The following is a 279,240-nucleotide window of genomic DNA, read 5'->3' on the forward strand; positions in this document are numbered from 1 at the left end:
ATTTCTGTCTAAAGGGGTAAATTTCATGACACTATATAGATATTTTTAGATAAAAACACTTGTTTTATAAACACTATATAGATATTTTTTTTGTCTAAAGGGGTCTATTGATAATTCTTTCTGTTAACTTGGAGAAACTTTGATACGAGTTCTAGATATAGTTTAAAGTTGGCACTTGGAGATCAAAGGGAAGATTTTTGATTTCCTTTAAGGCCGATTTATGTTGGACAATGTTTTGGAAATTCTATTGGAGCGGTTGCACTTTCTCTTCTTCTCCCATCCTTTAATTTCCGTTTGCATTCATTTACTTAATGGAGCAAATTGAAGGAGAAATCAAATATACCATAGGTTTCGGGTTTGGACATGGAGGGTTTGTGGAGACTTTATTAGGGGCAGTGACCACTGTAGAATTGGATGGAACTAATTATTTTGCGTGGTCTTCGTCAATAAAAATACTTGTATGTAGTAGAGGGAAATTGGGTTACATCACCAGGAGCAAGAAGTAACCTGTAGTGGATGATACTACCTATGAGAGGTATGTTAGATAGTGTAAGCCCTTAGCTCCAATCAGATTGATGTATATATCCATCTATTGAAAATGAGTAAAAGTACATGATTGTTTCATATTATAAGTGATGTGTTTCTGTGCAATTACCCTTAAACTGAACAGTTATGAGACTCGTGTTAGTTTAGAATGTTCTCAGCCGTTGAAAAGACTTTGGGAAGTTTATCCTGCCAAGCCTAACACTGATGTGCTGCCAAGAAGGTTGGGGCAGCCTGTCTGAACTGCTAGGGTTGGACCCGAAGCACATGTGGTGTGTGTTTGTTTGAAACACTAAACCCGGACCAATTTCCGGTCATGCCCTGGACACTTGTGGGAAAAAATGGAAAGTTACACATAATCCCTAGACTCGATTATGGTACTGCACTGGGTGTCAGAATGGGGTGTCTTTGATATGCCAAGTAGTGAGATCCTTTGGGGGTCAAAACCTGGGTATGTTGGAGCTGTTTGAGAATTCACTCAAGTGGATGATCATAGTGATAGGATCAACCCCTTTGTCGGACAAAGTGAATGATCAAGACTGCACTCTTTTTGATGGAAATCAAATCTGCCGGTAGTTGATTTCAACCGTGTTTGAGATTTGTTTTGCAAAATATATTTATATGATAATATATATTATGTTTTAAGAAAAAATGTTTGCAAAAGGTTTTAATTCCCAAGACCCATTCAAACAGAGAGTGCAACCCTGCACCTTGTAGCTTGGGGTGAGATCCTTCCCTGTCGGGTAGTGTTAAGTGTAAGAGACCATTAAGGGTTGTATACCTGATGGGCTATATCTTACTTAAGTCTATTACCCTTGGGCCTTCATAGGATGGTTGGACTCAAGGATCATTTAATGTAAATTTTGAGCCCATTAAGAGCCCATAGTGATGGACTCAGGGGTTCATTGTATTTGACAATGAATTCGGCCAGGCCTTTTCACAAAGGCTGGGACAAACCCATTTGGGCTTAACTAAGGTCATTGTTGGGGTCCCACGCCATACAAAGTGAACCTAAATGTGTCAACAACTACCTAGGGATGTAAGCCACTTGCTTAATGGGCCTAAAGCCCATGATTAATTGGATTAATCAAATGGTCACATGACAACTTAATCAGTCATGACTTGGGCGAATATGGGTTTGGATAAGGGTATGAAGCACCCATTAGGATAAGAGGATAAGTCTTATCCACTTAGAAAGTCCAAATCCAAATAAAGATTTGGATTAGTAACCTCCTAATTCAACTAGGAGTGGTGCTACTTAAGGCTTATAAAAGGAGAGATCGAACTGTTTCAGTGAAACACTCTACTATCAGCTCTTTCTCTCTGCTCTTTCCGCCCTAGAAACCCTATTTTGTTCTCCATCTTTGTGACTGATCTTGACCAATTTCAACTTCTGATTTTTGCAAGAAAATATCATAATTATTTCGTGCTCACCTCCCTTGTACGATCCAATCTGTTGGATTACAGTTTTGCTGAAAATTGCGTTGTTGAACCGGCTTCATCTCAAGCTGCGCCATCTTCAGTGGAGGCTGGTTTTGGGATTCAGTTTGGGCGTGAAATACCACTTTGGGAGCTACATTTGTGGAATCCATATCATGTATACTTCTCCCTTCCTTTTGGTTTCAGAATTGGTCCGATTTCGGTGCAAGAACGATGCTTGAAAAATGCAGTTTTTCTAAAACTGGGAATACGATTCCCGGAAGGTTGCAAGAAAATTTTTGAAATTTCGCTAAAGCCATCTACCATGGTTTGGCCATCCATATGATGGATCTAACCTTCCTTCAAGGTAGATGTAGGAGAATTACACAGTAGTAGGCTGGTTCGTAAATTCCATGCAACTACATATTAGTCAGCACTACCTGTGGATGGATACTACAAATATTGTTATACCCATTCTAATTGGAGTGGAAAATGTAATCAAAAAGAAAATGAGAGATTTCTTAAAGGGAATTTGGAAGGGTGAGAAGAAATACAATTTGGTTAATTGGAAAAAGGTATGCAAAAACCTAAAGTTCAAGGCGGATCGGGTGTACGGAGAGTGAAGGATATTAACACAACTTTGCTGGGAAAGTGGTTTTGGAGGTTTGGTGAGAGCTAAGGAGGCCTGTGGAGAAGGGTGGTAATTGCTAAGTATGGACAGAGTCACACGGGATGGGAGTTAGGGGTGCCTACTTAACCTTATGGGTGATCTGTTTGGAGGGGCATAAGGAAAGATTTTGACCCTTTCTTAAAGGGAATATGTTTTAAGATTGGTGATGACCATCGAGTAAAATTCTGGAGAGACTATTTGTCCGAAGGCAAACCTCTGAAAGAGTCTTTCCCTACCCTGTATGAGTTGGCAATACACAAAGAAGCTTGGGTGGTAGACCACTTATAGGTGCAGAATGGGAATGTAGTCTAGACTCCTCAATTCAGAAGAAACCTAAATGACCGGGAAGTGGAGGCAATGGTGGAAATGCTTCATAAATTTTGTAGCACTTAGGTGGAGATAAGGAGCAGTGATAGAAGTGAAATGGGAGAAATTTGGAACTTTTACAGTCAAATCATTCTATAATTACATTTCCAGATCAGAGGAGTAGACTATTTCACCAAACATCATTTAGTGTAAAAATGTTTCTTCAAAGGTAGCCTTCTTTGTGTGGACCACTTACCGTAACAGAATTCTAACTAGGGATAACTTGATTAGGAGGGACATGCCTCTAGAGTCCAATAATTGTGTGTTATGTGACAAGCATGTCAAATTAGTTAATCACTTGATGTTACACAATCATTTTGCCCATGAGATATGGTCAAGGTGAAGGGAAGGAGAGATCCATCCTATGGACGCCCAAAGATTGCGGAATAAGGGGCGAATTTCAAAAATTTTTCTCTCCCTTCAACTGGGAATCGTATTCCCTATTTAGAAAATCGTATTTTCAAGGATCAATCTTGAACCATAAACTGAACCAGATCTGAACCAAAAATAATGGGAGAGGATAATACCTGATACGGAGAAATACTATCTCCCAATGGAGGTGTTCACGCCCAAGGAATGATCCAAAATCTGCTCCCACTGAAGATGGCGCAGTGCAGGGTGGAGCAGAATCAGCAACGTTCTTCAAAAGAACTTGATCCTTCGTAAGGATCAACTGGACGACTTGAGTACAACTCCAACCAATCTTTTCACAAAAGATTGAAATCAAGATCCAATCTTGATTGCTCCCAAGAACTGGAGATCGAACTGAAGGAATGGCAATGGCAGGAAGGTGGCGGCAGGAGAGAATTCGCAGTATGCAGGAAATCTCTCAATCTCTCTTTCTTTAAGAGAAGAATGCTTTTGATGATGTAAAAGGCTGCCGCCCCCTTCCCCTTTTATAATCTCAAAGGGATCAGCTCCTAATCAGATTAGGAGTTGCTAATCCAAATCATATTTGGGTTAGAAGTCCCTTAGTGATAAGGGATAATCCTTATCTCATCTGCAGATCAGATCAGCTATCTCGTAATATAATTAGGAGGTTTCCAGATCTAAATCTCATTTAGATCTTGGACTCTCTGAGTGGATAGGGTCTAAGCCCAATCCTTTTTGCTGACCCACTTCAGAATTCGCCCCCTTTAAATGGCTGATCAAATCAGCCCAGTTCGAAATGGGCTTAAGGCCCATTTGAGGTTATGTACTCAAAAAGCCTTCCAAACTGCTGCCCAGTTGGGCTTCCTTGTATGGCATGGGACCCAAGCATTGATCTACACATCAGCCACATGGGTTCAGCCCAGCCTTTGTTACAAGGCCTGGCCGAATGCACTGCTGAAGACAGTGTACCCCCTGAAACCCATCAAATGGGCACTATGGGCCCAACACTTACACTAAGTGGTCCCTGGGCCAAGCCACCTTGTAACACCCAGGGACTGTGGGCAGATGCAAGATTAGCCCATCAGGTGTTATCCTCAATGGTCTTACACTTAACCTCTCAGCCCATAATGATCATACACTGCCCGACAAGAGAGGACCTCTCCCTCGGCTGCAAGGAACAGTGTTGCACTCTCCACTTATATGGATCCCGGGAATTAAAACCTTCTTGCAAACAATTTAGAAACCATACATATATACTTTTATATCTTATATAAAATATATTTTGCAAAACAAATCTCAACGGTTGAAATCGGTTGCCGGCAGTCTTGGTTTCCATCAGTGAGAGTGCATCCCCGATCATTACCTTTGTCCGACAAAGGGGCTGATCCTGTCACTATGATCACCCACTCAGATGAATTCTCGGACTGTCCCAACATACCCAGGTTTTGACCCCCGCTAAGGATCTCACTGATTGGTACATCAAAGACAGCCCAATCCGACACCTAGTGTAGTATCATAATCGAGTCTAGGGGTCGGGTGTAACTTTCCAGTTTTGCCCATCAATCTCCAAGGTCCAGGGCAATACTGGAAATCTGGTCCAGTTCAAAGATTCAATTAATCCTACACTGTATGTGCCTAGGGTCTCACCCTGGCAGCTGAGACAGGCCACCCCAACCGACTTGGTGGCACCACAGTGTCAGCCTTGTCAGGATAGGTCTCCCCAGACCGACCCACTGGCTGTGAACATTCTAAACTAACACAAGTCTCATTAAGTGTCCAGTTTAAGGGTATTACACAGAAACATACCAAGGGAACATGAATCAAATATGTATCTTTATTCATTTTCAATAAACTCATAAAGTACATCATTCTGATTGAAGCTAAGGGCATACAAAACTGTCTAACAGCTCCCACTTGCACTTAGGTCCAATCAGGTACTAGCCGGAGTCCCATGCTTTTCACGTGTTTCTCAAACACTTTCTGTGATAGTGGCTTTGTCAATGGGTCTGCTACATTTTCCGCTGACGCTACCTTCTGAATCAGGACGTCCCCTCTACCAACAATCTCCCGCAGTACATGGTACTTCCTCTCGATGGGCTTCGACTTCGAGTGGGCTCGTGGCTCCTTAGCCTGAGCAATGGCTCCATTGTTGTCACACAACAATGGGATGGGTGATGTGCTGGACGGAACAACTCCCAACTCGTGAACGAACTTCTTCATCCACATAGCTTCTTTGGCAGCCTCACTTGCGGCAATGTATTCGGCCTCGGTCGTGGAGTCTGCAGTGGACCCCTGTTTGCTGCTTTTCCAGCAAATAGCACACGATCCTATCGTGAAAACATATCCAGATGTAGACTTTCTATCATCTGGGTCTGACTGGAAATCGGCATCTGTATACCCTTGGATCTGTAGTGAGCTACCATCGAACACCTGACAAAACTCTTTTGTCCTTCGAAGGTACTTAAGTATGTTTTTCACAGCAGTCCAATGCTCCTGCCCTAGGTTGGCCTGAAATCTGCTTACTACACTCACTGCCTGAGCAATGTCAGGATGAGTGCACAACATCGCATACATGATGCTCCCTACGGCTGAGGCATAAGGAACGTCTTTCATGCCATCAATCTCCTCAGAAGTCTTGGGAGACATCTTCTTGCAGAGAGTGACTCCGTGCCTGAAAGGAACAGTTCCTTTCTTGGAGTTTTCCATGCTGTATCTTTTGACTATTTTGTCAATGTAAGCAGATTGGGATAATCCTATTATCCGCTTCGATCTATCTCTATAGAGTCGAAGACCCAGTATATAGGAGGCTTCTCCAAGATCTTTCATGGAGAATTGCTGCGAAAGCCATACTTTCACCGTAGTTAACATTCCCACATCATTCCCAATGAGTAGAATGTCATCTACATACAGAACCAAGAAGGTAACCTTATCCCCACTGAACTTCCTGTAGACACAGGGTTCATCCAGATTCTGCTCGAAGTCAAACGATTTGACAGCAGAGTTAAAACGGATGTTCCAACTTCTAGAAGCTTGCTTAAGCCCATAAATGGATCTGTTAAGTTTACATACCATGTTTTCCTGACCTGCAGCAATGAAGCCTTGCGGCTGCTGCATATAGATATCTTCAGTAAGATCTCCATTCAGGAATGCAGTTTCGACATCCATCTGCCAAATCTCATAATCATGGTATGCTGCTACAGCTAGCATGATCCTAATGGATTTAAGCATGGCCACAGGCGAAAAGGTTTCCTCATAATCGATGCCCTCTTTCTGAGTGTACCCTTTCGCCACTAGACGAGCCTTGAAGGTCTCAACTTTACCATCGGGGCCCTTCTTCCTCTTGTAAATCCATTTGCAACCGATTGCCTTTACCCCGGAGGGCGGATCTACTAGAGTCCAGACTCCATTGGTCTCCATTGAGTCCATCTCTGCCCTCATGGCCTCCACCCACTTCTGGGAATCTATGTCCAACATAGCTTCCGCGTAAGTCACGGGATCCTCCTCACTAGTCAAGGCTTCCACCAGGTAACTATCCTGGTCATAACCATAACGGACTGGTGGCCTGGATGCCCGAGTGGATCTTCTAAGTTGGTCACTACCTAGAACTTGTGGGACATCTCCCCCTGCTCCTGAGCTCTCCTCATCAAGAACAACTTCCTGACAATGGGTGTCCAGGATATAGTCGGTTTCCAAGAATTGCGCATTTCGACTACAGAACACTTTCTGCTTACTTGGGTCATAGAAAATGTAACCTACAGAGCCTTTTGGGTAGCCTACAAATAGGCAACGGCTGGTCTTAGATTCCAACTTGTCTGCACTGGTTCTTTTAACGTGTGCTGGACAACCCCAAATCTTCAAGTGTCTGACACTTGGTTTCTTTCCGGTCCAAAGTTCATATGGAGTATTCGGAACCGATTTGGTTGGAACCCGATTCAGCACGTAAATCGCAGTCTCTAATGCGTAACCCCAAAAGGATGTGGTTAACTCTGAGTGTATGAGAAGCGACCGGACCATATCTAATAAGGTCCTATTCCTCCTCTCTGAAACACCATTAAGTTGTGGTGTAGCAGGAGGAGCTAATTGTGATACTATCCCATTGTCCTTTAAGTAGTCCCTGAATTCATCAGAGAGATATTCGCCACCTCGATCGGATCGAAGGGCTTTAATTTCTCTCCCTAACTGTTTCTCGACCTCTTGTCTAAACTCTTTGAACTTTTCAAAGGATTCAGACTTGTGTCTCATTAGGTACACGTAACCATATCGTGAAAAATCATCTGTGAAGGTGATTAAATACACGTGTTGATTTCGTGTCCTAACACTCAGGGGACCACATACATCAGTATGTATTAGGTCAAGTGTGCCTGTACATCTTTCAGGCTTACCGTCAAGTTGCCGTTTCGTCATCTTGCCTTGTAGGCAAGGCTCACAGGTGGGAAGATCTTCTACAGCTAGAAAATCCAAAGGACCATCCTTTACCAACCTTGTGATTCGGTCAACACCGATGTGGCCAAGTCGGTAATGCCACAGACACGTGGGATTAACTTTATCACGGGCTCTCTTCTTGGGGTTTTCAACCGACGTAGTTTCGGTTATGTTAGTTTCTAGAGAAGGATGTAGAACATAGAGACCGTTCTCCAGTTCCTCGTATGCGATGGATCTGTTGTTTCTTTTAATAGTAATCGTATTACTAAAGAAGACAAAATAACCATCTGCACACAGTTTTGAGACAGAAATCAAATTTCTTCTTAAATTTTGTACGTAAAGACAATCTTTCAGTACAATTATTCATTCTCTAAAAAATAGTTCCACGGTTCCTATGGCCGCGGCTGCAACAGTTGCAGTAGTCCCCAAGTAGAGTGTGACTTCTCCTTCACTCAGCCTTCTGCTTACCTTAAACCCCTGCAGTGAGTTACATGCATGAGTTGAAGCCCCGGAGTCAATACACCAGGACGCAGAAGCTACCAATAAATTGGTTTCTATAACACAAGTTTCGAAGTTACCTTTCTTGGATTCCAGGTAGGCAGGACAATTCCTTTTCCAGTGGCCGGTCTTCTTGCAGAAGTGACAGGCATCCGATGCTTTGTCTTTCTTCTGCTTCTTGCTTTTAGTGGCTTTCTTCTGAGGCTTCTTTGCCTTCCTCTTTCTCTTGCCTGTCTTGCCAGCTTCAACAAGCATGGCTACAGGCTCATCCTTTTTAATCAGTTCTTCAGCTCTTTGCAACATATTGCTGAGCTCTTGTAAGCTGACATTCAGCTTGTTCATGTTATAGTTCATGATGAACGGATTAAAGGAAGGAGGCAAAGAGTTAAGGATAGCATCTATCTGGGTTGCAAGGTCCAGCCCGGATCCAAGAGCCTCCAGTTCATTGATGTATCCCATCATCCGAAGACAATGGTCGTGAACTTGTTGGCCCTTGGACATTTGTGTGGTCATGAACTGTTTCAAGACCTTTTGTCGAGTAGAACGATTCTGCTCTTCATACATCGTCCTGAGACTGTCCAATATGTCCTTGGCAAGTTCGATCTGATCGAACTGCCTCTGTATCGGATTGTCCAGCGAGGCAATGATGTAACACCGGGCAAGGGAGTTTTTCTCCTCCCATTCTTGATAGTCTCTCCTTCGGGCCTCAGAAGCCCTATCTCCCGGATGCTCCGGGGCAGGATTCTTTGCCACTTTATCAAGTTTTTCAGAAGCAAGGACCAGCATAAGGTTTCTATACCAGTCAGCATAGTTTGAGCCTTTCAACTTGTTGTCATCAAGTAGCTTTGCAAATGATCCGTTTGCCATTTTCTGATAAAAGAGCAAACATCAGTCCACGACCAAATTTGATTCATGTTCATTTCATAGATATGGATTTTAATCTACGATCCATTTCCATTTATTCGTCTCTGAGATTTCCCTCCTTTCTCAGTGACGGAGACTACGGGTTGTCTCTGGAAATGTGGGAAATCACATAGGGTGCATGAAGCCAACTGTTTCAGCTGCATAACCCCACCACCTTTCTGTGAAAGATCATATCCACTCATCATATGAGTTTTCCCTTTGGCCTCTGTCAGACAAGGTTCAGAGCCATTTTCAGGTAAACATTTCTGTCCAGTGAGTGCTTACCCATCATATTCGTGAACGCCAAGGTACCGTGAGGGAGTTCCCATTTTCTGGTGAAGCCCCTCCCACATCGGTCTATGACGCCCCTATCATCTTATGAAACACTTAGACAAGCCCAACAGCAAATGGATAGCCCATTTTCTGGTGCGTTTCCTCATTACTGAAGGACCCATCCTTGTGCTAATGATGGAAGGCCGTTAGAGAGTTCATCATATGAATCTCCCTATCACGTGCACTCATATTATCTGGAGGGAACAGATAATTACGCCCTAGTTCCATCTTTAGGTCAAACCAAAGTGGCTCCCACTGACTTTCATAAAGCCAGATTTTGGTGGGCCTAAATCGGCTAGGGTTCCGCACGAGACCTCATGATGAGGTGTGGGGCCCACCACTGAGGAAGGTCATCCAATGACCAAAAGGGACACCATGGCAATGATGTGCATTCAGCCATGGTGTGCGGAAGAGCCACTGTCGATTGAGCATGGGCCAAGTACTTATGGCCCATGTACGTAGCACATCACACATCTATACATCACATGCAGGGATAAATTGATCCAATCAATTAATTATCTGTAAAGCCCATTTGAAGCCCATTTTAAATCCATAATATTAACCATTAACATTATCTAGGTATATGGGCCGAACGGTTCAACCCATATAGCTTTAAGGGTTAAGTGGGCTTTTAGCAATTTTAACTATTTAAAACTAGGCCTTTACAGGTTGGGCCGAATTAACCATTTAATTAAACATCAATCCTCAGGCCCATTAGTGGGAAAATTAGGGCTGACTTTCAGCCTTGATTAAACCCTAGATTTGGTCCAAACAGTTTGAACCAATCTTGGTTCGAATGGGTCTAGGGTTTGATTTCTAATTAAATCTTTAATTCAAGAAAATAATCTAAAATTAATTACTGATAAAAGAAAAACAACAATCAGTCAAACAGGGCTGTTCGTACAATCCATCCTGCAAAACAGAGGTTAGATCACAGAATGCAGTTTCATAAACTGCAAAATCGCAGATAGCGATTCTCCCATCTGCGAAATCTTCTTCTCTACGATTTCTCCCTTTCTGCACCGCCATCTTCGATCCAAAATAAAATAAAATAGAAATCCTATTTCTATTAATTATTACATCAGATCGAATGCCTATACATTGAGTCTAAAAATAAAAAAAAGTATTTACAGACCAAATGTAATAAATAAATCAAGAAACTGCAAATCTTGCAGGTTCCCTGCGCAAACCAAGATTTCGATCTCCTCTTGTACGAACAGCCCATAAATCAAGAAAATCATAAAGAACTATTCTAAATAATAATCAGATTTATAAAATTAATTTCAGATTATTCGCCCATTAATTTTGGGAACAAAATTTCCCAAAACCCATATCTGCGCAAATCGGGTAGAACACCTTTTGCCCATTTGCGCAGGTTCAGATCTGAAACAAACTGGTTCAAGATTTAAACCATGGCTCTGATACCACTGAAGGGAAGGAGAGATCCATCCTATGGACGCCCAAAGATTGCGGAATAAGGGGCGAATTTCAAAAATTTTTCTCTCCCTTCAACTGGGAATCGTATTCCCTATTTAGAAAATCGTATTTTCAAGGATCAATCTTGAACCATAAACTGAACCAGATCTGAACCAAAAATAATGGGAGAGGATAATACCTGATACGGAGAAATACTATCTCCCAATGGAGGTGTTCACGCCCAAGGAAGGATCCAAAATCTGCTCCCACTGAAGATGGCGCAGTGCAGGGTGGAGCAGAATCAGCAATGTTCTTCAAAAGAACTTGATCCTTCGTAAGGATCAACTGGACGACTTGAGTACAGCTCCAACCAATCTTTTCACAAAAGATTGAAATCAAGATCCAATCTTGATTGCTCCCAAGAACTGGAGATCGAACTGAAGGAATGGCAATGGCAGGAAGGTGGCGGCAGGAGAGAATTCGCAGTATGCAGGAAATCTCTCAATCTCTCTTTCTTTAAGAGAAGAATGCTTTTGATGATGTAAAAGGTTGCCGCCCCCTTCCCCTTTTATAATCTCAAAGGGATCAGCTCCTAATCAGATTAGGAGTTGCTAATCCAAATCATATTTGGGTTAGAAGTCCCTTAGTGATAAGGGATAATCCTTATCTTATCTGCAAATCATATCAGCTGTCTCCTAATCTAATTAGGAGGTTTCCAGATCTAAATCTTATTTAGATCTTGGACTCTCTGAGTGGATAGGGTCTAAGCCCAATCCTTTTAGCTGACCCACTTCAAAATTCGCCCCCTTTAAATGACTGATCAAATCAGTCCAGTTCGAAATGGGCTTAAGGCCCATTATGGTTATGTACTCAAAAACCTTCCAAATTGCTGCCCAGTTGGGCTTCCTTGTATGGCGTGGGACCCAAGCATTGATCTACACATCAGCCACATGGGTTCAGCCCAGCCTTTGTTACAAGGCCTGGCCGAATGCACTGCTGAAGACAGTGTGCCCCCTAAAACCCATCAAATGAGCTCTATGGGCCCAACACTTACACTAAGTGGTCCCTGGGCCAAGCCACCTTGTAACACCCAGGGACTGTGGGCAGATGCAAGATTAGCCCATCAGGCATTATCCTCAATGATCTTACACTTAACCTCTCAGCCCATAATGATCATACACTGCCCGACAAGAGAGGACCTCTCCCTCGGCTGTAAGGAACAGTGTTGCACTCTCCACTTATATGGATCCCGGGAATTAAAACCTTCTTGCAAATAATTTAGAAACCATACATATATACTTTTATATCTTATATAAAATATATTTTGCAAAACAAATCTCAACGGTTGAAATCGGCTGCCGGCAGTCTTGGTTTCCATCAGTGAGAGTGCATCCCCGATCATTACCTTTGTCCGACAAAGGGGCTGATCCTGTCACTATGATCACCCACTCAGATGAATTCTCGGACTGTCCCAACATACCCAGGTTTTGACCCCCCCTAAGGATCTCACTGATTGGTACATCAAAGACAACACAATCCGACACCTAGTGTAGTATCATAATCGAGTCTAGGGGTCGGGTGTAACTTTCCAGTTTTGCCCATCAATCTCCAATGTCCAGGGCAATACTGGAAATCTGGTCCAATTCAAAGATTCAATTAATCCTACACTGTATGTGCCTAGGGTCTCACCCTGGCAGCTGAGACAGGCCACCCCAACCGACTTGGTGGCACCACAGTGTCAGCCTTGTCAGGATAGGTCTCCCCAGACCGACCCACTGGCTGTGAACATTCTAAACTAACACGAGTCTCATTAAGTGTCCAGTTTAAGGGTATTACACAGAAACATACCAAGGGAACATGAATCAAATATGTATCTTTATTCATTTACAATAAACTCATAAAGTACATCATTCTGATTGAAGCTATGGGCATACAAAACTGTCTAACACAAGGATTAGGAAATTTTTCATGGTGCAAACCTATAACACAAAATCAATGGTGGACTTCATACAAAACTGGAAAGATGGATGGTCAAACCAAGAGGGGGAAGGTAGCATAGAACATTATTCTTGCAATAGTTTTTTGGTGTGTATGGCAGGAGATAAACTCAAGGATTTAAAAACATTAGCAGCTTGGTAGACTCGGTTTTTCAAAAATTCTTGGGGAAATTGTTTTCCTAGATGGCTATGAACAAAAATTTGTAGGGAAAGAAATTTCAATTCCATTTTCATATTTGATAATCTTTTTGTAAAGCAGGTTGTGGGGGTGTAGGAATGTGTGGGCATCGACTGTCTATTCCCCTTTGAACAACAGCTTGTCATTCTTGTTTTGGTTTTATCAATGAAATTATAACTTACTTTCTCTCAAAAATAAAGGAAGTGTGGGATAGTATCACGAAGACCTATTCCCAAAAGCTAAATGTTTCCCATGTTTAGAGTCTCAATGATGTATCAAACTCTGTAGTCCCTGTTGTATTGTATTTTACTTCTTGTTTATTTCCGGCAAGGGATTTTATGTAAATATTTATTTTCAAATATCTAATATTTCATATATATAATTGTTGGCTCTTAGGGTGGAGTTGATGGGTTCAATTTTATACCCCAGAACTATGTTCTCTTCTCGTGTACGAACTGGTTGTATGACATGGTATCAAAGCAAGGTTTCATTCTTGGTTGTCAAGACTATTATTTGAGTGTTCAAATCGGCCTATTGGAGTTGTTAAAGGCTTCTCTTTGGGACTGTTTCGATCAATACAAGGTGAACAATGTTTTTTGGGAAGAATGCCATTCAAGTCATATCATAAGAAGCCTTGAATTCTCACACTTCATCATGCATCATTTAAACCATAAAACACCAGGGCAAGAGACTGAATTATAAACTCTTTTAAACTAACCGTAAGACTGACTAGGCTTATAAGAAAGCCCTTTTTCTTCATTATTATTATTTTTTTAAGCTATGTCTGGGAGTATCTTAATAACTCCCAGTCCAGCAAACTTTAAGGACTTAACAACTGCAGCTGGAACAAGGTCCAACACTGTTAATTGATGGTCTGCTAAGCTCCACATTTCAGGAATTAAAAAAAAAAGATCATCTACATTTTCTAGAATCAACCAATCATCTATTTCAGAACTGTCATGTTTCTATAAGCATCATCATCATCTAAGCCTCCCAACTATATGACAATTAAATCATTTCTGGTCCCAACCATTTATTCTTATTTTATTTTTAACAAATAAATAAGACAATTAAATCCAAAGCAAAAGTAAACCAGATTTTACTTTTGTAGCAGCCATGACCGGTCCTTGGTTCTAAGGGGAATGTTTTGGCACATCCTATTTTTTATGAAAGGGGTGCACTATCACGAGGCGAATGTATGTTTGAAAAAGACAAATGTAGAAGTCCAATCCATTCTAATTTTCACTGTTTGATTTATTGAATAACATGCATGTTTACTTGTTTGATTGTTGTTGGACCATTTAGGGGGAAAAACAGCTTCGACCGTTTGGGAGTTCATTGCATGATACATTATTGAGACTGACCTATTAAACCATTGTAAATATCATTTGTATCTGCACATCTAACCATAAGAGTGGGACTTATAAACTAGAGATCTTCCAAGAATTTGAGATCATACATGATGCGATAAGGAAATAGGGCAACCAGAGTTTATCAGCTGTATCAAGAGTACTTTAACCTGCAATAGGGCAATCAGAGTCTTGAGGAGTATTATGCCAACATGAGAAACATACATAATGAGTTGAATGTCTATCATCCTCTCACTTCTGATGTCAAGATTCAACAACAACAGAGAGAACAACTTGATGTGACTAGATTTTTGGTGGGACTAAAGTCTGAATATGAACCAGTACGGGCTCAAATATTAGGAGGATCAGCTCTTCCCTCCTTAGAAGAGGTATTTGCTCGACTCCGGAGGATTTCTATCGGATCTACTGAGAACTCTAATATCTCAAATAGATCTGCCTTTGCTGTATCGAGAGGCCGTGGTGTTAGAGGTGGAGCTAGGGGAGCTCAGTCTGGCCGTGGTGGTAGTGGTTCTGCGTATGGCCGAAGTGGCAATGGTGGGCCTACTCATAATCGTGGTGGTGGTCGTACTGGGGGCAAAGATTCAGGGGGAGCCCATGGTAGAGGACGTGGCTCAGGCCCGAGGAAGTGCACTCATTGTGGTATGGATGGACATACCATCAACTATTGTTATGATCTACATGGTCCTCCCTCAACCTGGGCCAATCATTCCGCGACCGGTGACTCAAGTTCCAGCTTTAGACAGGAGAATCATTCATCTGATCAGATGCCTCCAACATCCACAGATGGTCCCGTGAAGGAGATGGTGAGTGTTCCCCGTGATGAATATGAGAGGTTTATCCAATCACAGCAGAACACGATGACTTTCGCTCACTCAGGTATGGCTTGTCTGGCATCCACACCCAATCCCTGGATCATTGACTTTGGAGCCTCCGATCACATGACTGGAACTCCAGGTGTGTTTTCCTCCTTATCTCATTGCTCAACATCACAATCTGTCACCCTTGCTAATGGTTCCACATCCTCAATTTGTGGTGTTGGTAATGTTAACCTAGATCCTGTATCCCTCTCCTCAGTTCTGTATGTTCCTAAATTGCCTTTTAATCTTATGGCTGTTAGTAAGCTGACCAAATCACTTAACTGCTCCATTACCTTTTATCCTTCTATGTGTGTTTTTCAGGATCTCAAGACGGGGATGAAGATTGGTGGAGGGCATGAAGCAGGTGGACTATATTATCTTGACGGTGGTGGCGGTAGAACTTCAACAACTCTCCAGTCATCCCTTTCTCCTCTCCAATGGCACTGCCCATTTGGTCATCCGTCGCTAAAAGTCTTGAAGTCCTTGGTTTCGTCCTTGAGTCAGCTTTCTGTTTTGGATTGTGAGTCGTGTCAGTTTGGGAAACACCATCGTGTTCCCTTTAGTTCTAGGGTTGATAACCATGTGTCAAGCCCTTTTTCTTTAGTTTATTCAGATGTTTGGGGTCCCTATAAAGTGATGTCATATAATGGATACAGATATTTTATCATTTTTGTGGATAATTTTTCAAGGATGACGTGGCTCTATTTAATGAAAGAAAGAAGTGAATTGTTTACCATTTTTCAGAAATTTTATGCTGAGATTCGTAACCAATTTGGTACCCACATCAAAGTTTTCCGTTCTGATAATGGTCGCGAATATTTATCTTCATCATTTCAGGAATACCTGGACCAACACGGCATTATACATCAGACCTCGTGTAACTACACCCCACAACAAAACGAGGTGGCTGAGAGAAAAAATCACCATCTCCTTGAAACAGCAAGATCCCTCATGCATCACATGCATGTTCCCAAACCTTTTTGGAGTGATGCAGTGCTTAGCTCTTGCTTTCTGATTAATCGGATGCCCACGTTCATCCTTGATGGTCATTATCCGTTTCAGGTCTTGTTTCCCACTTTGTCTCTGTTTCCTCTTACGCCGAGAGTTTTTGGGTGTGTTTGCTTCGTCCATAATCTAGGTCCCGGGAATGACAAGTTCAATGCCTGTTCTCTCAAGTGCATCTTCCTTGGCTACTCTCGGACCCAGAAAGGGTATAGGTGTTACCATCCTGGTTCTCGACGGTCCTTTGTGTGTGTTGATGTCACCTTCTTTGAGTCTACCCTGTTCTTTTTGGGGTCCGGTGATTCTCCTTCCTCCTCATCACCTCCTCCTCTTCCACTTCCCGTTGTTGACCCTCCTTCCTTTGTTCCAGTCGTGACCAAACCCTTGCCTCCGGTGCAACCACCTGTTGAACGCCCACCTATCCATCATGTATACACATTGCCCACGCGCACCAGCTACTACTCCTCCGGCTACATCTCCATCGACGGATCCGGTACCAAAACCGCACTTAGCATCTGAGCTTGATCTACCCATTGCTTTGCGGAAAGGTAAACGTACTTGCACCCTTCATCCCCATTTCTAATTATGTTTCTCTTACTCACCTTTCTGCTTCCCATCGCCTGTTTGTCACCCTGTTATCATCAGTTGTCCCTAAAGATGTCTAGGAAGCTCTTGCCTCTCCAGGGTGGTGCCGAGCCATGGAAGAAGAACTCTCAGCCCTTCATCATAATCATACTTGGGACCTGCCTGATGGTAGTGTTGAACGCCTGAAAGCGCAGTTGGTTGCTAAAGGGTACTCCCAAACCTATGGTATTGACTACGTAGAGACCTTCTCACCCGTTGCTAAGATAGGGTCAGTTCGTGGCAGCCATGTATGAGTGGCCACTATATCAGCTTGATATCAAGAATGCTTTTCTACATGGTGACTTACACGAGGAGGTCTACATGGAGCAACCTCCAGGATTTGTTGCTCAGGGGGAGGATGGTAAGGTGTGCAGACTAAGGCTATATATGGGCTTAAACAGTCTCCTCGAGCGTGGCTTGGTAGGTTTAGTGAGGTGGTAAAGAAGTTTGGTATGAAACAGTGCAAAGTTGACCATTCAGTATTTAGTCATGACTCTCCGTGAGGAAAAATACTGTTGGTGGTGTATGTAGATGATATTGTTATTACTGAAAATGATAACATGGGTATTGACAGGCTGAAGACTTATCTGTAGGATCACTTTCAGACAAAGGATCTGGGTAAACTGAAATACTTCTTGGGGATAGAAGTAGCAAGATCCAAGTATGGTATTAACCTGTGCTAGAGAAAATATGTGCTTGATTTGATGGAAGAAACAGGCTTGTTGGGTGCCAAACCAGCTGAAACACCCATGGACACAAATACCAAGCTAAACAGTGATATGGGTGAAGTGTTTGAAGACCCTGGCAGATACCGACGACTTGTGGGCAAACTAAACTACCTAACCATTACTAGACCAGACATCTCATTTGCAGTTAGTGTGGTAAGCTAGTTCATGCAAAAACCTCTGATTCTTCATTGGAATGCAGTTCTGAGAATTGTGAAATATCTAAAAGGGGCTCTGAGTCGCGGTCTGATATACAAGAGTGGCAGAAAACTTGAAATAGAAGGGTATTCTAATGCTGACTGGGCCGGTTCTATGTCTGAGAGGCGGTCTAGTACAGGCTATTGCACGTTTCTGGGAGGTAACCTGGTGACATGGAAAAGTAAGAAGCAGACGGTTGTGGCAAGAAGCAGTGCAGAAGCAGAATATAGGGCTATGGCACACACCGCTTGTGAATTAGTGTGGCTAAGGAACCTTCTACAGGAAGTAAGGTACAACATTAACACTCCAATGAAGCTCTATTGTGATAATCAGGTTGCAATTCATATCTCCTCTAATCCAGTGTTTCATGAAAGAACCAAGCACATTGAGGTTGACTGTCACTTTGTGAGGGAGAAGGTGCTGAATGGAGAGCTAGACACTACACATGTTAATACAGGAAATCAGTGGGCTGACTTATTTACAAAAGGCTTGAGTCGGGGAAGAGTGGACTACATATGTACAACTTGAGGGGGAGTGTTAGCATGGGGGTATTTCTGTCTTTATACCTAGATTAATGTTGCTAATCTGTAATGTTGTGTTGGAACCAGTGCTCCTAACTTAAGTAAGGGCACATATGTCTTTTCAATTAATTTTAATAATATAAATAATGCCTGGCTGACTGGGAGATGTTATATTGAGTCTTCCAGTTCGAACCAGAATTTCTCCCTTCTCTCTTTCTCTCTTTCTTCCACCTTTCTCCTTCTACATAACTGATCTCAGACAGACAGAACTCTAAGGCAGAACCGAATTATAACAATTTATTTCAGTTTTATTGTGTTCTATTTGTTATGTAAATACTAAGGGCAGATTTGTCCTTTCCATGTAATTAGCATAACCTATAAATACTAAATAGAAGTGGTGGCGGCAGAACATTAAGATTCTGTCCCTCATTTCAACCCTTGTGTTCTACTGCTCTCTCTTCTCTTTCTCCTCTCTTCTCTATACTTTTTCTTCTATTTTCGAACCTGAAATCTATTAGGGTTCAAGGCTGATAGCAGTCTTGAACATCTACTTGGTATCAGAGCTAGGGTTTCTCATGCGAGTCTAGTCCAGCCGACCACATGAGAACCATCTAGGGCTGGAAGCTGATAAAGTAGAGTTCGTTGACTAATTCTTGGAGGTCGCCAGAGGGTTTAGCAGCTGTTGAAGACTTGCCACGGTTGCAGAGTGTTGGTGATCAGGAAGAATCAGAGAAGGCTAGGATTCGGGTAACCTTGGAAGGCAGCGAACAACATTCTCTTGTAAGTTATTTTATTTTCTAAGAGAAGTACTATCAAAGAAGATAGGTTGGACCTATCTAGAAAGGGCGGCCGAACCACTCTAGGGTTTTCTTCTTTCTATTCTCTAGGGTTTTGTCTTAACCCTGCGACAAACCCTAATGCTGGGCTGAGCCTTGTGATCTCCCTGTGAAGCTCTTCTTAAGTTTTCTCCTCAGCATTGATCAGTTTTAGGGTTTCATATTAACCCTACTACAATCTTATCTGTACGGTACTGTCTGGAATGTGCGACTGAGAATTTTTTTTTAAGGACTGATTAAAAACCTAACTTTGCTTCAGCGTATCAGATTATTCTCCAAGGTGTTTTCAGTTTTTTTGGGGGTTTCGAACTCTTTTAAGGGGTGAAAACTATACGGACTGTTGCTTTTGTGTTTGCTAATTGGTTTCATATCAAACTTATACCTATTTCATGCACATATACCGTGAATACAGATTGGTTCTATACTGATTTTTTATTGGGATTGATAGTCCAAGTGTTGTTCTTTGACTGTAGTAACCATATTTTTTTAGACTAATGGTTCTTGACCGAAATGGAGTTTAAAAATCAGGCAGAAAGGCAGTTTTGGGAGCAGCAGTTATAGTGGTGTTTCTGAGACAAGTTTTCAGATTACAATCGTAAGATTTGATGGATCAAACTATTTGGGATGGGCCCAATCAGCCATGATGGCTATTGGGGGAAGGGGTAAATTAGGGTATCTCTTGGGAGATGTGAAAGAACCCTCCAAGGGAGACCCCATGTATACCAAGTGGGTCCAAGAAAACTACTTGGTTATGACATGGCTGTGTAATTCTATGCAGCCTCATATCAGCCGAAATTACTTGTGGGCAAATACAGCCAAGGAGATATGGGATGTTATGAAAGAAACTTATTCCCAACCCCTTAATGTTGCTAGAGCATATGAATTGAAATGTGAAGTGAATACTCTTAAACAATGAGAGAAACCAGTTTCGATCTACTTTTCTACCTTGAAATCCCTGTGGCATGAGATTGATCACTTAGAGACTCTTGAGTGGGAGAGTCCCAAAGATGCACAGACCCATAGAAAGCAAGTCGAGACAAACAAGGTGTTTGAATTTCTGGTTGTTATGTAAATACTAAGGGCAGATCTGTCATTTCCATGTAATTAGCATAACCTATAAATACTAAATAGAAGTGGCAGTGGCAGAACATTAAGATTCTGTCCCTCCTTTCAACCCTTGTGTTCTACTACTCTCTCTTCTCCTTCTCATCTCTTCTCTATACTTTTTCTTCTATTTTCGAACCTGAAATCTATTAGGGTTCAAGGCTGATAGAAGTCTTGAACGTCTACTGTAGTAAAGATGAGGAAATACACCTTTCAACAAGGACTCCCCAAACTAGAGATTTTCCATGAATCTGACCTTGTTTCCATACGAGAGACCATACATGATGCGATAAGGAAACAGGGGTAGAGTACTATGAATAGCCCTCCAAAGAGAAGTTAATGTATCTATGCACATAACTCCAACATCCCAACCATTCTCTGAGAGCCCATGAGTGCTCACCACAAATTTATGCCTATGATTTTCGAAATCCCACAAAGCCGCCAAAACATTATGCCACCGTGTTGTGGTAAGTATGCATGAACTAACAAATACAAGTTGGAATAATGGATTATGACATAGAACTACTCTTGACTTTACTCTGACAGACATGCAGTGTATCATCCCACTATTCCTCAATCACAACAAGTTGGACCTTGCCTTTAGTAATAAAATCAAATCATGGGAAGGCCCTTGGTTGAGGACTCTCCATTTAAAGATCACTTCCACCCTATCTTCATCGGTTCTTCTCTTAAAAATAAAACTACTTCTGAGCTTTTTATCCCCTAGTCTCCTTTGGCATTAAATGGAACTTTGGGCTAGTGAATAAAACCAAAATTACTCTTGTATCTAGCATTTTGCATGTGTTAAATGGCGTTACTCTAGATCCTCTTAAATGGGAACAAATTCAAACCTTCTCGGATTTCTTCTAAAATCCAACTTCCAATCAAATCCAAAGGATGAAGAGTTAGAACAAATTTAGAGATTGTTTTCTAATTAAGATTCAATATGGAGTAAAGACGAGGAAATACACCATTCGACAAGGATTCCCCAAAATAGAGATTTTCCAAGAATTTGACCTTGTTTCCATATGAGAGACCATACATGATGCGATAAGGAAATAGGGGAAGAGTACTATGAATAGCCCTCCAAGGAGAAGTTAATGTATCTATGAACATAACACCAGTATCCCAACCATTCTCCAGGAGCCCATGAATGCTCACAACAAATTTATGCCAACGATTTTCGATATCCCACAAAACCGCCAAAACATTATGCCACCGAGTTGTGGTAAGTATGCACGAGCTAACAAATAAAGGTTGGAATGATGGGCTACGACACAGAACAACTCTTGACTTTCCTCCGATAGACATCCAGTGTATCCTCCCAATATTCCTCAAACATTACAAGTTTGACCTTGTCTTTGGTAATAAAATCAAATCATGGGAAGGCCCTTGGTTGAGCACTCTCCATTGAAAGATCACTTCCACACTATCTTTATCGTTTCTTCTCTTAAACATAAAACTATTTCAGAGCATTTTATCACCTTGTCTCCTTGTATTTGTTAGTTGTTACTGATCAAAAGAGAAAAAAATAATAATATTTTTTTAATTTTAAGCAACAAAGGAAGATTAGAACTGTAAAAGTATTGAGCAGATATCATCTACGTTACATACATCCCTACAGAGCTACTTATGCAATGCCAGGAATTCACAAAATTCGTACTAATATGGTACTACTGATAACAATTTACGTAAACAGGTGTATTTAAAAAGCATAACATTATTTTAGGGTAGAAACATTGTCGAATGTACTCTACAGCCATGCACCCAAAGGTTGGGCCCAAGCAAGTAGATCACAGAATCCATCTTGCAAAACAGATGTTAGATCACAGAATGCAGTTTCACAAACTGCAAATCGCAGATAGCGATTCTCCCATCTACGAAATCTCCTTCTCTGCGCCGCCATCCTCGATCCAAAAATAAATTAAATAGAAATCCTATTTCTATTAATTATTACATCAGATCGAATACCTATACATTGAGTCTAGAAAAAAAATAAAAAAAATTATTTACAGACCAAATGTAATAAATAAATCAAGAAACTACAAAAAAAAACGCAAGTTCCCTGCACAAATCAAGATTTCGATCTCCCTTTGTACGAACAACCCATAAATCAAGAAAATCATAAAGAACAATTCTAAATAATAATCAGATTTATATAAAATTAATTTCAGATTATTCGCCCATTAATTCTGGGAACAAATTTCCCAAAACCCATATCTGCGCAAATTGGGTAGAACACCTTCTGCCCATTTGCGCAGGTTCAGATCTGAAACAAATTGGTTCAAGATTTGAACCATGGCTCTGATACCACTAAAGGGATGAGAGATCCATCCTATGGACGCCCAAAGATTGCGGAATAAGGGGCGAATTTCAAAAAAATAATTATCTCTCCCTTCAATTGGGAATCGTATTCCCTATTTAGAAAATCATATTTTCAATGATCAATCTTGAACCATAAACTGAACCAGATCTGAACCAAAAGGAGTGGGAGAGGATTATACCTGATACGGAGAAATACTATCTCCCAATGGAGGTGTTCACACCCAAGGAAGGATCCAAAATCTGCTCCCACTAAAGATGGCGCAGTGAAGGATGGAGCAGAATCAACAACGTTCTTCAAAAGAACTTGACCCTTCGCAAGAATCAACTGGACGGCTTGTGAGTACAGCTCCAACCAATCTTTTCCCAAAAGATTGAGATCAAGATCAAATCTTGATTGCTCCCAAGAACTGGAGATCGAACTGAAGGAATGGCAATGGCAGGAAGGTGGCGGCAGGAGAGAATTCGCAGTATGCAGGAAATCTCTCAATCTCTCTTTCTTTAAGAGAAGAATGCTGTTGATTATATAAAAGGCTGCCGCCCCCTTCCCATTTTATAATTTCAAAGGGATCAGCTCCTAATCACATTAGGAGTTGCTAATCCAAATCATATTTGGGTTAGAAGTCCCTTAGTGATAAGGGATAATCCTTATCTCATCTGCAGATCAGATCAGCTATCTCCTAATATAATTAGGAGGTTTCCAGATCTAAATCTCATTTAGATCTTGGACTCTCTGAGTGGATAGGGTCTAAGCCCAATCCTTTTAGCTGACCCACTTCAGAATTCGCCCCCTTTAAATGGCTGATCAAATCAGCCCAGTTCGAAATGGGCTTAAGGCCCATTTGAGGTTATGTACTCAAAAAGCCTTCCAAACTGCTGCCCAGTTGGGCTTCCTTGTATGGCATGGGACCCAAGCATTGATCTACACATCAGCCACATGGGTTCAGCCCAGCCTTTGTTACAAGGCCTGGCCGAATGCACTGCTGAAGACAGTGTACCCCCTGAAACCCATCAAATGGGCACTATGGGCCCAACACTTACACTAAGTGGTCCCTGGGCCAAGCCACCTTGTAACACCCAGGGACTGTGGGCAAATGCAAGATTAGCCCATCAGGTGTTATCCTCAATGGTCTTACACTTGACCTCTCAGCCCATAATGATCATACACTGCCCGACAAGAGAGGACCTCTCCCTCGGCTGTAAGGAACAGTGTTGCACTCTCCACTTATATGGATCCCGGGAATTAAAACCTTTTGCAAACCTTTTAGAAACCACAACATATATACTTTTATATCTCATATAAAATATACTTTGCAAAAAACAAATCTCAACGATTGAAATCGGCTACCGGCAGTCTTGGCTTCCATCAGTGAGAGTGCATCCCTGATCATTACCTTTGTCCGACAAAGGGGCTGATCCTGTCACTATGATCACCCACTCAGATGAATTCTCGGACTGTCCCAACATACCCAGGTTTTGACCCCCGCTAAGGATCTCACTGATTGGTACATCAAAGATAGCCCAATCCGACACATAGTGCAGTATCATAATCGAGTCTAGGGGTCGGGTGTAACTTTCCAGTTTTGCCCATCAATTTCCAAGGTCCAGGGCAATACTGGAAATCTGGTCCAGTTCAAAGATTCAATTAATCCTACATTGTATGTGCCTAGGGTCTCACCCTGGCAGCTGAGACAGGCCACCCCAACCGACTTGGTGGCACCACAGCGTCAGCCTTGTCAGGATAGGTCTCCCCAGACCGACCCACTGGCTGTGAACATTCTAAACTAACACGAGTCTCATTAAGTGTCCAGTTTAAGGGTATTACATAGAAACATACCAAGGGAACATGAATCAAATATGTATCTTTATTCATTTACAATAAACTCATAAAGTACATCATTCTGATTGAAGCTAAGGGCATACAAAACTGTCTAACAGCTCCCACTTGCACTTAGGTCCAATCAGGTATTAGCCGGAGTCCCATGCTTTCCACATGTTTCTCAAACACTTTCTGTGATAGTGGCTTTGTCAATGGGTCTGCTACATTTTCCGCTGACGCTACCTTTTGAATCAGGACGTCCCCTCTACCAACAATCTCCCGCAGTACGTGGTACTTCCACTCGATGTGCTTCGACTTCGAGTGGGCTCGTGGCTCCTTAGCCTGAGCAATGGCTCCATTGTTGTCACACAACAATGGGATGGGTGATGTGCTGGACGGAACAACTCCCAACTCATGAACGAACTTCTTCATCCACACAACTTCTTTGGCAGCCTCACTTGCGGCAATGTACTTGGCCTCCATCGTGGAGTCTGCAGTGGACCCCTGTTTGCTGCTTTTCCAACAAACTACACACGATCCTATCGTGAAAACATATCCAGATGTAGACTTTCTATCATCTGGGTCTGACTGGAAATCGGCATCTGTGAACCCCTGGATCTGTAGTGAGCTACCGTCGAACACCAGACAAAACTCTTTTGTCCTTCGAAGGTACTTAAGTATGTTTTTCACAGCAGTCCAATGCTCCTGCCCTGGGTTGGCCTGAAATCTGCTTACTACACTTACTGCCTGAGCAATGTCAGGACAAGTGCACAGCATGGCATACATGATGCTCCCTACGGTAGAGGCATAGGGAACGTCTTTCATGCCATCAATCTCCTCAGAAGTCTTGGGAGACATCTTTTTGGAGAGAGTGACTCCGTGCCTGAAAGGAACATTTCCTTTCTTGGAGTTTTCCATGCTGTATCTTTTGACTATTTTGTCAATATAAGCAGATTGGGATAATCCAATTATCCGCTTCGATCTATCTCTATAGAGTCGAAGACCCAGTATATAGGAGGCTTCTCCAAGATCTTTCATGGAGAATTGCTGCGAAAGCCACACTTTCACCATAGTTAACATTCCTACATCATTCCCAATGAGTAGAATGTCATCTACATATAGAACCAAGAAGGTAACCTTATCTCCACTGAACTTCCTGTAGACACAGGGTTCATCCGGATTCTGCTCGAAGTCAAACGATTTGACAACAGAGTCAAAACGGGTGTTCCAACTTATAGAAGCTTGCTTAAGTCCATAAATGGATCTATTAAGTTTACATACCATGTTTTCCTGACCTGCAGCAATGAAACATTGCAGCTGCTGCATATAGATATCTTCAGTAAGATCTCCATTCAGGAATGCAGTTTTGACATCCATCTGCCAAATCTCATAATCATGGTATGCTGCTATAGCTAGCAGGGTCCTAATGGTTTTAAGCATGGCCACAGGCGAAAAGGTTTCCTCATAATCGATGCCTTCTTTCTGAGTGTACCCTTTCGCCACTAGACGAGCCTTGAAGGTCTCAATCCTGCCATCGGGGCCCTTCTTCCTCTTGTAAATCCATCTGCAACCGATTGCTTTTACCCCGGAGGGTGGATCTACTAGAGTCCAGACTCCGTTGGCCTCCATTGAGTCCATCTCTGCTCTCATGGCCTCCACCCACTTCTGGGAATCTATGTCCAACATAGCTTCCGCGTAAGTCACGGGATCCTCCTCACTAGTCAAGGTTTCCACCAGGTAACTATCCTGATCATAACCATAACGGACTGGTGGCCTGGATGCCCGAGTGGATCTTCTAAGTTGGTCACTACCTGGAACTTGTGGGACATCTCCAACTGCTCCTGAGTTGTCCTCATCAAGAACAACTTCCTAACGATGGGTGTCCAGGATATAGTCGGTTTCCAAGAATTGCGCATTTCGATTGCAGAACACTTTCTGCTCACTTGGGTCATGGAAAAGGTAACCTACAGAGCCTTTTGGGTAGCCTACAAATAGGCAACGGCTGGTCTTAGATTCCAACTTGTCTACACTCGTTCTTTTAACGTGTGCAGGACAACCCCAAATCTTCAAGTGTCTGACACTTGGTTTCTTTCCGGTCCAAAGTTCATATGGAGTATTCGGAACCGATTTGGTTGGAACCCGATTCAACACGTAAATCGCAGTCTCTAATGCGTAACCCCAAAAGGATGCGGGTAACTCTGAGTGTATGAGAAGCGACCGGACCATATCTAATAAGGTCCTATTCCTCCTCTTTGAAGCACCGTTAAGTTGTGGTGTAGCAAGAGGAGCTAATTGTGATACTATCCCATTTTGCCTTAAGTAGTCCCTGAATTCGTCTGAGAGATACTCGCCACCTCGATCTGATCGATGGGCTTTAATTTCTCTCCCTAACTGTTTCTCGACCTCTTGTCTAAACTCTTTGAACTTTTCAAAGGATTCAGACTTGTGTCTCATTAGGTACACGTAACCATATCGTGAAAAATCATCTGTGAAGGTGATGAAATACACGTGTTGATTTCGTGTCCTAACACTCAGGGGACCACATACATCAGTATGTATTAGGTCATGTGTGCCTGTACATCTTTTAGGCTTACCGTTAAATGGCCGTTTCGTCATCTTGCCTTGTAGGCAAGGCTCACAGGTGGGAAGATCTTCTACAGCTAGAAAATCCAAAGGACCATCCTTTACCAACCTTGTGATTCGGTCAACACTGATGTGGCCAAGTCGGTAATGCCACAAACACGTGGGATTAACTGTATCATGGGCTCTCTTCTTGGGGATTTCAGCCGACGTAGTTTCGGTTATGTTAGTTTCTAGAGAAGGATGTAGAACATAGAGACCGTTCTCCAGTTCCCCGTATGCGATGAATCTGTTATTTCTTTTAATAGTAATCGTATTACTAAAGAAGACAGAATAACCATCTGCATACAGTTTTGAGATAGAAATCAAATTTCTTCTTAAATTTTGTACGTAAAGACAATCTTTCAGTACAATTATTCCTTCTCTAAAAAATAATTCCACGGTTCCTATGGCTGCGGCTGCAACAATTGCAGTAGTCCCCAAGTAGAGTGTGACTTCTCCTTCACTCAGACTTCTGCTTACCTTGAACCCCTGCAGTGAGTTACACGCATGAGTTGAAGCCCTGGAGTTACACTCAGCCTTCTTTCATCTTTGTAAATAATAATTTTTTAGTCTTTAACTTGTACCTAAAAATTAATTAATGGCCTTTATTTGCCAAGCCTCTACATGCTTAAATTATGAGAATTCATACCATATAAATGAAGCCTAACCTCCTAAGAAAATAGTTTTCTTATGAAAAAGGTTCTTCCTTGCTTTTTAGTACTTTCTTTGCATTAGGTTATCCTTGGTTTTAATAGAAAATAATAATAGAAACAGAGTAATATAACCACATGTTGCAATTAAAAAAATAGATAGGAATATATTGGTATATTAGTTGATTTGTGTTTTTTTTTTCTAGAAAATGGAACAATTTCCAAGTGGATAAATAATGAAGAGTGTAATGAGAAGAACACTCAACTTTATGATGGTATAAAGAATCAATGTTTTCAAAACCGAATTGGAGCATACAGTCGGACGGAAAAAACTGGGAACCAGTCTTCTAACCGGTTCTGTTTATCCTAAAACCGCTATTTGGCCAAAAACTATTGATTTAGTCAGCGAACCGTTGACCCAGGCGGTTGAACCGTCGAGCCATTAGACACGAGAATTGTTTTGGCCATTTTTTTGGTTTTATATGTTTTGTCAAAGCGAGCCGTCCGTTCAGACCAAATGGTCAAACCATTTGACTTGTGAGCCGGACCCTAGAACGGTTCCCTGTCTAGTCTGATTTTATAAACATTGTAGAGAATAATCAACTTGTTGAGGGTTTGGAAGTTGTATGTAGTGCTGCACGTAGGCTTGATTTTGATATGAAAGGAATCTATACTAGCCCGTCAAATGCAAATTTCTCACAACCAAGCAATGAGACAAATGTAGACAAAAAATTTATGGTCCCAAATGTTGGCAAGATATTTGAAAATTTGGAAGATGTTTACCATTTTAATAATGGGTTTGCTAGAAATGAAGGTATTAGTGTGCGGATATCACAAGGCTACTAGCTAAAATCTAGTATTTGGAAGAATAAAACATTTTGTTGTTACCATGAAGGCTTCCGTAGTAATGATAACGGGTGAATTGATAGAAAATTTCACCATGACATAACAAGAATAGGTTATTAAGCAATGTTTAATCTTGTGATGCAAGAAAACGGAAAATATTATTTAATTGAATTTGAAGGAGGTCATAATCATCAACTTGTTACTCCAAAAAAATCATACGTGCTCAGGTCACAAAGGAAAATAACAGTAGTTCAAGTTGCTCAAGTCAATCTTGCTAGTGGTTTTGGTATGTGTCCAAAGGCAGCATTAGAAGGTAAACAAGCTAGTGGAATTTAAAATCTTGGTTTCACTAATGTTGATTATAACAACTATTTCCATAACCATTATCTAATATATAATTTTCTTTCATCTTTGTAAATAATTATTTTTTAGTCTTTAATTTGTACCTAAAAATTAATTAATGGCCTTTATTTGCCGAGCCTCCACATGCTTAAATTATGAGAATTCATACCATATAAATGAAGCCTAACCTCCTAAGAAAATATTTTTCTTATGAAAAAGGTTCTTCCTTGCTTTTTAGTACTTTCTTTGCATTAGGTTATGCTTGGTTTTAATAGAAAATAATAATAGAAACGGAGTAATATAACCACATGTTACAATTAAAAAAAAGGATTGAAATATATTGGTATATTAGTTGATTTGTGTTTTTTTTTTCTAGAAAATGGAACAATTTCCTAGTGGATAAATAATGAAGAGTGTAATGAGAAGAACACTCAACTTTATGAAGGTATGAAGAATCAATGTTTTCAGAACCGAATTGGAGCATACAGTCGGACTGAAAAAACTGGGAACCGGTCGCCTGACCGGTTCTATATTGATGGGGTATTTAAAACCATCTCTTAATTTAGCTGAATTTTTTTAAACATTTCGAGAGAGCTGTATCAGATCACCATTGAAAAGAAATGGAAATTGAGGTAAAGATGAACCAAAGTACACCCAATGTGTCTATTCCAATAAAGATATTGAAGTGAACTTCATGTATATACACTCCCACAATATTTAAGGAATTTGAAAAGGAATATTCAATGGCCCTTGATTGTGATATTGTAAATAAAGTCGATGTTGGAACGACTTTTCTACACAAAGTGAAATATTCCAATAGACCTCGTGAACATAATGTTACATCCAACCCATCAAACATAGTGGTTGTATGCAGTTGCAAGAAGTTTGAGTTTGTGTGATTTTTGTGTTTGTATGCACTTCGTGTTTTATAAAAAGATTATTAAAACATGTTCGATTATAGTATATTTTAAAATAATGGACAATGGATGCGAATGATGGAACTACTTTTGATTGTCGTGTTTTAGAAAAGTACTTTTATGAAAGCACTTTTATGAAAGCACTTTTACAAAAGCACTTTTATGAAAGCACTTTTACGAAAGCACTTTTACAAAAGTATTTTTATAAAATCACTTTTATAAAAGTACTTCTACGAAAGTACTTTTATGAAAGCACTTTTATAAAAGCACTTTCATGAAAGTACTTTTGTAAAAGCATTTTTACGAAAGTACTTATATAAAAACACTATTACAAAACATCTATGCCAATTGGTAAACATTGATGAGCAACAACTACTGCATAATCCATCCATGTAGTCATCTTTACAAAGATATAGATATTAAAGATATTCAACTTCAGTTGTTGTATTCTAAAGAGTATTGCATTTGTGTTGTATGTCCTCTCTTTACTTATCTATACCCATATGTCCTTATTGTTTCACCATAGGTGTGTTTTATACCACTTAGTTGTATGATCCATATTTTACTCTTGATATATTTGAGATATGAATAGTTTCTTAAAAGAATAATCTTTTAGCAATTAATTCACACATCCAAGCTAATGGATTTCTAGTTGGTATGTGTACTTTGACAAATAAACTTTAGGGGGGTCGTAGAAGGAATAAGATGAATTAGGGGGTTATATGTGAAAAGAAAACGGAGGAAGTAGATCTCTCTCTGATCATTTTACACCACTCCAAATACAGAGACTTTGGATCCAAACCATGGAACTGCAACCTATTTGTGGTGTGGCCAGGCAGACCACATGTTAACCCCTGATTCCCCGTTCATGTGTACAATCTATATATATAAATTGGTCCTGCCATGTCAAGAGCCCTCTCATTGCTTCAAACCCCCCTTTCTAGTTTTATGTTTTTTTTTGAATTTTTTATTTTTTTAGTTCCACATAATTATACATTAAACCAATAAGGAAATCACATATGCTTAACTATTTCTAATAACCATAAAGAAAGAGGGATTTGTTTTTCTAATGTTTAGCTAAGTGGCACCACTTCCCCCTAAATTGTCTCTAATTCCTATTTATCTCATAAATTATCTCTAACTCCTATTTATCTCATAAATTATCTCTAATTTAGTAGAGAGGTTCTCTCCTAAACTATCTCTAATTCCGATTTATCCCCTCCCCCACTGTTTATCTATATCTATCTAAAGAAAGTTTCAATTAAAAAAATTCAGAACTATTTAAATAATATTCATATTATTGATAATTCTATATTTTTACAAAATTCATCATGAAATTATGTAGTAACAATATAAATTATAATTTTATGAACTATTCAATTTAAATATTATTCAAATAATAACAATTTAACATTAAAAATAAAACATTATTTAAATATTTCAATACCTAAAAATCTCAAATAAAAAATATTAAAAATAGCTAAATAATATAACAAAATATTTAATGTTACATAATAACATTAAAATAAATAAAATTCAAATAACAAATTTTTTTAAATTTTTTAAATATTATTTAATTATTTAAATAACAAAATATGTAACATGACAAAATTAACTAATTTAGATATTTAACATGACAAAATTTTAGTTATTGTTATTATTATAATTAATAACCAAATACAAATGGGGGAACAAAATATTATAATGTTAGAAAATGAAATTATTCATTAATTTATATTGAAAAATAAAAGATAAATTAGTGTATTTTTGTTAGTAAACTGCCAAATAAAATATATATTTAATAAAAATTTATAAAATTCGATAAATCCCAATAGTTACACAAATGTAATAAATATTTCAAAAATTTTCATAAAACTACATTTTCGTAAACTAACAGATTTGAAATTAAAAGATATAAAGTATTTGAAAGTTTAATTAAAATGCATTAAATAATTATTGAAATTTATTAGTGTAATTTGGAAATTTTAGGAAAATTTATTACATATGACAGATTTTGGAAAACCATTCAAAAATTATATAATTTTCATTACAAATTATTGAAAATTATTAAAGATAAATGACTATGTGACGTGGAAAACAATAATTTGAACAAATAATTACACAAATTATTATGATAAATTAGTATAATATTGGAAAAAGGAAATTATTGGTTAGTTTATAATAGAAATTATAAGATAAATTAGTATAATTCTATAGGTAAACCATATAAAAAGTAAATACATTATTTAATAAATTTCAAAATTACACAAGTACAATAAATTTTCCAAAATTTTCTTAAAGTTAGATTTTTTAATATTAAAGACAATTTAGTGTAGATTTAGAAATTTACCATGTGGTTAATACTCAATTATCCTTTTGATCATTTTTATCATCAAATTGAATATTGGGTTGACGGGGACAATGTTTTCAAAACTGGATCAAACTAGATGGTTAGACTTGAAAAATTGGGATATGGACACCGTTTCACCTCAAAACCGCTTTTTCTTCAAAAATCGTTTATTTGTTTAGCGAACCGCTAACCTGGACGGTCGAACCGTCAACCCGAGCAACAATTTTTAGCATTTTTTTTGTTTTTCTAATTTTTTATTTTTTTGTCAAAGTGGGTCATCCATTTAAACTGAACAGATAGACCGTTCGACCCTAGAACGGTTCCCTATCTGGTCCAATTTTAAAAACCTTGGATAGGGAGTGGGTGCCTTTCCTTAAGCTTGGCTTGGTGTGTGGCATGGCCTGGTCCAAGGTCTGATCCATGGAGTAGCCCGACCCTTGGCACGGCATGGCCCATGCTGGCTTGAGTCATGGGTCATGCCGAACTGACCCCCCAAATTATCCTAGAGAAGTGAGGCATGGCCCAGGACGCCTCGTGGGTCAGCACAGTATGACTTGCACTTTGTGCAAGCCACATACGGGTCGTGTTGTGCCGAACCAGCATGACCCAATTTACACCTCTACTTGAACCTGCCCAATACTAGGAAGGAAGCCGGGAAGTTCAAGGATTCTCCATCCTTGATGAGGAGTGGGGTGCATTGCCCTTGAACTCGCCCGACATTGAAGAGTGGTTACCTGGGGATGGGGTGGGGATGGGGTAGAATGTCTTGACTATGGGGCAGGGAAAGGGATGGAGTGCCCTACCTTGAACCCACCCCGTTGTCATTCCTATATAATTGTTAATTATTAGTAGAATTAATAAAAATGTTAGTTTTTGTAATTATTTTTATTTATTTAAAAATAATAAAAAAGAATAAAAATTATTATAATTACTATAAATTATTAATAAAACTAAATTTATTAAAAAAATATTCATTTTCAATTAACAATAATTATTTTTTATAAATCAACATTAAATGAAAAATAAAATTATTAAATATTTTAGATTTTCCCATACATCACACGGGTCCCTGCTAGTATAATAGTAAAAAGGAAGAACGATAGCAAGTTTACTGGCCCGAAGAAAACATTGTCAGATTTGATATAAAAAGAGTTTTGATAAATAACATCTTATTTGTTAGTGATTTGAGTTTATTTGTGAGTTGATTTTTCGATATTATGTATTTTCTATATCATAGTGGAAACATGGTACTCAGACGTCATGACTGATGTACATGAATTCTCATTAATTGCCTCTTATACACGTAGCCATTTTGATATTCAATGGCTCCCATCCTTTTCCTTTTCCTTTGCCTTGACCTCCTCAACTTCACTCACAAGTTTCATGTCGATGAAAGAATAAAGACAAGGTTTGCTAGCTGTTTGATAATTGTCTTCCTGTTTTCTCTTGACTAGAGGCATATAGTAGCTACCGAAGCTTCCGTTACGTCTATGTCGGGTCAAGGTAAACCCGAACTACATAATCCAATTTTAAAGCATCATAAGTCAAAAGTAATTCAGACCCTAAGAACCATAAGAATGGGTGATACAATTGCTTCATTTCAATGGGGAATGGGTGATACAATTGCTTCATTTCAATGGGGAATGGGTGATACAGCCACTTAGAACTTGGAAGATATCTTTTATATATACATGGAATACTCCTGCGAGTAGATTTCCACGTGAGACCCTCCATAAGGACCTGTTGTTGCTTTGCTTTTAGAGCGTCATCATAATGGTTTGACTTTCAACAAAGAGACCCACCACAGCAATGTCAAGGCCAACGGTGATGGTCAACAAGTTAAAGTGGGCAGCACTTGAGTCCGGCTTCTATCTGGGCAAGAGTTCATGCACGCACCATTCTACTTCCCGCTCCTCTCTCTCATCACATGCCCACACTGACCCAAAACTTTTTCACTCTCTCTTCCTCTCCGACCAGCGGAAACCAACAGTCATCACCGACCACTGGTTGGCCTTACAAATGCAATTTGTATCATAAGGTTACCAACCACTGGTTGGTAAGGTCTAGTTGTTTGCATAGGAGATTTGGGATCAAATTTTTTCTCCGTTGTGGGGTTATGGGTTACTGTGTAGCCCTATGGAGCCAAATTCACTTTTTACTTGGGGTTAAATCCAGGGTTAAGGAGTGAAATTGCTATGCAATCATACACCCAGGCAAGGTTAATTGTTGAATGAAGACACTTAGTGTTGATATCATCACTAGTAGTTTGACCAAAAACAAGCAACTCGGGACAGTAGAGCTCCCGAAGCGAGCACCGAAAGCAAGTCCAAGCTCACTACTGAGCCCGAACTCCACTAGACCGCTCTAAAAGGAGCCCGAGCTCCCTACCAAGAGTCCGAGCTCCCTACGGGGAGTCCAAGCTCCCTATTAAGAACCCGAGCTCCCTACTGAGAACCCGAGCTCCCTGCAAGGAGCACGAACTATATTGGGCCCCAAGCCTCACAAAGCTGTGACCCGAGCTGGCCAATGGCAGCTCGGAACACTCCCCAAACCGAACTCAAGACATCTCGCTCGCCACTCCAACACTTCGCTTCCGAAACACCAGGCTGACCAAACGTACCTGACACCAAGGACGTCCGTATCCAAGGGCGACGCACCTGACTGATTTGGGATCTGACGCCTGACAGCCGCACTTCAAACGGCCTCCTGCTACCGCCACTTGCCACCGTCATTACTAGCCGCAGAGACGGCTCCGACAAAAGGAGCAGTGGCGGTTCTATCCGGCCAGAGGAAATGACATCCGAACTGGCAGGAGTTCAGAAGTAATCATGCCCGATCTGACGGAAGCCTGGAAGTGAGTGCGCGAGGTGGTTATAAAAGGCTCCTACCCCCCAGGAACGAGGTATGCTAACTTTTGCGCTATCTGGTCTATCTTGCCTTTGAAAGACTCTAACTTGAGCTTCGGAGCCCTTAACGCCGGGTTCTCCCCGGAGCTTCTCTTCTCCCTCCGTTTCAGGTCCCTGCCACCCAGTTCAGAGGCAAGATCATTGAGCTCAGTTGGTAGAGCGCCGCTCTTGCAATTGGGTCATTGCGATTACGGGATGGATGTCTAATTGTCCAGCTAAGATCGGCCGGATTGTGCATCATCAATTGGCGCCGTCTGTGGGAAAGCTTCAAAAGGCCTCCCTCCAAAACTTTCATACCCCTATCTTCTTCTTTGAAAAACTCAACACTCATGGCCTCTTCCAGCAACGCCGGACGCGGCATAGAGACAAACACCACCGGGGAACAGCCTCAAGTTCCCGTGGTGTGTGTGGGGCAGTTCACCATCCCCCTCTCGGTGGACGGAATTCCCAATCTGAATACGCCACAAGCAGTGGCGCCTGCAAACCTTCCTACTGCAAACATCCCCTTTCCTCTCCCCATCGAGACTACCTTCGCTGAACCAACCGCCGTCCCCCTGGCAGCTAGCCAAAATCGGTTGGACGACCTGATGCAGTGCATGCGGGCAATGCAAGCCCAGATGCAACAATTCCAGCAACACCAACTTCACCAGCACCAAGTGTTGCACAACCTCTCCCAGTATCACTATCAATAGCAGTTCCCCCAACTGCCACTGAACCAACCACTACTTCCACCTTGCCACCCTGCTCCGAAGCCGGTCAAGGCCTCTCCGCAGGATGGGCGCCCCCACCAAGGAAAGGCCTCCAGGCCCCAGAACCCCCCAAACAGCCAGGCCTCGTCCCCAGGCCGGAGAGAGAGAAAAGTCATCCCTGCCTCGCAGCTCGCAGGCGGGTCGGGTACCTCGCCCGCAAGATCGGCACCTCGAGGCTCCAAACCAGAGTTCCCACTTGTGGAAAACCGATTCGGCGCACTGGCAGCAGCAGACTACCAGCACTTCGGGCCCATCGAGCTCGGCAACACAGAGGCTAGCAGCGCCAGTACAAGGCCCACTCAACAGCGAAGGCACCATCGAGGTCGACGAACCGCCACCCACGTCCTGTCAGAGCTCAGAGGCAAAGGCGAGACGAGCTCGGACGAGGTAGGAGTTGCCCTGATTCTCTCAGTTCCTTCCCCCCTCGCGTCAGAACTCCTGGCAGTCCCCTTGCCCAGAGATTTCAAGCTCCCACCTCTAGACAAGTATGACGGGTCCTTCGACCCCAACGACAACGTTGACGCTTTCCAGTCCCAAATGCACATTGCCAGAGCCAGCGAATCATGCATGTGCGTGGCTTTCACCACCACCCTCAGGGGGGTAGCCCGCACTTGGTACAGGAACCTAGCCCCCGGGTCGATAAAGTGTTGGGCTCAGTTCGTGCAGGTCTTCACTGCACACTTTGTCACCAGCAAACGGTGCCCCAGAGCAGAGGAAAGCATCTTCGGGGTAGTCCAAAGGGAAGGGGAACCCATATGGGGCTACATCAAACGATTCAATGAAGCATGCTTACAGATACCGCGGTTAGACCCCGCAGTGCAGCTCGCGGCAGCAAAAAGAGGGGTGATGCACAAAGAGTTCAAATGGCACATGGTAGCTAACCAGCCCGCGACCGTGGCCGAATTTCTTAAGCTCACGGACAAGTTCATGAGGACGGAGGAGGAAATCAACCAACGAACCGAGAGCGGAAACGAGAAAAGAAAGAGGGATGGCGAGCCCTCTAACTCAGCCGACCGAAAAAACCCGGCCCGGGACCCAAAACCGAACCAGTCGTTCCGAGCTCACCAACCAGTTCGGATGGATTACACGCCACTGAACACAAGGCGGACCGAGATCTTAATGACGATCAAGGACGCCCCGTACGTGAAATGGCCACCTCGCCTAAAGGGAAATCCGAACGAAAGTAACAAGAATTTGTATTGTAGTTTCCATAGGGACCATGGTCACAGTACCGAGCAGTGCAATAACCTCCGAGACGAAATAGAGGGGCTCATCCGTCGCGGATACTTAAGAAACTTTGTACAGCACAACAATAATAGCAATAAAGTAGATCGGCTAGGCGAGCACGAAAAGGACGCCCCCGAATCCAGCAGCAGGCCTGCCGAACCGTTGCAGCGACAGCCCCCGGTAGAGAGGCCAATTCGGGGAACCATCCATGTAATTGTGGGAGGTTCGGTGGTAGCGGGGTGTACATCGGCGGCAGCCCGGACTTCAGTTCGCGAAGCGGTCCTCAAGGAGCAGAACCCTCCAAAAAGGCCAAAGACTGAAGAGCCAATCCTCTTCACGGAAGACGACGCGCGAGGAGTTCGCTACCCCCACGATGATGCACTTGTCATTAAACTAAGGATCAGCGACTTCGAGGTTAGACACGTACTCGCAGATTCGGGCAGCTCGGCGGACATCCTCTTCAAATCAGCGTTTGATCGGCTACAGCTGCCGAGGAGCGAACTAAAGCCCGCAAACATTCCCCTGGTGGGCTTCAGCGGAGAGGAAGTCAGGCCCCTTGGAAAAATAACGGTGCCTGTGAAAGTCGGCACGTGGCCTTGTGCGGTCAGACTCAACCACAACTTCCTGGTGGTCACGACCCCCTCCCCATACAATGCCATAATAGGGCGACCAATCACGCATATCCTGCGGGCGGTGGTCTCCACCTACTATTTGGCCATGAAGTTCCCTACGGACTTCGGTGTGGGGGTAGCGCGGGGCGACCAGCTCGAGTCCCGCAAGTGCTACATTGCCGCCCTAAAGGGAAAGACCAAGGCGGCCGGCGACCTCGATCTGGAGCGGCTCGTGGAACAAGGCGAAGAACGAGCCTCGCCCACAGAAGAAACAATCGCGATCCCAACCTCGCCTACGGACCCAGCTCGCACACTCCAGATTGGTGCTTCCGTCAAAGAACCCCTACGGACCGTACTGGTAAGTTTTTTACTCCAAAATTTAGATATTTTTGCATGGTTCACGGCCGATATGCCCGGTATTGATCCTGGTCTTATAACTCACAAACTTAACACTGACCCTTTAGTCAGACCCGTTAGACAGAAGAAACGGAACTTAGCCCCAGAGCGCTGGAAGGCGGTCGACGAGGAAGTCGAGAAGCTCCTCGCGGCAGACTTCATAAGGGAAGTCCATTACCCGAGCTGGGTGGCCAACCCTGTGCTGGTGAAAAAGGCGAACGGCAAGTGGCGCATGTGCGTCGACTACACCGACCTGAACCGAGCTTGCCCGAAAGACTGCTTCCCCCTTCCTAGGATCGACCGCCTAGTGGACGCGACCTCGGGACATGAATTGCTAAGCTTCCTGGATGCCTACTCAGGCTACATCCAAATCCGGATGGACCAGTCCGACGAGGAAAAAACCAGCTTCATAACCGAGTTCGGTCTATACTGTTACAAGGTCATGCCCTTCGGGTTAAAAAATGCCGGGGCGACCTTCCAAAGACTTGTAAATAGGCTGTTTCGGCCCCTGATTGGCACAAAGATAGAGTGTTATGTAGACGACATGGTCGTCAAGACACGGTTTTCACAAGAACTAATAAAAGACTTGGACTCTGTCTTCCAAATCCTGCGTCAGTTTAGCATGAAATTGAACCCCAACAAATGTGTCTTTGGCGTCACCTCGGGCAAATTCCTAGGCTACGTTGTCAATCGACGCGGTATCGAGGCCAACCCGGACAAGATAAAAGCCATCCTAGATATGAGACCACCTCGGAAAATAAAAGAAGTTCAGAGGCTAAACGGCCGCATAACCGCTCTAAGCCGCTTCATGTCCAAGTCGGCAAATCGCTGCCTACCCTTCTTCAAAGCAATCAAAGGCAAAGGGTTTGAGTGGACCCAAGACTGTCAGCTCGCATTTGACGAGCTAAAAGGTTACCTCGCCAGTGTGCCAACCTTAGCTTGACCCGAGGAAGGCGAAGTCTTAGAACTGTACCTCTCGGCTAGCGATGAGGTGGTCAGTTCGGTACTAGTAAAGGAAGCAGACCGGGTCCAACGACCCATATATTATGTTAGTAAAATCTTGCAGGGAGCAGAGACAAGGTACCCGCAGATAGAAAAGCTAGCGTATGCACTGGTGATAGCAGCACAGAAACTCTGCCCGTACTTCCAGGCTCACACCGTTATCATCCTGACCGACAAACCTCTGAGACAAGTTTTACTCAAACCCGAGGTTTCCGGCCGACTGACGAAGTGGGCCATCGAACTCAGCGAGTACGATCTCCAGTACAAGCCAAGAACTGCCATTAAGGCCCAAGCCTTGGCAGATTTTATCGCAGAATGCACGTTTAACCTCGAAGCCCCTGAGCCGGTCGAGCCCGAGATCCCCAGTTCGGGCAAACTCAGAGCTCCCAAGCCAAACGAGTCCGAACCCTGTGAAGTAGCAGCCAGTGTGGCATCCCTCCTGGTTAGACCAAGCGCAAACTGGGATGAGGAGCCCTGGATTCTTCACGTAGATGGCTCCTCGAACCAACAAGGCAGCGGGGCTGGAATAGTGCTACGCGGCCCGAGTGGAACAAAGCTGGAATACGCACTACGCTTTGAGTTCGCGGCATCCAACAACGAGGCGGAGTACGAGGCACTGATAGCCGGGCTAAACCTAGCGCACAAGGTTGGAGCAAAGCACATGGTTATCTACAGTGATTCCCAGCTCGAGGTCAACCAAGTTACAGGCGAATACGAAGCGCGCGAGCTCACAATGATTGCATATTTGGCAAAAGTAAAGGAGGCTCTGCTCAGCTTCCAGTCACACTTCATCAAGCAAATCCCGAGGTCAGAGAACGCTAAGGCCGATGCTCTGTCCCGACTAGCTAGCACGAGCCACAACGCCAGGAGAACCATGTACGTAAAGGACTTACCTCGGCCCAGCATTCTTGGTGGGGCAGAAGAGGTCGCTCCCGTCACTGAAGCAGAGCCGAGCTGGATCGACCCACTCGCGAGCTTCCTGCTAGACGGAACCCTCCCTGCGGACCGCAACGCATCCAAGAGGGTGCAGCGCCAGGCAGCCAAATACGTCATGATAGACGAACGGTTGTACCGACGATCCTACACGCTCCCCTACCTGCGATGCTTGCGCCCAGCCGAAGCCGAATTGGTACTCCGCGACACCCATGAAGGCTTGTGCGGCGGACACCTGGGGGGCAGAGCCCTCGCCCAAAAAGCACTTCGACAAGGATACTACTGGCCAATGATGAAGACAGAGGCAATCGAGCTCGTCAGAAAATGCGACAAGTGTCAGAAGCATGCCAACATCCACCATCAGCCCGCTGCCGACCTCAAATACCTCACCAGCCCATGGCCCTTCGCCCAATGGGGCATCGACCTCCTGGGGCCATTCCCACCAGCGACAGGCGGGAGAAAATACATAGTGGTGGCAGTAGATTACTTCACAAAGTGGATAGAAGCTGAACCCCTGGCAATAGTTACAGCCCGAAACATACAGAACTTCTTTTGGAAGAACATTGTATGTCGCTTCGGGCTACCTCGGGTACTGATCTCCGACAATGGCAAACAGTTCGAAGATGTCAAGTTCCAAGAATGGTGCCAAAGTATGGGAATTAGTCAGAACTTCACGTCGGTCGCACACCCGCAGACAAATGGCCAAACAGAAGTAATGAACAGAGCCATCCTCCATGGACTGAAAGCACGATTAGACCGAGCCAAAGGTTTGTGGGCAGACGAACTACCAAGTGTTCTATGGGCTCACCGAACCACGGAAAAAACCGCCACAGGAGAGACCCCCTTTAAACTCACCTACGGCACAGAGGCGGTGATCCCGGCGGAAATCGAAGTGCCTACGTTGCGACTAGAAGCGTACGACGAACAGACAAACGAGGGTGAGTTACGCACCAACCTCAACCTACTGGACGAAGTGAGAGACCTTGCGCACATCCGAACTGCGGCCTACCAACAAAAGGTAGCTCGGTATTATAACACGCGAGTAAAGAAGAGGAACTTCCGCGTCGGCGACCTGGTTCTCCGTAAGGTCCTGGTGCCCGAACCCGGCGTAGGGAAACTTGGACCAAACTGGGAAGGACCCTACAGAGTAAAGAAAGCACTCGGTGGGGGAGCATACGAGCTCGGAACCCTAGAAGGAAAACAAGTACCCCGAGCATGGAACGTCGTCAACTTAAGAAGATACTACCTATAAACCACCAAGGCAAGTACCCCGAAGCCTAGGTAGAAAATGAACTGAAGGACCGAAATGGTCAGTTCAGCAAAAAACGCAGCTCGAAGACAAGACAACCAGCACTTAAACAAAAAGCCATTTCATTTCAGATAAAGGTGCTAGAAAACGAACTGAAGGACCGAAATGGTCAGTTCGGAAAAAAATGCAGCTCGAAGACAGGACAACCAGCACTTAAACAAAAAGCCATTTCATTTCAGATAAAGGTGTACATTCAAAAAAAAAAAAGCCATTTTACAAGCCAGGGGCTACTTCATCATTATTAGAAGCCACTTCGACAACACTCGAAGGACCTGCCTCCCCCTCGGAGTCTGGTTCGACATCCGCAGCATTAGCCATCTCTTGAGTAATGCGCGAAGTGGATATGGCGCTGGTATCGAGCTTGGGGTACGTATTCCGGATCATCCACCGACTTAGCTTGAAACCCCTCCTGTAGGAGTCCACCATCAGATCATCGAAATCCGACGAAGCAATATAATCACTGACAGCTTTCTTCTTCGCGTCTTCGATGCCTTGAGAGAAGATCTGAGTCCTCTCCCTGATATCCTCCTAAAGATACTCGACTTGGTGCTGCAGGTCCAGCTTCAATTCCGCATATGCTTCACCACCACTCCCATGGCCTCGGCATCTCTCTGAGACCTCGCCTGCCTAGACCGCGCGAGGCGAGTAGCAGCCTCAGCAGCACGAGCAGCCTCCTCGGCAGCTCGCGCCTGCCTCGAGCATCTCTCCACCTGGTTCGCTAAGGCGTGAATAGAAGAGTTCACTTATCAAAGGGAAACGGGATCAAAGGAACGAATAGAAGAATAAAGGCCGAAGAACTCTAAAGAAGGGAGCACTTACCACCATAGCATGAGTAACGGCACGGCAGGCCACTTGGTGCAGAGGGAGCTCGGTCCACGCCACAACTTCCTCAGGAAACATCACCTCCTTACTCCGTTGAAGAGCATGAACAGGCGACAGCACACTCCTGAAGTCCCCCGGGGCCTCCGAGCCCGACGGCCCAGCTCGCGTATGGGCAGACTCGGAGTAAGCGGGAGCCCCTGTGTGTGTGGTTTCGGCATAAGGAGCCCCCGCCGGCTCCTGCATAGGAACCTCAGGCTCCATAAGCTGATCCTCCGCCGGATAGTCCGGCACCTCGGGCTCCGCACCCTGGGGTGGTTCGGTGCGAGCTCGCTTAGCCACCCGTTTTCTCCTCTTCATGCCCTGGAACAAGTGCCCACCTCGGGTCCCTCGAGAGTCCATCGTTCATGCGAAAAGGAGTTCGGCATCAGTAAGACACGTAAAAGAAGAGCAAGACAGGATCGCTAGGGAAAGAACCTACCCGAACTCAGGCCCGCAGCAATAAGCTTGGCCTCCATCAGATACCATTGACACTCCAGCCCAAGCCGCGCCCATTGCTGGAGGCCCTTCGCCGTCTCCTTATCGAGTGTGATGCCGGAGTCGGGAGCGGCCATCCCCCAGCCGGTCTAAAACGGCCACCCCAGTGCACTTCGCACCCCGAAATAGTCCCGCTTCCACGCCGGGACCTTATTAGGGAGTCCATGTAAGAGCTTGAAGCCTGGGCGAGGAGACAGGTAGTATGCCCGCCTATGCCCAGGAAGGGGACCCGCTTGCTTTTTTAGCATTAAAATAGAGGAGAAAATCTCCAGATCCAAAGGAAAGTTCTCGTCACAAAATAAGGAGATCGTCCCCACTAAATTCCTAATGGAGTTCGGGTGAAGCTGGCCGACCGTCACACCGAAGTGGTTTAGAACCTCGACGAGAAGAGGATGAAAAGGCAGTCACAGCCCCACAGCAAGCTGTTCCCGGAAAATCACGATCTCATCAAGACCGTGTTCCCAAGGGAAGCTACCCGTAGGGATGAAGTAGGCATGCTCCCCGGGCAAGTCGTAGTTGTCTATGAGGGATTGAAGTCCCTTAGGCGTCATAGTCGAAGGGCCGAACTGATCTAAAACCCGGCCGCGACGGGAGGCGGACGCCAACCTACCCGAAGCACCTCGGCCTGTAGGTTCAACCCCTTCCTCAGGACCTACATCGGGCTCACTTGAACTACCGGGGGACGCAAATTGGTTTGTAGAACCTACATCAGACCCGCTTGGACAGTCTGAACCCTCCGAACTAGACATCAGAGAATGGAACGGGATTCTAAATGCACTCACCCGGGAAGAAGACTGAAGTAGACCACGAAAGCTCGAACAAGCAAGGAACCTGGGACACGAGCTGAAGAGCCTGGACGCGAACTGAAACTTAGGCGCGAGCTCAAGAGGTACAACAGTAGCAAGGATGCCCCCCCCCTCACGCGCTATTTATATCCATAGTGGCCGGAAAGCGATGGCCCAGATCGAAGCCAATCCAACGGCCCACAGCTGCGCTAAACCGCACGTCTTCCGAAGCCAATCAGCGCATGTCTTTCCGAAACTGACGAGGCGTCGCGCACGTCCTGTCAGAGGACGGGTGTCAGCACGCACCTTCACGAAACTGACGGGGTGTCGGTGCATGTCTCCTCGCAATAAAAGCGTCTGCAGCACAACTCTCGAACGACTGTTGTCACGTCTCCCAAACGCGTGCCCTTTTTTGAAAATCAAATTAAAGCGAGCGCCCTCAGCACGGACCAAAACCCTCCTGCTACCTTACGAACTCCCCGCGCCAAGACAGGACCCTTGTCGTAGGGAGTGGGGGGCAATTGATGAAGGGGAATTTGGCCCGACCTCGCAATCACCCGACACGTGGCAAAAACAAGCAACTCGGGACAGTAGAGCGCCTGAAGCGAGCACCGAAAGCAAGTCCAAGCTCACTACTGAGCCCGAACTCCACCAGACCGCTCTAAAAGGAGCCCGAGCTCCCTACCAAGAGTCCGAGCTCCCTACGGGGAGTCCGAGCTCCCTATTAAGAACCCGAGCTCCCTACTGAGAACCCGAGCTCCCTACAAGGAGCACGAACTATATTGGGCCCCAAGCCTCACAAAGCTGTGACCCGAGCTGGCCCATGGCAGCTCGGAACACTCCCCAAACCGAACTCAAGACATCTCTCGCCACTCCAACACTTCACTTCCGAAACACCAGGCTGACCAAACGTACCTGACACCAAGGACGTCCGTATCCAAGGGCGACGCACCTAATTGATTTGGGATCTGACACCTGACAGCCGCACTTCAAACGGCCTCCTGCTACCGCCACTTGCCACCGTCGTTACTAGCTGCAGAGACGGCTCTGACAAAAGGAGCAGTGGCGGTTCTGTCCGGCTAGAGGAAATGACATCCGAACTGGCAGGAGATCAGATGTAATCATGCCCGATCTGACGGAAGCCTGGAAGTGAGTGCACGAGGTGGTTATAAAAGGCTCTTACCCCGCAGGAACGAGGTATGCTAACTTTTGCGCTATCTGGTCTATCTTGCCTTTGAAAGACTCTAACTTGAGCTTCGGAGCCCTTACGCCGGGTTCTCCCTGGAGCTTCTCTTCTCCCTCCGTTTCAGGTCCCTACCACCCAGTTCAGAGGCAAGATCGTTGATAGCTAAGATCGGCCGGATTGTGCATCATCAGCTTTTATTTTCCGAGCCTCCACATGCTTAAATTATGAGAATTCATACCATATAAATGAAGCCAAACCTCCTAAGAAAATCTTTTTCTTATGAAAAAGGTTCTTCCTTGCTTTCTAGTACTTTCTTTGCATTAGGTTATGCTTGGTTTTCATAGAAAATAATAATAGAAACAGAGTAATATAACCACATGTTACAATTAAAAAAAAAAGGATTGGAATATATTGGTATACGAGTTGATTTGTGTTTTTTTTTTCTAGAAAATGGAACAATTTCCTAGTGGATAAATAATGAAGAGTGTAATGAGAAGAACACTCAACTTTATGAAGGTATAAAGAATCAATGTTTTCAAAACTGAATTGGAGCATACAGTCGGACTGAAAAAACAAGGAACCGGTCGCCTGGCCGGTTCTGTTTACCCTAAAATCGCTATTTGGCCAAAAACTGTTGATTTAGTCAGCGAACCATTGACCCAGGCAGACGAACCGTCAAGCCATTTGACCCGAGAATTGTTTTTGCCATTTTTTTTGGTTTTATATGTTTTGTCAAAGCGGGCCATCCATTCAGACCAAATGGTCAAACCATTTGACTTGAGAACTGGACCCTAGAACAGTTCCCTGTCTTGTCTGATTTTAAAAACATTATAGAGAATTATCAACTTGATGAGGGTTTGGAAGTTGTATGTAGTGCTGCACGTAGGCTTGATTTTGATATGAAAGGAATCTGTACTAGCCCCTCAAATGCAAATTTCTCACAACCAAGCAATGAGACAAATGTAGACAAAAAATTTATGGTCCCAAATGTTGGCATGATATTTTAAAATTTGGAAGATGTTTACCATTTTAATAATGGGTTTGTTAGAAATGAAGGTTTTAGTGTGCGTATATCACAAGGCTACAAGCTAAAATCTAGTATTTGGAAGACTAAAACATTTTGTTGTTCCCATGAAGGCTTTTGTAGTAATGATAACAGGTGAATTGATAGAAAATTTCACCATGACATAACAAGAACAGGTTATAAAGCAATGTTTAATCTTGTGATGCAAGAAAATGGAAAATATTATTTGATTGAATTTGAAGGAGGTTATAATCATCAACTTGTTACTCCAAAAAAATCATACATGCTCAGGTCACAAAGGAAAATAACAGTAGTTCAAGTTGCTCACGCCAATCTTGCTAGTGGTTTTGATATGTGTCCAAAGGCAACATTAGAAGGTAAACAAGCTAGTGGAATTTAAAATCTTGGTTTCACTAATGTTGATTATAACAAATATTTGTATGCTAAAACGAAGGACATGGAAAATGGGGGTGCATGAGCTATACTAAGGTATTTCGATTCGATACATTGCATGAAGAGAATATATCATCCTTTTAACTCTATGCAGCTTGATGAAGATTATCAAATTACAAATATCTTTTGGGTTCATGCAAAGATGTTGGTTGATTATGGTTGTTTTGGAGATGTCGTTTGTTTTGATACCACTTTTCGAACAAATGAAGATAAACAACCATCTGCTCCTTTTGTTGGAATTAACCATCATAAGAAAACCATGTTTTTTGGAGCCGCATTGATGTATGATCATAGTAAATATTTTAAGTGGGTGTTCCAATCTTTTCTAAGGGCAATGTCTGGAAAACAACTGAAAACAATTTTTACAGACCAAGATCCAGCAATGGCAAATGCAATAAAGCATGTCTTTCTAAAAACATGTCATTGTTTATGTATATGTCACATATATCAAAATGTAGCCACACATTTGAGTAATATATTTGTTGCTTCTCCATCATTTGATAGAGATTTCAGTAGTTGCATATATGACCGTGAAGATGAAGATGAGTTTCTTATCTTAGTGCATGGCATGAGATGAGCTTCAAGGGTTATTTCAAGTAAAGGAGAAATGGGCTTTAGTATGTGGGCAAAATGAATTTTGTGCAGATATGAAAAGCCCACAAAAGAATGAAAGCATGAGTAGTATATTGATTGGGTATTTAAAACCATATCTTAATTTAGCTGAATTTTTTTAAACATTTCGAGAGAGCTGTAGCAGTTCGCCGTTGAAAAGAAATGGAAATTAAGGTAAAGATGAACCAAAGTACACCCAATGTGTCGATTCCAATAAAGATATTGAAGTGAACTTCATGTATATACACTCCCACAATATTGAAGGAATTTGAAAAGGAATATTCATTGGCCCTTGATTGTGATATTGTAAATAAAGTCGATGTTGGAACAACTTTTCTACACAAAGTGAAATATTCCAATAGACCTCGTGAACATAATGTTACATCCAACCCATCAAACATAGTGGTTGTATGCAGTTGCAAGAAGTTTGAGTTTGTGTGATTTTTGTGTTTTTATGCACTTCGTGTTTTATAAAAAGATTATTAAAACAGGTTCCATTACAGTATATTTTAAAACAATGGACAAGGTATGCGAAGGATGGAACTACTTTTGATTGTTGTGTAAAGTTGATCCTAATGCTGAATTTTCTATAATGGTTACAAACCTAATGAGACTATTAGTATCTAGAGAAATATCAACATGTGCTACAGAAGATAAAAGGGCATTCTCATAATTATTAGATGCATTTAATAATGCACGTGTAGGAGTAGAAGATATATTGAAGAGTAGGGTCTTGGATTTTGAATCTTCTAGTGTAAATGTTGTTTGGAAAAACGAAAGAAAAAAAAGGACAATCTCATCAACATGACGTTGTATGATATTTTTTATATATATTATTATTGGAATTTTATGCTAATTCATATTATTTACTTGGTTTGTTTTATTCCTTGTTAGGAATCACATCAAAGTGCTAAGGAAAAAGAGGTTAACGGAAAAGAGAAGAGAAACATGAGAAACATTAAACATGATGTAGTGTGATACTTCTTTTATTATTTATATACTTTTAATTGAATTTTCATCTCATTCATATTATTTACTTGGTTTATTGTATTGCCTGTGAGGAATCACATGAAGGTACCAAGGAAAAAGAGGTTGTTAGAAAAGATAAAAGAATAAAAAACATCTTTAAGGATAATTTTTCTTTATTTTAAATAATTTGATAGTAAATTTTTTGTATTTTTGTGATGTTATAAATATGGTTCATATGATGTTACTACTAGAGTGGCTTTTAATCCTAATGTATCACACATGCTCAATCTGAATCACTTGGCTTTATATGTACCAAATAAAATTATTAAATGCCAATTTTCATCAAATGAGCCTGCATACAAGTTGGTTACAAGTAATTAATTAATTATTTTTTCCTGTATTTTAATACTTATTTAATATTTAAATTGATTAAATAATAAATTTCTAACATCACTTACATTCTTTTAGGCTTCATTAGCTCCAGGGGATTTACATAAAAAGTTTGTAAGTGCAAATGCACAATTGGGTCAGGTTAATATTTTAAAATTCATAGTAAATGTGCACTTCAAAATGGAACTAACAAATACATTTTAAATTTATTGATTGTACAGGAATCATTAAATGCTAACATCTACACAAAGAATTTAATTACAACTAACGTTGACCAACATGAGAAACCACTTTCCCCGCAAAATTCATGAAACATGTTAATAAGTTTACTATTTTTATGTGAATGTCAATTACTAATAAATGTGCTACCCAAACCTTGCTGCTTTTTTGAAATAGATTTAGAAAGAATTTGTCAAGACCATTGAAGAAACATCAAATTTTTAAAATCTAGGCCTCAATAGATTATTAATATATTTATTATTATGCTTTCTAGGACCTTGCCACTACAAGAGCAACCATGGGGTCTATATGTTATGTTTTTGGTTAGCCAAGCCTAAAAGGGAGAATCATGCCAAGAAAAACAAGATAAATTGAAAACATATGAGCAAGTTGTAGGAGATGTGTATGAACTTCAATCACAAACTCCATGATTCAATTGTGTATTTGGAGTTTCTTTGAATTATTATTTTGTCTATCTTAACATCCATCTCTCTATCTCTCTCTTATTAATTTTTTTTGGAGGGGAGGGGGTAATGGATTATTTTAGAACCTTTGGAATTAGAAAAATTTACATCATATATTTAACTTTACAATTATTATGTAAATTAATGATGCTAAGATACCAAAGTTAGTTGGGAGTTTGTTCATTTTAATTTCCAAAAATTGAACTTTCTACGAAATTACATCATAAATTGATTTACATAGTTATCTATGGCTTCATATGAAGCTAAATATTCCATTTCACCTATGCAAACATCAATAGATACAAATAAGTATTTGTAGATGAGTATTCCTTCTCATCAATGCTTAATTATGATACAAATAAGTCTAAGGGATCATTAGAATTGACTTAGGAACTGAGATGAGTCTAATTGGGCTAAGGTGGCCATTGATAACACTTTTCAGACGTCTAATGTCTAAAGAACTTGCTTTTCAGACATCGGACATGTTTGGGTTGTGTTTGAAATAATGATCTGAAATGGTTTTTTAGATATGAAATATTAAGATCGCAGCCCGAGACTTAATGCACTTATACAAAGATAAAAATACCCATAAATACTTTTTAAAAGACACAATATACCCCTCTTTTAAATCCACTCTATTGATAATTCTTTCTGTTAACTTGGAGAAACTTTGATAAGGGTTCTAGATATAGTTTAAAGTTGGCACTTGGAGATCAAAGGGAAGCTTTTTGATTTCCTTTAAGGCCGATTTATGTTGGACAGAGTTTTGGAAACTCTACTGGAGCGGTTGCACTTTCTCTTCTTCTCCCATCCTATTAGGTCTTGTGAAACCCTAGTTTTTTTTTTTTTTTGGGGGGGGGTGAAGAGTTGTTTTTCGCTTGGGTTAGAAATTCTAGCTTAGTAAAACCCTAATTTAATTTTCGTTTGCATTCATTTACTTAAGGGAGCAAATTGATGGAGAAATCAAATATACCTTAGATTTCGGGTTTGGACATGGAGGGTTTGTGGAGACTTTATTAGGGGCAGTGACCACTGTAGAATTGGATGGAACTAATTATTTTGCGTGGTCTTCGTCTATAAAAATACTTGTATGTAGTAGAGGGAAATTGGGTTACATCACCAGGAGCAAGAAGTAACCTGTAGTGGATGATACTACCTATGAGAGGTATGTTAGATAGTGTATGCCCTTAGCTCCAATCAGATTGATGTATATATCCATCTATTGTAAATGAGTAAAAGTACATAATTGTTTCACGTTATAATTTATGTGTTTCTATGCAATTACCCTTAAACTGGACACTTATCAGACTCGTGTTAGTTTAGAATGTTCTCAGCCGTTGAAAAGACTTTGGGAAATTTATCCTGCCAAGCCTAACACTGATGTGCTGCCAAGAAGGTTGGGGCAGCCTGTCTCAGCTGCTAGGGTTGGACCCGAAGCACATGTGGTGTGTGTTTGTTTGAAACACTGAACCCGGACCAATTTCCGGTCATGCCCGGGGCACTTGTGGGAAAAATTGGAAAGTTACACATAATCCCTAGACTCGATTATGGTACTGCACTGGGTGTCGGAATGGGGTGTCTTTGATATGCCAAGTAGTGAGATCCTTTGGGGGTCAAAACCAGGGTATGTTGGAGCTGTTTGAGAATTCACTCAAGTGGATGATCATAGTGACAGGATCAACCCCTTTGTCGGACAAAGTGAATGATCGAGACTGCACTCTTTTTTATGGAAATCAAATTTGCCGGCAGTCGATTTCAATCGTGTTTGAAATTTGTTTTGCAAAATATATTTATATGATAATATATATTATGTTTTAAGAAAAAATGTTTGCAAAAGGTTTTAATTCCCGAGACCCATTCAAACAGAGAGTGCAACACTGCACCTTGCAGCCTGGGGTGAGATCCTTCCCTATCGGGTAGTGTTAAGTGTAAGAGACCATTAAGGGCGGTATACCTGATGGGCTATATCTTACTTAAGTCCATTACCCTTGGGCCTTCATAGGATGGCTGGACTCAAGGATCATTTAATGTAAATTTTGAGCCCATTTAGAGCCCATAGTGATGGACTCAGGGGTTCACTATACTTGACAGTGAATTCGGCCAGGCCTTTTCACAAAGGCTGGGCCAAACCCATTTGGGCTTATCTAAGGTCATTGTTGGGGTCCCACGCCATACAAAGTGAACCTAAATGGGCCAACAACTACCTAGGGATGTAAGCCACTTGCTTAATAGGCCTAAAGCCCATGATTAATTGGATTAATCAAGTGGTCACATGACAACTTAATCAGTCATATGACTTGGGCGAATATGGGTTTGGATAAGGGTATGAAGCACCCATTAGGATAAGAGGATAAGTCTTATCCACTTAGAGAGTCCAAATCCAAATAAAGATTTGGATTAGGAACCTCCTAATTCAATTAGGAGTGGTGCTACTTAAGGCTTATAAAAGGAGAGATCGAACTGCTTCAGTGAAACACTCTACTATCAACTCTTTCTGCCTTAGAAACCCTATTTCGTTCTCCATCTTTGTGACTGATTTTGATCAATTTCAACTTCTGATTTTTGCAAGAAAATATCATAATTATTTCGTGCTCACCTCCCTTGTATGATCCAATCTGTTGAATTGCAGTTTTGCTGAAAACTGCGTTGCTGAACCGGCTTCATCTCAAGCAACGCCATCTTCAGTGGAGGCTGGTTTGGGATTCAGTTTGGGCGTGAAATACCACTTTGGGAGCTACATTTGTGGAATCCATATCAGGTATACTTCTCCCTTCCTTTTGGTTTCAGAATTGGTCCGATTTCGGTGCAAGAACGATGCTTGAAAAATGCAGTTTTTTTCTAAAACTAGGAATACGATTCCCGAAAGGTTGCAAGAAAATTTTTGAAATTTTGCCAAAACCATCTACCATGGTTTGGCCATCCATATGATGGATCTAACCTTCCTTCAAGGTCGATGTAGGAGAATTACACAATAGTAGGCTGGTTGGTAAATTCCATGCAACTACATATTAGTCAGCACTACCTGTGGATGGATACTACAAATATTGTTATACCCATTCTAATTGGAGTGGAAAATGTAATCAAAAAGAAAATGAGAGATTTCTTAAAGGGAATTTGGAAGGGTGAGAAGAAATATAATTTGGTTAATTGGAAAAAGGTATGCCAAAACCTAAAGTTCAAGGCAGATCGGGTGTACGGAGAGTGAAGGATATTAACACAACTTTGCTGGGAAAGTGGTTTTAGAGGTTTGGTGAGAGCCAAGGAGGTCTGTGGAGAAGGGTGGTAATTGCTTAGTATGGACAGAGTCACACGGGATGGGAGTCAGGGGTGCCTACTCAGCCTTATGGGTGATCTGTTTGGAGGGGCATAAGGAAAGATTTTGACCCTTTCTTAAAGGGAATATGTTTTAAGATTGGTGATGACCATCGAGTAAAATTATGGAGAGACTATTTGTCCGAAGGCAGACCTCTGAAAGAGTCTTTCCCTACCCTGTATGAGTTGGCAATAGACAAAGAAGCTTAGACAAAGAAGCTTGGGTGGTAGACCACTTATAGGTGCAGAATGGGAATGTAGTCTAGACTCCTCAATTCAGAAGAAACCTAAATGACCGGGAAGTGGAGGCAATGGTGGAAATGCTTCATAAATTTTGTAGCACTTAGGTGGAGATAAGGAGCAGTGATAGAAGTGAAATGGAAGAAATTTGGAACTTTTACAGTCAAATCTTTCTATAATTACATTTCCAGATCAGAGGAGTAGACTATTCCACCAAACATCATTTAGTGTAAAAATGTTCCTTCAAAGGTAGCCTTCTTTGTGTGGACCACTTACTGTAACAGAATTCTAAGTAGGGATAACTTGACCAGGAGGGACATGCCTCTAGAGTTCAATAATTGTGTGTTATGTGACAAGCATGTCAAATTAGTTAACCACTTGATGTTACACAATCATTTTGCCCATGAGATATGGTCAAGGATTTGGAAATTTTTCATGGTGCAAACCTATAACACAAAATCAATGGTGGACTTCATACAAAGCTGGAAAAATGATGGTCAAACCAAGAGGGGGAAGGTAGCATAGAACATTATTCTTGCAATAGTTTTTTGGTGTGTATGGCAAGAGATAAACTCAAGAATTTAAAAACAATAGCAGCTTGGTAGACTCGGTTTTTCAAAAAATATTGGGTAAATTGTTTTCCTAGATGGCTATGAACAAAATTTGTAGGGAAAAAAATTTCAATTCCATTTTCATATTTGATAATCTTTTTGTAAAGCAGGTTGCGGGGGTGTAGGAATGTATGGGCATCGACTGTGTATTCCCCTTTGTACAACAGCTTGTCATTCTTGTTTTAATTTTATCAATGAAATTATAACTTACTTTCTCTAAAAAAAAAAAAGGAAGTGTGGGATAGTATCACGAAGACCTATTCCCAAAAGCAGAATGTTTCCCATGTTAAGAGTCTCAATGATGTATCATACTCTGTACTCCCTGTTGTATTGTATTTTCCTTCTTGTTTATTTCTTGCAAGGGATTTTATGTAAATATTTATTTTCAAATATCTAATATTTCATATATATAATTGTTGTCTCTTAGGGTGGAGTTGATGGGTTCAATTTTATACCCCTAAACTATGTTCTCTTCTCGTGTACGAACTGGTTGTATGACATGGTATCAAAGCAAAGTTTCATTCTTGGTTGTCAAGACTATTATTTGAGTGTTCAAATCGGCCTATTGGAGTTGTTAAAGGCTTCTCTTTGGGACTGTTTCGATCAATACAAGGTGAACAACGTTTTTTGGGAAGAATGCCATTCAAGTCATATCATAAGAAGCCTTGAATTCTCACACTTCATCATGCATCATTTAAACCATAAAACACCAGGGCAAGAGACTGAATTATAAACTCTTTTAAACTAACCATTGCTATGTACTTAGTGGAATTCCACCGCTCTTTGGAACAGCCTGCTTTTTCTTTCAGTCCAGATAGTGCTACTCACTGCAGCCATTACAAAGACCCAAACACTGCTTTTAGTGGAAATTTTTTTAGTATAATTTCTCACATAACATAATTCACCCAATTAGACTAATAACTGAGTTTTTTTTTTTTTTTGTTATTTGGGTAAACCCATTCAAGATATCACATAGATATTCCCTTAATTACGTCTCTACTAGGGGCAGAGAAAACCTTTTGATTCTGATTCAGAAATACGAATGAATAGACTAAACTAAGTATCATTTCTTTATAGAATTTTCCTTTGAAAAATCTAGTATATATTCCCTCTTTGTTTGAGAAAAACACCAGCAAATAAATAAACAAACTTTTATATATAACAAGTAAATAGGTATCATAAATAATCGTATTTCATTAATAAGGCTGCAAATGGCCTTTAAATTGAGATTATGTGCATTTATCATGGTGTGAGAAACCATAATCAACCAAGTTTCATGAACAAGGTTGTAGATGTTTTTCCCCCTTACACACAGGTTAATAACTTGTGACAAATCATAACTAGCCAAGTTTCATGAACAAGGCTGTAGATGGTTGCCTCCCTCACATATGATTGTAATGAGACAAGAACAAAAAAAAGAAATAATAACAACAAAGAAGGAAAGTGTGTGAAAGGAGTATAAGGAAAGACATAAGTATAATAGAGGAAGTTGTAGGAGTATCATAATGAAGAGGTGGAGGAGGAATACTGCAATCCCTACCTTCTTCTTTCTCCTATTCTCCCTTTTTCTTCCACACCACAATCTTCTCTTCTTTCTCCTTTGGTTTGTCTCTTGTTGTTGTAAATTCTATCAACTAAATAGAATTAACCAACAAAAATGCATTAGCCCCTTCCCCTTGTAGGAGAGGGGTTTATATAGATCATTCTTCCTTGTAGAAAATAAATCCTTCTTCCTAGGGTGACATGTGTCCCCCTCCACTTAAAGTGGTTGGAGGAGGGAAAGTAACTCTCTCCCCTAGAGTGACATGTGTCCCCCCACTTAAAGTGGTTAAAGGAGGGAAAATAAATCGTTCTTTCTAGGGTGACATGTGTCCCCCCCCCCTAAAAGTTGTTAGAGGAGGGAAAGTAACTCTCTCCCCTACGGTGACATGTGTCCCCCCACTTCAAGTTGTTAAAGGAGGGAAAATAGCCCTCTTGTTAGAATAAGACAAGTGGCATCCCCTTATAAATAATTGAGACACGTCACAAAAAAATTAGTTAATACAGATTTATTCTTTTAGGGCCTGGTGTTCCCTTAAATGAGTTATATTACAAGCCCATTAAATGCTTATTGCATTACAAACAAGACTAATTAACTTGGGGCCTGTTGCTCACCAAACTAGACTGCATGCCCCTTTCTTTACTAAAATGTTTCAGCCCATCAATAAGATTAACTAGGCTTATAAGAAAGCCCTTTTTCTTCTTTATTATTATTATTATTATTATTATTATTATTATTGTTATTGTTATTTTAAGATATGTTTGGGAGTATCTTAATAACCTACTCCTAATCTAGCAAACTTAAGGACTTAACAATGCCCCCTTGAGCACTGTGAGCTCAAAATAATAGCTTGAGGTTGTAGTGCTCAAGCCATTTTTAATTGATCGGGCTAGATTTTTGTGAATTAGACTTAATTAGGACTTAAAGTGAAAAATAAAATCCCCTTCAATGGGCTGGAAATTGTAAAAGAAAAAGGGTCTACACGTATATTGTTAAGCTTTCTTTTATTATTATTGGCCCATATGACTTAAGTGTGGTCCATTATTTAATAGGCCCAAGAATCTTTTACATAAGGCTTAAAGAGTATAATTAAATGGGCTTAAGAAAATTATGAATGTGGCCCCATACATAAAGTGTAGTCCCTTGTTTTAAATTGAAGTTGGGTAAACAAAAGTCCTACTATGATTAGGACTTCTGTTTAGATAAATATAGAAGCTAAAGAGACCTAGCACGTTTCTAACTTCTCTAGCTCATTACTCTAGCCAAAAGAGAAAAAAAAAGAGATTCAGCCTTATTGAGTCAATCCCATTCACGTATAGGCTCCAAAAAGAAAGGCTGAATATGATTCTGCCTCTTTTCTTTTTGTTTTTTTTAACTGTTGTCAACAACAAAGAGAGAGAGCAAAAAAGGCTGAATATGATTCGGCCCTTCCTTTTTTTTACTACTATCAACAACAAGAGGCTGAATGTGATTCTGCCTCTTTTTTTTTTTTTTTTTAACTGCTGTCAACAACAAAATTGTGATTTTTATCACTGATGAAAGAGACTTAATTTATTTATCTAATGTTTAGACTTAATTTATTCAGTTCCTATATTCCCCTAATCCTGGAGTTGTATTTATTTATCTAATGTTTAGAATTATGATTTTTTATCACTGATGAAAGAGACTTAATTTGATCTTTAACATTGTGCTTTGGGGTTGTTTTACAAACATTCCCATTCTCCCTAAGAATGTTAAGGGTCGCCCTAAAATATTAGGGTAAAACTATTTTAGCTCAAGACATTTAGTGATCTCTAGGTCTAGATCACAAATAAAAGCGAAAATCATATTAGAAATTCTTTAAGACCAAAAAGACTTTATTGGTTTTGATGATCTCATTGAGAATTAAAAACCCACATAATTATCATGGTATAGATGATTAGGTTAGTGGTTATGATGGTCTCCAGGTGTAGATCATCATGTAGAACCAGCAACGGTTAGCATCAAAGATTAATAAAAAATATCAAGTGAATGATTCTCAAAGATTAATTAAAATTCAGGTTCTAATGATCTCTAAGTGCATATCATCATATAGAACCTATCAAGATTTAAAGCATTATTGTAACAAATGATAAAAATCACTTATAGGTTCTGATGATCTCTAATTGTAGATCATTATATAGAACTGGTAAAGATCAAAATCAATCAAAGTTTGAAAGTATTAATAATATTGACATAGAACCTATCAAGGATTAAATTAATCTCAAAGATTTAAAACATTTCTAAAACAAATGATCAAAACCAAGTATAGGTTCTGATGATCTCCAAGTGTAGATCATCACATAGAACCAATGAAGATTAGCATCAAAGCTAAAAGTTATCAAGATGAATGAATTTCAAAGATTAATTGAGGTTCAAGTTTTGATGATCTCTAAGTGCAGATCATCATATAGAACCTATCAAGACTTCAAGAATTATTGTAACAAATGATTAAAATCACTTAAAGGTTCCGATTATCACTAATTGTAGATCATTATATAGAACCGGTAAAGATAAAAATCAATCAAAGATTGAATGTTTTGATAATATAGACAAAACCTATCAAGGGTTAAAAAGATTTAAAACATTTTTGAAACAAATGATTAAAATCAAGTACAAGTTTCAATGATCTCCAAGTGTAGATTATCACATAGAACCCATCAAGAATCAAATTGTGATTAACAAAGATTTGAAAATGATCAAAATTAAAGGTTTTGATGATCTCCAAGTGAAGATCATCATTAAGACTCACAAAACCAAGGATTTTTATTTTCTTTAATTAAGAAAAAAAATCTATTGAAATAAAGGTTAAAGATTAATAATATGGATGATTAAATGCATAGATCATTATATAGAACTGATCAAAGGTTCTAGTAATCTCAAAGTGTAGATCATCATATAGAACCTGTAACAAATTAAAGAGAAAAAAGTATGTTTAATGAGGATGTGGCTGGACCTAAAGATTAGGCTGCCTATGTACCCATTTGGGATCAAGCCAATGTAGTTCGTGTGCCGATCCAACAGTTTAACCAAGTGAGAGTGATTAGGGGGGCATTTTAGCAATTTTACCATGTATTGATACCATTGGTGGTTTGTCCAAGCAGTTTAGCCACATGCGAACATGGTGGTTTGTCCAAGCAATTTAAGCACATGCAAACATGGTGATTCATCCAAGCAGTTTTGCCACGTGTAGACATGGTGGTTTGTCCAATCTGTTTAGCAATGTACAAACATGGTGGTTTGTCCAGGCAGTTTAGCCATGCACAGACATGGTGGTAGAAAATTAAGCATAAAGACGCTTAAGGAATTTTCCATTCACACAAGGATATCTAATTTGGCCTTCAGAGTTGGATAACCCATATGCCCCTTGTAGGTGGGGTAAAGGCAAGGTTGGGGAAGCGGTCTCTTTGAAAGACAAAGAAAGACCGTGGGTCTAGGGGATCGGTTCTTAAGCTAGGGTGTCTCGTCGAGATGATAGAGCTTGGGAATCAATGATAAGGGTGCTTGATCACTGAATGAGTTTCATTATGAGGAGGATCTCTATTTATGGGGAAGATCCCGAGAACCTAAAAGGAAGGAGCTAAAGGTGCTCATTTCCTATTAGGAAAGGGAATATTGGATTTGCTATTAATCATTAAGGGCACTACTAGGGTTTCACCACATGTCCCTATGGAAATCTTTCCGATGATCAACTTTCCTTTCACTCGGAGATCCTCATAACTCACATGTGTTACTACCTCTTGTTTGCCTTACCCAATTGACATGGCACTAATGACATCATCGTCTGGTGGATGACGCCTTATTAGACTTACGTGGTGCCTTGCCATGTTTGTCCCCTCGATCTTACGTGCGTAGGTGGTATATGGACGCGGTTCTTAGTGGACTATAGTGCTGCAGTGATTGAGGGTATATCACAAGGTCGAGTGCGTATGAACCTCATCGTAGGTTCAACCTAAGTTTGCTTTGGCTCGAGCTAAGGATGGGCTCATTACGAGCGTGTCATGAATCATGGGTTTATCGCGGTCCAGCAATGCGCTCTGCTGGTTCATCACGGAGCGAAGGCTGGCTGTAGGCTGATCACAAGCATCTGTATGGTATTGATGTGGTGTTTACTGTGCTTTGAGGGACTGAGTGAGCACTATATACCGACATTAGCCCCCCTGCTTATCAATAAGTGGGAGCTTATCGATAAGCACTTTGCTTTCACACTTGTTTTTAGGTCTTTCGGTGGATTCGTTTGCGTGCGTTGGGTTTGGGGATTTACCCTATTTTGTGATTTTGTGTGGGTGGTATAAACTTAATTGTGTGCTTTGTCAGCCCTCCCTACTTATTAACGAGTTGGGAGTTAGTTACTTGGATGGTCGTGCATTTTGTGCGTTTGTGATCTTAGATGGGGTTTCCTGCATTCCATGGTTTATCCCCCTTGTCTTTTGGTGATTTCCTTTCTGTCAATGGGCAATGCTATGCTTCGTTTGTGCGTTTCAGCCCCCTATCCATTGGCAGGAAGGGAATTAGCAAAAGACACTAACTTATCATTTACCTGTGTGGGCAATGGGCCCCCCCTTTTATGTGCTAGGTGGTCCTTTATGTGGGTTTGTGATATTGAATAGAAATTGTATTGTAGGTGATCCCCTTTCTGCAAATGGGCGAGCGTATGTTGAGTTTGTGAACTTCAGCCCTCTGGTTGTTGGCGAAAAGGGATTGCTCAAAGGTACTTGTGCATTTTGTTCTAGCCTAGGTGACAAGCCCCCTGCTTGTTAGGCGGTCCTTTAAGTGTGGTGACAATACTGTTCCCAATAGCATGTTGTGTTCAATGACCGTTGGGAGTCGAGGGGGAGGGTGTTGGATGATGTGGCTGTTATCATTGGGGTTGTTTTAGCCGTCATTTGTAATAAATATGATGGTTTATGCAAGAGGTGTGGCCCTGGTGTCCTATTTTTAGAGTGTCAGCTAATGACGTGGTGGGTTGTTCAAATTAATGTGTCGTTCCATCCTGCCTATTGGAGGGGTATATTGGTAATTTTTCTCAGGTTGCTTTTTCATTAAGCATTATTTGGGATCACGTATTGGCGTCTGTTCATCTTCTCCAATGTCATTTGGTATTCTGGATGCATGCAACTCCTTATAAAGCTGCACGGGAGGCAACGCATCGACTCCCTACTTTGATTTCTCTTGCATTTGTTCCTGTGTTGCTCTAGGTGTGTTTTCAAATGCATTTCAGTGCTCTTTCTTGTTCCTTTTCTGTTTTCCATCTTGTTCACTATTCCTTTAACATGGCTCCTCAATAGAAGAAATTGGAGTGCCCCTTTTTGGACTTCGTTTTGGAAGTCGATAAGCAGAGTTGCTGTTGGAGAGGGAGGCAGCCATAGTGGCTGATGGGGGTAAGGGTTTTTGGCCCCCATTGCCAGTGTCTAGGGGAAAAGGTGGTCTATTCGGTGTCATCGGTGGCACTGAATTTATGCGTCTTTGTGGCCAGCTGGATCGGTCGGTATCCTATAAGTGTTAAGAGCCCAGGACTAACAACTCGAAGTCTTTGACTAGCTATACTGCTTGGACCAAGTTCGTGCTTGAGAACCCTATTTACTATCGGATGTTGCAAGACTCGGGCCTTCTATGCTTTGTGGATTGCTACACCGATTTGAAAGGGTCTCGAGCTGCGGATAAGTTTTTAGTGTCAAAGTTAGTGTCGAAGTTTGCTACGGTTGTGATTTGGGGTGAATGGCTACCCTCTACAGAGCTCCCCCCTATGGTCGTAGGGCCAACGCTGAATACTGTTGTGACAATAATGTTTGATATTATGAATCGGCCCTACGATTAGCTTTCATGGCTTGACTTTGCTCAATGGCTGAAGACTTGTGAATGTTTTTTAGCTATTGATTTCTACATGGGGCAAGTTGAGGAACGTGTTGTCGCATTGGCCCATATATTTTGGAAGGTTGTGGCCTTAGGGGATCAGAGTTGGTTTTTGGTTGGTCGTTGAAGGACATTTGCTTCCGTCTTAAGGTGGCCGAAACTAATCTTGCAAAAGTTATTGAGAGGTTAGAAGCCCTCACGGAAGAATGCAGTTGCCAGCGAAAAGTAGTGGCTGAATGTGAAGTTGAGGTAAAGGAGTTGAAGAGTTTTGAAGCTCGGAGACCGGCGTTAGAGAGTATAATGTCAGTGAGGAAAGAATGAGCTACCCTATAATCAATAATTTTTGTAAACGTGTTTATAATGAATAGATATGATTGTTTTGTATTTACATTTTCTTTGTATTAGAATGGAACCCGTAGTTATTCGTATGGGAGAAATGTTTGAGACATGTTGTTGCCCCCAAATTTTATTGGTGTCTTTATCGCATTGTTAGTAAGTTACTGACCTTACCGAATGGCGTCCAGTGGATGTGAAACATAGAGGGGAGTTCTTTCGTTGAGTTATGAATTACAGGGTTTCCGCCATAACTTCCGAAAATCCTTGTTGGACTGGAAAAGAGGTGCTTGGTTTTGTAACAAAATCCATCACATCTTATTCAGTCAAAATTATGTATGGAATCACGTGGAAAGCACGAGGTAGGTCTATGAATTATTGTCCATATTGAAGTGTTTTGCGCACATATTCAAGGCAGGTGTTATTGCGAGTAAGTGTTTTCGGGTTATTATAAAAAAATGTGTGCCTTCTTAGGTTGGAGGCTCATCGCAATTGCTATATGATATCAAGGAGTGAAATTGTGTCTGTTTGTTGGCGATAAAAGACACTTCTTGTCTATGCAATCATACACCCAGGCAAGGTTAATTGTTGAATGAAGACACTTAGTGTTGATATCATCGCTAGTAGTTCGACTAGTATGATTGATGAATGAAAGTTGGGGTTCTATCGTGACCGTGTCAGTTAATGTGTTTGATCATCGTGTAAGTGAAGTAGTAGTGCGATTTTATCGTATATAGAATGTCAGCCATTGGGTATTTCAAGTATTTATGTTGGGCACCTATTGGGATTTATCACGATCTAGCATTAGCACAAGCATAGTAAACTTTATTGTAGATTGTTTTAGAAAAGAGAAAAAAGCTAACAATGTTATTCCAATATCTGAGAGACTAGCAGGTATGAAAGAGTTATCCCGAATAACGTTATGTAGATAGCGTATTTGTAGAAAGGAATTGTCTCGATGGCTAAAAATTATCAAGTGCGAAAAAAATGACAGAGCATGAATGAGCTGTGAGGTGAGTATTAGGGTCCATATTTGTAGAAAATGGAAGTTGAGCTAGTTTTTGTAGGGAGATGTAGTTTTGCTACCTATACAAGGATCGGGGGTTGTCATGCCTTACAAAGGCGAGGCCCTTCATGGGCGATGTAGTAAGGGTTCAGTTATAGTATAACTAAATAATTGGCATAAGTTAGAGTTTATCTCAACCATGTTTGGCAAGGCAACTAGCCCGAAAGGGTTAATTATGAGTTCCAGACCTTTGTGGAAGATTTTGGTCAGCGCATAAGAGGGCTATCTGAGCCTTCCTATGGGAATGAGATATCAATGGTCAAGATTAGTGTCATTTTTTAGAAAAATGTAATTGTTAGTGTACGGGATGGGTGGAGTTTGTCCCCCCCCCTAGACTACTGCATTTGTGAGTTGGACAAGGTAACGTTTATGAATTAGATAGGAATCATACTTGATATTGACAAAGCCCCCAAGGATTGCCTGGGGGTGTGAATGCGCTTAGTTTTGTTGTGGAATTTCGATGTAAGCCTAGAGCTGCAAGGTAATGTGAGCGTGCCTGGGGTTGCCGGGGGATCTGAGTGTGCTTGGGGTTGCTAAGGAATATGAGCACGCCTAGGGTTGCCATGACCTTCTCGGGGAATTTGAGTGTGCCTGGGGTTGCCAAGGCCTTCTCGGGGTTGTCGGGGAATCTGAGTGCGCTTGGGGTTGGTAGGGAATATGAGTGCGCCTAGGGTTGGTAGGGAATATTAGTGCGCCTGGGGTTGCTAGGGAATATGAGTGCACCAGGGGTTACCAGGGCCTTCCCAGGGTTGCTAGGGAATCAGAGTGCGCTTGGGGTTGCCAGGGCCTTCCTAGGGTTGTCAGGGGATATGAGCGTGCTTGGGGTTGCTAGGGCCTTCCTGGGGTTGCCGAGGAATCTGAGTGCACCTGGGGTTTCCAAGGAATTTGAGTGCACCTAGGGTTGCCAGGGCCTTCCTGGGGTTATCGAGGAATTTGAGTGCTATCCTAGGGTTGCTAGGAGATAAGAGCGCACCTGGGGTTGCCAGGGCCTTCCCGGGGTTATCGAGGAATTTGAGTGCTATCCTGGGGTTGCCAAGAGATAAGAGCGCACCTGGGGTTGCCAGGGCCCTCCTGGGGTTGCTGGGGAATTTGAGTGCAATCTTGGGATTTCCAGGAGATAAGAGCACACCTGGGGTTGCCAGAGCCTTCCCAGGGTTGCCGGGGAATTTCAGCATGCCTGGGGTTGCCAAGGAATATGAGCACGCTTGGGGTTGCCAGGGAATATGAGTGCGCTTGGGGTTGCCAAGGCCTTCCCGGGGTTACTGGGGAATTTGAGTGCAATCCTGGGGTTGCCAGGAGATAAGAGCGCACTTAGGGTTGCCAGGGCCTTCCTGGGGTTGCCGGGGAATTTGAGTGCAATCCTAGAGTTGCCAGGAGATAAGAGTGCACCTAGGGTTACCGGGGAATTTGAGTGCAATTCCCTGGCACAAGAATTGCACTCACTAAATGCTTATAAATAATTGGGACACGTCACAAGAAATTAGTTAATACAAATTTATTCTTTTAGGGCCTGTTGTTCCATTAAATAGGCTCTACTGCAAACCCATTAAATGCTTATTGCATTACAAACAATACCAATTAACTTGGGGCCTGTTGCTCACTAAATTAGACTGTAGGCCCCTTTCTTTACTAAAATGTTTCAGCCCATCAATAAGACTGACTAGGCTTATAAGAAAGCCCTTTTTCTTCCTTATTATTATTATTTTTTTAAGCTATGTCTGGGAGTATCTTAATAACTCCCAGTCCAGCAAACTTTAAGGACTTAACAACTGCAGCTGGAGCAAGGTCCAACACTGTTAATTGATGGTCTACTAAGCTCTACATTTCAGGAATTAAAAAAAAAGATAATCTATATTTTCTAGAATCAACCAATCATCTATTTCAGAATTGTCATGTTTCTATAAGCATCATCATCATCTAAGCCTCCCAACTATATGACAATTAAATCATTTCTGGTCCCAACCATTTATTCTTATTTTATTTTTAACACATAAATAAGACAATTAAATCCAAAGCAAAAGTAAACCAGATTTTACACTTGGACTAATTATGCTCCGTTGCATCTATACCATACTGCAAACAAACTAAGCCTTACTTCTGAAGTTTTGTATGCAGCTCTACATATTTCATTCCTCTTTATTTTAATATCTGATTTGATTTATGAGTATTTTTCTTTTGCAAGGAGCAATGTGATATTTGTATAGAAAGCTTTAATCTGTGAAGGAAATGGCAGCTGGCTTGATGGTAAAGCTTCATGCTTGCTGGGTTTCAGTTACAGTTCAGAACCAGAACTGTGATTGGGGAAACACAAAGAATTGTTCTTTTTACTTTTTTAATCCCTTCCTTTTTCTAGGAACAAGTTAAAGGTTCTGAACATGGCCTCTCCATCCAATTGTTTCTTCCTTGCCACCAGCACTTTCTCTGGAGCGGACTTGATTATAAATTACAATTGAGTTGGTTTGGTTCAGTTCTACCGGGTTTATCCGATCCATTGATAGCAGCACCAGCACTTTTCTTTCATTGGTGGTTGTGCACTAGCAGTGGTCTATCATCCTTTAAAAGAAATAGAAAACAAAAACTTTTTGAATACTGAGACCCTAGTTATTGTGGATATGAATTTAGATAGGGTATTTCCACTTTAAGAAGCAACAAGAATACAAATGATCTTTGATCCTTAACACTTAAATGGAATAAATTGTGACCCTAGTTACAAAACCAACCCCCCTATGTATACAGGCTAAAAGTTCAAGTTTGGGATGCTTAGGCCCCAACATCCTAAGGAATGCATGCAGGAAGTCTAACATCACACCAGCTATTTAAAGCAATGCAACTAGAAGATGGTCAAATGTTTTCCTTTTTTGCATAAATAGCCATGAGAGTTTCATTGAACAGTCTCCATAGTTACTACTCAAAAAGTGTAGCAGGCCAATGAAGTACAAGCCCATTTGGCTCGGAACTGTAACACTTTGATTACAAAATAAATCCTGGCCTGGGTTCACCTCATTCCATCCTTTTCCTAACAGCACCTAGTTTTTCTGAATGCAGCTGCAACCTAGGACCCATTCAGCACCAACCTTCCTTTATGAGATTATAGTTTGACAATCACTCTGAACTCTATTCTCAGATCATCCTTTTGTAGCAGCCATGATCGGTCCTTTGTTCTAAGGGGAATGTTTTGGCACATCCTATTTTTTATGAAAGGGGTGCACTATCACGAGGCAAATGTATGTTTGAAAAAGACAAATGTAGAAGTCCAATCCATTCTAATTTTCACTGTTTGATTTATTGAATAACATGCATGTTTACTTGTTTGATTGTTGTTGGACCATTTAGGGGGAAAAACAGCTTCGACTGTTTGGGAGTTCATCTGCATGATACATTATTGAGACTGACCTGTTAAACCATTGTAAATATCATCTGTATCTGCACATCTAACCATAAGAGTGGGACTTATAAATCTGAGATGTGTGGACACAGATCATGCTGGAAACACATTGGAATGTTTTTTTGTTGGGATCGCATTTGTTAATTAAAAAAAAAAGGAACAAACCATTTATGTTCACACTGATATCAGGTTTTATTGGTTTGAGAGGAAGATCTGTATCATGCTCATGGGCTATTCAGCATATATTGAAGGACATCTTACATATGGCTGCTGAGTTTCATTCGATTTCTTTTTAATATGTTCATCAGTCCCCATTTCCCACCAGATGTATTTCTTCATCTTTTCAATGCATAACTGGCTCTGTAAATCTGGCATTTCCAAACATCCCAGTAAAATTAGTAGAATATTCCCGATTTTTTTTTATTTTTGTATATTAAAATTGCAAACAATGATGACAAGAGAAATTAAGAGGGTGAGTGGGTTGGGGAAGAGAAACAGGAAAGAATTAGGATAAAGGATGGGAGTCAACAAAAGGTTTAAAAAGATTACAAGAACAGGAAAGAGCTGGTGTTAGGAATCATTAAGAACGATGGTTTGCTAAGCTCTACATTTTTGGAATTAAAAAAAAATATCTAGGTTTTCTGGAATCAACCAATCATCTATTTCAAAACTGTCATGTTTCTATAAGCAATTAAGCATCACCATCATCATCCAAGCCTCCCAATCATCTCTTTCCTTGGGAAGGGAGAAGAAAGTAGAACGAAAAGGACTACCAACATCCTGTTGTGGGCTCATGGCATGTACCTAAAATCTAGGTTGACCCAGCAACCTACTTGACCCAATCATGTTCTAGTTCAGGTCCTAGGAGTCTCTAGGTCTGGTCCAGCTTCTAATAATATTGATTTTTTAAGGAAACATTGCTTGGTATTTTAATTATAATTCATGTAACTACATTTTATATTTGTATACTAAACAATCCTTCTTCTTTTGGTGGGTAAGCTGTGATTAAACCCCAAAAATTTCAATTAAAACTACAGCAATGACATGTTAGAACTCCTATATCAAGAAACCTTTACTTTTCATTAAAGAGCTTATAATAATTTTATATAGTTCTATTAGTAGATCCTAATTTTCAATAATGTGAAAAAAAGGAAAAAAAAGGTAGAGAGCAGAGACTGGAACATGTGAAAATCCTTAAAATATATCAATGTATGAAGCATGGCGGCAGCTATCTGAGATTTTTTTTGATAAATGAATGAAGTTTATTAATAAGCAGAGGAGAAGAGTACAATGTCCCAAGGAGAGGCACGAGATGCAACCTCTCCAGGTTAGTTAAGTACAGCTTCCAAAATATTATAACAACTTACAAAGTAGCACAAAAAAGGATCTCCCTGGATACCCCCTATTTAGCCAGAGAATCAGCCACAGTATTAGCTGACCTACTTACCCATTTTACCTCAAATCTCATATTCCTAGTTAACCACTTTACTTTTTTGATGAGGTCTTTGTAGCCCCAAATGGTAGCATCCGGGTTTAGAAGCCACCTTGTTACTACCTAAGAGTCCCCTTCAACTAGGAGATGCTCCGCCCCAAGCTGGTTAGCAATCTGAATTCCTTGTACTGCAGTTAGTATTTCTGCCCTCGTAGAATCCCCCACTCCCACCGGTCCTGAGAATAAGGAGATGATGTTGCTGTTTTTGTTCCTCAAGACACCCCCTATACCTGACGGCCCAGGGTTACCTTGGCTACTTCCATCAAAATTTAACTTGATGACACCTTCTGACGGCGGATCCCATTCTGATAAGCGTTTATTCTTCTTTGTAGAAGTATTAGCTATTACTAACCAATTCCTTTTTTTTCTTTTGATCAATAACAATTTCATTAATTCACCAAAGAGGTTACATCAGGAAGACAAACACACTTATCTTCTAAATACAATCAAGAAAACAAAAGAATAGGTAGAGACAAAAAATTACAACTTCGCCCAAAACATTACTAACCAATTCCTCCACAAGTCATCAAAAGAAAAATCATCAAATATCTCCACGGTTTTCAGCCAATGTATTGCTCTTCTTAGGATGCAGTCCTTCACTTCATCTAATCTTCTTTCCTTCTCTAAGAAAACTCTTGCATTCCTTTCCTCCCATAGGGTCCATAAGGTTGCTGCCCTGATGCATTTCCACATGAACTTGCCTCTTCTAGTGTGCCAAACAAAAAAAGATGGGTTAAATAACATACTCAAATCAGTTGGTGGAGACCACCTACCTCCAAATAAACTAACTCCAACTCCATAAGTTTGTAGCAAAAGAGCAGGAAATCAGCAAATGGAAACAGTCCTCATTCTGGGCCTTGCACAAGAAACACCAATTCGGGGAGAAACAAAGAGAGGGTCTCTTTTTCTGCAAGTTTTCCAAGGTATTGATTTTCCCATAGTAGACTTTCCAACAGAATACAACAATTTTTGGAGGGATAGGTCAGGCCCAAACTTCTTTGAAAGGGAACCCTTGGGAATTGGGGTTGGAACTAAGGGATTTTTGAAAGAAGAGCAAGTGAAAGTACCTTTAGGAAGAGGAGTCCAAACTCTTTGATTAGACAAAGTGGGGTCCAAACAAACAGACTCTAGTAAATGAAGAAGCTCAGTGATACAAATCGACTCACCATCCCTAATCCCCTACAAAAACCGAAATCCCAGTTTAAAGACGAGGGACTTAACGGGTTCGGAAGAAAATTTGCAATCAGCTCATTTTTGTGAAGGGATAGGGTAAAGTGAGGGGAATCGATCTTTGAAGGGTTGAGTACCCACCCAAACATCCTCCCAGAACCTGATAACATCACCGGAACAGGCATCATACCTGATAAAACTGAGGAAGCGAGGGAGAATACCATGTATAGCTTTCCAAGGTGTTGTAAGGGTAGCTCGACGAGATATCCCACCATCACAACCATTTCCTGAGCAGCCATGAATGCTAAACACCACCTCATGCCATACTCTCTCTCTCTCTCTCTCTCTCTCTCTCTCTCTCGGGGCCATCTCCATAACCACTTTCCAAGGAGGGCTACATTCTTCAGCACTATATTCCCTATCCCTAGACCCCCTTCTTCCTTAGGTTTATTAACTATCTCCCATCTAACCAGATGATTCTTTTTCATCTCCCTTGGTTCCCACAGAAAGTCCCTTATTACCTTCTCCAGATTCTTAGCCTCCCTTGGGGGACTCCTGAACACTGATAGGTAGTATAGGTTGGAAGGTTGGCAAATGTAGCCCTAATCAAGGTCACCCTACCCCCTATCTGAGATTATAATAAGGATTAGTTAATTCTAAGTCAAATCAATTCTTTAATCTCTGTTATTTGCTAAGAGATTCTCAACAGTCATCTTGTGCTAAAAATGCAAGGAACTTGCTTGGTATATGACTGTAATGGTCTTAGCAAACCTCATCTAATAATTTAAGTATCTTTTGGAAAGAAAACAGGAAATCTGGGTATGGGACCTGATAGTCCAACAACAATCTATAGATGGTATAAAGTATAAATATATATAGGAATAAGCTAGAAGCTCAATAACTTAAAAGGAAAAAATTGTTTTTCCTCCTATTTTATATGTAAAGAACCAGAAATATATAAAACCTTCGGTGAATCACCGTAACTTCATTTTTTTCCCTTAAAAATACATTTTTAGAAAGCATCCAATGCATCACATGAGTCACCGCTAGTACATAAGAATGAAATAAAAGAACATGGATATCAGCATGGCACAAATACATTATTATCACAACACTTATTTAATGAGTTTTTATTTGCTAAAAAAACACATAATAGCATATAAACACATATAATAATGTAAGCAAAAGCAAGTGTAACTTAACCTTTTCAAATATAGAAGCATATTTTTCATTTTCACAGATGGGCTTGGAAATGTTTCGGAGAAGCTCCAAAGCAGTCTTAAGAAGGATAATGCTTGATATCAGCACCTGTCTCCTTCTAACATTATCAACACCATAGGCCACATTGAAAATTTTGTTAGCCTTGAAACAGTAGTCACAGAAGACCCTATCTTGAATGGCATCATGGACCAGTTCATCACCTCTATAAATATTAGAAGTATGCAGCTTCCAGAATACAGCCACTTAAAAACTTCTTTCTCTATAACACTATCTATGCACTATTTTCAAGAAATTCTGCTTACCAGTTTCTTTAGTGTAAGCAACTTAAATATTATTATAGCAGAGTTCTATTTGTGGAGTCATGTTGTTTCATGTTATATCTTCAGAAAACATTTGATGAAAACAAATATACATGTATTTTATGAGAAAATGTGAAGGAATTTGCACAGAAAACCATTCTATCTTGCACCTAGTCATCTGTTACGAAAATTCTATCTTGTGAAGGAATTTGTACATGTATTTAATAAATTTTAACAATAATTCTATCTTGCACCTAGTCATCTGTTACGAAAACCATTTGCTCATCACCTTTGACATATTGAGCATTCTTGGTCTTCCGATAATTAAAATTATAATTTTCCAAGTTTGAATCTTATACAGTTTGGCTTTAAATTGAAAACGCAGAGAGTAGTTTTACTGAACAAGAATCCAATTGACATAAACAATAATACAACCATAGTACAAGAAAATGAAGTTAACCTACTGATAGAAAAAGTAGTTAACCTAAAAACTCTTGTTCCTCCTATGGATAGGAAGAGGATTGGGCAGAAGAGGATTGATAGTCTTGATGTCTTTTAAAGGATGAAGAGGGTTGGGCTTGGAGTAGTCTAGTCCTGGAAAGGAAATTCCTTGTAACAGCCACATTATATGGGTCTTATGCAGATATTCTTGTAGTTCAAGCATCATTACAAATTTTTTCTTATTATTGGTATTGTTAAAACAAATGTTCCATGTCATAAAAGAATGAATGATAAACCACTCTAAAATGCAGGCACATACATGTGTGCTTGCTGACAGTGCTACAAGAGAAAGACATGGCCTTCAGAAGATAGCTCAAGCGTCACAACCAATGATTTCACATGCTAGGCCATGCACCCACATTATCTATAAAATGTTAACTTATATAAATATAACTTAAATGATTTGATAAAATTTTTATAGGTCGACAACTAGAGTTACATGAAAGATATCTTCGACTCTATGTATTGGGAAGACCTTTGGGTTGAGAAGTCTTCTTTGAAAGATATCTTCCAATCTATCTTCATCGTTTCCTCTCTTAAAGGCAAAACTATTTCTAAGCCTGCTATCCCCTTGTCTCCTTCGGGCATTGGCGGAAGCTTTGGGCTAAAAAGAAAAACCTTAGGAACACTGAAATTCCTCTTGTTTCTTGCCTTTTGCATTTGTTGGATGGGGTTTCTCTAGATCCCATTAGATTGGACAGTTGTTTGTGGGCCACTAGTCCTACGGGTGGTTTTTTTTTTTTTTTTTGTGCCTCCTTTAAAATCATTAATTTCCTCTAGTCCCTCCCCGATGTCCAATCTTGTAAAGGAAGTTTGATGTGTTCCCATCCCTTCGAAAATTAGTGTCTTCTCTTCTGCTAGAAGGCTTCCATGGGGGTATTAACACTTGAGATTCAATACAAAGGAAGAGTCAATCCAAAATAAATTGTTCCATATTCTTATTGGTTTGAATTGGACCAAAACCAAATTTCCAATAATCTGATCATGATGCCAAACATTTGCCCAATTTGAAATCAGTCAAAACTGAAGCTAGCATAAAATCACTTCTATGAAAGTACTTTTACAAAAGCACTTTTACGAAAACAATTTTATAAAAGTATTTTTACGAAAGTATTTTTACGAAAGTATTTTTATAAAAATACTTTTACAAAAGTACTTTTATAAAAGCATTTTTATACAAGTAGTTTTATAAAAGCACTTTTGTAAAAGTACTTTTACACGAAAGCACTTTTACGAAATCACTTTTACAAAAAAAAAAAAAAAACTTTTACGGAAGTACTTTTAGAAAAGTACTTTTACAGAAAAGTACTTTTGCGGAAGAATTTTTTATAGAAATACTTTTATAAAAGCACTTTTATGAAAGCACTTTTATAGAAGCACTTTTATGGAAGAACTTTTACGAAAGCACTTTTGCAAAAGTACTTTTCTGAAAGCACTTTTATAAAAACATTTCTATGAAAGCACTTTTACAAAAGCACTTTTATGGAAGTACTTATATAAAAGCACTTTTACAAAAGTACTTTTACAAACGCACTTCTACAAAAGTCTATGGAAGTACTTTTCTAAAAGTGCTTTTTTTACGAAGTACTTCAAGAAAGTGCTTTTGTACAGCACTTTTATGAAAATACTTTTACCAAAGTACTTTTACAAAAGTGATTTTATATAATTTATTATATTTCATTATGTTTGGATTGGATCCAATCCAATCCATTTACATTTTAATTGATTGGATTGGATTTGGTTTGTATTGGATTTGGACTAGATTGGGTCAAGTCCATTTGTAAGTGGACTCACATTGGACTGGATTGGGTTGACCAAATCAGTCCAATTGACACCTCTAGCAATGTGAGATCATGTCAGTAGAGGGTTGGAACGTGTTGTTGGCAAGTGATCCGGACTCCTAATTTGTTGCCTTTATTGTTGATTGTGGATCACTTGCCAACAAAACACGTTCCAACCCCCTACCAACATTACCTCATATCGCACATCTCATACATGGCGAGTCCCACTTTTTTGGTGGGTCATAATCTCATAGTGAGATGTGCGGTGTTCCATCAAGTTGGTAGAGTGTTGGGACATGTTTTGTTGGTAGAAGATCTCAACTCTTTATTATTAGGGTTAAATTCTTAAACTACCCTTACACTTAGTTTGGAAGGAGTACAAATACAAATACAAATACGTAGAGTGCAAAACCTTATATTTTGTATTATTTTGAATGTATTTACATTGTACATATTTGTATTTGTAATTCTTCCAAACTGAGCCTTATGGTTTAACAAATGGACACAAATAAGGGTGTCAATGGACCGGTTTTGGATTGGGCCTCTTCTCGTCCAAAATCAATTTGGACAGATTGGATGGGCCTACAAGACATATTGGATTGGACCAAATGCAATTCAATTACTAGAAAAAGGCAAAAGGACTTTATTGCCCTTTCATTAAGTGAATATGTGAAACCGCTATGAGGGAAAAATGTCTTATCTTGACTTTTATGTTTAGGCAAAAAGATACAAGCACATTTCACCCTCTTTAGTTATTACCTTTCACCGTTGAAGAGTAAAAGACATGGGATAAAGGGGATTGTCCGGTAACGGCTTCAAGTTCTGGAGAGAAAGAGAGAGAGAGAGAGAACTTGGATCTACAAATCTACTTTCTCTATCTCTTTCATTCACTATACAAAACCCTCTCTCATTGTCATTCCTTTTCTTTTTTTTTTTAATAGAAACCTAGAGGAGCTACATGAGACAAGGGGTAGCACGTCCCCACAAAATCAGACTTACAAATACTAGCTAAATTCCATGGAAGATCACTAAGATTGAGACTTACTATACCCTGTTGGGTAGAAAAGGCTTGATTGGCGAGCCAGTCTGCCGCTTGATTAGCTTCCTGATACACGTGATTGTAGACCAAATCTTCATTTGCTCAATTCTTCAAATCTAAACACTCTTCAATGATGTTCCGAAGATTCCAGGGGGTCAATGAGCCACTTCAGACAAGAAATCACCATTAAAGAGTCACTTTCAATGATGATGGAATGGTTTGGGAAATTCACTGCCAAGTTGTGGGCCTCCCATGTGGCCCAAGCTTCCACCATGTTGATAGTCGAAGAACCTACGTAATAAGCCTTGTAATCTACCACCTCACCCAAAAAATTCCTAGCTATGGCTGCAACTGAGCACATCCCATTGTTTAGTCGGGATGCATCAAAATTTGTTTTGATAGTACCAATTTTTTGAGTTTGCCACATAACATACTTGCACAACTTATGGGCATCAGCTCCATTCAGCTTCATATTGGTTTCATAATATTCCGTAAAGGACGATAAAGCTCTTTCAATCACCACTTGAATAAGGGTTGACACATTATTAAAAGATTTTTTATTTATATTCTTCCAGATATACCATAATAAGAATGCACACTTTTTTCTTCCATTATTTCCTCCATTTGAACTTTTTTTACCAATTTTTAGCCACCATTCCTCTAAGGAAAAGTTAGAGCATGTAGGACCCTCCAAAATGAGATTTATTGCATCCCATGTTTGATTAGCAACTATACAATTCTTAAAAATATGATCACGTTATCTGCACAAAAATTACATTTTTCATCAATACTTAAACCTCGATTTTGCAGGAGCATTTTTGTTGAGAATCTTTTATTAAAAAGTAGATAGAGAAAAGTTTTCAATTTTGGGGAACAATTTACCTTCCAAACAGTTGAGTTCCACTTTGAGTTCAAATTTTCATGAAGAGACAAGCTACATTTTAATTTATATGTAAACTTAATTGATAATTTCCCATTACAACTAAGTTGTCAAACTAATTTATCTTCTTTTTGATTTTAGGGGATAAAGATTGATTTTGTTTTCCCCTAAATATTCAAAGGAACAAAGCTACAAATTCTATTTTCTATTTTCTATCCACACACCCTTTTTTCTGATAAATAACCCCACTAAGAAGGAGATTCTCATTTTCAATCTTATCAGGTGGAATAATTTGGTCCAATGAGGCATTGCCTACCCATATATCTTTCCAAAATATGATAGATTTGCCATTGTTTATTTCCCAACATAACCCATTTTTAAGGAGATCTCTTCCCTTTATGATACCTTTCTAAGCCCATGATATACCTTTATTTTCCTTAGCATTCCAAAAATCCTCTTTCTGAAGATAATTTGCTTTAATAATTTTAACCCAAAGGTTATTAATGTTTAATAATATTTTCCAACCCAACTTTGCTAAGTTAACTTCATTAACCCATTGAAGGTTTTTTAGACCCAAACCACCCTAACATTTTGAGGTACACACCTTGTTCCAACCAATCAAATGAATCGGGTTTTTTTCACTAGAATTTGTCCATAAGAAGTTCCTTTGGCTTTTATCAATTTTCATCTATGATATTTTGGGGAAGCTTGAAATAACTCATGAGGAATTGCGGCATTGTATTCGTTGTAGCAATCAGAAAGGTCATTCTACCTGCCAAGGATAAAGTGTTATTTTTTTCCAACTTGCCAGTTTGTTATTTACCCTTTCCTTGAGATTCAAGAATGTGTCCTTTGAAACTCTACTATTTTCTATGGGGGCTCCCAAATAAATATCAGACTTTGCTTGGATTTGGATCCTCAAAATTTTTACTAAGATTTTTTGGAATCTAATTGGTGTATTTTTCGAAAATTGGAGTGTAGATTTTGAAAAGTTTGGACACTAGCTAGAAGCCGCAACAAATTTAGTGAGAATGTCTTTTATTTTCAAACATATTGTAATTGAGGTCTCAATGAATATCAAGCAGCAATCATCTGCAAACTATAAAATTGGTATTTTTGGACTTCCTTTGGCAACCTTACAACCAATTGAAATTTTCTTACCTAGAGAATTTTTTTCAAGCTTCTTTGCTAACGCTTCAGTGCAAAGAACAAAAATATAGGGAGAAAGAGGATCTCCCCGTCTGATCCCTCTAGAAGGGGCAAATTTCTTTGAGGGGGTTCCATTTATTAAAATTTGATATGATACACCTTCTTTATACATTCCATAACCCAGCTAATCCATTTCTCATGAAATCCAAAATTTCTCAAGACTTTCTCAATGAATTCCCATTCTAGTCTATCATATGCTTTTTCTATGTCAATTTTGCATGCAAGCATACAAGTTTTCCTTTTCTTCTTTTTCATTATATGCAACATTTCTTGAGCGATAAGAATGTTGTCATTAATCTTCCTATTTGGCACAAAGTGACTTTAATAGGGAGATATAATATTATCCAAAAAAGGCATAATTCTATTAATAAGGATTTTTTAAATAATTTCATAGATGACATTGCATAAACTTATGGGCCTATAATTATTTACATTTTATGGGATGAGGGTTATAAATGTTTTGTTCAATATTAGACACAATTTCATTGTTATTCATTTTCTCCTTTCTTTTGTGGTTTTTAAAAACGTTCCTTCTATCCTTATCAAATGAAAACCCTCCAACCCAATTGTCTAGGAGGAATATAGGACATTAAAGATAAGGAAAACAAGGCTAATCGGGTAATTCTAGACAATTTCGGTGCCACATGGTAAGTTGGGAATAACTCTCTCATCCGGACTCCGATTGAGATGATTCAGGATGCGTTGGAAAGATAAGGAAAAGTATATAACTTTCATGTTTTGAGTTGTAATAGATACGGACTGAATCGAGATCAAAATCGGGACCTAATTATCTGCAACCGGACTGCTGACGTGCTGGAGCAATTCCTTAGCCTGCAAGTTTTCATCCGGGAATTCACCACTCTCCCACTTACACGAGAACAGAGTTTTATCTTAAGAGAAGGATATAAAAAGAGGAGAAAAAGAGGAGATAAGGGTTCAAACCCCTAAAAGAAAATTGAAGAAGAAGGCTGCTAGGGAGAGGAGGAGGCTGTTGAATGCGGACTGTAGGAGAATCACAACAAGGAGATCGAAGACTGACGCAAAGATCTTAAGTGTATTCCTCTTTGGTTCTGCAGTTTGGTAACCTATATTCAATTAGGGTTTTGAGGTTTGTCTATTGAATCTTTTTCTTTCTTCCTTTTTATGCGAACCATGATGAGCTTTAATCCTGATTTGTAATTAAACTTAGGCAGATCCGATTGAGTATGTTTTGTTCTTGGGATTCTTGATTAGGGTTTCGATTTATAGAACAATTTTGGCCAAATTGTTCTTGCATTTGTGATTACTTGAACTGTTTGAGAAAGAATTAGGTAATTAGATCATCTAATCAAGAAATGGACTGAATGCACCATAGAGATAAGTTGCAAGGTTCGGTTGGGAATCATTCATACCTGAATTGATGACCTGCGAATTCTTGTTCTTAATGCATCTTTGGTGAGTAAAATTCTGATAGAAATATTGGATTTGTCATTCAGGGATAGGGTGGGCTGCGCTCGAGAGAGGTTGCTCATAAATTAGGGTTTCGCCATTCCAAGACTGACTTCACCTCAGTCGGATAGCTTAAATATTTGATTGCTGAATCGGTTATGTCAATTCTTGTATGCAGTGACTCTTCTTATCATCAAGAGTGGTTTGATCCGAAAGTAATTAGGGTATTTTGCTTGTTCTTAATTAAATCATGAGGGGCTAGGTTTTTATTGTTAGGGATTAATACTTGATCATGCATTGATTTTCAGTCCTTAGTAAAACCAATGAGGTTTTGCTATATTGTGTTATTTGTGCTGATTACTTATCATTGATTGATCACCAATGATTCGTTCTTTAATCAAGATTATGCATCGAGAGATGATAATTGAGGTGGAACTAATAACACTTGTTCGGCCAATAATTAGGTAGAGATATCATTTGTTGGTATGATTTCCTTATAGGTGTATTAACAACTTATGTTTATGCAAAGAGGATTTCAATTGAGAGAATGAGAATTCCTTGATTGTAATTCCATTTAATTAAACATAGGTTTAGCTAATTGACTCTTGAGAAAGATTGACTAGTGCTTTTAAGAAACACCTTGGAATATAACAGCTCTCGTGAGATTTTATTAGTATTGAATTTTGATGATCGTGATAGGATTAATCCCTAGCAACTTTGTTATTGATTTCGTTCAAGTTCTTGTTTTTGTCATTTAATTTCCTTAATCAGTAGTGCTAGTCTAAATTCCATAATTCGCAACCCAATTGATTATTGCTTTAAACAAGTTGAGAAGAAATTAATAGGTGGCTAAATAATTCATTCCTCGTGGGAACGATTATGTACTCCTTACTATATTACTTGCACAACTCCGTACTCTTGCGGACAGCGGTCAGCACGCGCGCACGCCACTAGTCCTCTTTTTCTCTCTCTTGTCTCTTTCACAGTTCTCATTCTCACTTGCACTATCACACATTCTCAGGAATCGACGAACTCAGGCACCGACGCCAGCCACGCTACTAATGAACTCAATTGTCCCTCTCTTCGGCGGTGAGTCTTGCACTTCTCAACTTTGTACAAGTCATGCATTTCAGCCTCTGTTACTCTGTAGTTTGTACAAGTTGTTAGGTCGGGCTTTGGGCTTTTTATGAGGGTTGGGTTCGGGCCCATGTTATAGGCCCGTTGGCCAGGCCGGGCTCGGGCTCGGGCCTGAAAAAATTCTGTTGATGAAGAGCAAAAGCTCAGCCTGGCCCATGAACAGGTCTAGTAGTGACAGGGCATCTTATATGTTTTATTTTAACGCAATATATATATTGTTTTGGATAGTTTTTAATCTTGAAAGACTCTTCCCACTAACAAACTCTTCCCACTAACAAATATATTGTTTTGGAGAGTGTTTTTAACTGAGTAAATTGTTCAATGTTGTGGAATGCCAATAGTAAGCTTTTTTTTCCAGGAAATAAGGCCCATTTGCGCTTTAATTCTCCCATTTTTCATTATTAGAATTCATCTTGAAAAGAATGAATTCTAAGAATTTTCCAGATTCTAAAAAAGAGTAAAGCATTTAGAATTACCTATTTCTTCTTTTTGTTTTTTCTTTCTCAGAGTTGTTTTGTTTCTTCTTTTGTTAGAGTTGTTTTCTCCAACAATAACAACTAGAGTGGTTTTCTCCAGCATAGTTGTCAATATTTTCTAAATACCACCAGCCACTAGCAATAGTTGTTAGAGTTTCACAAGCAATAATCATTAGTGAGAAGAACAAAGGAAACACGAGATCACGTCGGAGTAACAACTTCCTACATCGGAAATACGACAATCTACACTTGTTCAAAGCGAATGCTTTGAACTGTATTGATGCTGTAAGAAGAAAAGAAGAAGAGAGAGAGGGGGTTACCGACTTTTCACCGAAGGAGGTTATGATAAATAGTCAGTTACAGTTTTACCCCTATTTTCACATGTGACTGAGTCACACATGTTCAAAATTTTAAAGTTACGTAGCAAGAAACATAAGCATGGCCTGGCCATGGGCATGGGCTTTCAAACTAGGCCCAGGGTGCGGGCCGGGTTGGGCCAAGGCCAAGGTTAAGGCACTTATCATTAGCGCGAAGCCCGGGCTCGTTCCATGATCACCCCTATTGAAACTCTTGCAGGATAGACTAAGACTCGATACACCTATTGATGATCTCTCAATACATTTGATGTTTTTAATTTGAGTTTTGTAAGATTCTAGAAAAACCTGATACCAATTTCACTTTAGGCAAGGCCATAGCACTACTTAAACATTTTGCTATCTACTTTTACTTAAGATGTACTATGTGCAGGAAATTTAAATATTTGAATGTAGTGATAAGTCCATGGTATTGTTTTAATAGACAAACCAATAATATCCATTAAAATGTATTATGTGCAGAAAATTGAAAATTTTAATTGAATTATACCATCCATGGTACTATTCTAATAGATTGACCAATAATATCCATCACCATTTTGATAATTTGCTACACAACTCTCTACAACTTTGTTTGAAGGAAATTCTAAAAGTGAAGATAACTTCTTTTAAGTTTATTTAGTCTATTTAGTTTTACCGTATGTTTTATTGGAAATAAGGAAGCTGATTTACTATAAAATAAAAGGCTCATATTTTGCCCCACCATTTCATAATTCGCCATTTTAAATCGGAGGTCCAATTTATTATCAACCACTACCATGAAGCTAAAGGATTATGTAGAATTGCTTCACTTATTTCCATAACCGTTCTCTAATATATAATTTTCTTTCATCTTTGTTTTTTAGTCTTTAACTTGTACCTAAAAATTAATTAATGGCCTTTATTTGCCGAGCCTCCACATGCTTAAATTATGAGAATTCATACCATATAAATGAAGCCTAACCTCCTAAGAAAATATTTTTCTTATGAAAAAGGTTCCTCCTTGCTTTTTAGTACTTTCTTTGCATTAGGTTATGCTTGGTTTTAATAGAAAATAATAATAGAAGCAATGTAATATAACCACATGTTGCAATTAAAAAAAAAGATTGGAAATCTGGTTCGGTTTTGCCCATTGAGTCTAGGGGTCAGGTGTAACTTTCCAGTTTTGCCCATTAATCTTCAAGGTCTAGGGCAATACTGGAAATCTGGTTCGGTTCAAAGATTCAATTAATCCTACAATGCATGTGCCTAGGGTCTCACCCTGGCGGCTGAGACAAGCCACCCCAACCAACTTGGTGGCACATCAGTGTCAGCCTTATCAGGATAGGTCTCCCCAGACTGACCCACTGGCTGTGAACATTCTAAACTAACATGAGTCTCATTATGTGTTCAGTTTAAGAGGATAACACAGAAACACACCAAAGGAACATGAATCAAATATGTACTTTTTTCATTTACAAAAAACTCATAATGTACATCAAACTGATTGAAGCTAAGGGCATACAAAAACTGTCTAACAATATTGATTTTTAGACTGCACTCTACCTCAGAAATCTGATTTGAACTGCAGACCTACCTACAACAATTCAAAATTATAAACAACTCCACCAATTACACTCAGACCAGTCCGTGAATTGGCATCAATTCCAACCTGACACCTACCTCCAACTGTACGGTGGAGCTAGGATTTATGAGGTGGAGTGCAGTCTAAAAACCCCAATATTTTTTTTTGCAACAAAAATGCAAATCAATTAAAATAAAAAGCAGGATATGTTGTAAAAGTCTTGACAAAGCACAAAAGCATAGCACATTTAGCATTCCCTTAAACCGGATGCACCAATAACCGATCAAACCAGATGAAACTAAAAAACCAATCTTTCACTGAGTAAAATAAAGTAAAACTTATTGAAAAGAAAAACATAATTCTAATGTTAATTCAAGTCTTCTTTTTTTTTGAGTCAAGTTGAAGTTTGAGTACTCCTAAAGATCTCTCATTCCTTATAAAATGGGCCATTACTCAATTTTGGTACTAATAGTCCACGGTTAGCACATTCTAAGATTCAAACCTACATTTGGCATTTTTTTCCACAAAGTGACCATTCTAAGATTCAAAATCACATCTCACACTAATCAGCCTGAGATTTTAACATTACACTTGAGTAGTCCAGAGTTCTACATATGAAGTTTGAGTAGTAGTCCTGAAGACCTTTTTCTTTTCTTATAGAAAGGGCCATTACTCAATGTTGGTACTAACAATCCACGGTTAGCACATTCTAAGATTCAAACCTACCTTTGGCATTTTCTCCACAAAGTGACCATTCTAAGATTCAAAATCACATCACACTAATCAGCCTGAGATTTTAACATTACACCAGGCAATGTGACAATTCTACTACCTAGAGACTGACAATTGCCCCCCAAGCCATTAGTTCCTTTCTACTTATATTTATCTTCATTACTATAAGTGGGAAAGGCATGCTTATTGCACATGGTATTCATATCAGATAGAAAAAGAAGAAACCCACTTTATGCATTTCTTTTCTTTTTCGTATGTATCGAAGCCTCTCATGAAAGTGGGCATCTGTTTTCTTTTATATAGTAATAGATTACAAAATTAAATGGCTGAACCAGATGCAATAGTTAGAAGGATGAATCTGCTCTTACAAATTACAATATCCCATACATAAAGCATGATTGTTATGATGTTTTCCATAAATTCCTTGGAATGCAAGCATTAAATAAATATATGTGGTATAAATGGAATATCCATAGCACTTCTTAAACATTTTGCTATCTACTTTTACTTAAGAAGTACTATGTGCAGGAAATTTAAATATTTGAATGTAGTGATAAGTCCATGGTATTGTTTTAATAGACAAACCAATAATATCCATTAAAATGTATTTTGTGCAGAAACTTGAAAATCTTAATGCAATTATACCATCCGTGGTACTATTATAATAGACTGACCGATAATATCCATCTCCATTTTGATAATTTGCTACACAACTCTCTACAACGCTGTTTGAAGGAAATTCTAAAAGTGAAGATAACTTCTTTTAAATTTTTTTAGTCTATTTAGTTTTACCGTATGTGTTATTGGAAATAAGGAAGCTGATTTACTGTAAAATAAAAGGCTCATATTTTGCCCCACCATTTCATAATTCGCTGTTTTAAATCGGAGGTCCAATTTATTATCAACCACTACCATGAAGCTAAAGGATTATGTAGAATTGCGTCATTCATTTCCATAACCATTCTCTAGTATATAATTTTCTTTTGTCTTTGTAAATAATTATTTTTTAGTCTTTAACTTGTACCTAAAAATTAATTAATGGCCTTTATTTGCCGAACCTCCACATGTTTAAATTATGAGAATTCATACCATATAAATGAAGCCTAACCTCCTAAGAAAATATTTTTCTTATGAAAAAGGTTCTTCCTTGCTTTTTAGTACTTTCTTTGCATTAGGTTATGCTTGGTTTTAATAGAAAATAAAAACAGAAACGGAGTAATATAACCACATGTTTCAATTAAAAAAAAGGATTGGAATATATTGGTATATTAGTTGATTTGTGTTTTTTTTTCTAGAAAATGGAACAATTTCCTAGTGGATAAATAACGAAGAGTGTAATGAGAGGCACACAACTTTATGAAGGTATAAAGAATCAATGTTTTCAAAACCAAATTGGAGCATACAGTCGGACTGAAAAAACTGGGAACCAGTCGCCTGACCGGTTCTGTTTACCCTAAAACCGCTATTCGGCCAAAAATTGTTGATTTAGTCAGCAAACCGTTGACCTAGGCGGTCGAACCGTCGAGCCATTTGACCCGAGAATTGTGTTGGCCATTTTTTTTGGTTTTATATGTTTTGTCAAAGCAGGCCATCCGTTCAGACCAAATGGTCAAACCATTTGACTTGAGAACCGGACCCTTGAACGGTTTCCTGTCTATTATGATTTTAAAAACATTGTAGAGAATTATCAACTTGATGAGGGTTTGGAAGCTGTATGTAGTGCTGCACGTAGGCTTGATTTTGATATGAAAGGAATCTGTACTAGCCCATTAAATGAAAATTTCTCACAACCAAGCAATGAGACAAATGTAGACAAAAAAATTATGGTCCCAAATGTTGGCATGATATTTGAAAATTTGGAAGATGTTTACCATTTTAATAATGGGTTTGCTAGAAATGAAGGTTTTAGTGTGCGGATATCACAAGGCTACAAGCTAAAATCTAGTATTTGGAAGACTAAAACATTTTGTTGTTCCCATGAAGGCTTTGGTAGTAATGATAACGGGTGAATCGATAGAAAATTTCACCCTGACATAACAAGAACAGGTTATTGCACTATGAAGAGCTCGTTGTGGTTCATCAAGAACTTGTCCATTATTGTAACAAGTATGGTGTAGCCCCTTTGGGGTATGAAGTTGTAGATCCCACTCACATCCAGGGGTCTCGAGCTGCGGATAAGATTTTGTGTCAAAGTTTGTGACGAAGTTTGTTGCGGTTGTGATTCGGGGTGAATAACTACCCTCTACAGAGCTCCCCCCTATGGGCGTAGGGCCAACGCTGAATACTGTTGTGACAATAATGTTTGATATTATGAATCGGCCCTACGATCAGCTTTCATGGCTTGACTTTGCTCAATGGATGAAGACTTGTGAATGTTTTTTAGCTATTGGTTTCTACATGGGGCAAGTTGAGGAACGCGTTGTTGCGTTGACCCATATATTTTGGAAGGCTGCGGCCTTGGGGGATCAGAGCTGGTTTTTGGTCGGTCATTGAAGGACGTTTGCTTCCATCTTAAGGTGGCTGAAACTAATCTTGCAAAAGCTATTGAGAGGTTAGAAGCCCTCACGGAAGAATGCAGTCGCCAGCGAAAAGTAGTGGCTAAATGTGAAGTTGAGGTAAAGGAGTTGAAGAATTTTGAAGCTCGAAGACCAATGTTAGAGAGTATAATGTCAGTGAGGAAAGAATGGGCTACCCTATAATCAATAGTTTTTATGAACGTGTTTATAATGAATAGATATGATTGTTTTGTATTTACATTTTCTTTGTATTAGATTGGAACCCGTAGTTATTCGTATGGGAGAAATGTTTGAGACATGTTGTTGCCCCCAAATTTTACTGGTGTCTTTATCGCATTGTTAGTAAGTTACTGACCTTACCGCATGACATCCAGTGGATGTGAAACATAGAGGGGAGTTCTTTCATTGAGTTATGAATTACGGGGTTTCCGCCATAACTTCCGAAAATCCTTGTTGGACTGGAAAAGAGGTGCTTGGTTTTGTAACAAAATCCATCGCATCTTATTCAGTCAAAATTATGTATGGAATCACGTGGAAAGCATGAGGTAGGTCTATGAATTATTGTCCATATTGAAGTGTTTTGCGCACATATTCCAGGCAGGTGTTATTGTGAGTAAGTGTTTTCGGGTTATTATAAAAAAATGTGTGCCTTCTTAGGTTGGAGGCTCATCGCAATTGCTAAATGATGTCAAGGAGTGAAATTGTGTTTGTTTGTTGGCGATAAAAGACACTTATCGTCTATGCAATCATACACCCAGGCAAGGTTAATTGTTGAATGAAGACACTTAGTGTTGATATCATCGCTAGTAGTTTGACCAATATGATTGATGAATGAAAGTTGGGGTTCTATGGTGACCGTGTCAGTTAATGTGTTTGATCATCGTGTAAGTGAGTATTAGGGTACATATTTGTAGAAAATGGAAGTTGAGCTATTTTTTGTAGGGAGATGTAGTTTTTCTGCCCATACAAGGATCGGGGGTTGCTTCTGCTGGGTTCTCTACCAATAACATTCTTTCCAAGCATAAGGAGAAAGCTCCAAATGTTGTTTATAAAAGAATGCTTGAGAATGACTAGGAATGGCAATGGGATGGATTCGGGGCGGGGATCATATTTCTCGTCTTCGATCCCGATTATGAAATTAATCCCCATTCCCGTCCTTGATCCCCGTTGGGGATAAAATTTGTCCTCCATCCTCCATCCCTGACGGGGATGGGTTCCCCGTAGGGATCGAATCCCCGAAATTTTGTTAGATAATAGTACTTATTTGAAAAATAAATTTACTTAAAATTAATCAAAATTTTAAACTATAAATACTTTTTTAAATATGTTTTGATATATATATATATAATATATAATATAATATACTTAATATATAATATAAATAATATATATATACATAATCAGGGGCGGGCAGGGCAGAGATCTCAATCCCCATCCCCGACCCCGACCCCAACCCCATCGGGTTGGGGAGTCGGGTCCCCGTCGAGGATGGCGAAAACTGCCATCCCTAAGAATGATTGCTTAATCACCGCCAAGCATTTCAACAAATAGAATGATTGGGAATAACATATTTATTGTTTACAAAAATGAAAATATTATTTAACAAACTTTTGAGAATTAATTTTTTAGTTGATTTTTAATGTTAAAACTTAAAAATAGAAATAGAAAAAATGATATAATAATTCTAATGTAACAGTTGCATATCTTTTGTGTCTTGGACTATAATAGAAAATAAAATAATAATGGCTTTGTACATGTATTAATTTGTAAAAATCCATATAATTTGTGTCTTGGATTCTTGATTGATGCATTGTCAATAAAATTGTGTAATATTTATATATCCCGTTATATTAATTGTAATATATTTTTCCATATATACCCTTGAAATATACAATTCCTATGTATTTATATATTATTCATAGTTATTTTGACATTAACCTTATTACTAATAATATATTTATGAAATTTGTATACAAGTATTTCCATATTTTTCATATGTGTTGAGTGATGACACTTGAATCTTAATTTGACAATATACTACAATGACTTTCTATAAGAATGCTAGACTAATTAGAGGTAGATCATTACTACTATTGAGTGATGAAACTTTGGATGAAGCAAAAACTAAGAAAAATGAGGTGAGCAAATGCCGTGGCCAGGGATTAAATGCGGGTTGCCCACACGACAGGCATGAATACTTACCACTATACTACAAGGACATTATTATACTTACTTCATGATTATTTCAAAAAAAAATCGAGTGACCAATTTCTTTTCATACAAAGAATCAATCCTTTGGATTCACGATAAACGTCCATAAAACAAATAAAAAGTTAGAAAGTGCCCCATACGCCTTCGTTCAACATCACATGTTTTTTAGTAATCAACACCAAGTTGGCAGAGCCATTGCCAAAGTCTTGGGGTGCAAGTTGGGTCGGGGTTGCCTGATTTAATTATTTCAACTATTATGGTTTATGGCCCAAGTAAAAATATGAAACTGGAAAATCTTTGATAAATCAAAAACTCTTTTTAATTTTTATGAATACCATCTAATTCCTTACCAGTTTTATGATACCGGTTGATTGGTTATGAATTTTTTCAATATTATATTTTTCGGTGTTATAGTCGAATTAGTTTTATGATACCAGTTGATTGGATATGAGTTTTTGAAATTTTCGGTGTTATAGTCGAATTCCATCGAATATATTTGAAATATGATAAATTCTCTACCAAACCCAATCAAAATTACATCCCTAGTTGCACTATAACCAGTACGGTTGTTTTTGAAGTTCCATTTTTTTTTTTTTTTTGGGGGGGGGGGGTAGGTGTTGTCATTGAGACTGCGTTTGGATTCAGTGTAAAACATCATCAGTGTAAAAATACATTGACACTGAACTAGAAAGTGACTGTTGTTTTTTTGAAAATAGTGATGGGTGGAACAATGTAAAGTTTTACATCGATAAAATTGATGTAGTTTTTACATTGATTATCGATGTAAAACTCTAGAGCTGAAGAGGTTTTACATATATTATCGACGTAAAACTGCACTCCATCCAAACACATACAAAACTGAACCAGAGTTAGTTTTACGTCGATAATAATTACACCCTCTTTCCAAATACATACAAAACCAAACCGATGTAAAATTTACATCTGTTCTTGATTTACATCACATCCAAATGCAGCCTGAAGTTCAAATACTCATCCCGTGGGCCAGCATAGCTCAACATGATATGGGCCATGCTAGGCCTGGGACGTTACTGTAGCAATAGGGCAATTCTTATTAATTTTTATTTTCAACTTTATTAAACTATTTAATTCCAATTGTATTGTATTCTTCTAATTTAATTTTATTATTTCATATATAAATAATTGTATACATCAAAATTCATATAGAATAAAATTAATTCTTTTTTTTTTTCAATTTTTGTCAATTTTGTTGATTTATTTTAAAATTTTCATCATTTTTTTAAATGTCTCTCACAGCCTAACCCATAATAGGACCCGACCTATCATGGGCCTGACCTATGAAGGGTTTCAAGTTAGGCAAGCACGGCCCACCCAAGCCCACATGTCGGCACAACACAACCCGCTATAGCATGGGTAGCTTGCAAAATCATGTTGTGCTAGCACAACACAACCTACTTTAAATGCCCCACCCAAACCTCTATTTGAATAAAAATAGGTGAAAGACAAAAAAAAATCTGAAATGGTAAAAAGGCAGGGTCGGGTTTTGCCTACCCCATTCCCAACCCTAAACATAAATGCCCTGCCCCAAACCCCAATAGGGCTAGATGTCCTAATCCCATCCCTGACCCCTTGAGGAATGGGGATCCCAACAGTCCTCCTAAACATGGCTTTAGCTTACAACATTTGCCTACAGAAGATCCTAGCAATCCTCTATGCTGTTGGAGAATGCTCTCCACATGACACGTAAGCCCACATTTCTAATAGACTAACGGGGTTAGTAGTGACTAGACCTGTTCATGGGCTAGGTAGCCCAACCGGCCAGCTTGACCCCCCGGATGGGCTTGCACATGGATTTTAGCCTACGGGCTTGACCTCGGGCCTAAAAGCCCGGCCCAACTTGACATTTTGTAATTTCTTCTAAACCCTAAATTCCTAGATGACTAAACTTTTACCATTCTCTTTTTTCATCTTCTATCTTCTCTCCTCACTCTCACTCTCAAGAGCCGGCACAAACGCAGGCAGGCAGCCATCGTTCTTAGTCTCAGAGGCGAGCTTAGGCACCGGTCGTCTCTCTCTCTTCGGCAGTGAGTCCTCTCTCTCTCTCTCTCCTTCTCTCTCGCACGCGCGCACGCCACCAATCCTCTTTCTCTCTCTCTTGTCTCTTTCACAGTTCTCATTCTCACTTGCACTATTGCACATTCTCAAGAACCGGCGAACTTAGTCACCGGCGCCAGCCATGCCACTAGTGAACTCAATTGTCCCTCTCTTCGGCGATGAGTCTTGCACTTCTCAACTTTGTACAAGTCATGCATTTCAGCCTCTGTTACTCTGTAGTTTGTACAAGCTGTTAGGTTGGGCTTCGGGCTTTTTATGAGGGCTGGGCCCGGGCCCATGTTATAGGCCCGTTGGTCGGGCTGGGCTCGGGCTCGGGCCTGAAAAAATTATGTTGATGAAGAGCAAAAGCCCGGCCCAGCCCATAACAGGTCAAGTAGTGACGGGGGGTCATTATATGTTTTATTTTAACGCAATATATATATTGTTTTGGATAGTGTTTAATCTTGAAAGACTCTTCCCACTAACAAATATATTGTTTTGGAGAGTGTTTTTAACTAAGTAAATTGTTCAATGTTGTGGAATGTCAATAGTAAGCTTTTTATTTTAGCAAATAAGGCTCGTTTGTGCTTCAATTCTCCCATTTTTCATTATTAGAATTCATCCTGAAAAGAATGAATTCTAAGAATTTTCCAGATTCTAAAAATGAGTAAAGCATTTGGAATTACCTATTTCTTCTTTTTGTTTTTTCTTTCTCAGAGTTGTTTTGTTTCTTCCTTTCTTAGAGTTGTTTTCTCCGACAATGATAACTAGAGTGGTTTTCTCCAGCACAGTTGTCAATATTTTCTAAATACCACCAGCCACTAGCAATAGTCATTAGAGCTTCACAAGCAATAATCCTCAGTGATTTTCTCTCAGTTCTCATTCTCAGAGTTGTTTTCTCCAGCAATAATCGTCAAAGTGGTTTTCTCTTGATGATGGGGAGAAGACCATGTGCAATTGTCACACCGGCAAGAAGCTTTCCCAGTTCTTCATTGTTCCTCACCGCCAGAAGAACATGCCTTGGGATGATCGTTTTTCCTGTTGTCTCGTTCCGTGTTGCCGGATTGAGAACAACGGCTACATGGAGAAAAACTCCTCCATGTGCAATTTTGTTTTTCTTGTTGTCTCGTTCTGCATTGCCGGATCATCCTCACTGCCAGAAGCTTTCCCATTTCTCTTCTCATTCTGTTTTCTTCTTGTCCCCAAGGAAGGAAGAAAAAATGCATGATATTCATGACAACGTCCAAATGGAATCAAAAGTTGAAATTTTGGCAAGGAAATAGCAGTGACAAAAGAAAGCAAAATGGAATAAAAAAGAATAAGACACAGATATAGAGAGTAGATATGTTCATGGACAACGGCCAAATAAACAAGGGCACTAGTTCCAACACGCTGTGAATATCAACCCTTTTTCAAGTACCTATCAATCCTTCCAACAAGGAAGTGTAGGCCAGCCTTCACAGATCGAGAGTGTAGAGACTGGCTTGTTATTTGGCCTACCTCCTTCCGTCCTCCAACACCTTTCTTCACATTTCCGGTAGACTCCATCTCTCGACCTTCTCAACAGAAGAACAAAAGAAACATGAGATCACGTCGGAGTAACAACTTCCTCCCATCGGATATACGACAATCTACACTTGTTCAAAGCGAATGCTTTGAACTATATTGATGCTATAAGAAGAAAAGAAGAAGAGAGAGAGGGGGTTACCGACTTTTCACCGAAGGAGGTTATGATAAATAGTCAATTACGCTTTTACCCCTTTTTTCACATGTGACCGAGTCACACATGTTCAAAATTTTAAAGTTACGTAGCAAGAAACATAAGCACGGCCTGGCCATGGGCATGGGCTTTCAAACTAGGCCCAGGGAGCGGGCCAGGTTGGGCCAAGGCCTAGGTTAGGGCACTTATCATTAGAGCAAAGCCCGGGCTCGGCCCATGATCACCCCTATTGAAACTCTTGCAGGATAGACTAAGACTCGATACACCTATTGATGATTTCTCAATACATTTGATGTTTTTAATTTGAGTTTTGTAAGATTCTGGAAAAACCTGATACCAATTTCACTTTAGGCAAGGCCATAGCACTACTTAAACATTTTGCTATCTACTTTTACTTAAGATGTACTATGTGCAGGAGATTTAAATATTTGAATGTAGTGATAAGTCCATGGTATTGTTTTAATAGACAAACCAATAATATCCATTAAAATGTATTATGTGCAAAAACTTGAAAATTTTAATTGAATTATACCATCCGTGGTACTATTCTAATAGACTGACCGATAATATCCATCTCCATTTTGATAATTTGCTACACAACTCTCTACAACTCTGTTTGAAGGAAATTCTAAAAGTGAAGATAACTTCTTTTAAGTTTTTTTAGTCTATTTAGTTTTACCATATGTTTTATTGGAAATAAGGAAGTTGATTTTCTGTAAAATAAAAGGCTCATATTTTGCCCCACCATTTCATAATTCGCTGTTTTAAATCGGAGGTCCAATTTATTATCAACCACTACCATGAAGCTAAAGGATTATGTAGAATTCTTTCATCTTTGTTTTTTAGTCTTTAACTTGTACCTAAAAATTAATTAATGGCCTTTATTTGCCGAGCCTCCACATGCTAAAATTACCAGACTTCATACCATATAAATGAAGCCTAACCTCCTAAGAAAATCTTTTTCTTATGAAAAAGGTTCTTCCTTGCTTTTTAGTACTTTCTTTGCATTAGGTTATGCTTGGTTTTAATAGAAAATAATAATAGAAACAGAGTAATATAACCACATGTTGCAATTAAAAAAAAAGATTGGAATATATTGGTATATTAGTTGATTTGTGTTTTTTTTTTCTAGAAAATGGAACAATTTCCTAGTGGATAAATAATGAAGAGTGTAATGAGAAGAACACTCAACTTTATGAAGGTATAAAGAATCAATGTTTTCAAAATTGAATTGGAGCATACAGTCGGACTGAAAAAACTAGGAACCGGTTGCCTGGCCGGTTCTATTTACCCTAGAACCGCTATTTGGCCAAAAACTGTTGATTTAGTCAGCGAACCATTGACCCAGGCAGACGAACCGTCGAGCCATTTGACCCGAGATTTGTTTTTGCCATTTTTTTTGGTTTTATATGTTTTGTCAAAGTGGGCTGTCCATTCAGACCAAGTGGTCAAACCATTTGACTTGAGAACCGGACCCTTGAACTGTTCCCTGTCTAGTCTTATTTTAAAAACATTATAGAGAATAATCAACTTGATGAGTGTTTGGAAGCTGTATGTAGTGCTGCACGTAGGCTTGATTTTGATATGAAAGGAATCTGTACTAGCCCCTCAAATGCAAATTTCTCACAACCAAGCAATGAGACAAATGTAGACAAAAAATTTATGGTTCCAAATGTTGGCATGATATTTGAAAATTTGGAAGATGTTTACCATTTTAATAATGGGTTTGTTAGAAATGAAGGTTTTAGTGTGCGTATATCACAAGGCTACAAGCTAAAATCTAGTATTTGGAAGACTAAAACATTTTGTTGTTCCCATGAAGGCTTTTGTAGTAATGATAACGGGTGAATTGATAGGAAATTTCACCATGACATAACAAGAACAGGTTATAAAGCAATGTTTAATCTTGTGATGCAAGAAAACGGAAAATATTATTTGATTGAATTTGAAGGTCATAATCATCAACTTGTTTCTCCAAAAAAATCATACATGCTCAGGCCAATCTTGCTAGTGGTTTTGGTATGTGTCCAAAGGCATTGGTTTCACTAAAGTTGATTATAACAACTATTTGTATGCTAAAACGAAGGACATGGAAAATGGGGGTGCATGAGCTATACTAAGGTATTTCGATTCGATACATTGCATGAAGAGAATATATCATCCTTTTAACTCTATGCAGCTTGATGAAGATTACCAAATTACAAATATCTTTTGGGTTGAAGCAAAGATGTTGGTTGATTATGGTTGTTTTGGAGATGTCGTTTGTTTTGATACCACTTTTTGAACAAATGAAGATAAACAACCATCTGCTCCTTTTGTGAGAATTAACCATCATAAGAAAACCATGTTTTTTGGAGCCGCATTGATGTACGATCATAGTAAATATTTTAAGTAGGTGTTCCAATCTTTTCTAAGGGCAATGTCTGGAAAACAACTGAAAACAATTCTTACAGACCAAGATCCAGCAATGGCAAATGCAATAAAGCAAGTCTTTCTAAAAACATGTCAATGTTTATGTATATGTCACATATATCAAAATGTAGCCACACATTTGAGTAATATACTTGTTGCTTCTCCATCATTTGATAGAGATTTCAGTAGTTGCATATATGACCGTGAAGATGAAGATGAGTTTCTTATCTTACTGTATGGCATGAGATGAGCTTCAAGGGTTATTTCAAGTAAAGGAGAAAAGCACACAAAGGAATGAAAGCATGAGTAGTTTGTTGATTGGGTATTTAAAACCATCTCTTAATTTAGCTGAATTTTTTTAAATATTTTGAGAGAGCTGTAGCAGTTCGCCATTGAAAAGAAATGGAAATTGAAGTAAAGATGAACGAAAGTACACCCAATGTGTCTATTCCAATAAAGATATTGAAGTGAACTTCATGTATATACACTCCCACAATATTTAAGGAATTTGAAAAGGAATATTCAATGGCCCTTGATTGTGATATTGTAAATAAAGTCGATGTTGGAACAACTTTTCTACACAAAGTGAAATATTCCAATAGACCTCGTGAACATAATGTTACATCCAACCCATCAAACATAGTGGTTGTATGCAGTTGCAAGAAGTTTGAGTTTGTGTGATTTTTGTGTTTGTATGCACTTCGTGTTTTATAAAAAGATTATTAAAACAGGTTCCATTATAGTATATTTTAAAACAATGGACAAGGGATGCGAAGGATGGAACTACTTTTGGTTGTCGCGTAAAGTTGATCCTAATGCTGAATTTTCTATAATGCTTACAAACCTAATGAGACTATTAGTATCTAGAGAAATATCAACATGTGCTGCAGAAGATAAAAAGGCATTCTCATAATTATTAGATGCATTTAATAATGCACGTGTGAGAGTGGAAGATATATTGAAGAGTAGGGTCTTGGATTTTGAATCTTCTAGTGTAAATGAAATGGAAATAGATAAGAAAAAAAAATTGTTTGGAAAAACGAAAGAAAAAAAAGGACAATCTCATCAACATGACGTTGTATGATATTTTTTATATATATTATTATTGGAATTTTTTGCTAATTCATATTATTTACTTGGTTTGTTTTATTCCTTGTTAGGAATCACATCAAAGTGCTAAGGAAAAAGAGGTTAACGGAAAAGAGAAGAGAAACATGAGAAACATTAAACATGATGTAGTGTGATACTTCTTTTATTATTTATATACTTTTTAATTGAATTTTAATCTCATTCATATTATTTATTTGGTTTATTGTATTGCCTGTGAGGAATCACATGAAGGTGCCAAGGAAAAAGACGTTGTTAGAAAAGATAAAAGAATAAAAAAACATCTTTAAGGATAATTTTTCTTTATTTTAAATAATTTGATAGTAACTTTTTTGTATTTTTGTGATGTTATAAATATGGTTCATATGATGTTACTACTAGAGTGGCTTTTAATCCTAATGCATCACACATGCTCAATCTGAATCACTTGGCTTTATATGTACCAAATAAAATTATTAAATGCCAATTTTCATCAAATGAGCCTGCATACAAGTTGGTTACAAGTAATTAATTAATTATTTTTTCTTGTATTTTAATACTTATTTAATATTTAAATTGATTAAATAATAAATTTCTGACATCACTTACATTCTTTTAGGCTTCATAGTAAATGTGCACTTCAAAATGGAACTAACAAATACATTTTAAATTTATTGATTGTACAGAAATCGTTAAATGCTAACATCTACACAAAGAATTTAATTACAACTATCGTTGACCAACATGAGAAACCACTTTCCCTGCAAAATTCATGAAAATGTTAATAAGTTTACTATTTTTATGTGAATGCCAATTACTAATAAATGTGCTACCCAAACCTTGCTGCTTTTTTGAAATAGATTTAGAAAGAATTTGTCAAGACCATTGAAGAAACATCAAATTTTTAAAATCTAGGCCAAAATAGATTATTAATATATTTATTATTATGCTTTTTAGGACCTTGCCACTACAAGAGCAACCATAGGGTCTATATGTTATGTTTTGGTGATAGCCAAGCCTAAAAGGGAGAATCATGCCAAGAAAAACAAGAAAATTTGAAAACATATGAGCAAGTTGTAGGAGATGTGTATGAACTTCCATCACAAACTCCATGATTCAATTATGTATTTGGAGTTTCATTGAATTATTATTTTGTCTATCTTAACATCTTTCTCTCTATCTCTCTCTTATTAATTTTTTTTGGAGGGGAGGGGGTAATGGATTATTTTAGAACCTTTGGAATTAGAAAAATTTACATCATATATTTAACTTTGCAATTATTATGTTAATTAATGATGCTAAGATACCAAAGCTAGTTGGGAGTTTGTTCCTTTTAATTTCCAAAAATTGAACTTTCTACGAAATTACATCATAAATTGATTTACATAGTTATCTATGGCTTCATATGAAGCTAAATATTCCATTTCACCAATGCAAACATCAATAGATACAAATAAGTATTTGTAGATGAGTATTCCTTCTCATCAATGCTTAATTATGATACAAATAAGTCTAAGGGATCATTAGATTTGACTTAGGAACTTAGATGAGTCTTATTGGGCTAAGGTGGCGATTGATAACACTTTTCAGACGTCTAATGTCTAAAGAACTTGCTTTTCAGACATCGGACGCGTTTGGATTGTGTTTGAAATAATGATCTGAAATGGTTTTTTAGATATGAAATATTAAGATCGCAGCCCAACACTTAATGCACTTATACAAAGATAAAAATACCCCTACATGCTTTTTTAAAGACATAATATACCCCTCTTTTAAATCCACTCATTCATCTTCTTTCTCTCGAACGAGGAAGAACAATCGCCGAACTACCGAATCCGAGCATTCATGTTTTTTATCTCGAACCAGGTATATTTAACGTCTCAAATCCAACTTTTGCTTTTTGTTTTTCTTCTTCGTTGTAGTAAATCTGAGCATTCACTTTCCTTATCATTTTCTGCATTTTTTAGGGTTTCAAATAGCATTCCGACGTTAGTGTTCAGTGGTGCACAGTGTAGACAACTTTGATGCTCATGGCCTTTAATCCTTTCCTCTCCCATCGAATCTCGATCTCTTTTTCCTCATTATGCAAAACTCTCTCTCTTCTCATTCTATCCAGTATCTCATTTCTGATATGTTCGTTCCAATTCAATCCGATAAGGTTTCATTCGCATTCTATGATAGCAAATAGATCCAGCTGGGATGACGTTTTCTAAATTTCGCAAGCCAACATTGACTTGGTTGATTTCTCAAACCTTCAAGGATCTTTGAAAGGATCAAAACTTGTAATCAAGGAAATTTTCATTTTCAGTCAAGTTTAACAAATCAATTCCTTTTGTCTCATCAATCTAAACATTATGTTAACTAAAAGTTTTTGCCATTTTGGATGTTGTATTTCTATTTTGTATTCACAAAATTTTCCCCTTTGTTTTTTCATAGTTTTTTGTTTTTTTTAGTTGGAAAACAACTTTTGTTAAGTTTCTAGCATTTAAGGGAAGATTTGAGAGAGCAATTGGGGTCTTTCATTGACCATGACATGATGCTCTATTGTGGATCACAATCGGGTCAAGAAGATGAAAAATTCCGGGTTGGGTATTCAAGTGTCCCTTAATGAATGGCTGATTTGGGTAAAATAAAACCCTTATTGACCTTCTTATTCGCCCATCTATTACAAAACTCACATCTTTCTCATCTAAAATCTGAATTCTTAAATTTGAATTTCAAACTAAGCGTCTCTTTTACCATCAATACTCTACCCATTTGTAGTAGTATATATTATAAAAATGACTAACCATGACTTCAATGGGAACTCAGGCATTGATCTGATGTTGATAATAAGATTGATATTGTGGGCCTGAAGGAGTTGTAAGCATGGGAGGTGTCAACCAAGGCCATGTTTGGTTCACTGCTCTTGGCCTCATTCTCTTAATTCTTACTCATTCTAGGCAAGAATGATTAACATTAGAGTGTTTGGTTACAGAATTCTAGAAACTGATTAATATGGGATTTATTGATAATTAATTAATTGATAAATTATTTATGAACAATAATTGTGGGTTTGATCAATTTAGTTACAATTTAATGATAAATTTAATTGTTCTTATTTAATATGAATATCAGAAATTAACATTAATTATACTAATTTGTGCATTTATTGTTATTTATGCATTTACTGATAAACAATGTGTTTTAGAAACCAACCAAAGGCTGAACCATTTTTGCCCTGGGTTGATGGCCAATAGTTAAATAGTCCGGGTCAAACGGGTTACACCATGACACATCAGAAATGTATATAATTATTATGAGGTTCATTTTCCCTCAATTTCCCTTAAAAAATGGCGACTAATTTAGAATTTACAAACTTTTTCTTTTTATTCGTATTGTTGGAACAAATGTTCCCTGTCATAACAGAGTGAATGGCAAACTACTCTAAATGCGGGTACATACTTGTGTGCTAACAACGCTACAAGAAAGAGGCAAGGCCTTCAAAAGATAGCTCAAGCGTCTCAACCAGTATAATGGAAAACTAGAAGACTAAAAACAAGAAGGATGCGACTATGGTGATGAAGGGAGGCAAGGAGGATATTCAAAAGAAAGCACCACTTCTGGATATGACTCTCAACATCATGGGAGTGGTAAAATATTGATTTTTAGACTGCACTCTACCTCAGAAATCTGATTTGAACTGCAGGCCTACCTACAACAATTCAAAATTATAAACAACTCCACCTATAACACTCATACCAGTCTGTGAATTGGCATTAATTCCGACCTGACACCTACCTCCAACTGTATGGTGGAGCTAGGATTTCTGAGGTGGAGTGCAGTCTAAAAACCTCAATATTTTTTTTTGTAACAAAAATGCAAATCAATTAAAATAAAAAGCAGGATATGTTGTAAGAGTGCTGACAAAGCACAAAAGCATAGCACATTCAGCATTCCCTTAAACCGGATGCACCAATAACCGATCAAACCAAATGAAACTAAAAAACCAATCTTTCACCGAGTAAAATAAAGTAAAACTTATTAAAAAGAAAAACATAATTCTAATGCTAATTCAAGTATTTTTTTTTGAGTCAAGTTGAAGTTTGAGTAATCCAGAAGATCTCTCATTCCTTATAAAAAGGGCCATTACTCAATGTTGGTACTAACAGTCCACGGCTAGCACAATCTAAGATTCAAACCTACCTTTGGCATTTTTTCCACAAAGTGACCATTCTAAGATTCAAAATCACATCTCACACTAATCAGCCTGAGATTTTACCGTTACACTTGAGTAGTCCAGAATTCTACTTATGAAGTTTGAGTAGTAGTCCTGAAGACCTTTTTCTTTTTTTTTAGAAAGCGCCATTACTCAATGTTGGTACTAACAATCCACGGTTAGCACATTCTAAGATTCAAACCTACCTTTGGCATTTTCTCCACAAAGTGACCATTCTAAGATTCAAAATCACATCACACTAATCAGCCTGATATTTTAACATTACACCAGGCAATGTGACAATTCTACTACCTAGAGACTGACAATTGCCCCCCAAGCCATTACTTCATTTCTACTTATGTTTATCTTCATTACTACAAGTGGGAAAGGCATGCTTATTGCACATGGTATTCATATCAGATAGAAAAAGAAGAAACCCACTTTATGCATTTCTTTTCTTTTTCGTATGTATCGAAGCCTCTCATGAAAGTGGTCATCTGTTTTCTTTTATATAGTAATAGATTACAAAATTAAATGGCTGAACCAGATGCAATAGTTAGAAGGATGAATCTGCTCTTACAAATTACAATATCCCATACATAAAGCATGATTATTCTGATGTTTTCCATAAATTCCTTGGAATGCAAGCATTAAATAAATATATGTGGTATAAATGGAATATCCATAATTTACCCTCTCAAACGAATTCTTCCTCTTGATTTGCAAAGGAAAGTTACTGTATTGCCTTGCATGGTGAACCAATCCTTTAAATATGTACCAACAGATACAATCCTCATTTCACAAGAACAATATTCTCTTCCAGGCCTTTCAAATAATCAATATAACCTACAATTGCAGCTTTTTCAAAACTCAAGTAGGTTCTTCAAAACCATTAGAGCTATCAACTGGTCGGGTATAGCTAAGTATCCAACAGAACTAAACCAACCAAACTAGTTATGCCAGTTCTCATTCTGTGGCTTGGGTCCCGATTAATAATTAGCTCAGGAACGCTTCTTTCTGTCCTGAACTGATTATATATAGTTAATAATATATGTCTAATGGGGTAAATTTATGTCCAAATGAGTAAATTCTTTTTGTTAATTTCTGTCTAAAGGGGTAAATTTCATAGACACTATATAGATATTTTTAGTTAAAAACACTTGTTTTATGAACACTATATAGATATTTTTTTTGTCTAAAGGGGTCTATTGATAATTCTTTCTGTTAACTTGGAGAAACTTTGATACGGGTTCTAGATATAGTTTAAAGTTGGCACTTGGAGATCAAAGGGAAGCTTTTTGATTTCCTTTAAGGCCGATTTATGTTGGACAGTGTTTTGGAAACTCTACTGGAGCGGTTGCACTTTCTCTTCTTCTCCCATCCTATTGGGTCTTGTGAAACCCTAGTTTTTTTTTTTTTTTGGGGGGGGGGGTGAAGAGTTGTTTTTTGCTTGGGTTAGAAATTCTAGTTTAGTAAAACCCTAATTTAATTTCCGTTTGCATTTGTTTACTTAATGGAGCAAATTGATGGAGAAATCAAATATACCATAGATTTCGGGTTTGGACATGGAGGGTTTGTGGAGACTTTATTAGGGGCAGTGACCACTGTAGAATTGGATGGAACTAATTATTTTGTGTGGTCTTCGTTTATAAAAATACTTGTATACCTGTGGATGGATACTACCTGTGGATGGATACTACAAATATTGTTATACCCATTCTAATTGGAGTGAAAAATGTAATCAAAAAGAAAATGAGAGATTTCTTAAAGGGAATTTGGAAGGGTGAGAAGAAATATAATTTGGTTAATTGGAAAAAGGTATGCAAAAACCTAAAGTTCAAGGCGGATCGGGTGTATGGAGACTCAGCCTTATTGAGTCAATCCCTTTCACGTATAGGCTCCAAAAAGAAAGGCTGAATATGATTCTGCCACTTTTCTTTTTTTTTTTTTTTAAACTATTGTCAACAACAAAGAGAGAGCAAAAAAGGCTGAATATGATTCGGCCCTCCCTTTTTTTTACTGCTATCAACAACAAGAGGCTGAATGTGATTCTGCCTCTTTTTTTTTTATTTTTTTTAACTGCTGTCAACAACAAAATTGTGATTTTTATCACTGATGAAAGAGACTTAATTTATTTATCTAATGTTTAGACTTAATTTATTCAGTTCTTATATTCCCCTAATCCTGGAGTTGTATTTATTTATCTAATGTTTAGAATTGTGATTTTTTATCACTGATGAAAGAGACTTAATTTGATCTTTAACATTGTGCTTTGGGGTTGTTTTATAAACATTCCCATTCTCCCTAAGAATGTTCAGGGTCACCCTAAAATATTAGGGTAAAACTATTTTAGCTCAAGACATTTAGTGATCTCTAGGTCTAGATCACAAATAAAAGCGAAAATCATATTAGAAATTCTTTAAGACCAAAAAGACTTTATTGGTTTTGATGATCTCATTGAGAATTAAAAACCCACATAATTATCATGGTATAGATGATTAGGTTAGTGGTTATGATGGTCTCCAGGTGTAGATCATCATGTAGAACCAACGACGGTTAGCATCAAAGATTAATAAAAAATATCAAGGTGAATGATTCTCAAAGATTAATAAAAATTCAGGTTCTAATGATCTCTAAGTGCATATCATCATATAGAACCTATCAAGATTTAAAGCATTATTTTAACAAATGATAAAAATCACTTATAGGTTCTGATGATCTCTAATTGTAGATCATTATATAGAACTGGTAAAGATCAAAATCAATCAAAGTTTGATAGTATTGATAATATTGACATAGAACCTATCAAGGATTAAATTAATCTCAAAGATTTAAAACATTTCGAAAACAAATGATCAAAACCAAGTACAGGTTCTGATGATCTCCAAGTGTAGATCATCACATAGAACCAATGACGATTAGCATCAAAGCTAAAAGTTATCAAGATGAATGAATTTCAAAGATTAATTGAGGTTCAAGTTTTGATGATCTCTAAGTGCAAATCATCATATAGAACCTATCAAGACTTTAAGAATTATTGTAACAAATGATTAAAATCACTTAAAGGTTCCGATTATCTCTAATTGTAGATCATTATATAGAACCGGTAAAAATCAAAATCAATCAAAGATTGAAAGTTTTGATAATATAGACAGAACCTATCAAGGGTTAAAAAGATTTGAAACATATTTGAAACAAATGATTAAAATCAAGTACAAGTTTCGATGATCTCCAAGTGTAGATTATCACATAGAACCCATCAAGAATCAAATTGTGATTAACAAAGATTTGAAGATGATCAAAATTAAAGGTTTTGATGATCTCCAAGTGAAGATCATCATTAAGACTCACAAAAGCAAGGATTTTTATTTTCTTTAATAAAGAAAAAATCCATTGAAATAAAGGTTAAAGATTAATAATATGGATGATTAAATGCGTAGATCATTATATAGAACTAATCAAAGGTTCTAGTAATCTCAAAGTGTAGATCATCATATAGAACCTGTAACGAATTAAAGAGAAAAAAGTATGTTTAATGAGGATGTGGCTGGACCTAAATATTAGGCTGCCTATGTACCCATTTGGGATTAAGCCAATGTAGTTCGTGTGCCGATCCAACAGTTTAACCACATGAGAGTGATTAGGGGGGCATTTTAGCAATTTTACCACGTATTGATACCATTGGTGGTTTGTCCAAGCAGTTTAGCCACATGCGAACTTGGTGGTTTGTCCAAGCAGTTTAACCACATGTCCCTATGGGAATCTTTCCGATTATCGACTTTCCTTTCACTCGGAGATCCTCATAACTCACATGTGTTACTACCTCTTGTTTGCCTTACCCAATTGACGTGGCGCTAATGACATCATCATTTTGCGGATGACACCTTATTAGACTTACGTGGTGCCTTGCCATGTTTGTCCCCTCGACCTTACGCGCGTAGGTGGTATATGGACGCAGTTCTTAGCGGACTATAGTGCCGCAGCGATTGGGGGTATATCGCAAGGTCGAGTGCGTCTGAACCTCATCGTAGGTTCAACCTAAGTTTGCTTTGGCTCCAGCTAAGGATGGGCTCATTACGAGCATGTGATGAATCGTGGGTTTATCGCGGTCCAGCAATGCGCGCTATAGGTTCATCACAGAGAGAAGGCTGGCTGTAGGCTGATCGCAAGTGTCCGTATGGTATCGATGTGGTGTTTACTGTGTTCTGAGGGACTAAGTGAGCACTATATACCTACATTAGCCCCCCTGCTTATCAATAAGTGGGAGCTTATTGATAAGCACTTTGCTTTCACACTTGTTTTTAGGTCTTGCGGTGGATTCGTTTGCGTGCATTGGGTTTGGGGATTTACCCTATTTTGTGATTTTGTGTGGGTGGTATAAACTTAATTTCATGCTTTGTCAGCCCTCCCTACTTATTAACGAGTTGGGAGTTAGTTACTTGGATGGTCGTGCATTTTGTGCGTTTGTGATCTTAGACATACATTGGGTATCTGATCTTCGATGGGGTTTCCTGCATTCCATGGTTTATCCCCCTTGTCTTTTGGTGATTTCCTTTCTGTCAATGGGCAATACTATGCTTCGTTTGTGCGTTTCAGCCCCCTTATCCATTGGCAGGAAGGGAATTAGCAAAAGACACTAACTTATCATTTACCTCTGTGGCCAACGGGCCCCCCCCTTTTATGTGCTAGGTGGTCCTTTATGTGGGTTTGTGATATTGAATAGAAATTGTACTATAGGTGATCTCCTTTCTGCCAATGGGCGAGCATATGTTGAGTTTGTGAACTTCAGCCCCCTGGTTGTTGGCAAAAAGGGATTGCTCAAAGGTACTTGTGCATTTTGTTCTAGCCTAGGTGACAAGCCCCCCTGCTTGTTAGGCGGTCCTTTAAGTGTGGTGACAGTACCGTTCCCGATAGCGTGTTGTGTTCAGTGACCGTTGGGAGTCGAGGGGGAGGGTGTTGGATGATGTGTTTGTCATCATTGGGGTTGTTTTAGCCGTCATTTGTAATAAATATGCTGGTTTATGCAGGAGGTGTGGCCCTGATGTCCCGTTTTTAGAGTGGCGGCTAATGACGTGGTGGGTTGTTCAAATTAATGTGTCGTTCCATCCTGCCTATTGGAGGGGTATATCGGTAATTTTATCAGGTTGCTTTTTCATTAAGCATTATTTGGGGTCACGTATTTGGTATTCTAGATGCATGCAACTCCTTATAAAACTGCACGAGAGGCAACGAGTCGGCTCCCTACTTTGATTTCTCTTGCATTTGTTCCTGTGTTGCTCTGGGTGTGTTTTTAGATGTATTTCAGTGCTCTTTCTTGTTCCTTTTCTGTTTTCTATCTTGTTCGCTATTCCTTTCACATGGCTCCTCAATAGAAGAAATTGGAGTGCCCCTTTTTGGACTTTGTTTTGGAAGTCAATAAGCAGAGTTGCTGTTGGAGCAGGAGGGAGCCATAGTGGCTGATGGGGGTAAGGGTTTTTGGCCCCCATTGCCAATGTCTAGGGGCAAAGGTGGTCTATTTGGTGTCATCGGTGGCACTAAATTTATGCGTCTTTGTGGCCGGATGGATCGGTCAGTATCCTACGATCAGCTTTCATGGTTTGACTTTGCTCAATAACTGAAGACTTGTGAATGTTTTTTAGCTATTGATTTCTACATGGGGCAAGTTGAGGAACGCGTTGTCGCGTTGGCCCATATATTTTGGAAGGTTGTGGCCTTAGGGGATCAGAGCTGGCTTTTGGTCGGTCGTTGAAGGACGTTTGCTTCCGTCTTAAGGTGGCTGAAACTAATCTTGCAAAAGCTATTGAGAGGTTAGAAGCCCTCACGAAAGAATGCAGTCGCCAGCGAAAAGTAGTGGCTGAATGTGAAGTTGAGGTAAAGGAGTTGAAGAATTTTGAAGCTCGGAGACCGGCGTTAGAGAGTATAATGTCAGTGAGGAAAGAATGGGCTACCCTATAATCAATAATTTTTGTAAACGTGTTTATAATGAATAAATATGATTGTTTTGTATTTACATTTTCTTTGTATTAGAATGGAACCCGTAGTTATTCGTATGGGAGAAATGTTTGAGACATGTTGCCCCCAAATTTTATTGGTGTCTTTATCGCATTGTTAGTAAGTTATTGACCTTACCGCATGGCATCCAGTGGATGTGAAACATAGAGGGGAGTTCTTTCGTTGAGTTATGAATTACAGGGTTTCCGCCATAACTTCCAAAAATCCTTGTTGGACTGGAAAAGAGGTGCTTGGTTTTGTAACAAAATCCATCGCATCTTATTCAGTCAAAATTATGTATGGAATCACGTGGAAAGCATGAGGTAGGTCTTTGAATTATTGTCCATATTGAAGTGTTTTGCGCACATATTCCAGGCAGGTGTTATTGCGAGTAAGTGTTTCGGGTTATTATAAAAAAATGTGTGCCTTCTTAGGTTGGAGGCTCATCGCAATTGCTAAATGATGTCAAGGAGTGAAATTGTGTCTGTTTGTTGGTGATAAAAGACACTTCTTGTCTATGCAATCATACACCCAGGCAAGGTTAATTGTTGAATGAAGACACTTAATGTTGATATCATCGCTAGTAATTCAACCAATATGATTGATGAATGAAAGTTGGGGTTCTATCGTGACTGTGTCAGTTAATGTGTTTGATCATCGTGTAAGTGAACTAGTAGTGCGATTTTATCACAGATAGAATGTCAGCCATTGGGTATTTCAAGTATTTATGTTGGGCACCTATTGGGATTTATCACGATCTAGCATTAGCACAAGCATAGTAAACTTTATTGCAGATTGTTTTAGAAAAGAGAAAAAAGCTAACAATGTTATTCCAATATCTGAGAGACTAGCAGGTATGAAAGAGTTATCCTGAATAATGTTATGTAGATAGCGTATTTGTAGAAAGGAATTGTCTCGATAGCTAAACATTATCATGTGCGAAAAAATTGACATAGAGCATGAATGAGCTGTGAGGTGAGTATTAGGATCCATATTTGTAGAAAATGGAAGTTGAGCTATTTTTTGTAGGGAGATGCAGTTTTGCTACCTATACAAGGATCAGGGGTTGTTGTGCCTTACGAAGGCGAGGCCCTTCATGGGCGATGTAGTAAGGGTTCAGTCATAGTATAACTAAATAATTGGCATAAGTTAGAGTTTATCTCAACCATGTTTGGCCAGGCAACTAGCCCGAAGGGTTAATTATGAGTTCTAGACCTTTGTGAAAGATTTTGGTCAGCGCATAAGAGGGCTATCTGAGCCTTCCTATGGGAATGAGATATCAATGGTCGAGATTAGTGTCATTTTTTAGTAAAATGTTATTGTTAGTGTACGGGATAGGTGGAGTTTGTCCCCCCCCCCCTAGACTACTGCATTTGTGAGTTGGACAAGGTATCGTTTATGAATTAGATAGGAATCATACTTGATATTGACAAAGCCCCCAAGGGTTGCCTGGGGGTGTGAATGCGCTTAGTTTTGCTGGGGAATTTGGATGTAGCCTGGAGTTGCTAGGTGATGTGAGCGTGCCTGGGGTTGCCGGGGGATCTGAATGTGCTTGGGGTTGTTAGGGAATATGAGCACGCCTAGGGTTGCCATGACCTTCTCGGGGAATCTGAGTGTGCTTGGGTTGCCAAGGCCTTCTCGGGTTATCGGGGAATTTGAGTGCGCCTGGGGTTGCTAGGGAATGTGAGTGCGTCTGGGGTTGCTAGGGAATATGAGTGCGCCTGGGGTTGCCAGGGAATATGAGTGCGTCTAGGGTTACCAAGGCCTTCCCAGGGTTGCTAGGGAATCAGAGTGCGCTTGGGGTTGCCAGGGCCTTCCTAGGGTTGTCAGGGGATATGAGCATGCTTGCAGGGCCTTCCTGGGGTTGCCGAGGAATCTGAGTGCACCTGGGGTTTCCAAGGAATTTGAGCGCACCTAGGGTTGCCAGGGCCTTCTCGGGGTTATCGAGGAATTTGAGTGCTATCCTGGGGTTGCCAGGAGATAAGAGCGCACCTGGGGTTGCCAGGGCCCTCCCGAGGTTGCCGAGGATTTTGAGTGCAATCCTGGGATTTCCAGGAGATAAGAGCACACCTGGGGTTGCCAGGGCCTTCCTAGGGTTGCTGGGGAATTTGAGCATGCCTGGGGTTGCCTGGGAATATGAGCGCGCTTGGGGTTGCCAGGGCCTCCCCGGGGTTACTGGGGAATTTGAGTGCAATCTTGGGGTTTCCAGGAGATAAGAGCGCACTTGGGGTTGCCAGGGCCTTCCTGGGGTTGCCGGGGAATTTGAGTGCAATCCTGGGGTTGCCAGGAGATAAGAGCGCACATAGGGTTACCGGGGAATTTGAGTGCAATTCCTCGACACAAGAATTGCACTCATTAATCTGAGACAGGTTTTCAGATTACAACCGTAAGATTTGATGGATCAAATTATTTGGAATGGGCCCAATCAGCCATGATGGCTATTGGGGGAAGGGGTAAATTAGGGTATCTCTTGGGAGATGTGAAAGAACCCTCCAAGGGAGACCCCATGTATACCAAGTGGGTCCAAGAAATCTACTTGGTTATGACATGGCTGTGTAATTCTATGCAGCCTCATATCAGCCGAAATTACTTGTGGGCAAAGACAGCCAATGAGATATGGGATGTTATGAAAGAAACTTATTCCCAACCCCTTAATGTTGCTAGAGCATATGAATTGAAATGTGAAGTGAATACTCTTAAACAAGGAGAGAAACCGGTTTTGATCTACTTCTCTACCTTGAAGTCCCTGTGGCATGAGATTGATCACTTAGAGACTCTTGAGTGGGAGAGTCCCAAAGATGCACAAACCCATAGAAAGCAAGTCGAGACAAATAGGGTGTTTGAGTTTCTGGCAGGCCTGATTTCAGAGTATGATATTGTGCGGCAACAGATTTTGACCAGAGATAGTGTGACCCTCTCCCAGGCATACTCCTTAGTGCATAGTGAAGAGACCAAGAGGAAAGAAATGATGCACACTCAGCCTCTTACACCGGCCCTTGTAGCTGTTAAACCCAAACCAGGGGGTAATTCAGAAAGGGACAGGAAGAAGGAAGATAAAAGGGATGTGGTATGTGAGCATTGTAAGAAACTCAAACACACAAAAGAAACATGTTGGAAGCTGCATCCTCATTTGGTCCTGGCAAAGTTGAGAAGCAAGAAGGGTAATGCTCATGTGGCCGTGAATACTGATTCATCATCCTCGTCTGGCACAAGAGGCACCCCCTTAGAGACCTTAGCTGTAGTTCGGGCTGCTCTAATACAGTGGAAAAGGAAGTTGGGAACTCAGCTCAGCCACCGCAGTCACTATCAACCCCTGCCACATCTGCTTTCACACATTCAGGTACTCGAGCCTCAGCCTACCATGCCTCTGCTCCAGGTACTACTGAACCCTGTTGGGGGCCATATCATTGAGTAATAAAAGGAGTAATAGTTCTTTTGATATTGTGCATACTGATGTTTGGGGGCCATATCACATCCCTTCTATGGGTGGGTACAGATATTTTTTGATGACCATACCCGGTTTTCTTAGGTTTATCTTATGCGTTCACGAGATGAGGTTCCCGCCCTAACCCAAAACTTTCACCAAATGGTCCTAACCCAGTTTGATGCCAAGATCAAAGTTCTTAGATCTAATAATGCAAAGGAATACTTTGCTAAGCCATTGGCATCTTACCTTCTTAATCATGGGGTTATCCACCAGAGCACTTGCCCTCATACACCTCAGCAGAATGGAGTTGCAGAAAGGAAGAATAGGCACATCTTGGAGGTGGCTAGAAGTACTATGTTTACCTCCAATGTCCCTATTCGCTTCTGGAGTGATGCTATCCTCACGGCGGTATATCTTATAAATCGGGTTCCTTCCCGGGTTCTTGATATGAAATCTCCTTTTTCCCTTCTATATCAAAATGAGGAGTTGTTTACTGTTCCCCCTAAAACATTTGGTTGTACCTATTTTGTTCAGCTTCTCGGACCCCATCACTCCAAGTTCGAACCAAAGGCCTCCAAATGCATTTTTCTTGGTTATGCACAAACTCAAAAGGGTTATTGCTGCTGTGATCCTGTCTCAGGGACGAGATTTGTCTCCATGGATGTCACTTTCTTTGAGGAGACACCCTATTATTCTCGGGTTTCTCCTCAGGGGGAGAGCAGTGTGAGTGGGGATTTGGGTCCTTTTCTTCAGGGGGAGCGCAGTGAGGGTAGGGTTAATACTTTTGGGGCTGTTCCCTTACCTATTCCATTGGGTGATGAGGGCTACAATAGTGAGGGTGGTCAGAGGGATCAGGAGTTGAGGGTCTATCACAGGCGATGCAGGCAGGTTGATCCCGGTCATCAGTAGTCCAGGCCAGCTCCAATCTCTTCTGCGGCTCCAAGTTTAGGTATTACAGTCCCAGGGCCCACAGAGACTTCTTCCACTATTGCCACTTCACCTCCTGCAGATGACCTTGACCTTCCCATTGCCATCTGTAAGGGGAAACGGCATTGTACCACATCTACAGCCCACTGTATTTCCCAGTTTTTATCCTATGATCGCCTATCTCCCACCTACCGGTCCTATCTTACTTCCGTTGCCAATGTCCCTATTCCAAGAACAGTGCAAGAAGCCCTATCCGTCCCGGAGTGGAAAGATGCAATGCAAGATGAAATGGATGCCCTGTTGAAAAATAACACCTAGGAGCTAGTTGATCTGCCCAAAGGAAAGAAACCAGTTGGATGCAGATGGGTATTTACTATGAAGCACAATGCAGATGGCTCCAATGAGAGGTATAAAGCTTGGCTAGTTGCAAAAGGGTTCACCCAGACTTATGGTATAGATTACTTGGAGACCTTTGCCCCGGTAGCCAAGATGACCACCATTCGAGTTCTATTATATCTTGCAGCAAGCCACACTTGGCCTTTGTACCAAATGGACGTTAAAAATGCTTTTCTAAATGGAGACCTACAGGAAGAGGTTTACATGTGGTTGCCTCCTGGATTCTATGATACAGAGACAGGTAAGAAGGTCTGTCGGCTCAATAAGGCATTGTTTGGTTTGAAGCCGTCACCTAGAGCTTGGTTCGATAGATTCAGACTAGCCCTTGGGAAGTTCGGTTATGTACAGGCCCAGTTAGATCATACCCTATTCATCAAGAGGGTGGAGTCCTCTCTGACACTACTTGCAGTATATGTTGATGATATTGTGGTGACAGAAAATGATAGCCATGAGATTGAGTCCCTCAAACAACTCCCTCATCAAGAGCTTGAGGTGAAAAATCTTGGTGCACTTCGGTATTTTTTGGGTATTGAGGTTGCTAGATCTACACAGGGGATCTTTGTCTCTTAGAGGAAATATGTTCTAGATCTGTTGGCAGAAACTAGGTATTGAATTGGACCAAAACCAAATTTCCAATAATCTGATCATGATGGCAAACATTTGTCCAATTTGAAATAAGTCAAAACTGAAGCTAGCGTAAAATCACTTCTATGAAAGTACTTTTACAAAAGCACTTTTACGAAAACACTTTTATAAAAGTAATTTTATGAAAAGTATTTTTACGAAAGTATTTTTATAAAAATACATTTACAAAAGTACTTTTATAAAAGCATTTTTATACAAGTAGTTTTATAAAAGCACTTTTGTAAAAGTACTTTTACACTAAATCACTTTTACAAAAAAAAAAACTTTTACGGAAGTACTTTTACAGAAGCATTTTTTATAGAAATACTTTTATAAAAGCACTTTTACGAAAGCACTTTTATAGAACCACTTTTTTGGAAGAACTTTTGCGAAAGCACTTTTGCAAAAGTACTTTTCTGAAAGCACTTTCATAAAAACATTTCTACGAAAGCACTTTTACAAAAGCACTTTTATGGAAGTACATATATAAAAGCACTTTTACAAAAGTACTTTTACAAACGCACTTCAACAAAAGTACTTTTACACAACTCTATGGAAGTACTTTTCTAAAAGTGTTTTTTTTACGAAGTACTTCAAGAAAGTGCTTTTGTAAAGCACTTTTATGAAAATACTTTTACCAAAGTACTTTTACAAAAGTGCTTTTATATAATTTATTATATTTCATTATGTTTGGATTGGATCCAATCCAATCCATTTACATTTTAATTGATTGGATTGGATTTGGTTTGTATTGGATTTGGACTAGATTGGGTCAAGTCCATTTGTAAGTGGACTCACATTGGACTAGATTGGGTTGACCAAATCTGCCCAATTGACACCTCTAGCAATGTGAGATCATGTCGGTAGAGGGTTGGAACGTGTTGTTGGCAAGTGATCTGGACTCCTAATTTGTTGCCTTTATTGTTGATTGTGGATCACTTGCCAACAAAACACGTTCCAACCCCCTACCAACATTACCTCATATCGCACATCTCATACGTGGCGAGTCCCACTTTTATGGTGGGTCATAATCTCATAGTGAGATGTGCGGTGTTCCATCAAGTTGGTAGAGTGTTGGGACATGTTTTGTTGGTAGAAGATCTCAACTCTTTATTATTAGGGTTAAATTCTTAAACTACCCTTACACTTAGTTTGGAAGGAGTACAAATACAAATACAAATACGTAGAGTGCAAAACCTTATATTTTGTATTATTTTGAATGTATTTACATTGTACATATTTGTATTTGTAATTCTTCCAAACTGAGCCTTATGGTTTAACAAATGGACACAAATAAGGGTGTCAATGGACCGGTTTTGGATTGGGCCTCTTCTCATCCAAAATCAATTCGGACAAATTGGATGGACCTACAAGACATATTGGATTGGACCAATCCGATCCAAAATATTTATTAGATTGGATTGGACTTTGCCCTTCCATAATAAATTTATATTGGATTGGATTGGATTAAGCCAATATCTACACCATTGAAATAAGATAAGTATATGGACCAATGATTGATCACCAATGATTCATTCTTTAATCAAGATTATGCATCGAGAGATGATAATCGAGGTGGAACTAATAATACTTGTTCGGCCAATAATTAGGTAGAGATATCATTTGTTGGTATGATTTCCTTATAGGTGTATTAACAACTTATGTTTATGCAAAGAGGATTTCAATTGAGAGAATGAGAATTCCTTGATTGTAATTCCATTTAATTAAACATAGGTTTAGCTAATCGACTCTTGAGAAAGATCGACTAGTGCTTTTAGGAAACACCTTGGAATATAACAGCTCTCGTGAGATTTTATTAGTCTTGAATCTTGATGATCGTGATAAGATTAATCCCTAGCAACTTTGTTATTGATTTCGTTCAAGTTCTTGTTTTTGTCATTTATTTTCCTTAATCAGTAGTGCTAGTCTAAATTCCTTAATTCGCAACCCAATAGATTATTGCTATAAACAAGTTGAGAAGAAATTAATAGGTGGCTAAATAATTCATTCCTCGTGGGAACGATTATGTACTCCTTACTATATTACTTGCACAACTCCGTACTCTTGCGGACAGCGGTCAGCACGTGTGCACGCCACCAGTCCTCTTTTTCTCTCTCTTGTCTCTTTCACAGTTCTCATTCTCACTTGCACCAGTCATTATATGTTTTATTTTAACGCAATATATATTGTTTTGAATTGTTTTTAATCTTGAAAGACTCTTCCCACTAACAAATATATTGTTTTGGAGAGTGTTTTTAACTGAGTAAATTGTTCAATGTTGTGGAATGTCAATAGTAAGCTTTTTTTTTTCTTTTTCAGGAAATAATGCCCGTTTGTGCTTCAATACTCCCATTTTTCATTATTAGAATTCATCTTGAAAAGAATGAATTCTAAGAATTTTCCAGATTCTAAAAAAGAGTAAAGCATTTTGAATTACCTATTTCTTCTTTTTGTTTTTTCTTTCTCAGAGTTGTTTTGTTTCTTCTTTTCTTAGAGTTGTTTTCTCCAACAATGATAACTAGAGTTATTTTCTCTAGCATAGTTGTCAATATTTTCTAAATACCACCAGCCACTAGCAATAGTCGTTAGAGTTTCACAAGCAAAAATCATTAGTGAGAAGAACAAAGGAAACACAAGATCACATCGGAGTAACAACTTCCTAACATTGGAAATACAACAATCTACACTTGTTCAAAGCGAATGCTTTGAACTGTATTGATGCTGTAAGAAGAAAAGAAGAAGAGAGAGAGGGGGTTACCGACTTTTCACCGAAGGAGGTTATGATAAATAGTCAGTTATAGTTTTACCCCTATTTTCATGTGTGACCGAGTCACACATGTTCAAAATTTTAAAGTTACGTAGTAAGAAACATAAGCACGGCCTGGCCATGGGCATGGGCTTTCAAACTAGGCCCAGGGTGCGGGCTTGGTTGGGCCAAGGCCTAGGTTAAGGCACTTATCATTAGCACGAAGCCTGGGCTCGTTCCATGATCACCCCTATTGAAACTCTTGCAGGATAGACTAAGACTCGATACACCTATTGATGATCTCTCAATACATTTGATGTTTTTATTTTGAGTTTTGTAAGATTCTGGAAAAACCTAATACCAATTTCACTTTAGGCAAGGCCATAGCACTACTTGAACATTTTGCTATCTACTTTTACTTAAGATGTACTATGTGCAGGAAATTTAAATATTTGAATGTAGTGATAAGTCCATGGTATTGTTTTAATAGACAAACCAATAATATCCATTAAAATGTATTATGCGCAAAAACTTGAAAATTTTGATTGAATTATACCATCCATGGTACTATTCTAATAGACTGACCGATAATACCCATCTCCATTTTGATAATTTGCTACACAACTCTCTACAACTCTGTTTGAAGGAAATTCTAAAAGTGAAGATAACTTCTTTTAAGTTCTTTTAGTCTATTTAGTTTTACCGTATGTTTTATTGGAAATAAGGAAGCTGATTTACTGTAAAATAAAAGGCTCATATTTTGCCCCACCATTTCATAATTCGCCGTTTTAAATCGGAGGTCCAATTTATTATCAACCACTACCATGAAGCTAAAGGATTATGTAGAATTGCTTCACTCATTCCCATAACCATTCTCTAATATATAATTTTCTTTCATCTTTGTAAATAATAATTTTTTAGTCTTTAACTTGTACCAAAAAATTAATTAATGGCCTTTATTTGCCGAGCCACCACATGCTTAAATTATGAGAATTCATACCATTAAATGAAGCCTAGCCTCCTAAGAAAATATTTTTCTTATAAAAAAGGTTCTTCCTTGCTTTTTAGTACTTTCTTTGCCTTAGGTTATGCTTGGTTTTAATAGAAAATAATAATAGAAACAGAGTAATATAACCTCATGTTGCAATTAAAAAAAAAAGATTGGAATATATTGGTATATTAGTTGATTTGTGTTTTTTTTTTCTAGAAAATGGGACAATTTTGAAGGGATGAGAGATCCATCCTATGGACGCCCAAAGATTACGGAATAAGGGGCGAATTTCAAAAATTTTTCTCTCCCTTCAACTGGGAATCGTATTCCCTATTTAGAAAATCATATTTTCAATGATCAATCTTGAACCATAAACTGAACCAGATCTGAACCAAAAGGAGTGGGAGAGGATTATACCTGATACGGAGAAATACTTTCTCCCAATGGAGGTGTTCACGCCCAAGGAAGGATCCAAAATCTGCTCCCACTGAAGATGGCGCAGTGAAGGATGGAGCAGAATCAGCAATGTTCTTCAAAAGAACTTGACCCTTCACAAGAATCAACTGGACGACTTGAGTACAGCTCCAACCAATCTTTTCCCTAAAAGATTGAAATCAAGATCCAATCTTGCTTGCTCCCAAGAACTGGAGATCGAACTGAAGGAATGGCAAAAGCAGGAAGGTGGCGGCAGGAGAGAATTCGCAGTATGCAGGAAATCTCTCAATCTCTCTTTCTTCAAAGAGAAGAATGCTATGGATGTTGTTGTGTAGTAGGCTGCCGCCCCCTTCCCCTTTTATAATCTCAAAAGGGATCAGCTCCTAATCAGATTAGGAGCTGCTAATCCAAATCATATTTGGGTTAGAAGTCCGTTAGTGATAAGGGATAACCCTTATCTTATCTGCAGATAAGATCAGTTGTCTCCTAATCTAATTAGGAGGTTTCCAGATCTAAATCCCATTTAGATCTTGGACTCTCTGAGTGGATAGGGTCTAAGCCTAATCCTTTCAGCTGACCCTCTTTAGAATTCGCCCCCTTTAAATGACTGATCAAATCTGCCCAGTTCGAAATGGGCTTAAGGCCCATTTAAGGTTATGTACTCAAAAGGCTTCCAAATTGCTGCCCAGTTGGGCTTCCTTGTATGGCGTGGGACCCAAGCATTGATCTACACATCAGCCACATGGGTTCGGCCCAGCCTTTGTTACAAGGCCTGGCCGAATACACTGTTAATGACAGTGCACCCCCTGAAACCCATCAAATGGGCTCTATGGGCCCAACACATACACTAAGTGGTCCCTGGGCCAAGCCACCTTGTAACACCCAGGGACTGTGGGCAGATGCAAGATTAGCCCATCAGGTATTATCCTCAATGGTCTTACACTTAACCTCTCAGCCCATAATGATCATACACTGCCCGACAAGAGAGGACCTCTTCCTCGGCTGCAAGGAACAGTGTTGCACTCTCCACTTATATGGATCCCGGGAATTAAAACCTTTTGCAAACATTTTAGAAACCATAATATATATATTTTTATATCTTATATAAAATATATTTTGCAAAACAAATCTCAACGGTTGAAATCGGCTGCTGGCAGTCTTGGTTTCCATCAGTGAGAGTGCATCCCCGATCATTACCTTTGTCCGACAAAGGGGCTGATCCTGTCACTATGATCACCCACTCAGATGAATTCTCGGACTGTCCCAACATACCCAGGTTTTGACCCCCGCTAAGGATCTCACTGATTGGTACATCAAAGACAGCCCAATCCGATACCTAGTGTAGTATCATAATCGAGTTTAGGGGTCGGGTGTAACTTTCCAGTTTTGCCCATCAATCTCCAAGGTCCAGGGCAATACTGGAGATCTGGTCCAGTTCAAAGATTCAATTAATCCTACACTGTATGTGCCTAGGGTCTCACCCTGGCAGCTGAGACAGGCCACCCCAACCGGCTTGGTGGCACCACAGTGTCAGCCTTGTCAGGATAGGTCTCCCCAGACCGACCCACTAGCTGTGAACATTCTAAACTAACACGAGTCTCATTAAGTGTCCAGTTTAAAGGTATTACACAGAAACATACCAAGGGAACATGAATCAAATATGTATCTTTATTCATTTACAATAAACTCATAAAGTACATCATTCTGATTGAAGCTAAGGGCATACAAAACTGTCTAACAGCTCCCACTTGCACTTAGGTCCAATCAGGTACTAGCCGGAGTCCCATGCTTTCCACGTGTTTCTCAAACACTTTCTGTGATAGTGGCATTGTCAATGGGTCTGCTACATTTTCCGCTAACGCTACCTTCTGAATCAGGACGTCCCCTCTACCAACAATCTCCCGCAGTACGTGGTACTTCCTCTCGATGTGCTTCAACTTCGAGTGGGCTCGTGGCTCCTTAGCCTGAGCAATGGCTCCATTGTTGTCACACAACAATGGGATGGGTGATGTGCTGGACGGAACTACTCCCAACTCGTAAACGAACTTCTTCATCCACACGGCTTCTTTGGCAGCCTCACTTGCGGCAATGTACTCGGCCTCGGTCGTGGAGTCTGCAGTGGACCCCTGTTTGCTGCTTTTCCAGCAAACAGCACACGATCCTATCGTGAAAACATATCCAGATGTAGACTTTCTATCATCTGGGTCTGACTGGAAATCGGCATCTGTAAACCCTTGGATCTGTAGTGAGCTACCGTCGAATACTAGACAAAACTCTTTTGTCCTTCGAAGGTACTTAAGTATGTTTTTCACAGTAGTCCAATGCTCCTGCCCTGGGTTGGCCTGAAATCTGCTTACTACACTCACTGCCTGAGCTATGTCAGGACGAGTGCACAGCATGGCATACATGATGCTCCCCACGGCTGAGGCATAAGGAACGTCTTTCATGCCATCAATCTCCTCAGACGTCTTGGGAGACATCTTCTTGGAGAGAGTGACTCCGTGCCTGAAAGGAACATTTCCTTTCTTGGAGTTTTCCATGCTGTATCTTTTGACTATTTTGTCAATGTAAGCAGATTGGGATAATCCTATTATCCGCTTCGATCTATCTCTATAGAGTCGAAGACCCAGTATATAGGAGGCTTCTCCAAGGTCTTTCATGGAGAATTGCTGCGAAAGCCATACTTTCACCGTAGTTAACATTCCCACATCATTCCCAATGAGTAGAATGTCATCTACATACAGAACCAAGAAGGTAACCTTATCCCCACTGTACTTCCTGTAGACACAGGGTTCATCCGGATTCTGCTCGAAGTCAAATGATTTGACAGCAGAGTTAAAACGGATGTTCCAACTTCTAGAAGCTTGCTTAAGCCCATAAATGGATCTGTTAAGTTTACATACCATGGTTTCCTGACCTGCAGCAACGAAGCCTTGCGGCTGCTGCATATAGATATCTTCAGCAAGATCTCCATTCAGGAATGCAGTTTTGACATCCATCTACCAAATCTCATAATCATGGTATGCTGCTACAGCTAGCAGGATCCTAATGGATTTAAGCATGGCCACAGGCGAAAAGGTTTCCTCATAATCGATGCCCTCTTTCTGAGTGTACCCTTTCGCCACCAGACGAGCCTTGAAGGTCTCAACTTTACCATCGGGGCCCTTCTTCCTCTTGTAAATCCATTTGCAACCGATTGCCTTTACCCCGGAGGGCGGATCTACTAGAGTCCAGACTCCATTGGTCTCCATTGAGTCCATCTCTGCCCTCATGGCCTCCACCCACTTCTGGGAATCTATATCCAACATAGCTTCCGCGTAAGTTACGGGATCCTCCTCACTAGTCAAGGTTTCCACCAGGTAACTATCCTGGTCATAACCATAACGGACTGGTGGCCTGGATGCCCGAGTGGATCTTCTAAGTTGGTCACTACCTGGAACTTGTGGGACATCTCCCACTGCTCCTGAGCTCTCCTCATCAAGAACAACTTCCTGACGATGGGTGTCCAGGATATAGTCGGTTTCCAAGAATTGCGCATTTCGACTGCAGAACACTTTCTGCTCACTTGGGTCATAGAAAAGGTAACCTACAGAACCTTTTGGGTAGCCAACAAATAGGCAACGGCTGGTCTTAGATTCCAACTTGTCTGCACTCGTTCTTTTAACGTGTGCTGGACAACCCCAAATCTTCAAGTGTCTGACACTTGGTTTCTTTCCGGTCTAAAGTTCATATGGAGTATTCGGAACCGATTTGGTTGGAACCAGATTCAGCACGTAAATCGTAGTCTCTAATGCGTAACCCCAAAAGGATGTGGGTAACTCTGAGTGTATGAGAAGCGACCGGACCATATCTAATAAGGTCCTATTCCTCCTCTCTGAAACACCGTTAAGTTGTGGTGTAGCAGGAGGAGCTAATTGTGATACTATCCCATTGTCCTTTAAGTAGTCCCTGAATTCGTCAAAGAGCTATTCGCCGCCTCGATCGGATCGAAGGGCTTTAATTTCTCTCCCTAACTGTTTCTCGACCTCTTGTCTAAACTCTTTGAACTTTTCAAAGGATTCAGACTTGTGTCTCATTAGGTACACGTAACCATATCGTGAAAAATCATCTGTGAAGGTGATGAAATACACGTGTTGATTTCGTGTCCTAACACTCAGGGGACCACATACATCAGTATGTATTAGGTCAAGTGTGCCTGTACATCTTTCAGGCTTACCGTCAAATGGCCATTTCGTCATCTTGCCTTGTAGGCAAGGCTCACAGGTGGGAAGATCTTCTACAGCTAGAAAATCCAAAGGACCATCCTTTACCAACCTTGTGATTCGGTCAACACCGATGTGGCCAAGTCGGTAATGCCACAGACACGTGGGATTAACTGTATCACGGGCTCTCTTCTTGGGGTTTTCAACCGACGTAGTTTCGGTTATGTTAGTTTCTAGAGAAGGATGTAGAACATAGAGACCGTTCTCCAATTCCCCGTATGCGATGAATCTGTTATTCCTTTTAATAGTAATCGTATTACTAAAGAAGACAGAATAACCATCTGCACACAGTTTTGAGACAGAAATCAAATTTCTTCTTAAATTTTGTACGTAAAGACAATCTTTCAGTACAATTATTCATTCTCTAAAAAATAGTTCCACGGTTCCTATGGCCGCGGCTGCAACAGTTGCAGTAGTCCCCAAGTAAAGTGTGACTTCTCCTTCACTCAGCCTTCTGCTTACCTTGAACCCCTGCAGTGAGTTACATGCATGAGTTGAAGCCCCGGAGTCAATACACCAGGACGCAGAAGCTACCAACAAATTGGTTTCTATAACACAAGTTTCGAAATTACCTTTCTTGGATTCCAGGTAGGCAGGACAATTCCTTTTCCAGTGGCCGGTCTTCTTGCAAAAATGACAGGCATCTGATGCCTTGTCCTTCCTCTGTTTCTTGGGTTTGGCAGCCTTTTTCTGGGGCTTTCTCTTCCCCTTCCTTTTCTTGCCCGATTTGCCAGTTTCAACAAGCATGGCAATGGGCTCATCCTTTTTAATCAATTCTTTGGCCCTCTGCAACATATTGCTGAGTTCCTGCAAGCTGACGTTCAGCTTGTTCATGTTATAATTCATGATTAATGGATTAAAGGATGGAGGCAGAGAGTTGAGAATAGCATCGATCTGAGTTACCAGATCCAGCCCGGATCCAAGAGCCTCCAGTTCGTTGATATAGCCCATCATCCGGAGACAATGGTCGTGAACTTGTTGGCCCTTGGTCATCTGCGCGGTCATGAACTGTTTCAAGACCTTCTGCCGAGTAGAACGATTCTGCTCTTCGTACATTGTCCTAAGACTGTCCAATACGTCCTTAGCAAGTTCGATCTGATCGAGCTGCCTCTGAATTGGATTGTCTAAGGAGGCAATGATATAGCAGCGGGCAAGGGAGTTTTTCTCCTCCCATTCTTGGTATTCTCTTCTTCGGGCCTCAGAAGCCCTATCCCCCGGACGATCCGGGGCAGGATTCTTGGCTACCTTGTCCAATTTCTCAGAGGTTAAGACCAACATAAGGTTCCTGTACCAGTCAGCATAGTTTGGGCCTTTCAACTTGTTGTCATCAAGTAGCTTTGCAAATGATCCGTTTGCCATTTTCTGATAAAAGAGCAAACATCAGTCCATGACCTAATTTGATTCATGTTCATTTCATAGATATGGATTTTAATCTACGATCCATTTCCATTTATTCATCTCTGAGATTTCCCTCCTTTCTCAGTGACGGAGACTACGGGTTGTCTCTGGAAATATGGGAAATCACATAGGGTGCATGAAGCCAATTGTTTCAGCTGCATAACCCCACCACCTTTCTGTGAAGGATCATATCCACTCATCATATGAGTTTTCCCTTTGGCCTCTGTCAGACAAGGTTCAGAGCCGTTTTCAGGTAAACCTTTCTGTCCAGTGAGTGCTTACCCATCATATTCGTGAACGCCAAGGTACCGTGAGAGAGTTCCCATTTTCTGGTGAAGCCCCTCCCACATCGGTCTATGACGCCCCTATCATCTTATGAAACACTTAGACAAGCCCAACAGCAAATGGATAGCCCATTTTTTGGTGCGTTTCCTCATTACTGAAGGACCCATCTTCGTGCTAATGATGGAAGGCCTTTAGAGAGTTCATCATATGAATCTCCCTATCACATGCACTCATATTATCTGGAGGGAACAGATAATTACGCCCTAGTTTTATCTTTAGGTCAAACCAAAGTGGCTCCCACTGACTTTCATAAAGCCAGATTTTGGTGGGCCAAAATCGGCTAGGGTTCCGCACGAGACCTCATGATGAGGTGTGGGGCCCACCACGGAGGGAGGTCATCCAATGACCAAAAGGGACACCATGGCAATGATGTGCATTCAGCCATGGTGTGCGAAAGAGCCACTGTCGATTGAGCATGGGCCAAGTACTTATGGCCCATGTACGTAGCACATCACACATCCATACATCACATGCAGGGATAAATTGATCCAATCAATTAATTATCTGTAAAGCCCATTTGAAGCCCATTTTAAATCCATAATATTAACCATTAACATTATCTAGGTATATGGGCCGAACGGTTCAACCCATATAGCTTTAAGGGTTAAGTGGGCTTTTAGCAATTTTAACTGTTTAAAACTGGGCCTTTACAGGTTGGGCCGAATTAACCATTCAATTAAATATCAATCCTTAGGCCCATTAGTGGGAAAATTAGGGCTGACTTTCAGCCTTGATTAAACCCTAGATTTGGTCCAAACAGTTTGAACCAATCTTGGTCCGAATGGGTCTAGGGTTTGATTTTTAATTAAATCTTTAATTCAAGAAAATAATCTGAAATTAATTACTGATAAAAGAAAAACAACAATCAGTAAATCAGGGCTGTTCGCACAATCCATCCTGCAAAACAGAGGTTAGATCACAGAATGCAGTTTCATAAACTGCAAATCGCAGATAGCGATTCTCCCATCTACGAAATCTTCTTCTCTGCGATTTCTCCCTTTCTGCGCCGCCATCTTCGATCCAAAATAAAATAAAATAGAAATCCTATTTCTATTAATTATTACATCAGATCGAATGCCTATACATTGAGTCTAAAAATAAAAAAAAATTATTTACAGACCAAATGTAATAAATAAATCAGGAAACTGCAAATCTTGCAGGTTCCCTGCGCAAACCAAGATTTCGATCTCCTCTTGTACGAACAGCCCATAAATCAAGAAAATCATAAAGAACAATTCAAAATAATAATCAGATTTATATAAAATTAATTTCAGATTATTCGCCCATTAATTTTGGGAACAAAATTTCCCAAAACCCATATCTGCGCAAATCGGGTAGAACACCTTCTGCCTAATTGCGCAGGTTCAGATCTGAAACAAACTGGTTCAAGATTTGAACCATGGCTCTGATACCACTGAAGGGATGAGAGATCCATCCTATGGACGCCCAAAGATTGCGGAATAAGGGGCGAATTTCAAAAATTTTTCTCTCCCTTCAACTGGGAATCGTATTCCCTATTTAGAAAATCATATTTTCAAGGATCAATCTTGAACCATAAACTGAACCAGATCTGAACCAAAAGGAGTGGGAGAGGATTATACCTGATATGGAGAAATACTTTCTCCCAATGGAGGTGTTCACGCCCAAGGAAGGATCCAAAATCTACTCCCACTGAAGATGGCGCAGTGAAGGATGGAGCAGAATCAACAATGTTCTTCAAAAGAACTTGACCCTTCACAAGAATCAACTGGACGACTTGAGTACAGCTCCAACCAATCTTTTCCCTAAAAGATTGAAATCAAGATCCAATCTTGATTGCTCCCAAGAACTGGAGATCGAACTGAAGGAATGGCAAACGCAGGAAGGTGGCGGCAGGAGAGAATTCGCAGTATGTAGGAAATCTCTCAATCTCTCTTTCTTCAAAGAGAAGAATGCTATGGATGTTGTTGTGTAGTAGGCTGCCGCCCCCTTCCCCTTTTATAATCTCAAAAGGGATCAGCTCCTAATCAGATTAGGAGCTGCTAATCCAAATCATATTTGGGTTAGAAGTCCCTTAGTGATAAGGGATAACCCTTATCTTATCTGCAGATAAGATCAGCTGTCTCCTAATCTAATTAGGAGGTTTCCAGATCTAAATCCCATTTAGATCTTGGACTCTCTGAGTGGATAGGGTCTAAGCCCAATCCTTTCAGCTGACCCTCTTTAGAATTCGCCCCCTTTAAATGACTGATCAAATCAGCCCAGTTCGATATGGGCTTAAGGCCCATTTAAGGTTATGTACTCAAAAGGCTTCCAAATTGCTGCCCAGTTGGGCTTCCTTGTATGGCGTGGGACCCAAGCATTGATCTACACATCAGCCACATGGGTTCGGCCCAGCCTTTGTTACAAGGCCTGGCCGAATACACTGTTAATGACAGTGCACCCCCTGAAACCCATCAAATGGGCTCTATGGGCCCAACACTTACACTAAGTGGTCCCTGGGCCAAGCCACCTTGTAACACCCAGGGACTGTGGGCAGATGCAAGATTAGCCCATCAGGTATTATCCTCAATGGTCTTACACTTAACCTCTCAGCCCATAATGATCATACACTGCCCGACAAGAGAGGACCTCTCCCTTGGCTGCAAGGAACAGTGTTGCACTCTCCACTTATATGGATCCCGGGAATTAAAACCTTTTGCAAACATTTTAGAAACCATAATATATATATTTTTATATCTTATATAAAATATATTTTGCAAAACAAATCTCAACGGTTGAAATCGGCTGCCGGCAGTCTTGGTTTCCATCAGTGAGAGTGCATCCTCGATCATTACCTTTGTCCGACAAAGGGGCTGATCCTGTCACTATGATCACCCACTCAGATGAATTCTTGGATTGTCCCAACATACCCAGGTTTTGACCCCTGCTAAGGATCTCACTGATTGGTACATCAAAGACAGCCCAATCCGACACCTAGTGTAGTATCATAATCGAGTTTAGGGGTCGGGTGTAACTTTCCAGTTTTGCCCATAAATCTCCAAGATCCAGGGCAATACTGGAAATCTGGTCCAGTTCAAAGATTCAATTAATCCTACACTGTATGTGCCTAGGGTCTCCTCCTGGCAGCTGAGACAGGCCACCCCAACCGACTTGGTGGCACCACAGTGTCAGCCTTATCAGGATAGGTCTCCCCCGACCGACCCACTAGCTGTGAACATTCTAAACTCACACGAGTCTCATTAAGTGTCCAGTTTAAGGGTATTACACAGAAACATACCAAGGGAACATGAATCAAATATGTATCTTTATTCATTTACAATAAACTCATAAAGTACATCATTCTGATTGAAGCTAAGGGCATACAAAACTGTCTAACAAATTTCCTAGTGGATAAATAATGAAGAGTGTAATGAGAAGAACACTCAACTTTATGAAGGTATAAAGAATCAATGTTTTCAAAACCGAATTGGAGCATACAGTTGGACTGAAAAAACTGGGAACCAGTCGCCTAATCGGTTTTGTTTACCCTAAAACCGCTATTTGGCCAAAAACTGTTGATTTAGTCAGTGAACCGTTGACCCAGGCAGTCGAACCGTCGAGCCATTAGACCCGAGAATTGTTTTGGCCATTTTTTTGGTTTTATATGTTTTGTCAAAGCGGGCCGTCCGTTCAGACCAAATGGTCAAACCATTTGACTTGAGAACCGGACCCTAGAACGGTTCCTTGTCTAGTCTGATTTTAAAAACATTGTACAGAATAATCAACTTGTTGAGGGTTTGGAAGTTGTATGTAGTGCTGCACGTAGGCTTGATTTTGATATGAAAGGAATCTATACTAGCCCGTCAAATGCAAATTTCTCACAACCAAGCAATGAGACAAATGTAGACAAAAAATTTATGGTCCCAAATGTTGGCATGATATTTGAAAATTTGGAAGATGTTTACCATTTTAATAATGGGTTTGCTAGAAATGAAGGTATTAGTGTGCGGATATCACAAGGCTACTAGCTAAAATCGAGTATTTGGAAGACTAAAACATTTTGTTGTTCCCATGAAGGCTTTCATAGTAATGATAACAGGTGAATTGATAGAAAATTTCACCATGACATAACAAGAATAGGTTATAAATCAATGTTTAATCTTGTGATGCAAGAAAACAGAAAAATATTATTTGATTGAATTTGAAGGAGGTCATAATCATCAACTTGTTACTCCAAAAAAATCATACATGCTCTGGTCACAAAGGAAAATAACAGTAGTTCAAGTTGCTCAAGTCAATCTTGCTAGTGGTTTTGGTATGTGTCCAAAGGCAGCATTAGAAGGTAAACAAGCTAGTGGAATTTAAAATCTTGGTTTCACTAATGTTGATTATAACAACTATTTCCATAACCATTATCTAATATATAATTTTCTTTCATCTTTGTAAATAATTATTTTTTAGTCTTTAACTTGTACCTAAAAATTAATTAATGGCATTTATTTGCCGAGCCTCCACATGCTTAAATTATGAGAATTCATACCATATAAATGAAGCCTAACCTCCTAAGAAAATCTTTTTCTTATGAAAAAGGTTCTTCCTTGCTTTTTAGTACTTTCTTTGCATTCGGTTATGCTTGGTTTTAATAGAAAATAATAATAGAAACGGAGTAATATAACCACATGTTACAATTAAAAAAAAGGATTGAAATATATTGATATATTAGTTGATTTGTGTTTTTTTTTTCTAGAAAATGGAACAATTTCCTAGTGGATAAATAATGAAGAGTGTAATGAGAAGAACACTCAACTTTATGAAGGTATGAAGAATCAATGTTTTCAAAACCGAATTGGAGCATACAGTCGAACTGAAAAAACTGGGAACCGGTCGCCTGACCGGTTCTGTATTGATAGGGTATTTAAAACCATCTCTTAATTTTGCTGAATTTTTTTAAACATTTCGAGAGAACTGTAGCATATCATCATTGAAAAGAAATGTAAATTGAGGTAAAGATGAACCAAAGTACACCCAATGTGTCTATTCCAATAAAGATATTGAAGTGAACTTCATGTATATACACTCCCACAATATTTAAGGAATTTGAAAAGGAATATTCAATGGCCCTTGATTGTGATATTGTAAATAAAGTCGATGTTGGAACAACTTTTCTACACAAAGTGAAATATTCCAATAGACCTCGTGAACATAATGTTACATCCAACCCATCAAACATAGTGGTTGTATGCAGTTGCAAGAAGTTTGAGTTTGTGTGATTTTTGTGTTTGTATGCACTTCGTGATTTACAAAAGTACTTTTATGAAAGCACTTTTACGAAAGCACTTTTACAAAAGTATTTTTATAAAAGCACTTTTATAAAAGCACTTTCATGAAAGTACTTTTGTTAAAACATTTTTACGAAAGTACTTATATAAAAACACTTTTACAAAACATCTATGCCAATTGGTATACATTGTGAGCAACCACTACTGCATAATCCGTCCCTGTAGTCAACTTTACAAAGATATAGATATTAAAGATATTCAACTCCAGTTGTTGTATTCTAAAGAGTATTGCATTTGTGTTGTATGTCCTCTCTCTACTTATCTATACCCATATGTCCTTATTGTTTCACCATAGGTGTGTTTTATACCACTTAGTTGTATGATCCATATTTTATTCTTGATATATTTGAGATATGAATAGTTTCTTAAAAGAATAATCTTTTAGCAATTAATTCACACATCCAAGCTAATGGATTTCTAGTTGGTATGTGTAATTTGACAAATAAACTTTAGGGGGGTCATAGAAGGAATAAGATGAATTAGGGGGTTATATGTGAAAAGAAAATGGAGGAAGTAGATCTCTCTCTGATCATTTTACACCACTCCAAATACAGAGACTTTGGATCCAAACCATGGAACTGCAACCTATTTGTGGTATGCCAGGCAGACCACATATAAACCCCTGATTCCCCATTCATGTGTACAATCTATATATATAAATTGGTCCTGCCATGTCAAGAGCCCTCTCATTGCTTCAAACCCCCCTTTCTCGTTTTATGTTTTTTTTTGAATTTTTTATTTTTTTAGTTCCACATAATTATACATTAAATTAATAAGGAAATCACATATGCTTAACTATTTCTAATAACCATAAAGAAAGAGGGATTTGTTTTTCTAATGTTTAGCTAAGTGGCACCACTTCCCCCTAAATTGTCTCTAATTCCTATTTATCTCCTAAATTATCTCTAATTCCTATTTATCTGATAAATTATCTCTAATTTAGTAGAGAGGTTCTCTCCTAAACTATCTCTAATTCCGATTTATCCCCTCCCCCACTGTTTATCTATATCTATCTAAAGAAAGTTTCAATTAAAAAAATTTAGAACTATTTAAATAATATTCATATTATTGATAATTCTATATTTTTACAAAATTCATCATGAAATTATGTAGTAACAATATAAATTATAATTTTATGAACTATTCAATTTAAATATTATTCAAATAATAACAATTTAACATTAAAAATAAAACATTACTTAAATATTTCAATACCTAAAAATCTCAAATAAAAAATATTAAAAATAGCTAAATAATATAACAAAATATTTAATATTACATAATAACATTAAAATAAATAAAATTCAAATAACAAAATTTTTTAAATATTTTAAATATTATTTAATTATTTAAATAACAAAATATTTAACATGACAAAATTAACTAATTTAGATATTTAACATGACAAAATTTTAGTTATTGTTATTATTATAATTAATAACCAAATACAAATGGGGGAACAAAATATTATAATGTTAGAAAATGAAATTATTCATTAATTTATATTGAAAAATAAAAGATAAATTAGTGTATTTTTGTTAGTAAATTGCCAAATAAAAAATATATTTAATAAAAATTTATAAAATTCGATAAATCCCAATAGTTACACAAATGTAATAAATTTTTCAAAAATTTTCATAAAACTACATTTTCGTAAACTAACATATTTGAAATTAAAAGATATAAAGTATTTGAAAGTTTAATTAAAATGCATTAAATAATTATTGAAATTTATTAGTGTATTTTGGAAATTTTAGGAAAATTTATTACATATGGCAGATTTTGGAAAACCATTAAACAATTATGTAATTTTCATTACAAATTATTGAAAATTATTAAAGATAAATGACTATGTGGCGTGGAAAACTATAATATGAACAAATAATTACACAAATTATTATGATAAATTAGTATAATATTGGAAAAAGGAAATTATTGGTTAGTATATATTAGAAATTATAAAATAAATTAGTATAATTCTATAAGTAAACCATATAAAAAGAAAATACATCATTTAATAAATTTCAAAATTACACAAGTACAATAAATTTTCCAAAATTTTCATAAAGTTAGATTTTTTAATATTAAAGACAATTTAGTGTAGATTTAGAAATTTACCATGTGGTTAATACTCAATATATCCTTTTGATCATTTCTATCATCAAATTGAATATTGGGTTGACAGGGACAATGTTTTCAAAACTGGATCAAACCAGATGGTTAGACTTGAAGAATTGGGATATGGACACCGTTTCACCTCAAAAATGCTTTTTCTTCAAAAACCGTTTATTTGTTTAGCGAACCGCTAACCTAGGCGGTCGAACCATCAAATCGGGCAACAATTTTTAGCCTTTTTTTGTTTTTCTAATTTTTTATTTTTTTGTCAAAGCGGGTCATCCATTTAAACTGAATAGATAGACCGTTCGACCCTAAAACGGTTCCCTATCCAGTCCAATTTTAAAAACCTTAGATAGGGAGTGGGTGCCTTTCCTTAAGCTTGGCTTGGTGTGTGGCATGGCCTGGTCCAAGGTCCAACCCATGGAGTAGCCCGACCCTTGGCACGACATGGCCCATGCTGGCTTGAGTCATGGGTCGTGCCGAGCTGACCCCCCAAATTATCCTAGAGGAGTGAGGCATGGCCCAGGACGCCTCGTGGGTCAGCACAGTATGACTTGCACTTTGTGCAAGCCACATACGGGTCGTGTTGTGCCGAACCAGCATGACCCAATTTACACCTCTACTTGAACCTGCCCAATACTAGGAACGAGGCCGGGAAGTTCAAGGATTCTCCATCCTTGATGAGGAGTGGGGTGCATTGCCCTTGAACTCGCCCGACATTGAAGAGTGGTTACCTGGGGATGGGGTGGGGATGGGGTAGAATGTCTTGACTATGGGGCAGGGAAAGGGATGGAGTGCCCTGCCTTTAACCCACCCCGTTGTCATTCCTATATAATTGTTAATTATTAGTGGAATTAATAAAAATGTTAGCTTTTGTAATTATTTTTATTTATTTAAAAATAATAAAAAGAATAAAAATTATTATAATTACTACAAATTATTAATAAAACTAAATTTATTAAAAAAAATTATTCATTTTCAATTAACAATAATTATTTTTTATAAATCAATATTAAATGAAAAATAAAATTATTAAATCTTTTAGATTTTTCCATACATCACACGGGTCCCTACTAGTATAATAGTAAAAAGGAAGAAGGATAGCAAGTTTACTGGCCCTAAAGAAAACATTGTCAGATTTGATATAAAAAGAGTTTTGATAAATAACATCTTATTTGCTAGTGATTTGAGTTTATTTGTCAGTTGATTTTTCGATATTATGTATTTTCTATATCATAGTGGAAACATGGTACTCAGACGTCATGACTGATGTACATGAATTCTCATTAATTGCCTCTTATACACGTAGCCATTTTGATATTCAATGGCTCCCATCCTTTTCCTTTGCCTTGACCTCCTCAACTTCACTCACAAGGTTTGCTAGCTGTTTGATAATTGTCTTCCTGTTTTCTCTTGACTAGAGGCATATAGTAGCTACCGAAGCTTCCGTTATGTCTATGTCGGGTCAAGGTAAACCCGAACTACATAATCCAATTTTAAAGCATCATAAGTCAAAAGTAATTCAGACCCTAAGCACCATAAGAATGGGTGATACAATTGCTTCATTTCAATGGGGAATGGGTGATACAGCCACTTAGAACTTGGAAGATATCTTTTATATATACATGGAATACTCCTGCGGGTAGATTTCCACGTGAGACCCTCCACAAGGACCTGTTGTTGCTTTGTTTTAGAGCCTCATCATAATGGTTTGACTTTCAACAAAGAGACCCACCACAGCACTGTCAAGGCCAACGGTGATGGTCAACAAGTTAAAGTGGGCAGCACTTGAGTCCGGACTTCTATCTGGGCAAGAGTTCTTGCACGCACCATTCTACTTCCCGCTCCTCTCTCTCATCACATGCCCACACTGACCCAAACCTTTTTCACTCTCTCTTCCTCTCCGACTGGCGGAAACCAACAGTCATCACCGACCACTGGTTGGCCTTACAAATGCAATTTGTATCATAAGGTTACCAACCACTGGTTGGTAAGGTCTAGTTGTTTGCATAAGAGATTTGTGGGGTTATGGGTTACTGTGTATCCCTACGGAGCCAAATTCACTTTTTACTTGGGGTTAAATCCAGGGTTAAGGAGTGAAATTGCTATGCAATTATACACCCAGGCAAGGTTAATTGCTGAATGAAGACACTTAGTGTTGATATCATCACTAGTAGTTTGACCAATATGATTGATGAATGAAAGTTGGGGTTCTATCGTGGCCGTGTCAGTTAATGTGTTTGATCATCGTGTAAGTGAACTAGTAGTGCGATTTTATCGCAGATAGAATGTCAGCCATTGGGTATTTCAAGTATTTATGTTGGGTACCTATTGGGATTTATCATGATCTAGCATTAGCACAAGCATAGTAAACTTTATTGCAGATTGTCTCGACAGCTAAACATTATCAAGTGCGAAAAAAATGACATAGAGCATGAATGAGCTGTGAGGTGAGTATTAGGGTACATATTTGTAGAAAATGGAAGTTGAGCTATTTTTTGTAGGGAGATGCAGTTTTGCTACCCATACAAGGATCGGGGGTTGCTACTGCTGGGTTCTCTACCAATAACATTCTTTCCAAGCATAAGGAGAAAGCTCCAAATGTTGTTTATAAAAGAATGCTTGAGAATGACTAGGAATGACAATGGGACGGATTCGGGGCGGGGATTATATTCCTCGTCTTCGATCCCGATTATGAAATTAATCCCCGTTCTCATCCTTGATCCCCGTTGGGGATAAAATTTGTCCTCCATCCTCCATCCCTGATGGGGATGGGTTCCCTATAGGGATCGAATCCCCGAAATTTTGTTAGATAATAGTATTTATTTGAAAAATAAATTTATTTAAAATAAATCAAAATTTTAAACTATAAATACTTTTTTAAATATGTTTTGATATATATATATATATAATATAATAATATACTTAATATATAATATAAATAATATATATACATAATCGGGGGCGGGCAGGGCAGAGACCTCAATCCCCATCCCCGACCCCGACCCCAACCCCATCGGGTTGGGGAGTCGGGTCCCTGTCGGGGATGGGGAAAATTGCCATCCCTAAGAATGATTGCTTAATCGCCGCCAAGCATTTCAACAAATAGAATGCTTGGGAATAACATATTTATTGTTTACAAAAGTGAAAATATTATTTAACAAACTTTTGAGAATTAAATTTTTAGTTGATTTTTAATGTTAAAAATTAGAAATAGAAATAGAAAAAATGATATAATAATTCTAATGTAACAGTTGCATATGTTTTGTGTCTTGGACTATAATAGAAAATAAAATAATAATGGCTTTGTACATGTATTAATTTGTAAAAATCCATATAATTTGTGTAATATTTATATATCCCGTTATATTAATTGTAATATATTTTTCCATATATACCATTAAAATATACAATTCCAATGTGTTTATATATTATTTATAGTTATTTTGACATTAACCTTATTACTAATAACATATTTATGAAATTTGTGTACAAGTATTTCCATATTTTTCATATGTGTTGAGTGATGACACTTGAATCTTAATTTGACAATATACTACAATGACTTTCTATAAGGATGCTAGACTAATTAGAGGTAGATTATTACTACTATTGAGTGATGACACTTTGGATGAAGCAAAAACTAAGAAAAATGAGGTGATGAAATGCCGTGGCCAGGGATTAAACACGGGTTGCCCACACGACAGGCATGAATACTTACCACTATACTACAAGGACGTTATTATACATACTTCATGATTATTTCAAAAAAAAATCAAGTGACCAATTTCTTTTCATACAAAGAATCAATCCTTTGGATTCACGATAAACGTCCATAAAACAAATAAAAAGTTAGAAAGTGCCCCATACACCTTCGAACATCACATGTTTTCTAGTAATCAACACCAAGTTGGCAGAGCCATTGCCAAAGTCTAGGGGTGCAAGTTGGGTCGGGGTTTCCTGATTTAATTATTTCAACTATTATGGTTTATGGCCCGGGTAAAAATATGATGATGGAAAAGATGAAACTGGAAAAGCTTTGATAAATCAAAAACTCTTTTTAATATTTATGAATACCATCTAATTCCTTACCAGTTTTATGATACCGGTTGATTGGTTAAGAATTTTTTCAATATTATATTTTTCAGTGTTATAGTCGAATTCTATCGAATATATTTGAAATATGATAAATTCTCTACCAAACCCAATCAAAATTACATCCCTAGTTGCACTATAACCAGTACGGTTTTCTTTAAAGTTCCATTTTTTTTTTTTTTTTTTGGGGGGGGGGGGGGGTAGGTGTTGTCATTGAGACTGCGTTTGGATTCAGTGTAAAACATCATCAGTGTAAAAATACATTGATGACGTTTTACACTGAACCAGAAAGTGATCGTTGTTTTTTTGAAAATAGTGATGGGTGGAACAATGTAAAGTTTTACATCGATAAAATTGATATAGTTTTTACATTGATTATCGATGTAAAACTCTAGAGCTGATGAGGTTTTACATATATTATCGACGTAAAACTACACTCCATCCAAATGCATACAAAACTGAACCAGAGTGTAGTTTTACGTCGATAATAATTACACCCTCTTTCCAAATACATACAAAACCAAACCGATGTAAAATTTACATATGTTCTTGATTTACATCACATCCAAATGCAGCCTGAAGTTCAAATACTCATCCCGTGGGCCAGCATAGCTCAACATGATATGGGCCATGCTAGGCCTGGGACGTTACTGTAGCAACAGGGCAATTCTTATTAATTTTTATTTTCAACTTTATTAAACTATTTAATTCCAATTGCATTGTATTCTTCTAATTTAATTTTATTATTTCATATATAAATAATTGTATACATCAAAATTCATATAGAATAAAATTAATTTTTTTTTTCAATTTTTGTCAATTTTGTTGATTTATTTTAAAATTTTCATCTTTTTTTAAATGTGTCTCTCACAGCCTAACCCACAACAGGACCCGACCTAGCATGGGCCTGACCTATGAAGGGTTTCAAGTTAGGCAAGCACGGCCCACCCAAGCCCACATGTCGGCACAACACAACCCGCTATAGCATGGGTAGCTTGCAAAATCATGTTGTGCTAGCACAACACAACCTACTTTAAATGCCCTGCCCAAACCCCTATTTGAATAAAAATAGGTGAAAGACAAACAAATCTGAAATGGTAAAAAGGCAGGGTCGGGTTTTGCCTACCCCATTCCCAACCCTAAACTTAAATGCCCTGCCACAAACCCCAGTAGGGCTAGAAGTCCTAATCCCATCCCTGACCCCTTGAGGAATGGGGATCCCAACAGTCCTCCTAAACATGGCTTTAGCTTACAACATTTGCCTACAGAAGATCCTAGCAGTCCTCTATGCTGTTGGAGAATGCTCTCCACATGACACGTAAGCCCACATTTCTAATAGACTAACGGGGTTAGTAGCGACTAGACCTGTTCATGGGCCAGGTAGCCCGACCGGCCAGCTTGACCCCTCGGACGGGCTTGCACATGGATTTTAGCCTATGGGCTTGACCTCGGGCCTAAAAGTGAGGCCCAACTTGACATTTTGTAATTTCTTCTAAACCCTAAATTCCTAGACGACTAACCTTTTACCATTCTCTCTTTTCATATTCTATCTTCTCTCCTCATTCTCACTCTCAAGAGCCAGCACAAACCCAGGCAGGCAGCCACCGTTCTTAGTCTCAGAGGCGAGCGTAGGCACCGGTCGTCTCTCTCTCTTCGGCGGTGAGTCCTTCTCTCTCTCTCCTTCTCTCTCGCACGCGCGCACACCACCTGTCCTCTTTCTCTCTCTCTCATCTCTTTCATAGTTCTTGTTCTCACTTGCACTGTCGCACATTCTCAGGAACCAGCAAACTCAGGCACTGGCGCCAACCACGCCACTAGTGAACTCCTTTGTCCCTCTCTCCGGTGGTGAGTCTTGCACTTCTCAACTTTGTACAAGTCATGCATTTCAGCCTCTGTTACTCTGTAGTTTGTACAAGTTGTTAGGTTGAGCTTCGGGCTTTTTAAGAGGGCTGGGCTCGGGCCCAAGTTATAGGCCCGTTGGTCGGACCGGGCTCGGGGTTGGGCCTAAAAAAATTCTGTTGATGAAGAGCAAAAGCCCGGCCCGGCCGATGAACAGGTCTAGTAGTGACGGGGTGTCATTATATGTTTTATTTTAATGCAATATATATATTGTTTTGGATAGTGTTTAATCTTGAAAGACTCTTCCCACTAACAAACTCTTCCCACTAACAAATATATTGTTTAGGAGAGTGTTTTTAACTAAGTAAATTGTTCAATGTTGTGGAATGTCAATAGTAAGCTTGTTTTTTTTAGTAAATAAGGCCCATTTGCGCTTCAATTCTCCCATTTTTCATTATTAGAATTCATCCTGAAAAGAATGAATTCTATGAATTTTCCAGATTCTAAAAAAGAGTAAAGCGTTTGGAATTACCTATTTCTTCTTTTTGTTTTTTCTTTCTCAGAGTTGTTTTGTTTCTTCTTTTCTTAGAGTTGTTTTCTCTGACAATGATAACTAGAGTGGTTTTCTCCAGCACAGTTGTCAATATTTTCTAAATACCACCAGCCACTAGCAATAGTCGTTAGAGCTTCACAAGCAATAATCCTCAGTGATTTTCTCTCAGTTCTTATTCTCAGAGTTGTTTTCTCCGGCAGTAATCGTCAATGTGGTTTTCTCTTGATGATGGAGAGAAGACCATGTGCAATTGTCACACCGGCAAGAAGCTTTCCCAGTTCTTCATTGTTCCTCACCGCCAGAAGAACATGCCTGGGGATGATCATTTTTCCTGTTGTCTCGTTCTGCGTTGTCTCGTTCTAAAAGTGAAGATAACTTCTTTTAAGTTTTTTTAGTCTATTTAGTTTTACCGTATGTTTTATTGGAAATAAGGAAGCTGATTTACTGTAAAATAAAAGGCTCATATTTTGCCCCACCATTTCATAATTCGTTGTTTTAAATCGGAGGTCCAATTTATTATCAACCACTACCATGAAGCTAAAGGATTATGTAGAATTGCTTCACTCATTTACATAACCATTATCTAATATATAATTTTCTTTCATCTTTGTAAATAATTATTTTTTAGTCTTTAACTTGTACCTAAAAATTAATTAATGGGTTTTATTTGCCGAGCCTCCACATGCTTAAATTATGAGAATTCATACCATATAAATGAATTCTGTAACTTCATTTTTTTCCTCCTATTTTATATGTAAAGAACCAGAAATATATAAAACCTTCGGTGAATCACCGTAACTTCATTTTTTTCCCTTAAAAATACATTTTTAGAAAGCATCCAATGCATCACATGAGTCACCGCTAGTAAATAAGAATGAAATAAAAGAACATGGATATCAGCATGGCACAAATACATTATTATCACAACACTTATTTAATGAGTTTTTATTTGCTAAAAAAACACATAATAGCATATATAACACATATAATAATGTAAGCAAAAGCAAGTGTAACTTAACCTTTTCAAATATAGAAGCATATTTTTCATTTTCACAGATGGGCTTGGAAATGTTTCGGAGAAGCTCCAAAGCAGTCTTAAGAAGGATAATGCTTGATATCAACACCTGTCTCCTTCTAACATTATCAACACCATAGGCCACATTGAAAATTTTGTTAGCTTTGAAACAGTAGTCACAGAAGACCCTATCTTGAATGGCATCATGGACCAGTTCATCACCTCTATAAATATTAGAAGTATGCAGCTTCCAGAATACAGCCACTTAAAAACTTCTTTCTCTATAACACTATCTATGCACTATTTTCAAGAAATTCTGCTTACCAGTTTCTTTAGTGTAAGCAACTTAAATATTATTATAGCAGAGTTCTATTTGTGGAGTCATGTTGTTTCATGTTATATCTTCAGAAAACATTTGATGAAAACAAATATACATGTATTTTATGAGAAAATGTGAAAGATCACTTCCAAACTACAAGTACGACCTTGTCTTTGGTAATAAAATCAAATCATGGGAAGGCCCTTGGTTGAGGACTCTTCTTTGAAAGATCACTTCCAAACTATATTCATCGTTCCTTCTCTTAAAAATAAAACTATTTCTGTGCTTTTTATCCCCTAATCTCCTATGGCTTTAAATGGAACTTTGGCCTTGTGAAGAAAACCTTTACAACTCAGAGATTCCTCTTGTTTCTAGCCTTTTGCATGTGTTAAATGGCGTTACTCTAGATCCCCTTGAACGGGAACAAACTCAAACGCTCTCGGATTAGATCTAAATTCCAACTTCAAATCAAATCCAAAGGATGGAGAGTTAGAACAATGTTAAAGATTGTTTTCTAGTTAAGATTCGATATGGAGAAAAGACGAGGAAATACACTTTTCAACAAGGATTCCAGCTTCACAACCACTCTCTAAAAGCCCATGAGTGCTCACCACAAATTTATGCCTATGATTTTTGAAATCCCACAAAGCCACCAAAACATTATGCCACCGCATTGTGGTAAGTATGCATGAGCTAACAAATAAGCTTGGAACGATGGATTATGACTTTGAACTACTGTTAACATTCCTTAGATAGACATGCATTGTATCATCCCACTATTCCTCAATCACTACAAGTTTGACCTTGTCTTAGGTAATAAAATCAAATCAAGGGAAGGCCCTTGGTTGATGACTCTCCATTGAAAGATCATTTCCACCCCATCTTCATCGTTCCTTCTCTTAAAAATAAAACTACTTTTGAGCTTTTTAACCCCTAGTCTCCTTTGGTCCTAGATGGAATTTTGGTCTAGTGAAGAAAACCTTTTCAACTCTGAAATTGCTCTTGTTTCTAACATTTTGCATGTGTTAAATGGTGTTACTCTAGATCCTCCAAAATGGGAAAAAATTCAAACGCTCTAGGATTACCTCTAAAATCCAACTTCCATTCAAATCCAAGGGACGAAGAGTTAGAACAAACTCAGAGATTGTTTTCTAATTATGATTCGATATGTAGTAAGGATGAGGAAATACACCTTTCAATAAGGATTCCCCAAACTAGAGATTTCCAAGATTTTGACCAAGTTTCCTTAAGAGAGACCATACATGATGCGATAAGGAAATAGGGATAGAGCACTATGAATAGCCCTCCAAGGAGAAGTTAATGTATCTACGCACATAACTCCAGCATCCCAACCATTCTCTGAGAGCCCATGAGTGCTCACCACAAATTTATGCTTATGATTTTCGAAATCCAACAAAGCCACCAAAACATTATATCACCGCGTTGTGGTAAGTATGCATGGGCTAACAAATACAGGTTGGAATGATGGATTATGACATAGAACTACTCTTGACTTTCCTCCGATAGACAACCAGTGTATCCTCCCACTATTCCTCAATCACTTCAAGTTTGACCTTGTCATTGGTAATAAAATCAAATCATGGGAAGGCCCTTGGTTGAGGACTCTCCATTGAAAGATAACTACCACCCGATCTTCATCGTTCCTTCTCTTAAAAATAAAACTACTTTTGAGCTTGTTAACCCCTAGTCTCCTTTGGCATTAGATTGAACATTGGGCTAGTGAAGAAAACCTTTTCATCTCTGAAATTGCCCTTGCATCTAGCCTTTTAGATGTGTTAGATGGCGTTACTCAACATCCTCTTAAATGGGAACAAATTTAAACGCTCTGGTCCATACATGATGCGATAAGGAAATAGGGGAAAAGTACTATGAATAGCCCTCCAAGGAGAAGTTAATGTATCTATGCACATAACTCCAGTATCCAAACCATTCTCTGGGAGCCCATTAGTGTTCACCACAAATTTAGGCCTACGAATTTCGATATCCCAAAAAGCCGCCAAAACATTATGCCACCGGTTTGTGGTAAGTATACATGAGCTAACAAAAAACGGTTGGAATGATGGACTACAACACATAACAACTCTTGACTTTCCTCCGATAGACATCCAGTGTATCCTCCCAATATTCCTCAATCATTACACAAGTTTTACCTTGTCTTTGGTAATAAAATTGAATCATGGGAAGGCCATTGGTTGAGGACTGTCCATTGAAAGATAACTTCCACCCTATCATCATCGTTACTTCTCTTGAATATAAAATTATTTCTGAAGATTTTATCACCAGGTCTCCTTTGACTTCAGATGGAACTTTGGGCTAGTGAAGAAAAACTTTTCAACTCTGAAATTACTCTTGTTTCTAGCCATTTGCATGTGTTAGAGGTCATTATTCTAGATCCTATTAAAAGGGAACAAATTCAAACGCTCTTTGATTTCTTTTAAGATCCAAATTTCAATCAAATCCAAGTGATGAAGAGTTAGAAGAAACTTAGAGATTGTTTCTAACTAAGATTCGATACGGTGTAAGGACGAGGAAATACACCGTTCAACAAGGATTCCCCAAACTACAGATCTTCAAAGAATTAGACCTTCTTTCCATACGAGGGACCATACATGTTGCGTTAAGGAAATAGGGGAGGAGTACTATGAATTACCCTCAAGGAAAAGTAAATGTATCCATGCACATAACTCCAGCATCCCAACCATTCTCAGACAGCACACGAGTGCTCACCACAAATTTATGCCTATGATTTTCGATATCCCACAAATCCGCCGAAACATTATGCCTCCGGGTTATGGAAAGTACACATGAGCTAACAATTTGAGGTTGGAATAATGGACTACGACACATAACAACTCTTGACTTTCCTCCGGTAGGCATCTAGTGTATCCTCCCAAAATTCCTCAACCATTACAAGTTTGACCTTGTCTTTGGTAATAAAATCAAATCATGGGAAGGACCTTGGTTGAGGACTCTCCATTGAAAGATCACTTCCACCCTATCTTCATCGTTTCTTCTATTAAATATAAAACTATTTCTGAACATTTTATCACCTTGTCTCCTTTGACTTTAGAGGGAAATTTGGGCCAGTGAAAAAAAAAACTTTTCAACTCTGAAATTACTCTTGTTTCCAGCCATTTGCATGTGTTAGATGGCGTTATTCTAGATCCTGTTAAATGGGAACAAATTCAAACGCTCTTGGATTTCTTTTAAAGATTGTTTTCTAACTAAGATTCGATATGGAGTAAAAACAAGGAAATACATCATTCAACAAGGATTCCCCAAACTAGAGATCTTCCAAGAATTTGACCTTATTTCCATACGAGGGACCATATATGCGTTGAGGAAATAGGGTAAGAGTACTATGAATTGCCCTCCAAGTAAATGTATCTATGCACATAACTCCAACCATTCTCTGGGAGCCCATGAGTGCTCACCACAAATTTATGCCTACGATTTTCGATATCCCACAAAGCCGCCAAACCATTATGCCATCGGGTTGTGGTAAGTATGCATGAGCTAACAAATAAAGGTTGGAATGATGGACTACGACACAGAACAACTCGACTTTCCTCCGATAGACATCCAGTGTATCCTCCCAATGTTCCTCAATCCTTACAAGTTTGACCTTGTCTTTGGTAATAAAATCAAATCATGGGAAGGCCCTTGGTTGAGCACTCTCCATTGAAAGATCACTTCCACCCTATCTTCATCATTTCTTCTCTTAAATATAAAACTATTTCTGAGCATTTTATCACCTTGTCTCCTTTGGCTTTAGATGGAACTTTGGGCTAGTGAAGAAAAACTTTTCAACTCTGAAATTACTCTTGTTTCTAGACATTAGCATGAGTTAGATGGCGTTATTCTAGATCCTCTTAAATGGGAACAAATTCAAACGCTCTTGGATTTCTTTTAAAATCCAACTTTCAATCAAATACACCGTTCTTGTTTTCTAACTATGATTTGATATGGAGTAAGAAAGAGGAAATACACCGTTCAACAATGATTCCCCAAACTAGAGATCTTCCAAGAATTTGACCTTGTTTCCATATGAGGGACCATATATATTGCGTTAAGGAAATAGGGGAAGAGTACTATGAATTGCCCTCCATGTAAATGTATCTATGCACATAACTCCAGCATCCCGACCATTCTCTGGGAGCCCAGGAGTGCTCACCACAAATTTATGCCTATGATTTTCGATATCCCACAAAACCGCCAAAACATTATGCCACCGGGTTGTGGTAAGTATGCATGAGCTAACAAATAAAGGTTGGAATGATGTACTATGTCACAAAACTACTCTTGACTTTCCTTCGATAGACATCCATTGTATCCTCCCACTATTCCTCAATCACTACAAGTATGACCTTGTCTTTGGTAATAAAATCAAATCATGGGAAGGCCCTTGGTTGAGGACTCTCCATTGAAAGATCACTTCCAACCTATCTTCATCGTTCCTTCTCTTAAAAAAAATAACTATTTCTGAGCTTTTTATCCCCTAGTCTCCTTTGGCTTTATATGGAACTTTGGGCTAGTGAAGAAAACCTTTACAACTCTGAAATTGCTCTTGTTTCTAGCCTTTTGCATGTGTTAGATGGCGTTACTCTAGATCCTCTTGAATGGGAACAAATTCAAATGCTCTCGTATTTGTTCTAAATTCCCACTTCCAATCAAATCCAAAGGATGAAGAGTTAGGACAATATTTTTTTTTTTTTGATAATTGAAATGATTTTATAAAACCGAAATAGACAATAGTACAAAGTCCTCAAGGAAAGGTACGAGTTGCAACCTCTCTGGGCTAGTTAAGTACAGATTTCCAAATTAATGACAACTTACATAGAAGCACAAAAAAGATCTTCCCTAGAAACCCCCCTTTTGCCTTAAGCATCAGCCAAAGAATTAGCAGACCTACTAACCCATTTTACCTCAACTCTCATATTACTGGTTAACCACTTTACTTTTTTTATGAGATCTTTGTAGCCCCAAATGGTGGTATCCAAGTTTAGGAGCCACCTGGTTACCACCTGAGAGTACCCTTCAACTAGGAGATGCTCCACCCCAAGCTGGTTGGCGATCTGAATTCTTTGTATTACAGCAAGGATTTCTGCCCTTGTGGAATCCCCCACTCCCACCGGTCCTGAGAATAGGGAAATTATGTTGCTGTCCTTATTTCTCAGGATACCCCCTATACCTGAAGACCCGGGGTTGCCTTGGCTACTTCCATCAAAATTCAACTTGATGACACCTTCCAAAGGTGGAATCCATTCTGACAGAATTCTATCATTCTTTGTTGAAGTGTTAGCTATTACTAGCCAATTTCTCCACAAATAAAAGTCATCAAAGAGATCCACAATTTTCAGCCAATGGATTGCTCTTGTTAGGATACAATCCTTTTTTTCATTTAACCCTCTTTCCTTCTCTATGAAAATTCTTGCATTCCTTTCCTCCCAAATAGTCCACAGAGTGGCTGCCCTGACACATTTCCACATGACCTTACCTCTTCTTCTGTGCCAAACAAAGACAGATGGGTTGAATAACAAGCTTAAATCAGAAGGCAAAGACCACCTACATCCAAATAAACAAAGGCTCCACCTCCATATAGCTGTAGCAAAGGAACAGGAGATCAGCAAATGGACACAGTCCTCATTCTCGGCCTTACACAAGGAACACCAATTTGGGGAAAGACAAAGCGAGGGTCTCTTTTTCTGTAAGTTTTCCAAAGTATTGATCTTCCCATAGAAGACTTCCCAGCAGAATACATCAATTTTTGGGGGAATAGGTCGCGCCCGGAATTCTTTGACAGGGATTCCTTGGGAAAAGGGGTTAGAACTGAGGGATTTTAGAAAAGAAGAGCAAGTAAAAGTACCTTTTGGAGGAGTCCAAACCCTTTGACTAAAAGAAATGGGGGCCAAGCAAACGGATTCTAGTATATGAATTAGCCCAATAACACAGTTTGATTCACCATCCCTTAACCCTCTACGAAATCCAAAGTCCCAGTTTAAAGATAAGGGGTTTAACGGGCTCGGGAGAAAAGTTGCAATTGGCTCATATTTGTGAAGGGAAATGGAATAGAGCGAGGGGAAAACAATCTTTGAGGGGTTGAGTACCCACCCAAATATCCTCGCAAAACAGAATAGCATTACCAGAACAAGCATCATACCTGATGAATTTGAGGAAGTGAGGGAGAATACCATGTATAGCCTTCCAAGGTGTAGTAAGGGTAGCTCGGCGAGATATCCCGGAATCCCAACCATTTCCTGCACAACCATGAATGTTTGCCACCACCTCATGCCATAATCTCTCTCTCTCTCTCGGGGCCATCTCCATAGCCACTTCCCAAAAGGGTTACATTCTTCAGCACTATGTTCCCTATCCCTAAACCCCCTTCTACCTTTGGTTTGTTAACTATCTCCCATCTGATCAAGTGATCATTTTTCACCTCTCCTAGTTCCCATAGAGTTAGGACAATATTAGAGATTGTTTTCTAGTTAAGATTCAATATGGAGAAAAGACGAGGAAATACACCTTTCAACAAGGATTCCCCAAACTAGAGATCTTCCAAGAATTTGACCTTGTTTCCTTACGAGAGACCATACATGATGCGATAAGGAAATAGGGGAAGAGTACTATGAATAGCCCTCCAAGGAGAAGTTAATGTAACTATGCACATAACTCCAGCATCCCAACCATTCTCTGAAAGCCCAAGAGTGCTCGCCACAAATTTAAGCCTATGATTTTCGATATCCCACAAAACTGCCAAAACATTATGCCACCGCATTGTGGAAAGTATGCATGAGCTAACAAATAATGGTTGGAATGATGGATAATGACACATAACTACTCTTGACTTTCCTTCGATAGCCATCCAGTGTATCCTCCCACTATTCCTCAATCACTACAAGTTTGACCTTGTCTTAGGTAATAAAATCAAATCATGGGAAGGCCCTTAGTTGAGGACTCTCCATTGAAAGATCACTTCCACCCCATCTTCATCGTTCCTTCTCTTAAAAATAAAACTATTTCTGTGCTTTTTATCCCCTAGTCTCCTTTGCCCTTAAATGGAACATTGGACGAGTGAAGAAAACCCTTTCAACTCTGAAATTGCTCTTGTTTCTAGGCTTTTGCATGTGTTAGATGGCGTTACTCTAGATCCTCTTAAATGGGAAGAAATTCAAACGCTGTCGAATTTCTTCTAAAATCCAACTTCCAATCAAATCCAAGGGATGAAGAGTTAGAACAAGCTTAGAGATTGTTTTCTAATTATGATTCGATATGGAGAAAAGACGAGGAAATACACCTTTCAACAAGGATTCCCCAAACTAGAGATCTTCCAAGAATTTGACCTTGTTTCCATATGAGAGACCATACATGATGCAATAAGGAAATAGGGGTAGAGTATTATGAATAGCCCTCCAAGGAGAAGTTAATTTATCTATGCACATAACTCCAGCATCCCAACCATTCTCTGAGAGACCATGAGTGCTCACCACAAATTTATGCCTATGATTTTCGAAATCCCACAAAGTCGTCAAAACATTATGCCACTGTATTGTGGTAAGTATGCATGAGCTAACAAATACAGGATGGAATGATGGATTATGACATAGAACTACTCTTGACTTTCCTATGATAGACATCTAGTGTATCCTCCCACTATTCCTCAATCACTACAAGTTTGACCTTGTCTTTGGTAATAAAATCAAATCATGGGAAGGCCCTTGGTTGAGGACTCTCCATTGAAAGATCACTTCCACCCTATCTTAATCGTTCCTTCTCTTAAAAATAAAATTATTTCTGAACTTTTTATCCCCTCGTCTCCCTTGGCTTTAGATTGAACTTTGGACTAGTGAAGAAAACATTTTCAACTCTAAAATTGCTCTTGTTTCTTGCCTTTTGCATCTGTTAGATGGCGTTACTCTAGATCCTCTTAGATTTGATGGTCATTTGTGAGACACCAGTCCTATTTGAGGAGATAAAGGGGCACTAGGTCTCTTTTGTTTTTTTTTTTTTTTTTTTTTTTGCAAAACATCACGAGGGTTGATACTTCCATTTAAAACTACCCAACAAAAGCCACTACATTTGTGGGATAGGTGCAGGCTAGAACTCTCAACATGTCACAAGAATGGACCTGGGGAGGGGAATGACCCTAACAAACATTTTAAAATAGAAACCACCAGAAAACCTACTTGAGGAGTTAGGAACCCAAATTTGTTTATCCCCAACAAATCTATCAATGACTACAAGTATGACCTTGTCTTTGGTAATAAAATCAAATCTTGGGAAGCCCTAGGTTGAGGAGTCCCCATTGAAAGATCACTTCCACTCCATCTTCGTTGTTTCTTCTCTTATATGCAAACCTATTTCTGAGCTTGTTATCCCCTTGTCTCCTTTGGGTTTAGCTGAAACATTGGGCTAAAGAAGAAAACCTTATGAACTATGAAATTGCTCTTGTTTCTAGCCATTTGCATGTGTTAGATGGGGTTACTCTTGTTCCTCTTTGATTGGATGGTCTTTTGTGGGACACCAGTCCTACAGAGTGGTATAAGGGCCAGCTAGGTCTTTTGTTTGTTGCAAAATGTCATGGGTGTTGATACTTCCATTGAAAACATCCCAACAAAAAGTACTAACTTTTGGGGGAATAGGTGGACACCAAAACTCTCAATATGTCGCAACTCACAAGGATAGACTCAGTGTGGGGAGTGACCCTAACCAACATATTAAAAGAGGAACTACAAGAAAACATATCTTAATAGTTAGGAACCCATATTCGTTTATCCCCAACTGAGCTATCAAGAACCACCCCATCCAACAAATTCAAAAACCTAGAAGTGTGAATAAATTCAAGCTTTCTCGCATTTCTCCTAAAATCCAACTTTCAACCCAAAGTTGATCTCTTTTTAAGATTAGTGATGGCATAGAGAAAAGGAAACACACATTTCAACAAGGATTCTCCAAGCTAGCGATCTTCCAAGAATTTAACCTTGTTGCCAAGCAAGATATCATTGATGATGCGATTAAGAAATGGGGAAAGAGTGCTATGAATTGCCTTCGACGAAGAAGTAAGGGTAGCTCTACACAAAATTAGAGCATCCCAACCACTCTGAAAGCTCATGAATACTCACAACTTTATGTTAAAGATTTTCGCTATCCCACAAATCTGCCCATTCTCTATGCCATCGGGTTGTGGTAAGTATGCATAGGCTCACAAATAAAAGTTGGGACAATGGTCTATCACATAGAACTACTGTTGACTCTACTTTGAGACAATCATGGTATCCTCCCATTCTTCCTTAATTACAACAAGTATGGCCTTGTCTTTGGTAAAACAATCGAATTTTGGGAAGACCATAGGGTTGAGGAGTCTCCATTGAAAGGTAGTTTCCACTCTATGTTCATCGTTCCTCTCTTAAAGTGAAAACTATTTTTGAGCTTGCAATCCCCTTGTCTCCTCCTTCGGGTTTTAGTTGAACCTTTGGCCAAAGAAGAATGTAGAGTTTGTTGATAGACTATTAGTGTGTCTGAGGTCCCAGCCCCAAACTATATTTTACGGTTTATTTCTTTATGTTACAGTTATGGTAGTCGGGCCGATTTGGCCTTTTTTATTTTCTTTTGTTTTAAATAGGGGTATTAGAGTAACTCTACTTCTTTAAAGTCACAGATAAAAATAAGATTTAGTTGGGCGGCCAGAACAATCCAACCGCACCCTTTCTCTTCTTTCTTCTCTTCTCTCTTCTCTTCGAACCTAGGTTGACTTCTTTTCTTCTTCTCTCTAAATTACATCAGAAAACACATTCTTTTTCTGATTTTTTTATTCAAGTAAGAAAATCATAGGAACTTTGAAATTTCTCTTGTTTCTATCATTTTGCATGTGTTGGATGGGATTTCTCCTGATCCAAGATTGGAAGGTTGCTTTTCTACTAGTCCCTCCCAGATGTCCTTTGTTGTAAAGGAAGTTTGATGTGTTCGCATCCCCCTGAAAATTAGTGTCTTCTGCTGGGAAGTCTTCCGTCAGAGCATTAATACTAGTGATTTAATACAAAAGAAGAGACCCAACTGGTATTAATCTCTTGATTCATGTCTAATGTGCAAAAAAAAAAGAATGGGGAGACGGCTTACCACTTCCTAATCTCCTATCCATTTGTCTATTGTATTTCGGAATATTTCCTTGCTCTATTTAGATGCAAGTGGTCTCTCCCTACTAGTTTGGACAATTTGTTTGATGGTCCATGATCAAGTTGTCAAAGAAGGAGGAAGATTAACATGGACAATTGCACTGGTTACTATGATTTGGACTATATGGGAAGAAAGGAGTGCATGATTGTTTAAGGAAACAGAAAGAAATGAAGAGGATTTAATGGTAAACATTATAGTGAGGGAGGCACATTGATTGAAAACAATATATTTGTTCTTGGATTTCATAATGAATGATATTCTTAGAAATTAGGCAGCAATTGCAGCCTCATCAACAAAAAAAAGCAAAATGCAAGGAGGGAGTGGAAATCACTGGCAAAGGGATGGATGGATGGAACTAGATTTTTACGGTAGGGGGAGTGGTAAGATATGAGAATGGACTCATTCGTGGAATGTTTTCAGGTCCAATCGGTGGAGTTCAAGTAGTTACCGGAGTATGAAACATAAAGGAGATGGGAGTTGAATAATTGGTTATTAAAGGGGCACCCATGTTGCAATCAGATGGTTAACAAAAAGAAGTAAAGCAGCTTTGTTGAGTTATAGAAATGATATCAAACACTTTAAGCCTTTAAATGGTTTTCAAAGGACATGTAGTTCAATGGGTACAAGGGTTTGATAAAAGTTTGGCCTTAGGCCAAATGCAATTTGCATAGGGGACAGAAACCAGTGTCATACTTTCATTTTCTTTTAAGCTGTAATGACAACCTCTTCTCATGTTTCAGTAGTTCACTAATAAATTATGTTTATTTATCGAAAAAAAAAAGTTTGTATTTGTTAGTTGTTACTGATCAAAAGAGAAAAAAATAATAATATTTTTTTTTTAATTTTAAGCAACAAAGGAAGATTAGAACTGTAAAAGCATTGAGAAGATATCATCTACGTTACATACATCCCTACAGAGCTACTTATGCAATGCCAGGAATTCACAAAATTCGTACTAATATGGTACTACTGATAACAATTTATGTAAACAGGTGTATTTAAAAAGCATAACATTATTTTAATATTCAAAATGAACAAAACATAGCCCAATTCTTTTTAGGGTAGAAACATTGTCGAATGTACTCTACAGCCATGCACCCAAAGGTTGGGCCCAAGCAAGTAGGACATTTGAATTAATACCTAATGCTGATACATACCTGGGCAATTATGATCACAATAGCAGTCATTCAAACATCTACTAATCAAGAAAAATGCCATGCATCGAAAATATGGTCATATCCATAGTGAGTGGTTTGCAACCATGAGACATTACAACCTGCAAAGTTGAAAACAGAACATGTAATTTAACTGGAATGCATAATTATCAAAAAAAATCACTGCAATTCATGCATTATGCACACACAAAGATTTGCATAATCCAAAATAATAGATTACCACCTTCTTGACTGATGTATAAAGCCTATCCACCAGCTCTGGAACTCCAACCATGCCATCCAGAGGTGGCTTGTTTGGAGAGGGGGGCAATAATCACCTTAGGATCATAAAAATGCAGCAAGGTCTTTGTGTTCTGATATGTACTGCTAGTTTCAATGAATTGAAAAAGATGTAATGAAGCTGACCTCAAGTGAAAAGCAGCCAATCCAACCTGTAATGAAGTTGGTGTTGTAACAACCATATAATCATTGAAAAACACAAAAGTGATGTCTGTGCGACAATGCTTTCTTTTCTTAAAAGAAAAATTATTAAAGAAAAAAGATTACAGAAGGTGATAAGACATCACCTATTGCAAGAAGCAAATTCCTCACTGCCCCAAAAAAATAAACCCAAGCTTTTCCCAACTGTGACCTCCCTTATCAACTAATTCTTTGATAACCATCTTATCTGTAGCTTTATCAGCACTTTCATTATCCTGTAACAGCTGCATTGCACCAGGTTCTGAATCGGCATCAGAAACCTTATTGACATGTTGTTCCTTCAACAAAAGGGGGGACAGTGATTGATCTTGCACTATGCCCCCCTATTATCAGTACCAGATATCCCATTAACCTTCACACTTTTCCTTCTGTCACATGGACTATATTGTGAGTTCTCAAATTACGCGATTTCTTGTTAATTCTCCCACCATTGTGATCTTCCTTCTCTTTCATTCTGCTCCTTTGACCCAAATTTACACCTAGCCTTCCAATCTCAACTTCCTGATAAAATAAGCCATCTTTGTCCTGATTTTCAGCCTGTCCACCGAAAGAATCTTCAACGGCTAAATCTTCCTTTCCTCCAACCTTACCTCCATCATTGCCCTCAGCATCTGACTCAGCATCTATATTAGTAATCTCTTTCCTAGTTATTGCCTGCCCTCTTTACTAGTTCTCCAATTCAACGGGAGGTGTCTCTTCCACACATGAAGAAACTAGACATTCCAAGTCATACCTATCCTCTGGAGACTTCAAACTCAAGATCTCAAGCTCATAGGGAACATGATTCTCATCGGAGCCCCTCCTAACCTCAGAATAGCATCTAGCATTACCAGACGTTGACAAGAGAGAACAGTCGATGAGAATCTCTCCGGGACCACAGACAAAACTTTTCTTACCGCATTTGTCAAACCTGGCAATCACACAAACCCACCTCTCCTTTCTTTTTCTAATCCCAGACGAGCTAATTCTTCTCATCCTTCTCTTTCGTTTCAGATTATATTTTTTGGGCCTTAGATGTTTCCTCCTGTTTTCTTTTCTGTTTCTGGACTGAACTTCCTCCCTACAAATTTGCAAATCATTCTTCGCTTCCTTAACACCAGTTGAACATTCCAGGCCAGTTTTCTTAATTGAAATACTCAAAGACTGATTTACCTCACCAAACTTGTCGTCACGACACTTCTCCAACCTCCGTCTCTGAATCACCTGGGACCTTGCCCTGAGGTGAAAAGGGGGAGTTAAATCCCCTCTGCCATTGTGATCCAATCGAAGACCATTCTTTTCGAGAGAAGTGCATATAATCTTGTCCACAAGGCAGCTCTGGTTCACCCTCAAAGGAAGGACCTGGTTCGAATCCACTCTGGTTTTAAAATACCTTGTGGAGCCAGAGGGTTAGCTGGCATGGCTCTGCCCTTAATGATCTCCACATAAGACTTTTTGCCTACACTTTGGTCTCCACTTTCCAAAAAAATTGGGCTACCATCATTCTTATCCAGATACTTACTGACTGACCCGGGTGGTGTCTCTTCATCTTCGTTCGTCATCTATACATTATTCAAGACCTTCTGGCTCGAACTCTTTTTTCCACGTGTAACCCAACCTTCAAGGATGTCGACATCTTCTTCCTTAGAACCTTTCATCCAAGGAGTTGTTTCACCTTCCAGCAGAACCCAAACCTTAAGCCAGCAACCATTAATGAGCATCTCTACGCATCTAGGAACTTCTTCGAGCTTCAGACCATCGACCCTAACCACCTAGGACTTGAATCAATTTTACCAGAGTTTCCTCATTCCAGTAATTGAAGGGAAAAGCCCTACCAGCTGGAGCTTGAGAGGACTTTCTGAGATGGTATTATGGTTACAAGACGGAAACCAGTTCTCTATCCTTACTCTTCTGCCTGGAGTTTCCACCGACTCAGCATCTGGGATCACTACTTCTTCACCAGCTCCATAATACACAGCCTTTGAGTCATCAAAAGGTCTAGCTATAGCAGTACCACTTAAATTAAATCTCTTCGCAAATGCCCCTGCAACATTCTCCTAATCTTGGACTCTCTTGTCTACAGTCAAAATCAAGTTCTTCTCCCACTCTCCATCCGCTACTTCTAAGAGCAGTCCTCAGCTCCTAGAGTCACTGCAATCTATGGCTTGAGGTCCTTTGATACTTTGTCCTTCATCCTTCGAATTATCTTTCAAGTTATCTCTGTAACTCTGCTTGTCACTGATTTCTGAACCACCACTTAGATTTGAACTTTGTTTTCTATCTACACTTAGTAGATACTCCTGCAGAGCCTCTGAGAATCCAAAGAAACTAGTATGCAGGGAGTTCCACAACAGGTTATCAGTATAACATGGAGTTCAAACTTGATAAAAATTATGGGTGGCAGTACTATATTCACCATGTACACTCTTAGAATAAACAATAGATAATGTCAAATTCTAGTTTACCAATAAATGCAACCTGTCATGGTAAAGCTAGTTCTCACAATATTATAACGTAATAAATCAATATGCTTCATCATCTTATAAACTAAATGACAGCGCATACTAAGTGGAAAATAGTAGTTTTAATAAGTACTCCCACACACCAATTGTTCTTTTGTATCAATCCTAGAAAAGAGAAATCTAGGAAATCACAGTGAAGTTCACCAACTTTTAAAGCATTTGATTTCAGAAGATATATTGCAAATAAGTTATAATGAAAAAGGAACTTACAGTAATTTTAAAATTAAAAAAAAAAATCTTAGCATATCATGAAAACAATAGTCACATTTATCTTTTTAATTTTCTGGGTGGGCAAGCAGATTAGGGGTTAGTAGGTCAGTAGATAAAAGCAAATATCAAACCCAGTTTTGGGATATTAAGAATGAAATTTTTTACCAGACAAGCCAGATAACATGTAACCTTGAAAATAAAAAATAAAATAAAAAATAAAAATCCCACCATAAGACAAATTGCAGTGTAAAATTTAAAAACTCGGTAATGTTTTATACATCTTAAACTTTTACTTGTGGGTAAGGTGGATTGGGCAGTGGACCCCACTGCCTACCGATTGAAAGAAATTTTCCTTGAAACTTCTTGCGAATAAATTATTTGATACGGATGCAGTTGACATCAAATGTGAGATAGCGCACCCTACCTCGTATGAATTGAGAAAAGAATGTAGCAAGCCATTTCATGGGGACTAGATCCCAAGAAGTTTCAGCTTGATTTGGCAAAGATCTGTTTTATTTCACTAAATAATTATTATTAGCACAGGTTCAAAACAAGCTTGACCACTACATTTTTAATTATTCAACATTTGTTTAACATCAGAAATTCAAAGATTACATAAGACTCATGTTTAAAGCATTTGAATAGGCTACTTCTCGTTTTCTATACAGGTTCAGCCTTCTGGCTTCTACTGCTAAGAAATATAACAGATGCCTTTAGATTCAAGATTTTGCTCTTAAATGCATAAACACTTTCTAGTTTCATTTCCACAAGAGAACTATAGCAAATTCGTTGTCTCAATTTAAATTAGAGGTAAATTCTCTTAGTTCAAATATATCTGGATCATTACTTTAATCTTCTCAATCAAATCTGGAACCGTTAATCTCAGTCCTCTTAAGTCTGAGATGAGCTAGTAGCACTAAGAGCGAGAATAAAGCAAATAAGGATTTTCATTTCCAAATTCCAAATTAAGTTACCTTTCAGCCAATGCTTGTGGATAGGATCATAGGTTGATACTCGAGAAGCTGCAGATGATCTGAATACCGAACAACGTTAAGGAGGAAAAGAAGAAAATACTTGTAGTTTCAAAAATCTTCGACCCCGATAAGATCGCAATAGAATATTTGAGTGAGAAAGAGAGAGACAACATCTTGGATCAAATACGATACCTCCACTGTTCTCGATCAGACCGATCACAATGCTCGACTTCTCTCCACCTTTGTCTTCCATTCTCCTTTTCTAGCCGATTATAACGGTGACTTCTACCACTGCAGAAAGGATATACATGTCTTGTTAGTCGTTGCATCGGGTATTTATCGTGGGATGTAGGAACTTGATCTAATAGGACGAATATCCACGGCCATGATATAGGATACATGACCATTACATCGGAATCTACGTTCTTGCCTATATGTACAGATCTAAAACCTTTTGTGTATACCGACCATGGCGGGAAACGGAAAAAGATACTCTTTTTCCGAAGAGTATCTTTCTATGAAATTTGAAATCCACAAAATTTTAACCGAAGAGAATGCTTGCAGGCTTGCAGCTTACGATATATACCGATGATGGCGGAGAACGGAAAAAGAGACTCCTCAAGTCATCGTTCAGACTTTCTCCGAAATCCGAAATCCACAAAACCCTAATCTTTGAAAGCCTGCATGCATCTGCAATATCGTAACCTGCTTCCTCCTCTCATCTCCTTCTCTCGCTTGTATTTCCACAAGGCGCGCGTTACCCGTCTCCACGATGACGGACGCTGATATCTATCGAATTCCGCGATGACAGACGAGCCGCATGGAGAGATGCAGAAAAGATTGGAAGTTGGGAGAGACGAGGAACATACGAAGAAGAAACGGTGGAAGGCGTCAATAATTTTTGTAAAGTGCAATGCTTTTTATGCTTTTCTTTTTCTTTCAGTTTCTAAAATCTAATTTCTTGATATCTTCCTTCCTGCTGTTAACGGTAATATGATCATGTAACTGACCGGCGTATCTTCGCAAGTTCCACTTTCCCAACTGTCGCACTTCCATTTGTGTGGGAATAATATCTTTCTATTTTTCTTTCTGTTGAAATCGGATCTTCTTTTGATATTATTAACGAGTTTTTTTTTTTCTTTCTTTTTCTCCGAGATTTTGGGTCGGGCAGGGCTTTCACCTGGTATAAACATAAAATATTAGGCACGGACAGTAACTTGGCCGGGGCCTACATTTTAAGCCTAAGCCGGCCCTCATAAAAGCCTGAAGCCTGAGGCCCGAGCCCGAGCTAATGCCTAAACTAAAATGATTTCAGAAGGGTCGGCGAACTGGAGGAGTGGAGGAGATAGAGAGAGAGAGACCTGATAGGGTTTTCTGTCACCGGTTGTCGCTTGTCCGACTTCCGTTGTAGATGCCACCGGCCGTTGTTAGGGAATGGGGACACCGACTCTCATCTGAGATCTGCTAATGTATATTTAAAAATTAGAGAATGAGAAATTCGGCACCGCCTTGCGAGAGATGATATCGCCTGTTGCTTCACCGTTTGTGGAAGGAGATGAAAGATGATACCGCTCAGGTGCACACTGCTGCTAGTGCCGGCTGTGATTTGGAAGGTTTGAAGGGTATTGAATGAAATGGCCTGAGTCGGGCCAAGATGCATAGTCCATGAACAGATTTATTTTTAACCCTCTACCAAATTGATTTAACACCACACATCTCACCATGAGACTGGGACCTGCCATGTATGAGATGTGCGATGTGTAGGGGTGTCAATTGTGGTTTTGATTTGGATCCAATCTAATCCAAACCTTATCAAATTGGATTTGGGCGGTCCATTATAATTATCGGATTGAGTCAATCCAAAATAAATTGGTCCATATTCTTATTGGTTTGAATTGGACAAAAACCAAATTTCCAATAATCTGATCATGATGCCAAACATTTGTCCAATTTGAAATCAGTCAAAACTGAAACTAGCATAAAATCACTTATATGAAAGTACTTTTACAAAAGCACTTTTACGAAAACACTTTTATAAAAGTAATTTTATGAAAAGTATTTTTACGAAAGTATTTTTATAAAAATACTTTTACAAAAGTACTTTTATAAAAGCATTTTTATACAAGTAGTTTTATAAAAGCACTTTTGTAAAAGTACTTTTACACGAAAGCACTTTTACGAAATCACTTTTACAAAAAAAAAAAAAACTTTTACGGAAGTACTTTTAGAAAAGTACTTTTACGGAAGCATTTTTTATAGAAATACTTTTATAAAAGAACTTTTACGAAAGCACTTTTATAGAAGCACTTTTATGGAAGAACTTTTGCGAAAGCACTTTTGCAAAAGTACTTTTCTGAAAGCACTTTTATAAAAACATTTCTACGAAAGCACTTTTACAAAAGTACTTTTACAAACGCACTTCTACAAATGTACTATTACACAAGTCTATGGAAGTACTTTTCTAAAAGTGCTTTTTTTACGAAGTACTTCAAGAAAGTGCTTTTGTAAAGCACTTTTATGAAAATACTTTTACCAAACTACTTTTACAAAAGTGCTTTTATATAATTTATTATATTTCATTATGTTTGGATTGGATCCAATCCAATCCATTTACATTTTAATTGATTGGATTGGATTTGGTTTGTATTGAATTTGGACTAGATTGGGTCAAGTCCATTTGTAAGTGGACTCACATTGGACTAGATTGGGTTGACCAAATCTGTCCAATTGACACCTCTAGCAATGTGAGATCATGTCGGTAGAGGGTTGGAACATGTTGTTGGCAAGTGATCCGGACTCCTAATTTGTTGCCTTTATTGTTGATTGTGGATCACTTGCCAACAAAACACGTTCCAACCCCCTACCAACATTACCTCATATCGCACATCTCATACGTGGCGAGTCACACTTTTATGGTGGGTCATAATCTCATAGTGAGATGTGCGGTGTTCCATCAAGTTGGTAGAGTGTTGGGACATGTTTTGTTGGTAGAAGATCTCAACTCTTTATTATTAGGGTTAAATTCTTAAACTACCCTTACACTTAGTTTGGAAGGAGTACAAATACAAATACAAATACGTAGAGTGCAAAACCTTATATTTTGTATTATTTTGAATGTATTTACATTGTACATATTTGTATTTGTAATTCTTCCAAACTGAGCCTTATGGTTTAACAAATGGACACAAATAAGGGTGTCAATGGACCGGTTTTGGATTGGGCCTCTTCTCGTCCAAAATCAATTTGGACAGATTGGATGGACCTACAAGACATATTGGATTGGACCAATCCGGTCCAAAATATTTATTAGATTGGATTGGACTTTGCCCTTCCATAATAAATTTATATTGGATTGGATTGGATTAAGCCAATATCTACACCATTGAAATAAGATAAGTATATGGACCAATTTTGGGATGAAACCAATCTAAATCAAAACGAATTTGAACAGATTGGACAGTCCAAACATTGATTTGGGCCGGACCAAAATGGTAAAAAATATTCATGCAATTGGATTGGACCTGGTCCATTTACCATGGACCTACATTGGACTGGATCGGATTGGACAAAATGCAATTCAATTAATAGGAAAAGGCAAAAGGACTTTATTGCCCTTTCATTAAGTGAATATGTGAAACCGCTATGAGGGAAAAATGTCTTTTCTTGACTTGTATGTTTAGGCAAAAAGATACAAGCACATTTCACCATCTTTAGTTATTACCTTTCACCGTTGAAGAGTAAAAGACATGGGATAAAGGGGATTGTCCGGTAACTGCTTCAAGTTCTGGAGAGAAAGAGAGAGAGAGAGAGAGAGAGAACTTGGATCTACAAATCTACTTTCTCTATCTCTTTCATTCACTATACAAAACCCTCTCTCATTGTCATTCCTTTTCTTTTTTTTTTTTTTAATAGAAACCTAGAGGAGCTACATGAGACAAGGGGTAGCACGTCCCCACAAAATCAGACTTACAAATACTAGCTAAATTCCATGGAAGATCACTAAGACTGAGACTTACTATACCTTGTTGGGTAGAAAAGGCTTGATTGGCGAGCTAGTCTGCCACTTGATTAGCTTCCTGATACACGTGATTGTAGACGAAATCTTCATTTGCTCAATTCTTCAAATCTAAACACTCTTCAATGATGTTCCGTAGATTCCAGGGGGGTCAATGAGCCACTTCAGACAAGAAATCACCATTAAAGAGTCACTTTCAATGATGATGGAATGGTTTGGGAAATTCACTGCCAAGTTGTGGGCCTCCCACGCGGCCCAAGCTTCCGCCATGTTGATAGTCGAAGAACCTAAGTAATAAGCCTTGTAATCTACCACCTCACCCAAAAAATTCCTAGCTATGGCTGCAACTGAGCACATCCCATTGTTTAGTCGGGATGCATCAAAATTTGTTTTGATAGTACCAATTTTTGGAGTTTGCCACATAACATACTTGCACAACTTATGGGCATCAGCTCCATTCGGCTTCATGTTGGTTTCATAATATTCCGTAAAGGACGATAAAGCTCTTTCAATCACCACTTGAATAAGGGTTGACACATTATTAAAAGACTTTTTATTTATATTCTTCCAGATATACCATAATAAGAATGGACACTTTTTTCTTCCATTATTTCCTCCATTTGAACTTTTCTTACCAATTTTTAGCCACCATTCCTCTAAGGAAAAGTTAGAGCATGTAGGACCCACCAAAATGGGATTTATTGCATCCCATGTTTGATTAGCAACTATACAATTCTTAAAAATATGATCACGTTATCTGCACAAAAATTACATTTTTCATCAATACTTAAACCTCTATTTTGCTGGAGCATTTTTGTTGAGAATCTTTTATTAAAAAGTAGATAGAGAAAAGTTTTCAATTTTGGGGAACAATTTACCTTCCAAATAGTTGAGTTCAAATTTTCATGAAGAGGCAAGCTACATTTTAATTTATATGTAAACTTACTTGAGAATTTCCCATTACAACTAAGCTGTCAAACTACTTTATCTTCTTTTGGATTTTAGGGGATAAAGATTGATTTTATTTTCCCCTAAATATTCAAAGGAACCAAGCTACAAATTCTATTTTCTATTTTCTATCCACACACCCTTTTTTCTGATAAATAACTTCACTAAGAAGGAGATTATCATTTTCAATCTTATCGGGTGGAATAATTTGGTCCAATGAGGCATCACCTACCCATATATCTTTCCAAAATTCGATAGATTTGCCATTGTTTATTTCCCAACATAACCCATTTTTAAGGAGATCTCTCCCCTTTATGATACCTTTCCAAGCCCATGATATACCTTTATTTTCCTTAGCAATTCAAAAATCCTCTTTTTGAAGATAATTTGCTTTAATAATTTTAACCCAAAGGTTATCAATGTTTAATAATATTTTCCAACCCAACTTTGCTAAGTTAGCTTCATTAGCCCATTGAAGGTTTTTTAGACCCAAACCACCCTAACAAGGTACACACCTTGTTCCAACCAATCAAATGAATCGGTTTTTTTCACTAGAATTTGTCCATAAGAAGTTCCTTTGGCTTTTATCAATTTTCATCTATGATATTTTGGGGAAGCTTGAAAGAACTCATGAGGAATTGTGGCATCGTATTCGTTGTAGCATTCAGAAGGGTCATTCTACCTGCCAAGGATAAAGTGTTTTTTTTTTGCAACTTGCCAGTTTGTTATTTACCATTTCCTTGAGATTCAAGAATGTGTTCTTTGAAACTCTACTATTTTTTATGGGGGCTCCCAAATAAATATCAGACTTTGCTTGGATTTGAATCCTCAAAATTTTTACTAAGATTTTTTGGAATCTAATTGGTGTATTTTTCGAAAATTGGAGTGTAGATTTTGAAAAGTTTGGGCACTAGCTAGAAGCCGCAACAAATTTAGTGAGAATGTCTTTTATTTTCAAACATCTTGTAATTGAGGTCTCAATGAATATCAAGCAGCAATCATCTGCAAACTATAAAATTGATATTTTTGGACTTCCTTTGGCAACCTTACAACCAATTGAAATTTTCTTACCTAAAGAATTTTTTTCAAACTTCTTTGCTAACGCTTCAGTGCAAAGAACAAAAATATAGGGAGAAAGAGGATCTCCCTGTCTGATCCCTCTAGAAGGGGCAAATTCCTTCAAGGGGGTTCCATTTATTAAAATTTGATATGATACACCTTCTTTATACATTCCATAAAGCTAATCCATTTCTCATGAAATCCAAAATTTGTCAAGACTTTTCTCAATGAATTCCCATTCTAGTCTATCATGTGCTTTTTCCATGTCAATTTTGCATGCAAGCATACCAGTTTTCCTTTTCTTCTTTTTCATTGTATGCAACATTTCATGAGCGATAAGAATGTTGTCATTAATCTTCCTATTTGGCACAAAGGCACTTTAATAGGGAGATATAATATTATCCAAAAAAGGCTTAATTCTGTTAATAAGGATTTTTGAAATAACTTCATAGATGACATTGCATAAACTTATGGGCCTATAATTATTTACATTTTTTGGGATGAGGGTTATAAATGTTTTGTTCAATATTAGACACAATTTCATTGTCATTCCTTTTCTCCTTTATTTTGTGGTTTCTAAAAACATTCCTTCTATCCTTATCAAATGAAAACCCTCCAACCCAGTTGTCTAGGAGGAATATAGGACATTAAAGATAAGGAAAACAAGGCTAATCGGGTAATTCTAGACAGTTTCGACGCCGCATGGTAATTTGGGAATAACTCTCTCATCCGAATTCCGATTGAGATGATTCAAGATGCGTTGGAAAGATAAGAAAAAGTTATACAACTTTCATGTTTTGATTTTTGATAGATACGGACTGAATTGAGGTCAAAATTGGGACTGAATTATCTATAACCGGACTACTGATGTGCTAGAGCAATTCCTTAGCCTGCAAGTTTTCATCCGAGAATTCACCACTCTCCCATTTACATGAGAACAGGGTTTTATCTTAAGAGAAGGATATAAAAAGAGGAGAAAAAGAGGAGATAAGGGTTCAAACCTCTAAAAGAAAATTGAAGAAGAAGGCTGCTAGGGAGAGGAGGAGGCTGCTGAATGCGGACTGTAGGAGAATCACAACAAGGAGATCGAAGACTGACACAAAGATCTTAAGTGTCTTCCTCTTTGGTTCTACAGTTTGGTAACCTATATTCAATTAGGGTTTTGAGGTTTCTCTGTTGAATCTTTTTCTTTCTTCCTTTTTATGCGAACCATGATTAGCTTTAATCCTGATTTGTAATTAAACTTAGGCAGATCCGATTGAGTATGTTTTGTTCTTGGGATTCTTGATTAGGGTTTCGATTTATAGAACAATCATGGCCAAATTGTTCTTGCATCTGTGATTATTTGAATTGCTTGAGAAGGAATTAGGTAATTAGATCATCTAATCAAGAAATGGACTGAATGCACCTTAGAGATAAGTTGCATGGTTCGGTTGGCAATCATTCATACCTGAATTGATGACCTGCGAATTCTTGTTCTTAATACATCTTTAGTGAGTAAATTCTGATAGAAATATAGAATTTGTCATTCAGAGATAGAGTGGGCTGCGCTTGAGAGAGGTTGCTCATAAATTAGGGTTTTGCCAACCCAAGACTGACTTCACCTTAGTCGGATAGCTTAAAGATTTGATTGCTGAATTGGTTATGTCAATTCTTGTATGCAGTGACTCTTCTTATCATCAAGAGTGGTTTGATCCGAAAGTAATTAGGGTATTTTGCTTGTTCTTAATTAAATCATGAGGGGCTAAGTTTTTATTATTAGGGATTAATACTTGATCATGCATTGATTTTCAGTCATTAGTAAAATCGATGAGGTTTTGCTATATTGTGTTATTTGTGTTGATTACTTATCATTGATTGATCACCAATGATTCGTTCTTTAATCAAGATTATGCATCGAGAGATGATAATCGAGGTGGAACTAATAACACTTGTTCGGCCAATAATTAGGTAGAGATATCATTTGTTGGTATGATTTCCTTATAGGTGTATTAACAACTTATGTTTATGCAAAGAGGATTTCAATTGAGAGAATGAGAATTCCTTGATTGTAATTCCATTTAATTAAACATAGGTTTAGCTAATCGACTCTTGAGAAAGATCGACTAGTGCTTTTAGGAAACACCTTGGAATATAACAGCTCTTGCGGACAGCGGTCAGCACGCACGCAGGCCACCAGTCCTCTTTTTCTCTCTCTTGTCTCTTTCACAGTTCTCATTCTCACTTGCACCAGTCATTATATGTTTTATTTTAACGCAATATATATTGTTTTGGATAGTTTTTAATCCTGAAAGACTCTTCCCACTAACAAACTCTTCCCACTAACAAATATATTGTTTTGGAGAGTGTTTTTAACTGAGTAAATTGTTCAATGTTGTGGAATGTCAATAGTAAGCTTTTTTTTTCTTTTTCAGGAAATAAGGCCCGTTTGTGCTTCAATTCTCCCATTTTTCATTATTAGAATTCATCTTGAAAAGAATGAATTCTAAGAATTTTCCAGATTCTAAAAAAGAGTAAAGCATTTTGAATTACCTATTTCTTCTTTTTGTTTTTTTTTCTCAGAGTTTTTTTGTTTCTTCTTTCCTTAGAGTTGTTTTCAAAACCGAATTGGAGCATACAGTCGAACTGAAAAAACCGGGAACCGGTCGCTTGACCGGTTCTGTATTGATAGGGAATTTAAAACCATCTCTTAATTTAGCTGAATTTTTTTAAACATTTCGAGAGAGCTGTAGCAGATCATCATTGAAAAGAAATGGAAATTGAGGTAAAGATGAACCAAAGTACACCCAATGTGTCTATTCCAATAAAGATATTGAAGTGAACTTCATGTATATACACTCCCACAATATTTAAGGAATTTGAAAAGGAATATTCAATGGCCCTTGATTGTGATATTGTAAATAAAGTCGATGTTGGAACAACTTTTCTACACAAAGTGAAATATTCCAATAGACCTCGTGAACATAATGTTACATCCAACCCATCAAACATAGTGGTTGTATGCAGTTGCAAGAAGTTTGAGTTTGTGTGATTTTTGTGTTTGTATGCACTTCGTGTTTTATAAAAAGATTATTAAAACAGGTTCGATTATAGTATATTTTAAAACAATGGACAAGGGATGCGAAAAATGGAACTACTTTTGATTGTCGTGTTTTACAAAAGTACTTTTATGAAAGCACTTTTACGAAAGCACTTTTACGAAAGCACTTTTACAAAAGTATTTTTATAAAAGCACTTTTATAAAAGTACTTTTACGAAAGCACTTTTATGAAAGCACTTTTATAAAAGCACTTTCATGAAAGTACTTTTGTAAAAACATTTTTACGAAAGTACTTATATAAAAACACTTTTACAAAACATCTATGCCAATTGGTATACATTGATGAGCAACCACTACTGCATAATCCATCCTTGTAGTCATCTTTACAAAGATATAGATATTAAAGATATTCAACTTCAGTTGTTGTATTTTAAAGAGTACTGCATTTGTGTTGTATGTCCTCTCTCTACTTATCTATACCCATATGTCCTTATTGTTTCACCATAGGTGTGTTTTATACCACTTAGTAGTATGATCCATATTTTACTCTTGATATATTTGAGATATGAATAGTTTCTTAAAAGAATAATCTTTTAGCAATTAATTCACACATCCAAGCTAATGGATTTCTAGTTGGTATGTGTAATTTGACAAATAAACTTTAGGGGGGTCATAGAAGGAATAAGATGAATTAGGTGGTTATATGTGAAAAGAAAACGGAGGAAGTAGATCTCTCTCTGATCATTTTACACCACTCCAAATACAGAGACTTTGAATCCAAACCATGGAACTGCAGACCACATGTAAACCCCTGATTCCCCATTCATGTGTACAATCTATATATATAAATTGGTCCTGCCATGTCAAGAGCCCTCTCATTGCTTCAAACCCCCCTTTCTAGTTTTATGTTTTTTTTGAATTTTTTTATTTTTTTAGTTCCACATAATTATACATTAAATCAATAAGGAAATCACATATGCTTAACTATTTCTAATAACCATAAAGAAAGAGGGATTTGTTTTTCTAATGTTTAGCTAAGTGGCACCACTTCCCCCTAAATTGTCACTAATTCCTATTTATCCCCTAAATTATCTCTAACTCCTATTTATCTCATAAATTATCTCTAATTTAGTAGAGAGGTTCTCTCCTAAACTATCTCTAATTCTGATTTATCCCCTCCCCCACTGTTTATCTATATCTATCTAAAGAAAGTTTCAATTAAAAAAATTCAGAACTATTTAAATAATATTCATATTATTGATAATTCTATATTTTTACAAAATTCATCATGAAATTATGTAGTAACAATATAAATTATAATTTTATGAACTATTCAATTTAAATATTATTCAAATAATAATTTAACATTAAAAATAAAACATTATTTAAAGATTTCAATACCTAAAAATCTCAAATAAAAAATATTAACAATAGCTAAATAATATAACAAAATATTTAATATTACATAATAACATTAAAATAAATAAAATTCAAATAACAAAATTTTTAAAATTTTTGAAATATTATTTAATTATTTAAATAAAAAAATATTTAACATGACAAAATTAACTAATTTAGATATTTAACATGACAAAATTTTAGTTATTGTTATTATTATAATTAATAACCAAATACAAATGGGGGAACAAAATATTATAATGTTAGAAAATGAAATTATTCATTAATTTATATGGAAAAGTAAAAGATAAATTAGTGTATTTTTGTTAGTAAACTGCCAAATAAAAATATATTTAATAAAAATTTATAAAATTCGATAAATCCCAATAGTTACACAAATGTAATAAATTTTTCAAAAATTTTCATAAAACTATATTTTCGTAAACTAACATATTTGAAATTAAAAGATATAAAGTATTTGAAAGTTTAATTAAAATGCATTAAATAATTATTGAAATTTATTAGTGTATTTTGGAAATTTTAGGAAACTTTATTACATATGACAGATTTTGGAAAACCTTTCAAAAATTATGTAATTTTCATTACAAATTATTGAAAATTATTAAAGATAAATGACTATGTGACGTGGAAAACTATAATATGAACAAATAATTACACAAATTATTATGATAAATTAGTATAATATTGGAAAAAGGAAATTAATGGTTAGTATATATTAGAAATTATAAGATAAATTAGTATAATTCTATAAGTAAACCATATAAAAAGAAAATACATTATTTAATAAATTTCAAAATTACACAAGTACAATAAATTTCCAAAATTTTCATAAAGTTAGATTTTTTAATATAAAAGACAATTTAGTGTAGATTTAGAAATTTACCATGTGGTTAATACTCAATATATCCTTTTGATCATTTCTATCATCAAATTGAATATTGGGTTGACGGGGACAATGTTTTCAAAACTGGATCAAACCAGATGGTTAGACTTGAAAATTTGGGATATGGACACCGTTTCACCTCAAAACTGCTTTTTCTTCAAAAACCGTTTATTTGTTAAGCGAACCGCTAACCTGGGCGGTCGAACCGTCAACTCGGGCAACAATTTTTAGCCTTTTTTTTGTTTTTCTAATTTTTTATTTTTTTGTCAAAGCGGGTCATCCATTTAAACTGAACAGATAGACCGTTCGACCCTAGAATGGTTCCCTATCTGGTCCAATTTTAAAAACCTTGGATAGGGAGTGGGTGTCTTTCCTTAAGCTTGGCTTGGTGTGTGGCATGGCCTGGTCCAAGGTCCGACCCATGGAGTAGCCCGACCCTTGGCACGGCATGGCCCATGCTGGCTTGAGTCATGGGTCGTGCCGAACTGACCCCCCAAATTATCCAAGAGGAGTGAGGCATGGCCCAGGACGCCTCGTGGGTCAGCACAATATGACTTGCACTTTGTGCAAGCCACATACGGGTCGTGTTGTGCCGAACCAGCATGACCCAATTTACACCTCTACTTGAACCTGCCCAATACTAGGAACGAGGCTAGAAAGTTCAAGGATTCTCCATCCTTGATGAGGAGTGGGGTGCATTGCCCTTGAACTCGCCCGACATTGAAGAGTGGTTACCTGGGGATGGGGTGGGGATGGGGTAGAATGTCTTGACTATGGGGCAGGGAAAGGGATGGAGTGCCCTGCCTTGAACCCACCCCGTTGTCATTCCTATATAATTGTTAATTATTAGTGGACTTAATAAAAATGTTAGTTTTTGTAATTATTTTTATTTATTTAAAAATAATAAAAAGAATAAAAATTATTATAATTACTACAAATTATTAATAAAACTAAATTTATTAAAAAAATTATTCATTTTCAATTAACAATAATTATTTTTTATAAATCAACATTAAATGAAAAATAAAATTATTAAATCTTTTAGATTTTCCCATACATCACACGGGTCCCTACTAGTATAATAGTAAAAAGGAAGAAGGATAGCAAGTTTACTGGCCCCAAAGAAAACATTGTCAGATTTGATATAAAAAGAGTTTTGATAAATAACATCTTATTCGCTAGTGATTTGAGTTTATTTGTGAGTTGATTTTTCGATATTATGTATTTTCTATATCATAGTGGAAACATGGTACTCAGACGTCATGACTGATGTCCATGAATTCTCATTAATTGCCTCTTATACACGTAGCCATTTTGATATTCAATGGCTCCCATCCTTTTCCTTTGCCTTGACCTCCTCAACTTCACTCACAAGTTTCATGTCGATGAAAGAATAAAGACAAGGTTTGCTAGCTGTTTGATAATTGTCTTCCTGTTTTCTCTTGACTAGAGGCATATAGTAGCTACCAAAGCTTCCGTTACGTCTATGTCGGGTCAAGGTAGACCCGAACTACATAATCCAATTTTAAAGCATCATAAGTCAAAAGTAATTCAGACCCTAAGAACCATAAGAATGGGTGATACAATTGCTTCATTTCAATGGGGAATGGGTGATACAATTGCTTCATTTCAATGGGGAATGGGTGATACAGCCACTTAGAACTTGGAAGATATCTTTTATATATACATGGAATACTCCTGCGAGTAGATTTCCACGTGAGACCCTCCACAAGGACCTGTTGTTGCTTTGCTTTTAGAGCGTCATCATAATGGTTTGACTTTCAACAAAGAGACCCACCACAGCACTGTCAAGGCCAACGGTGATGGTCAACAAGTTAAAGTGGGCAGCACTTGAGTCCGGACTTCTATCTGGGCAAGAGTTCTTGCACGCACCATTCTACTTCCCGCTCCTCTCTCTCATCACATGCCCACACTGACCCAAACCTTTTTCACTCTCTCTTCCTCTCCGACCGGCGGAAACCAACAGTCATCACCGACCACTGGTTGGCCTTACAAATGCAATTTGTATCATAAGGTTACCAACCACTGGTTGGTAAGGTCTAGTTGTTTGCATAGGAGATTTGGGATCAAATTTTTTGTCCGTTGTGGGGTTATGGGTTACTGTGTAGCCCTACGGAGCCAAATTCACTTTTTACTTGGGGTTAAATCCAGGGTTAAGGAGTGAAATTGCTATGCAATCATACACCTAGGCAAGGTTAATTGTTGAATGAAGACACTTAGTGTTGATATCATCACTAGTAGTTTGACCAATATGATTGATGAATGAAAGTTGGGGTTCTATCGTGACCGTGTCAGTTAATGTGTTTGATCATCGTGTAAGTGAACTAGTAGTGCGATTTTATCGTAGATAAAATGTCAGCCATTGGGTATTTCAAGTATTTATGTTGGGTACCTATTGGGATTTATCACGATCTAGCATTAGCACAAGCATAGTAAACTTTATTGCAGATTGTCTCGACAGCTAAACATTATCAAGTGCGAAAAAAATGACATAGAGCATGAATGAGCTGTGAGGTGAGTATTAGGGTACATATTTGTAGAAAATGGAAGTTGAGCTATTTTTTGTAGGGAGATGCAGTTTTGCTACCCATACAAGGATCGGGGGTTGCTATTGCTGGGTTCTCTACCAATAACATTCTTTCCAAGCATAAGGAGAAAGCTCCAAATGTTGTTTATAAAAGAATGCTTGAGAATGACTAGGAATGGCAATGGGACGGATTCGGGGCGGGGATCATATTCCTCGTCTTCGATCCCGATTATGAAATTAATCCCCGTTCCCGTCCTTGATCCCCGTTGGGGATAAAATTTGTCCTCCATCCTCCATCCCTGACGGGGATGGGTTCCCTATAGGGATCGAATCCTCGAAATTTTGTTAGATAATAGTATTTATTTGAAAAATAAATTTACTTAAAATAAATCAAAATTTTAAACTATAAATACTTTTTTAAATATGTTTTGATATATATATATATATATAATATAATAATATACTTAATATATAATATAAATAATATATATACATAATCGGGGGCGGGCAGGGCAGAGACCTCAATCCCCATCCCCGACCCTGACCCCAACCCCATCGGGTTGGGGAGTCGGGTCCCCGTCGGGGATGGGGAAAATTGCCATCCCTAAGAATGATTGCTTAATCGCCGCCAAGCATTTAAACAAATAGAATGCTTGGGGATAACATATTTATTGTTTACAAAAGTGAAATTATTATTTAACAAACTTTTGAGAATTAAATTTTTAGTTGATTTTTAATGTTAAAAATTAGAAATAGAAATAGAAAAAATGATATAATAATTCAAATGTAACAGTTGCATATGTTTTGTGTCTTGGACTATAATAGAAAATAAAATAATAATGGCTTTGTACATGTATTAATTTGTAAAAATCCATATAATTTGTGTCTTGGATTCTTGATTGATGCATTGTCAATAAAATTGTGTAATATTTATATATCCCATTATATTAATTGTAATATATTTTTTCATATATACCATTAAAAAATACAATTCCTATGTATTTATATATTATTTATAGTTATTTTGACATTAACCTTATTACTAATAATATATTTATGAAATTTGTGTACAAGTATTTTCATATTTTTCATATGTGTTGAGTGATGACACTTGAATCTTAATTTGACAATATATTACAATGACTTTCTATAAAGATGCTAGACTAATTAGAGGTAGATCATTACTACTATTGAGTGATGACACTTTGGATGAAGCAAAAACTAAGAAAAATGAGGTGATGAAATGCCGTGGCCAGGGATTAAACGCGGGTTGCCCACACGACAGGCATGAATACTTACCACTATACTACAAGGACGTTATTATACTTACTTCATGATTATTTCAAAAAAAAAAATCAAGTGACCAATTTCTTTTCATACAAAGAATCAATCCTTTGCATTCACGATAAACGTCCATAAAACAAATAAAAAGTTAGAAAGTGCCCCATACGCCTTGGTTCAACATCACATGTTTTCTAGTAATCAACACCAAGTTGGCAGAGCCATTGCCAAAGTCTAGGGGTGCAAGTTGGGTCGGGGTTGCCTGATTTAATTATTTCAACTATTATGGTTTATGGCCCGGGTAAAAATATGATGATGGAAAAGATGAAACTGGAAAATCTTTGATAAATCAAAAACTCTTTTTAATATTTATGAATACCATCTAATTCCTTACCAGTTTTATGATACCGGTTGATTGGTTAAGAATTTTTTCAATATTATATTTTTTAGTGTTATAGTCGAATTCTATCGAATATATTTGAAATATGATAAATTCTCTACCAAACCCGATCAAAATTACATCCCTAGTTGCACTATAACTAGTACGGTTTTCTTTGAAGTTCCATTTTTTTTGGGGGGGGGGGGGGTAGGTGTTGCCATTGAGACTGCGTTTGGATTCAGTGTAAAACATCATCAGTGTAAAAATACATTGATGACGTTTTACACTGAACCAGAAAGTGATCGTTGTTTTTTTGAAAATAATGATGGGTGGAACAATGTAAAGTTTTACATCGATAAAATTGATATAGTTTTTACATTGATTATCGATGTAAAACTCTAGAGCTGATGAGGTTTTACATATATTATCGACGTAAAACTACACTCCATCCAAACGCATACAAAACTGAACCAGAGTGTAGTTTTACGTCGATAATAATTACACCCTCTTTCCAAATACATACAAAACCAAACCGATGTAAAATTTACATATGTTCTTGATTTACATCACATCCAAATGCAGCCTGAAGTTCAAATACTCATCCCGTGGGCCAGCATAGCTCGACATGATATGGGCCATGCTAGGCCTGGGACGTTACTGTAGCAACAGGGCAATTCTTATTAATTTTTATTTTCAACTTTATTAAACTATTTAATTCCAATTGTATTGTATTCTTCTAATTTAATTTTATTATTTCATATATAAATAATTGTATACATCAAAATTCATATAGAATAAAATTAATTCTTTTTTTTTCAATTTTTGTCAATTTTGTTGATTTATTTTAAAATTTTCATCATTTTTTTAAATGTGTCTCTCATAGCCTAACCCACAACAGGACCCGACCTAGCATGGGCCTGACCTATGAAGGGTTTCAAGTTAGGCAAGCACGGCCGACCCAAGCCCACATGTCGGCACAACACAACCCGCTATAGCATGGGTAGCTTGCAAAATCATGTTGTGCTAGCACAACACAACCTACTTTAAATGCCCCGCCCAAACCCCTATTTGAATAAAAATAGATGAAAGACAAAAAAAAATCGGAAATGGTAAAAAGGCAGGGTCAGGTTTTGCCTACCCCATTCCCAACCCTAAACTTAAATGCCCTGCCCCAAACCCCAATAGGGCTCGAAGTCCTAATCCCATCCTTGACCCCTTGAGGAATGGGGATCCCAACAGTCCTCCTAAACATGTCTTTAGCTTACAACATTTGCCTACAGAAGATCCTAGCAGTCCTCTATGCTGTTGGAGAATGCTCTCCACATGACACGTAAGCCCACATTTCTAATAGACTAACGGGGTTAGTAGTGACTAGACCTGTTCATGGGCCAGGTAGCCCGACCGGCCAGCTTGACCCCCCGGACGGGCTTGCACATGGATTTTAGCCTATGGGCTTGACCTCGGGCCTAAAAGCGGGGCCCAACTTGACATTTTGTAATTTCTTCTAAACCCTAAATTCCTAGACGACTAACCTTTTACCATTCTCTCTTTTCATCTTCTATCTTCTCTCCTCACTCTCACTCTCAAGAGACGGCACAAACCCAGGCAGGCAGCCACCGTTCTTAGTCTCAGAGGCGAGCTTAGGCACTAGTCGTCTCTCTCTCTTCGGCGGTGAGTCCTCTCTCTCTCTCTCCTTCTCTCTCGCACGCGCACACGCCACCAGTCCTCTTTCTCTCTCTCTTGTCTCTTTCACAGTTCTCATTCTAACTTGCACTGTCGCACATTCTCAGGAACCGGCAAACTCAGGCACCGGCGCCAGCCATGCCACTAGTGAACTCAATTGTCCCTCTCTCCGGCGGTGAGTCTTGCACTTTTCAACTTTGTACAAGTCATGCATTTCAGCCTCTGTTACTCTGTAGTTTGTACAAGTTGTTAGGTTGGGCTTCGGGCTTTTTAAGAGGGCTGGGCTCGGGCGCAAGTTATAGGCCTGTTGATCAGGCCGGGCTCGGGCTCGGACCTGAAAAATTTCTGTTGATGAAGAGCAAAAGCCCGGCTCGGCCCATGAACAAGCCTAGTAGTGACGGGGGGTCATTATATGTTTTATTTTAATGCAATATATATATTGTTTTGGATAGTGTTTAATCTTGAAAGACTCTTCCCACTAACAAATATATTGTTTAGGAGAGTGATTTTAACTAAGTAAATTGTTCAATGTTGTGGAATGTCAATAGTAAGCTTGTTTTTTTTAGTAAATAAGGCCCATTTGCGCTTCAATTCTCCCATTTTCATTGTTAGAATTCATCCTGAAAAGAATGAATTCTAAGAACTTTCCAGATTCTAAAAAAGAGTAAAGCGTTTGGAATTACCTATTTCTTCTTTTTGTTTTTTCTTTCTCAGAGTTGTTTTGTTTCTTCTTTTCTTAGAGTTGTTTTCTCCGACAATGATAACTAGAGTGGTTTTCTCCAGCACAATTGTCAATATTTTCTAAATACCACAAGCCATTAGCAATAGTCGTTAGAGCTTCACAAGCAATAATCCTCAGTGATTTTCTCTCAGTTCTTATTCTCAGAGTTGTTTTCTCCAGCAGTAACCGTCAAAGTGGTTTTGTCTTGATGATGGGGAGAAGACCATGTGCAATTGTCACACCGACAAGAAGCTTTCCCAGTTCTTCATTGTTCCTCACCGCCAGAAGAACATGCCTGGGGATGATCATTTTTCCTATTGTCTCGTTCTGCGTTGTCACATTCTAAAAGTGAAGATAACTTCTTTTAAGTTTTTTTAATCTATTTGGTTTTACCGTATGTTTTATTGGAAATAAGGAAGCTGATTTACTGTAAAATAAAAGGCTCATATTTTGCCTCACCATTTCATAATTCGCTGTTTTAAATCGGAGGTCCAATTTATTATCAACCACTACCATGAAGCTAAAGGATTATGTAGAATTGCTTCACTCATTTCCATAACCATTATCTAATATATAATTTTCTTTCGTCTTTGTAAATAATTATTTTTTAGTCTTTAACTTGTACCTAAAAATTAATTAATGGCTTTTATTTGCCGAGCCTCCACATGCTTAAATTATGAGAATTCATACCATATAAATGAAGCCTAACCTCCTAAGAAAATCTTTTTCTTATGAAAAAGGTTCTTCCTTGCTTTTTAGTACTTTCTTTGCATTAGGTTATGCTTGGTTTTCATAGAAAATAACAATAGAAACGGAGTAATATAACCACATGTTACAATTAAAAAAAAAGGATTGGAATATATTGGTATACTAGTTGATTTGTGTTTTTTTTTTTCTAGAATATGGAACAATTTCCTAGTGGATAAATAATGAAGAGTGTAATGAGAAGAACACTCAACTTTATGAAGGTATAAAGAATCAATGTTTTCAAAACTGAATTGGAGCATACAATCGGACTGAAAAAACTAGGAACCAGTGGCCTGGCCGGTTCTGTTTACCCTAAAACCGCTATTTGGCCAAAAACTATTGATTTAGTCAGCGAACCATTGACCCAGGCAGACGAACCGTCGAGCCATTTGACCCGAGAATTGTTTTTGCCATTTTTTTTGGTTTTATATGTTTTGTCAAAGCGGGCCATCCATTCAGACCAAATGGTCAAACCATTTGACTTGAGAACCGGACCCTAGAACGGTTCCCTATCTAGTCTGATTTTAAAAACATTATAGAGAATAATCAACTTGATGAGGGTTTGGAAGTTGTATGTAGTGCTGCACGTAGGCTTGATTTTCATATGAAAGGAATCTGTACTAGCCCCTCAAATGCAAATTTCTCACAACCAAGCAATGAGACAAATGTAGACAAAAAATTTATGGTCCCAAATGTTGGCATGATATTTGAAAATTTGGAAGATGTTTACCATTTTAATAATGGGTTTATTAGAAATGAAGATTTTAGTGTGCGTATATCAGAAGGCTACAAGCTAAAATCTAGTATTTGGAAGACTAAAACATTTTGTTGTTCCCATGAAGGCTTTCGTAGTAATGATAACAGGTGAATTGATAGAAAATTTCACCATGACATAACAAGAACAGGTTATAAAGCAATGTTTAATCTTGTGATGCAAGAAAGCGGAAAATATTATTTGATTGAATTTGAAGGAGGTCATAATCATCAACTTGTTATTCCAAAAAAATCATACATGCTCAGGTCACAAAGGAAAATAACAGTAGTTCAAGTTGCTCATGCCAATCTTGCTAGTGGTTTTGGTATGTGTCCAAAGGCAACATTAGAAGGTAAACAAGCTAGTGGAATTTAAAATCTTGGTTTCACTAATGTTGATTATAACAACTATTTGTATGCTAAAACGAAGGACATGGAAAATGGGGGTGCATGAGCTATACTAAGGTATTTCGATTTGATACATTGCATGAAGAGAATATATCATCCTTTTAACTCTATGCAGCTTGATGAAGATTACCAAATTAATATCTTTTGGGTTGATGCAAAGATGTTGGTTGATTATTGTTGTTTTGGAGAGGTTGTTTGTTTTGATACCACTTTTCGAACAAATGAAGATAAACAACCATCTGCTCCTTTTGTGGGAACTAACCATCATAAGAAAAACATGTTTTTTGGAGCCGCATTGATGTATGGTCATAGTAAATATTTTAAGTGGGTGTTCCAATCTTTTCTAAGGGCAATGTCTGGAAAACAACTGAAAACAATTTTTACAGACCAAGATCCAGCAATGCAAATGCAAGCATCATAAATTTGTTCATTTTAATTTCCAAAAATTGAACTTTCTAGGAAATTACATCATAAATTGATTTACATAGTTATCTATGGCTTCATATGAATCTAAATATTCCATTTCACCTATGCAAGCATCAATAGATACAAATAAGTATTTGTAGATGAGTATTCCTTCTCATCAATGCTTAATTATGATACAAATAAGTCTAAGGGATCATTAGAATTGACTTAGGAACTGAGATGAGTCTAATTGTGCTAAGGTGGCCATTGATAACACTTTTCAGACGTCTAATGTCTAAAGAACTTGCTTTTCAGACATCGGACGTGTTTGGATTGAGTTTGAAATAATGATCTGAAATGGTTTTTTAGATATGAAATATTAAGATCATAGCCCAACACTTAATGCACTTATACAAAGATAAAAATACCCCTAAATACTTTTTAAAAGACACAATATACCCCTCTTTTAAATCCACTCATTCATCTTCTTTCTCTCGAACGACGAAGAACAATCGCCGAACTACTGAATCCGAGCATTCGTGTTCTTTATCTCGAACCAGGTATATTCAACGTCTCAAATCCAACTTTTGCTTTTTGTTTTGCTTCTTCATTGTAGTAAATCTGAGCATTCACTTTCCTTATCGTTTTCTGCATTTTTTAGGGTTTCAAATAGCATTCCGATGTTAGTGTTCAGTGGTGCACAGTGGAGACAACTTTGATGCTCATGGCCTTTAATCCTTTCCTCTCCCATCGAATCTCGATTTCTTTTTCCTCATTATGCAAAACTCTCTCTCTTCTCATTCTATCCAGTATCTCATTTCTAATATATTCGTTCCAATTCAATCCGATAAGGTTTCATTCCCATTCTATGATAGCGAATAGATCCAGCTGGGACGACGTTTTCTAAATTTCGCAAACCAACATTGACTTGGTTGATATCTCAAACCTTCAAGGATCTTCAAAATGATCAAAATTTGTAATCAAGGAAGTTTTCATTTTTAGTGAAGTTTAACAAATCAATTCCTTTTGTCTCATCAATCTAAACATTATGTTAACTAAAAGTTTTTGCCATTTTGGAAGTTGTATTTCTATTTTGTATTCACAAAATTTTTCCCTTTGTTTTTTCATAGTTTTTTGGTTTTTTTAGTTGGAAAACAACTTTTGTTAAGTTTCTAGCATTTAAGGGAAGATTTAAGACAGCAACAGGGGTCTTTCATTGACCATGACATGATGCTCTATTGTGGATCACAATCGGGTCAAGAAGATGAAAAATTCCGGGTTGGGTATTCAAGTGACCCTTAATGCATGGCTTATTTGGGTAAAATAAAACCCGTATTGACCTTCTTATTTGGCCATCTATTACAAAACTCACATCTTTCTCATCTAAAATCTGAATTCTTAAATTTGAATTTCAAACTAAGCGTCTCTTTTACCATCAAAACTCTACCCATTTGTAGTAGTATATATTATAAAAATGACTAACCCTGACTTCAATGGGAACTCAGGCAATGATCTGATGTTGATAATAAAGATTGATATTGTGGGCCTGAAGGAGTCGTAAGCATGGGAGGTGTCAACCAAGGCCATGTTTGGTTCACTGCTCTTGGCCTCATTCTCTTAATTCTTACTCATTCTAGGCAAGAATGATTAACATTAGAGTGTTTGGTTAGAGAATTCTAGAAACTGATTAATATGGAATTTATTGATAATTAATTAATTGATAAATTATTTATGAACAATAATTGTGGGTTTGATCAATTTAGTTACCTTTAAATTTAATGATAAATTTAATAGTTCTTATTTAATATGAATATCAGAAATTAACATTAATTATACTAATTTGTGCATTTATTGTTATTTATGCATTTACTGATAAATAATGTGTTTTAGAAACCAACCTAAGGCTGAACCATTTTTGCCCTGGGTTGATGGCCAATAGTTAAATAGTCCGGGTAAAACGGGTTACACCATGACACATCAAAAATGTATATAATTATTATGAGGTTCATTTTCCCTCAATTTCCCTTAAAAAATGGCGACCAATTTAGAATTTACAAACTTTTTCTTTTTATTCGTATTGTTGGAACAAATGTGAAGGGATGAGAGATCCATCCTATGGACGCCCAAAGATTGCGGAATAAGGGGCGAATTTCAAAAATTTATCACTCTCTTCAATTGGGAATCGTATTCCTTATTTAGAAAATCATATTTTCAATGATCAATCTTGAACCATAAACTGAACCGGATCTGAACCAAAAGGAGTGGAAGAGGATTATACCTGATACGGAGAAATACTATCTCCCAATGGAGGTGTTCACGCCCAAGGAAGGATCCAAAATCTGCTCCCACTGAAAATGGCGCAGTGAAGGATGGAGCAGAATCAACAATGTTCTTCAAAAGAACTTGACCCTTCGCAAGAATCAACTGGACTGTTTGTGAGTACAGCTCCAACCAATCTTTTCCCAAAAGATTGAGATCAAGATCAAATCTTGATTGCTCCCAAGAACTGGAGATCGAACTGAAGGAATGGCAATGACAGGAAGGTGGCGGCAGGAGAGAATTCGCAGTATGCAGGAAATCTCTCAATCTCTCTTTCTTTAAGAGAAAAATGCTGTTGATCATGTTAAAAGGCTGCCGCCCCCTTCCCCTTTTATAATCTCAAAGGGATCAGCTCCTAATCAGATTAGGAGTTGCTAATCCAAATCATATTTGGGTTAGAAGTCCCTTAGTGATAAGGGATAATCCTTATCTTATCTGCAGATCAGATCAGCTATCTCCTAATATAATTAGGAGGTTTCCAGATCTAAATCTCATTTAGATCTTGGACTCTCTGAGTGGATAGGGTCTAAGCCCAATCCTTTTAGCTGACCCACTTCAGAATTCGTCCCCTTTAAATGACTGATCAAATCAGCCCAGTTCGAAATGGGCTTAAGGCCCATCTAAGGTTATGTACTCAAAAAGCCTTCCAAATTGCTGCCCAGTTGGGCTTCCTTGTATGGCGTGGGACCCAAGCATTGATCTACACATCAGCCACATAGGTTCAGCCCAGCCTTTGTTACAAGGCCTGGCCGAATGCACTGCTGAAGACGGTGTACCCCCTGAAACCCATCAGATGGGCTCTATGGGCCCAACACTTACACTAAGTGGTCCCTGGGCCAAGCCACCTTGTAACACGTAGGGACTGTGGGCAGATGCAAGATTAGCCCATCAAGTGTTATCCTCAATGGTCTTACACTTAACCTCTCAGCCCATAATGATCATACACTACCCGACAAGAGATGACCTCTCCCTCGGCTGCAAGGAACAGTGTTGCACTCTCCAATCATATGGATCCCGGGAATTAAAACCTTCTTGCAAACATTTTAGAAACCATAATATATATACTTTTATATCTTATATAAAATATATTTTGCAAAACAAATCTCAACTGTTGAAATCGGCTGCCGGCAGTCTTGGTTTCTATCAGTAAGAGTGCATCCCCGATCATTACCTTTGTCCGACAAAGGGGCTGATCCTGTCACTATGATCACCCACTCAGATGAATTCTCGGACTGTCCCAATATACCTAGGTTTTGACCCCCGCTAAGGATCTCACTGATTGGTACATCAAAGATAGCCTAATCCGACACCTAGTGCAGTATCATAATCGAGTCTTGGGGTCGGGTGTAACTTTCCAGTTTTGCCCATCAATCTCCAAGGTCCAGGGCAATACTGGAAATCTGGTCCAGTTCAAAGATTCAATTAATCCTACACAGTGTATGCCTAGGGTCTCACCCTGGCAGCTGAGACAGGCCACCCCAACCGACTTGGTGGCACCACAGTGTCAGCCTTGTCAGGATAGGTCTCCCCAAACCGACCCACTGGCTGTGAACATTCTAAACTAACACGAGTCTCATTAAGTGTCCAGTTTAAGGGTATTACACAGAAACATACCAAGGGAACATGAATCAAATATGTATCTTTATTCATTTACAATAAACTCATAAAGTACATCATTCTGATTGAAGCTAAGGGCATACAAAACTGTCTAACAGCTCCCACTTGCACTTAGGTCCAATCAGGTACTAGCCGGAGTCCCATGCTTTCCACGTGTTTCTCAAACACTTTTTGTGACAGTGGCTTAGTCAATGGGTCTACCACATTCTCCGCTGATGCTACCTCTTTACACTATCCTCCCGTAGGTCCAGCGTTGTCATACAACAGTGGAATGGGTGATGTGCTGAATTCCAAATTCAGGAATGAACACTTTCATTCATAAGGCAGCCTCACTTACGGCAATGCTTTCATCTTGGGTTGTGGACTATTAATTTAGGACCCCTGTTTGCAGACATTCAGGAAACAACACACGATCCTATCGTGAAACCATATCCAGATGTAGACTTTCTATCATCTAGGTCTGACTGGAAATCGGCATCTGTATACCCTTGGATCTGTAGTGAAATACCGTCGAATACTAGACAAAACTCTTTTGTCCTTCAAAGGTACTAAAGTATATTTTTCACAGCAGTCCAATGCTCCTACCCTGGGTTGGCCTGAAATCTGCTTACTACACTCACTGCCTGAGCAATGTCAGGACGAGTGCATAGCATGGCATACATGATGCTCCCTATGGCAGAGGCATAGGGAACGTCTTTCATGCCATTAATTTCCTCAGAAGTCTTGGGAGACATCTTCTTGGAGAGAGTGACTCCATGCCTGAAAGGAACATTTCCTTTCTTGGAGTTTTCCATGCTGTATCTTTTGACTATTTTGTCAATATAAGCAGATTGGGATAATCCAATTATCCGCTTCGATCTATCTCTATAGAGTCGAAGACCCAGTATATAGGAGGCTTCTCCAAGATCTTTCATGGAGAATTGCTGTGAAAGCCATACTTTCACCGTAGTTATCATTCATTCCCAATGAGTAGAATGTCATCTACATATAGAACCAAGAAGGTAACCTTATCTCCACTGAACTTCCTGTAGACACAGGGTTCATCCGGATTCTGCTCGAAGTCAAATGATTTGACAGCAGAGTCAAAACGGATGTTCCAACTTCTAGAAGCTTGCTTAAGTCCATAAATGGATCTATTAAGTTTACATACCATGTTTTCCTGACCTGCAGCAATGAAGCCTTGCGGCTGCTGCATATAGATATCTTCAGTAAGATCTCCATTCAGGAATGCAGTTTTGACATCCATCTGCCAAATCTCATAATCATGGTATGCTGCTACAGCTAGCAGGATCCTAATGGATTTAAGCATGGCCACAGGCGAAAAGGTTTCCTCATAATCGATGCCTTCTTTCTGAGTGTACCCTTTCGCCACTAGACGAGCCTTGAAGGTCTCAATCCTGCCATCGGGGCCCTTCTTCCTCTTGTAAATCCATTTGCAACCGATTGCTTTTACCCCGGAGGGTGGATCTACTAGAGTCCAGACTCTATTGGCCTCCATTGAGTCCATCTCAGATCTCATGGCCTCCACCCACTTCTGGGAATCTTTGTCCAACATAGCTTCCACGTAAGTCACGGGATCCTCCTCACTAGTCAAGGTTTCCACCAGGTAACTATCCTGATCATAACCATAACGGACTGGTGGCCTGGATGCCCGAGTGGATCTTCTAAGTTGGTCACTACCTGGAACTTGTGGGACATCTCCCACTGCTCCTGAGTTCTCCTCATCAAGAACAACTTCCTGACGATGGGTGTCCAGGATATAGTCGATTTCCAAGAATTGCGTATTTCGACTACAGAACACTTTCTGCTCACTTGGGTCATAGAAAAGGTAACCTACAGAGAGCCTTTTGGGTAGCCTACAAATAGGTAACGGCTGGTCTTAGATTCCAACTTGTCTGCACTCGTTCTTTTAATGTGTGCTGGACAACCCCAAATCTTCAAGTGTCTGACACTTGGTTTCTTTCTGGTCCAAAGTTCATATGGAGTATTCAGAACCGATTTGGTTGGAACCCGATTCAGCATGTAAATCGCAGTCTCTAATGTGTAACCCCAAAAGGATGTGGGTAACTCTGAGTGTATGAGAAGCGACCGGACCATATCTAATAAGGTCCTATTCCTCCTCTTTGAAACACCATTAAGTTGTGGTGTAGCAGGAGGAGCTAATTGTGATACTATCCCATTTTGCCTTAAGTAGTCCCTGAATTCGTCAGAGAGATACTCGCCACCTCGATCTGATCGAAGGGTTTTAATTTCTCTCCCTAACTGTTTCTCGACCTCTTGTCTACACTCTTTGAAGTTTTCAAAGGATTCAGACTTGTGTCTCCTTAGGTACACGTAACCATATCATGAAAAATCATCTGTGAAGGTGATGAAATACACGTGTTGATTTCGTGTCCTAACACTCAGGGGACCACATACATCAGTATGTATTAGGTCAAGTGTGCTTGTACATCTTTCAGGCTTACCGTTAAATGGCCATTTCGTCATCTTGCCTTGTAGGCAAGGCTCACAGGTGGGAAGATCTTCTACAGCTATAAAATCCAAAGGACCATCCTTTACCAACCTTGTGATTCGGTCAACACCGATGTGGCCAAGTCGGTAATGCCACAGATACGTGGGATTAACTGTATCACGGGCTCTCTTCTTGGGGATTTCAGCCGACGTAGTTTCGGTTATGTTAGTTTCTAGAGAAGGATGTAGAACATAGAGACCGTATGCGATGAATCTGTTATTTCTTTTAATAGTAATTGTATTACTAAAGAAGACAGAATAACCATCTACACACAGTTTTGAGACAGAAATCAAATTTCTTCTTAAATTTTGTACATAAAGACAATCTTTCAGTACAATTATTCATTCTCTAAAAAATAATTCCACGGTTCCTATGGCCGCGGCTGCAACAGTTGCAGTAGTCCCCAAGTAGAGTGTGACTTCTCCTTCACTCAGCCTTCTGCTTACCTTGAATCCCTGCAGTGAGTTACACGCATGAGTTGAAGCCTCGGAGTCAATACACCAGGACGCAGAAGCTACCAACAAATTGGTTTCTATAACACAAGTTTCGAAGTTACCTTTCTTGGATTCCAGGTAGGCAGGACAATTCCTTTTCCAGTGGCCGGTCTTCTTGCAAAAATGACAGGCATTTGATGCCTTGTCTTTCCTCTGTTTCTTGGGTTTGGCAGCCTTTTTCTGGGGCTTTCTTTTTGCCTTCCTTTTCTTGCTCGATTTCCCAGATTCAACAAGCATGGCAATGGGCTCATCCTTTTTAATCAATTCTTCGACCCTCTGCAACATATTGCTAAGTTCCTGCAAGCTGACGTTCAGCTTGTTCATGTTGTAGTTCATGATGAATGGATTAATGGATGGAGGCAGAGAGTTGAGAATAGCATCGATATGAGTTACTAGATCCAGCCCGGATCCAAGAGCCTCTAGTTCGTTAATATAGCCCATCATCTGGAGACAATGGTCGTGAACTTGTTGGCCCTTGGACATCTGCGCAGTCATAAACTGTTTCAAGACCTTCTGCTGAGTAGAACGATTCTGCTCTTCGTACATTGTCCTAAGACTGTCCAATACATCCTTAGAAGCCCTATCTCCCATTCTTGGTATTCTCTTCTTCGGGCCTCAGAAGCCCTATCTCCCGGATGATCCGGGGCAGGATTCTTGGCTACCTTGTCCAATTTCTCAGAGGTTAAGACCAACATAAGGTTCCTGTACCAGTCAGCATAGTTTGGGCCTTTCAACTTGTTGTCATCAAGTAGCTTTGCAAATGATCCGTTGGCCATCTTCTGATAAAAGAGCAAACATCAGTCCACGACCTAATTTGATTCATGTTCATTTCATAGATATGGATTTTAATCTATGATCCATTTCCATTTATTCATCTTTGAGATTTCCCTCATTTCTCAGTGACGGAGACTACGGGTTGTCTCTGGAAATGTGGGAAATCACATAGGGTGCATGAGGCCAACTGTTTCAACTGCATAACCCCACCACCTTTCTGTGAAGGATCATATCCACTCATCATATGAGTTTTCCCTTTGGCCTCTGTTAGATATGGTTCAAAGCCGTTTTCAGGTAAACCTTTCTGTCCAGTGAGTGCTTACCCATCATATTCGTGAACGCCAAGGTACCGTGAGAGAGTTCCCATTTTCTGGTGAAGCCCCTCCCACATCGGTCTATGACGCCCCTATCATCTTATGAAACACTTAGACAAGCCCAACAGTAAATGGATAGCCCATTTTCTGGTGTGTTTCCTCATTACTGAAGGACCCATCCTCGTGCTAATGATGGAAGGCCTTTAGAGAGTTCATCATAAGAATCTCCCTATCACATGCACTCATATTATCTGGAGGGAACAGATAATTACGCCCTAGTTCTATCTTTAGGTCAAACCAAAGTGACTCCCACTGACTTTTATAAAGCCAGATTTTGGTAGGCCTAAATCGGCTAGGGTTCCGCATGAGACCTCATGATGAGGTGTGGGGCCCACCACTGAGGGAGGTCATCCAATGACCAAAAGGGACACCATGGCAATGATGTGCATTCAGCCATGGTGTGCGAAAGAGCCACTGTCGATTGAGCATGGGCCAAGTACTTATGGCCCATGTACGTAGCACATCACACATCCATACATCACATGAAGGGATAAATTGATCCAATCAATTAATTATCTGTAAAGCCCATTTGAAGCCCATTTTAAATCCATAATATTAACCATTAATATTATCTAGGTATATGGGCCGAATGGTTCAACCCATATAGCTTTAAGGGTTAAGTGGGCTTTTAGCAGTTTTAACTATTTAAAACTGGGCCTTTACAGGTTGGGCCGAATTAACCATTTAATTAAATATCAATCCTTAGGCCCATTAGTGGGAAAATTAGGCCTAACTTTCAGCCTTGATTAAACCCTAGATTCGGTCCAAACAGTTTGAACCAATCTTGGTTCGAATGGGTCTAATAATACAACCATAGTACAAGAAAATGTAGTTAACCTACTGATAGAAAAAGTAGTTAACCTAAAAACTCTTGTTCCTCCTATGGATAGGAAGAGGATTGGGCAGAAGAGGATTGATAGTCTTGATGTCTTTTAAAGGATGAAGAGGGTTGGGCTTGGAGTAGTCTAGTCCTGGATAGGAAATTCCTTGTAACAGCCACATTATATGGGTCTTATGCAGATATTCTGGTAGTTCAAGCATCATTACAAAATTTTTCTTATTATTGGTATTGTTAAAACAAATGTTCCATGTCATAAAAGAATGAATGATAAACCACTCTAAAATGCAGGCACATACATGTGTGCATGCTGACAGTGCTACAAGAGAAAGACATGGCCTTCAGAAGATAGCTCAAGCGTCACAACCAATGATTTCACATGCTAGGCCATGCGCCCACATTATCTATAAAATGTTAACTTATATAAATATAACTTAAATGATTTGATAAAATTTTTATAGGTCGACAACTAGAGTTACATGAAAGATATCTTCCACTCTATGTATTGGGAAGACCTTTGGGTTGAGAAGTCTTCTTTGAAAGATATCTTCCAATCTATCTTCATCGTTTCCTCTCTTAAAGGCAAAACTATTTCTAAGCCTTCTATCCCCTTGTCTCCTTCGGGCATTGGCAGAAACTTTGGGCTAAAAAGAAAAACCTTAGGAACACTGAAATTCCTCTTGTTTCTTGCCTTTTGCATTTGTTGGATGGGGTTTCTCTAGATCCCATTAGATTGGACAGTTGTTTGTGGGCCACTAGTCTTACGGGTGGTTTTTTTTTGTGCCTCCTTTAAAATCATTAATTTCCTCTAGTCCCTCCCCAATGTCCAATCTTGTAAAGGAAGTTTGATGTGTTCCCATCCCTTCGAAAATTAGTGTCTTCTCTTCTGCTAGAAGCCTTCCATGGGGGTATTAATACTTGAGATTCAATACAAAGGAAGAGACTCAAGTGGTACAAATCTCCTGGTTCACATCTAATATGCAAAACGAATGGATGCAAGTGGTCTCTCCCTACTAGAATGGACAAGTTGTTTGATGGCTCCATGCTCAAGTCGTCAAAGAAAAAAGGAAGATTAATGTATCAATGCACAAAACTCCAATATCCCAACCATTCTCTGGGAGCCCATGAGTGCTCACCACAAATTTTTGCCTACGATTTTCGATATCCCACAAAGCCGCCAAAACATTATGCCACCAGGTTGTGGTAAGTATGCATGAGCAAACAAATAAAGGTTGGAATGAGGGACTACGACACAGAACAACTCTTGACTTTCCTCCGATAGACATCCAGTGTATCCTCCCAATATTCCTCAATCATTACAAGTTTGACCTTGTCTTTGGTAATAAAATCAAATCATGGGAAGGCCCTTGGTTGAGTACTCTCCATTGGAAGATCACTTCCACCCTATCTTCATCGTTTCTTCTCTTAAATATAAAACTATTTCTGAATATTTTATCACCTTGTCTCATTTGGCTTTAGATGGTACTTTGGGCAAGTGAAGAAAAACTTTTCAACTCTGAAATTACTCTTGTTTCTAGCCATTTGCATGTGTTAGATGGCGTTACTCTAGATCCTCTTAAATGGGAACAAATTCAAATGCTCTTGGATTTCTTTTAAAATCCAACTTTCAATCAAATCCAAGCGATGAAGAGTTAGAAGAAACTTAGAGATTGTTTTCTAACTAAGATTCGATATGGAGTAAGGACGAGGAAATACACCGTTCAACAAGGATTCCCCAAACTATAGATCTTACAAGAATTTGACCTTGTTTCCTTACGAGAGACCATACAAGATGGGATAGGGAAATAGGGGAAGAGTACTATGAATAGCCCTCCAAAGAGAAGTTAATGTATCTATGCACATAACTCCAGCTCCCCAACCATTCTCTAAAAGCCATTGAGTGCTCACCACGAATTTATGCCTATGATTTTCGATATCCCACAAAACCGCCAAAACATTATGCCACCACGTTGTGGTAAGTATGCATGAGCTAACAAATAATGGATGGAATGATGGATTATGACACAAAACTACTCTTGACTTTCCTTCGATAGACATCTAGTGTATCCTCCCACTATTCCTCAATCACTAAGATTCGACACAGAGTAAGGACGAGGAAATACACCATTCAACAATGAAACTACTTTTGAGCTTTCTAACCCCTAGTCCCCTTTGGTCCAAGATGGAATTTTGGGCTAGTGAATAAAACCTTTTCAACTTTGAAATTGCTCTTGTTTCTAGCCTTTTGCATGTGTTAAATGGCGTTACTCTAGATCCTCTTAAATGGGAACAAATTCAACGCTCTTGGATTTCTTCTAAAATCCAACTTCCAATCAAATCCAAGGGATGAAGAGTTAGAAAAAACTTAGAGATTGTTTTCTAATTATGATTCAATATGTAGTAAGGACGAGGAAATACACCTTTCAACAAGGATTCCCCAAACTAGAGATCTTCCATGATTTTGAGCTTGTTTCCATACGAGAGACCATACATGATGCCATAAGGAAATAGGGGTAGATTACTATGAATAGCCCTCCAAGGAGAAGTTAATGTATTGATGCACAAAACTCTAGCACCCCAACAATTCTCTGAGAGCCCATGAGTGCTCACCACATATTTATGCCTATGAGTTTTGAAATCCCACAAAGCCGCCAAAACATTATGCCACCGCGTTGTAGTAAGTATGCATGAGCTAACAAATACAGGTTGGAATGATGGATTATGACATAGAACTACTCTTGACTTTCCTCCGATAGACACCCAGTGTATCCTCCCAATATTCCTCAATAACTACAAGTTTCACCTTGTCATTGGTATTAAAATCAAATCATGGGAAGGCCCTTGGTTGAGGACTCTCCATTGAAAGATAACTACCACACTATATTCATCATTCCATCTCTTAAAAATACTACTTTTGAGCTTGTTAACCCCTAATCTCCTTTGGCATTAGATGGAACATTGGGCTAGCAAAGAAAACCTTTTCATCTCTAAAATTGCCCTTGCATCTAGCCTTTTGTATGTGTTAGATGGCGTTACTCAACATCCTCTTAAATGGGAACAAATTCAAACGCTCTCGCATTTCTTTTAAGATTCAAATGAAGAGAAAGAAGAAAGTTAGAGATTGTTTTCTAATTAAGAATCGATATGGCGTAATGACGAGGAAAAACACCATTCAACAAGGATTCCCCAAACTAGAGATCTTCCAAGAATTTGAACTTGTTTCCATATGAGAGACCATACATGATGCGCATAACTCCAGTATCCCAAACTTTCTCTGGGAGCCCATGAGTGGTCACCACAAATTTATGCCTACGAATTTCAATATCCCTCAAAGTCGCCGAAACATTATGCCACCGGTTTGTGATAAGTATACATGAGCTAACAAAAAATGGTTGGAATGATGAACTACGACACAGTACAAATCTTCACTTTCCTCCGATAGACATCCAGAGTATCCTCCCAATATTCTTCAATCGTTACAAATTTGACCTTGTCTTTGGTAATAAAATCGAATCATGGGAAGGCCCTTGGTTGAGGACTCTCCATTGAAAGATCACTTCCACCCTATCTTCATCGTTTCTTCTCTTAAATATAAAACTATTTCTGAACATTTGCATGTGTTAAATGGCGTTATTCTAGATCCTGTTAAATGGGAACAAATTCAAACGCTCTTGGATTTCTTTTAAGATCCCAATTTCAATCAAAACCATGCGATGAAGAGATGGAAGAAAGTTAGAGATTGTTTTAAAATTAAGATTCGATATGGAGTAATGGCGAGGAAATACACCATTCAACAAGGATTGCCCAAACTAGAGATCTTCCAAGAATTTGACCTTGTTTCCATATGAGAGACCATACATGATGAGACAAGGAAATAGGGGAAAAGTACTATGAATAGTCCTCCAAAGAGAAGTTAATGTATCTATGCACATAACTCCAGTATCCCAACCATTCTCTGGGAGCCCATGAGTGCTCACCACAAATTTATGCGTACGAATTTCAATATCCCACCAAGCCGACAAAACATTATGCCACCGGTTTGTGGTAAGTATACATGAACTAACAAAAAACGGTTGGAATGATGGACTACGACACAGAACAACTCTTGACTTTCCTCCGATAGACATCCAGTCTATCCTCCTAATACTCCTCAACCATTACAAGTTTAAACTTGTCTTTGGTAATAAAATCAAATCATGGGAAGGCCCTTGGTTGAGGACTCTCCAATGAAAGATCACTTCCACCCTATCTTCATCGTTTCTTCTCTTAAATTTAAAACTATTTCGGAGCATTTTATCACCTTGTCTCCTTTGACTTTAGATGAAACTTTGGGCTAGTCAAGAAAACCTTTTCAACTCTGAAATTGCTCCTGTTTCAAGCCTTTTGCATGTGTTAAATGGCATTACTCTAGATCATCTTAAATGGGAACAAATTCAAACGATCTCAGATTTCTTCTAAAATCCAACTTCCAATCAAATCCAAGGGATGAAGAGTTTGAATAAACTTAGAGATTGATTTCTAATTATGATTCGATATGTAGTAAAAGACGAGGAAATACACCTTTCAACAAGGATTCCCCAAACTAGAGATCTTCCATGAATTTGACCTTGTTTCCATATGAGAGACCATACATGATGCGATAGGGAAATAGGGGTAGAGTACTATGAATAGTCCTCCATAGAGAAGTTAATGTATCTATGCACATAACTCCAGCATCCCAACCATTCTATGAGATCCCAAGAGTGCTCACCACAAATTTATGCCTATGATTTTCGATATCCGACAAAGCCGCCAAAACATTATGCCACCGCATTGTGGTAAGTATGCACGAACTAACAAATACAGTTTGGAATGATTGATTATGACATAGAACTACCCTTGACCATCCTCCGACAGACATGCAGTGTATCCTCCCACTATTCCTCAATCACTACAAGTTGGACCTTGTCTTTGGTAATAAAATCGAATCATGGGAAGGCCCTTGGTTGAGGACTCTCCATAGAAAGATCACTTCCACCCAATCTTCATCGTTCCTTCTCTTAAAAATAAAACTATTTCTGAGCTTTTTATCCCCTAATCTCCTTTGGCTTTATATGGAACTTTGGGTTAGAGAAGAAAAAGTTTTCAACTCTGAAATTTCTCTTTTTTCTCGCCATTTGCATGTGTTAGATGGCATTTCTCTAGATCCTCTTAAATGTGAACAAATTCAAACGCTCTAGGATTTGTTCTAAATTCCAACTTCCAATCAAATCCAAAGGATGAAGAGTTAGAACAATGCTAGAGACTATTTTCTAGTTAAGATTCGATATGGGGAAAAGACGAGGAAATACACCTTTCAACAAGGATTGCCCAAACTAGAGATCTTCCATGAATTTGACCTAGTTTCCTTACGAGACACCATACAACATGCGATAAGGAAATAAGGGAAGAGTACTATGAGTTGCCCTCCAAGGTGAAGTTAATGTATCTATGCACACAACTTCAACATCCCAACCATTCTCTAAAAGCCCATGAGTGCTCGCCTCAAATTTAAGCCTATGATTTTCGATATCCCACAAAACCGCCAAAACATTATGCCACTGCGTTGTGGTAAGTATATATGAGCTAATAAATAATGGTTGGAATGATGGATTATGACACAAAACTACTCTTCACTTTCTTTCGATAGGCATCCAGTGTATCCCTCCTACTGTTCCTCAATCACTAAGGTTCGATATGGAGTAAGGACGAGGAAATACACCGTTCAACAATGATTCCCCAAAATTGAGATCTTCCAAGAATTTGACCTTGTTTCCCTACGAGGGACCATACACGTTGCGTTAAGGATATAGGGGAAGAGTACTATGACTCCAAGGAAAAGTAAATGTATCTATGCACATAAATCCAGCATCCTAACAATTACTCTACATCCTCTTAAATGGGAACAAATTCAAACACTCTTAGATTTCTTTTAACATCAAAATTTTAATCAAATCCAAGCGTTGAAGAGTTAGAAGAAACTTAGAGATTGTTTTCTAACTAAGATTCGATATGGAGTAAGGACAAGGAAATACACCGTTCAACATGGATTCCCCAAGAGATCTTCCAAGAATTAGACATTGTTTCCATACAAGGGACCATACATATTGTGTTAAGGAAATATGGGAAGAGTACTATGAATTGCCCTCCAAGGAAAAGTAAATGTATCTATGCACATAACTCCAACATCGAAACCATTCCTTGAGAGCCCATGAGTGCTCACCACAAATTTATGCCTTTGATTTTGGATATCCCACAAAGCTGCCAAAACTTTATGCCACCGGGTTGAGGTAAGTATGCATAGCTAACAAATAAAGGTTGGAATGACGTACTATGACACAGAACAACTCGACTTTCCTTCGATAGACATCTATTGTATTCTTCCACTATTCCTCAATAACTACAAGTACGACCTTGTCTTTGGTAAGAAAATCAAATCATGGGAAGGCCCTTGGTTGAGGACTCTCCATTGAAAGATCACTTCCAACCTATATTCATCGTTCTTTCTCTTAAAAATAAAACTATTTCTGCGCTTTTTATCCCCTAGTCTCCTATGGCTTTAAATGGAACTTTGGCCTTGTGAAGAAAACCTTTACAACTCGGAGATTCCTCTTGTTTCTAGCCTTTTGCATGTATTAAATGGCGTTACTCTAGATCCTCTTGAACGGTAACAAATTCAAACGCTCTCGGATTAGATATCAATTCCAACTTCCAATCAAATCCAAAGGATGGAGAGTTAGAACAATGTTAAAGATTGTTTTCTAGTTAAGATTCGATATGGAGAAAAGACGAGGAAATACACTTTTCAACAAAGATTCCAGCTTCACAACCACTCTCTGAAAGCCCATGAGTGCTCACCACAAATTTATGCCTATGATTTTTGAAATCCCACAAAGCCGGCAAAGCATTATGCCACCGCGTTGTGGTAAGTATGCATGAGCTAACAAATAAACTTGGAACGATGGATTATGACATAGAACTACTGTTAACATTCCTTAGATAGACATGCATTGTATCATCTCACTATTCCTCAATCACTACAAGTACGACCTTGTCTTAGGTAATAAAATCAAATCAAGGGAAGGCCCTTGGTTGATGACTCTCCATTGAAAGATCATTTCCACCCCATCTTCATCGTTCCTTCTCTTAAAAATAAAACTACTTTTCAGCTTTTTAACCCCTAGTCTCCTTTGGTCCTAGATGGAATTTTGGTCTAGTGAAGAAAACCTTTTCAACTCTGAAATTGCTCTTGTTTCTAACATTTTGCATGTGTTAAACGGTGTTACTCTAGATCCTCCAAAATGGGAACAAATTCAAATGCTCTAGGATTACTTCTAAAATCCAACTTCCAATCAAATCCAAGGGACGAAGATTTAGAACAAACTCAGAGATTGTTTTCTAATTATGATTCGAAATGTAGTAAGGATGAGGAAATACACCTTTCAATAAGGATTCCCCAAACTAGAGATCTTCCAAGATTTTGACCAAGTTTCCTTAAGAGAGACCATACATGATGCGATAAGGAAATAGGGGTAGAGTACTATGAATAGCCCTACAAGGAGAAGTTAATGTATCTACGCACATAACTCTAGCATCCCAACCATTCTCTGAGAGCCCATGAGTGCTCACCACAAATTTATGCTTATGATTTTCGAAATCCAACAAAGCCGCCAAAACATTATATCACCGCGTTGTGGTAAGTATGCATGAGCTAACAAATACAGGTTGGAATGATGGATTATGACATAGAACTACTCTTGACTTTCCTCCGATAGACAACCAGTGTATCCTCCCACTATTCCTCAATCACTTCAAATTTGACCTTGTCATTGGTAATAAAATCAAATCATGGGAAGGCCCTTCGTTGAGGACTCTCCATTGAAAGATAACTACCACCTGATCTTCATCGTTCCTTCTCTTAAAAATAAAACTACTTTTGAACTTGTTAACCCCTAGTCTCCTTTGGCATTAGATGGAACATTGGGCTAGTGAAGAAAACCTTTTCATCTCTGAAATTGCCCTTGCATCTAGCATTTTGGATGTGTTAGATGGCGTTACTCAACATCCTCTTAAATGGGAACAAATTTAAACGCTCTGGCATTTCTTCTGAAATCCAACTTCCAATCAAATCCAAAGGATGAAGAGATAGAAGAAAGTTAGAGATTGTTTTCTAATTAAGATTGGATATGGAGTAATGACGAGGAAATACACCATTGAACAAGGATTCCCCAAACTAGAGATCTTCCATGAATTTGACATTGTTTCCATACAAGAGACCATACATGATGTGATACGGAAATAGGGGAAAAGTACTATGAATAGCCCTCCAAGGAGAAGTTAATATATCTATGCACATAACTCCAGTATCCAAACCATTCTCTGGGAGCCCATTAGTGTTGACCACAAATTTTGGCCTACGAATTTCGATATCCCAAAAAGCCGCCAAAACATTATGCCACCGGTTTGTGGTAAGTATACATGAGCTAACAAAAAACGGTTGGAATGATGGACTACGACACATAACAACTCTTGACTTTCCTCCGATAGACATCCAGTGTATCCTCCCAATATTCGTCAATCATTACACAAGTTTTACCTTGTCTTTGGTAATAAAATTGAATCATGGGAAGGCCATTGGTTGAGGACTGTCCATTGAAAGATCACTTCCACCCTCTCATCATCGTTACTTCTCTTGAATATAAAACTATTTCTGAAGATTTTATCACAGGGTCTTCTTTGACTTCAGATGGAACTTTGGGCTAGTGAAGAAAAACTTTTCAACTCTGAAATTACTCTTGTTTCTAGCCATTTGCATGTGTTAGAGGTCATTATTCTAGATCCTGTTAAATGGGAACAAATTCAAACGCTCTTTGATTTCTTTTAAGATCCAAATTTCAATCAAATCCAAGTGATGAAGAGTTAGAAGAAACTTAGAGATTGTTTTAACTAAGATTCGATACGGTGTAAGGACGAGGAAATACACCGTTCAACAAGGATTCCACAAACTACAGATCTTCAAAGAATTTGACCTTCTTTCCATACGAGGAACCATACATGTTGCGTTAAGGAAATAGGGGAAGAGTACTATGAATTACCCTCAAGAAATAGTAAATGTATCCATGCACATAACTCCAGCATCCCAACCATTCCCAGACAGCACACGAGTGCTCACCACAAATTTATGCCTATGATTTTCGATATTCCACAAATCCGTTGAAACATTATGCCTCCATGTTATGGAAAGTACACATGAGCTAACAAATTGAGGTTGGAATGATGGACTACGACACATAACAACTCTTGACTTTCCTCCGGTAGACATCTAGTGTATCCTCCCAAAATTCCTCAACCATTACAAGTTTGACCTTGTCTTTGGTAATAAAATCAAATCATGGGAAGGACCTTGGTTGAGGACTCTCCATTGAAAGATCACTTCCACCCTATCTTTATTGTTTCTTCTATTAAATATAAAACTATTTCTGAACATTTTATCACCTTGTCTCCTTTGACTTTAGATGGAAATTTGGGCTAGTGCAAAAAAAAAACTTTTCAACTCTGAAGTTACTCTTGTTTCTAGCCATTTGCATGTGTCAGATGGCGTTATTCTAGATCCTGTTAAATGGGAACAAATTCAAACGCTCTTGGATTTCTTTTAAGATCCAAATTTCAATCAAATCCATGCGATGAAGAGTTAGAAGAAACTTAAAGATTGTTTTCTAACTAAGATTCGATATGGAGTAAAAACGAGGAAATACATCGTTCAACAAGGATTCCCCAAACTAGAGATCTTCCAAGAATTTGACCTTATTTCCATACATGCGTTGAGGAAATAGGGTAAGAGTACTATGAATTGCCCTCCAAAAAATGTATCTATGCACATAACTCCAGCATCCCAACCATTCTCTGGGAGCCCATGAGTGCTCACCACAAATTTATGCCTATGATTTTCGATATCCCACAAAGCCACCAAATCATTATGCCACCAGGTTGTGGTAAGTATGCATGAGCTAACAAATAAAGGTTGGAATGGTGTACTATGACACAGAACTACTCTTGACTTTCCTTTCATAGACATCCATTGTATCCTCCCACTCTTCCTCGACCACTACAAGTATGACCTTGTCTTTGGTAAGAAAATCAAATCATGGAAAGGCCCTTGGTTGAGGACTCTTCATTAAAAGATCACTTCCAACATATCTTCATCATTCCTTCTCTTAAAAATAAAACTATTTCTAAGCTTTTTATCCCCTAGTCTCCTTGGGCTTTATATGGAACTTTGGGCTAGTGAAAAAAACCTTTACAACTCTGAAATTGCTCTTGTTTCTAGCCTTTTGCATCTGTTAGATGGCATTACTCTAGATCCTCTTGAATGGGAACAAATTCAAACGCTCTCGGATTTGTTCTAAATTCCAACTTCCAATAAAATCTAAAGGATGAAGAGTTAGAACAATGTTAGAGATTGTTTTCTAGTTAAGATTTGATATGGGGAAAAGACGAGGAAATACACCTTTCAACAAGGATTCCCCAAACAAGAGATCTTCCAAGAATTTGACCTTGTTTCCTTACGAGAGGCCATACAAGATGCGATAAGGAACTAATGGAAGAGTACTATGAATAGCCCTCCAAGGAGAAGTTAATGTATCTATGCACATAACTCCAGCATCCCAACCATTCTCTAAAATCCCATGAGTGTTCGCCACAAATTTAAGCCTATGATTTTCCATATCCCACAAAACCGCCAAAACATTATGCCACCATGTTGTGGTAAGTATGCATGAACTAACAAAAAATGGTTGGAATGATGGATTATGACACAGAATTACTCTTGACTTTCCTTCGATAGACATCTAGTGTATCCTCCCACTATCCTCAATCACTAAGATTCGATATGGAGTAAGGACGCGGAAATACACCGTTCAACAATGATTCCGCAAAATTGAGATCTTCCAAGAATTTGACCTTGCTTCCCTACGAGGGACCATAAATGTCGTATTAAGGATATAGGGGAAGAGTACTATGACTCCATGGAAAAGTAAATGTATCTATGCACATAACTCCAGCATCCCAACCATTCTCTAAGAGCCCACGAGTGCCTACAACAAATTTTTGCATATGATTTTCGATATCCCACAAATAAAGGTCGTGGTATGTATGCATGAGCTAACAAATAAAGGTTGGAATGATGTACTATGACACAGAACTATTCTTGAGTTTCCTTCGATAGACATCCAATGTATCCTCCCACTATTCCTCAATAACTACAAGTGCAACCTTGTCTTTGGTAATAAAATCAAATCATGGGAAGGCCGTTGGTTGAGGAGTGTCCATTGAAAGATCACTTCCACCCTATCTTCATTGTTCCTTTTCTTAATAATAAAACTATTTCTGGCATTTTTATCCCCTAGTCTCCTTTGGCCCTAGATGGTACTTTGGGCTAGTGAAGAAAACCTTTTCAACTCTGAAATTGCTCTTGTTTCTAGCCTTTTGCATGTGTTAGACGGTGTTACTCTAGACCCTCCTAAATGGGAACAAATTTAAATGCTCTAGGATTACTTCTAAAATCCAACATCAAATCAAATCCAAGGGACGAAGAGGTAGAACAAACTTAGAGATTGTTTTCTAATTATGGTTCGATATGTAGTAAGGACGAGGAAATACACCTTTCAACAAAGATTCCCACAACTAGAGATCTACCAAGAGCTTGACCATGTTTCCATACGAGAGACCATACATGATGCGATAAGGAAATAGGGGAAGAGTACTATGAATAGCACTCCTAGGAGAAGTTAATGTATCTATGCACATAACTCCAGCATCCCAATCATTCTCTGAGAGCCCATGAGTGCTCACCACAAATTTATGCCTATGATTTTCGAAATCCCACAAAGCCGCCAAAACATTATGCCACCGCGTTGTGGTAAATATGCATGAGCTAACAAATACAGGTTGGAATGATGGATTATGAGATAGAACTACTCTTGACTTTCATCCGATAGACATGCAGTGTATCCTCCCACTATTCCTCAATCACTACAAGTTGGACCTTGCCTTTAGTAACAAAATCAAATCATGGGAAGGCCCTTGGTTGAGGACTCTCCATTTAAAGATCACTTCCACCCTATCTTCATCGGTCCTTCTCTTAAAAATAAAACTACTTCTGAGCTTTTTATCCCCTAGTCTCCTTTGGCATTAAATGGAACTTTGGGCTAGTGAATAAAACCTTTTCATCTCTGAAATTGCTCTTGTATCTAGCCTTTTGCATGTGTTAAATGGCCTTACTCTAGATCCTCTTAAATGGGAACAAATTCAAACATTCTCGGATTTTTTCTAAAATCCAACTTCCAATCAAATCCAAAGGATGAAGAGTTAGAACAAACTTAGAGATTGTTTTCTAATTAAGATTCGATATGGAGTAAAGACGAGGAAATACACCATTCGACAAGGATTCCCCAAAATAGAGATTTTCCAAGAATTTGACCTTGTTTCCATATGACAAACCATACATGATGCGATAAGGAAATAGGGGAAGAGTACTATGAAAAGCCCTCCAAGGAGAAGTTAATGTATCTATGAATATAACACCAGTATCCCAACCATTCTCCAGGAGCCCATGAGTGCTCACCACAAATTTATGCCGACGATTTTCAATATCCCACAAAGTCGCCAAAACATTATGCCCCCGAGTTGTGGTAAGTATGCATGAGCTAACAAATAAAGGTTGGAATGAAGGACTACGACACAAAACAACTCTTGACTTTCCTCCGATAGACATCCAGTGTATCCTCCCAATATTCCTCAAACATTACAAGTTTGACCTTGTCTTTGCTAATAAAATCAAATCATGGGAAGGCCCTTGGTTGAGCACTCTCCATTGATTTAGGGGTATTAGAGTAACTCTACTTCTTTAAAGTCACAGATATAAATAAGATTTAGTGGGGCGGCCAGAACAATCCAACCGCACCCTTTCTCTTCTTTCTTCTCTTCTCTCTTCTCTCTTCTCTCCGAACCAAGGTTGACTTCTTTTCTTCTTCTCTCTAAATTACATCAGAAAACACATTCTCTCCCTACTAGCTTGGACAATTTGTTTGATGGTCCATAATCAAGTTGTCAAAGAAGGAGGAAGATTAACATGGACAATTGCACTGGTTACTATGATTTAGACTATATGGGAAGAAAGGAGTGCATGATTGTTTAAGGAAACAGAAAGAAATGAAGAGGATTTAATGGAAAACATTATAGTGAGGGAGGCACATTGATTGAAAACAATATATTTGTTCCTGGATTTCATAATGAATGATATTCTTAGAAATTAGGCAGCAATTGCAGCCTCATCAACAAAAAAAAGCAAAATGCAAGGAGGGAGTGGAAATCACTGGCAAAGGGATGGATGGATGGAACTAGATTTTTACGGTAGGGGGAGTGGTAAGATATGAGAATGGACTCATTCGTGGATTGTTTTCAGGTCCAATCGGTGGAGTTCAAGTAGTTACCGGAGTATGAAACATAAAGGAGATGGGAGTTGAATAATTGGTTATTAAAGGGGCACCCATGTTACAATCAGATGGTTAACAAAAGGAAGTAAAGCAGCTTTGTGGAGTTATAGAAATGATTTCAAACACTTTAAGCCTTTAAATGGTTTTCAAAGGACATGTAGTTCAATGGGTACAAGGGTTTGATAAAAGTTTGGCCTTAGGCCAAATGCAATTTGCATAGGGGACAGAAACCAGTGTCATACTCTCATTTTCTTTTAAGCTGTAATGACAACCTCTTTTCATGTTTCAGTAGTTCACTAATAAATTATGTTTATTTATCGAAAAAAAAAAGTTTGTATTTGTTAGTTGTTACTGATCAAAAGAGAAAAAAATAATAATATGTTTTTAATTTTAAGCAACAAAGGAAGATTAGAACTGTAAAAGCATTGAGCAGATATCATCTACGTTACATACATCCCTACAGAGCTACTTATGCAATGCCAGGAATTCACAAAATTCGTACTAATATGGTACTACTGATAACAATTTATGTAAACAGGTGTATTTAAAAAGCATAACATTATTTTAATATTCAAAATGAACAAAACATAGCCCAATTCTTTTTAGGGTAGAAACATTGTCGAATGTACTCTACAGCCATGCACCCAAAGGTTGGGCCCAAGCAAGTAGGACATTTGAATTAATACCTAATGCTGATACATACCTGGGCAATTATGATCACAATAGCAGTCATTCAAACATCTACTAATCAAGAATAATGCCATGCATCGAAAATATGGTCATATCCATAGTGAGTGGTTTGCAACCACGAGACATTACAACCTGCACAGTTGAAAACAGAACATGTAATTTAACTGGAATGCATAATTATCAAAAAAAATCTCTGCAATTCATGCATTATGCACACACAAAGATTTGCATAATCCAAAATAATAGATTACCACCTTCTTGACTGATGTATAAAATCTATCCACCAGCTCTGGAACTCCAACCATGCCATCCAAAGGTGGCTTGTTTGGAGAGGGGGGCAATAATCACCTTAGGATCATAAAAATGCAGCAAGGTCTTTGTGTTCTGATATGTACTGCTAGTTTCAATGAATTGAGAAAGATGTAATGAAGCTGACCTCAAATGAAAAGCAGCCACTCCAACCTGTAATGAAGTTGGTGTTGTAACAACCATATAATCATTGAAAAACACAAAAGTGATGTCTGTGCGACAATGCTTTCTTTTCTTAAAAGAAAAATTATTAAAGAAAAAAGATTACAGAAGGTGATAAGACATCACCTATAGCAAGAAGCAACCACAGGAAACCCAAACAGGCCTAAGAAAACTAACCTCTCAAGCAGAACAAAACCCAAACAGACTCCTGAAAAGAAAACAGGCCTAAGAAAACAATCTGTGAATTCCTCATCCCAGACCTTGCTCCCTTTCTAATGCTCTTTGATCTTTAATTTCTCTTCCTCCTTTTTTCTTTCAAATTCTTCAAAGGCCCTCCTGGCAAATTCCTCACTGCCCCAAAAAAATAAACCCAAGCTTTTCCCAACTGTGACCTCCCTTATCAACTAATTCTTTGATAACCATCTTATCTGTAGCTTTATCAGCACTTTCATTCTCCTGTAACAGCTGCATTGCACCAGGTTCTGAATCGGCATCAGAAACCTTATTGACATGTTGTTCCTTCAACAAAAGGGGGGACAGTGATTGATCTTGCACTATTCCCCCCTATTATCAGTACCAGATATCCCATTAACCTTCACACTTTTCCTTCTGTCACATGGACTATATTGTGAGTCCTCAAATTATCGATTTCTTGTTAATTCTCCCACCATTGTGATCTTCCTTCTTTTTCATTCTGCTCCTTTGACCCAAATTTACACCTAGCCTTCCAATCTCAACTTCCTGATAAAATAAGCCATCTTTGTCCTGATTTTCAGCCTGTCCACCGAAAGAATCTTCAACGGCTAAATCTTCCTTTCCTCCAACCTTACCTCCATCATTGCCTTCAGCATCTGACTCAGCATCTATATTAGTAATCTCTTTCCTAGTTATTGCCTCCCCTCTTTCCAAGTTCTCCAATTCAACGGGGGGTGTCTCTTCCGCACATGAAGAAACTGGACATTCCAAGTCATACCTATCCTCTGGAGACGTCAAACTCAAGATCTCAAGCTCATAGGGAACATGATTCTCATCGGAGCCCCTCCTAACCTCAGAATAGCATCTAGCATTACCAGACGTTGACGAGAGAGAACAGTCGATGAGTGTCTCTCCTGGACCAGAGACAAAACTTTTCTTACCGCATTTGTCAAACCTGGCAATCACCCAAACCCACCTCTCCTCTCTTTTTCTAATCCCAGACGAGCTAATTCTTCTCATCCTTCTCTTTCGTTTCAGATTATATTTTTTGGGCCTTAGATGTTTCCTCCTGTTTTCTTTTCTGTTTCTGGACTGAACTTCCTCCCTACAAATTTGCAAATCATTCTTCGCTTCCTTAACACCAGTTGAACATTCCAGGCCAATTTTCTTAATTGAAATAGTCAAAGACTGATTTACCTCACCAAACTTGTCGTCACGACACTTCTCCAACCTCCGTCTCTGAATCACCTGGGACCTTGCCTTGAGGTGAAAAGGGGGAGTTAAATCCCCTCTGCCATTGTGATCCTATCGAAGACCTTTCTTTTCGAGAGAAGTGCCTATAATCTTGTCCAAAAGGCAGCTCTGGTTCACCCTCAAAAGAAGGACCTGGTTCGAACCCACTCTGGTTTTAAAATGCCTTGTGGAGCCAGAGGGTTAGCTGGCATGGCTCTGCCCTTAATGATCTCCACATAAGACTTTTTGCCTACACTTTGGTCTCCACTTTCCAAAAAAATTGGGCTACCATCATTCTTATCCAGATACTTACTGACTGACCCGGGTGGTGTCTCTTCATCTTCGTTCGTCATCTATACATTATTCAAGACCTTCTGGCTCGAACTCTTTTTTCCACGTGTAACCCAACCTTCAAGGTTGTCGACATCTTCTTCCTTAGAACCTTTCATCCAAGGAGTTGTTTCACCTTCCAGCCGAACCCAAACCTTAAGCCAGCAACCATTAATGAGCATCTCTACGCATCTAGGAACTTCTTCGAGCTTCAGACCATCGACCCTAACCACCTAGGACTTGAATCAATTTTGCCAGAGTTTCCTCATTCCAGTAATTGAAGGGAAAAGCCCTACCAGCTGGAGCTTGAGAGGACTTTCTGAGATGCTATTATGGTTACAAGACAGAAACCAGTTCCCTATCCTTACTCTTCTGACTGGAGTTTCCACCGACTCAGCATCTGGGATCACTACTTCTTCACCAGCTCCATAATACACAGCCTTTGAGTCATCAAAAGGTCTAGCTATAGCAGTACCATTTAAATTAAATCTCTTCGCAAACGCCCCTGCAACATTCTCCTAATCTTGGACTCTCTTGTCTACAGTCAAAATCAAGTTCTTCTCCCACTCTCCATCCGCAAATTCTAAGAGCAGTCCTCAGCTCCTAGAGTCACTGCAATCTATGGCTTGAGGTCCTTTGATACTTTGTTCTTCATCCTTCGAATTATCTTTCAAGTTTTCTCTGTAACTCTGCTTGTCACTGATTTCTGAACCACCACTTAGATTTGAACTTTGTTTTCTATCTACACTTAGTAGATACTCCTGCAGAGCCTCTGAGAATCCAAAGAAACTAGTATGCAGGGACTTCCACAACAGGTTATCAGTATAACATGGAGTTCAACCTTGATAAAAATTATGGGTGGCAGTACTATATTCACCATGTACACTCTTAGAATAAACAATAGATAATGTCAAATTCTAGTTTACCAATAAATGCAACCTGTCATGGTAAAGCTAGTTCTCACAATATTATAACGTAATAAATCAATATGCTTCATCATCTTATAAACTAAATGACAGCGCATACTAGGTGGAAAATAGTAGTTTTAATAAGTACTCCCACACACCAATTGTTCTTTTGTATCAATCCTAGAAAAGAGAAATCTAGGAAATCACAGTGAAGTTCACCAACTTTTAAAGCATTTGATTTCAGAAGATATATTGCAAATAAGTTATAATGAAAAAGGAACTTACAGTAATTTTAAAACTAAAAAAAAAATCTTAGCATATGATGAAAACAATAGTCACATTTATCTTTTTAATTTTCTGGGTGGGCAAGCAGATTAGGGGTTAGTAGGTCAGTAGATAAAAACAAATATCAAACCCACTTTTGGGATATTAAGAATGAAATTTTTTACCAGACAAGCCAGATAACATGTAACCTTGAAAATAAAAAAAAAATAAAAAATAAAAATCCTACCATAAGACAAATTGCAGTGTAAAATTTAAAAACTCGGTAATGTTTTATACATCTTAAACTTTTACTTGTGGGTAAGGTGGATTGGGCAGTGGACCCCACTGCCAACCGATTGAAAGAAATTTTCCTTGAAACTTCTTGCGAATAAATTATTTGATACGGATGCAGTTGACATCAAATGTGAGATAGCGCACCCTACCTCGTATGAATTGAGAAAAGAATGTAGCAAGCCATTTCATGGGGACTAGATCCCAAGAAGTTTCAGCTTGATTTGGCAAAGATCTGTTTTATTTCACTAAATAATTATTATTAGCACAGGTTCAAAACAAGCTTGACCACTACATTTTTAATTATTCAACATTTGTTTAACATCAGAAATTCAAAGATTACATAAGACTCGTGTTTAAAGCATTTGAATAGGCTACTTCTCGTTTTCTATACAGGTTCAGCCTTCTGGCTTCTACTGCTAAGAAATATAACAGATGCCTTTAGATTCAAGATTTTGCTCTTAAATGCATAAACACTTTCTAGTTTCATTTCCACAAGAGAACTATAGCAAATTCGTTGTCTCAATTTAAATTAGAGGTAAATTCTCTTAGTTCATATATATCTGGATCATTACTTTAATCTTCTCAATCAAATCTGGAACCGTTAATCTCAGTCCTCTTAAGTCTGAGATGAGCTAGTAGCACTAAGAGCGAGAATAAAGCAAATAAGGATTTTCATTTCCAAATTCCAAATTAAGTTACCTTTCAGCCAAGGCTTGTGGATAGGATCATAGGTTGATACTCGAGAAGCTGCAGATGATCTGAATGCACCTTAGAGATAAGTTGCATGGTTCGGTTGGCAATCATTCATACCTGAATTGATGATCTGCGAATTCTTATTCTTAATGTCTCTTTGGTGAGTAAAATTCTGATAGAAATATAGGATTTGTCATTCAGAGATAGGGTGAGCTGCACTCGAGAGAGGTTGCTCATAAATTAGGGTTTCGCCAACCCAAGACTGACTTCACCTCAGTCGGATAGCTTAAAGATTTGATTGCTGAATTGGTTATGTCAATTCTTGTATGCAGTGACTCTTCTTATCATCAAGAGTGGTTTGATCTGAAAGTAATTAGGGTATTTTGCTTGTTCTTAATTAAATCATGAGGGGCTAGGTTTTTATTGTTAGGGATTAATACTTGATCATGCATTGATTTTCAGTCATTAGTAAAATCGATGAGGTTTTGCTATATTGTGTTATTTGTGTTGATTACTTATCATTGATTGATCACCAATGATTCGTTCTTTATTCAAGATTATGCATCGAGAGATGATAATCAAGGTGGAACTAATAACACTTGTTTGGCCAATAATTAGGTAGAGATATCATTTGTTGGTATGATTTCCTTATAGGTGTATTAACAACTTATGTTTATGCAAAGAGGATTTCAATTGAGAGAATGAGAATTCCTTGATTGTAATTCCATTTAATTAAACATAGGTTTAGCTAATTGACTCTTGAGAAAGATCGACTAGTGCTTTTAGGAAACACCTTGGAATATAGCAGCTCTCGTGAGATTTTATTAGTATTGAATCTTGATGATCGTGATAGGATTAATCCCTAGCAACTTTGTTATTGATTTCGTTCAAGTTCTTGTTTTTGTCATTTATTTTCCTTAATCAGTAGTGCTAGTCTAAATTCCTTAATTCGCAACCAAATTGATTATTGCTTTAAACAAGTTGAGAAGAAATTAATAGGTGGCTAAATAATTCATTCCTCATGGGAACAATTATGTACTCCTTACTATATTGCTTTGCACAACTCCGTACTCTTGTGGACATCGGTCAGCACGCGCATACGCCACCAGTCCTCTTTTTCTCTCTCTTGTCTCTTTCACAATTCTCATTCTCACTTGCACTATCAGACATTCTCAGGAACCGGCGAACTCAGGCACCGACGCCAGCTACGCTACTAATGAACTCAATTGTCCCTCTCTCTGTAGTTTGTACAAGTTGTTAGGTTGGGCTTCAGGCTTTTTATGAGGGCTGGGCTCGGGCACAAGTTATAGGCCCGTTGGTCAGGCCGGGCTCGGGCTCGAGCCTGAAAAAATTCTATTGATGAAGAGCAAAAGCTCGGCCCGGCCCATGAACAGGTCTACTAGTGACGGGGGGTCATTATATGTTTTATTTTAATGCAATATATATTGTTTTGGATAGTTTTTAATCTTGAAAGACTCTTCCCACTAACAAACTCTTCCCACTAACAAATATATTGTTTTGGAGAGTGTTTTTAATTAAGTAAATTGTTCAATGTTGTGGAATGTCAATAGTAGGCTTTTTTTTTTCTTTTTCAGGAAATAAGGCCCGTTTGTGCTTCAATTCTCCCATTTTTCATTATTAGAATCATCTTGAAAAGAATGAATTCTAAGAATTTTCCAGATTCTAAAAAAGAGTAAAGCATTTTGAATTACCTATTTCTTCTTTTTGTTTTTTCTTTCTCAGAGTTGTTTTGTTTCTTCTTTTCTTAGAGTTATTTTCTCCAACAATGATAACTAGAGTGGTTTTCTCTAGCATAGTTGTCAATATTTTCTAAATACCACCAGCCACTAGCAATAGTCGTTAGAGTTTCACAAGCAATAATCATTAGTGAGAAGAACAAAGGAAACACGAGATCACGTCGGAGTAACAACTTCCTAACATCGGAAATACAACAATCTACACTTATTCAAAGCAAATGCTTTGAACTGTATTGATGTTGTAAGAAGAAAAGAAGAAGAGAGAGAGGGGGTTACCGACTTTTCACCGAAGGAGGTTATGATAAATAGTCAGTTATAGTTTTACCCCTATTTTCATGTGTGACCGAGTCACACATGTTCAAAATTTTAAAGTTACGTAGCAAGAAACATAAGCACGGCCTGGCCATGGGCATGGGCTTTCAAACTAGGCCCAGGGTGCGGGCCTGGTTGGGCCAAGGCCTAGGTTAAGGCACTTATCATTAGCGCGAAGCCCAGGCTCGTTCCATGATCACCCCTATTGAAACTCTTGCAGGATAGACTAAGACTCGATGCACCTATTGATGATCTCTCAATACATTTGATGTTTTTAATTTGAGTTTTGTAAGATTCCGGAAAAACCTGATACCAATTTCACTTTAGGCAAGGCCATAGCACTACTTAAACATTTTGCTATCTACTTTTACTTAAGATGTACTATGTGCAGGAGATTTAAATATTTGAATGTAGTGATAAGTCCATGGTATTGTTTTAATAGACAAACCAATAATATCCATTAAAATGTATTATGTGCAAAAACTTGAAAATTTTGATTGAATTATACCATCCGTGGTACTATTCTAATAGACTGACCGATAATACCCATCTCCATTTTGATAATTTGCTACACAACTCTCTACAACTCTGTTTGAAGGAAATTCTAAAAGTGAAGATAATTTCTTTTAAGTTTTTTTAGTCTATTTAGTTTTACCGTATGTTTTATTGGAAATAAGGAAGCGGATTTACAATAAAATAAAAGGCTCATATTTTGCCCCACCATTTCATAATTCGCCGTTTTAAATCGGAGGTCCAATTTATTATCAACCACTACCATGAAGCTAAAGGATTATGTAGAATTGCTTCACTCAATTCCATAACCATTCTCTAATATATAATTTTCTTTCATCTTTGTAAATAATAACTTTTTAGTCTTTAACTTGTACCTAAAAATTAATTAATGGCCTTTATTTGCCGAGCTTCCACATGCTTAAATTATGAGAATTCATACCATATAAATGAAGCCTAACCTCCTAAGAAAATATTTTTCTTATGAAAAAAGTTCTTCCTTGCTTTTTAGTACTTTCTTTGCATTAGGTTATTCTTGGTTTTAATAGAAAATAATAATAGAAACTGAGTAATATAACCACATGTTGCAATTAAAAAAAAAGATTGGAATATATTGGTATATTAGTTGATTTGTGTTTTTTTTTCTAGAAAATGGAACAATTTCCTAGTGGATAAATAATGAAGAGTGTAATGAGAAGAACACTCAACTTTATGAAGGTATAAAGAATCAATGTTTTCAAAACCGAATTGGAAGATTACAGTCGGAATGAAAAAACTGGGAACCAGTCGCCTAACCAGTTCTGTTTACCCTAAAACCGCTATTTGGCCAAAAACTGTTGATTTAGTCAGCGAACCGTTGACCTAGGCGGTCGAATCGTCGAGCCATTAGACCCGAGAATTGTTTTGGCCGTTTTTTTGGTTTTATATGTTTTGTCAAAGCGGTCGTCTGTTCAGACCAAATGGTCAAACCATTTGACTTGAGAGCCGGACCCTAGAACGGTTCCCTGTCTAGTCTGATTTTGAAAACATTGTAGAGAATAATCAAGTTGTTGAGGGTTTGGAAGTTGTATGTAGTGCTGCACGTAGGCTTGATTTTGACATGAAAGGAATCTATACTAGCCCGTCAAATGCAAATTTCTCACAACCAAGCAATGAGACAAATGTAGACAAAAAATTTATGGTCCCAAATGTTGGCATGATATTTGAAAATTTGGAAGATGTTTACCATTTTAATAATGGGTTTGCTAGAAATGAAGGTATTAGTGTGCGGATATCACAAGGCTACTTGCTAAAATCTAGTATTTGGAAGACTAAAACATTTTGTTGTTCCCATGAAGGCTTTCGAAGTAATGATAACGAGTGAATTGATAGAAAATTTCACCATGACATAACAAGAATAGGTTATAAAGCAATGTTTAATCTTGTGATGCAAGAAAACGGAAAATATTATTTGATTGAATTTGAAGGAGGTCATAATCATCAACTTGTTACTCCAAAAAAATCATACATGCTCAGGTCACAAAGTAAAATAACAGTAGTTCAAGTTGCTCAAGTCAATCTTACTAGTGGTTTTGGTATGTGTCCAAAGGCAGCATTAGAAGGTAAACAAGCTAGTGGAATTTAAAATCTTGGTTTCACTAATGTTGATTATAACAACTATTTCCATAACCATTATCTAATATATAATTTTTTTTCATCTTTGTAAATAATTATTTTTTAGTCTTTAACTTGTACCTAAAAATTAATTAATGGCCTTTATTTGCCGAGCCTCCACATGCTTAAATTATGAGAATTCATACCATATAAATGAAGCCTAACCTCCTAAGAAAATCTTTTTCTTATGAAAAAGGTTCTTCCTTGCTTTTTAGTACTTTCTTTGCATTAGGTTATGCTTGGTTTTCATAGAAAATAATAATAGAAACGGACTAATATAACCACATGTTACAATTAAAAAAAAAGGATTGGAATATATTGGTATAATAGTTGATTTGTGTTTTTTTTTTCTAGAAAATGGAACAATTTCCTAGAGGATAAATAATGAAGAGTGTAATGAGAAGAACACTCAACTTTATGAAGGTATAAAGAATCAATGTTTTCAAAACTGAATTGGAGCATACAGTCGGACTGAAAAAACTAGGAACCGGTCGCCTGGCCAGTTCTGTTTACCCTAAAACCGCTATTTGGCCAAAAACTGTTGATTTAGTCAATGAACCATTGACCCAGGCAGACGAACCGTCGAGCCATTTGACCCGAGAATTGTTTTTGCCATTTTTTTTTGGTTTTATATGTTTTGTCAAAGCGGGCCATCCATTCAGACCAAATGGTCAAACCATTTGACGTGAGAACCGGACCCTAGAACGGTTCCCTGTCTAGTCTGATTTTAAAAACATTATAGAGAATAATCAACTTGATGAGGGTTTGGAAGTTGTATGTAGTGCTGCACGTAGGCTTGATTTTCATATGAAAGGAATCTGTACTAGCCCCTCAAATGCAAATTTCTCACAACCAAGCAATGAGACAAATGTAGACAAAAAATTTATGGTCCCAAATGTTGGCATGATATTTGAGAATTTGGAAGGTGTTTACCATTTTAATAATGGGTTTGTTAGAAATGAAGGTTTTAGTGTGCGTATATCACAAGGCTACAAGCTAAAATCTAGTATTTGGAAGACTAAAACATTTTGTTGTTCCCATGAAGGCTTTCGTAGTAATGATAACAGGTGAATTGATAGAAAATTTCACCATGACATAACAAGAACAGGTTATAAAGCAATGTTTAATCTTGTGATGCAAGAAAATGGAAAATATTGTTTGATTGAATTTGAAGGAGGACATAATCATCAACTTGTTACTCCAAAAAAATCATACATGCTCAGGTCACAAAGGAAAATAACAGTAGTTTAAGTTGCTCACGCCAATCTTGCTAGTGGTTTTGGTATGTGTCCAAAGGCAACATTAGAAGGTAAACAAGCTAGTGGAATTTAAAATCTTGGTTTCACTAATGTTGATTATAACAACTATTTGTATGCTAAAACGAAGGACATGGAAAATGGGGGTGCATGAGCTATACTAAGGTATTTCGATTCGATACATTGCATGAAGAGAATATATCATCCTTTTAACTCTATGCAGCTTGATGAAGATTACCAAATTACAATTATCTTTTGGGTTGATGCAAAGATGTTGGTTGATTATGGTTGTTTTGGAGATGTCGTTTGTTTTGATACCACTTTTCGAACAAATGAAGATAAACAACCATCTGCTCCTTTTGTGGGAATTAACCATCATAAGAAAACCATGTTTTTTGGAGCCACATTGATGTATGATCATAGTAAATATTTTAAGTGGGTGTTCCAATCTTTTCTAAGGGCAATGTCTGGAAAACAACTGAAAACAATTTTTACAGACTAAGATCCAGCAATGGCAAATGCAATAAAACAAGTCTTTCTAAAAACATGTCATTGTTTATGTATATGTCACATATATCAAAATGTAGCCACACATTTGAGTAATATATTTGTTGCTTCTCCATCATTTGATAGAGATTTCAGTAGTTGCATATATGACCGTGAACATGAAGATGAGTTTCTTATCTTAGTGCATGGCATGAGATGAGTTTCAAGGGTTATTTCAAGTAAAGGAGAAATGGGCTTTATTATGTGGGCAAAATGAATTTTGTGCAGATATGAAAAGCACACAAAGGAATGAAAGCATGAGTAGATTGATAGGGTATTTAAAACCATCTCTTAATTTAGCTGAATTTTTTTAAACATTTTGAGAGAGCTGTAGTAGTTCGCTATTGAAAAGAAATGGAAATTGAGGTAAAGATGAACCAAAGTACACCCAATGTGTCTATTCCAATAAAGATATTGAAGTGAACTTCATGTATATACACTCCCACAATATTGAAGGAATTTGAAAAGGAATATTCAATGGCCCTTGATTGTGATATTGTAAATAAAGTCGACGTTGGAACAACTTTTCTACACAAAGTGAAATATTCCAATAGACCTCGTGAACATAATGTGACATCCAACCCGTCAAACATAGTGGTTGTATGCAGTTGCAAGAAGTTTGAGTTTGTGTGATTTTTGTGTTTTTATGCACTTCGTGTTTTATAAAAAGATTATTAAAACAGGTTCCATTACAGTATATTTTAAAACAATGGACAAGGGATGTGAAGGATGGAACTACTTTTGATTGTTGTGTAAAGTTGATCCTAATGATGAATTTTCTATAATGCTTACAAACCTAATGAGACTATTAGTATCTAGAGAAATATCAACACGTGCTGCAGAAGATAAAAGGGCATTCTCAAAATTATTAGATGCATTTAATAATACACGTGTAGGAGTAGAAGATATATTGAAGAGTAGGGTCTTGGATTTTGAATCTTCTAGTGTAAATGAAATGGAAATAGATAAGAAAAAAATTTGTTTGGAAAAATGAAAGAGAAAAAAGGACAATCTCATCAACATGACGTTGTATGATATTTTTTATATATATTATTATTGGAATTTTATGCTAATTCATATTATTTACTTGGTTTGTTTTATTCCTTGTTAGGAATCACATCAAAGTGCTAAGGAAAAAGAGGTTAACGGAAAAGAGAAGAGAAACATGAGAAACATTAAACATGATGTAGTGTGATACTTCGTTTATTATTTATATACTTTTAATTGAATTTTAATCTCATTCATATTATTTACTTGGTTTATTGTATTGCCTGCGAGGAATCACATGAAGGTGCCAAGGAAAAAGAGGTTGTTAGAAAAGATAAAAGAATAAAAATACATCTTTAAGGATAATTTTTCTTTATTTTAAATAATTTTATAGTAACTTTTTTGTATTTTTGTGATGTTATAAATATGGTTCATATGATGTTACTACTCGAGTGGCTTTTAATCCTAATGTATCACACATGCTCAATCTGAATCACTTGGCTTTATATGTACCAAATAAAATTATTAAATGCCAATTTTCATCAAATGAACCTGCATACAAGTTGGTTACAAGTAATTAATTAATTATTTTTTCTTGTATTTTAATACTTATTTAATATTTAAATTGATTAAATAATAAATTTCTAACATCACTTACATTCTTTTAGGCTTCATTAGCTCTAGGGGATTTACATAAAAAGTTTGTAAGTGCAAATGCACAATTGGGTCAGGTTAATATTTTAAAATTCATAGTAAATGTGCACTTCAAAATGGAACTAACAAATACATTTTAAATTTATTGATTGTACAGGAATCGTTAAATGCTAACATCTACACAAAGAATTTAATTACAACTAACGTTGACCAACATGAGAAATCACTTTCCCCGCAAAATTCATGAAACATGTTAATAAGTTTACTATTTTTATGTGAATGTCAATTACTAATAAATGTGCTACCCAAACCTTGCTGCTTTTTTGAAATAGATTTAGAAAGAATTTGTCTAGACCATTGAAGAAACATCAAATTTTTAAAATCTAGGCCTCAATAGATTATTAATATATTTATTATTATGCTTTCTAGGACCTTGCCACTACAAGAGCAACCATGGGGTCTATATGTTATGGTTTGGGGATAGCCAAGTATAAAAGGGAGAATCATGCCAAGAAAAACAAGAAAAATTGAAAACATATGAGCAAGTTGTAGATGTGTATGAACTTCCATCACAAACTCCATGATTCAATTGTGTATTTGGAGTTTCTTTGAATTATTATTTTGTCTATCTTAACATCCTTCTCTCTATCTCTCTCTTATTATTTTTTTTTTGGAGGGGAGGGGGTAATGGATTATTTTAGAACCTTTGGAATTAGAAAAATTTACATCATATATTTAACTTTACAATTATTATGTAAATTAATGATGCTAAGATACCAAAGCTAGTTGGGAGTTTGTTCATTTTAATTTCCAAAAATTGAACTTTCTACGAAATTACATCATAAATTGATTTACATAGTTATCTATGGCTTCATATGAAGCTAAATATTCCATTTCACCTATGCAAACATCAATAGATACAAATAAGTATTTGTAGATGAGTATTCCTTCTCATCAATGCTTAATTATGATACAAATAAGTCTAAGGGATCATTAGAATTGACTTAGGAACTGAGATGAGTCTAATTGGGCTAAGGTGGCGATTGATAACACTTTTCTGACGTCTAATGTCTAAAGAACTTGCTTTTCAGACATCAAACGTGTTTGGATTGTGTTTGAAATAATGATCTGAAATGGTTTTTTAGATTTGAAATATTAAGATCACAGCCTGACACTTAATGCACTTATAAAAAGATAAAAATACCCCTAAATACTTTTTAAAAGACACAATATACCCCTCTTTTAAATCCACTCATTCATCTTCTTTCTCTCGAACGACGAAGAACAATCGCCAAACTACTGAATCCGAGCATTCGTGTTCTTTATCTCGAACCAGGTATATTCAACGTCTCAAATCCAACTTTTGCTTTTTGTTTTGCTTCTTCGTTGTAGTAAATCCGAGCATTCACTTTCCTTATCATTTTCTGCATTTTTTAGGGTTTCAAATAGCATTCCGACGTTAGTGTTCAGTGGTGCATAGTGTAGACAACTTTGATGCTCATGGCCTTTAATCCTTTCCTCTCCCATCGAATCTCGATTTCTTTTTCCTCATTATGCAAAACTCTCTCTCTTCTCATTCTATCCAGTATCTCATTTCTGATATGTTCGTTCCAATTCAATCCGATAAGGTTTCATTCCCATTCTATGATAGCGAATAGATCCAGTTGGGACGACGTTTTCTAAATTTCGCAAGCCAACATTGACTTGGTTGATTTCTCAAACCTTCAAGGATCTTTGAAAGGATCAAAACTTGTAATCAAGGAAGTTTTCATTTTCAGTCAAGTTTAACAAATCAATTCCTTTTGTCTCATCAATATAAACATTATGTTAACTAAAAGTTTTTGCCATTTTGGATGTTGTATTTCTATTTTGTATTCACAAAATTTTTCCCTTTGTTTTTTCATAGTTTTTTGGTTTTTTTAGTTGGAAAACAACTTTTGTTAAGTTTCTAGCATTTAAGGGAAGATTTAAGAGAGCAACAGGGGTCTTTCATTGACCATGACATGATGCTCTGTTGTGGATCACAATCGGGGCAAGAAGATGAAAAATTCCGGGTTGGGTATTCAAGTGACCCTTAATGCATGGCTTATTTGGGTAAAATAAAACCCGTATTGACCTTCTTATTCGCCTATCTATTACAAAACTCACATCTTTCTCATCTAAAATCTGAATTCTTAAATTTGAATTTCAAACTAAGCGTCTCTTTTACCATCAAAACTCTACCCATTTGTAGTAGTATATATTATAAAAATGACTAACCATGACTTCAATGGGAACTCAGGCATTGATCTAATGTTGATAATAAAGATTGATATTGTGGGCCTGAAGGAGTCGTAAGCATGGGAGGTGTCAACCAAGGCCATGTTTGGTTCACTGCTCTTAGCCTCATTCTCTTAATTCTTACTCATTCTAGGCAAGAATGATTAACATTAGAGTGTTTGGTTACTGAATTCTAGAAACTGATTAATATGGGATTTATTAATAATTAATTAATTGATAAATTATTTATGAACAATAGTTGTGGGTTTGATCAATTTAGTTACCTTTAAATTTAATGATAAATTTAATTGTTCTTATTTAATATGAATATCAGAAATTAACATTAATTATACTAATTTGTGCATTTATTGTTATTTATGCATTTACTGATAAACAATGTATTTTAGAAACCAACCAAAGGCTGACCCATTTTTGCCCTGGGTTGATGGCCAATAGTTAAATAGTTCGGGTAAAACGGGTTACACCATGACACATAAAAAATGTATATAATTATTATGAGGTTCATTTTCCCTCAATTTCCCTTAAAAAATGGCGACCGATTTAGAATTTACAAACTTTTTCTTTTTATTCGTATTGTTGGAACAAATGTTCCATGTCATAACAGAGTGAATGAAAAACTACTCTAAATGCAGGTACATACCTGTGTGCTGACAACGCTACAAGAAAGAGGCAAGGCCTTCAGAAGATAGCTCAAGCGTCTCAACCAGTGTAATGGAAAACTAGAAGACTAAAAACAAGAGGGATGTGACTGTGGTGATGAAGGGAGGCAAGGAGGATATTCAAAAGAAAGCACCACTTCTGGATTTGACTCTCAACATCATGGGAGTGGTAAAATATTGATTTTTAGACTGCACTCTACCTCAGAAATCTGATTTGAACTGCAGGCCTACCTACAACAATTCAAAATTATAAACATCTCCACCTATAACACTCATACCAGTCCGTGAATTGGCATCAATTCCGACCTGACACCTACCTCCAACTGTATGGTGGAGCTAGGATTTCTGAGGTGGAGTGCAGTCTAAAAACCTCAATATTTTTTTTTTTGTAACAAAAATGCAAATCAATTAAAATAAAAAGCAGGATATGTTGTAAGAGTGCTGACAAAGCACAGAAGCATAGCACATTCAACATTCCCTTAAACTGGATGCACCAATAACCGATCAAACCAGATGAAACTAAAAAACCAATCTTTCACTGAGTAAAATAAAGTAAAACTTATTAAAAAGAAAAACATAATTCTAATGTTAATTCAAGTCTTTTTTTTTTTGAGTCAAGTTGAAGTTTGAGTAGTCCAGAAGATCTCTCATTCCTTATAAAAAGGGCCATTACTCAATGTTGGTACTAACAGTCCATGGTTAGCACATTCTAAGATTCAAACCTACCTTTGGCATTTTTTCCACAAAGTGACCATTCTAAGATTCAAAATCACATCTCACACTAATCAGCCTGAGATTTTACCGTTACACTTGAGTAGTCCAGAATTCTACTTATGAAGTTTGAGTAGTAGTCCTGAAGACCTTTTTCTCTTTTTTTAGAAAGGGCCATTACTCAATGTTGGTACTAACAATCCACGGTTAGCACATTCTAAGATTCAAACCTACCTTTGGCATTTTCTCCCCAAATTGACCATTCTAAGATTCAAAATCACATCACACTAATCAGCCTGAGATTTTAACATTACACCAGGCAATGTGACAATTTTACTACCTAGAGACTGACAATTTCCCCCCAAGCCATTACTTCCTTTCTACTTATGTTTATCTTCATTACTACAAGTGGGAAAGGCATGCTTATTGCACATGGTATTCATATCGGATAGAAAAAGAAGAAACCCACTTTATGCATTTCTTTTCTTTTTCGTATGTATCGAAGCCTCTCATGAATGTGGTCATCTGTTTTCTTTTATATAGTAATAGATTACAAAATTAAATTGCTGAACCAGATGCAATAGTTAGAAGGATGAATCTGCTCTTACAAATTACAATATCCCATACATAAAGCATGATTATTCTGATTTTTTCCATAAATTCCTTGGAATGCAAGCATTAAATAAATATATGTGGTATAAATGGAATATCCATAATTTACCCTCTTAAACGAATTCTTCCTCTTGATTTGCAAAGGAAAGTTGCTGTATTGCCTTGCATGGTGAACCAATCCTTTAAATATGTACCAACATATACAATCCTCATTTCATAAGAACAATATTCTCTTCCAGGCCTTTCAAATAATCAATACAACCTACAATTGCAGCTTTTTCAAAACTCAAATAGGTTCTTCGAAACCATTAGAGCTATCAACTGGTCGGGTATAGCTAAGTATCCAACAGAACTAAACCAACCAAACCAGTTATGCCAGTTCTCATTCTGTGGCTAGGGTCCCGATTAATAATTAGCTCAGGAGTGCTTCTTTCTGTCCTGAACTGATTATATATAGTTAATAATATATGTCTAATTAATGGGGTAAATTTATGTCCAAATGAGTAAATTCTTTTTGTTAATTTCTGTCTAAAGGGGTAAATTTCATAGACACTATATAGATATTTTTAGTTAAAAACACTTGTTTTATAAACATTATATAGATATTTTTTTTGTCTAAAGGGGTCTATTGATAATTCTTTCTGTTAACTTGGAGAAACTTTGATACGAGTTCTAGATAAAGTTTAAAGTTGGCACTTAGAGATCAAAGGGAAGCTTTTTGATTTCCTTTAAGGCCAATTTATGTTGGACAGTGTTTTGGAAACTCTACTGGAACGGTTGCACTTTCTCTTCTTCTCCCATCCTATTGGGTCTTGTGAAACCCTACTTTTTTTTTGGGGGGGTGAAGAGTTGTTTTTTGCTTAGGTTAGAAATTCTAGTTTAGTAAAACCCTAATTTAATTTCCGTTTGCATTCATTTACTTAATGGAGCAAATTGAAGGAGAAATCAAATATACCATAGATTTCGGGTTTGGACATGGAGGGTTTGTGGAGACTTTATTAGGGGCAATGACCACTGTAGAATTGTATGGAACTAATTATTTTGCTTGGTCTTCGTCTATAAAAATACTTGTATGTAGTAGAGGGAAATTGGGTTACATCACCAGGAGCAAGAAGTAACCTGTAGTGGATGATACTACCTATGAGAGGTATGTTAGATAGTGTATGCCCTTAGCTCCAATCAGATTGATGTATATATCCATCTATTGTAAATGAGTAAAAGTACATAATTGTTTCATGTTATAATTGATGTGTTTCTGTGTAATTACCCTTAAATTGGACACTTTTGAGACTCGCGTTAGTTTAGAATGTTCTCAGCCGTTGAAAAGACATGGGGAAGTTTATCCTGCCAAGCCTAACACTGATGTGCTGCCAAGAAGGTTGAGGCAGCCTGTCTCAGCTGCTAGGGTTGGACCCAAAGCACATGTGGTGTGTGTTTGTTTGAAACACTGAACCCGGACCAATTTCCGGTCATGCCCTGGACACTTGTGGGAAAAATTGGAAAGTCACACATAATCCCTAGACTCGATTATGGTACTGCACTGGGTGTCGGAGTGGGGTCAAAACCTGGGTATGTTGGAGCTGTTTGAGAATTCACTCAAGTGGATGATCATAGTGACAGGATCAACCCCTTTGTCGGACAAAGTGAATGATCGAGACTGCACTCTTTTTGATGGAAATCAAATTTGCCGGCAGTCGATTTCAATCGTGTTTGAGATTTGTTTTGCAAAATATATTTATATGATAATATATATTACGTTTTAAGAAAAAATGTTTGCAAAATGTTTTAATTCCCGAGACCCATTCAAACAGAGAGTGCAACACTGCACTTTGTAGCCTGGGGTGAGATCCTTCCCTGTCAGGTAGTGTTAAGTGTAAGAGACCATTAAGGGCGGTATACCTGATGGGCTATATCTTACTTAAGTCCATTACCCTTGGGCCTTCATAGGATGGCTGGACTCAATGATCATTTTATGTAAATTTTGTGCCCATTAAGAGCCCATAGTGATGGACTCAGGGGTTCACTGTACTTGACAGTGAATTCGGCTAGGCCTTTTCACAAAGGCTGGGTCAAACCCATTTGGGCTTATCTAAGGTCATTGTTGGGGTCCCACGCCATACAAAGTGAACCTAAATGGGCCAAAAACTACCTAGGGATGTAAGCCACTTGCTTAATGGGCCTAAAGCCCATGATTAATTAGATTAATCAAGTGGTCACATGACAACTTAATCAGTCATATGACTTGGGCGAATATGGGTTTGGATAAGGGTATGAAGCACCCATTAGGATAAGAGGATAAGTCTTATCCACTTATAGAGTCCAAATCCAAATAAAGATTTGGATTAGGAACCTCCTAATTCAATTAGGAGTGGTGCTACTTAAGGCTTATAAAAGGAGAGATCGAACTGCTTCAGTGAAACACTCTACTATCAGCTCTTTCTCTCTGCTCTTTCTGCCCTAGAAACCCTATTTCGTTCTCCATCTTTGTGACTGATTTTGATCAATTTCAACTTCTGATTTTTGCAACAAAATATCATAATTATTTCATGCTCACCTCCCTTGTACGATCCAATCTGTTGAATTGCAGTTTTGCTGAAAATTGCGTTGCTGAACCGGCTTCATCTCAAGCTACGCCATCTTCAGTGGAGGCTGGTTTGGGATTCAGTTTGGGCGTGAAATACCACTTTGGGAGCTACATTTGTGGAATCCATATCCAGTATACTTCTCCCTTCCTTTTGGTTTCATAATTGGTCCGGTTTCGGTGCAAGAATGATGCTTGAAAAATACAGTTTTTCTAAAACTGGGAATACGATTCCCGAAAGGTTGCAAGAAAATTTTTGAAATTTTGCCAAAACCATCTACCATGGTTTGGCCATCCATATGATGGATCTATCCTTCCTTCAAGGTCGATGTAGGAGAATTACACAGTAGTAGGCTGGTTGGTAAATTCCATGCAACTACATATTAGTCAGCACTACCTGTGGATGGATACTACAAATATTGTTATACCCATTCTAATTGGAGTGGAAAATGTAATCAAAAAGAAAATGAGAGATTTCTTAAAGGGAATTTGGAAGGGTGAGAAGAAATATAATTTGGTTAATTGGAAAAAGGTATGCAAAAACCTAAAGTTCAAGGCGGATCGGGTGTACGGAGAGTGAAGGATATTAACACAACTTTGCTGGGAAAGTGGTTTTGGAGGTTTGGTGAGAGCCAAGGAGGTCTGTGGAGAAGGGTGGTAATTGATAAGTATGGACAGAGTCACACGGGATGGGAGTCAGGGGTGCCTACTCAGCCTTATGGGTGATCTGTTTGGAGGGGCATAAGGAAAGATTTTGACCCTTTCTTAAAGGGAATATGTTTTAAGATTGGTGATGACCATCGAGTAAAATTCTGGAGAGATTATTTGTCCGAAGGCAGACCTCTGAAAGAGTCTTTCCCTACCCTGTATGAGTTGGCAATAGACAAAGAAGCTTAGACAAAGAAGCTTGGGTTGTAGACCACTTATAGGTGCAGAATGGGAATGTAGTCTAGACTCCTCAATTCAGAAGAAACCTAAATGACCGGGAAGTGGAGGCAATGGTGGAAATGCTTCATAAATTTTGTAGCACTTAGGTGGAGATAAGGAGCAGTGATAGAAGTGAAATGGGAGAAATTTGGAACTTTTACAATCAAATCTTTCTATAATTACATTTCCATATCAGAGGAGTAGACTTTTCCACCAAACATCATTTAGTGTAAAAATGTTCCTTCAAAGGTAGCCTTCTTTGTGTGGATCACTTACCGTAACAAAATTCTAACTAGGGATAATTTGACCAGGAGGTTCTTGCCTCTAGAGTCCAATAATTGTATGTTATGTGACAAGCATGTCAAATTAGTTAACCACTTGATGTTACACAATCATTTTGCCCTTGAGATATGGTCAAGGATTTGGAAATTTTTCGTGGTGCAAACCTATAACACAAAATCAATGGTGGACTTCATACAAAGCTGGAAAAATGATGGTCAAACCAAGAGGGGGAAGGTAGCATCGAACATTATTCTTGCAATAGTTTTTTGGTGTGTATGGCAGGAGATAAACTCAAGGATTTAAAAACAATAGCAGCTTGGTAGACTCGGTTTTTCAAAACATCTTGGGGAAATTGTTTTCCTAGATGGCTATGAACAAAATTTGTAGGGAAAAAAATTTCAATTCCATTTTCATATTTGATAATCTTTTTGTAAAGCAGGTTGTGGGGGTGTAGGAATGTATGGGCATCGACTGTGTATTCCCCTTTGTACAACAACTTGTCATTCTTGTTTTGGTTTTATCAATGAAATTATAACTTACATTCTCTCTCAAAAAAAAAAAGGAAGTGTGGGATAGTATCACGAAGACCTATTCCCAAAAGCTGAATGTTTCCCATGTTAAGAGTCTCAATGATGTATCATACTCTGTACTCCCTGTTGTATTGAATTTTCCTTTTTGTTTATTTTGTGCAAGGGATTTTATGTAAATATTTATTTTCAAATATCTAATATTTCATATATATAATTGTTGTCTCTTAGGGTGGAGTTGATGGGTTCAATTTTATACCCCAGAACTATGTTCTCTTCTCGTGTACGAACTGGTTGTATGACATGGTATCAAAGCAAAGTTTCATTCTTGGTTTTCAAGACTATTATTTGAGTGTTCAAATCGGCCAATTGGTGTTGTTAAAGGCTTCTCTTTGGGACTGTTTCGATCAATACAAGGTGAACAACATTTTTTGGGAAGAATGCCATTCAAGTCATATCATAAGAAGCCTTAAATTCTCACACTTCATCATGCATCATTTAAACCATAAAACACTAGGGCAAGAGACTGAATTATAAACTCTTTTAAACTAACCATTGCTATGTACTTAGTGGAATTCCACTACTCTTTGGAAAAGCCTGCTTTTTCTTTCAGTCCAGATAGTGCTACTCACTGCAGCCATTACAAAGACCCAAACACTGCTTTTAGTGGAAATTTTTTTAGTATAATTTCTCACATAACATAATTCATCCAATTAGAGTAATAACTGAGTTTTTCTTTTTTTTTTTGTTATTTGGGTAAACCCATTCAGGATATCTCATAGATATTCCCTTAATTACGTCTCTACTAGGGGCAGAGAAAACCTTTTGATTCTGATTCTGAAGTACGAATGAATAGACTAAACTAAGTATCATTTCTTTACAGAATTTTCCTTTGAAAAATCTGGTATATATTCCCTCTTTGTTTGAGAAAAACACCAGCAAATAAATAAACAAACTTTTATATATAACAAGTAAATAGGTATCATAAATAATCGTATTTCATTAATAAGGTTGCAAATGGCCTTTAAATTGAGATTATGCGCATTTATCATAATGTGAGCAACCATAATCAACCAAGTTTCATGAACAAGGTTGTAGATGTTTTTCCCCCTTACACACAGGTTAATAACTTGTGAGGAATCATAACCAGCCAAGTTTCATGAACAAGGCTGTAGATGGTTGCCTCCCTCACATATGATCGCAATGAGACAAGAATAAAAAAAAAATGAAATAATAACAACAAAGAAGGAAAGTGTGTGAAAGTAGTATAAGGAAAGACATAAGTATAATAGAGGAAGTTGTAGGAGTATCATAATGAAGAGGTGAAGGAGGAATACTGCAATCCCTACCTTCTTCTTTTTCCTATTCTCTCTTTTTCTTCCACACCACAATCTTCTCTTCTTTCTCCTTTGGTTTGTCTCTTGTTGTTGTAAATTCTATCAACTAAATAGAATTAACCAACAAAAAGGCATTAGCCCCTTCCCCTTATAGGAGAGGGGTTATTATAGATCATTCTTCCTTGTAGAAAATAAATCCTTCTTCCTAGGGTGACATGTGTCCCCCTCCACTTAAAGTGGTTGGAGGAGGGAAAGTAACTCTCTCCCCTAGGGTGACATGTGTCCCCCCACTTAAAGTGGTTAAAGGAGGGAAAATAAATCGTTCTTCCTAGGGTGACATGTGTCCCCCCCCCCCCTTAAAGTGGTTAGAGGAGGGAAAGTAACTCTCTCCCCTAAGGTGACATGTGTCCCCCCACTTCAAGTTGTTAAAGGAGGGAAAATAGCCATCTTGTTAGAATAAGACAAGTGGCATCCCCTTATAAATAATTGAGACACGTCACAAAAAATTAGTTAATACAGATTTATTCTTTTAGGGACTGGTGTTCCCTTAAATGGGTTATATTACAAGCCCATTAAATGCTTATTGCATTACAAACAAGACCAATTAACTTGGGGCCTGTTGCTCACCAAACTAGACTGCATGCCCCTTTCTTTACTAAAATGTTTCAGCCCATCAATAAGATTAACTAGGCTTATAAGAAAGCCCTTTTTCTTCTTTATTATTATTATTATTGTTATTGTTATTTTAAGATATGTTTGGGAGTATCTTAATAACCTACTCCTAATCTAGCAAACTTAAGGACTTAACAATGCCCCCTTGAGCACTGTGAGCTCAAAATAATAGCTTGAGGTTGTAGTGCTCAAGCCATTTTTAATTGATCGGGCTAGATTTTTGTGAATTAGACTTAATTAGGACTTAAAGTGAAAAATAAAATCCCCTTCAATGGGGTGGAAATTGTAAAAGAAAAAGGGTCTACACGTATATTGTTAAGCTTTCTTTTATTATTATTGGCCCATATGACTTAAGTGTGGCCCATTATTTAATAGGCCCAAGAATCTTTTACATAAGGCTTAAAGAGTATAATTAAATGGGCTTAAGAAAATTATGAATGTGGGCCCTTACATAAAGTGTAGTCCCTTGTTTTAAATTGAAGTTGGCCCAAGTTATGTGTTAATGGGCCTACAAGCTTTTATGGTAAATGGGCCTTAGTAATATGTTAATGGGACTTAAAAGCTTTTAAATAATTAAGTATGGACCATTATTTAAAGTGTGGTCCCATACTTCACACTTGTCTTTATGGGCTTAAAAGAAAGGCCCAACAAATTAAAAGGCAGCCAGCTATCCATTAGTTAGGTAAACAAAAGTCCTACAATGATTAGGACTTCTGTCTAGATAAATATAGAAGCTAAAGAGACGTAGCACGTTTCTAACTTCTCTAGCTCATTACTCTAGCCAAAAGAGAAAAAAAAAAAAGAGATTCAGCCTTATTGAGTCAATCCCTTTCACGTATAGGCTCCAAAAAGAAAGGCTGAATATGATTCTGCCTCTTTTCTTTTTGTTTTTTTAACTGTTGTCAACAACAAAGAGAGAGAGCAAAAAAGGCTGAATATGATTCGGCCCTCCCTTTTTTTTACTGCTATCAACAACAAGAGGCTGAATGTGATTCTGCCTCTTTTTTTTTTTTTTTTTTTTAACTGCTGTCAACAACAAAATTGTGATTTTTATCACTGATGAAAGAGACTTAATTTATTTATCTAATGTTTAGACTTAATTTATTCAGTTCTTATATTCCCCTAATCCTGGAGTTGTATTTATTTATCTAATGTTTAGAATTGTGATTTTTTATCACTGATGAAAGAGACTTAATTTGATCTTTAACATTGTGCTTTGGGGTTGTTTTACAAACATTCCCATTCTCCATAAGAATGTTCATGGTCGCCCTAAAATATTAGGGTAAAACTATTTTAGCTCAAGACATTTACTGATCTCTAGGTCTAGATCACAAATAAAAGCGAAAATCATATTAGAAATTCTTTAAGACCAAAAAGACTTTATTGGTTTTGATGATCTCATTGAGAATTAAAAACCCACATAATTATCATGGTATAGATGATTAGGTTAGTGGTTATGATGGTCTCCAGGTGTAGATCATCATGTAAAACCAGCGATGGTTAGCATCAAAGATTAATAAAAAATATCAAGGTGAATGATTCTCAACGATTAATTAAAATTCAGGTTCTAATGATCTCTAAGTGCATATCATCATATAAAACCTATCAAGATTTAAAGCATTATTGTAACAAATGATAAAAATCACTTATAGGTTCTGATGATCTCTAATTGTAGATCATTATATAGAACTGGTAAAGATCAAAATCAATCAAAGTTTGAAAGTATTGATAATATTGACATAGAACCTATCAAGGATTAAATTAATCTCAAAGATTTAAAACATTTCTAGAACAAATGATCAAAACCAAGTACAGGTTCTGATGATCTCCAAGTGTAGATCATCACATAGAACCAATGAAGATTAGCATCAAAGCTAAAAGTTATCAAGATGAATGAATTTCAAAGATTAATTGAGGTTCAAGTTTTGATGATCTCTAAGTGCAGATCATCATATAGAACCTATCAAGACTTTAAGAATTAATGTAACAAATGATTAAAATCACTTAAAGGTTCCGATTATCTCTAATTGTAGATCATTATATAGAACTGGTAAAGATAAAAATCAATCAAAGATTGAATGTTTTGATAATATAGACAAAACCTATCAAGGGTTTAAAAGATTTAAAACATTTTTGAAACAAATGATTAAAATCAAGTACAAGTTTCGATGATCTCCAAGTATAGATTATCACATAGAACCCATCAAGAATCAAATTGTGATTAACAAAGATTTGAAGATGATCAAAATTAAAGGTTTTGATGATCTCCAAGTGAAGAACATCATTAAGACTCACAAAACCAAGGATTTTTATTTTCTTTAATTAAGAAAAAAAATTTATTGAAATAAAGGTTAAAGATTAATAATATGGATTATTAAATGCGTAGATCATTATATAGAACTGATCAAAGGTTCTAGTAATCTCAAAGTGTAGATCATCATATAGAACCTGTAACGAATTAAAGAGAAAAAAGTATGTTTAATGAGGATGTGGCTGGACCTAAATATTAGGCTGCCTACGTACCCATTTTGGATCAAGCCAATGTAGTTCGTGTGCCGATCCAACAGTTTAACCAAGTGAGAGTGATTAGGGGGGCATTTTAGCAATTTTACCACGTATTGATATCATTGGTGGTTTGTCCAAGCAGTTTAGCCACATGCGAACATGGTGGTTTGTCCAAGTAGTTTAACCACATGCAAACATGGTGGTTCATCCAAGCAGTTTTGCCACGTGCAGACATGGTGGTTTGTCCAATCTGTTTAGCCATGCACAAACATGGTGGTTTGTCCAGGCAGTTTAGCCACACACAGACATGGTGGTAGAAAATTAAGCATAAAGACGCTTAAGGAATTTTCCATTCACACAAGGATATCTAATTTGAACTTCAGAGTTGGATAACTCATATGCCCCTTGTAGGTGGGGTAAAGGCAAGGTTGGGGAAGCGGTCTCTTTGAAAGACAAAGAAAGACTGTGGGTCAAGGGGATCGGTTCTTAAGCTAGGGCGTCTCGTCGAGATGATAGAGCTTGGGAATCAATGATAAGGGTGCTTGATCACTGAATGAGTTTCATTATGAGGAGGATCTCTATTTATGGGGAAGATCTCGAGAACCTAAAAGGAAGGAGCTAAAGGTGCTCGTTTCCTATTAGGAAAGGGAATATTGGATTTGCTATTAATCATTAAGGGCACTGCTGGGGTTTCACCACATGTCCCTATGGGAATCTTTTCGACGATCGACTTTCCTTTCACTCGGAGATCCTCATGACTCACATGTGTTACAACCTCTTGTTTGCCTTACCCAATTGACGTGGCGCTAATAACATCATCGTCTGGCGGACGACGCCTTATTAGACTTACGTGGTGCCTTGCCATGTTTGTCCCCTTGATCTTACGCGCATAGGTGGTATATGGACGCGGTTCTTAGCGGACTATAGTGCCGCAGCGATTGAGGGTATATCGCAAGGTCGAGTGTGTATGAACCTCATCGTAGGTTCAACCCAAGTTTGCTTTGGCTTGAGCTAAGGATGGGCTCATTACGAGCATGTCATGAATCGTGGGTTTATCGCGGTCCAGCAATGCGCGCTGTTGGTTCATCACGGAGAGAAGGCTGGTTGTAGGCTGATCGCAAGCATTCGTATGGTATCGATGTGGTGTTTACTGTGCTCTGAGGGACTGAGTGAGCACTATATACCTACATTAGCCCCCCTGCTTATCAATAAGTGGGAGCTTATCGATAAGCACTTTGCTTTCACACTTGTTTTTAGGTCTTGCGGTGGATTCGTTTGCGTGTGTTGGGTTTGGGGATTTACCCTATTTTGTGATTTTGTGTGGGTGGTATAAACATAATTTTGTGCTTTGTCAGCCCTCCCCACTTATTAACGAGCTAGGAGTTAGTTACTTGGATGGTCATGCATTTTGTGCATTTGTGATCTTAGATGGGGTTTCCTGCATTCCATGGTTTATCCCCCTTGTCTTTTGGTGATTTCCTTTCTATCAATGGGCAATGCTATGCTTCGTTTGTGCGTTTCAGCCCCCCTATCCATTGGCAGGAAGGGAATTAGCAAAAGACACTTATCATTTACCTGTGTGGGCAACGGGCCCCCCCTTTTATGTGCTAGGTGGTCCTTTATGTGGGTTTGTGATATTGAATAGAAATTGTACTGTAGGTGATCCACTTTCTGCAAATGGGCGAGCATATGTTGAGTTTGTGAACTTCAGCCCTCTGGTTGTTGGTGGAAAGGGATTGCTCAAAGGTACTTGTGCATTTTGTTCTAGCCTAGGTGACAAGCCCCCCTGCTTGTTAGGCGGTCCTTTAAGTGTGGTGACAGTACTGTTCCCGATAGCATGTTGTGTTCAGTGACCGTTGGGAGTCGAGGGGGAGGGTGTTGGATGATGTGGCTGTTATCATTAGGGTTGTTTTAGCCGTCATTTGTAATAAATATGTTGGTTTATGCGGGAGGTGTGGCCCTGGTGTCCTATTTTTAGAGTGGCGGCTAATGACGTGGTGGGTTGTTCAAATTAATGTGTCGTTCCATCCTGCCTATTGGAGGGGTATATCGGAAATTTTCCTCAGGTTGCTTTTTCATTAAGCATTATTTAGGGTCGCGTATTGGCGTCTGTTCATCTTCTCCAGTGTCATTTGTAAACGTGTTTATAATGAATAGATATGATTGTCTTGTATTTACATTTTCTTTGTATTAGAATGGAACCCGTAGTTATTCGTATGGGAGAAATGTTTGAGACATTTTGTTGCCCCCAAATTTTATTGGTGTCTTTATCGCATTGTTAGTAAGTTACTGACCTTACCGCATGGCGTCTAGTGGATGTGAAACATAGAGGGGAGTTCTTTCATTGAGTTATGAATTACAGGGTTTCCGCCATAACTTCCAAAAATCCTTGTTGGACTGGAAAAGAGGTGCTTGGTTTTGTAACAAAATCCATCGCATCTTATTCAGTCAAAATTATGTATGGAATCATGTGGAAAGCACGAGGTAGGTCTATGAATTATTGTCCATATTGAAGTGTTTTGCGCACATATTCCAGGCAGGTGTTATTGCGAGTAAGTGTTTTCGGGTTATTATAAAAAAATGTGTGCCTTCTTAGGTTGGAGGCTCATCGCAATTGCTAAATGATGTCAATGAGTGAAATTGTGTTTGTTTGTTGGCGATAAAAGACACTTCTTGTCTATGCAATCATACACCCAGGCAAGGTTAATTGTTGAATGAAGACACTTAGTGTTGATATCATCGCTAGTAGTTCGACTAGTATGATTGATGAATGAAAGTTGGGGTTCTATAGTGACCGTGTCAGTTAATGTGTTTGATCATCATGTAAGTGAACTAGTAGTGCGATTTTATCACAGATAGAATGCCAGCCATTGGGTATTTCAAGTATTTATGTTGGGCACCTATTGGGATTTATCACGATCTAGCATTAGCACAAGCATAGTAAACTTCATTGCAGATTGTTTTAGAAAAGAGAAAAAAGCTAACAATGTTATTCCAATATCTGAGAGACTAGCAGGTATGAAAGAGTTATCCCGAATAATGTTATGTAGATAGCATATTTGTAGAAAGGAATTGTCTCGATAGCTAAAAATTATCAAGTGCAAAAAAAATGACAGAGCATGAATGAGCTGTGAGGTGAGTATTAGGGTCCATATTTGTAGAAAATGGATGTTGAGCTATTTTTTGTAGGGAGATGCAGTTTTGCTACCTCTACAAGGATCGGGGGTTGTCATGCCTTATGAAGGCGAGGCCCTTCATGGGCGATGTAGTAAGGGTTCAGTCATAGTATAACTAAATAATTGGCATAAGTTAGAGTTTATCTCAACCATGTTTGGCAAGGCAACTAGCCCGAAGGGTTAATTATGAGTTCCAGACCTTTGTGGAAGATTTTGGTCAGTGCATAAGAGGGCTATCTGAGCCTCCTATGGGAATGAGATATCAATGGTCGAGATTAGTGTCATTTTTTAGTAAAATGTTATTGTTAGTGTACGGGATGGGTGGAGTTTGTCCCCCCCCCCCCCCCATAGACTACTGCATTTGTGAGTTGGACAAGGTATCGTTTATGAATTAGATAGGAATCATATTTGATATTGACAAAGCCCCCAAGGGTTGCCTGGGGGAGTGAATGCGCTTAGTTTTGTTGTGGAATTTGGATGTAAGCTTAGAGTTGCTAGGTAATGTGAGCGTGCCTGGGGTTGTCGGGGGATTTGAGTGTGCTTGGGGTTGCTAGGGAATATTAGCACGCCTAGGGTTGCCATGACCTTCTCGGGGAATCTGAGTGTGCCTAGGGTTGCCAAGGCCTTCTCGGGGTTGTCGAGGAATTTGAGTGCGCTTGGGGTTGCTAGGGAATATGAGTGCGCCTGGGGTTGGTAGGGAATATTAGCGCGCTTGGGGTTGCCAGGGAATATGAGTGCGCCTGGGGTTACCAGGGCCTTCCTAGGGTTGCTAGGGAATCAGAGTGCGCTTGGGGTTGCCAGGGCCTTCCTAGGGTTCCTGGGGTTGCCGAGGAATCTGAGTGCACCTGGGGTTTCCAAGGAATTTGAGCGCACCTAGGGTTGCCAGGGCCTTCCCGGGGTTATCGAGGAATTTGAGTGCTATCTTGGGGTTGCTAGGAGATAAGAGCGCACCTGGGGTTGCCAGGGCCTTCCTAGGGTTATCGAGGAATTTGAGTGCTATCCTGCGGTTGCCAGGAGATAAGAGCGCACCTGTGGTTGCCAGGGCCCTCCCGGGGTTGCTGGGGAATTTGAGTGCAATCCTGGGATTTCCAGGAGATAAGAGCACACCTGGGGTTGCCAGGGCCTTCCCAAGGTTGCCGGGGAATTTGAGCATGCTTGGGGTTGCCAAGGAATATGAATGCGCTTGGGGTTGCTAGGGAATATGAGCTCGCTTGGGTTTGCCAGGGCCTTCCCGGGGTTACTGGGGAATTTGAGTGCAATCCTGGGGTTGCCAGGAGATAAGAGCGCACTTAGGGTTGCCAGGGCCTTCCTGGGGTTGCTGGGGAATTTGAGTGCAATCCTGGGGTTGCCAGGAGATAAGAGCGCACCTAGGGTTACCGAGGAATTTGAGTGCAATTCCCCAGCACAAGAATTGCACTCATTAAATGCTTATAAATAATTGGGACACATCACAAGAAATTAGTTAATACAAATTTATTCTTTTAGGGCCTGTTGTTCCATTAAATAGGCTCTACTGCAAACCCATTAAATGCTTATTGCATTACAAACAATACCAATTAACTTGGGGCCTATTGCTCACTAAATTAGACTGTAGGCCCCTTTCTTTACTAAAATGTTTCATCCCATCAATAAGACTGACTAGGTTTATAAGAAAGCCCTTTTTCTTCATTATAATTATTATTTTTTTAAGCTATGTCTGGGAGTATCTTAATAACTCCCAGTCCAGCAAACTTTAAGGACTTAACAACTGCAGCTGGAACAAGGTCCAACACTGTTAATTGATGGTCTGCTAAGCTCTACATTTCAGGAATTAAATAAAAGATCATCTACATTTTCTAGAATCAACCAATCATCTATTTCAGAACTGTCATGTTTCTATAAGCATCATCATCATCTAAGCCTCCCAACTATATGACAATTAAATCATTTCTGGTCCCAACCATTTATTCTTATTTTATTTTTAACAAATAAATAAGACAATTAAATCCAAAGCAAAAGTAAACCAGATTTTACACTTGGAGTAATTATGCTCCGTTGCATCTATACCATACTGCAAACAAACTAAGCCTTACTTCTGAAGTTTTGTATGCAGCTCTACATATTTCATTCCTCTTTATTTTTATATCTGATTTGATTTATGAGTTTTTTTCTTTCGCAAGGAGTAATGTGATATTTGTATAGAAAGCTTTAATCTGTGAAGGAAATGGCAGCTGGCTTGATGGTAAAGCTTCATGCTTGCAGGGTTTCAGTTACAGTTCAGAACCAGAACTGTGATTGGGGAAACACAAAGAGTTGTTCTTTTTACCTTTTTAATCCCTTCCTTTTTCTAGGAACAAGTTAAAGGTTCTGAACATGGCTTCTCCATCCAATTGTTTCTTCCTTGCCACCAGCACTTTCTCTGGAGCGGACTTGATTATAAATTACAATTGAGTTGGTTTGGTTCAGTTCTACCGGGTTTACCCGATCCATTGATAGCAGCACCAGCACTTTTCTTTCATTGGTGGTTGTGCACTAGCAGTGGTCTATCATCCTTTAAAAGAAATTGAAAACAAAAACTTTTTGAATACTGAGACCCTAGTTATTGTGGATATGAATTTAGATAGGGTATTTCCACTTTAAGAAGCAACAAGAATACAAATGATCTTTGATCCTTAACACTTAAATGGAATAAATTGTGACCCTAGTTACAAAACCAACCCCCCTATGTATACAGGCTAAAAGTTCAAGTTTGGGATGCTTAGGCCCCAACATCCTAAGGAATGCATGCAGGAAGTCTAACATCACACCAGCTATTTAAAGCAATGCAACTAGAAGATGGTCAAATGTTTTCCTTTTTTGCATAAATAGCCATGAGAGTTTCATTGAACAGTCTCCATAGTTACTACTCAAAAAGTGTAGCAGGCCAATGAAGTACAAGCCCGTTTGGCTCGGAACTGTAACACTTTGATTACAAAATAAATCCTGGCCTGGGTTCACCTCATTCCATCCTTTTCCTAACAGCACCTAGTTTTTCTGAATGCAGCTGCAACCTAGGACCCATTCAGCACCAACCTTCCTTTATGAGATTATAGTTTGACAATCACTCTGAACTCTATTCTCAGATCATCCTTTTGTAGCAGCCATGATTGGTCCTTGGTTCTAAGGGGAATGTTTTGGCACATCCTAATTTTTATGAAAGGGGTGCACTATCACGAGGCAAATGTATGTTTGAAAAAGACAAATGTAGAAGTCCAATCCATTCTAATTTTCACTGTTTGATTTATTGAATAACATGCATGTTTACTTGTTTGATTGTTGTTGGACCATTTAGGGGGGAAAACAGCTTCGACTGTTTTGGAGTTCATCTGCATGATACATTATTGAGACTGACCTGTTAAACCATTGTAAATATCATCTGTATCTGCACATCTAACCATAAGAGTGGGACTTATAAATCTGAGATGTGTGGACACAGATCATGCTGGAAACACATTGGAATGTTTTTTTGTTGGGATCGCATTTGTTAATTAAAAAAGAAAGGAACAAACCATTTATGTTCACACTGGTATCAGGTTTTATTGGTTTGAGAGGAAGATCTGTATCATGCTCATGGGCTATTCAGCATATATTGAAGGACATCTTACATATGGCTGCTGAGTTTCATTCGATTTCTTTTTAATATGTTCATCAGTCCCCATTTCCCACCAGATGTATTTCTTCATCTTTTCAATGCATAACTGGCTCTGTAAATCTGGCATTTCCAAACATCCCAGTAAAATTAGTAGAATATTCCCGATTTTTTTGTATTTCAGTATATTAAAATTGCAAACAATGTTGACAAGAGAAATTAAGAGGGTGAGTGGGTTGGGGAAGAGAAACAGGAAAGAATTAGGATAAAGGATGGGAGTCAACAAAAGGTTTAAAAAGATTACAAGAACAGGAAAGAACTGGTGTTAGGAATCATTTAGAATGATGGTCTGCTAAGCTCTACATTTCTAGAATTAAAAAAAATATCGAGGTTTTCTGGAATCAACCAATCATCTATTTCAAAACTGTCATGTTTCTATAAGCAATTAAGCATCACCATCATCATCCAAGCCTCCCAATCATCTCTTTCCTTGGGAAGGGGGAAGAAAGTAGAATGAAAAGGACTACCAACATCCTGTTGTGGGCTCATGGCATGTACCTAAAATCTAGGTTGACCCAGCAACCTACTTGACCCAATCATGTTCTAGTTCAGGTCCTAGGAGTCTCTAGGTCTGGTCCAGCTTCTAATAATATTGATTTTTTAAGGAAACATTGCTTGGTATTTTAATTATTATTCATGTAACTACATTTTATATTTGTATACTAAACAATCCTTCTTCTTTTGGTGGGTAAGCTGTGATTAAACCCCAAAAATTTCAATTAAAACTACAGCAATGACATGTTAGAACTCCTATATCAAGAAACCTTTACTTTTCATTAAAGAGCTTATAATAATTTTATATAGTTCTATTAGTAGATCCTAATTTTCAATAATGTGAAAAAAAGGAAAAAAAAGGTAGAGAGCAGAGACTGGAACATGTGAAAATCCTTAAAATATATCAATGTATGAAGCATGGCGGCAGCTATCTGAGATTTTTTTTGATAAATGAATGAAGTTTATTAATAAGCAGAGGAGAAGAGTACAATGTCCCAAGGAGAGGCACGAGATGCAACCTCTCCAGGTTAGTTAAGTACAGCTTCCAAAATATTATAACAACATACAAAGTAGCACAAAAAAAGATCTCCCTGGATACCCCCTATTTAGCCAGAGAATCAGCCACAGTATTAGGTGACCTACTTACACATTTTACCACAAATCTCATATTCCTAGTTAACCACTTTACTTTTTTGATGAGGTCTTTGTAGCCCCAAATGGTAGCATCCGGGTTTAGCAGCCACCTTGTTACTACCTGAGAGTCCCCTTCAACTAGGAGATGCTCCACCCCAAGCTGGTTAGCGATCTGAATTCCTTGTACTGCAGCTAGTATTTCTTCCCTCGTAGAGTCCCCCACTCCCACCGGTCCTGAGAATAAGGAGATGATGTTGCTGTTTTTGTTCCTCAAGACACCCCCTATACCTGACGGCCCAGGGTTACCTTGGCTACTTCCATCAAAATTTAACTTGATGACACCTTCTGACGGCGGATCCCATTCTGATAAGCGTTTATTCTTCTTTGTAGAAGTATTAGCTATTACTAACCAATTCCTTTTTTTTCTTTTGATCAATAACAATTTCATTAATTCACCAAAGAGGTTACATAAGGAAGACAAACACACTTATCTTCTAAGTACAATCAAGAAAACAAAAGAATAAGTAGAGACAAAAAATTACAACTTCGCCCAAAACATTACAAACCAATTCCTCCACAAGTCATCAAAAGAAAAGTCATCAAATATCTCCACGGTTTTCAGCCAATGTATTGCTCTTCTTAGGATGCAGTCCTTCACTTCATCTAATCTTCTTTCCTTCTCTAAGAAAACTCTTGCATTCCTTTCCTCCCATAGGGTCCATAAGGTTGCTGCCCTGACGCATTTCCACATGAATTTGCCTCTTCTAGTGTGCCAAACAAAAAAAGATGGGTTAAATAACATACTCAAATCAGTTGGTGGAGACCACCTACCTCCAAATAAACTAACTCCAACTCCATAAGTTTGTAGCAAAAGAGCAGGAAATCAGCAAATGGAAACGGTCCTCATTCTGGGCCTTGCACAAGAAACACCAATTCGGGGAGAAACAAAGAGAGGGTCTCTTTTTCTGCAAGTTTTCCAAGGTATTGATTTTCCCATAGTAGACTTTCCAACAGAATACAACAATTTTTGGAGGGATAGGTTAGGCCCAAACTTCTTTGAAACGAACCCTTGGGAATTGGGGTTGGAACTAAGGGATTTTTGAAAGAAGAGCAAGTGAAAGTAACTTTAGGAAGAGGAGTCCAAACTCTTTGATTAGACAAAGTGGGGTCCAAACAAACAGACTTTAGTAAATGAAGAAGCTCAGTGATACAAATCGACTCACCATCCCTAATCCCCTACAAAAACCGAAATCCCAGTTTAAAGACGAGGGACTTAATGGGTTCAGAAGAAAATTTGCAATCTGCTCATTTTTGTGAAGGGATAGGGTAAAGCGAGGGGAATCGATCTTTGAGGGGTTGAGTACCCACCCAAACATCCTCCCAGAACCTGATAACATCACTGGAACAGGCATCATACCTGATAAAACTGAGGAAGCGAGGGAGAATACCACGTATAGCTTTCCAAGGTGTTGTAAGGGTAGCTCGACGAGATATCCCACCATCCCAACCATTTCCTGAGCAGCCATGAATGCTAAACACCACCTCATGCCATACTCTCTCTCTCTCTCTCTCTCTCTCTCTCTCTCTCTCGGGGCCATCTCCATAACCACTTTCCAAGGAGGGCTACATTCTTCAGCACTATATTCCCTATCCCTAGACCCCCTTCTTCCTTAGGTTTATTAACTATCTCCCATCTAACCAGATGATCCTTTTTCACCTCCCATGGTTCCCACAGAAAGTCCCTCATTACCTTCTCCAGTTTCTAAGCCTTCCTTGGGGGACTCTTGAACACTGATAGGTAGTATAGGTTGGAAGGTTGGCAAATGTAGCCCTAATCAAGGTCACCCTACCCCCTATCTGAGATTATAATAAGGATTAGTTAATTCTAAGTCAAATCAATTCTTTAATCTCTGTTATTTGCTAAGAGATTCTCAACAGTCATCTTGTGCTAAAAATGCAAGGAACTTGCTTGGTATATGACTGTAATGGTCTTAGCAAACCTCATCTAATAATTTAAGTATCTTTTGGAAAGAAAACAGGATATCTGGGTATGGGACCTGATTGTCCAACAACAATCTATAGATGGTATAAAGTATAAATATATATAGGAATAAGCTAGAAGCTCAATAACTTAAAAGGAAAAAATTGTTTTTCCTCCTATTTTATATGTAAAGAACCAGAAATATATAAAACCTTCGGTGAATCACCGTAACTTCATTTTTTTCCCTTAAAAATACATTTTTAGAAAGCATCCAATGCATCACATGAGTCACCGCTAGTAAATAAGAATGAAATAAAAGAACATGGATATCAGAATGGCACAAATACATTATTATCACAACACTTATTTAATGAGTTTTTATTTGCTAAAAAAACACATAATAGCGTATAAACACATATAATAATATAAGCAAAAGCAAGTGTAACATAACCTTTTCAAATATAGAAGCATATTTTTCATTTTCATAGATGGGCTTGGAAATGTTTCGGAGAAGCTCCAAAGCAGTCTTAAGAAGGATAATGCTTGATACCAGCACCTGTCTCCTTCTAACATTATCAACACCATAGGCCACATTGAAAATTTTGTTAGCCTTGAAACAGTAGTCACAGAAGACCCTATCTTGAATGGCATCATGGACCAGTTCATCACCTCTATAAATATTAGAAGTATGCAGCTTCCAGAATACAGCCACTTAAAAACTTCTTTCTCTATAACACTATCTATGCACTATTTTCAAGAAATTCTGCTTACCAGTTTCTTTATAGTGTAAGCAACTTAAATATTATTATAGCAGAGTTCTATTTGTGGAGTCATGTTGTTCCATGTTATATCTTCAGAAAACATTTGATGAAAACAAATATGCATGTATTTTATGAGAAAATGTGAAGGAATTTGTACAGAAACTTCAATGAGAAACTCAAATAGTTAATTATATTTATTTTCCAATAAGATTTTATGAAAAATAGGAATTGCAACAAAAAGAACCACCTGATCAGTCCTAAACAGAACTAGTCCGCTAAGTTCCATTCTAAGGTAGTACGAACCAATTCCCTGAAAGCTCAGTCTAAACCCAAATAAAGAGATCTAGTCATGTTACTCCATCATGTATATTATAATCTCTAACCACTGTCGTAAGAACAGAGGTGAACTCGACCGCAATAGATAATTCCTTAACCAATTTCAAGGCATTATCCTGGTTCCAAAGCTTTCTTGTGTTCATCTTTGCTTCAGCTTGTTTGACTCCAAACACCCTGGTTGTACAAGTACCCAAAGATTCTAGTCTAGTCCTAGGAACTAGATTTTCGTTTAATAAATTTTAACAATAATTCTATCTTGCACCTAGTCATCTGTTACGAAAACCATTTGCTCATCACCTTTGACATATTGAGCATTCTTGGTCTTCCAATAATTAAAATTATAATTTTCCAAGTTTGAATCTTATACAGTTTGGCTTTAAATTGAAAACGCAGAGAGTAGTTTTCCTGAACAAGAATCCAATTGACATAAACAATAATACAACCATAGTACAAGAAAATGTAGTTAACCTACTGATAGAAAAAGTAGTTAAGCTAAAAACTCTTGTTCCTCCTATGGATAGGAAGAGGATTGAGCAGAAGAGGATTGATAGTCTTGATGTCTTTTAAAGGATGAAGAGGGTTGGGCTTGGAGTAGTCTAGTCCTGGATAGGAAAATCCTTGTAACAGCCACATTTTATGGGTCTTATGCAGATATTCTGGTAGTTCGAGCATCATTACAAAATTTTTCTTATTATTGGTTTTGTTAAAACAAATGTTCCATGTCATAAAAGAATGAATTATAAACCACTCTAAAATGCAGGCACATACATGTGCGCATGCTGACAGTGCTACAAGAGAAAGACATGGCCTTCAGAAGATAGCACAAGCGTCACAACCAATGATTTCACATGCTAGGCCATGCGCCCACATTATCTATAAAATGTTAACTTATATAAATATAACTTAAATGATTTGATAAAATTTTTATAGGTCGACAACTAGAGTTACATGAAAGATATCTTCCACTCTATGTATTGGGAAGACCTTTGGGTTGAGAAGTCTTCTTTGAAAGATATCTTCCAATCTATCTTCATCGTTTCCTCTCTTAAAGGCAAAACTATTTCTAAGCCTGCTATCCCCTTGTCTCCTTTGGGCATTGGCGGAAACTTTGGGCTAAAAAGAAAAACCTTAGGAACACTGAAATTCCTCTTGTTTCTTGCCTTTTGCATTTGTTGGATGGGGTTTCTCTAGATTCCATTAGATTGGACAGTTGTTTGTGGGCCACTAGTCCTACGGGTGGTTTTTTTCTGTGCCTCCTTTAAAATAATTAATTTCCTCTAGTCCCGCCCCGATGTCCAATCTTGTAAAGGAAGTTTGATGTGTTCCCATCCCTTCGAAAATTAGTGTCTTCTCTTCTGCTAGAAGCCTTCCATGGGGGTATTAATACTTGAGATTCAAAACAAAGGAAGAGACTCAACTGGTATAAATCTCCTGGTTCACATCTAATATGCAAAAAGAATGGATGCAAGTGGTCTCTCCCTACTAGAATGGACAAGTTGTATGATGGCTCCATGCTCAAGTCATAAAAGAAAAAAGGAAGATTAATGTATCAATGCACAAAACTCGAATATCCCAACCATTCTCTGGGAGCCCATGAGTGCTCACCACAAATTTATGCCTACGATTTTCGATATCCCACAAAGCCGCCAAAACATTATGCCACCGGGTTGTGGTAAGTATGCATGAGCAAACAAATAAAGGTTGGAATGATGGACTACGACACAGAACAACTCTTGCCTTTCCTCCGATAGACATCCAGTGTATCCTCCCAATATTCCTCAATCATTACAAGTTTGACCTTGTCTTTGGTAATAAAATCAAATCATGGGAAAGCCCTTGGTTGAGCACTCTCCATTGAAGGATCACGTCCACCCTATCTTCATCATTTCTTCTCTTAAATATAAAACTATTTCTGAACATTTTATCACCTTGTCTCATTTGGCTTTAGATGGAACTTTGGGCTAGTGAAGAAAAACTTTTCAACTCTGAAATTACTCTTGTTTCTAGCCATTTGCATTTGTTAGATGGCGTTACTCTAGATCCTCTTAAATGGGAACAAATTCAAATGCTCTTGGATTTCTTTTAAAATCCAACTTTCAATCAAATCCAAGCAATGACGAGTTAGAAGAAACTTAGAGATTGTTTTCTAACTAAGATTCGATATGGAGTAAGGACAAGGAAATACACCGTTCAACAAGGATTCCCCAAACTAGAGATCTTACAAGAATTTGACCTTGTTTCCTTACGAGAGACCATACAAGATGCGATAAGGAAATAGGGGAAGAGTACTATGAATAGCCTTCCAAAGAGAAGTTAATGTATCTATGCACATAACTCCAGCACCCCAACCATTCTCTAAAAGCCCATGAGTACTCACCACAAATTTATGCCTATGATTTTCGATATCCCACAAAACCGCCAAAACATTATGCCCCCACATTGTGGTAAGTATGCATGAGCTAACAAATAATGGTTGGAATGATGGATTATGACACAAAACTACTCTTGACTTTCCTTCGATAGACATCTAGTGTATCCTCCCACTATTCCTCAATCACTAAGATTTGATAGGGAGTAAGGACGAGGAAATACACCGTTCAACAATGAAACTACTTTTGAGCTTTCTAAACCCTAGTCCCCTTTGGTCCAAGATGGAATTTTGGGCTAGTGAAGAAAAACCTTTTCAACTCTGAAATTGCTCTTGTTTCTATCCTTTTGCATGTGTTAAATGGGGTTACTCTAGATCCTCTTAAATGGGAACAAATTCAATGCTCTTGGATTTCTTCTAAAATCCAACTTCCAATCAAATCCATGGGATGAAGAGTTAGAAAAAAATTAGAGATTGTTTTCTAATTATGATTCGATATGTAGTAGGGACGAGGAAATGCACCTTTCAACAAGGATTCCCCAAACTAGAGATCTTCCATGATTTTGAGATTGTTTCCATAAGAGAGACCATACATGATGCCATAAGGAAATAGGGGTAGATTACTATGAATAGCCCTCCAAGGAGAAGTTAATGTATTTATGCACAAAACTCTAGCACCCCAACCATTCTCTGAGAGCCCATGAGTGCTCACCACATATTTATGCCTATGATTTTTGAAATCCCACAAAGCCGCCAAAACATTATGCCACCGCGTTGTAGTAAGTATGCATGAGCTAACAAATACAGGTTGGAATGATGGATTATGACATAGAACTACTATTGACTTTCCTCCAATAGACACCCAGTGTATCCTCCCAATATTCCTCAATCACTACAAGTTTGACCTTGTCATTGGTATTAAAATCAAATCATGGGAAGGCCCTTGGTTGAGGATTCTCCATTGAAAGATAACTACCACACTATATTCATCGTTCCATCTCTTAAAAATACTACTTTTGAGCTTGTTAACCCCTAGTCTCCTTTGGCATTAGATGGAACATTGGGCTAGCAAAGAAAACCTTTTCATCTCTAAAATTGCCCTTGCATCTAGCCTTTTGTATGTGTTAGATGGCGTTACTCAACATCCTCTTAAATGGGAACAAATTCAAACTTTCTCGCATTTCTTTTAAGATCCAAATGAAGAGATAGAAGAATGTTAGAGATTGTTTTCTAATTAAGAATCGATATGGCGTAATGACGAGGAAAAACACCATTCAACAAGGATTCCCCAAACTAGAGATCTTCCAAGAATTTGAACTTGTTTCCATACGAGAAACCATACATGATGCGATAAGGAAATAGGGGAAAAGTACTATGAATAACCCTCCAAGGAGAAGTCAATGTATCTATGCGCATAACTCCAGTATCCCAAACATTCTCTGGGAGCCCATGAGTGCTCACCACAAATTTATGCCTACGAATTTCAATATCCCTCAAAGCCGCCGAAACATTATGCCACCGGTTTGTGGTAAGTATATATGAGCTAACAAAAAACGATTGGAATGATGAACTACGACACAGAACAAATCATGACTTCCTCCGATAGACATCCAGGGTATCCTCCCAATATTCCTCAATCGTTACAAGTTTGACCTTGTCTTTGGTAATAAAATCGAATCATGGGAAGGCCCTTGGTTGAGGACTCTCCATTGAAAGATCACTTCCACCCTATCTTCATCGTTTCTTCTCTTAAATATAAAACTATTTCTGAACATTTTATCACCTTGTCTCCTTGGACTTTAGATGGAACTTTGGGCTAGTGAAAAAAAAAAACTTTTCAACTCTAAAGTTACTCTTGTTTCTAGCCATTTCCATGTGTTAAATGGCGTTATTCTAGATCCTGTTAAATGGGAACAAATTCAAATGCTCTTGGATTTCTTTTAAGATCCAAATTTCAATCAAAACCATGCGATGAAGAGATGGAAGAAAGTTAGAGATTGTTTTCTAATTAAGATTCGATATGGAGTAATGGCAAGGAAATACACCATTCAACAAGGATTGCCCAAACTAGAGATCTTCCAAGAATTTGACCTTGTTTCCATATGAGAGACCATACATGATGAGATAAGGAAATAGGGGAAAAGTACTATGAATAGTCCTCCAAGGAGAAGTTAATGTATCTATGCACATAACTCCAGTATCCCAACCATTCTCTGGGAGCCCATGAGTGCTCACCACAAATTTATGCCTACGAATTTCAATATCCCTCGAAGCCGCCGAAACATTATGCCACCGGTTTGTGGTAAGTATACATGAGCTAACAAAAAATGATTGGAATGATGAACTATGACACAGAACAAATCTTGACTTTCCTCCGATAGACATCCAGGGTATCCTCCCAATATTCCTCAATCGTTACAAATTTGACCTTGTCTTTGGTAATAAAATCGAATCATGGGAAGGCCCTTGGTTGAGGACTGCCCATTGAAAGATCACTTCCACCCTATCTTCATCGTTTCTTCTCTTAAATATAAAACAATTTCTGAACATTTTATCACCTTGTCTCCTTGGACTTTAGATGGAACTTTGGGCTAGTGAAAAAAAAAAACTTTTCAACTCTAAAGTTATTCTTGTTTCTAGCCAGTTGCATGTGTTAAATGGCGTTATTCTAGATCCTGTTAGTTGGGAACAAATTCAAACGCTCTTGGATTTCTTTTAAGATCCAAATTTCAATCAAAACCATGCGATGAAGAGATGGAAGAAAGTTAGAGATTGTTTTCTAATTAAGATTCGATATGGAGTAATGGCGAGGAAATACACCATTCAACAAGGATTGCCCAAACTAGAGATCTTCCAAGAATTTGACCTTCTTTCCCTATGAGAGACCATACATGATGAGATAAGGAAATAGGGGAAAAGTACTATGAATAGTCCTCCAAGGAGAAGTTAATGTATCTATTTACATAACTCCAGTATCCCAACCATTCTCTGGGAGCCCATGAGTGCTCACCACAAATTTATGCCTACGAATTTCAATATCCCACAAAGCCGCCAAAACATTATGCCACCGGTTTATGGTAAGTATACATGAGCTAACAAAAAACGGTTGGAATGATGGACTACAACACAGAACAACTCTTGACTTTCCTCCGATAGACATCCAGTCAATCCTCCTAATACTCCTCAACCATTACAAGTTTGACCTTGTCTTTGGTAATAAAATCAAATCATGGGAAGGCCCTTGGTTGAGGACTCTCCAATGAAAGATCACTTCCACCCTATCTTCATCGTTTCTTCTCTTAAATATAAAACTATTTTTGAACATTTTATCACCTTGTCTCCTTTGGCTTTAGATGGAACTTTGGGCTAGAGAAGAAAAACCTTTTCACCTCTAAAATTGCCCTTGCATCTAGCCTTTTGGATGTGTTAGATGGCGTTAGTCAACATCCTCATAAATGGGAACAAATTCAAATGCTCTCGGATTTCTTCTGAAATCCAACTTCCAATCAAATACAAAGGATGAAGAGATAGATGAAACTTAGAGATTGTTTTCTAATTAAGATTCGATATGGAGTAAGGACGAGGAAATACACCGTTCAACATGGATTCCCCAATAGATCTTCCAAGAATTTGACCTTGTTTCCATACGAGGGACCATACATCTTGGACTAAGGAAATAGAGGAAGACTACTATGAATTTCCGTCCAAGGAAAAGTAAATGTATCCATGCACATAGCTCCAACATCGCAACCATTCCCTGAGAACCCACGAGTGCTAACCACAAATTTATGCCTATGATTTTCGATATCCCACAAATCTGCCAAAACTTAATGCCACCGGGTTGTGGTAAGTATGCATAGCTAACAAATAAAGGTTAGAATGATGGACTATGACACAGAACAACTCTTGACTTTCCTTCGATAGACATATATTGTATCCTTCCACTATTCCTCAATAACTACAAGTACGACCTTGTCTTTGGTAATAAAATCAAATCATGGGAAGGCCCTTGGTTGAGGACTCTCCATTGAAAGATCACTTCCAACCAATCTTCATCGTTCCTTCTCTTAAAAATAAAACTATTCCTCCTCTCTGAAACACCGTTAAGTTGTGGTGTAACAGGAGGAGCTAATTGTGATACTATCCCATTGTCCTTTAAGTAGTCCCTGAATTCGTCAGAGAGATATTCGCCACCTCGATCTGATCGAAGGGCTTTAACTTCTCTCCCTAACTGTTTCTCGACCTCTTGTCTAAACTCTTTGAACTTTTCAAAGGATTCAGACTTGTGTCTCATTAGGTACACGTAACCATATCGTGAAAAATCATCTGTGAAGGTGATGAAATACATGTGTTGATTTCGTGTCCTAACACTCAGGGGACCACATACATCAGTATGTATTAGGTCAAGTGTGCCTGTACATCTTTCAGGCTTACCGTTAAATGGCCGTTTCGTCATCTTGCCTTGTAGGCAAGGCTCACAAGTGGGAAGATCTTCTACAGTTAGAAAATATAAAGGACCATCCTTTACCAATCTTGTGATTCGATCAACACCGATGTGGCCAAGTCGGTAATGCCACAGACACGTGGGATTAACTGTATCGCGGGCTCTTTTCTTGGGGATTTCAGCCGACGTAGTTTCGGTTATGTTAGTTTCTAGAGAAGGATGTAGAACATAGAGACCGTTCTCCAGTTCCCCGTATGCGATGAATCTGTTGTTTCTTTTAATAGTAATCGTATTACTAAAGAAGACAGAATAACCATCTACACACAGTTTTGAGACAGAAATCAAATTTCTTCTTAAATTTTGTACATAAAGGCAATCTTTGAGTACAATTATTCCTTCTCTGAAACATAATTCCATGGTTCCTATGGCCGCGGCTGCAATAGTTGCAGTAGTCCCCAAGTAAAGTGTTACTTCTCCTTCACTCAGCCTTCTGCTTACCTTGAACCCCTGCAGTGAGTTACACGCATGAGTTGAAGCCCCAGAGTCAATACACCAGGACGCAGAAGCTACCAACAAATTGGTTTCTATAACACAAGTTTCGAAGTTACCTTTCTTGGATTCCAGGTAGGCAGGACAATTCCTTTTCCAGTGGCCGGTCTTCTTGCAAAAATGACAGGCATCTGATGCCTTGTCCTTCCTCTGTTTCTTGGGTTTGGCAGCCTTTTTTTGAGGCTTTCTCTTTGCCTTCCTTTTCTTGCCCGATTTGCCAGCTTCAACAAGCATGGCAATGGGCTCATCCTTTTTAATCAATTCTTCGGCCCTCTGCAACATATTGCTGAGTTCCTGCAAGCTGACGTTCAGCTTGTTCATGTTGTAGTTCATAATGGATTAAAGGATGGAGGCAGAGAGTTGAGAATAGCATCGATCTGAGTCACCAGATCCAGCCCGGATCCAAGAGCCTCTAGTTCGTTGATATAGCCCATCATCCGGAGACAATGGTCGTGAACTTGTTGGCCCTTGGTCATCTGCGCAGTCATGAACTGTTTCAAAACCTTCTGCCGAGTAGAACGATTCTGCTCTTCGTACATTGTCCTAAGACTGTCCAATACGTCTTTAGCAAGTTCGATCTGATCGAACTGCCTCTGAATTGGATTGTCCAAGGAGGCAATGATATAGCAGCGGGCAAGGGAGTTTTTCTCCTCCCATTCTTGGTATTCTCTTCTTCGGGCCTCAGAAGCCCTATCTCCCGGACGGTCCAGGGCAGGATTCTTGGCTACCTTGTCCAATCTCTCAGAGGTCAAGACCAACATAAGGTTCCTGTACCAGTCAGCATAGTTTGGGCCTTTCAACTTGTTATCATCAAGTAGCTTTGCAAATGATCCGTTTGCCATTTTCTGATAAAAGAGCAAACATCAGTCCACGACCTAATTTGATTCATGTTCATTTCATAGATATGGATTTTAATCTACGATCCATTTCCATTTATTCGTCTCTGAGATTTCCCTCCTTTCTCAGTGACAGAGACTACGGGTTGTCTCTGGAAATGTGGGAAATCACATAGGGTGCATGAGGCCAACTGTTTCAGCTGCATAACCCCACCACCTTTCTGTGAAGGATCATATCCACTCATCATATGAGTTTTCCCTTTGGCCTCTGTCAGACAAGGTTCAGAGCCGTTTTCAGGTAAACCTTTCTGTCCAGTGAGTGCTTACCCATCATGTTTGTGAACGCCAAGGTACCGTGAGAGAGTTCCCATTTTCTGGTGAAGCCCCTCCCACATCGGTCTATGACGCCCCTATCATCTTATGAAACACTTAGACAAGCCCAACAGCAAATGGATAGCCCATTTTCTGGTGCGTTTCCTCATTACTGAAGGACCCATCTTCGTGCTAATGATGGAAGACCTTTAGAGAGTTCATCATATGAATCTCCCTATCACATGCACTCATATTATCTGGAGGGAACAGATAATTACGCCCTAGTTTTATCTTTAGGTCAAACCAAAGTGGCTCCCACTAACTTTCATAAAGCCAGATTTTGGTGGGCCTAAATCGGCTAGGGTTCCGCACGAGACCTCATGATGAGGTGTGGGGCCCACCACTGAGGGAGGTCATCCAATGACCAAAAGGGACACCATGGCAATGATGTGCATTCAGCCATGGTGTGCGAAAGAGCCACTGTCGATTGAGCATGGGCCAAGTACTTATGGCCCATGTACGTAGCACATCACACATCCATACATCACATGCAGGGATAAATTGATCCAATCAATTAATTATCTGTAAAGCCCATTTGAAGCCCATTTTAAATCCATAATATTAACCATTAACATTATCTAGGTATATGGGCCGAACGGTTCAACCCATATAGCTTTAAGGGTTAAGTGGGCTTTTAGCAGTTTTAACTATTTAAAACTGGGCTTTTACAGGTTGGGCCGAATTAACCATTTAATTAAATATCAATCCTTAGGCCCATCAAATTAGGGCTGACTTTCAGCCTTGATTAAACCCTAGATTTGGTCCAAACAGTTTGAACCAATCTTGGTTCGAATGGGTCTAGGGTTTGATTTCTAATTAAATCTTTAATTCAAGAAAATAATCTGAAATTAATTACTGATAAAAGAAAAACAACAATCAGTCAAACAGGGCTGTTCGTACAATCCATCCTGCAAAACAGAGGTTAGATCACAGAATGCAGTTTCATAAACTGCAAATCGCAGATAGCGATTCTCCCATCTGCGAAATCTTCTTCTCTGCGATTTCTCCCTTTCTGCGCCGCCATCTTCGATCCAAAATAAAATAAAATAGAAATCCTATTTCTATTAATTATTACATCAGATCGAATGCCTATACATTGAGTCTAGAAAATAAAAAAATTATTTACAGACCAAATGTAATAAATAAATCAAGAAACTGCAAATCTTGCAGGTTCCCTACGCAAACAAAGATTTCGATCTCCTCTTGTACGAACAGCCCATAAATCAAGAAAATCATAAAGAACAATTCTAAATAATAATCAGATTTATATAAAATTAATTTCAGATTATTCGCCCATTAATTTTGGGAACAAAATTTCCCAAAACCCATATCTGCGCAAATCGGGTAGAACACCTTCTGCCCATTTGTGCAGGTTCAGATCTGAAACAAACTGGTTCAAGATTTGAACCATGGCTCTGATACCACTGAAGGGATGAGAGATCCATCCTATGGACGCCCAAAGATTGCGAAATAAGGGGCGAATTTCAAAAATTTTATCTCTCCCTTCAATTGGGAATCGTATTCCCTATTTAGAAAATCATATTTTCAAGGATCAATCTTGAACCATAAACTGAACCAGATCTGAACCAAAAGGAGTGGGAGAGGATTATACCTGATACGGAGAAATACTATCTCCCAATGGAGGTGTTCACGCCCAAGGAAGGATCCAAAATCTGCTCCCACTGAAGATGGCGCAGTGCAGGGTGGAGCAGAATCAGCAACGTTCTTCAAAAGAACTTGATCCTTCGTAAGGATCAACTGGACGACTTGAGTACAGCTCCAACCAATCTTTTCACAAAAGATTGAAATCAAGATCCAATCTTGATTGCTCCCAAGAACTGGAGATCGAACTGAAGGAATGGCAATGGCAGGGAGGTGGCGGCGGGAGAGAATTTGCAGTATGCAGGAAATCTCTCAATCTCTCTTTCTTTAAGAGAAGAATGCTGTTGATGATGTAAAAGGCTGCCGCCCCCTTCCCCTTTTATAATCTCAAAGGGATCAGCTCCTAATCAGATTAGGAGTTGCTAATCCAAATCATATTTGGGTTAGAAGTCCCTTAGTGATAAGGGATAATCCTTATCTTATCTGCAAATCAGATCAGCTGTCTCCTAATCTAATTAGGAGGTTTCCAGATCTAAATCTTATTTAGATCATGGACTCTCTGAGTGGATAGGGTCTAAGCCCAATCCTTTTAGCTGACCCACTTCAGAATTCGCCCCCTTTAAATGACTGATCAAATCAGCCCAGTTCGAAATGGGCTTAAGGCCCATTAAGGTTATGTACTCAAAAACCTTCCAAATTGCTGCCCAGTTGGGCTTCCTTGTATGGCGTGGGACCCAAGCATTGATCTACACATCAGCCACATGGGTTCAGCCTAGCCTTTGTTACAAGGCCTAGCCGAATGCACTGCTGAAGACAGTGTACCCCCTGAAACCCATCAAATGAGCTCTATGGGCCCAACACTTACACTAAGTAGTCCCTGGGCCAAGCCACCTTGTAACACCCAGGGACTGTGGGCAGATGCAAGATTAGCCCATCAGGTGTTATCCTCAATGGTCTTACACTTAACCTCTCAGCCCATAATGATCATACACTGCCCGACAAGAGAGGACCTCTCCCTCGGCTGCAAGGAACAGTGTTGCACTCTCCACTTATATGGATCCCGGGAATTAAAACCTTTTGCAAACATTTTAGAAACCATAATATATATATACTTTTATATCTGATATAAAATATATTTTGCAAAAACAAATCTCAACGGTTGAAATCGGCTGCCGGCAGTCTTGGTTTCCATCAGTGAGAGTGCATCCCCGATCATTACCTTTGTCCGACAAAGGGGCTGATCCTGTCACTATGATCACCCACTCAGATGAATTCTCGGACTGTCCCAACATACCCAGGTTTTGACCCCCGCTAAGGATCTCACTGATTGGTACATCAAAGACAGCCCAATCCGACACCTAGTGTAGTATCATAATCGAGTCTAGGGGTCGGGTGTAACTTTCCAGTTTTGCCCATCAATCTCCAAGGTCCAGGGCAATACTGGAAATCTGGTCCAGTTCAAAGAGTCAATTAATCCTACACTGTATGTGCCTAGGGTCTCACCCTGGCAGCTGAGACAAGCCACCCCAACCGACTTGGTGGCACTACAGTGTCAGCCTTGTCAGGATAGGTCTCCCCAGACCGACCCACTGGCAGTGAACATTCTAAACTAACACGAGTCTCATTAAGTGTCCAGTTTAAGGGTATTACACAGAAACATACCAAGGGAACATGAATCAAATATGTATCTTTATTCATTTACAATAAACTCATAAAGTACATCATTCTGATTGAAGCTAAGGGCACACAAAACTGTCTAACAGACTCTCCATTGAAAGATCACTTCCACCCTATCTGCATCGGTCCTTCTCCTAAAAATAAAACTACTTCTGAGCTTTTTATCCCCTAATCTCCTTTGGCATTAAATAGAACTTCGGGCTAGAGAAGAAAAACTTTTCAACTCTGAAATTGCTCTTGTATCTGGCCTTTTGCATGTGTTGAATGGCATTACTCTAGATCCTCTTAAATGGGAACAAATTCAAACGCTCTCGGATTTGTTCTAAATTCCAACTTCCAATCAAATCCAAAGGATGAAGAGTTAGAACAAACTTAGAGATTGTTTTCTAATTAAGATTCAATATGGAGTAAGGACGAGAAAATACACCATTCGACAAGGTTTCTTCCAAGAATTTGACCTTGTTTCTATACGAGAGACCATACATGATGCGATGAGAATATAGGGGAAGAGTACTATGAATAGCCCTCCAAGGAGAAGCACATAACTCTAGTATCCCAACCATCCTTAATCATTACAAGTTTGACCTTGTCTTTGGTAATAAAATCAAACCATGCGAAGGCCCTTGGTTGAGCACTCTCCATTGAAAGATCACTTCCACCCTATCTTTATCGTTTCTTCTCTTAAATATAAAACTATTTCTGAACATTTTACCACCTTGTCTCATTTGGCTTTAGATGGAACTTTGGGCAAGTGCAAAAAAACTTTTCAACTCTAAAATTACTCTTGTTTCTAACCATTTGCATGTGTTAGATGGTGTTACTCTAGATCCTCTTAAATGGGAACAAATTCAAATGCTCTTGGATTTCTTTTAAAATCCAACTTTCAATCAAATCCAAGCGATGACGAGTTAGAAGAAACTTAGAGATTGCTTTCTAACTAAGATTCGATATGGAGTAAGGACGAGGAAATACACCGTTCAACAAGGATTCCCCAAACAAGAGATCTTCCAAGATTTTGACCTTATTTCAATACGAGAGATCATACATGATGCGATAAGGAAATAGGGGTAGAATACAATGAATAGCCTTCCAAGGAGAAGTTAATGTATCTATGCACATAACTCCAGCATCCCAACCATTCTCTGAGAGCCCATGAGTGTTCACCACAAATTTATGCCTATGATTTTCGAAATCCCACAAAGCCGCCAAAACATTATGCCACCGCATTGTGGTAAGTATGCATGAGCTAACAAATACAGGTTGGAATGATGGATTATGACATAGAACTACTCTTGACCTTCCTCCGACAGACATGCAGTGTATCCTCCCACTATTCCTCAATCACTACAAGTTGGACCTTGTCTTTGGTAATAAAATCAAATCATGGGAAGGCCCTTAGTTGAGGACTCTCCATAGAAAGATCACTTCCACCCTATCTTCATCATTCCTTCTCTTAAAAATAAAACTATTTCTAAGCTTTTTATCCCCTAATCTCCTTTGGCTTTTGATGAAGGGGAATTTGGCCCGACCTCGCAATCACCCGACACGTGGCAAAAGCAAGCAACTCGGGACAGCAGAGCGCCCAAAACGAGCACCGAAAGTAACGGTCCAAGCTCACTACTGAGCCCGAACTCCACCAGACCGCTCTAATAGGAGCCCGAGCTCCCTACCATGAGTCCGAGCTCCCTACTGGGAGCCCGAGCTCCCTATTAAGAACCCGAGCTCCCTACTGAGAACCCGAGCTCCCTGCAAGGAGCACGAACTATCTCGGGTCCCAAGCCTCACAAAGCTGTGACTCGAGCTGGCCCATGGCAGCTCGGAACACTCCCCAAACTGAACTCAAGACATCTCACTTGCCACTCCAACACTTCGCTTCCGAAACACCAGGCTGACCAAACGTACCTGACACCAAGGACGTCCGTATCCAAGGGTGACACACCTGACTGATTTGGGATCTGACGCCTGACAACCGCACTTCAAACGGCCTCCTGCTACCGCCACTTGCCACCGTCGTTACTAGCCGCAGAGACGGTTCCGACAAAAGGAGTAGTGGCGGTTCTGTCTGGCCAGAGGAAATGACATCCGAACTAACAGGAGCTCAGAAATAATCATGCCCGATCTGACGGAAGCCTGGAAGTGAGTGCGCGAGGTGGTTATAAAAGGCTCCTACCCCCCAAGAACGAGGTATGCTAACTTTTGCGCTATTTGGTCTATCTTGCCTTTGAAAGACTAACTTGAGCTTCGGAGCCCTTACGCCGGGTTCTCCCCGGAGCTTCTTCACTCCCTCCGTTTCAGGTCCCTACCACTCAGTTCAGAGGCAAGATCATTGATAGCTAAGATCGGCCGGATTGTGCATCATCAATTGGCGCCGTCTGTGGGATCGCTTCAAAAGGCCTCCCTCCAAAACTTTCATACCCCTTTCTTCTTCTTTGAAAAACTCAACACTCATGGTCTCTTCCAGCAACGCCAGACGCGGCACAGAGACAAACACCACCGGGGAACAGCCTCAAGTTCCCATGGGGTGTGTTGGGCAGTTCACCATCCCCCTCTCGGTGGACGGAATTCCCAATCTGAATACGCCACAAGCAGTGGCGCCTATAAACCTTCTTGCCACAAACATCCCCTTTCCTCTCCCCATCGAGACTACCTTCGCTGAACCAACCGCCGTCCCCCTGGCAGCTAGCCAAAATCGATTGGACAACCTGATGCAGTGCATGCGGGCAATGCAAGCCCAGATGCAACAATTCCAGCAACACCAGCTTCACCAGCACCAAGTGTTGCACAACCTCTCCCAGTATCACTATCAACAACAGTTCCCCCAACTGCCACCGAACCAACCACTACTTCCACCTCGCCACCCTGCTCCGAAGCCGGTCAAGGCCTCTCCGCAGGATGGGTGCCCCACCAAGGAAAGGCCTCCAGGCCCCAGAACCCCCCAAACAGCCAGGCCTCGTCCCCAGGCCGGAGAGAGAGAAAAGTCATCCCCGCCTCGCAGCTCGCAGGCGGGTCGGGAACCTCGCCCGCGAGATCGGCACCTTGGGGCTCCAAACCGGAGTTCCCACTCGTGGAAAACCGATTCGGCGCACTGGCAGCAGCGGACTACCAGCACTCCGGGCCCATCGAGCTCGGCAACACGGAGGCCAGCAGCGCCAGTACAAGGCCCACTCAGCAGCGAAGGCGCCGTCGAGGTCGACGAACCGCCACCCGCGTCCTATCAGAGCTCAGAGGCAAAGGCGAGATGAGCTCGGACGAGGTAGGAGTTGCCCCGATTATCTCAGTTCCTTCCCCCCTTGCGTCAGAACTCCTGGTAGTCCCCTTGCCCAGAGATTTCAAGCTCCCACCTCTAGACAAGTATGATGGGTCCTTCGACCCCAACGACCACGTTGACGCTTTCCAGTCCCAAATGCACCTCGCCAGAGCCAGCGAATCATGCATGTGCGTGGCTTTCACCACCACCCTCAGGGGGGTAGCCCGCACTTGGTACAGGAACCTGGCCCCCGGGTCGATAAAGTGTTGGGCTCAGTTCGTGCAGGTCTTCACTGCACACTTTGTCACCAGCAAACGGTGCCCCAGAGCAGAGGAAAGCATCTTCGGGGTAGTCCAAAGGGAAGGAGAACCCATACGGGGCTACATCAAACGATTCAATGAAGCATGCTTACAGATACCGCGGTTAGACCCCGCGGTGCAGCTCGCGGCAGCAAAAAGAGGGGTGACGCACAAAGAGTTCAAATGGCACATGGTAGCTAACCAGCCCGTGACCGTGTCCGAGTTTCTCAAGCTGACGGACAATTTCATGAGGACGGAGGAGGAAATCAACCAACGAACCGAGGGCGGAAACGAGAAAAGAAAGAGGGATGGCGAGCCCTTTAACTTAGCCGACCGAAAAAACCCGGCCCGGGACCCAAAACCAAACCAGTCGTTCCGAGCTCCCCTACCAGTTCGGACGGCTTACACGCCACTAAACACAAGGCGGACTGAGATCTTAATGACGATCAAGGACGCCCCGTACGTGAAATGGCCACCTCGCCTAAAGGGAAATCCGAACGAAAGAAACAAGAATTTGTATTGTAGCTTCCATAGGGACCATGGTCACAGTACCGAGCAGTGCAATAATCTCCGAGACGAAATAGAGGGGCTCATCCATCGCGGATACTTGAGAAACTTTGTACAGCACAACAATAATAACAATAAAGCGGATCGGCCAGGCGAGCACGAAAAGGACGCCCCCAAATCTAGCAGCAGGCATGCCGAACCGTTGCAGCGACAGCCTCCGATAGAGAGGCCAATTTGGGGAACCATCCATGTAATTGTGGGAGGTTCGGTGGTAGCGGGGTGTACATCGGCAGCGGCCGGACTTCAGTTCGCGAAGCGGTCCTTGAGGAGCAGAACCCTCCGAAAAGGCCAAAGACTGAAGAGCCAATCCTCTTCACGGAAGACGACGCACGAGGAGTTCGCTACCCCCACGATGACGCGCTTGTCATTAAGCTAAGGATCAACGACTTCGAGGTCAGACGCGTACTCGTAGATTCGGGCAGCTCGGCGGACATCCTCTTCAAATCAGCGTTTGATCGGCTACAACTGCCGAGGGGCGAACTAAAGCCCGCAAACACTCCCTTGGTGGGCTTCAGCGGAGAGTAAGTCAGGCCCCTCGGAAAAATAACGGTACCTGTGGAAGTCGGCACGTGGCCTTGTGCGGTCAAACTCAACCACGACTTCCTGGTGGTCGCAACCCCCTCCCCATACAATGCCATAATAGGGCGGCCAATCACGCATATCCTACGAGCGGTGGTCTCCACCTACTATTTGGCCATGAAGTTCCCTACGGACTTCGGTGTGGGGGTAGTGCGGGGCGACCAGCTCGAGTCCGGCAAGTGCTACGTTGCCACCCTAAAGGGAAAGACCAAGGCAGCCGGCGACCTCGATTTGGAGCGGCCCGCGGAACAAGGCTAAGAACGAGCCTCGCCCACAGAGGAAACAGTCGCGATTCCAACCTCGCCTACGGACCCAGCTCGCACACTCCAGATCGGTGCTTCCGTCAAAGAACCCCTACGGACCGAACTGGTAAGTTTTTTACTTCAAAATTTAGATATTTTTGCATGGTCCGCGACCAATATGCCCGGTATTGACCCTGGCCTTATAACTCACAAACTTAACACTGACCCTTTAGTCAGACCCGTTAGACAGAAGAAACGGAACTAAGCCCTAGAGTGCTGGAAGGCGGTCGATGAGGAAGTCGAGAAGCTCCTCGCGGCAGACTTCATAAGGGAAGTCCATTACCCGAGCTGGGTGGCCAACCCTGTGCTGGTGAAAAAGGCGAACGGCAAGTGGCGCATGTGCGTCGACTACACCAACCTGAACCGAGCTTGCCCGAAAGACTGCTTCCCCCTTCCTAGGATCAACCGCCTAGTGGACGCGACCTCGGGACATGAATTGCTAAGCTTCCTGGATGCCTACTCAGGCTACAACCAAATCCGGATGGACCAATCCGACGAGGAAAAAACCAGCTTCATAACCGAGTTCGGTCTGTACTGTTACAAGGTCATGCCCTTCGGGTTAAAAAATGCCAAGGCGACCTTCCAAAGACTTGTAAATAGGCTGTTTCGGCCCCTGATTGGCACAAAGATAGAGTGTTATGTAGACGACATGGTCGTCAAGACACGGTTTTCACAAGAACTAATAAAAGACTTGGACTCTGTCTTCCAAATCCTGCGTCAGTTTAGCATGAAATTGAACCCCAACAAATGTGTCTTTGGCGTCACCTCGGGCAAATTCCTAGGCTACGTTGTCAATCGGCACGGTATCGAGGCCAACCCGGACAAGATAAAAGCCATCCTAGATATGAGACCGCCTCGGAAAGTAAAAGAAGTTCAGAGGCTAAACGGCCGCATAGCCGCTCTAAGCCGCTTCATGTCCAAGTCGTCAGATCGCTGCCTACCCTTCTTCAAAGCAATCAAAGGCAAAGGGTTCGAGTGGACCCAAGACTGCCAGCTCGCGTTTGACGAACTAAAAGGTTACCTCGCCAGTGTGCCAACCTTAGCTCGGCCCGAGGAAGGCGAAGTCTTAGAACTGTACCTCTCGGCTAGCGACGAGGTGGTCAGTTCGGTACTAGTAAAGGAAGCAGACCGGGTCCAACGACCCATATATTATGTTAGTAAAATCTTGCAGGGAGCAGAGACAAGGTACCCGCAGATAGAAAAGCTAGCGTACGCACTGATGATAGTAGCACGGAAACTCCGCCCGTACTTCCAGGCTCACACCATCATCGTCCTAACCGACAAACCTCTGAGACAAGTTTTACTCAAACCCGAGGTTTCCGGCCGACTGACGAAGTGGGCCATCGATCTCAGCGAGTACGATCTCCAATACAAGCCAAGAACTGTCATTAAGGCCCAAGCCTTGGCAGATTTTATCGCAGAATGCACGTTTAGCCTCGAAGCCCCTGAGCCGGTCGAGCCCGAGATCCCTAGTTCAGGCGAGCTCGGAGCTCCCAAGCCAAACGAGTCTGAACCCCGTGAAGTAGCAGCCAGTGTAGCATCCCTCCTGGTTAGACCAAGTGCGAACTGGGATGAGGAGCCCTGGATCCTTCACGTAGATGGCTCCTCGAACCAACAAGGCAGCGGGGCTGGAATAGTGCTACGCGGCCCGAGTGGAACAAAGCTGGAATACGCACTACGCTTTGAGTTCGCGGCATCCAACAACGAGGCGGAGTACGAGGCACTGATAGCCAGGCTAAACCTAGCGCACAAGGTTGGAGCAAAGCACATGGTTATCTGCAGTGATTCCCAGCTCGTGGTCAACCAAGTTACAGGCGAATACGAAGTGCGCGAGCTCACAATGATTGCATATTTGGCAAAAGTAAAGGAGGCTCTGCTCAACTTCCAGTCACACTTCATCAAGCAAATCCCGAGGTCAGAGAACGCTGAGGCTGACGCCCTGTCCCGACTAGCTAGCACGAGCCACAACGCCAGGAGAACCGTGTACGTAGAGGACTTACCTCGGCCCAGCATTCTCAGTGGGGCAGAAGAGGTCGCTCCCGTCACTGAAGCAGAGCCGAGCTGGATCGACCCACTCGCGAGCTTCCTACTAGACGGAACCCTCCCTGCGGACCGCAACGCAGCCAAGAGGGTGCAGCGCCAGGCAACCAAATACGTCATGATAGACGAACGGTTATACCGACGATCCTACACGCTCCCCTACCTGCGATGCTTGCGCCCAGCTGAAGCCGGGTTGGTACTCTGCGACACTCATGAAGGCTTGTGCGGCGGACACCTGGGGGGCAAAGCCCTCGCCCAAAAAGCACTTCGACAAGGATACTACTGGCCAACGCTGAAGACAGAGGCAATCGAGCTCGTCAGAAAATGCGACAAGTGTCAGAAGCATGCCAACATCCACCATCAGCCCGCTGCCGACCTCAAATACCTCACCAGCCCATGGCCCTTCGCCCAATGGGGCATCGACCTCCTGGGGCCATTCCCACCAGCGACAGGCGGGAGAAAATTCCTAGTGGTGGCAGTAGATTACTTCACAAAGTGGATAGAAGCTGAACCCCTGGCAATAGTTACAGCCCGAAACATACAGAACTTCTTTTAGAAGAACATTGTATGTCGCTTCGGGCTACCTCGGGTACTGATCTCCGACAATGGCAAACAGTTCGAAGATATCAAGTTCCAAGAATGGTGCCAAAGTATGGGAATTAGTCAGAACTTCACGTCGGTCGCACACCCGCAAGCAAATGGCCAAACAGAAGTAATGAACAAAGCCATCCTCCGCGGACTGAAAGCACGATTAGACTGAGCCAAAGGTTTGTGGGCAGACGAACTACCAAGTGTTCTATGGGCTCACCGAACCACGGAAAAAACTGCCACAGGAGAGACCCCCTTTAACCTCACCTACGGCACCGAGGCGGTGATCCCAGCGAAATCGAAGTGCCTACGCTGCGACTAGAAGCGTATGACGAACAAACAAACGAGGGCGAATTACGCACCAACCTCAACCTACTGGACGAAATGAGAGACCTCGCGCACATCCGAACTGCAGCCTACCAACAAAAGGTAGCTTGGCATTATAACGCGTGAGTAAAGAAGAGAAACTTCCGCGTCGGCGACCTGGTTCTCCGTAAGGTCATGGTGCCCGAACCCGGCGTAGGGAAACTTGGACCAAACTGGGAAGGACCCTACAGAGTAAAGAAAGCACTTGGTGGGGGGCATACGAGCTCGAAACCCTAGAATGGAAACAAGTACCCCGAGCATGGAACGTCGTCAACTTGAGAAGATACTACCTATAAACCACCAAGGCAAGTACCCCGAAGCCTAGGTAGAAAACGAACTGAAGGACCGAAATGGTCAATTCGGCAAAAAACGCAGCTCGAGGACAGGACAACCAGCACTTAAACAAAAAGCCATTTCATTTCAGATAAAGGTGTACATTCAAAAAAAAAAAAAGCCATTTCTTGAGTACATTATCAGAAGCCACTTAAACAAAAAGCCATTTTACAAGCCAGGGGCTACTTCATCATTATCAGAAGCCACTTCGACAACACCCGAAGGACCTGCCTCCCACTCAGAGTCCGGTTCGGCATCCGTAGCATTAGCCATCTCTTGAGTAATGCGCGAAGTGAATATGGCGCTGGTATCGAGCTCGGGGTACGTATTCCGGATCATCCACCGGCTTAGCTTGAAACCCCTCCTATAGGACTCCACCATCAGATCATCGAAATCTGGCGAAGCAATATAATCACTGATAGCTTTTTTCTTCGCGTCTTCGATGCCTTGAGAGAAGATCTGAGTCCTCTCCCTGATATCCTCCTGAAGATACTCGACTTGATGCTGCAGGTCCAGCTTCAATTCCACCATATGCTTCACCACCACTCCCATGGCCTCGGCATCTCTCTGAGACCTCGCCTGCCTAGACCGCGCGAGGCGAGCAGCCTCCTCAGTAGCTCGCGCCTGCCTCGAGCACCTCTCCACCTGGTTCGCCAAGGCGTGAATAGAAGAGTTCACCTATCAAAGGGAAACAAGGGATCAAAGGAACGAATAGAAGAATAAAGGCCGAAGAACTCTAAAGAAGGGAGCACTTACCACCATGGCATGAGTAACGGCACGGCAGGCCACTTGGTGCAGAGGGAGCTCGGTCCATGCCGTGACTTCCTCGGGAAACATGGCCTCCTTACTCCGTTGAAGAGCGTGAACAGGCGACAGCACACTCTTGAAGTCCCCCGGGGCCTCCGAGCCCGACAGCCCAGCTCGCGTATGGGCAGACTAGGAGTAAGCGGGAGCCCCTGTGTGTGTGGTTTCGGCATAAGGAGCCCCCGCCGGCTCCTGCATAGGAGGAACCATCTCGGGCTCCATAGGCTGATCCTCCGCCGGATAGTCCGGCACCTCGGGCTCCGCACCCTGGGGTGGTTCGGCGTGAGCTCGCTTAGCCACCCGTTTTCTCCTCTTCATGCCCTGGAACAAGTGCCCACCTCGGGTCCCTCGAGAGTCCATCGTACCTGCGAAAAGGAGTTCGGCATCCATGAATTTGACCTTGTTTCCATACGAGAGACCATACATGATGCAATAAGGAAATAGGGGTAGAGTACTATGAATAGTCCGCCATAGAGAAGTTAATGTATCTATGCACATAACTCCAGTATCCCAACCATTCTATGAGATCCCATGAGTGCTCACCACAAATTTATGCCTAAGATTTTCGATATCCGACAAAGCCACCAAAACATTATGCCACCGCATTGTGGAAAGTATGCATGAGCTAACAAATACATTTTGTCATGATGGATTATGGCATAGAACTACCCTTGACCTTCCTCCGACAGACATGCAGTGTACCCTCCCACTATTCCTCAATCACTACAAGTTGGACCTTGTCTTTAGTAATAAAATCAAATCATGGGAAGGCCCTTGGTTGAGGACTCTCCATAGAAAGATCACTTCCACCCTATCTTCATCATTCATTCTCTTAAAAATAAAACTATTTCTGAGCTTTTTATCCACTAATCTCCTTTGGCTTTATATGGAACTTTGGGTTAGAGAAGAAAAAGTTTTCAACTCTGAAATTTCTCTTTTTTCTAGACATTTGCATGTGTTAGATGGCATTACTCTAGATCCTCTTAAATGGGAACAAAGTCAAACGCTCTCGGATTTGTTCTAAATTCCAACTTCCAATCAAATCCAAAGGATGAAGAGTTAGAACAATGCTAGAGACTATTTTCTAGTTAAGATTCGATATGGGGAAAAGATGAGGAAATACACCTTTCAACAAGGATTCCCCAAACTAGAGATCTTCCATGAATTTGACCTAGTTTCCTTACGAGACACCATACAACATGTGATAAGGAAATAGGGGAAGAGTACTATGAATTGCCCTCCAAGGTGAAGTTAATGTATCTATGCACATAACTTCAACATCCCAATCATTCTCTAAAAGCCCATGAGTGCTCGCCTCAAATTTAAGCCTATGATTTTCGATATCCCACAAAACCGCCAAAACATTATGCCACCGTGTTGTGGTAAGTATACATGAGCTAATAAATAATGGTTAGAATGATGGATTATGACACAGAACTACTCTTCACTTTCTTTCGATAGGCATCCAGTGTATTCTCATACTATTCCTCAATCACTAAGGTTCGATATGGAGTAAGGACGAGGAAATACACCGTTCAACAATGATTCCCCAAAATTGAGATCTTCCAAGAATTTGACCTTGTTTCCCTATGAGGGACCATACTTGTTGCGTTAAGGATATAGGGGAAGAGTACTATGACTCCAAGGAAAAGTAAATGTATCTATGCACATAACTCCAGCATCCTAACAATTACTCTACATCCTCTTAAATGGGAACAAATTCAAACACTCTTAGATTTCTTTTAACATCAAAATTTCAATCAAATTCAAGCGTTGTAGAGTTAGAAGAAACTTAGAGATTGTTTTCTAACTAAGATTCGATATGGAGTAAGGACAAGGAAATACACCGTTCAACATGGATTCCCCAAGAAGTCTACCAAGAATTTGATATTGTTTCCATACGAGGGACCATACATATTGCGTTAAGGAAATATGGGAAGAGTACTATGAATTGCCCCCCAAGGAAAAGTAAATGTATCTATGCACATAACTCCAGCGTCAAAACCATTCCTTGAGAGCCCACGAGTGCTCACCACAAATTTATGCCTATGATTTTGGATATCCCACAAAGCTGCCAAAACTTTATACCACCGGGTTGTGGTAAGTATGCATAGCTAACAAATAAAGGTTGGAATGACGTACTATGACACAGAACAACTCTTGACTTTCCTTTGATAGACATCTATTGTATTCTTCCACTATTCCTCAATAACTATAAGTACGACCTTGTCTTTGGTAATAAAATCAAATCATGGGAAGGCCCTTGGTTGAGGACTCTCCATTAAAAGATCACTTCCAACCTATATTCATCGTTCCTTCTCTTAAAAATAAAACTATTTCTGTGCTTTTTATCCCCTAGTCTCCTATGGCTTTAAATGTAACTTTGGCCTTGTGAAGAAAACCTTTACAACATGGAGATTCCTCTTCTTTCTAGCCTTTTGCATGTGTTAAATGGTGTTACTCTAGATCCTCTTGAATGGGAACAAATTCAAACGCTCTCGGATTAGATCTAAATTCCAACTTCCAATCAAATCCAAAGGATGGAGAGTTAGAACAATGTTAAAGATTGTTTTCTAGTTAAGATTCGATATGAAGAAAAGATGAGGAAATACACTTTTCAACAAGGATTCCAGCTTCACAACCACTCTCTGAAAGCCCATGAATGCTCACCACAAATTTATTCCTATGATTTTTGAAATACCACAAAGCTGCCAAAACATTATGCCACCGCGTTGTGGTAAGTATGCATGACTAACAAATAAGCTTGGAACGATGGATTATGACATAGAACTACTGTTAACATTCCTTAGATAGACATGCATTGTATCATCCTACTATTCCTCAATCACTACAAGTTTGACCTTGTCTTAGGTAATAAAATCAAATCAAGGGAAGGCCCTTGGTTGATGACTCTCCATTGAAAGATCATTTCCACCCCATCTTCATCGTTCCTTCTCTTAAAAATAATACTACTTTTGAACTTTTTAACCGCTAGTCTCCTTTGGTCCTAGATGGAATTTTGGTCTAGTGAAGAAAACCTTTTCAACTCTGAAATTGCTCTTGTTTCTAACATTTTGCATGTGTTAAACGGTGTTACTCTAGATCCTCCAAAATGGGAACAAATTCAAACGCTCTAGGATTACTTCTAAAATCCAACTTCCAATCAAATCCAAGGGACAAAGAGTTAGAACAAACTCAGAGATTGTTTTCTAATTATAATTCGATATGTAGTAAGGATGAGAAAATACACCTTTCAATAAGGATTCCCCAACCTAGAGATCTTCCAAGATTTTGTCCAAGTTTCCATAAGAGAGACCATACATGATGCGATAAGGAAATAGGGGTAGAGTACTATGAATAGCCCTACAAGGAGAAGTTAATGTATCTATGCACATAACTCCAGCATCCCAACTATTCTCTGAGAGCCCATGAGTGCTCACCACAAATTTATGCTTATGATTTTCGAAATCCAATAAAGCCGCCAAAATATTATATCATCGCATTGTGGTAAGTATGCTTGAGCTAACAAATAGACAACTAGTGTATCCTCCCACTATTCCTCAATCACTTCAAGTTTGACCTTGTCATTGGTAAAAAAATCAAATCATGGGAAGGCGCTTGGTTGAGGACTCTCCATTAAAAGATAACTACCACCTGATCTTCATCGTTCCTTCTCTTAAAAATAAAACTACTTTTGAGCTTGTTAACCCCTAGTCTCCTTTGGCATTAGATGGAACATTGGGCTAGTGAAGAAAAACTTTTCATCTCTGAAATTGCCCTTGCATCTAGCCTTTTGGATGTGTTAGATGGTGTTACTCAACATCCTCTTAAATGGGAACAAATTTAAATGCTCTGGCATTTCTTCTGAAATCCAACTTCCAATCAAATCCAAAGGATGACGAGATAGAAGAAAGTTAGAGATTGTTTTCTAATTAAGATTCGATATGGAATAATGACGAGGAAATACACCATTCAACAAGGATTCCCCAAACTAGAGATCTTCCAAGAATTTGACCTTGTTTCCATACAAGAAACCATACATGATGCGATAAGGAAATAGGGGAAAAGCACTATGAATAGCCCACCAAGGGGAAGTTAATGTATCGATGCACATAACTCCAGTATCCAAACCATTCTCTGGGAGCCCATTAGTGTTCACCACAAATTTAGGCCTACGAATTTCGATATCCCAAAAAGCCGCCAAAACATTATGCCACCGGTTTGTGGTAAGTATACATGAGCTAACAAAAATGGTTGGAATGATGGACTACGACACATAACAACTCTTGACTTTCCTCCGATAGACATCCAGTGTATCCTCCCAATATTCCTCAATCGTTACACAAGTTTTACCTTGTCTTTGGTAATAAAATTGAATCATGGGAAGGCCATTGGTTGAGGACTGTCCATTGAAAGACTACTTCCACCCTCTCATCATCGTTACTTCTCTTGAATATAAAACTATTTCTGAAGATTTTATTACAGGGTCTCCTTTGACTTCAGATGGAACTTTGGGCTAGTGAAGAAAAACTTTTCAACTCTGAAATTACTCTTGTTTCTAGCCATTTGCATGTGTTAGAGGTCGTTATTCTAGATCCTGTTAAATGGGAACAAATTCAAACGCTCTTTGATTTCTTTTAAAATCCAAATTTCAATCAAATCCAAGTGATGAAGAGTTAGAAGAAACTTAGAGATTGTTTCTAACTAAGATTCGATACGGTGTAAGGACGAGGAAATACACCGTTCAACAAGGATTCCCCAAACTATAGAATTTCAAAGAATTTGACCTTCTTTCCATACGAGGAACAATACATGTTGCGTTAAGGAAATAGGGGAAGAGTACTATTAATTACCCTTAAGGAAAAGTAAATGTATCCATGTACATAACTCCAGCATCCCAACCATTCCCAAACAGCACACGAGTGCTCACCACAAATTTATGCCTATGATTTTGGATATCCCACAAATCCGCTGAAACATTATGCCTCCGAGTTATGGAAAGTACACATGAGCTAACAAATTGAGGTTGGAATGATGGACTACGACAAATAACAACTCTTGACTTTCCTCCAGTAGACATCTAGTGCATCCTCCCAAAATTCCTCAACCATTACAAGTTTGACCTTGTCTTTGGTAATAAAATCAAATCATGGGAAGGACCTTGGTTGAGGACTCTCCATTGAAAAATCACTTCCACCCTATCTTCATCGTTTCTTCTATTAAATATAAAACTATTTCTGAACATTTTATCACCTTGTCTCCTTTGACTTTAGATGGAAATTTGGGCTAGTGAAAAAAAAAAACTTTTCAACTCTGAAATTACTCTTGTTTCTAGCCATTTGCATGTGTTAGATGGCGTTATTCTAGATCCTGTTAAATGGGAACAAATTCAAATGCTCTTGGATTTCATTTAAGATCCAAATTTCAATCAAATCCATGCGATGAAGAGTTAGAAGAAACTTAAAGATTGTTTTCTAACTAAGATTCGATATGGAGTAAAAACGAGGAAATACATCGTTCACCAAGGATTTCCAAAACTAGAGATCTTCCAAGAATTTGACCTTATATCCATACATGTGTTGAAGAAATAGGGTAAGAGTACTATGAATTGCCCTCCAAGTAAATGTTTCTATGCACATAACTCCAGCATCCCAACCATTCTCTGGGAGCCCATGAGTGCTCACCACAAATTTATGCCTATGATTTTCGATATCCCACAAAGCCGCCAAATCATTATGCCACCGGGTTGTGGTAAGTATGCATGAGCTAACAAATAAAGGTTGGAATGGTGTACTATGACACAGAACTACTCTTGACTTTCCTTTGATAGACATCCATTGTATCCTCCCATTCTTCCTCGATCACTACAAGTATGACCTTGTCTTTGGTAAGAAAATCAAATCATGGAAAGGCCATTGGTTGAGGACTCTCCATTAAAAGATCACTTCCAACCTATCTTCATCATTCCTTCTCTTAAAAATAAAACTATTTCTGAGCTTTTTATCCCCTAGTCTCCTTGGGCTTTATATGGAACTTTGGGCTAGTGAAAAAAACCTTTACAACTCTGAAATTGCTCTTGTTTCTAGCCTTTTGCATGTGTTAGATGGCATTACTCGAGATCCTCTTGAATGGGAACAAATTCAAACGCTCTTGGATTTGTTCTAAATTCCAACTTCCAATCAAATCTAAAGGATGAAGAGTTAGAACAATGTTAGAGATTGTTTTCTAGTTAAGATTTGATATGGGGAAAAGACGAGGAAATACACCTTTCAACAAGGATTCCCCAAACAAGAGATCTTCCAAGAATTTGACCTTGTTTCCTTACGGGAGACCATACAAGATGCGATAAGGAAATAATGGATGAGTACTATGAATAGCCCTCCATGGAGAAGTTAATGTATCTATGCACATAACACCAGCATCCCAACCATTCTCTAAAAGCCGATGAGTGTTCGCCACAAATTTAAGCCTATGATTTTCCATATCCCACAAAACTGCCAAAACATTATGCCACCACGTTGTGGTAATTATGCATGAGCTAACAAATAATGGTTGGAATGATGGATTATGACACAGAATTACTCTTGACTTTCCTTCGATAGACATCTAGTGTATCCTCCCACTATTCCTCAATCACCAAGATTCGATATGGAGTAAGGACGAGGAAATACACCGTTCAACAATGATTCCGCAAAATTGAGATCTTCCAAGAATTTGACCTTGCTTCCCTACGAGGGACCACAAATGTCGTGTTAAGGATATAGGGGAAGAGTACTATGACTCCATGGAAAAGTAAATGTATCTATGCACATAACTCCAGCATCCCAACCATTCTCTAAGAGCGCACGAGTGCCCACAACAAATTTTTGCATATGATTTTCGATATCCCACAAATAAAGGTCGTGGTATGTATTTATGAGCTAACAAATAAAGGTTGGAATGATGTACTATGACACAGAACTATTCTTGAGTTTCCTCCGATAGACATCCTATGTATCCTCCCAATATTCCTCAAACATTACAAGTTTGACCTTGTCTTTGCTAATAAAATCAAATCATGGGAAGGCCCTTGGTTGAGAACTCTCCATTGAAAAATCACTTCCACACTATCTTTATCGTTTCTTCTCTTGAACATAAAACTATTTCAGAGCATTTTATCACCATGTCTCCTTGGGCTTTAGATGGAACTTTGGGCTAGTGAAAAAAACCTTTTCAACTCTGAAATTGCTCCTGTTTCTAGCATTTTGCATGTGTTAAATGGCGTTACTCTAGATCCTCTTAAATGGGAACAAATTCAAACTTTCTCAGATTTCTTATTAAATCCCACTTCCAATCAAATCCAAGGTGGAATCCATTCTGACAGAATTCTATCCTTCTTTGTTGAAGTGTTAGCTATTACTAGCCAATTTCTCCACAAATCATCAAAGGAGAAGTCATCAAAGATATCCACAGTTTTCAGCCAATGGATTGCTCTTGTTAGGATACAATCTTTTTTTTCATCGAACCCTCTTTCCTTCTCTATGAAAATTCCTGCATTCCTTTCCTCCCAAATAGTCCACAAAGTGGCTGCCCTGACACATTTCCACATGACCTTACCTCTTCTACTGTGCCAAACAAAGACAGATGGGTTGAATAACAAGCTTAAATCAGAAGGCAAAGACCACCTACCTCCAAATAAACAAAGGCTCCACCTCCATATAGCTGTAGCAAAGGAACAGGAGATCAGCAAATGGACACAGTCCTCATTCTCGGCCTTACACAAGGAACACCAATTTGGGGAAAGACAAAGCGAGGGCCTCTTTTTCTGTAAGTTTTCCAAAGTATTGATCTTCCCATAGAAGACTTCCTAGCAGAATACAGGAATTTTTGGGGGAATAGGTCGCGCCCAGAATTCTTTGACAGGGAATCCTTGGGAAAAAGGGGTTAGAACTGAGGGATTTTAGAAAAGAAGAGCAAGTAAAAGTACCTTTTGGAAGAGGAGTCCAAACCCTTTGACCAAAAGAAATGGGGGCCAAGCAAACGGATTCTAGTATATGAATTAGCTCAATAACACAGTTTGATTCACCATCCCTTAACCCTCTACGAAATCCAAAGTCCCAGTTTAAAGATAAGGGGTTTAACGGGCTCGGGAGAAAAGTTGCAATTGGCTCATATTTGTGAAGGGAAATGGAATAGAGTGAGGGGAAAACAATCTTTGAGGGGTTGAGTACCCACCCAAATATCCTCCCAGAACAGAATAGCATTACCAGAATAAGCATCATACCTGATGAATCTAAGGAAGTGAGGGAGAATACCATGTATAGCCTTCCAAGGTGTAGTAAGGGTAGCTCGGCGAGATATCCTGGAATCCCAACCATAATCTCTCTCTCTCTCTCGGGGCCATCTCCATAGCCACTTCCCAAAAGGGCTACATTCTTCAGCACTATGTTCCCTATCCCTAAACCCCCTTCTACCTTTGGTTTGTTAACTATCTCCCATCTGATCAAGTGATCATTTTTCACCTCTCCTGGTTCCCATAGAGTTAGGACAATATTAGAGATTGTTTTCTAGTTAAGATTCGATATGGAGAAAAGACGAAGAAATACACCTTTCAACAAGGATTCCCCAAACTAGAGATCTTACAAGAATTTGACCTTGTTTCCTTATGAGAGACCATACATGATAAGATAAGGAAATAGGGGAAGAGTACTATGAATATCCCTCCAAGGAGAAGTTAATGTAACTATGCACATAACTCCAGCATCCCAACCATTATCTGAAAGCCCATGAGTGCTCGCCACAAATTTAAGCCTATGATTTTCGATATCCCACAAAACTGCCAAAAGATTATGCCACCGCATTGTGGAAAGTAGTCCAGAGTTCTACTTATGAAGTTTGAGTAGTAGTCCTGAAGTCCTTTTTCTTTTCTTATAGAAAGGGCCATTACTCAATGTTGGTACTAACAATCCACGGTTAGCACATTCTAAGATTCAAACCTACCTTTGGCATTTTCTCCACAAAGTGACCATTCTAAGATTCAAAATCACATCGCACTAATCAGCTTGAGATTTTAACATTACACCAGGCAATGTGACAATTCTACTACCTAGAGACTGACAATTGCCCCCCAAGCCATTAGTTCCTTTCTACTGATATTTATCTTCATTACTATAAGTGGTAAAGGCATGATTATTGCACATGGTATTCATATCAAATAGAAAAAGAAGAAACCCACTTTATGCATTTCTTTTCTTTTTCATATGTATCGAAGCCTCTCATGAAAGTGGGCATCTATTTTCTTTTATATAGTAATACATTACAAAATTAAAATGGCTGAACCAGATGCAATAGTTAGAAGGATGAATCTACTCTTACAAATTACAATATCCCAGACATAAAGCATGATTGTTATGATGTTTTCCATAAATTCCTTGGAATGCAAGCATTAAATAAATATGTGGTATAAATGGAATATCCATAGCACTACTTAAACATTTTGCTATCTACTTTTACTTAAGATGTACTATGTGCAGGAAATTTAAATATTTGAATGTAGTGATAAGTCCATGGTATTGTTTTAATAGACAAACCAATAATATCCATTAAAATGTATTATGTGCAGAAACTTGAAAATTTTAATTGAATTATACCATCCGTGGTACTATTCTAATAGACTGGCCGATAATATCCATCTCCATTTTGATAATTTGCTACACAACTCTCTACAACGCTGTTTGAAGGAAATTCTAAAAGTGAAGATAACTTCTTTTAAGTTTTTTTAGTCTATTTAGTTTTACCGTATGTTTTATTGGAAATAAGGAAGATTTACTGTAAAATAAAAGGCTCATATTTTGCCCCACCATTTCATAATTCGCTGTTTTAAATCGGAGGTCCAATTTATTATCAACCACTACCATGAAGCTAAAGGATTATGTAGAATTGCTTCACTCATTTCCATAACCATTCTCTAATATATAATTTTCTTTCATCTTTGTAAATAATTATTTTTTAGTCTTTAACTTGTACCTAAAAATTAATTAATGGCCTTTATTTGCCGAACCTCCACATGTTTAAATTATGAGAATTCATACCATATAAATGAAGCCTAACCTCCTAAGAAAATATTTTTCTTATGAAAAAGGTTCTTCCTTGCTTTTTAGTACTTTCTTTGCATTAGGTTATGCTTGGTTTTAATAGAAAATAAAAATAGAAATGGAGTAATATAACAACCTGTTGCAATTAAAAAAAAAGGATTGGAATATATTGGTATATTAGTTGATTTGTGTTTTTTTCTAGAAAATGGAACAATTTCCTAGTGGATAAATAATGAAGAGTGTAATGAGAAGCACTCAACTTTATGAAGGTATAAAGAATCAATGTTTTCAAAACCGAATTGGAGCATACAGTCAGACTGAAAAAACTGGGAACCAGTCGCCTGACCGGTTCTGTTTACCCTAAAACCGCTATTTGGCCAAAAATTGTTGATTTAGTCAGTGAACCGTTGACCCAGGCGGTCGAACCGTTGAGCCATTTGACCTGAGAATTGTTTTGGCCGTTTTTTTTGGTTTTATATGTTTTGTCAAAGCGGGCCATCCGTTCAGACCAAATGGTCAAACCATTTGACTTGATAACCGGACCATAGAACGGTTCCCTGTCTAGTATGATTTTAAAAACATTGTAGAGAATAATCAACTTGATGAGGGTTTGGAAGCTGTATGTAGTGCTGCACGTAGGCTTGATTTTGATATGAAAGGAATCTGTACTAGCCCGTTAAAAGAAAATTTCTCACAACCAAGCAATGAGACAAATGTAGACAAAAAAATTATGGTCCCAAATGTTGGCATGATATTGGAAAATTTGGAAGATGTTTACCATTTTAATAATGGGTTTGCTAGAAATGAAGGTTTTAGTGTGTGGATATCACAAGGCTACAAGCTAAAATCTAGTATTTGGAAGACTAAAACATTTTGTTGTTCCCATGAAGGCTTTGGTAGTAATGATAACGGGTGAATCGATAGAAAATTTCACCATGACATAACAAGAACAGGTTATTGCACTATGAAGAGCTCATTGTGGTTCGTCAAGAACTTGTCCATTATTGTAACAAGAATGGTATAGCCCCTTTGGGGTATGAAGTTGTAGATCCCACTCACGTCCAGGGGTCTCGAGCTGCGGATAAGTTTTTGTGTCAAAGTTTGTGATGAAGTTTGTTGCGGTTGTGATTCGGGGTGAATGACTACCCTCTACAGAACTCCCCCCTGTGGGCGTAGGGCCAGCACTGAATACTGTTGTGACAATAATGTTTGATATTATGAATCGGCCCTACAATCAGCTTTCATGGCTTGACTTTGCTCAATGGATTAAGACTTGTGAATGTTTTTTAGCTATTGGTTTCTACATGGGGCAAGTTGAGGAACGCGTTGTCGCGTTGGCCCATATATTTTGGAAGGCTGCGGCCTTGGGGGATCAGAGCTGGTTTTTGGTCGGTCGTTGAAGGACGTTTGCTTCCATCTTAAGGTGGCCGAAACTAATCTTGCAAAAGCTATTGAGAGGTTAGAAGCCCTCACGGAAGAATGCAGTCGCCAGCGAAAAGTAGTGGCTGAATGTGAAGTTGAGGTAAAGGAGTTGAAGAATTTTGAAGCTCGAAGACCGACGTTAGAGAGTATAATGTCAATGAGGAAAGAATGGGCTACCCTATAATCAATAGTTTTTATGAACGTGTTTATAATGAATAGATATGATTGTTTTGTATTTACATTTTCTTTGTATTAGATTGAAACCCGTAGTTATTCGTATGGGAGAAATGTTTGAGACATGTTGTTGCCCCCAAATTTTACTGGTGTCTTTATCGCATTGTTAGTAAGTTACTGACCTTACCGCATGACATCCAGTGGATGTGAAACATAGAGGGGAGTTCTTTCATTGAGTTATGAATTACAGGGTTTCCGCCATAACTTCCGAAAGTCCTTGTTGGACTGGAAAAGAGGTGCTTGATTTTGTAACAAAATCCATCTTATCTTATTCAGTCAAAATTATGTATGGAATCACGTGGAAAGCACGAGTAAGTGTTTCCGGGTTATTATAAAAAAATGTGTGCCTTCTTAGGTTGGAGGCTCATCGCAATTGCTAAATCATCAAGGAGTGAAATTGTGTTTGTTTGTTGGCGATAAAAAACACTTCTTGTCTATGCAATCATACACCCAGGCAAGGTTAATTCTTGAATGAAGACACTTAGTGTTGATATCATCGCTAGTAGTTTGACCAATATGATTGATGAATGAAAGTTGGGGTTCTATCATGACCGTGTCAGTTAATGTGTTTGATCATCGTGTAAGTGAACTAGTAGTGCGATTTTATCACAGATAGAATGTCAGCCATTGGGTATTTCAAGTATTTATGTTGGGTACCTATTGGGATTTATCATGATCTAGCATTAGCACAAGCATAGTAAACTTTATTGCAGATTGTTTTAGAAAAGAGAAAAAAGCTAACAATGTTATTCCAATATCTGAGAGACTAGCAGGTATGAAAGAGTTATCCCAAATAACGTTATGTAGATAGCGTATTTGTAGAAAGGAATTGTCTCGACAGCTAAACATTCTCAAGTGCGAAAAAAATGACATAGAGCATGAATGAGCTGTGAGGTGAGTATTAGGGTACATATTTGTAGAAAATGGAAGTTGAGCTATTTTTTGTAGGGAATGTAGTTTTGCTACCCATACAAGGATCGGGGGTTGCTACTGCTGGGTTCTCTACCAATAACATTCTTTCCAAGCATAAGGAGAAAGCTCCAAATGCTGTTTATAAAAGAATGCTTGAGAATGACTAGGAATGGCAATGGGATGGATTCGGGGCGGGGATCATATTTCTCGTCTTCGATCCCGATTATGAAATTAATCCCCATTCCTGTCCTTGATCCCCGTTGGGGATAAAATTTGTCCTCCATCCTCCATCCCTGACGGGGATGGGTTCCCCGTAGGGATGAATCCCCGAAATTTTGTTAGATAATAGTATTTATTTGAAAAATAAATTTACTTAAAATAAATCAAAATTTTAAACTATAAATACTTTTTTAAATATGTTTTGATATATATATATAATATAATAATATACTTAATATATAATATAAATAATATATATATATATACATAATCGGGGGCGGGCAGGGCAGAGACCTCAATCCCCATCCCTGACCCCGACCCCAACCCCATCGGGTTGGGGAGTCGGGTCCCCGTCGGGGATGGGGAAAATTGCCATCCCTAAGAATGATTGCTTAATCGCCGTCAAGCATTTCAACAAATAGAATGCTTGGAAATAACATATTTATTGTTTACAAAAGTGAAAATATTATTTAACAACTTTTGAGAATTAATTTTTTAGTTGATTTTTAATGTTAAAAATGAAAAATAGAAATAGAAAAAATGATATAATAATTCAAATGTAGCAGTTGCATATGTTTTGTGTCTTGGACTATAATAGAAAATAAAATAATAATGGCTTTGTACATGTATTAATTTGTAAAAATCCATATAATTTGTGTCTTGGATTCTTGATTGATGCATTGTCAATAAAATTGTGTAATATTTATACATCCCGTTATATTAATTGTAATATATTTTTCCATATATACCCTTAAAATATACAATTCCTATGTATTTATATATTATTTATAGTTATTTTGACATTAACCTTATTACTAATAATATATTTATGAAATTTGTATACAAGTATTTCCATATTTTTCATATGTGTTGAGTGATGACACTTGAATCTTAATTTGACAATATACTACAATGACTTTCTATAAGGATGCTAGACTAATTAGAGGTCGATCATTACTACTATTGAGTGATGAAACTTTGGATGAAGCAAAAACTAAGAAAAATGAGGTGAGCAAATGCCGTGGCCAGGGATTAAACGCGGGCTGCCCACACGATAGGCATGAATACTTACCACTATACTACAAGGACGTTATTATATTTACTTCATGATTATTTCAAAAAAAAATCAAGTGACCAATTTCTTTTCATACAAAGAATCAATCCTTTGGATTCACGATAAATGTCCATAAAACAAATAAAAAGTTAGAAAGTGCCCCATACGCCTTTGTTCAACATCGCATGTTTTCTAGTAATCAACACCAAGTTGGCAGAGCCATTGCCAAAGTCTTGGGGTGCAAGTTGGGTCGGGGTTGCCTGATTTAATTATTTCAACTATTATGGTTTATGGCCCGAGTAAAAATATGATGATGGAAAATATGAAACTGGAAAATCTTTGATAAATCAAAAACTCTTTTTAATTTTTATGAATACCATCTAATTCCTTGCCAGTTTTATGATACCGGTCTATTGGTTATGAATTTTTTCAATATTATATTTTTTGGTGTTATAGTCGAATTAGTTTTATGATACCAGTTGAGGTTATGAGTTTTTTAAATTTTCGGTGTTATAGTCGAATTCCATCGAATATATTTGAAATATGATAAATTCTCTACCAAACCCGATCAAAATTACATCCCTAGTTGCACTATAACCAGTACGGTTGTCTTTGAAGTTCCATTTTTTTTTTTTTTGGGGGGGGGGGGTAGGTGTTGTCATTGAGACTGCGTTTGGATTCAGTGTAAAACATCATCAATGTAAAAATACATTGATGACGTTTTACACTGAACCAGAAAGTGACCGTTGTTCTTTAGAAAATAGTGATGGGTGGAACAATGTAAAGTTTTACATCGATAAAATTGATGTAGTTTTTACATTGATTATCGATGTAAAACTCTAGAGCTGATGAGGTTTTACATATATTATCGACGTAGAACTACACTCCATCCAAACGCATACAAAACTGAACTAGAGTCTAGTTTTACGTTGATAACAATTACACCCTCTTTCCAAATACATACAAAACCAAACCGTTGTAAAATTTACATCTGTTCTTGATTTACATCACATCCAAATGCAGCCTGAAGTTCAAATACTTATCCCATGAGCCAGCATAGCTCGACATGATATGGGCCATGCTAGGCCTGGGACGTTACTGTAGCAATAGGGCAATTCTTATTAATTCTTATTTTCAACTTTATTAAACTATTTAATTCCAATTGTATTGTATTCTTCTGATTTAATTTTATTATTTCATATATAAATAATTGTATACATCAAAATTCATATAGAATAAAATTAATTCTTTTTTTTTCATTTTTTGTCAATTTTGTTGATTTATTTTAAAATTTTCATCATTTTTTTAAATGTGTCTCTCACAGCCTAACCCACAACAGGACCCGACCTAGCATGGGCCTGACCTATGAAGGGTTTCAAGTTAGGCAAGCACGGCCCACCCAAGCCCACATGTCGGCACAACACAACCCGCTATAGCATGGGTAGCTTGCAAAATCATGTTGTGCTAGCACAACACAACCTACTTTAAATGCCCCGCCCAAACCCCTATTTGAATAAAAATAGGTGAGACAAAAAAAAATCTGAAATGGTAAAAAGGCAGGATCGGGTTTTGCCTACCCCATTACCAACCCTAAACTTAAATGCCCCGTCCCAAACCCCAGTAGGGCTAGAAGTCCTAATCCCATCCCTGACCCCTTGAGGAATGGGGATCCCAACAGTCCTCCTAAACATGGCTTTAGCTTACAACATTTGCCTACAGAAGATCCTAGCAGTCCTCTATGCTGTTGGAGAATGCTCTCCACATGACACGTAAGCCCACATTTCTAATAGACTAACGGGGTTAGTAGTGACTAGACCTGTTCATGGGCTAGGTAGCCCGACCGGCCAGCTTGACCCCCTAGACGGGCTTGCACATGGATTTTAGCCTACGGGCTTGACCTCGGGCCTCCAATTGACATTTTGTAATTTCTTCTAAACCCTAAATTCCTAGATGACTAACCTTTTACCATTCTCTTTTTTCATCTTCTATCTTCTCTCCTCACTCTCACTCTCAAGAGCCGGCACAAACCCAGGCAGGCAGCCACCGTTCTTAGTCTTAGAGACGAGCTTAGGCACCGGTCGTCTCTCTCTCTTCGGCGGTGAGCCCTCTCTCTCTCTCTCTCTCTCTCTCTCCTCTCTCGCACGTGCGCACGCCACCAATCCTCTTTCTCTCTCTCTCATCTCTTTCACAGTTCTCATTCTCACTTGCACTGTCGCACATTCTCAGGAACCGGCGAACTCAGGCACCGGCACCAGCCACGCCCCTAGTGAACTCAATTGTCCCTCTCTCCGGTGGTGAGTCTTGCACTTCTCAACTTTGTACAAGTCATGCATTTCAGCCACTGTTATTCTGTAGTTTGTACAAGTTGTTAGGTTGGGCTTCGGGCTTTTTATGAGGGCTGGGCTGGGGCCCATGTTATAGACCTGTTGGTCGGGCCGGGCTCGGGCTCGGGCCTGAAAAAATTCTGTTGATGAAGAGCAAAAGCCCGGCCTAGCCCATGAACAGGTCTAGTAGTGACGGGGGGTCATTATATGTTTATTTTAACGCAATATATATATTGTTTTGGATAGTGTTTAATCTTGAAAGACTCTTCCCACTAACAAACTCTTCCCACTAACAAATATATTGTTTTGGAGAGTGTTTTTAACCAAGTAAATTGTTCAATGTTGTGGAATGTCAATAGTAAGTTTTTTTTTTAGTAAATAAGGCCCGTTTGTGCTTCAATTCTCCCATTTTTCATTATTAGAATTCATCCTGAAAAGAACGAATTCTAAGAATTTTCAAGATTCTAAAAAAGAGTAAAGCATTTGGAATTACCTATTTCTTCTTTTTGTTTTTTCTTTCTCAGAGTTGTTTTGTTTCTTCTTTTCTTAGAGTTGTTTTCTCCGACAATGATAACTAGAGTGGTTTTTTCCAACACAGTTGTCAATATTTTCTAAATACCACCAGCCACTATCAATAGTCGTTAGAGCTTCACAAGCAATAATCCTCAGTGATTTTCTCTCAGTTCTCATTCTCAGAGTTGTTTTCTCCAGCAATAATCATCAAAGTGGTTTTCTCTTGATGATGGGGAGAAGACCATGTGCAATTGTCACACCGGCAAGAAGCTTTCCCAGTTCTTCATTGTTCCTCACTGCTAGAAGAACATGCCTTAGGATGATCGTTTTTCCTGTTGTCTCGTTCTGCGTTGCCGGATTGAGAACAACGGCCACATGGAGAAAAACTCCTCCATGTGCAATTTTGTTTTTCTTGTTGTCTCGTTCTGCGTTGCCGGATCGTCCTCACTGCCAGAAGCTTTCCCATTTCTCTTCACATTCTGTTTTCTTCTTGTCCCCAAGGAAGGAAGAAAAAATGCATGATATTCATGACAACGTCCAAATGGAATCAAAAGTTAAAATTTTGGCAAGGAAATAGCAGTGACAAAAAAAAGCAAAATGGAATAAAAAAGAATAAGACACAGATACAGAGAGTAGATATGTTCATGGACAACGACCAAATAAACAGGGGCACTAGTTCCAACACGCTGTGAATATCAACCCTTTTTCAAGTACCTATCAATCCTTCCAACAAGGAACTGCAGGCCAGCCTTCACAGATCGAGAGTGTAGAGACTGGCTTGTTATTTGGCCTACCTCCTTCCGTCCTCCATCACCTTTCTTCACATTTCCGGTAGACTCCATCTCTCGACCTTCTCAATAGAAGAACAAATGAAACACGAGATCACGCCAGAGTAACAACTTCCTCCCATCGGAAATACGACAATCTACACTTGTTCAAAGCGAATGCTTTGAACTGTATTGATGCTGTAAGAAGAAAAGAAGAAGAGAGAGAGGGGGTTACTGACTTTTCACCGAAGGAGGTTATGATAAATAGTCAGTTATAGTTTTACCCCTATTTTCATGTGTGACCGAGTCACACATGTTCAAAATTTTAAAGTTACATGGCAAGAAACATAAGCACGGCCTGGCCATGGGCATGGGCTTTCAAACTAGGCCCAGGGTGTGGGCCGGGTTGGGCCAAGGCCAAGGTTAAGGCACTTATCATTAGCGCGAAGCCCGGGCACGTTCCATGATCACCCCTATTGAAACTCTTGCAGGATAGACTAAGACTCGATACACCTATTGGTGATCTCTCAATACATTTGATGTTTTTAATTTGAGTTTTGTAAGATTCTGGAAAAACCTGATACCAATTTCACTTTAGGCAAGGCTATAGCACTACTTAAACATTTTGCTATCTACTTTTACTTAAGATGTACTATGTGCAAGAAATTTAAATATTTGAATGTACTGATAAGTCCATGGTATTGTTTTAATAGACAAACCAATAATATCCATTGAAATGTATTATGTGCAGAAACTTGAAAATTTTAATTGAATTATACCATCCGTAGTACTATTCTAATAGACTGACCGATAATATCCATCTTCATTTTGATAATTTGCTACACAACTCTCTACAACTCTATTTGAAGGAAATTCTAAAAGTGAAGATAACTTCTTTTAAGTTTTTTTTAGTCTATTTAGTTTTACCGTATGTTTTATTGGAAATAAGGAAGCTGATTTACTGTAAAATAAAAGGCTCATATTTTGCCCCACCATTTCATAATTCGCTGTTTTAAATCGGAGGTCCAATTTATTATCAACCACTACCATGAAGCTAAAGAATTATGTAGAATTGCTTCACTCATTTCCATAACCATTATCTAATATATAATTTTCTTTCATCTTTGTTTTTTAGTCTTTAACTTGTACCTAAAAATTAATTAATGGCCTTTATTTGCCGAGCCTCCACATGCTTAAATTATGAGACTTCATACCATATAAATGAAGCCTAACCTCCAAAGAAAATCTTTTTCTTATGAAAAAGGTTCTTCCTTGCTTTTTAGTACTTTCTTTGCATTAGGTTATGCTTGGTTTTAATAGAAAATAATAATAGAAACAGAGTAATATAACCACATGTTGTAATTAAAAAAAAAGATTGGAATATATTGGTATATTAGTTGATTTGTGTTTTTTTTTCTAGAAAATGGAACAATTTCCTAGTGGATAAACAATGAAGAGTGTAATGAGAAGAACACTGAACTTTATGAAGGTATAAAAAATCAATGTTTTCAAAACTAAATTGGAGCATACAGTCGGACTGAAAAAACTAGGAACCGGTCGCCTGACCGGTTCTATTTACCCTAGAACCGCTATTTGGCCAAAAACGGTTGATTTAGTCAACGAACCATTGGCCCAGGCAGACAAACCGTTAAGCCATTTGACCCGGGATTTGTTTTTGCAATTTTTTTTGGTTTTATATGTTTTGTCAAAGCGAGCTGTCCATTCAGACCAAATGGTCAAACCATTTGACTTGAGAACCGGACCCTAGAACGGTTCCCTGTCTAGTCTGATTTTAAAAACATTATAGAGAATAATCAACTTGATGAGGGTTTAGAAGTTGTATGTAGTACTGCACGTAGGCTTGATTTTGATATGAAAGGAATCTGTACTAGCCCCTCAAATGCAAATTTCTCACAACCAAGCAATGAGACAAATGTAGACAAAAAAATTTATGGTCCCAAGGAAAAAGAGGTTGTTAGAAAAGATAAAAGAATAAAAAAACATCTTTAAAGATAATTTTTCTTTATTTTAAATAATTTGATAGTAACTTTTTTGTATTTTTGTGATGTTATAAATATGGTTCATATGATGTTACTACTAGAGTGGCTTTTAATCCTAATGTATCACACATGCTCAATCTGAATCACTTGGCTTTATATGTACCAAATAAAATTATTAAATGCCAATTTTCATCAAATGAGCCAACATACAAGTTGGTTACAAGTAATTAATTAATTATTTTTTCTTGTATTTTAATACTTATTTAATATTTAAATTGATTAAATAATAAATTTCTAACATCACTTACATTCTTTTAGGCTTCATTAGCTCCAGGGGATTTACATAAAAAGTTTGTAAGTGCAAATGCACAATTAGGTCAGGTTAATATATTAAAATTCATAGTAAATGTGCACTTCAAAATGGAACTAACAAATACATTTTAAATTTATTGATTGTACAGAAATCGTTAAATGTTAACATCTACACAAAGAATTTAATTACAACTAACGTTGACCAACATGAGAAACCACTTTCCCCGCAAAATTCATGAAAATGTTAATAAGTTTACTATTTTTATGTGAATGCCAATTACTAATAAATGTGCTACCCAAACCTTGCTGCTTTTTTGAAATAGATTTAGAAAGAATTTGTCAAGACCATTGAAGAAACATCAAATTTTTAAAATCTAGGCCTCAATAGATTATTAATATATTTATTATTATGCTTTTTAGGACCTTGCCACTACAAGATCAACCATAGGGTCTATGTTATGTTTTGGTGATAGCCAAGCCTAAAAGGGAGAATCATGCCAAGAAAAACAAGAAAATTTGAAAACATATGAGCAAGTTGTAGGAGATGTGTATGAACTTCCATCACAAACTCCATGATTCAATTGTGTATTTGGCGTTTCTTTGAATTATTATTTTGTCTATCTTAACATCCTTTTCTCTATCTCTCTCTTATTAATTCTTTTTGGAGGTGAGGGGGTAATGGATTATTTTAGAACCTTTGGAATTAGAAAAAATTACATCATATATTTAACTTTACAATTATTATGTAAATTAATGATGCTAAGATACCAAAGCTAGTTGGGAGTTTGTTCATTTTAATTTCCAAAAATTGAACTTTCTACGAAATTACATCATAAATTGATTTACATAGTTATCTATGGCTTCATATGAAGCTAAATATTCCATTTCACCTATGCAAACATCAATAGATACAAATAAGTATTTGTAGATGAGTATTCCTTCTCATCAATGCTTAATTATGATACAAATAAGTCTAAGGGATCATTAGAATTGACTTAGGAACTGAGATGAGTCTTATTGGGCTAAGGTGGCGATTGATAACACTTTTCAGACGTCTAATGTCTAAAGAACTTGCTTTTCAGACATTGGACGCATTTGGATTGTGTTTGAAATAATGATCTAAAATGGTTTTTTAGATATGAAATATTAAGATCGCAGCCCGACACTTAATGCACTTATACAAAGATAAAAATACCCCTACATACTTTTTAAAAGACACAATATACCCCTCTTTTAAATCCACTCATTCATCTTCTTTCTCTCGAACGAGGAAGAACAATCGCCGAACTACCGAATCCGAGCATTCGTGTTCTTTATCTCGAACCAGGTATATTTAACATCTCAAATCCAACTTTTGCTTTTTGTTTTGCTTCTTCATTGTAGTAAATCCGAGCATTCACTTTCCTTATCGTTTTCTGCATTTTTTAGGATTTCAAATAGCATTCCGACGTTAGTGTTCAGTGGTGCACAGTGTAGACAACTTTGATGCTCATGGCCTTTAATCCTTTCCTCTCCCATCGAATCTTGATCTCTTTTTCCTCATTATGCAAAACTCTCTCTCTTCTCATTCTATCCAGTATCTCATTTCTGATATGTTCGTTCCAATTCAATCCGATAAGGTTTCATTCCCATTCTATGATAGCAAATAGATCCAGCTGGGATGACGTTTTCTAAATTTCGCAAGCCAACATTGACTTGGTTGATTTCTCAAACCTTCAAGGATCTTTGAAAGGATCAAAACTTGTAATCAAGGAAGTTTTCATTTTCAGTCAAGTTTAACAAATCAATTCCTTTTGTCTCACCAATCTAAACATTATATTAACTAAAAGTTTTTTCCATTTTGGATGTTGTATTTCTATTTTGTATTCACAAAATTTTCCCCTTTGTTTTTTCATAGTTTTTTGGTGTTTTTAGTTGGAAAACAACTTTTGTTAAGTTTCTAGCATTTAAGGGAAGATTTGAGAGAGCAATTGGGGTCTTTCATTGACCATGACATGATGCTCTATTGTGGATCACAATCGGGTCAAGAAGATGAAAAATTCCGAGTTGGGTATTCAAGTGTCCCTTAATGCATGGCTTATTTGGGTAAAATAAAACCCGTATTGACCTTCTTATTCGCCCATCTATTACAAAACTCACATCTTTCTCATCTAAAATCTGAATTCTTAAATTTGAATTTCAAACTAAGCGTCTATTTTACCATCAAAACTCTACACATTTGTAGTAGTATATATTATAAAAATGACTAACCATGACTTCAATGGGAACTCAGGCATTGATCTGATGTTGATAATAAGATTGATATTATGGGCCTGAAGGAGTCGTAAGCATGGAAGTTGTCAACCAAGGCCATGTTCGGTTCACTGCTCTTGGCCTCATTCTCTTAATTCTTACTCATTCTAGGCAAGAATGATTAACATTAGAGTGTTTGGTTACAGAATTCTAGAAACTGATTAATATGGGATTTATTGATAATTAATTAATTGATAAATTATTTATGAACAATAATTGTGGGTTTGATCAATTTAGTTACCTTTAAATTTAATTGTTCTTATTTAATATGAATATCAGAAATTAACATTAATTATACTAATTTGTGCATTTATTGTTATTTATGCATTTACTGATAAACAATGTGTTTTAGAAACCAACCAAAGGCTGAACCATTTTTGCCCTGGGATGATGGCCAATAGTTAAATAGTCCGGGTCAAACGGGTTACACCATGACACATCAGAAATGTATATAATTATTATGAGGTTCATTTTCCCTCAATTTCCCTTAAAAAATGGCAACTAATTTAGAATTTACAAACTTTTTCTTTTTATTCGTATTGTTGGAACAAATGTTCCATGTCATAACAGAATGAATGACAAACTACTCTAAATGCAGGTACATACCTGTGTGCTGACAACGCTACAAGAAAGAGGCAAGGCCTTCAAAAGATAGCTCAAGCGTCTCAACCAGTATAATGGAAAACTAGAAGACTTAGAAACAAGAAGGATGCGACTATGGTGATGAAGGGAGGCAAGGAGGATATTCAAAAGAAAGTACCACTTCTGGATATGACTCTCAACATCATGGGAGTGGTAAAATATTGATTTTTAGACTGCACTCTACCTCAGAAATCTGATTTGAACTGTAGGCCTACCTATAACAATTCAAAATTATAAACAGCTCCACCTATAACACTCATACCAGTCCATGAATTGGCATCAATTCCGACCTGACACCTACCTCCAACTCTATGGTGGAGCTAGGATTTCTGAGGTGGAGTGCAGTCTAAAAACCTTTTTTTTTTTGTAACAAAAATGCAAATCAATTAAAATAAAAAGCAGGATATGTTGTAAGAGTGCTGACAAAGCACAGAAGCATAGCACATTCAGCATTCCCTTAAACCGGATGCACCAATAACCGATCAAACCAGATGAAACTAAAAAACCAATCTTTCACTGAGTAAAATAATGTAAAACTTATTAAAAAGAAAAACATAATTCTAATGTTAATTCAAGTCTTTTTTTTTTTGAGTCAAGTTGAAGTTTGAGTAGTCCAGAAGATCTCTCATTCCTTATAAAAAGGGCCATTACTCAATGTTGGTACTAACAGTCCACGGTTAGCACATTCTAAGATTCAAACCTACCTTTGGCATTTTTTCCACAAAGTGACCATTCTAAGATTCAAAATCACGTCTCACACTAATCAGCCTGAGATTTTACCGTTACACTTGAGTAGTCCAGAATTCTACTTATGAAGTTTGAGTAGTAGTCCTGAAGACCTTTTCTTTTTTTTTTAGAAAGGGCCATTACTCAATGTTGGTACTAACAATCCACGGTTAGCACATTCTAAGATTCAAACCTACCTTTGGCATTTTCTCCACAAAGTGACCATTCTAAGATTCAAAATCACATCACACTAATCAGCCTGAGATTTTAACATTACACCAGGCAATGTGACAATTCTACTACCTAGAGACTAACAATTGCCCCCCCAAGCCATTACTTCCTTTCTACTTATGTTTATCTTCATTACTACAAGTGGGAAAGGCATGCTTATTGCACATGGTATTCATATCAGATAGAAAAAGAAGAAACCCACTTTATGCATTTTTTTTCTTTTTGGTATGTATCGAAGCCTCTCATGAAAGTGGTCATTTGTTTTCTTTTATATAGTAATAGATTACAAAATTAAATGGCTGAACCAGATGCAATAGTTAGAAGGATGAATCTGCTCTTACAAATTACAATATCCCATACATAAAGCATGATTATTCTGATGTTTTGCATAAATTCCTTGGAATGCAAGCATTAAATAAATATATGTGGTATAAATGGAATATCCATAATTTACCCTCTCAAACGAATTCTTCCTCTTGATTTGCAAAGGAAAGTTACTGTATTTCCTTGCATGGTGAACCAATCCTTTAAATATGTACCAATAGATACAATCCTCATTTCACAAGAACAATATTCTCTTCTAGGCCTTTCAAATAATCAATACAACCTACAATTGCAGCTTTTTCAAAACTCAAGTAGGTTCTTCGAAACCATTAGAGCTATCAACTGGTCGGGTATAGCTAAGTATCCAACAGAACTAAACCAACCAAACCAGTTATGCTAGTTCTCATTCTGTGGCTTGGGTTCCAATTAATAATTAGCTCAGGAGTGCTTCTTTCTGTCCCGAACTGATTATATATAGTTAATAATATATGTCTAATTAATGGGGTAAATTTATGTCCAAATGAGTAAATTCTTTTTGTGAATTTCTGTCTAAAGGGGTAAATTTCATAGACACTATATAGATATTTTTAGTTAAAAACACTTGTTTTATAAACACTATATAGATATTTTTTTTGTCTAAAGGGGTCTATTGATAATTCTTTCTGTTAACTTGGAGAAACTTTGATACAGGTTCTAGATATAGTTTAAAGTTGGCACTTGGAGATCAAAGGGAAGCTTTTTGATTTCCTTTAAGGCCGATTTATGTTGGACAGTGTTTTGGAAACTCTATTGGAGCGGTTGCACTTTCTTTTCTTCTCCCATCCTATTGGGTCTTGTGAAACCCTAGTTTTTTTTTTTTTTTTTTTTTGGGGAGGGGGATGAAGAGTTGTTTTTTGCTTGGGTTAGAAATTCTAGTTTAGTGAAACCCCAATTTAATTTCCGTTTGCATTCATTTACTTAATGGAGCAAATTGAAGGAGAAATCAAATATACCATAGATTTCGGGTTTAGACATGGAGGGTTTGTGGAGACTTTATTAAGGGCAGTGACCACTGTAGAATTGGATGGAACTAATTATTTTGTGTGGTCTTCATCTATAAAAATACTTGTATGTAGTAGAGGGAAATGGGGTTACATCACCAGGAGCAAGAAGTAACATGTAGTGGATGATACTACCTATGAGAGGTATGTTAGATAGTGTATGCCCTTAGCTCCAATCAAATTGATGTATATATCCATATATTGTAAATGAGTAAAAGTACATAATTGTTTCATGTTATAATTGATGTGTTTCTGTGCAATTACCCTTAAACTGGACACTTATGAGACTCGCGTTAGTTTAGAATGTTCTCAGCCGTTGAAAAGACTTGGGGATGTTTATCCTGCCAAGCCTAACACTGATGTGCTGCCAAGAAGGTTGGGGCAGCCTGTCTCAGCTGCTAGGGTTGGACCCGAAGCACATGTGGTGTGTGTTTATTTGAAACACTGAACCCGGACCAATTTCCGGTCATGCCCTGGACACTTGTGGGAAAAATTGGAAAGTTACACATAATCCCTAGACTCGATTATGGTACTGCACTAGGTGTCGGAATGGGGTGTCTTTGATATGCCAAGTAGTGAGATCCTTTGGGGGTCAAAACCTGGGTATGTTGGAGCTGTTTGAGAATTCACTCAAGTGGATGATCATAGTGATAGGATCAACCCCTTTGTCGGACAAAGTGAATGATCGAGACTGCACTCTTTTTGATGGAAATCAAATTTGCCGACAGTCGATTTCAATCGTGTTTGAGATTTATTTTGCAAAATATATTTATATGATAATATATATTATGTTTTAAGAAAAAATGTTTGCAAAAGGTTTTAATTCCCGAGACCCATTCAAACAGAGAGTGCAACACTGCACCTTGCAGCCTGGGGTGAGATCCTTCCCTGTCGGGTAGTGTTAAGTGTAAGAGACCATTAAGGGTTGTATACCTGATGGGCTATATCTTACTTAAGTCCATTACCCTTGGGCCTTCATAGGATGGCTGGACTCAAGGATCATTTAATGTAAATTTTGAACCCATTAAGAGCCCATAATGATGGACTCAGGGGTTCATTGTACTTGACAGTGAATTCGGCCAGGCCTTTTCACAAAGGCTGGGCCAAACCCATTTGGGCTTATCTAAGGTCATTGTTGGGGTCCCACGCCATACAAAGTGAACCTAAATGGGCCAACAACTACCTAGGGATGTAAGCCACTTGCTTAATGGGCCTAAAGCCCATGATTAATTGGATTAATCAAATGGCCACATGACAACTTAATCAGTCATATGACTTGGGCGAATATGGGTTTGGATAAGGGTATGAAGCACCCATTAGGATAAGAGGATAAGTCTTATCCACTTAGAGAGTCCAAATCCAAATAAAAATTTGGATTAGGAACCTCCTAATTCAATTAGAAGTGGTGCTACTTAAGGCTTATAAAAGGAGAGATCGAACTGCTTCAGTGAAAAACTCTACTATCAGCTCTTTCTCTCTGCTCTTTCCGCCCTAGAAACCCTATTTTGTTCTCCATCTTTGTGACTGATCTTGACCAATTTCAACTTCTGATTTTTGCAAGAAAATATCATAGTTATTTCGTGCTCACCTCCCTTGTACGATCCAATCTGTTGGATTACAGTTTTGTTGAAAACTGCGTTGTTGAACCGGCTTCATCTCAAGCTGTGCCATCTTCAGTGGAGGCTGATTTTGGGATTCAGTTTGGGCGTGAAATACCACTTTGGGAGATACATTTGTGGAATCCATATCAGGTATACTTCTCCCTTCCTTTTGGTTTCAGAATTGGTCCGGTTTCGGTGCAAGAACGATGCTTGAAAAATGCAGTTTTTCTAAAACTGGGAATACGATTCCCAGAAGGTTGCAAGAAAATTTTTGAAATTTCGCCAAAACCATCTACCATTGTTTGGCCATCCATATGATGGATCTAACCTTCCTTCAAGGTAAATGTAGGAGAATTACACAGTAGTAGGCTGGTTGGTACATATTAGTCAGCACTACCTGTGGATGGATACTACAAATATTGTTATACCCATTCTAATTGGAGTGGAAAATGTAATCAAAAAGAAAATGAGAGATTTCTTAAAGGGAATTTGGAAGGGTGAGAAGAAATATAATTTGGTTAATTGGAAAAAGGTATGCAAAAACCTAAAGTTCAAGGCGGATCGGGTGTACAGAGAGTGAAGGATATTAACACAACTTTGCTGGGAAAGTGGTTTTGGAGGTTTGGTGAGAGTCAAGGAGGTCTGTGGAGAAGGGTGGTAATTGCTAAGTATGGACAGAGTCACACGGGATGGGAGTTAGGGGTGCCTACTCAGCCTTATGGGTGATCTGTTTGGAGGGGCATAAGGAATGATTTTGACCCTTTCTTAAAGGGAATATGTTTTAAGATTGGTGATGACCATCGAGTAAAATTCTGGAGAGACTATTTGTTCGAAGGCAGACCTCTGAAAGAGTCTTTCCCTACCCTGTATGAGTTGGCAATAGACAAAGAAGCTTAGACAAAGAAGCTTGGGTGGTAGACCACTTATAGGTGCAAAATGGGAATGTAGTCTAGACTCCTTAATTTAGAAGAAACCTAAATGATCGGGAAGTGGAGGCAATGGTGGAAATGCTTCATAAATTTTGTAGCACTTAGGTGGAGATAAGGAGCAGTGATAGAAGTGAAATGGGAGAAATTTGGAACTTTTACAGTCAAATCTTTCTATAATTACATTTCCAGATCAGAGGAGTAGACTATTTCACCAAACATCATTTAGTTTAAAAATGTTTCTTCAAAGGTAGCCTTCTTTGTGTGGACCACTTACCGTAACAGAATTCTAACTAGGGATAACTTGACCAGGAGGGACATGCCTCTAGAGTCCAATAATTGTGTGTTAGGTGACAAGCATGTCAAATTATTTAACCACTTGATGTTACACAATCATTTTGCCCATGAGATATGGTCAAGGATTTGGAAATTTTTCATGGTGCAAACCTATTACACAAAATCAATGGTGGACTTCATACAAAGCTGGAAAGATGATGGTCAAACCAAGAGGGGGAAGGAAGCATAGAACATTATTCTTGCAATAGTTTTTTGGTGTGTATGGCAGGAGATAAACTCAAGGATTTAAAAACAATAGCAGCTTGGTAGACTTGGCTTTTCAAAAAATCTTGGGGAAATTGTTTTCCTAGATGGCTATGAACAAAATTTGTAGGGAAAGAAATTTCAATTCCATTTTCATATTTGATAATCTTTTTGTAAAGCAGGTTGTGGGGGTGTAGGAATGTATGGGCATCAACTGTGTATTCCCCTTTGTACAACAGCTTGTCATTCTTGTTTTGGTTTTATCAATGAAATTATAACTTACTTCCTCTCAAAAAAAAAAGGAAGTGTGGGATAGTATCACGAAGACCTATTCCCAAAAGCTGAATGTTTCCCATGTTTAGAGTCTCAATGATGTATCATACTCTATACTCCCTGTTGTATTGTATTTTCCTTCTTGTTTATTTCCTGCAAGGGATTTTATGTAAATATTTATTTTCAAATATCTAATATTTCATATATATAATTGTTGGCTCTTAGGGTGGAGTTGATGGGTTCAATTTTATACCCCAGAACTATGTTCTCTTCTCGTGTACGAACTGGTTGTATGACATGGTATGAAAGCAAGGTTTCATTCTTGGTGTCAAGACTATTATTTGAGTGTTCAAATCGGCCTATTGGAGTTGTTAAAGGCTTCTCTTTGGGACTGTTTCGATCAGTACAAGGTGAATAATGTTTTTTAGGAAGAATGCCATTCAAGTCATATCATAAGAAGCCTTGAATTCTCACACTTCATCATGCATCATTTAAACCATAAAACACCAGGGCAAGAGACTGAATTATAAACTCTTTTAAACTAATCATTGCTATGTACTTGGTGGAATTCCACTGCTCTTTGGAAAAGCCTGCTTTTTCTTTCAATCCAGATAGTGCTACTCACTGCAGCCATTACAAAGACCCAAATACTGCTTTTAGTGGAAATTTTTTTAGTATAATTTCTCACATAACATAATTCACCCAATTAGACTAATAACTGAGTTTTTTCTTTTTTTGTTATTTGGGTAAACCCATTCAGGATATCATGTAGATATTTCCTTAATTACGTCTCTACTAGGGGCAGAGAAAACCTTTTGATTATGATTCAGAAGTACAAATGAATAAACTAAACTAAGTATCATTTCTTTACAGAATTTTCCTTTGAAAAATCTGGTATATATTCCCTCTTTGTTTGAGAAAAACACCAACAAATAAATAAACAAACTTTTATATATAACAAGTAAATAGGTATCATAAATAATCGTATTTCATTAATAAGGTTGCAAATGGCCTTTAAATTGAGTGCTATCCTGGGGTTGCCAGGAGATAAGAGCGCACCTGGGGTTGCCAGGGCTATCCTGGCTTGAGGGTAAAGCTTCATGCTTGCTGGGTTTCAGTTACAGTTCAGAACCACAACTGTGATTGGGGAAACACAAAGAATTGTTCTTTTTACTTTTTTAATCCCTTCCTTTTTCTAGGAACAAGTTAAAGGTTCTGAACATGGCTTCTCCATC

At 38.7% G+C, this 279,240-nt stretch overlaps 1 protein-coding gene and 3 pseudogenes across 14 annotated transcripts; 3 read left to right on the forward strand and 1 right to left on the reverse strand.

The window, feature by feature from the left end:
* The first annotated feature begins 28,736 nt into the window (after positions 1-28,736).
* LOC148803608 (protein FAR1-RELATED SEQUENCE 5-like) lies at positions 28,737-47,749 on the forward strand (annotated as a pseudogene).
* Positions 47,750-58,924: 11,175 nt separating this feature from the next.
* LOC148803609 (protein FAR1-RELATED SEQUENCE 5-like) lies at positions 58,925-93,022 on the forward strand (annotated as a pseudogene).
* On the reverse strand, positions 66,139-194,734 carry LOC148803610 (uncharacterized). Of its 14 annotated transcripts, none has more exons than XM_088890056.1 (5): positions 149,177-149,475; positions 148,985-149,043; positions 145,225-145,250; positions 144,802-144,920; positions 66,139-67,369 (listed from the first exon to the last, which is right to left on the reverse strand). In XM_088890056.1, the coding sequence occupies exons 1-4, from the start codon at positions 149,389-149,391 to the stop codon at positions 144,843-144,845; spliced, it is 378 nt and encodes a 125-aa protein (XP_088746182.1). In that variant the 5' UTR covers positions 149,392-149,475; the 3' UTR covers positions 66,139-67,369; positions 144,802-144,842. The 14 variants fall into 14 exon arrangements, 6 of the variants coding, with proteins under 6 accessions (XP_088746182.1, XP_088746197.1, XP_088746179.1 ...); XM_088890053.1 differs by lacking the exon at positions 66,139-67,369 and adding an exon at positions 132,868-133,250; XR_016077514.1 differs by lacking the exons at positions 66,139-67,369; positions 148,985-149,043; positions 149,177-149,475 and adding exons at positions 192,416-192,534; positions 192,657-192,864; positions 193,051-194,734 and having other exon boundaries at positions 144,594-144,920; positions 145,137-145,250.
* Positions 194,735-200,780: 6,046 nt separating this feature from the next.
* On the forward strand, positions 200,781-221,930 carry LOC148803611 (protein FAR1-RELATED SEQUENCE 5-like; annotated as a pseudogene).
* Positions 221,931-279,240: the final 57,310 nt, after the last annotated feature.

This window comes from Nelumbo nucifera, chromosome 1 (assembly GCF_055504915.1).
Source record: "Nelumbo nucifera cultivar China Antique chromosome 1, China Antique-T2T, whole genome shotgun sequence".
NCBI classification, from domain to species: Eukaryota; Viridiplantae; Streptophyta; class Magnoliopsida; order Proteales; family Nelumbonaceae; genus Nelumbo; species Nelumbo nucifera.

Excerpts from the sequence above, each read along its gene's own strand:
- LOC148803610 (XM_088890056.1), bottom strand. The coding sequence starts at position 149,391 with ATGGTCATGTATCCTATATCATGGCCGTGGATATTCGTCCTATTAGAT. Across the intron at positions 149,044-149,176 it reads TCTGATCGAGAACAGTGGAG|ATCATCTGCAGCTTCTCGAG; the intron begins GTATCGTATTTG and ends TTCGGTATTCAG. Across the intron at positions 144,921-145,224 it reads TTGGCTGCTTTTCACTTGAG|GTTGTAATGTCTCATGGTTG; the intron begins GTCAGCTTCATT and ends TCAACTTTGCAG.